Genomic DNA, 203,553 nt, shown 5'->3' with positions numbered 1-203,553 from the left:
GGTCACAGATTCCCTGGCCTTGGGAAGTAGCTGCCACTATCAAGTGATTTAATCCCTGAAAATCAGGAAGAAACACTTTAATTTCTTCCCAAGGGGTACCCCAAACTTTTGCCACAAGAGAGCTTGCAAAAAGAAAAACAGGAAGCAAACTACAATTCAGATAGCTGGCTCTTCAAACAAGGCAGGCAGGGGCAGATGACTGTTTTGCGGGGCCCCTGGCAGCATAACTCCACGGGCCCCCCTTTGCCACGGCGCATGCACGGGGCTTTTTTAAGCGCGGGGCCCGGGGCGGCCACCCCGTTCGCCCTGCCCTATATCCGCCCTTGAAGGCAGGCATCCTGACAGACCTCCTGTTACCTTCCAGGACACAAGAATCAAATCACCACCTTAAAAAGATGACTTTATTAACAACAAAAATGTATACTTGATAAAACATACTTGGTTGCTATGTGTTACACAGCAACTAGGAAAAGAACAGATCAAAACATAAAGAAACAGTCTTTTGGGACTGTAGCTTAAATATGGTGAGTGGAGGATCCCTTCACAGTCCAGTCCATTTCCATGCCCTGAATTCCTTGGAGGAATGGTAGTTCTGTCTGGATTTTAAAAATCATGTCCCTTGAGCTTCAAAAAACTCACACAAAGAGAAACGGCAGCAGATATATATTTACAATTTAAATTTCAGCACTGTACCCCCCATTGGTGCTTCTGGTCCCCTGCTAACACCCTTAGGGTATGTCTACACTACCACCCTAGTTCGAACTAGGGTGGTAATGTAGGCAATGGGAGTTGCAAATGAAGCCCGGGATTTGAATTTCCCGGGCTTCATTTGCATAAAGCTGGGCGCCACCATTTTTAAATGTCTGCTAGTGCGGACTCCGTGCCGCGCGGCTACACGCGGCACGGACTAGGTAGTTCGGATTAGGCTTCCTAGTCCGAACTACCATTACTCCTTGTTTCACGAGGAGTTCGAACTAGGCTGGTAGTGTAGACATACCCTCAGCTCCCTAGGTTTAACCCTTTAGTAACTCAGGGTACGTCTACACTACAACGTTAATTCGAACTAACTTAGTTCGAATTAGTTAATTTGAACTAAGCTAATTCGAACTAACGCGTCTAGAACTAAAAACTAGTTCGAATTAGCGTTTTGCTAATTCGAACTAGCATGTCCACATTAAGTGGACCCTGAACCGGGCTTAAGGATGGCCGGAAGCAGTGCCGGCAGGGCATCAGAGGAGGACTTAGAGTGTGGAGATGCTGTCTCAGGCTAGCCGAGGGCTGCGCTTAAAGGGACCCGACCCCCACCCCGGACAGACAGTTCTCAGGGTGCCCCGCTTGCAAACCAGTCCTGGCTTGGAGTGCCCGGAGTGCCCACACTGGGCACATCACAGCACTCGGCCATCAGACCGGCTGCACTTGCCGCAGGCTGCCATCTGGGGAGAGGGGGCAATTGGGGGGCTGCAGGAGAGCTTCCACCCCCAGAAGCCCGCAGAGCCAGCCCAGTCCTCCTCATCGGGGGCTCGTGCCCCATTCCTCCCTCACCTCCTTCCACTTACCCTTCCCTAGCCCCTTTTCTTGATGTACAAAATAAAGGACAATTGTGTTCAAAAATGGAATCTGTCTTTATTGAACAAAACTGGGGGAGACTGGGAAAAGGATGTGGGAGAGGGGAAGAGAGAGCGTGGGAGAGGGGAGGGCAACTACAAAGATCAGGGGTTGGGAACAGGTCCCATATGAAGAGAGGCTAAAGAGACTGGGACTTTTCAGATTAGAAAAGAGGAGACAGAGGGGGGACAGGATAGAGGTCTCTAAAAGTAGGAGTTTGGTGGAGAGGGTGCATACAGAAAAATTCTTCATTAGTTCCCATAAAGAAGGACTAGAGGACACCAAAGGAAAGGAATGGGTAGCAGGCTTCAAACTAGTAACAGAAAGTTGTTCTTCACAAAGCAAAGAGTCAACCTGTGGAACTCCTTGCTGCAGGAGGCTGTGAAGGCTACAACTAGAACAGAGTTTAAAGGGAAGTGAGATCAAGTCATGGAGGTTGGGTCCATGGAGTGCTATTAGCCAGGGGGTAGGAGTGGTGTCCCTGCCCAAGGTTTGTGGAAGGCTGGAGAGCGATGGCATGAGACAAATGGCTTGGTCACTGTCTTCGGTCCATCCCCTCCAAGGTCCCTAGGGTTGGCCGCTGTCGGCAGACAGGCTACTGGGCTAGATGGACCTTTGGTCTGACCCAGGACGGCCATTGTAAGCTCAGGGCTCAGGGTCGGGGGTCTCAGTGGACCCCCTTGATTTTCATGCACACCTGCTCCTGGGTGGCCAGGCTGGCAGCTCTCCTGCCCTAGCCAGCCACTTTCCTGTGCCTAGTGCGGAGATCGTGGACGAGGTCCACGATGTCCGCACTAGCCCAGGCGGGTGCCCGCCTCTTGCGGTCCCGGGCGCCACCAGCCTGGTCCCGGGAAGAGGGGGAGGGCTGGGGGGCATCGGGTGGCTGGCTCGAGCCGTGCCAGGTGCAGGGTCTGCTGGCTGGGTGCTGGCAGGCTTGCACCTGGCACAGGCACCGTAGCCAGCCCGTGCCCCTTTAAGAGGTCCGGGGCCGGGAGGGGGGCAATAGAGTTTCCCTGGTGTTGGCCAGAGTGGCCACCAGGGAAACCTGGGGAGGGCTAGCCTCCCACTAGTTCGAACTAGGCTTAATCCTCGTAAAATGAGGTTTTCCTAGTTCGAACTAAGCGCTCCGCTAGTTTGAATTAAGTTCGAACTAGCGGAGCGCTAGTGTAGCGCCTATCAAAGTTAGTTCAAACTAACGTTCGTTAGTTCAAACTAACTCTGTAGTGTAGACATACCCCCACGTGCTGGCCAGCACTCCTCCTGTCCATCACAGGGTCAGATTATCCCAGCAATGCAGAACAAAAGAATCGAAGCATGAGAAAGAAGCTGGCCCCATGTCACATTGTAGCCAGTATTAGCTGTCCCTCAATCCTAGAAGCATCACATTATCTCACCTCTGAAAGGAGACAGAGTGTGGGGGAGTAAGGGGAGTAGAATGGGTTGGTTTTGGACTCATGTAGCGTATACTCGTGATATGGCAAACTTAATCCTCAGAATGTCATCTGACATTCTGCCTGACTATAGTATAGCTTGTCCTTGGATGTCCTGCAATACTTGAGAACAATTAACTGAATTACTGCCCCCAAAACAATTTACTAGGTTTCCTGGAATGTGAACAAAAGCAGGACTGAAAACAACATAAAAGTTCTCCCCCGCTCCTCAATTTTTTTAAAAACTTGTTGTGCGGTTGATTTATCAAACTGAGATAGTCTGTGAACAATGAGGCATTCCAAACCTGTTTCCCTAGAGATGAATCCTTAACAAAATGCAAGTTTCCAGCCAAATTGCTCAGCTGCAGTTTATGCACTTGCATGGTAGAACTCTTACAATTTGCGAAGTGCTATCTGCATAGACCTCCCCAAAGCCCTATAATGCACACAAAAACATACGGAAGTGGCTGAAGATTTTTGCTCAGGTGAAAGCAGAGCACTTATGTATGTGCTTCTGTCCCCTCAATTATATCTGGATTGCTCAGTACTTACTCAGGGACTGGTACATGTGAGGAATCTGAGTACACTACAGGGCTTTGGTATCTACTAAAATATTAAAAATTATGTGATAACATTTGGATATATAATAGTGTCTCTCTCAACTTTTTTCTTTCTGAAGCCCTCTGCAATGAAACTCCATGGCCCATCTGTGCCACAATTGTTTTTCTACATATAAAAGTCAGGGCTGGTGTTTAGGAGTAGCAAGGAAGGCAACTGTCGAGGGACCACAGGGGAGTTGCAGGGGGGCCTGGAAAGCTACACTGCTCAAGCTTTGACTTCAGCCACAGGTGGTGAGGCTTCAGCTTCCTGCCCTGAGCCTGAGCAAGTCTAATGCTGGACTTGCTTGGTGAATCCCCTGACACCTGCTCACGGCCTGGTTGAGAGTCACTGATTTACTACACAAAATGCAGACTGTCAGTAAAGGGACCCAGATAAAGGAAGCGCCTTAGGATTGGCTGCAGTTGAAAGCAGATGAATCCATGGCAAAACCAGACACACTTAGGAAAGAGAACAGAACACCGTTTACTTATGAAGAAGTGTTATTGTTTATTAATATAGGATAAATATTTGCAAAGAAATTTTAATTGAAAAAGTATAAATATTTCTAAAAAGTATTGAACTGTTCTGAGGACAGATTTTAATTATTAAAGGTACCAAAGGCTGAAAGGATCATTGGCTCTCTATAATATGTACGTGCACCTTTTACATATCACTTCAAAAATTATTCTATTCCAACATCAAGTAGCAAGATAGGAGAGGATATTATAAAAGATAGCTTTCTATTTCAGCATCATTTACTTTCAGTACGTATGAGCACGCAGACAGTGCAAAGTTTAGCCAGATAGAAATGCTCACTTGTTACATGAGACAATGTGCTCGGTTCCCAAAATACTTTTGTCATGACCACAGACTGGCTGACCTAAATTTAGACTTTTTAATACCAGCCAATGCTGGCATCTTCTAACAGCACTTACCTTGCACTGTGCTGTGGTGCAGAGAGAGAACAATGAGTTTCCTATGTTAAATGGTGTAACTCCCACAGATCACATACACCTCGCCATATTGATTCAGTTCATTGCATTCCATATCCTGCAAAAATAAATCTACTGTAGGACAGCTGACATTATTGCTCACTGAAGATTTAGTACTATATTTCTCTAACATAAGACAGAAATACAGTGAAATCTGATAACAAATCCAACAGCAATATGAAATTAAACCACATGTATGCACCACGTTTGTATAGATGTTGCATTTTTCACATTTATGTCAGAAAATGTTACAGGAGAAAACTTGCTTCTCTTCAAACAAAGGCAAGGAATAAGAACAGCCCTTCTGTAAGAAACTGTTAAAGAATAACCGGATCCTGGAAAGACAGTCTGACTGCCTTTGTACACTAAGCACTTTACTGTCATCAGGGAGTAATTGTGTACACAACAGCAGTGGGACTACTTCTAGAGATCAAGTATCAGAGGGGTAGCCGTGTTAGTCTGAATTTGCAAAAGCGACGAGGAGTCCTGTGGCACCTTATAGACTAACAGATGTATTGGAGCATAAGCTTTCGTGGGCAAAGACCCACTTCGTCAGATGCATGTAGTGGAAATTTCCAGAGGCAGGTATAAATATGCAGGCCAGGATCAGGCTGGAGATGACGAGGTGGATCCAATCAAGGAGGATGAGGCCCACTTCTAGCAGCTGATCTGGAGGTGTGAATTCCAAGAGAGCAGAAGCTGCTTTTGTAGTTAGCGAGCCATTCACAGTCTTTGTTTAATCCAGAGTTGATTGTGTCAAACTTAAAGAATGGCTTGCTAACTACAAAAGCAGCTTCTGCTCTCTTGGAATTCACACCTCCAGATCAGCTACAAGAAGTGGGCCTCATCCTCCTTGATTGGATCCACCTCGTCATCTCCAGCCTGATCCTGGCCTGCATATTTATACCTGCCTCTGGAAATTTCTACTACATGCATCTGACGAAGTGGGTCTTTGCCCACGAAAGCTTATGCTCCTACACTTCAGTTAGTCTATAAGGTGCCACAGGACTCCTCGTCGCTTTTACTTCTAGAGAGTGGCTCCTTTATGTAAGTCCTGAAAAATCTAGCCCTAAATATTTAGTATCTTTATTTGTATTAAATTTTCTTTAAAGCATTTTATGCTGCTTCCCTAGATCTGCTGTAGTGCTAATGAGGCAATTCTCATATTTCTATACGTTTTTACAGAGGCTGTTTTTAAAATAAAGAGTGTTTCTGTTTCCATCCCAAGCTGAGCCCATCCCCATTGAGCTAGCGTGCTAAAAATAGAGTGTGAGCCCCACAGTGCAAGTCCTGACCACAGTCTGAGAGTTTAAGTGCACACTTGAGGTGGGGAGCCCCTCTCTTCAATTGCACTGCCGCTGCTATCCTCTATTTTTAGCCAGGTAACTCAACCAAACAGAGCAACTGTGTGAACATCTCACTGAGCTGGGAATCACCTCTATTTCAAAGGGCAGCCATACTCTACATTTCAGGTAATATGTTCAATTTTATTGGTATAATAGGCTCAATTCTGCTTCCATTAAAATCAAGGGGAATTTTTGTTCCCAATGGGACAAGAATTAGACCCAATGTCAATCATAACGGGATATTCACAAAGGAAGCACTTGATCTGACTGGTCACTGAACATTTCAAGGCAAAGTGATATTAGATAATACTATATCACTAAAGCTTAGAGAACCTTATTGCTCACAATTATATCCATATGCGACTAAAGTAAATGCTGAGAGCAGTTGTGGAAAATTTCTTGCCAGGTGAAACCAGCAATTTTTCTCACTAAGTGAATAGTCTGGCTTTTTGACAGCCTTTTTCATGCTCCTTTGTTACGTCACCCTCCCTACTCCATATCCCTCACCATAGCTAAATATAACAAAAACTGGCCCTTCAAGGGTTTATGGGCCCTGGTCCGCTTAATTTAAAAATGGAGAGTATTTCAGAAAGGTTTCACTTTTCTTTATGCAGTTCCCTCAAGTCCTTGGAGTCTCTTCTATGGTTCTGCTGATGCCTTGTAAGGACTCCTTGCTTTGGATAGAGGAAACAGCCCACCTTTATGAACTCACATCCACTTCAATTCTCTACAAGTTCTACCTGCTCCTTCCTACATAAAGAATCCCCTTTATATTTTAATCCAAATTCAGACATCTAATAGTTGTAGCTGCAGAAGACAAAGCCTCACAAACAAGCAAAGGCTATTCAGTGAACCCTGAACAAGTGAAGCTTAATAGTTTCAAGACGGATTTAATACTCCATTCTAACATCCTACAGGGGAGGAAAATTGATTGTAGTGCAACATATACTTCTCTGCAATGTCTACACCCTTTTTATTTCGGCAGTAATTTAGCCAAAGGAAGGCTTTACATTTCATCCATCACTTTTAGTTAAGAGGGAATTGCTTAAGTCCAAGTTTTCGCAGGGTGTGGTTGATATACTATGATGGTTGAATACACACAATCAAAGGCCACATGCCTCGCAAATCAGAACCACAGATGTGCTGGGATCTCAATAATTTTATTACATTTAGGAGTCTTCTATTGTCTGAAGATAACTACAATCCCCTTCTGCTTACAAAAAAGGAAAAATATTCAAACCTATGCTAACAAAGTGATAAGAAGAAACGAATAACAAATGGATCTTAAGTTTCTTGTTTTAAGGCTTCCCTAAAGCATTCCCCCAAAACAAACCAAAAGAATCAGTCAACAAATATTTAGATCTTATTATATAGTAAAATACGTTGGCAGACAAGGCCTCAATTTCAGCAAAGAAAAATGGTGCAGAATGCCTTTAAAAATTTAAAAATAGGAGCTAATATAGCAGTCAAGTTAGAAAAAACCCTTCTTCATAAGCCATGAACTTTCTGCAGACTGCCTTTAGCCCTACAAATCGGTTTTGTCTGTTTGAGCTGGACTGGTGCTACTGCAGCCTTCTTCAGCATTGTTCTTATCTCCAGGCTCAAATGATAATGAAGCAGAGTTTATGCAATATCTTTTGCCAGTTGGACGAGGCCCATCATCAAAGATATGCCCCAGGTGAGCACCACACTGAAATAAAACAACAAAATATCATTACATTTCTATACAACTGCATGGCATGGCAATGCAATGAATACTAAGGTCTTAAGGTTAGTCTATTGTGGGACAATGGTTACACCACGAAACTAGCTTGAACAATGTCTTAGGTACCTTTCATTAGCAGGGGATCTCAAATTTCATTGCCCTGTAACCCCTTTCTCTCTCTCTCTCTCTCTCACACACACACACATACACACACACACACACACACAAAACTACATGACTCCAGGAGGAAAGAACGAAGTTTGAGCCCACCAAGCTCCACTGCCCCAGGTGGGGGGCCTATAACCTGAACCCCACCACTAAGGGATGAAGCCCTCAAGTTTTGACTTTGGCCCAAGGTGGTGGGACTCAGCTTCGCACCTGGGATGTGAAGCTTGGGCTTTGGACCAGACTCCAGCAAGTCCAACACCAGCCTTGGTGACCTCATTAAAAGAGATTTGTGATCCACTCTGTGGTCCCAACCCACGGTTTGAGAACTGATGGGCCTTTAGTTGTCTCTGCAGGTTGTACTAGGGACCACAGAGCAGCAGAACTGTATATATTTGATATAATTCAGAAACAACTATATTTCCAATATATTCATATTTTTGGCTAAATAACTGAAGCCAGGAGTAATTTATGAATTGGATTGATACACTTTCACGTTCCTTGCATGTGTTGTTACTACAGAGAGAAGTATTGTTTTGGATGAGTGGGTTTCAAATACGTACGACAGCACGGTACAAGCTATGCCACTGATAATAATAGTGGTGACATTCACTTTCCTTTCAAATGTTATGTTCTGTACGTAAGAAGTGGACCAATCAAACTATTTTCTGAAGAACTAAGACTGTGGAAAAGGCACGTGATGGGAGGAGAATCCAGCAGCAGGCTGTAATTAACCACTGTGATTCTTTCTTATTTCTCCAATATGTCATGAGGAATAAAAAATAAAACCAAGCCTTGAAGAAACATCAACCTTGAATAGAGAGTCGTGCTGCTTTGCTAGGGCCCAATGCACCTCTCATTAAAGTAAATGGTTGATTTCAACATGAGCTGAAATCAGTGGAGTTCGAGGGGTATCACAGTTGAATCCATCCCTTCATAGATTAGCAGCCTAACAGACAGTAATCCAGCCAGACATCAAGATAACAGAAATTAAGGCAAAGAATTCTTTACACTTCATTCATTTCTAGCACAATATCCAAAGCACATATCAGCAATACTTAATATTCCTGAGAGTGTGAATAATTATTCATGCTGGCTAAATTCCTAGTAGCTCTGATACAGAGGCAGCCTAGGGTTATCAGGTAGTCAACTAGTCACTTACATTCCTAGCTTATACTCGCGTCATGTTTTCAAAGGGTATTTCACAATCATGTTCTTCAAAATAAAAGCTGAAATTCTGACCAGAGCTCAGCAAGAAGCTTTTTTCCCTTCGATATTTTCCAGATTTTGAAGAAAAAAAACCCTGTCACCTCAATTTGGGGCACAAGTGTCAAAAATCTCAAACATATTCAAAAATATTTGACCAATGTGTTTTATTGAAAAATTCCTCACCTGCTCTAATTCCGATCAACACAAGACTTCAGGAGCAGGGGTCCTAGCCAAGTGCATATAAGGCCTATGCCTTAACCCAGTGCTGGATGAAGAGATCCTTGCCATAAGGAGTTGAAAGTTTAAGGCTTCAATCCTGCAGTCAGATCTGTATGGGCAAATCTTTGTGAATGGGAGGCTCCTGCTGTGGTTTTGGAGATGGCACCTTTAAAGGCTGAACTTCTCAGACAGAGAGGGCTCTACTCTGTAAAATGTCTGTTGTCACCACAGCCAGCTGGAACCAGCCACAGAATCACAGCAGAGCTTTTACAACCACCTTAGCCCTGAGTGATCATTGAAAACCACACCAGCTTCCTGAGGGCAGGTTGTGGTAAAGCCCTTCTCTTCTGGAAAGGTTGCAGAAATGGCAGTGGTAGCTCAGTGGAGACATAGCGTTAGCCAATGAGATGGCTCTCACTCTGTGACATTGTTAGGAAGAGCTCTCAATAGCTGCTGTTCCACAAATCAGTGTTGGAAGGCAAAGGACTGACTGATGGGTAGGCAGTTAAGGAAGTAGTTAACAGGTTGATAAGGCTAGGGACAATATAACTGCCTCATTTTTTTCATGGGAGGTGGGAGGAAGCAAAGAAGGCAAGAAAGGTTAAATGAAAAAAATAAAAACATACATAAACAAAGATGACATTTTCAGATAATACAACTAAAAAGTCTGATGTCATTCATGACGGGTCACTATCTTGTATCCCCCTTCCCATCCTTTTTGTCCATTGAGTTTGTAAGATTTTTGAATCTGTATTTTTAGAGCATGGGATATATAGCATAATGGAGGGATTATTCTGAGTAGGGCCTTTACATACCACATAAGTCATAATAATTTAGTGTCCAAAAGTATTTATGCCAATCCAAAATATGACAATTACATCTTCTTGACTAAGGAAGTTTTCAAATCTCAGGGTTGAACAGCACAGTCTAAATCATGTCATCATTAAGCAAAATATTATTTATAAATCACTCATTCTCAAATGTAAAGGAACTGAGAAAAAGAAGTTACACAGAGGAGCAGATTGAAACGAAAAACCAACACACAAATGTACAGACTACCACGTCAGTCCATCACAATGGAACTCGTTGGCAAGAAATTCTAAAGCCTCAACAATGCTAGCAATCATTTCATTCTATTTTTCTGTGGTGGTAGAGTCACACCAGGATTGGATTACTGAGAAATCTGTTATATTTTGTGACACTGTCTCTCACTAACATTTACACACAGATTCCATGTACACATGTGCTGTTACTCATGTGTAATGAAAAGAACTCAAATTCAATTGCTTGTGCCAGAGAGGACTCGCGGTGGCTGTCTGAAAGTATGAAAAACGTGCTGTCTTTACAGTGCATATAACACTTTGCCCATCGTGGGTGAGTGTCAAAGTTGGTAACGCCTCCCCCTGAAAATCACTTGGTGGTGGTTGATATAGTGGGCAAATAGGGTTGCCAGATGGTTTCAACAAAAATACCGGACACACTTGACATTACATCACAATCTACATTACATCGTATTTAGAAAATACCGGACATTTATATTTTCTCAATTTGTTTCCTGACCAGAAAGCTCAAATACTGGACTGTCCGGTTCAAAACCAGACACCTGGCAACCCTATGGGCAAAACATGGCAAAATGATAGAAGCCAAGCGTAACTCCTGGGAGATTGGGAATACAACTGACCACAGCCAACTGTCAGCATGGCAGGGTCTCCCTGGGCCCCTGGTTCTCACTTGTTGCCATGAGCTGAAGAAAGCACTGTGTGATTGGGCTGCTAATGATTTATTCAGCGTATATCAACGTGCAACCAATCTTTCTGTGATTAAAGAATTTTCATTGGTTTTTACAGGTACAACATAATCACTAGGGAGTCCCTTGGGGGAAGGACCCCCTGCATAGGAAAGGAAAAGGAAGGAGAGAGAATGTGTAACCAATTTAATATTATTCTCTAAATGTGCCAGCAATTAAACATTTACCTGTCACAAGTAACTGACATTATATGTGTTTCCACAATGATATGTTTCTAACAAAACTGTAAAAATGGTTTCTCAGATAATCCCAGGGATGCTTTTGTTTTATATTAATGTAATTTCCCTATCCTTCCCCCAGTGTTTGATCTCTAAATTGAACAACGTTTTAAAGAGAGGCTTTTACACAGGACCAAACAGATGGAGGGACATTTACAGAAAAAGCAGCTTACTTTTTCATCTGCAAGAGATTTGGAGCATGGGGGAAGGGGAGTGTTTACAAAGAACTGCAATGCAGTAAAATTGTGGTCTTTTTTGCTGCTGGATACATTATTCACATTCTTAGGATCCAGGGGAGGTGAGGAAATGGTTGTGTTATGGGTACACTACATGGGGATGCTGTGCCTTATAGTGGTTGCAATTTGTTCCCCACCTCCAGGCTATCTTCCTGTGTGATCTGCCCCATCTGGTGGGCCAAGAATGCGGAAGCCACTGCTGGACTTTGCTGTGTGGTTTGGCCTCATATTTCCCTACATTATGTAGTAAGTTCAGTTTTTGGTGTGCTTTTAAATTGGTGTGTACATTGCTAATGCCATTCTGTAAAGTCTTCCAATTTGGGTTTCTCTGAAGCCAGGTAAATGACATTCTCAAATTTCTCTACACTGACCACACTCTGCTTTGGACTCCATCCAGGTGAATGCAAAAAAAAGGTGGGTTCTTTGGAAGGGAGTCATCGTAGTCCAACCCATATGTTGGCCACAGGCTTCCTTTGGCTGTACTCATGTCCTCTCATGGGGCACTGAGTAGGAGGCGTTTTCAGTGAAGGTCAGTAATCACTGAATATAAGAGCGATTCCCAAACTGTGGTCCCACGGAAACCTTGCTAGAAGCTCACAGAGAGCTGATTCCTCAGATGATGCCGGCTCTCCTTGCTTTCAATGAAGAGAGCAGATGGAAGGATGATGCAAAGCAAGATTTTTGTAGATCCAGATAAGGGCAATTAGATCTCTAGGCAGGACGTAGGTGAGTTATGCAACATGTAAAAGTATTTTATTTTATCCTGCTTTCAATCTGCACCCATGTATGTGTTTTATGAGAGAAGTAGGCATTGTTTGACTGACCCTCTTTTTGCTATTCACGATCGAATACATCTCTACTAGGTCATTTCTTATTTATTTCTTATCTGTACTCTGATATGATAAAGATCTTAAAGGAATACTTCAAAAAGAGCATTTCTATTTTGATATGAACATTAGATACATGGCCAGCTATGAATTTCAGATAACAAAGATATTCAAATACCATGAGAGTTGTTAAACACAACCCTAATAATTTTTATTGTTGCCTCATTGGGAATTTTTTCCATCCCTCTAATTTAATTTCATTGCTTTTCCTTGCATTTTTTGTATTTCTACTATATCCTTTTCTAGACAGCAAGACCCAACCAGAACAGCATTCTATGTGACACCATATCTGTGGATTTATAGAATGGCATTATAATATTTGCAGTATTATTCTTTATACCTAAATACTCTGTAACATCTTGGTTGCTTTTCTAACCACCAAAATCCATTGATCAAATCTTTTCACTAAACAGTCCACAACAACAGCCAGGTCTTTTTCCTGAGTGGTTTCAGTTAATTTAAAACCCATGAATGTATGAGTAGAGACTTGTCTACATGGCGCCAGCAAAGCTCCCTAGAGAGTTGTGATTTGTAGAGTGCATAACATGTTGTGCGCTAACTGCCCCTGTAGACCCAGCTGAGGCTCTCTTTCAGGTACTGGCTCACGTTAATATAGTCCGGTTTCAGCCTTTTAGAGCAAGCCAGCAAGGTCTATGCAGGGCATTTAGAGAACATGTTTTTGCCTTCTACAAATTGCAGTCCTCTGGCATGCTTTGCTGTGCCAACAGACAAGCCTTGTTCAAATCTTTCATTCCAAAGAACACCCGCCCGTGCACTTTTTCAGTTGGATGTTATCTGCCATAGTATTATGGAGCTGTTAAATCGTAATTAAATAGTACCAGTTACCAGCTGGACACGGTTCTAAGCACAGACTGGGGCACAAAATATTCTCAATGCTTCTAGTATCTCATTGAGAAGTACTGTCCTAAACTCAGCCAGGAAAGAACTAGTCCCAACATGTATGGAAGGGCAGGTTATATACCAGTGAGTGAAGTATGGATGTATTCCACTAAGGGTTATGAGCATGCACCCTTGACCTGGAACTAGAGCTTTTCAGAGCAGTAGCATCTGTCAACCCACGCATCCACCCTTGCACTGCCACATGGTTTTGCCCAAGACTATAAAGGGTGAGGCAGACTAGCCGCATCTTCTAGTCCTTCTCGGCCACACATCTACTGGACCCACAGCAGAGGGAAAGGAGGGTGAGATTGCAATATAGAAAGGAACGACACATCTCAGAGAACCTCCAGTTATAAGTAAGTAACGTCCCTTTCTTCTCCAAGTGATAGTCCTTGTTCTAGTCCACTGATGGTGATTACTAGGCAATATCCAGCCAGGAGGGTGCAAGGAAGATAATGTAACTGTGAAATGGAGGAACACTGCAACAGAGGTGTTCATCTCAGAATCATGTACTAGAACATAGTGAGAAGAAAAGCTGTGTACCGAACTCTATGTGGCTGCCTTATCTATGTCTACAATCAGCAATTTGTGGAGTGTGGCAGAATTTGATGCTTGCGCTTTCATGAACTAGGCCCTTATTCCATCTGGTGGGAACCATCTTAAAAACTGATAGCAGAGCATACTGCACTTTCAGACCCACTTAAAGATTCTCTGGGTGAAAATAGCCTGCCCTTTAATTCTCTATTCGCTACGACAACAAGTAATCTGGGAGACTTCCAGAACGTCTTCATCTTTTGTAGATAAAAGGAGTGAAGCTGGAATTTCTCAATTAAAGTATGTGATTTAGGAAAGAAAGTAGGTAGATGTATAGTTTGGAAGTGGTGGAAGTGGGAAACCACTTTTGATAGAAATTTGAGGCACAGGTGCAGTGAAACTTTGTACTTATAGTACATGGTAAAAAAGAGGTTAACTATCCTCTGTAGCAGCTCTTGATACCGATGATGTCATTAGGGGAACAGGAGGGCATTCATGACACAGCCACATCTGGGGACAATGAGAGAAACTGCTCCAGACCCATCAGTACTTTTTGTTCCAGACTAATTGGCACACCTTCTAGCCCTGGTTCCGAAGGTCTGCTTAATGAAGGATGGGATGGTGAAACAGGGGAGTCCTCCCGCATCGGACAAGGTGGTTCCAAAAATGAATACTGGGGCCATGAGCTATGTACCCAAGGAGACAGGTACCAGTGGCTCCCAGAGGTAAGTGAAGGCATTGCCACGGTGCCGTTGGAATGCTCTAGTAGTCATGAATTTGGAGCAGAAGCAACAGATTGTGGTCAACATCTGAATCTGCAGAGTCAGAGGAACCCGAGTCCTGTACAAATGACGATGCTGATGGAACCGGGTATGTTGTAGAATATGGCCAGAAATTGGCAGATCCAATGTGAGGGTTGGGGCTCTCTTAACAGGCAAGTGTATTGGAACATAGGGATGCCTCATTTTTTCAGGGTGAGCAGTTCAAGAAGCCAAAGAGCACTTCCGAATCTCCCTGGAGTCAATGGCACAAAGTCTATGGACAGAACCAAGACCAGTAAGGGGACTTGTCTCAGGATCCATAAATCACGAAGACTATGTAACTAGGGCCAGCCAATTTGGTGAGCAATGTGACTTCTTGCTGCTCTTGTGGTCCTTGGAACGGGACATTCCTCTGTGGTCAGAACTCGTGGATGGTACAGCATCTTTCTTGGATTTAGAGGCAGATATACTGCCATGCTAATGTGCATGCTACCAGGACACATGGCTAGGCCACCAGTACCATAGCAGTGGTCCTGGCAGAGCCGGACTGAGGTTCTGAAATAGAAGGTGCATTCTTGGCTTGTTCAGACCGATGTAGTATGAGTGGAGGGTGGAGTTACTTGGCCAGGATCTGACTGAGGCAACTTCCATAAGTTGCTTAAGTCAGAGGGCTAGGCTTTCCTATGTATAGACAGAGGAGTTAGAATCAAATACTGCACCTGGGCATGGAACAGTACAGATAGCATTGGTGCTTGTCGCTGAGCAAAAGCGAGTGATGGCAGAAAGTGCAGATTTTGAATCCAGGTATCTTTGGCACAATCCAGTATCCCGGACATGGGTTTTAAAATACAAATGGTCAACACCACATTTCAAAATATGGAAAGTAAATATCTTTAAATCAGCTTCTAAGTTCTTATGCACAATTCCCCACCTTCCCCCCCACACACACTTTGACTCTGTAAATCTTTTCATCACTGTGTGTGTGTGTGTAGAGTGATATCAACATTTACCAACTTTTACTTAGAAAAAAAATATAAATAGGCTTGGAAGGTTTTTATCATTTAGTTCTACAAAGCAGTTCAGCAAAGTGATGATTATAAGATGATGAGGTTCCTCAGTCCATTGTGAAATAAAACCAGCATGGCTCGAGTTCTTTTAATATTGAGCAATATCTTTTTCTGCAGCAAATTTTCCTGCATAGTGGTAAAATTCTTTTGCAATCAGAAGTGATAGTACAGCTTCTGAGTGTCTTGAAATGCATACAGCACAGCTACCAAAAATGTGTTAAATGTTTTTTTTGCAGAATCGCACTTAGATAAGAATAATATAATTTCTCTAATTTTATTAGTAGATTATTTCCCTTCAAACTGACTCAGGCTTTGTCTAGGCTTGCAACTGATAAACAAAACGCCTGTAGTTCACAGGTGCTTAAATCGCCCATCTTCCCCAAATGACAAAAGTGTTGCTGTAGCAAGTGCCAGGGTAAATGCTGATCTGTGAGCAGGAGCACTCTCCTGCCGACAAAGCAAAAGCTACTTGTGAGAATAGAAGTATTTTGTCGGTAAAAGTGTTGACAAACAGCATTCACATGCACTGACTTTTAGCAAGAGGGCACAGCCTTTTGCTAAAATCTGCATAGTACAGTCACACCCTCAGGCACAGGCGTATTGGGCCCCATCCTGCACACACCAAAGTTAACTGAAATTTTGCCATTGTTTTCTGTGGGAGCAGAAATGGCCCCAGAAGAATACAATATCATTTCAAACAGCCTCTTTCTTAACATGCTCTGAGCATTCCTGTCTGAGCACAGAATAATCAGGATATATTTCAGCAATGCTGAAATCGGTTATCCCAGCCTCGGTCTTGTCTGGAATCGGAAAGGCAGATTTATACAGCATGAATGAAGCTGTTGCAGACTCACAAGAAGGGATTTGAGGATTTGGAACTGGATGATTTTGAGCTGCTGGGTGTTTTTGCTACATGCTCAGTCAGCAGTTTCTCTCCCTTCTAGGTAATGATTATGCCATTCATTTCACAGAAAGTTGGGCATCACAAAGGATGAAAGCAAGTAGAACAAGACAGATAACGGAAAGTTGGGAGCATCTGGCACTATTACTGACTTCATTATTATGGCAGATAGGATTACTTGGTATGGCCATTAAGAGTGTCCTGGGAATGGGTCTTGAATTTCAGTTGGTGCTGCTCTTCAGTAATGCACAGTGATGGAATCAACATACCAAGAGTCACTACAAAGCTCACAACCCCTATCAAACCCATTCGCAGATGGAGGTAGAAGGGCAGAGTGCAGGGATGGGGTTCCTTTCAACAAGAGGATTTTTGCATTCTTGACACCACTGATTCAAACCATTAATGCATGCTCTGTTACACAGGGCTTCAGCTGAACACTGCCACACGCTTTCGCTGGTGCTCCGACCATTCATCTGTCATACTTGCATGTAATCTTAAGAATACTAGTACGTCATGAATTAAAAGCTTTGCAAATCACAGTGAGAAGATAATGTGCTGTAACAATATTTGCTGCCTTTACTACCCAAATGGTCTTTGTGTGCGTGCCATACACTGACCTGGCTGCAGCCTGTTTCGATCCTGTGCATCCCATATGAGAAGTCATCGGTGAACATAATGACATCAGGACTGATCACATCATAGAATGAAGGCCAACCTGGAGAAGAGGAACAAGAGAAATCAAGAGCATCAGTATCTCTGTATCAGAGAGGGTTACCAACAAATTACAAACACTAAGGGTAACACTGTCAAAAGCACCTACGTGACTTAGGAGTCGAAGTTTCATTTTCAAAAACGCCTGTGGCGCCTATGTGGCACCTTTGAAAAGGTTACCTTGAATGGACAACTATAAGACAGTACAGGTTGAACCTTTCTCAACTGGACTCTCTAGTCCAGCAACATATATGATCTGGCAGAGTCCCAGTGGAGGGCCAGAGTCAGGAGCTGTGTGGAGCCCAGGAACCCAGCCAGGCTGCCTGCAGGAGGCCCAGTGGCCAGAAGCCCTGATGAGGGAGTCTGGCTAAGCCAATGACAGAGTGACCGGAATGCCAGCACGCTGGGTCTGCTGTGGCAGAGCCAGGACTCGTGGCAGCAGGTCAGTGGTCTGCTGTGGTGGGACTGTGGGCTGCTGCAAGTGGGGCTAGGAGCCCCAGCGGCAGGGCTGGTGCTGCCACGGTAGAGCTGGCAGGGGAGGGAGGACCACTGGTGGGACTGTGGGCTGCCTTGGCAAGGCAGTGGGGCTGGTAGCAGGTGGTGAGCCATTTGGGAGGCCAGGCCAGGAGTGGAGCTGAACTGGGAGGCAGGTGACAGGGGGCCAGAAATGACCTCCCCTCATCCGTCAAAATCCCTCATTCAGGACCACTCAGGTCCTGAGGATGCCAGACCTAGGAGGTCCAACCTGCATTCAGAGTTAGGCCCTCTCAGAGAACAAGCTGCCTGCAGCTGCCTTTCTTGTACATCTGCAGAGCTTCCTGCCAAGCACTCCCACAGACAGTCTTGTCTAGAGAGACAGATGAGCGTTCTGATAACCCAGACACAAATTCCAGCCATTTAAATTTTTGAAGATAAATAAAAAAAACTCTAAAAAGCAATGACACCAGTTCATGGGATGCACGTGTTATATGATCTCTATGGAAAACCCCACTTAATAAAGGGCTCCCAAATTCTGAACTCGCTCAGCTTCTGCATAATCTCAGATGCAACCCCCAGTAGATAGCCCCAAGGAGGGTCTAATCTCAAGGCAAAAAAAGGCACGGATGAGCATAAGGCCTACATCCAGACCAAAAGATCACATTTCCCTTTGCCAAGCCCAGATGGGAAAATGCGCTCTTTAACTCAGTTGCTACCCGAGCATTCCATAGCAGCCTTGGGTGCAATAAAAGTGTTATGTTGTGATCCCTGTTTAGAATTCATGGCTGAGCATCATCATCTGAAGAAAGATCCTTCCTCCTTTGACTATACACTCTCTAGTCCCATACCCCAGCCACCAATACAGGGACCAGGGAACCTACGCCCCCGCAACTACAGTATTCTAGCAGATTCCCTACTACCACCACCTCATTGGTTCACCGAAAAAACAGTCAAACTGCTATATTGCCTCTTACTAGGCTTGCACATGAGAACCTACCCAAAAGGCTTTCAAGACCACCTAAAAGCCTACTCAACATCCACCTAAACATCACCAGATACCGCCCCTTCTCATGCACCCTTCTGAGGTCACTCACCCATACATTATACACATACGCACTCTGTCTCTCTGTGTATCCAGCGCAAATATATCAGCGTTTCCCCTTCTTTCTCCTAATATCTGTTAAACATTTGTTACTAATGGTTTCATAAAATGTCTTGCAGTTAGTCATTAAAGAATGTAGCTGCAGCTACAAATCACTTTGCACAGATGAATACAGGATGTACAGTTTCCCACAAGATTTTTAGTAAAGCGAGGTATGGAAGCTATCAAATGGTCTCAATATGTGTAGAAAAGCATCGTCAATGGGGAACAACGCTGTATCTCTATTGTAACACCTTACTCAGTTAAATGTGGAGAAAAGCTTTTGAAGAAAAAAAGCATGTAAGGGGTGAAATTAAATGGAAAGCATAGTGCTCCCTCCCAAGATGGCTCATTTCTCACCCATTAGGAAAAATTTGGATGAATACAGTATCATCTTAATTAAAGCTCCAATCCTGCAACAAGCTCCAAGTAGGGAGCCCACGGGACTCGCAGTGAAATCCATGAGGTCTACCCACATACAGCACATTGTCGGATCAGGAGCTAAAAGTGTTATCCAAGTGCAATCAACAGGAAATAATGGACAGCAACAAAGCTGTAGATCAAATAATCTGAACAAGGCAAACATCCTGCCAGAGAGAAACCCACCTGGAACCCCTCCAGTAATGTAATTTAAAAAAAAAAAAAAGAATTGTTACAAGTAACAAATGTCTTTATAAATTACTCCATACTGTAAACCACCCCTGCCAAATAATGCACATAGCTTCACAGAGAGAGAGAGAGAGAGAGAGAGAGAGAGAGCAGCCTATTACAAAGTTCTGCAGAATGGGAACACTTCAAAAATTCATTATCTTCCAGTTGGTGGATCTTCTCCAGCAATGCAAATTATCTCCTGAGCTGGAACTCCACCTAATGATGAGTGAGATTTTAAGCAGAGCTGGCTAAAAAAAAAAATATTCAACAGAACTTTTCCCATCAAAACCAAAATGTTTTGCGAAGCAGAATTCTTGTTTTCTGGCCAACCTCAAGTCTTAAGGCAGAGAAGCCCCAAAGAAGAGAGCATTTCCCTCATCATGTGAAAGTATTTGAAGGAGGAACTTTTCACTGCTGTAGAAATCCTCAAAGGGAACCCTCCCTCCCCCTACACACAACAATAAGGAGAAAGCTTCAAAGGCTGCAATGCAGAGATTGAAGCAATCTGTGTCTTGCTGAGAAAATTATCTTGTGCAAAAGGGTTGGGGGATGTGTTTGTGTCAGTTTTGACATTAAAGGAAGACCATCCATCCTCCTCTCTCCAGACTTTTCCTTTTGGTCTTCCCATCTAGCACAAAAATTATTTGTTTTGGATGCATTCCATGCACTTTTTAAAAGTGAAGTCAGCTGAAAACCTGTACAAACAGAGTTGAGCTCCCTTAAAGCAGCCTTTGTACCCAACTGGAGTGACTGGAATTTAGTCTATTAATTTCCAGGGCATGCATTTTTTTTCAGAATGTCCCTTATTCTATAGATTCTACCAGTTACGTATCTGCTCCCCCAAAGTACTGACTACAAGGCAGTTAGCAAACCCCAAAAGTGGTTCCTAAGATTTGTAACCACTTTTTTATACTAACCTCAATGCTATCCCCACCTCATCACCTCTTGTATCTCTTATAATAGTATTGTGATGAACTAATAACATTAGGTGGATTGATAGTACAACTGTATGAAACCTGCAGAGTACAATTCATGAAGGGCATTTAGCTCCATTTGCGGCTGACCTGGAAATGGAGCTAAATTAATTGCTCCATGTTTTGTGGGAGATTTGAGATCACTGGGCAAACCTACAGAGGACCAGTGCCCTTCACCCTCAGCTCCCTCCCTCTCACGTGTAGCATATAGAAATAGAAGCGTATCTCTTAGACAGTTTGTGAGCCTTTGAGTAGTGCTCATTGTGCACTATATGTTTTAAAAGCTGCCAGAAACCAGTGAGAGCTGCAATACATGTCTAGCTAATAAACACACTTATCTGATGCCCAGTTGTACCCATGTGGCTTCTTCATATTGTCTGTATTGTGTCACTAGCAAAACACACAACAAGGGCTTTATTGTTTCTCCTCCTTTCCTAGCAACCTCCAGAAGATCTCTTCTTAATTTGGATCATACCTACACTACAGCTTAAGGTGTAACTGTGGCTCAAGCAGGCTTCATGTGCTGGTTTTAATCTAGCTAGCACCAGTAACAATAGGAATCAAGATGTGGCAGCATAGGCTTCATTGCAGGTTACTTGCTGCTGTAAATGTCCATCAGGACTACGGGTATGTTCTCAGGCTGCGAGCCCATGCTAAAGCGCCTGCTGCCATGTTTTCATTACTAGCCCCCATTAGCTAGACTAAAGCTAGGATGGGTATGCCTATAAATTAATTAATGGAGATTGCCTATCTCCTAGAACTGGAAGGGACCTTGAAAGGTCATCAAGTCCAGTCCCCTGCCTTCACAGCAGGACCAAGTACCATCCCTGACAAATTTTTGCCCCAAATCCCTAAATGGCCTCCACAAGGATTGAACTCACAACCCTGGGTTTAGCAGGCCAATGCTCAACCACTGAGCTATCCCTCCCCACTTCATAGCCTTCATAGCTGTGTGGACATACCTTTAGATGTCAATCTCTCACCACTTCTACCTCCTCCAGAGCAGCGGTTCCCAACCGCCAATCCATGGACTGACAGTGGGCTACGAACAGCTGGCTACCAGGCCTTGGTGGTTCTGGGAGCCGTGGCTGGGGATCATCACCTAGCACCTCCCCTACCGCCACAGCTGTTGGGAGAGATACATCCTGCCCCACCTTTCAGCCAAACAGCACCAGGCAAGGGCAGGGTCTCCTCCCAGCTGAGGAAGAGTGGTTTGCCAGGCAGGGAAATGCTCTTCCGCAGCTGGGAGGAGACCCTGCTACTGCCCAGTGCTGTTTGGCTGAGTGGTGGGGCAGGATATGCCTTTCCCAACAGCTGCAGTGAAAGGGGAGGTACTGGGTGGTGTTCCCCAGCCCCGGCCCCCAGAGCTGCAGTGATGCAAGCAGTGACACTCAGCTGGGGGCTGGGAGGCAGCGCAGGGCTAGGTGAGGGGAGCGGGGCAGGCATTGAGAGGACTCCAGGAGTGGGGCTACTGCTGGGGGGCTCTAAGAGGTGGCTGGCACTGGAGAGCTCTAGGGGTAGGGCTAGTAGTGGGGACTGGCACGGGGGGGCTCTAGAGGAGTTGGGTGCAATGGGGCTCTGAAAACAGGAGGCTGGCAGTGGGGGTTCTGGTGGTTGGGGGCTCTAATGGGGGGCTGGCACTGAGACATTTTGGGTGGGGGGCTGGCTCTGGGGGGTTGGGTGCAGGGGACTCTGGGGTCAGTGGCTGGAGCTGGGGGGGTAAAGAAGGGGTGGAGGGCTCTAGGGGTTAGGGCTGGCACAGGGGGGCTCTTGGGTCCTGGGCTTTTGGTGGACCAGCAACATTTTATTTACTTATTTGTTATTTGCATAATTAATATGCAAATATTCAGATAAAATGTTGCCGGTCTACCAAAAGTTTGTGAATGAGTTTGCTGGTCCCTGCCACTTCCTCCTTCCTTCATAGTCTATAAGTGGTGCAAAGTGACTGCAGTAGCATGGTTTTCAGGTGCCTGCAATCTATGGGCTCATGCGTCACTCTGTCTTTCAAAAGACAGTTGGTGCTTCCAAAAAGGAAATAAGGAAGGTGGGGAGTCATGAAGCAAGTTTTACCCATGAAAGGTTATGATATATTTATTAGTCTCTAAGATGCCACATTGGCCCTATCAGAGAGGCCAGGAGGGCCATTTGGCCCAGGTCTCAGGAAACAAAGGGACCTCAAATTTTGACATTTTTCTACCAAGCCATTTCCATTTATTATGCAACTTGCAGCTATAACAGAGACAACAAAAGAAGCTATACTGACCTGCAAAAAATTGATTTAAATCATTGTGGGATCTTGCGCCTTCATCAGTTTTTTTGGTCACATCTGAGTTTTCACCTGCATTACTAGAGACTGGAGTAGCTTCTGTGATTAGTGATTCTACGTTATGAAATGCTGTTTACAGTCTTTGCATAATTTAAGATTTTGAAAGTTGTAATTGATTCTGAGAGGGTATGTCTACACTTGCACCCAAGTTTGAACTAGGGATGCCAATGTAACCGACCGAAATTGCTAATGAAGCAGGGATTTAAATATCACGCACTTCATTAGCATAATCTTGCCCATGCGCTGTTCCAATCGCCAGCTGATTCGAACCAGGAAGTGTGCTCCGGGCTGCGTTAGTTCGAATCAAACCTCTTGGTTCAAACTAACATTACTCCTCATTTTTTGACCATAACCACAACAGGCTCAGCTGTAAACTACATCTTCCTCCAGTTTTAGATTTTACCTTTAAAGGCTCTTTTTGTGATGATAAACTTTTAATTCTAGTTGTTTAATAAACTTTATATCTAATCTGGCAATTGCCCCATGTTCATATTCATAATAACACACCAGTCAGAGGAATTTAACAATGGGAACATGTTAGCAGATGAATTTTCAAGATTGTGAATTAAGGCTATAAGGGCAGTAGTAAATAACATTCCCAAATCCTTATTATATAATATTCATTGTGAAGTATATACCATTAAAATTTTGTATAACCACTAGCCTTTAGCAAATTAATTTATTGTGTGCTACTGTGTTTTAAAGGAACCCCTTCATAAAAATGAAGCGAAGATTTGAAAGTGGTGCAAGTAAGAGATGGCAAAAGCAACAGAGTGAAGCAGCAGTTAAGAGTTTAAAGCCAATAACATTATTTGTTACAGAAAAGACACCTCAGCCACGACATTGTGATCATATTGACAGTTCTGATGATGAAAACTTTGTACCCACAAATGACATTCCAGTGCTACTGCCTTAAAATGAGGAGGTCATTAATCAAGACACAGAAATGCCAATAGTAGCGACAGATGCAGAATCTAGTCTCGATTTAGAGACTGTGCAGGCAGAAAATGAGGACCTCGGAGGTGCTGCACAGCAAGAGCAAAAACTTATGACTAGCAAAGGACACAGTGTAACAACAGTGGCATCAGAATCTGATATTGGAATTTTTGATAAGAACAATGTTGTTCAAATGCAGTTGTTTCTCAAAGTTAGTTGTTTTCAGTTTCTAAGTAATATACTGAAAGATGCTGAAAATCATGCTTTCCTTCTCGTCTGCTGACAAAAACTCTTCCAAATGGAGAGATCTGCACAAGAGACTGGCTCTGCTGGAGCATGGAAAAGAAGGCTCTGTACTATGTACCCTGTTCAAAGATTTCAATTGAAGAACAATTCATTTTGTTCAATAATTTCATGAACAAACTAGAAAAGAAATCACCGCTCGTGTATTAGAAATTCTGGAAGGCTTTAAATTAAATTTGTCTGCATTGGCCAAGCCTATGACAATGGATCCAATATGGCTGGGAAGTACAACGGAGTACAATCAGTGATTCTTGAACAAAATCCAAACTGTATTTTCTCCAGTTGTGGCAACCACACATTAAATCTTGTTGGCGCTGATTATGCTGAATCATGCAAGGAAGCAATCACATACTTTGAACAAACCAGAAATTGTACAACCCCTTTAGTAGCAGTCCTCGAAAGTGGGAAATTCAACATCTGCCTGTTTCCCTTCAAGGCATGTTGACAATGAAATGGTTCAGCATGAATTGATGGCATTAAACCAGTTGCATAGCATTTGGACTCTATGAGAAAGGCTTTAAGCGAGCTTGAATCTCTTACTCTCACAGCACATTGACAATGTGCTTAAGTCAATTCAGAAGTATATATCCAAATTTGAATGCATTTTAACTGGAGTGTTCTCCTCTGAAGGAGCAGCTAGAGGAGAGGAAAAGGGTAATTGCAGGAGACAAGCTGGGGACAGGGAGTTTTGGAATTTCCCAGATAAGTGAACAACTTCAACCACTATTGGAAAACTTGTGTCATCGGGGACTAAGGTTTGTAAATACATTGATCTCTGAACTCAAGATTCAGTTTGGGAGGGACTGATGCAAATGTTACACATAGACCTGTTTGTTAGTTATTTGTATGGGATTATAAATATTTAAATGAGTCTAATTCTAATCTTTACCAAGACCATTTTACTTCACTCTGACAGTGGAAGGGGGCTTTAAAAAGGAATATATTATATATAGCTACTACATGTTTTAGAAACATAGCCTGTCTGAAGATCTATCCGTCTGTCTCCCTGTGAGTCTGTTTATTCAAGAACTCCTCCAAAATGGTAAGAGCTGCTAGGACCACCAAATTTGGTATGCAGCCTCCTCTTATTATAACTGAAAACAAGGTAAAGGTTTGGTTGTGCCAGTGTAATCCACACACCTACTGTCTCATGTAGTGGCAATTAGTCCACTTGCAGAGAGAAAGAATGAGTGTGCTCTCCAGCCTTAGTTGAGAGCTAGCAGGCTTTTAGCTCAAGCAGTTGAGGCTCATGCACTAAGCTCCAGAGGTCCCAGGCATAGTTCCCACAAAGGTGCGCGCCCATGTGGCCACACACAAAAAATTCTCTGCCCACCCACCTCCCTCACTGAGCAACGCAGCAGCATGCAGGTGGAAGTAGATGAGCTGCTGCTGCTGGTGGAAGGCAAATGGGGGCTCAGCTGGGCAGCTCTTTGATGTACTGACTCCCAAAGGCTGCACCCAGAGCCATGTAATAACTTCCCAGCTGCTCCGGGGTCAGGGCCAGGGCCACATGGTGGCCGCGGCAGCACCTCCAGCTGCTGGGGCCAGAGGAGCTGTGTGGCAGGAGGCAGCAATGGCTGCTCTGGCTGGGCCCAAAGCCAGAGGAACCGCATGGCAGGAGGCAGCAGCAGCTGTTCCGGCTGGCCAGGGCCAGAACCGAAGGAGCCATGTGGTGGGGGTGCACCACAAGAAGACATGACTGGTCTGATGGGCTGAAATCCCCCACAAGGCTAGCCATGGATTGGGGAGGTCTTGGATTCCCCACCAGCACCAGGGACTAAACCCAAAGCTGAAAGGCCAGGTTAGCAGACCCACTCCCAATAAACCTCACCCTCTGTTTAGCCCTTTGCTGGGGGAGGAACAGGCTCCTTGGTTTAATGCTGGCACCTGCCACTAGTTTGAACAGTCCCTCTGGTCTCCAGGGGCTTCCATCCGCAAGAGACCATTCCAGGATCAGGGGTGTTTCCCTGCCATTTGGTCAAAATATTCCTGCCCCTGCCTCTTAACCCTACATGATCGCCCTTCTGGGTAAGCTCTAGCTTGCGGGTCCAGATCATGCCACTGAGGGGAAACTGAGGTCCAGGTGTGCTGCACTCATGTGTTAGGAGCTGACATGAACATTCTGGCTCCCAGCCTGTGCTCAGTGGAAGAAAAATGACTCTCCCATAGGTATGGGATTGGGGGATGGGAAAGGATTGCCCCCTTCCAACATGGCTGCAAGGAGGCACTACCAGGGAGAGTCTCTTGGGGAGCAGTGCCACTGGTGGGTGCCATAGTGGCACACATCAAAACAAGCACACATGACTTCACAAGACAAAACTCAGTCCACTCATGGATGGAAAAATCTTAGAGGGAACACTGATCCCGGGTTTGGTCCCACCTGACAGTGCTACCTCAGCACAGTGGGATGTGCTTGGAATTCAATTTTTTCTCATAAAACGGAAGGGGAGGGGTCCGGTAGGAGGGACAGTTATACTGCAGAATGATCACAGGGGCAGCAAGGGTTGGAGATGGGGACTGGGACAGCTATTTGGACCAGAAGAGGGAACAGGGATAGAGAAAGGGACAGCTATCTACTGTATTTCAGAGAGTTTGTCTAGGTCTTTTTTTGTCTGTCCCGCCCTCCCCTGTCTGTGCTTGCTGCAGTAACCATGGACAGCTGCTTCTCACCTGGTCCAAGCCTCTCCGGGAGCAGCCTGCATAGTGAATCCCTCATCACAAGCCCCACCCCAGAACAATGATTTAAAAGAAGAAAAACAAAATTTATTTGAGCTATACATGTACATGCCCACTTCAAGGCCCTGGGGCTTTAGTGTGAATGCCAATCAGGCCCACAGCTTTGCCAACCCTCCCAGTGTCACCCAGAGTCTCCCGAAATCAGGGTCTATCTCCCAGAGACTACTGAAGCCAAAACAAGGAGATTTTAGGCCACTAAGCAGTAGAGTTAAGGCAGACTCCCTGCCTACCCTGGCTCTGCACTGCTTCTGGAAGCAGCCTGCACATCCCAGTGGGCCCCCTCCCCAAGTGCCAACTCTGCAGCTCCCATTGGCCAGGAACTGTGGCCAATGGACACATTGGGGAAGGGCACTGCCTGCACACAGGGACAGTGCGTGGAGTCCTCTGCTCCCCCCAGGGCCACAGGAACATGCCATCCACTTTTGGGAGTAGCACAGACCAGAGCAAGTATGGAGCCTGCCTTAATCCCACTGTGCCACAGACCAGATACCCCTCAATGTAAATGCCATCTTGCAGTCTGCACTTCTCATCCACTCTCATACCCAATCTGCAGCTCAAAGACCCCTCCCAGAGCAATCATCATGCACCTCCTCCAACACCACAAACTGTTGAGCCCTCCTCCTAGAGTCTACACCCCCACGCCCCCTGCCTCATATATGGGCCCCCTCCAGTATTCAAATTCCCTCCCAGAGCCTGTACCCTGTACCCCCACACACCCAACTCCTTGCCCCAGCTTGGTGAAAGTGAGTGAGGGTGGGGGACAGCCTATGATGGAGGGAGAGAGGATGGAGTGAGCAGGGCAGGGCCTCAGAAAAGGGGCATGGTGAGGTAGGGTGTTAGGGAAAGGGTGGGGCAGGGGTATTTGGATTTATGTGACTAGACAGTAGGCAATCCTAGGCCCATTTGTTCTTGGTTCTGTGTGTTTCTGATCTATTACATGCCTGATTTAATTATTTAGATAACAGCGAACATCGTTTCTGAGCCAAAACTGCAAACCTACGAAACTATGGAACGTTATTCTAGCCATTACCTCATAAACCATACATTAGAGACGGGTCATTTCCACTTGGCCCTGAGTTACGAAAACGTTTAAACCAGTAAGTTGCACATATTTAATCAGTCATTCGCTATACCTCTCTCCACCTCCTCCATCTGGGATTTCGCCCACGCATTTTGTAAACGCTGCACAGATTTGCCCTAACATTGGAATCATTTGTTTTTACTGATGACCCTTAATTTGGTGAAGAGAAGATGGAGGTTTATACTCCTCCATCAGAAAACACTTTCTTCAGAATAGAGTACACCTAACGACTGCCCTGGGCAGCCAGGTTAAGGGCAGGAAGGAATAGAAATGTTTCCACTCAGACTGCATGTCTGATGTTGTATGGCGCAGAGATCAAAACATGTTCTAGTAAGGGCTGCAGCGTATAGCATATGATCTCATTCACAGGATGATTAAAAGACAGAAGGAAGCTTATTAACCATAATGCTGAAAATTCTAGAAAGCCTTTTCTTCTGGCCACTTGCAGGGCATAGTTTCATCAGGTGATACTAACCCCCTGGACAGAGTCCTATTCACAACATATTTCTTACTCAAGCCATCAAACTACAGCATACATTTTACATGAGATAAATATTTCCAAAACAGTCTATCCTTGGATTCTGTTATTTATCTTTCAAGAAATGTCTCAATCCTGCTTCCAATTTTGTGAGTTTAGGCACATTTTGTAGCACTTAAACATCTAACTGCCTGCATCCACAAATTAGGAAGTTAGAGGTTTAACTGCTAAAACATGCAACTATAATTATTTGCAGAAGCAAAAATGCAGGCCGCTTTAGAAAATCAGGCCAGTTAGCATTTTTTTCAGAATATTCCTTTTGATAATTTCCTGAACAGAACAATTTCAATCACAAACCCTGTTGTGTCTTTGCATTAGTGCCCCATTCACATACCTGTGAATTGGAGGTCTCCAATTGCAATTATATTTCCCATTTTAGAATCCAGAGACAGAAAGGGTAGCCTGCACTTTTTCCTCTCTCTTTTTTTTAAAAACTAAATTATTCCAAGCATTTCTTTCAGTAAGCTTGTTGCAGGTGGAAAGGTAGGGAGTGATAGAATATGCTAGGGCTGCAAAATGGCACCAGCTGATGGGAGGGAGGGGGCAGAGCAAGAGGGAAATGGTCCTTGACTTGAAAAATGCCTGGTGGTTCTGATGGGTTAGGTTTTGGAACTCTTACACTTTAAACACAACTTTTGTTATAGACAACCACAGTATTTAATGTGGAACTTCATAGTTTGTCTTTTTCCACTAAGAAACAACATCTTTGTACAAACATGAAGCATGCAAGGTTTAAATACAGTACTAAATCTTCTACTTTAAAACAGATATAGATCTTTAAGTTACTTTTCTCTCTCTTACCAAGACCAAGTCTGACCGATCCATATGTACCAGCCTTTAACTTCACACTGCTGTAATTTCATTACATATAAAGCTTTCGCAAATATAAGATGTGCGTGGGTAATTAGGTGAGCTTTATACATTTATTTTCACAGAAAGCAGAATAGTTACAGGAAATAAAATATTTCTTACTAGCATGTTTAGCTGGCATTGCTCAGATCCTTAACTCAATTCATTTTTTTAAAATAAACAGAACATTCATACCAGGGCAGCTTGCTCTTCCCCAATCTATCCCTGTCAGAGTGAGAGTAAAGTGCACAGCACATCTGCCCCCTGTCTTCCCAAGTTAGAGGGAGTAATGCAACAAACTGTGTACTTTCCCTTCACTCCCTGATGAAGGGGAACTGTCAGCAATGTACCTTGTGAGTCTGTGGTGGGAGGCTTCAGCCCCACCCTCCCTAAAAGGTACCCGGGCGGTGGAAGGCTCAGGGATGGAGCCATCCTGGATGAGGAGGGGCATGCCCCCCGGCAAGTCCCTTTCACCTTCCTGGTGATTCTTTCTCTTTTCTGTTTCATTTTATAAGAAACAATCTCATTCTAGGCACATCCCATTTTCCTGGCACAACCAAACCCTTACTTACCTTGCTTTCCACCCCACCATCAACCTCAGCCTGGACCAGTCTACACAAGAGATCCACTTCCCGGACACTACAGTGCAAATAAGTGATGGTCACATAAACACCACTCTATACCAAAAACCTACTGATCACTATGCCTACCTTCATGCCTCCAGCTTCCATCCCAGACACACCACAAGATCCATTGTCTACAGCCAAGCACTAAGATACAACCGCATTTGCTTCAACCCCTCAGACAGAGACAAACACCTACAAGATCTTCATCAAGCATTCTTGAAACTACGATACCAGCCCGAGGAAGTGAGGAAACAGATTAACAGAGCCAGATGTGTACCCAGAAGCCTCCTACTACAGGACAAGCCCAAGAAAGAAACCAACAGAACACCACTGGCCATCACCTACAGCCCTCAGCTAAAACCTCTCCAATGCATCAGTGATTTACAACCTATCCTGGACAATGATTCCTTACTTTCACAGGCCTTAGGAGATAGGCCAGTCCTCACTCACAGACAACCAGCAAACCTAAAGCAAATTCTCACCAGCAACTATGTACCACACCACAGTAACTCTAACTCAGGAACCAATCCATGCAACAAACATTGGTGCCAACTCTGCCCACATATCTACACCAGCGACACCATCACAGGATCTAACCAGATCAGCCACACCATCACCACAAGTTCATTCACCTGCACATCCACCAATGTAATATTCGCCATCATGTGCCAGCAATGCCTCTCTGCTATACACATCGGCCAAATTGGACAGTCCCTACGTAAAAGACTAAACGGACACAAATAAGATATCAGGAATGGCAATATACATAAACCTGTAGGAGAACACTTCAATCTCCCTGGACACACAGTAGCAGATTTAAAGGTAGCCATTCTGCAACAAAAAAAACATTAAGACCAGACTTCAAAGAGAAACTGCTGAGCTACTGTTCATCTGCGAAGTTGACAGCATCATTTTAGGATTAAACAAAGACTGTGAATGGCTAGCCAATTACAAAAGCAATTTCTCCTCTCTTGGTGTTCACACCTCCATATCAGCTGCTAGAAGTGGGCCTCACCCTCCCTGACTGAATTGACTTCCTTATCTCTAGACTTATTCTTGATTGGTACTCTTTTCTTATGCCTGTATATTTATATCTGCCTCTGGAATTTCCACTACATGCATCTGACAAAATGGGTCTTTGCCCATGAAAGCTTATGCTCCAATACATCTGTTAGTCTATAAGGTGCCACAGGACTCCTCGTCACTTTTGCAGATCCAGACTACCATGGCTACCCCTCTGATACTTGGCATTTGATAAGGTCTCTCATGATCTTCTTATCGATAAACTAGGGAAATACAACCTATATGGAGCTACTACAAGGTGGATGCATAACTGGCTGGATAACCACTCTCGGGATACGTCTACCCTGCACACTTATTTTGAAATAAGCTACTCTGCAATAATTATTCCGTAATAGCTTATTTCAAAATAGCACTTCTACACTGCAGGGAAGCCTCAAAATTAGTTCAAGGCAGGCTCCCCTAATGTGGGCATGCTATTTCTATTCAGAGCTCCAGGAGGCACTGGGGAGGAATAACTTAGAATAGCCCTGGTGAGGGGCTATTTCGAAATAGCAGAATTGGAGTGTCTACACAGCCCCTATTCTGAAATAACTATTTCAGAAATAATTATTTCAGAATAAGCATTATTCTTCATAGAATGAGGTTTACAGAAGTCAGAATAAGCCTCTCATTATTTCAAAATTATTTTGAAATAATGCTATTGCTGTGTAGATGCTCACATAGTTATTTCGAAATAATGGCCATTATTCCAAAATAACTTTGCTGTGTAGATGCGCCCTCAGGGTACATCTATACTGCACAGTTATTTCGAAATAAGCTGTTCTGGAACAGTTATTCTGAAATAGCTTATTTCAAAATAGCACATCTACACTGCAGGGAAGCTTCAAAATTAGTCCAAGGCAGGCTTCCCTAATGTAGACATGCTATCTCAATTTAGAGCCCCAGGACGCAGTGTCAAGAATAACTCAGAATGGCCCTGGTGAGGGGCTATTTTGAAATAGCTGCAGTGGACTGTCTACACATACCTTATTTCAAAATAGCTATTTTAGAATAGGTATCATTCCTCTTCTAATGAGGTTTACAGATTTCGGAATAAGCCATCCGTAATTTCAAAAATTATTTCAAAATAACAAAATAGCTGTGTAGATGTTCACATTGTTATTTCGAAATAATGCGAGTTATCTGGAAATAATGGTGCAGTGTAGACGCACCCTCAAAGAGTAGTTACTAATGATTCACAATCATGATGGAAGGGCATAACAAGTGGGGTTCCGCAGGGGTCTGTTTTGGGACCAGTTCTGTTTCATATTTTCATCAACGATTTAGATATTGGCATAGAGAGTACAATTATTAAGATTGTAGATGACACTAAGCTGGGAGGGGTTGCAAGTGCTTTGGAGGATAGGGTCATAATTCAAAATGATCTGGATAAATTGGAGAAATGGTGAGAGATAAGCAGAATGAAGTTTAATAAGGACAAATGAAAAGTACTCGACTTAGAAAGGAACACTCCATTTCGCACATACACAATGGAAAGCAACTGTCTAGGAAGGAAAACTGCAGACAGGGATCTAGAGGTCAAGTGGACCACAAGCTAAATATGAGTCAACAGTGTGACACTGCTGCAAAAAAGGTAAACATGATTCTGGAATGCATTAACAGGAGTGTTATGAACAAGACACAATAAGTCATTATTTTGTTCTACTCTGCACTGATTAGGCCTCAATTGCAGTACTGTGTCCAGTTCTGGGCACCACATTTCAAGAAAGATGTGGAAAAATAGGAGAAAGTTCAGAGAAAAGCAACACAAATTATTAAAGGCCGAGAAAACATGAGCTATGAGGGAAGACTGAAGGAATTGGGCTTGTTTAGTTTGGAAAAGAGAAGACTGAGAGGAGACATGATAGCTGTTTTCAAGTATCTAAAAGGGTGTTACAAGGAGAAGGGAGAAAAATTGTTCTCCTTGGTTTCCGATAATAGGACAAGAAGCAATGGGCTTAAATTGCAGCAAGGGAGGTTCAGGTCAGACATTAGTGAGCACTGGCAGCTTCTCCTTCCCACAGCCAGCTGTAAGTGAAACAGACAATAATTAGGGTTGCCATCTGTCTGGTTTTGAACCGGACAGTCCGGTATTTGAAGTTTCTGTCTGGAAACAAATTGAGAAAATACAGGACATATAAATGTCCGGCATTTTCTAATTAAGTAAGTTTTACTATTATCATGAGTGTCAGTACATAGCTGCATACTGCCTGCCTGGAAGTATGCGGGGAGTGAGGGGCGGGGAGGCAGGGCTGGGGCACATGGAATCTCCAGGGCCAGACTCGCCCGTGTGCCCCACCGGGATCATATGCGAGACAGGCAGCACCCCGGGATCTGCGTGCACCCGGACCAGCCCCATCAGTTCCCCCCCCCCCCGCTCTTCCTCCCTGGTCAGCCCCGCTCCTCCCAACCTTCTCCTAGCCAGCCCGCTCCCTGTCGGCTGGTTCCTCCCCTCCCCCCAATCTCTCCCGGCCAGTTCCGCTCCCCTCCAAGCCCCTTCCGGCCAGCCCTGCTTCCCACCAGCCAGTTCCTCCCCCCACCTCCCGATCCCCTCCCAGCCATGCCCGTTCCGTTCCCCTCCCAGCCGGTCCCTCTCACTGCTGATTTGAGATCAAGTGTTTCCGGTATTTTTTTCTAACCATCTGGTAACCCGCCCATTTTTTAAAAAAAGTTGGGAGAAGCACTTAAATAAGGGACTGTCCTGGTAAAAACAACACAGATGGTCACCTTACTAATACATTTAGTTTCGCAACATTCCTGTGAGGTAGGACTATACTATTAAGCCCCACTTTACAGATGGGAAACTGATGCACAGCTAGACTAAGCGACTTTCCCAAAATCACTCAGAATATCTGTGGAAGAACAGGGACTTGAACTCTTGAGTCCTCAGGTATCCTGAGTGCTAAGCTAGCACCTGTACCTCAGGACTTAGTATCAAACAGCACAATTCTTCAGACTCAAATATTGTACTTGTATAACAAAGTCCCTTTTTACCAGTGGCAATAAAATATGTAATGCTCCAATTTTTATGTTTACTCAAACATAACCATACAGAGCCTGTTTCATAAGGATTCAAGCATTTTTTCATCCTTTGGGAGGGCAGTATTTGCTTTCAAGCATGTTTTCATGCTTTGAGAGGGTTGAGGCAACTTTGCTTTAAAGTATTTCAAGAACAGAATATCTATACATATATTTTAAATGTGTTACAATATTTTGGCTATACTATTATGTGGATGCATGAGATTTATTTTTTAAAGAACAATCACAGTTCAGTTCAAGAGAAAACCTACAATCACCGTGATAGGATTCCGATAAGAAAATTGTTTTGACCCCCTTGTAGTCGATTGAGTGTCTCTAATCTGGTAACAACCTATCAAAATGCTTTGTTATGCTCTCTTTACTGCCCAATGTGTCATAAAACATCATTCCACGCAAACACACTCCCATCTACAGTTTAACAAACATGGATCTCAGTACAAAGGCAAGGTTATGAAACAAGGGGAAAAGTTATGTGTAGTGATAAAAAATTAAGGTTCCCTTTCTTCTCTTTACTTGAGCCATTAAATGTAATGTCTTTGAAACAGAATTTATGTGATACTTACTTCACAATTAATTTAAATGGAACAAAGGATTCTTGACTACCAAGCGACATTTCTTCATGATTTGGGGCAAATCTTAAGAAGTCAAATGATGACAATTTCCAAGACCTAGCAAGAAAAACTGTACTCTTCTGGGACAAATCAATTCACAAAGCCCAAGACAGAGAGAGTAAAAAATGAAGAGCTATTGCTCTGAAGATTCTCTAATCCAAAGACATCTCAGTGAGGGAAAGCACACCTAGCCTGTTTGGCTATGAATGAAAGAACATTAAACATGGCTAAAACAAATGCCATTTCTTTGCTTAAGTGGCCATTCTCTTTCTTACATAAATGAATCTCAGCTTGAGAGAACTGGAAGTTGCCTGCTTAACAGGCCTCTGAGCTACCAAACACTCATCAACTCAAAGAGGTGCTGGATCCATTTTAATTTGCTCACACCAAAACAAGAAAGTATAGTAGTCAGATTCCAAAAGGCACAAACACCCCTTTCATTCTCTACTGCACAAAAAAGGTACTCAACATTTTTATCTAAATCAAAATGAAGAGATATACCATTATTTGGGGGAGGAGGAGAATTTTTTTTTAAAGGAAACGAAACTACCCTCAGGACCACTATGCTTGAGGGAGAAAAGTACATGTTAACATCTAGAATCAAGATCTCGTGTAGTTTTACTTATTTCTCAGTGGAGCTGAAAATTTTGCCCTGAGATCTGAAAAGTCCTTTTTAAATATTTAACTAACTCTGGGTCATAGTTCTGGAGTGAATGAATTGTGGTAGAGCCTGGGCAGCTGGTTATAATACAGGCAGTCCCCGGGTTACGCCACCCCCTCCCCCCCCAGCAGACCAGGGAGACGTGGGTGGCGGGACCGCTGATACGCGCCGCGGTCCCGTCCGCATCCTCCGTGGCTTTGCTCCACGTCTCCCTAGTCTCCGCGTCTCCCCCCTAGCAGACCAGGGAGACACGGAGCAGCTTTTCTCGCCCCGGAGGATGCGGGCGGTGGGACCGCGGCGCATCTGGGCATCCTGCTGCTCGCGTCCTCCAGGGCGAGAAAAGCCCCATTCGTAACTGTGGATCTGATATAAGTCGGATCCGCGTAACTCGGGGACTGCCTGTACTTCCTCCTAGGGTTGCCAGATGGTTTAACCAAAAATACCAAACCAACCTCCCTCCCCCCCCCCCCCAAAAAAACCCATTGAGGAAAAAAGGGAGAGGCCAAAGTTGTTGGGGGGGGGGGGGGGGGGGGGACGGGCAGAGGAGGGAAAGGTTCCTGACAATTATTAAGCAAAATAAATCAAATTAAAAATACAAAAAAAAACCAGCATGGCACCTTTAAGGCATTTGGTGTTTTTTTGCTAGCTGCCATATTCCTCCATGCCACAAGACAGCTTCCCTGCGGAACCAGGTAAGCAGAGGGGAGGAGGGGCATAGGGGCTGGAGCTGGGCCGGGCCTGATTGCTGAGTGTCGTAGGGTTGCCAGGTGTCTGGTATTTTTGCCTCCTGGCAGAGAAAAAAAAATAGAAAATACTGGGTATTTTAGGTGTCCAGTATTTTCTGTTTTTTTTTTTTTTTAAACTGGACAGGAGGTAAAAATACCAGACTGCCCAGGTCAATTCCAGACACCTGGCAACCCTACTTCCTCCCAATTTCTATAGCTAGAAGACAAACACATAGGTACCACAAACAATGTGAAAGCTGCCTGGTGCACTGCCTTCAAAGTCTCTTACTACACGAGGTTTTTGCCTCTACACAGTTGGGACAAAAGATTCTCAGCATGCTCAGTCATACAACTGAAAGAAGGACTGATGTCCCCTTACTAAGATGTTAGCTTTCCCCCTCTTTAAACAGTGAAATAGAAGAATAAAGAAATTAATGTCTCAAAATGAGTTGCCAACTTGGCACGAGGCTGCCACTTGAGAATGACCTGCGTCTAGACCCGGACCTATTGCACTTTCACAGTGTAGAACGAGAAGCTCATATAAGGTGCTCATATAACAGTGGACACTACTAGCAACATGAACAAGATTGTCTAGAATAGATCAGAAATCTGAGATACTTAACAAAAATCACTAAATAGCACAGAGCTGGTTCCACCTGGTGATAGTAAACAATGCCTAGTGAGATCCAGCAAACATGATATGAAAAGTGTGACATCTAATTTTTTTTTAATGTCTCCACCTGCTGATAAAGAAAGGAAACCCGCTTGCTCAGGCAATATAGGACTGGTAGAAAGGCACATGCACAAATGTAAGACTATTGTTCTAAATCTGAGTTTAAGGAAGCACATCTATAGCTAAGCCCACAGTTCTAACACCAGGATTTGAGGGAGGGATCAAGTGGATTGTGATGATGGCATTAATTATAAATAAATGTTTTCCTATTTTTTGTATTGATCCTCCTGAAGACAAGAATACTTTAACCCTAGAACTTTCTCAGGTTCTAACAATTTTTTTAACACATGAATATAGATGATGCAGTGCTAGCACGTGTGCTACATTCAGCCATTTAACATTGTCTGTATATGGCAATTCATGTATTCATTTGGTTTTCAAAGTAAACAACACCAAGAAAAACCATTCGCTATCTACAGGAAAAAACAGAGGGTGCTGAGCCCCTTTCAGCGTCTCCTCACCTCCTCCCACTGGCTGCAGGATCAGCTATTTAGTGGAGTGCCGGAGGTACTGGGGGAGGACAGGGAGGAGCAAGGGTGGTACATGCTAAGAGTAGGGGATAGGAAGAAGAATGACAGAGTGGGGGTGAAGGTGAGAGTTTGGGAGGAAGAGCTGGAGTGGGGGAGCATTTTGAGGAAAAGGCGGGGGGTCAAACACCCCCCTCCTCAGGAAAGGACAAAGTCACTGCCTGCGTTTCAGAAACACTGGTCATTTATTTAATGTGAAACTTTTGATGCCAATTAAAAAACTGTTCTGCTATATTATTGTTTAACTATTATAAAACATGAAATTCAATTCTCCATTGGTATAATTTATGTTGTAGTTAGTTCTTGCGATTTCAGTCAAATAATGTCAGTGTAAGAGTGGTGAATGAAGGCCATACATTCTGATAAATAAAACTGAACTGTTAATACATTTGTGACTTTTAAAAATGAAATACTTGTACAAGTAATGAGTCTGTTCTTTGGTTTATAGATACAATCTTCATTAAACAAAGAATTATTGTTGCATGCAAAATATTTAGCTCTGAAATATGCCGATTGTATCTTAGCTCACTTTCTTTACTGTTTAGAACCATACTCTACTATAAGTATCTTCCAAAGTACAAGGATTTGAGTATCCTTTATAACTGTCATCTTGTCAAAGTTGAATTCATATTTAAATAGCATTCAGGTTTATACTTCAGACTTCTCAGCTTAAGGACTTTCAAACAGATCACATAATTCTAATAACAAATGGCTGCTAAGCACTGTCATTTTACATGTAGAGAGAGACATACAGAGATGAAACTCCTTGTACAATCACTCTATACATTTCTGGAACTCACATGTCAAAAAGTATCATCTTCAATTCACTGAACCTTTCAAAACAAGCACACACAAGGTTTCTGGTATTCTAACCTAACCTGCCTTTCACCCCCTTCAAAAGATGCAAAAGACTAAAACAAGAAGGGAAAAGGACATAAACAGGCATTTCTCATCAATTCCTAAATGGTCCAATGTACTCATAACACACTCTCTCTCTTTCCTTTCCATCATGTGAGTGATGAAAACCTGATGGAACAGGCCTGCAAGCTACATAACTAACGTTAAATCACTGGGGTGCTTGCTCAGACACAAATATTCAGAAGCAAACATGGGGAAACTGCCCAGGCAGCAAGTGAAACACATTGTTGTCATGAAGTGAAGAAGTCAAAAAGATGTTAACCATTTCTGAATAAACGTACTACAGGTAATGTGCTGGTGGGGATCAGTTTTCTTGAAAAACAGGAGTCAGTTTGTGACCTGGCTCCCCAGGTATTACATGGAGACCTCAGGAACAGCATAATTTAAAAACTGCTTCAAGGAGCCCAGTGAAACATACAGACATGAAATTCCAGTCAGACACAGGAAATTCTTTAGGAAATAAAAGAATTGTATGAGTCAGAAGATGAAAATCCCCATGAATACCCAACCCAACTAATTAAATGAAGTACTAACACTAGGAAAGGAGCATGATAAATTTTGTAGCACACATTTAAACAAATCAGGAAGCTGAACAAACCTGAACAGGTTTGCCTTCTTGCACTCCCACTCACCTTGTTTGTTTGTTTTTGGTTTTCCACAGACTCTCCCGTGCTGCGGGTTTGTTTCATTTTAGATAAAAGCACAATTTAAATCTCAAATATTTGGCAAGATCTCCCCTCTGTGGCCATGAGGAAGTCATTCATTTATTATTTATAATATTGTAAGGTTTGGAGGCCCCAATCAAATAAAAAACCTATCCTGTTAAGCACTGTGCAGAAATATAATAAAATACAGTCCCTGACCCAAAGAGTTTAAAACATACAACTTAACATTTACCTCAGATTCACCATCCCCAGCATGTGTTCCTAATAGTATCTTTATACAGCTATTGTGAGAACAGACACTTTCTGTTAAGTGCTTTGAATAAGGTGAGTGCTATGTGGGCTAAGTCCTCAATGGTGTTGAGTACTCTGGTCTCATCCAGCATAGCAGTTAGGCACAAATTCACCTTTAGGCATCTGAGTAGTTCCATGGACTTCAACAGAAATACTCATATGATGAAGGTGATGCAGAGACTAAAAATTAAGCCTAAGTGCTTTGCTGAATTAAACTATAGTGCTTAGCATTTTGCAGAATTAAACCCTACATATATTTAGTAACATTATTAGTATTCTATCTGGATTCATAAATGCAACAAATCAAGCCTAGACTCAGTAGCTGGCAACATGATTATTTAGGGATACACAGCATGACATGCCACTTCATTTCAGCATCATCGCATACAGCATTTAAAATAAGGAGTAGGAGGAGGGTGATTACTGTCCCATTTTAGATGCCTCTGTGTGGGACAAGGAGAGTTTTCAATTACTTTGATGAGTTCTTAGTACAATTGCACTAATGACATAAGCAATGTTTAGTTGTTTGTAACAGCAGAATGCATTTTAGGACACTTAACCAATTACAGTATTTTCTTAAATTATGCTTGCCTAGAATTCTTGCTGTCTTTTGGCAAGAAGTTGTAAAAACTGGAGCTGCATAGGAATCAGATTTTTTCATTTAAGTGGGAGTTTCACTATTTTGAAATCTCTTCTACCTACAAACAGAACAAAAATAAAATAAAAATGATGATCCAGGAACCCAAGCTCTGAAAAAAATCGTGCTTTGGGTTAATCTAAATGTTACATTCCAATTTCATTTTTTAAATTTTATATTAAATTTAAATTATTTTTACATACATTTAGTCTACCGCTTAGCTTAATCTCTTAACTGTCTGCATCCTTCTATTTTGATTTGATTCTGGACTCCACTTAAAATAGTAACTGTTTACATTAAATGGACAAAAGAATGTGTGATGTATTTTAACTGTCAAAAGTGTTGTGAACCGCAGCAGCTGGAAGAAGAATTCACTCACAGACTTGTAGATTCAAACCTCCTATATTCCCTATGTTAGCAGTTACACCTTCACCCTTGAATGCAAAAAATCTTCTCTGGTGCAAAGTAATAGCAGCTTTGTGTACTGCTCAACAAAATATAAATCTAGACTTCATAGGTGCTGCCTATACAGGATCAGAAGAGTAATCCATTTAATCCAAAAGCTTCAGAGGGGTAGCCGAGTTAGTATATAACTAGAAAAACTTAAAAAACAACGAATAGTCTAGCCGCACCTTAAAGACTAACAAAACATGTAGATGGTATCATGAGCTTTCGTGGGTACAACCCATTTCTCAGATGACTTCTGAAAGAAAGTACTCACGAAAGCTCATGATACTATCTATGCGTTTTGTTGGTCTTTAAGGTGCTGCTAGTCTATTTGTTGTTCTTTAAGTTTTTCCATTTAATCCAGAATCTTATCTACAACACCGTCTCGTACCAGATCCTTCAGAGGTGTAAAAATGTCCATAAGGTTTCTTCCTAATCCCTGTCAATTACTGGTTGGTTGATTTACATTTGTTTAAAAGGACTTATGCAAAATAATTTGGTGATTCAATTCATTTCCTAGTGATCAAGTATCCACATGATAAAACACACCCTCACCCTTGGCATGCCTGTCTGTGATCTCTGGAGATAGAACAAATGGTTGAATGGTGTTTAACATTACTCTGTCCCCTCTGAGGGAGGAACCTCCCCCCCACCAAAGGAATAACAGACTGGCAAAACAGTGTAAGCAACCATCCACCACTGCCTGTCCAGGACTTCTACAAAGGATAAACAGAGAACTATAAATAGATGTCAAATTGATCCAATGGAGTCTGTGTTGTATTTATATGAATAATACAAAACCTGAAGTTATGAAAATTAGGATGGATCCAAGGATTCATATTTATGGTTCAGCTGTCCTCATGTGGGGACAATTTCCTACTTTATGTATTCATCACTCTTGAAATAGAGATTAAAATACTTTGTATAATATTGCTTTTGTATGGTTAGCTACGTGACCAGTACCTAAATCCTATATAGATTGGCACTTTATAAATGCCTAAAATAAACATATTTTCCATTAAGTAATAAATTATATATTATACAAAGAGACTTGTCTGATGTCACAATATAAACAATATTTAAATAAAACAATATCCACTTATCTGATGCTATCTATAAATTTACTTTTTAATTATTGAGAAATACATATTACTGGTTCAGTTTACCTTCTTACAAATGAAAAATCAAATAATAAACCAGGCTAAACAAGATCATTAGATATAAGCAGATATAACTCAGCTTTTGGGAGATGAAGACCAAGCTATGATTTTTTTTCCTTTTTCAATTATTACCAAAAGTACTTAAAGTTTCTGAAGGCCAAATTATACCTCACTGTTGCCTGTGCAACCCCATTATCATCACTAGCCTTGAGTTCTGCAGTTTAAGGAAACCATTTTTTATCATGGTTTGTTTTCTTATTATTGCATGTTTTCTTGTGGAAGATTATTTTTGTTTATCTGAGAAATGTAAGCAAATTTTTAAATAGCAAAACAAAAAGGTAATCAATCATTTTTATTTAGGAGGTTTATTAAAACTGAATCCTCAGTTAACTAACAACAGAGAAGCCTGTTTGAGCAATTTATAAAAACCTCTTCAAACTTAGAAAAGAACAAAAATTCCCATTACATAGCTATTTATATGTATTCTTCCTTGAGGAGGTATTCTAAATGTAATAGGTTTCAGATGTACAGGAGGTTGTTTTAGTGGCTGAGATGGAGTAATAGTTTTACTAAACTACAAAATAAACAGATTCATAAAACTTGTGCAAACAGTCATAGTGCTGGGTCTTTTGGCAAATGTCACCATTAAAAATGGACAAATGTATTTAGCATGTTCAACTGAAGAACCCCTCTTTTTCTTTATTCACCCCCTTATGTCTTTTACCTGTACAGTTACCACTTATGTACTAGTACAAAAAATAAGACTTAATACAATATAAATTCATGCACTGCATTCAAGACAGTGCGGTACTTCACTTGACTATTTATTTTAAAGTAAACTCTGCTGACACCCTATATAAACAGTGCCCGGTGCATTTGTGATGTGTTTGGAAATCACTGAAACAAAATTAATTCATGTATCAGACATACTATCACTTATTTGATACCTCCCTAGCAAAAATTCTGCCAGAAATCTCTCAAAGTGAAGCATTTGTGGATATGACTGGAATTGATTGGATGAAGAGACCACCACAAGATAGACTAAATAGATCACTGAGAATTCTTTCGCTTTGGGGTGAGTTCCATGGCTCATTCTGTGAGGGGACAAATGAGCTCTATCCCCACCCCAAAAGAAAGAAGGAATGCTGCCAAGAGATCCTCACAAAGACTTTACCAAAAGAGACAATTCAGCATAATTACTATAACCAATTCAAAATGCTGGGGTTACATATAAAATACTGGCTAAAGCAGGGGTGGAGAACCTTTTAAGGGCTGGGGCCCACAGAACCACAGAAAAATCAGTTGGACAGCAAACAAGTGAAAAGCAAAAAAACTTTGATCAAACTCTCACTGACATGGCCCTGACTGAGAAAGACACCCTCCACGTTCCTCTCACACACCAGAGCATAGGGGGCCCGGGCTAGTAGATTTTGTGTGCTCCAGCTCATGGTGGAACAGCGGAGGGACTAGATCACCAGCACGGGCTCCCAAATGTTGGGAGAGAGCCCCGGGGGCCAGATCCAGGCAAACTGGGGGTCGCATCCAGCCCCTGGGCCTTAAGCCCTGGGCTAAAGGAACTACAGGCAGTCCCCAGGTTACGTACAAGATAGGGACTATAGGTTTGTTCTTAAGTTGAATTTGTATGTAAGTCGGAACTGACATCCAGATTCAGCCGCTGTTGAAACTGACCAGCAGAGGCTGAATCGGACACGCCTGGGGCAGAGGAGCTGGGGTGCTGCTGGGTTGGTCCTGCAGCGCCGCTCTTCGGCACTACTGGACCAATCTGGCAGCACCCCAGCTGCTCTGTCCCAGGTGTTCCCAAGTCAGCCGCTGCTGAAACTGACCAGCGGTTGACTACAGGAAGCCCGAGGCAGAGCTGCTCTGCCCCGGGCTTCCTGGAATCAGCCGCTGATCAGTTTCAAGAGCGGCTGAATCTGGACGCCTGGGACAGAGCAGCTGGGGCGCTGCTGAGTAGGTCCCCGCAGCGCTGCACCTCGGCGCTGCAGGGACCAACCCGGCAGCCCCCCAGCTGCTCTACCCCAGGCGTCGGCGAGAAAAGCCTGGTCTGCTGGGGGGGGGGCGCACTAGCTGGGCCCCCCCCCCCAGCAGACCAGGGAGACGCGGAGCGGCTTTTCTCGCCACGGAGGACGCGGGCGGTGGGACCTCCGAGACGCACCGCGGTCCCGCCGCCCGCATCCTCCGCGGCGAGAAAAGCCGCTCCACGTTTCCCTGGTCTGCTGGGGGGAAGCGCCCGCCGCACCGCCAGAGGCGGCGACAGTGGGGAAGGGCCCCCCCCCAGGTTCGTAACTAGGGGTCTGACTTAAGTCGGACTGACGTAACCTGGGGACTGCCTGTATTGAAAAATTAGGCAAAAAAATTCACCTAATATTTAGAATCATCACAAATATCTTGGAAGATATGACACAGCAGGTAGGGATTTTGCTGCACTCACAAGCACATGCTCACATGCCGATTGGGCTGACTAAACTGGTACAGCAAGGATACTCAACACGCGGCCCGCAGTGCAGTTTGGGTTTATGTGGGCTCAACACGCAGCCCGCGGATAGGATTGTTTGAACATGGCCTCCACTGGGAACACGCTCTGCAACGGCGAGGTGTCTCCCAGGTGGAATGAGCATTGAAAGACGCAAGCGGACAGGCTGGCTGGAACAAACAGGTACAGGGCGTCAGTGTTTCTTGCCCTCAGGGAGGAGGTACTGGGAGCACCAGGGCATTGGGTGAAAGAAGCTATTTGCATATATTTGCATGTATGTGCAACCACTCTTAAATTGCGGCCCTCAGCATGTGCTGTGAGTATCATTGGGCCCCCGGGACTTCTAAAGTTGAGTAACCCTGGGGTACAGGATTAAATTGTTTTCTCATATAGCACTGCAGGCAAGTGGAAGTTCACTTTCACATCAGTGGTGTAATATTGGCAGCATCATGCTGCTGGAGTTATCCCAAGTGACTCAATAGAACCATTTTGGAAGGTGCAGTAGGATTCTTGAAATTACTTGCAGTCCATTTTACAGGGTCACAACTGTTGGTATTTACAGCCTGCTAAGCCAAAAGCAACTTGGCTGCCATTTAAATCTTTTCCTTTTAGATGTTTCAAAGATGCAGCAACGAGGTAACTCACTCAAAGGAGATCTAACTTGGTATACCTGGGTACTAATTATTGAAAATTAGGACAAGACAAGCCTTCTGCTCCCAGGAACTCTACTGATGAGTCTCTGAAGTTGTAACATATTTTGGTGGTATAAGCTAACCATGCATTTGGGTTTGGCTAAAAGGTTGCTGTCGATAAGAATCTTTGTAATTTACTTCTTGGTTCATCAGAATTAATAGCTAACAATGACCCAACACAGGACCTCACATGCAAACCCTTCTGGATTTTGGGAAGCCTTCAGATTCAGATGCCTGGATCTAAACACAAATCGACAGTTTGGTTCTGGGTTTGACCATAAGAAACCTGGGCTGTCCCGCCGCCGGCTTCCCCCGAGGCTTTGCAAAGCCGCGGAGGGGCTGGAGCTGCGCAGTCCGTGTCCTCCAGGGCGAGAAAAGCCCTGTTCGTAACTGCGGATCCGACATAAGTCGGATCCGCGTAAGTCGGGGACTGCCTGTACTTTGCAGCATACTTCATCCTGACTTCCCCTCTCTCCTGGATCTGCTTGCCTGTAAGTCTCCCCCTGTTGGGAATAATGCCTATGTACCTTACTGCTTTGGGTTGTCTCTCCTGAACTCCTCATCCGGGCCCACCTTTCTCATTACTGCAACACCCCCAAGCCTAAGTTGCTCAGACTCTCGCACAAGTCGAACATTGCTATGCACATTCTGAGCCATGCTGTACCAAGAAGCATGAGCACACTGCCACCACCATTCTACAACAGCTCTGTTGAATCCCTGTCCATTTCAGAGTCCAATTAAGAAGGCCCCTCCTTCGGTATCAGAATACTCTGCAGTTCATTCGGGCTTCCTTAGCGCTCATGTTTCTCTGCGCTACCCCGCCCCTGGACTCCCTTTGCTCACCTAGCAACACCCTATTCTGATTCTTACCACAGTCTCACTAGTGTGGGGCACCACAGCATGTTTCACTGCCATGGAAGCAGGCTGAGTGTGGAGAGCCCAGCTGCTTTTCAGGTGCCATGGGTGTGGCATGGCGAAGGCCATTAGGTCAGTGGCTACATACATTCCCACAGCAGGGGGGGGGGAACCGTTAAAACCAGGAGGGGCCGTAGCAATGGTAGAACTTTGACTGGAGTGCTCTGTCCTCCCCCTCCCCCAACCCCTGTATCCCACTCTTTACTGATTTGCATGTGGGAGGAGATTATTTGGCCCCATTGCATTTACTGAGGTCATGTTGATGGGCAGGCTCAGAATGCAAGAATTAACTCATTGTGAGCAAATTACCCCTTCCCTTCATATTCCCATCAAGTTGCCTTCCAGTTGGACAGGCAAAAATGTGCTTTATGACTGCGGTCAACTCTAACCTCCTATGCAGAGGGTCTGCTTTTCTTAAACTCAAAAACTCTGCAGAAATATAAAAGGCAGATATTGCCCCCAAGATGTTCGCTGTCAATCCTGAAATGTTTGCAGCCTTCCAAGAAGCGTAAACATACCAACAACTTTACACACACTCCCACTGTCACTGTACGGCACTCTGGGTGTTCTCAGTAGGGTTCCTTCCTATACAGCCACTAAAGAAATAAACTGAAGTCTAAACCTCTGCAGGAAAAAAAGTGAACCACTAGGATAACCAGTTTCAGAGAGCTGACTTGGTTCCCACCAAACAGGCAGTAGCATACAAACACCCCACAGTAGGTACTCGCAGATCAGAATCCAGTTTAAAGGTGAGGCTCAAAAAGATATGAGGACCCCAAATCGTGCAGCTCCTCCATTCCTGTGCTCTGAACACACACACAAGGGGTGTTCAGGCCTTGCAAACTCTGTTAACCCAGGACACATTTCGCCTGAGGGCCAGCAACCCAACTGCAGCCATGTGGAAACAGTTCTACTGATTATTTATCCCTGAAGCATAACTGTATTGATTACATCTCTTTCAAAATGCTCAGGGGGTGAACTGTGGCATACTGGGGACAGTCACAACTTTTCAGTTCTCATTTTTATGTTTCAGCTCCAATATTGGTATCGATATTCAGAATATCAGTTTAGTCTTTAACTGTGGGTTTAATTAGAAAATACTTGCTCACCTCCTAAAAAAATTTGAAGTCTTAAATGTCACAATAGTGTACAAGCTGTAACTAATTTTCTAGAAAGACATGAAACAAGCTAGCCATCTTTTAGAGATATATTATCTATTAATTCTAATACCAAATTGGGATCTGGAAGCCCTTGTGCTAAGCATCATACAAACACAAAAACAGTCAGACCCTGAAGATTCTGCATTCAAAGACCAACATATTCAAATGCAGATGCCTAGAATTAAGCATCTAATTAAAAATGGCCTGATTTTTGAGCTGTGGATATCACACTCTCTGAAAAGACAAGCCTCTTCTTTAACCTCACCCATCTCCAGTGGAACATTTGGATATACTTTCCTAAAGAAAAGTTACAATCATGGCAAATAGCCAGTCCAAATATTTAAATTAGGTTAACAAGATACATTATTTAATGTACACCTTCTTTGTTCTGCCCTTGTTTTGGCTATTCATCTCCTTTACTCAGTCTGTGTTACAACATTATTTACCTTACTTTGGATTTGCATTTTTTTCATTCATCTTTATTAGGGCCTGATCCAAAGCCAGCTGAAGTCAAAGAAAAGACTCACACTTACTTCAATAAGGACTGCATTAGCACAGCACCGGTCCTGTTGCCATCACTTTCCGAAAGCTTTTAAAAATGAGTGCTATCACATTATTTCTCTAGTCCCCCATCATCTATTAGTTTTAGAATACACTTGTGTATATAAACCATAATGCTGAAATAATGTGATAAGGGCAAAAAGTTTCTGTAAATATAGTCTGCTTTTGGCAGCAGCAGCTAGCTAGTCATACAAGGATGGTGTCCGCTGGGGGAAAAGTCATTAATAACACTTAAGATGGCTGAGGAGTTCAATCTGCACTCTACAGGTTTTCCCACATGTGTGACAGGTGGCTGGCCTTGGATGCTGTATACTTTCCTTCCTCTCCTGCCATTTCTCCACCTCTTTAACAAAGCAATTCTCTGCAAAATGAGCTCCAGCTTGATGAATGATGTAACACCCTTGCCAATCTGCTCTGTTGCCAATCAGCTCTTCCTAATGCATAGGACCAATGCCTCCCTTTTTAAGATATATTTTCAGGGAGCCATGTAGTGGGTCATCCTTCCATGACTAAGTTGAGACAAGAGGACTTGCTTCTAAAGATGAGTATCAGCCATTCGCACACAGTGACCAGCCCAATGAAGTTGATGTTTCATAATCTTCACCTCAACACAAATGTTGTTTGCTTGAGAGCATTGGTGTGATAGTCTTCCCATCTAATACAGAGAATCTTCCTAAGGCAGCACTGTGAGTTGCCACTTTGGTATCATCACAAAGCCATCTTACGTTTCTAATGTCTCGCAACCAAAAAGGAGAATGGGGATGACTACCGCATTGTAGACCAAGATCTTAGCATCCATTTGCAGAACTTTATCAAAGACAGGACTGAGCAACTTTCTAAAGGATGAATGACACAACAGATCCTATGTTCCATCGCCACATCAAGATTGGATGTATGGTAGAAGTGGCTATCAAGGTAGGGGAAATGCTCAGCCTTTTCCAGGCATTCACCACTAGTGACAATCTGCAGGAGGAGGAAAGCAAGGCAAGCTGATGGACCACCTTAACTTTCCCTATGTTGAGGGAAAGCCCCAGGCTATGATAGGTGCCTGAAAAAAAAATCTAGGGAGGGCTACAAGTCAGCCATGGTGTGCTTGAGGATAGTACTGTTGTCAAAATAATGAAGGCCAATGATAGCTATCATAGTGACTGATAGCGTGAATTTTAGCATGAATTTTAGTATGAAGACACTGCAAATGGAAGAGTTAGCCATTCCTGCAGCACTCAATCCCACTTTCAAAAGAAAGGTGGTTATGAATAAGTATTAGGGCACAGCAAGATAAATAGAAAAATGGTTTGGTACAATACATAATAACCCGGTTTGACACCAGCATGGATGGTGAACCGATCGGTCTCCAGCCCAATACAGTGGATGGTAGAGATCGTTCCATCATGATGTGGCCTGGTCAATGGACAACTGAATCTAGACAGTCTCTTCTATAATGCTTCATGACTGATGGAATCAATGGCCATAGTTAGGTCAATAAATGCCACAAACAATGGCTGACATTCTCTACACTTCTCTTGAGTCTGTGAATCAACAAAAATCAGGTGAAAGGTGCCCTATGGTCTCAAGCCACATTAGGATTCTGGAAAGATGTCTTACAAGAGGGAGGAGATAGTTCAAAAAGAAGTGAGCAAGAATCTTCACAGCAATGGAGAGGAGGGCAATGCCCCCACCCCCACGTGCACACATACACGCACACACACTGATTTTCTTTAAAATGGTAAAAATGTTGACATTCTTCAGATTGGGTAGAATTCCTCATTAATCCAAATTCTAACAAAATGTTGCAGAAGTTTTTGCATGAATGCTATTCTACCAGCTTTGAAGACCTCCACAGGGATGCCTTCTGGGTCTGGTTCCTTGTTGTTCCTAGTCTGATGATATCCAAAACTTCCTCAGAAGGCAGGGATGGGGGTAAGTAAGAAGTTCTATTACTGAATGCTGAAGAATGAACTCTGTGTTAGAAGCTGAGACTTCATATTCATGATTAAACAGTCTCAAAATGTTCCTTCCAACGTTGCTTGAGGGCTGCATTGTCCGTAAGGGTGAAGCTGTCATGGGACTGAAGACAGGTTAGGCCATTTGAATTTGGTGAAGCTCTAGATGTCCATGGCCTTTGCTTGCCACCACTGATTCTTAATGGCACACAGCATCCTTTGAACTACAGTTTTAAGGCAATGTGAGTCTCCCATTTTTGCTGGTTAAAGGGTTAATTGCCAAGTGCAAAACGTACTTCCCAATTGACATTGCTAAAGACATTCATATTAAGTTTTCTGAACTTTGTTTTCAAAATAAAGCCCAGGTATTATCCCATAAAGTTCTTTCCCACATTGTCAGAAATGTCACAAAATGGGTAACGGGATACATATTTTTAAAAAACAGTATTGCCAGTTATAGGACTGTTTGATTAATGGCTTCACTGATACACCTTTCATATCAACTTGAAAATAAACCCTGAAATCACATATAAATCATGAAAACATTGAGAAATAGATACATTCTATTAGCCAAAAGGCCAAGGAAACACATTAGCACTAGTAAAGAATACTAGCAACTCATTTAAGCACTGAATTGTTGATGCTATTTGCAGATAAACACACACTTCTATGAGCTAAATTCTCTTTTTACAAGGATTTGTCCTGCACAAGATAAAGATAATGCTATACATTTCAATTTGCAGAGTATCCTGGGAATTCCTTCAATTTGGGAGGTGTTGGGAAAGAAGTTATTCTCACTGCAGAACAAGCCACAGGTTTTCTTCCTCCTTTGATGACCTTAGGAAACCCATTGAAAGCAATTAGCATTTGAATGGAAGCCACTGACCTCCTCACTCCCTTCTAGGTATGGTCCCAGAAGAGTCATTTGGCAGGAGCTAATGACTATAGAGAGACAAGCTCTTCATGTGACTGAGCCTGTTGTGCACAGAACACTTAACACTGTGGTCACCAACCAGTAGATCAGGATCTATTGGTAGATCTTGGAGCCTCTGACAGGTGATCCTGACTGGTTTGGCCAAGAGGCTACCAAGTGCCAGCACTTTAGCTGCCCCTCCCCCCATGGCTGCTCATCTCCTGCCCTTTGCCTTGGAGCTGACCTCTCAGGAACTTCCTGCTTTCTGTGCAGGGCAGGAGAGACAGAGGAGGGGCGCTGATGTCAAGCTGCTCCCTCCCACTCTGTATCCTTTCTCCACAAAGCAGAGAGGGGGCACAACAGGACTTGGGTTGGAGTTTGCTGGCTGCTGTTGGGAGAGGTGCAGGGCCAAAGCAGGGGTGAGCCTGCCTTAGCTGCACTGCGCAACCAACCAGGAGCCACCTGAAGTAAGCAGTGCCCAGCTGGAGCCCACTTCCCGAAACCCTCCCCCAGTCATGAACCCCCTCCTGCACCCCAAACTCCTTCCCCAGCCCCGAGCACCCCGTACCCAAACACCCTCCCAGAGCCTGCACCTAGAACCACTTCCTACATCCGCCTGCCTGCCCCAAAGTCATCTCAGAGCCCCCTCACACTTCAGATCCCTTAATTCAAAACCAGAGCCTGAACCCCAACCCTCTGCCTCAACCTGATGAAAGTCAGTGAGGATGGACAAGAGAGGGAGGATGGAATGAGAAGGGGCGGGGCCTTGGAGAAGGGGAGGGAAGGAGGCGAGACAAGGGTATTTATATTTGAGGTAGATCTTGGATTGCACTTAAATTCAAAAAGTGCTTAAAAAGGTTGGAGACCACTGCCTTAACACATAGGCTAGCCCTCTGGGTTGGGAAAGGGAGCAGATGGGATGTAACCCAGAGAGCCTTATACACCCACTTCCCTACCACATCCTCCAAGCTGAAATGCCTCAGAAAAAGTAGGGGTGGGAATCATGCTGTAAAGACACTCCTCATTGTTCCATTTTCCTGGCTTAGGTTCTTGGGCACAAACTCCCCATTGTGGGAGGAAACATCAAAGAGCACAAGCGCTTATCTTCTACTATATATTTGAGAGAGTTTGTCTGTCTGTTCAAGAACTCTTAAACCATACAAGCTAGGACCACCAATTCGGTATACAGCTTCCTCTTATTACAACTTAAAGCAAGGCCAGGGTTTGGTTGTGACAGGAAAAGGGGATGTGCCAGGAATGGGATTTTTTTGGATGATTTTCTGAGAAGCAGAGACAGAATCACCAGGTAGGTGAAAGGGGCTGACTAGGGATGCATTACCCCCTCCCTATCTACCCCAGCCCAGAGCCTCCCACTCCAGGCACCCTTTAGGGAAGGGGGGGACTGAAGCTCCCCCCACAGATTCATATGGGGACATTGCTGGCCATTCCCTGTCATCATGTATGAGGAGAAAGTGTACAGTTTGCTGCATTCCTCACTCTGGCTGGGAAGCACAGGAACAGGAAGGGGACGAGCAAGCAGCCCTGGGTATGAATCTCAGGGGCAGGGGGCTTTGCCCCCCCACACTCTCCCTATGCACCCCCCTACACACACACAGAGTTCCCTGCCCAGAACCCCTTCTCGCCCCCCCCCGCTGCTGACCCTGCACCTCCCACATCCCCATCCTCCTGCCCTTAGTCCCCCCCCTTAAGTCCATCAATGTGCTAATGTCAGCATAATATTAAAGCAAAAACAGAGGCTATAGCAAGGGAATTAGAAGTTAAGATTACAATTCCATTCACCGTTCATTCTGTTTCAGGGTCTTTAATAGTAGGGCATCTTTCATTGTGATACTTGGACTCAATAGAGCAAAAGCAGCTAGATCCATAGGTTTCCAAGGCATGCTATTCTTGAACATGCTAAAACTGCAGCCCATGTAGAAGCTTTTATGAAGGAATAAAGGTCATGGTCCATTGGGAACATGCTACAGTTGTGAGGCAAGAGAAGAATCTAAGAAGTGCAGAAAATTAAGAAAATAGGAATATGTCTAAAGACGACAGTTCTTAGAATTTTCGCTTCAGTGGACCCAATTAACTGCAATGGCCAATGTAACTTTAATTTGCTACAGACTGTTTTAACTGACATTCTAAAGCATGGTGTAAAGTTTAATTCTCTCAATCCTGTTAAGATTCCCTGCCTTCAATAATTGGTGCGAATAATTTCAGGAAAATCTATACTTCCCCTATGCCACATTTAAACTAGTTTCTCAGTACCTGCAATCCAATGTTTTATCGGTAGGTCACATTATTCACTACCATATTTTTCCCATCATTCTTGGAAATCAGTTTTAAACTTAAAATGAGTGGGTAACTTTTTAAATCCCTTAAAAACTGGTCACGTAACAGAAAAAACTATTGACTTAATTGGAACCTCTTAGATGCGCATTTAAAAAAATAGGATTATAAATGGGAAATACTTCCTAAATTATTTAAAAGGGAGTTCTGTTCTCTGAACCCCACTTTCAAATCCATATAAAAGATAAATAGAACATTTTAAATAATATTTAAAATGCATCTTTGTGGTTTTATTTTAAAGTCCTTAAAATGTCCCATAAATATAGTGCAGTTACCACGATAAGCATATACTAAGTGATTGTAACAATGCTGAGGTGTTCATGAATAGCAATTTAAAAGCAGCAAAATCTGTTTAAAGATTAAGAATACAGGCAGTCCCCGGGTTACGTACAAGATAGGGACTATAGGCTTGTTCTTAAGTTGAATTTGTATGTAAGTCGGAACTGGCTCCAGATTCAGCCGCTGCTGAAACTGATCAGAGGCTGACTACAGGAAGCCCTAGGCAGAGTTGCTCTGCCCCCCGGCTTCCTGGAATCAGCCGCTGATCAGTTTCAACAGCGGCTGAATCTGGACTCCTGGGACAGAACAGCTGGGGCGCTGCCGGGTAGGTCCCTGCAGGACCCACCCGGCAGCACCCCAGCTGCTCTACCCCAGGCATCCCGCAACAAAAGCCTGGTCTGCTGGGGGGGGGGGCACACTAGCTGCGCCCCCTCCCCTCCCCTCCCAGCAGACCAGGGAGACCCGAGCAAAGCCGCAGAGGCACAGAGGTCCCGCCGCCTCTGCGGCTTTGCTCCTGTCTCCCTTTGCCCTGGAGCAAAGCCGCACAGGCGGCGGGGTCCTCCGCCTCTGCGGCTTTGCTCCTGTGCCTCCTTTGTACACAGCAGGGAGACATTAGCAAAGCCGCAGAGGCGTGGGACCCCGCCGCCTCTGCGGCTTTGCTCCGGGGCAAAGGAGCAAAGCCACACGGGCAGCGGGGTCCCGCCGCCTGTGTGGCTTTGCTCGGGTCTCCCTGCTGTGCTGGGGAGTCCCCCCCCAGCACACCAGGGAGAACTGGAGCAGCTTTTCTCGCCCTGGAGGACGCGGTGGCGGGACCGCTGCGCTCTGGGTGGTCCCGCCACCCGCGAGCTCCGGGGCGAGAAAAGCCCCGTTCGTAAGTGCAGATCTGACGCAAGTCGGATCCGCGTAAGTCGGTGACTGCCTGTATTTGGTAATTTTTACCCAAATTCTGAGACCAGCCTATTATTTAGGGGTTGACAATGGCTAATTTTTGTACACTTACAACACATTTTCTTTTCGTTCTCATTACTTCTATTCCACCCCTACCACCTCCTGAAAGACAGACAGACAATTTCCCTCCAGCCCGAGAGTGTATGGTTATCAACAAGTAATGTTTTTGCTCGGGTTAAATGGTATCATTAGGGGGAAAAAAAAATGCATTTTCTGGACTTCACCACATTTTACAATTTTACTAATAATTCCAGGATACAAAAAAAAGAGGGTTGTAACACGAGTCGCTTTGGGGATAAGAATGACTGCGAGTGGATAAACAGAATTTCCTCTTAAAATTAAAGAGGAAGTCTCAGAGGGGTAGCTGTATTAGTCTGTAACTTTAAAAACAATGAGTAGTCCTGGGGCACTTCCATAGCCACTGCTCCCTTTGCCTGGGCACAGGAGCAGGGCAAGGCAGAGCAGGGACCAGGTAACCCACTGCGACTGTCCCAATCCTGAGGCCCACCTCCTACACTCCTCCCTTCACACATCTGCCCTGCACTGAGCCCCCCACACCTCCAGCCTCCTGCCCTGAGCCCTGCACATCCCAACCCCTGCCCTGAGCCCACCCATACTCTAAGGCAGTGGTCTCCAACATCTTTAAACACAAGATCACGTTTTCAATGTAAGTGCAATGTAAGTTCTACCTCAAACCCAAATACCCTTGCCCCACTTCCTTCCTGCCCCTTCTTTGAGGCCCTGCCCCTGCTCCACCCCTTCTCCGAAGCCTCACCTTGCTCACTCCACCCACCCTCACTCACTTTCACCAGTCCAGAGTATGGGGTTGGGTGCAGGCTCGGATCTTGAGGCAAGGAGTTTGGAGTGTGAGAGGGGCTTCGGGCTTAGCCCAGGGTGGGAGACTGGGGTCCAGGAGTTTCAGGATGCAAGTTCTGAGAAGGAGTTTGTGTGCAGGAGGACTCACGTCAGAGGCAGGAGGTTGAGTATAGGAGGAGATTTAGGGCGGGAACAGCCAAAAAACAAAAATTACACACTTTGCAAGCAGTAAAAGTAGTAACAACAACCCCCCACATATGTGTTGGGTCGGGACACGAGAATGAAGGACAGTGTGTGTTTGTAAGAATGACAGAGACACACACTGTGTGTGTGTGACAGATTTGCATTGCCAAGCTCCCTCCATCCCCTTCTCTCTGCATGGATTTAGGGTATAGTAGTGGGGGGATGAGGGACACCCTGATATCAGTACTCCCTCCCCTTCTTCCTCCCAGATCCTGCACAGCAAGCAGGAGGCTCCCATGGGGGCAGCTCCAAGGCAGAGGGCAGAGCAGCGTGACAGTGGATGGAGGGGCAGCTGAAGTGCCAGTGCTTGACAGCTTCCTGGCCAAACCAGTCAGGATCACCTGTCAGAGGTTCCAAAATCTATTTGTAGACCCAGATCTACTGGTTGGTGACCAGTGCCCTAAGGGGTGGGAGGGTGCAATACAATAGTACCTGAAAGAAATTTAAGTTATTTTCACTCCTGGGACTACCCCCCTGATCACCTGTACCTGCACAAACACTCACGTTGACCCAGCAATGACTGCTATGGAACCTACCATTTATTTGCTATCTCAAGAGGAAGAGACTGTGTGAAGGGGTCAGTAATAGGAGTATCTGGAGAATGAGCCAAATAAAGAAAGCACTTAGATACCATTGTGATAGAAACAAGCTCAAATAGATGGCAGATGAGACAGATTGTTTATTCCAACTGATCTCATATTCAGAATATGAATACTGTAGTTTTCATGTGAACCTTGTTCAGAGAAGGAAATGGATATTATACATGTATCCAGGAGCCTGCTAGAGTTTTATGACTAGGTTTCAAAAGTGAACATCGCCCCTGCTTTGGCCAGACACCTGTAAACATAAGGAGTTACTAGTGAAAAGACTGAGACTACTTAGTTTGGAGAGGAGATCAATAAAGGGAATGTGACAGAAATATACAAAATAAGGAGGCAATATAATCCAGACACAGGATGGGAATGAGATTTATGCTCTCATCTGCTATCCTTGCCTTGCAGAGCAAAATGACTTAGAAAATGCAGAATACATGGGAATGGTTCTGACCATTTTAATTAACTTACTGTCATCTTCCTTCCAGCTTGATGATATAGTCACTACTCAGGTAAAAGTAATTGCAAGTTTTGTTTTACAATAGCCATCCAAATTGGACCTTAATGAGGTTGTGACACCTGTCTTCCAATTCAAGCAGATGTGGGTGTCTGACATGTTTATTTGCCAATCCTAGGGTACGTCTAGACTACAGGCTTCTGTTGACAGAAGTTTTGTCGACAGATACTGTCGACAAAACTTCTGTCGACAAAGCGCATCCAGACTACATTGAGTTCTGTCGACAAAGCAAGCTGCTTTTGTCGACATGGTAGTCTGGACGCAAAGGACAGTTTCCATTCAATAACACCTTCTGTCGACAGAAACTCTGTCGACAGAAGGTGTTATGCTTCGTAAAATGAGGTTTACCAGCGTCGACAAAACTGCTGAGTTCTGTCGACGTTATGTCGACAGAACTCAGCGGTAGTGTGGACGCAGGTATAGTTTTGTCGACAAAAGTCCACTTTTGTCGACAAAACTCTGTAGTCTAGACACACCCCTACAGAGGAAGTCTCAATGCTATGATACAAACCTCTCTCAGATTAATTCCTAATCACTGTGGTTTTGCCATTAAATTAATTCAGCAAAAGGCAAACTAATGTTCATTATTTTGTATAGGGATCAACATAATAAATTACCTGAAAATAGTTATTGTAAAGACTTTAAGGATGATCGCTGAACACTGCAGTTTAATTAAACAGGTTGCAGTTTTCTTCGTATTCTTGCTGCTATAAAAACTAAATTCAGTTTGTTAACAAAGATGACAATTTCAAGTGGATTAAAAGATGACAGGTCTCGCCTATAATTTCTTTCTAGTCATATTTACAGCACTAATTCAGGATAGTCATTAGAATGAAATAAAAATACTTTATTATACTTTTGCCATTATCCATTACATTTTACTAGACTTTACAGCTGAGTGATATGAAATAGTTCAATATTCTCTTCAAAGTCATAATTTTCCCATTTCTGCTCATTCTACAGAAAATCATCCTAATCTTCTTGCTCAGATAAGATTTTATAACTCTATTCCTCTTTCTTTATCTCTCCTCACTTTTTTGGTGTGAATCTAGACGGCCAAAACTCTTATCCTTTTGTTATTCAGATTTATGACTACAAAAGTTGAAATAGAAGACATGAAGGTTTCTACAACATTCTCTTGGAAAACAAGCTCATGTGTCAATTAAAATCAAAAGAGGGAAAGATGGCTATTATGTATCAAGAAATTCATGAGAGAAGAATGAACATTCAGATCCTCCCATCTAGCTTAGTTCAGCATGAGACTCAACTGGAATGGGCAACGTTATAAAATCTTATCTGAGCAAGAAGATTGGGATGATATTCTGTAGAATGAGCAGAAATGGGAAAATTATGACTTTGCAGAGAATATTGAACTATTTCATATCACTCAGCTGTACAGTCCAGTAAAATGTAACAATTAATGGCAAAAGTATAATAAAATAAGTCCTTAGTTAGAATTAACTGTTGCAGGAGGAGTAACAGTTAATCGGAACTAAAGACTTAGTTCAGATTAACTTCTGACTGCCGTGTGTAGCCGCGGGTAGTCAGTTCGAACAAAGGGGATTTAAAAATGGCGACCACACGGGAACATACATATTTAAATCCTGGGCTTCATTTGCAAGTTTGAATGCCTACATTAGCCAGCCTAGTTCGAACTAGGGGGCTAGCGTAGACATACCCTTGGTGTTGATGGAACTGCTCATGCTGGTCACATCTTCTCAGTGGTGGTTCATTCTCTTTCTTTGTCCTACTCTCCTAGTACCATTGGTTCAGTGCCTACGTTCTTAGGGAACTCTTCACGTTCCTCCTCCTCCTTGCTCTGCATCACTCACTGAGACTACTGCTAGCCTCAATGGTAGCTGCTGCTCCTGACCCTCATGAGCCATGTCTGGATGGTCTCACTGCGATAATACTGAGCATGCTGGCAATCTTTTTTAGCTGGTTCAGGGCTCACTCTTGGGGAGCACCGCTCTCTTTTTAGAAACCTTACAGATGGGATCTGCAGCTTTCTCTCTTAAACCGTCAGTCCCTAGATTTCAAGGGCTGTGGGAAAGATTTGTGTCACATGGGTTACTCTTGGTGCAGATCCAGAGAAGGCTGAAGAGCTGCTTCTGTCAGGATAAGATTTTGTCTCAGCTTCTGTCCTTCTAAGACCTATGTTTGAGTTGTTGGCAGAGACCACACTTTGGAGGAATGTGGTCTTCCCAGAGGCAGCAGATACAGCCACAATGTCTATCTGTGCAGCTACAGGGTTGACTTCTTTACATGAGAGACACTTCTTGAAACCTGTGCATGTTAAAAAGTCTCAGAGGGGTAGCCGTGTTAGTCTGTAACTTTAAAAACGAGTAGTCCTGCAGAACCTTAGAGACTAACAAAAATATATAGAATAATGAGCTTTGGGTCTTACCCATGAAAGCTCATGATCCTATATATTTTTGTTAGTCTCTAAGATGCCACAGGACTACTCGTTGTTGAGAAACCAGGTAACCAGGTGTACTAGACATGCTCTGCAGAGTGCGGAGGAAGAGACGGGTTCTAGTCAAAGGGGAAATAAAAGTCTTTTTTTTTTTTTGAGAAAACAATAAAGAGAATCTACAGCTCAGAGAAAATGGGGATTAATTAGCTATTGAAATACTAAAGGAGAGACACAGCGAGAGAACAATCCACAAACAGACTGCTAATAGCTTGTGTCTCTAGCCTGGGGGGGGGGGGAGTGGGATGGGGGGAGAAATGAGAAGGAATGTGCAGGGAGTGGGGAGATAGAAGGGGCTAGGTTCGCCCCTATGTGGTATGGCATGTGCCGGCCAAACAGACATCAGAAGTTGCTCGATTAGCAGTGCAGGGATGCTCGTGTACCTACTGTGGCGAACCCATAAGGACACAACTCAAAAGAAGTTTCCATACAAAACAAAAACAGAATGGCAATTTTATTTTACTTCCCATTTTGAATTGTTAATGAGCATAGTACTGAAGAAAGTGATGGATTTATAATACTGACTTGAGCTATGTAGGGAGGTGTTGTACAAGCCTACTCATACTACTCAGCAATTGCACTGCAATTTTGATGCCAAACACTTCTCTGGTCCCATTCCTAGGGCTTCTCTTGAGCATATTCTTGGGGCTTTTTTTTGCCAAATAAACTGAACTGTGCCAAAATGCTGTAGGCACCAGAATGAGACAACCAGATTCATTTTCACTAGTAAAGCAAGAAATACAAGTTTTCGTTAAATATCCAATATTTCAGGAACATAAGCACAAAGTCTCTTTTGACTTGCTCACTGAACAAGACTACAGCAAGATCAGCTTTTGCAGAATATTTACGTTGCTTCACTCAATTTAAAATTGCACAATGAATGTCAGTCCTTAACAAGCTATCACATTTTTTTAAAGAATATACAGCACTCAAGATGTTCTGCTGATGAATGAGGTTTCCTTGAAAGAAGAACTTAACGTCTGACAAAGTAATTTCCTCACAGGCCAAGCTTTCTGAATTTAATTTCATTTCTGACCAAAAAAAACCCGACCCTGAGACAGCCTACTTTGCTGTTCTATTGTAATATCATCAAGCATCCTGATCTCCAAACACATCACCAAAACTCAAGAGTTACATGTAAGCAAAGCGTGAGTATTTACTTCACCTCTAAACCAACATTTACCTGCCAAATTATTTCTAATGGCAACCCTTTTTAACTGTGTAAAATGAAAGCAAAAAGAGGAAAGAAGGTGCCTTGTAATAATTATTATGTAGAACAGTACTGTACAAATTATTCTTCCAGATAAAGTTGACACATTTTATTTCCATTACAAGACCAACTTAAATATATGTGAAAGCTACTGTCTGAGCAAGACAAGTCATTTGAAAAAAGAAGCAATTTTTAAAATAAGTGGAAGAGAAAGAAAAATAATACAGTGTCAGCGAAGACACTGAATTCTTAGTTTCTTAGGCAAAGCCCTTTAAAACACACAGATTTTTAAATGCTGCAACATGGTGCTTTGTTGTCATTTCTTAGAACAAAAGTGGCTAATGTAGTGTGTTTTCTAGTTCACTGAAATTATTAGCTCTTTGGTAATCTTGGAATTAGATTACAGTACTAAAAATTTAGATATGCAGAAAGAAGGGAATGATCTGAAACTCTGAGGAGATCATAAAAAGTAGTGTTATTTATCTACTGTAGAGAAAATACAAAACAGATCACACTTCATATTGGGCTAGATAATTGCATTAATAAGGATGTACATATGTACAAGACTGCTGTACTATAGAGCCCAGATCCAAGGATCTAGCTGACACCAGTTGAAAGGTACTCTCTTTGAAATGCTAAGAGAGACAAGAAGCAAAACAGCAGTGGTAGAAGGCAAGTATACCTAGCCAAGGTCCATTATGAACTATATGTGCAGAATAAAGGTGGCAAACTCAGAGACTTCCTGTAATGACCAACCCAACAATAAAATGAATCAGGAGACAAATGAAGTTTTCTAATGTTGTTAATTTGCCCCTTAAAAGTTTTAAGCAAATAGGCAAGTCTGTAAGACTGTGTTTAAACTAAAGACTAAGGAGTGACCATAAGTCCAGATATTGCAATATATATTGAACTACCGTATCTGACCAACTCTTCTCCTCCTCTGTGGTAAACAGAAATAAGAGAGTATGGATGATCAACTTTAGTTATCAATAGTCAGGACAGTATTTAGCTCTTTCATTCCTTTATTGGATGTGTCCAAATATTTTGTCCCAGCTTGTGAGCATTCCTCAGCATATTATAAATATTCTGAGTTTACTTTCCTGTCTTTAAATTAAGTCTAAACCTATTAAACATTCCTAAAATAATTTTCCTAGGAATTGATAAAGTGTTTGATTGTTTGGTCTATATTTTGATTTTAGCCTTTTGGGATATGCTTTAGATGAAAAATGAGTTTTGTTGGTGACTGGCGTAGGTATGCTGCAGACTTTAACAGCATTGTTTTTCAAAATATCTGTGAAAGGAGTGACAGATAAATATATTGTATATTTTGTATCAAAATAAGTAAATAAATCCAGAAGGGAGACAGGAAAGAAATTGTCTTTGGAGATGTTCTACTTGTTCAAGAGAAACATTTCCATTTTTAGAGGAAAAAGCATCCCACCAAGTCAGGTTAACTTGCATCCGCAAAAGCAACAGAACTAAATGCAACACAGTGCAAGCTTGAGTACTGTATGTTTGAGTATTCAGCTACTGCAAGTCTCTGTTTCAGATGCATAGCACGTGCACTTCTCTCATTTTGCAAGGTTTCCACATTCTTAACTTTAGCCTATGTCTGGGCTGCATGAGGAAAATGGTTTCTTGACATTATGCCACTGGACTGCAAATGAAGTTATACGTTTTGTTTGATTCCTTCCTTTTGTCCCATTCCCCCTTACCATTACCATCACTATCATATGCACCTTATACCCAGTATCCCCAAGCAGTGACATACCTCATCTTCTACCTTCTGCAAAATTTTCTTTCAAAGTTCAATCCCTGAAAGTAAGACCTGTGATCAGAACCTCCTGAGGTTTCTCCAACTTATGTTTAGAAGTAGGTGAACAGAAAGGAAAGGCGGTCAAAGCTGCTTCTGAAGAGGTTTACTCATAATTCCACATGAAGAGAAGCTCCGTAGGGAAAGACATCCTTACTACCATCTCCTAGTGAATAGGGGGTAGAATAGCTACAGAGATAGCTTATTTGCATGAGCCATTTACCCAGAAATCCTGCAGTGACACTTTAGAGAATGAACAGAACTGTGCACACTCTGAACTGGTAGGGCGGTGGGACTGAACAGACACGGAAGGAGGAGTAAGGTATTCCTACATTATACTAGGGACTTTGCTTTACAGCCCTACATGCAGTGCCCCACCTTGTAGAGTGTGGAAAGAGATGACATAGAGGTAACTGCATAGTGAGAGTTAACAAACACAGAGATGAGTTTGTGTCAACAGGAAGCACAAAGGTGGCTCTTTGCTGAAACTGCAGAAGGCAGCAGCAAACCTGAGTGAACTCCGTTGAAGACCTCCATAAATATAGTATCACCAGAGCAGTGCTAGGTGTTGGAGTCTCAAGGCCAGACCATGCAGCACTCACCCTAGGAGCTGGAGACCAGCTGCCCTGAATGCATTCCCAAACTCTGAGGATGTGTCTTCTCAGTTAAAAGACTTCTGCCAGATATACTGCAAGGTAGGTGTTATACTTTATTAGTAGTATTTTTATATGTTGTATAATTGCATTTTCCCATGTTAATGCTGTGTCCCCTTAAATCCTTGATTTATCTACAAACTCCATGCTTGTAAGTAGGGACATATTGCCTGTTAAAGATGTTCAGAGAGGTTTTTCCTGTTTCCCTCAGGTTTGTAGGAGCGGGTCACAGCAGGTGGTGTTCGTTAGGTTTAACATCTAAACCCAGCCCTCAGTGCTGCCAATGATACCAGAAGAGTTACAGAAGCAAGAGGAGAAAGTGCTCACTGATTTTTTGCACCAGAACTTCTACCTCTTTTTAATTAAATTAGGCATGTTCCTGCTAATGTGACATTTGAACTCTTGAGTTGCAGTTCCAGGAGAAGACATGGAGGCAGCAAATTCCCAGATGAAAAAAAAAAGAGACAGAAAAACCAACCAGTGGAACAACTACATTGTAACTAAACGTTTTAAAAAAGAAGCTCTCATTAGTGATACCAACACACACTGGCTACGTCTACATTGGCAAGATTTTGCGCAAATACTTTTAACGCAAGAGTTTTTGCGTTAAAGTATTTGCGCAAGAGAGCGTCTACACTGGAATGTGTTTTTGCGCAAGAGATGTGCTTTTGCACAAAAGCATCTGTGCCAGTGTAGATGCTCTCTTGCGCAAGAAAGCTCCGATGGCCATTTTAGCCATCGGGCTTTCTTGCGCAAGAAATTCATGTTGCCTGTCTACACTGGCCTCTTGCGCAAGATCAGTTGCTCAAGAGAGCTTATTCCTGAGCGGGAGCATCCTAGTTCTTGCGCAAGAAGCACTGATTTCACACATTAGAACGTCAGTGTTCTTGCGCAAGAACTCCCCGCCAGTGTAGACAGGAAGCATGTTTTTGCAAAATCATGCCAAGGTAGACACAGCCTAAGGTTCTTTTGGGGTATTTTACTGCTACCCACAAAGGGTGTGCAATGATCACCTGAAATATACACATTATACAGAGTGAAAAAGAACCATGTACACAATTCTTATATTTGACAATCCATTCCATACAGAACATTACAACTCTCCCTGGGTACCAGCAGACATGCATGCATGTCTCGCTTTCCCATTAGTCACCTGGTCACTACACACTTACAATTAAAGTAATGATGCCTGATGCTCTAAATGACTTTGTATCCCTATTAGTAAAGTGGTGATAACAATAGTTAGCCATGTGCTTTGAGATCTATATATTGCAAATGTTATATACATACTAAGCATCATTTCATCAACATTGACATTTCCCTTAATTTAATTGTTCTGCATCAGATATATTGATACAAGTCTGCACATTAATCAGATCTAGTTTACTGTTCGCAGTGGACTATTGCTGTGTAACAATGGAGAATATGAACTTCTTGAATTTTGTTCCAAAATGCCACCTTAATTTCCAACCAAGCTCCTAGCACAATGGGGCCTCTCTACGGTTTATTAATAGCAAGGAAGGAAGGAAGGATTCCTTACACAAAGTTAGGCTATATTCTCAGCTTTGTCTCACATGGGTTAATCTGACCAATGACAAATTCTGAGAGAACAGTAGGACAAATACTATATTCTTTAAGTGTGTCTTACAGTAGATTTTTTTCTAAATTATTTGAATCCATAAGACCATGATATAAAGTAAACTACAGTCATTTTGTCATACAAGAACATTTACAGCATGAAGTTAATTTCATGTTCTTTGAGGCAAAATTTTGCCCTTGAAAAAGATACAAAATTAGTATGAAGTTTCTCAGACAAAATGTTTAGTCATAAGCATGAAAATGTGTGTCCTGTACAGATGTTATAAATATTTAAATGATAAATATTGATCATCCATACATGAATTTTACAGCACTCTTTTATGTTAAATGTTTAAGTTCAAATTAATCTTTTTTGACATCTGCCTCTATTTCAGTGTTGTACAGAGTTTCTAGAGTTTGACTTTACAGTGAACCTATTAGATTTTTTTTAAAGCTATATTCCAGATTTTGTGTCAGCTTCAAAGCAGAGTAGATTTTTGTGCTTCAAAAATAATTTCCATTCTTCCCATCCCATCAAATACATAGAAAGAGTGATTCCTAAGGGCTTGTCTATTCTTTAAAGTTAATTAATTTGAACTAAAGTAAATGTGAATTGAAACTACACCAGCTATTCCTGAAAAACTCTGGAATAAAAGTTTAATCTATTTTCAAAACTGAAGAGGAACAAGGCCTTATTTTACCATGAGAACACGGTCTATACATGGAGTTATTCAGAAATAATAAAGTCTTAGAAGTACTTCTTTCTATTTTGAAATGGATGTGTGCAGAAAGACTATCTCCAACATGCATGTAGGTAAAGGATGTTGCTAAATCAGTGAGAGTTCAAAGAATAGCCATAAGAATATTTAAAGAATCAGAAAACCTGCTTCATAGTGATAAACTAAATAGATTGAGCTCCTGGAGTCTGACAAACAGAAGGTTAAGGGATAACTTGATTACAATCTGTATATATCTATCTATCCATGAAGAAAACAAATATTTAATAACGGGCTCTTCCATCTAGCAGAGAAAGGTATAAACACAGTCCAGTGCTTGAAAGTTGATGCTAGACAAATTCCAACTGGAACTAAAGTGTAAATTTTTAACGAGAGAGTAATTAACCATGGGAATATCCAAATTTACCCAGGGTCATGGCTGATTCGCCATCACTGACAATTTTAAAATCATGATTGGATGTTTTTCTAAAATACACACTCTAGGAATTATTTTGAGGAAGTTCTATGGCCTGTGTTATATAGGACATCAAACTAGATGATCACAATGACTCCTTTTGGACTTGGAATCGATACAACTACTTAAAAACACTGAACACAAAATGAAGCACTTGAAAAGTATTTCAATTACAGGATAACAGAGTAACAGGTTCCAACAGCTGGGACTCTATGGAATAAAAAGAATTCTAACCATACCACTTGAATCCTATGCATCTAACAAATATATGTATCTATTACACAATGTAGACTCCCTTCTTCAAAAGATATTTATCACAAACTCTCCTGTGACCATTACTATGTTTACATTACAAGGGAAAATATAGGTCATTACATTGGTACTAGTTCTTAGTCAAACAAGTCCAGCAGTCAAATGTTTAAAAATGACTCCTTTTCCTTTAAAGTACCGAGGCAAATGGAGTTATCAGGCAGTAAACCAGAAGTCCTGTCTTTGGGGTCAGGAGCATTGTAGGCTGCATGCCCCTGTCCTCAGACTGTTTTAAACACATACCAGCAAGGATGTTTCTCCTCAGTACAGCACAGCAATTTTATTTGCTGACGTAGTGATGCTCTTTTTCTAGCTCTTTTAATTGCCAGGATTTGAATGACTGTTTTCCCCTTTCTCTGCTGCACTGGGGCATCTTTAATTATAAAGACAGCAAAGATGGCTTCCTCTTGAAAGGTCAGTACCCTTGTTCTAGCTCCAACCAGCAAGCCAGGCAGATGTCCATCACATTGAGTTCAAGGGATGCAAGCTATATATTTATCCATCTCAAAATTATGATTATGACCTACAGCTGGCATTGGGGATCAATCTGTCTTATTTGCTTCACAAGGAAAGAAAATATACTCCTGGTCTATGACAATAAGGACAAAAGTAAAAGGGAAGCTTATCCACCAAATCTGCCTGATACAAACACAAGTATCCAAGAAAAAGCGTATATCCCACCACTCATCTCATTTTCATTTCTCTGCAGAGCAGGGAGGATTCTGATATGTAAAGTGAGATGAAGAAACAAGAATGTTGCCTTCCTGCAGATTTGCTGAAGACCATGGCTTGCTGGGGAATCACAGCACTTGGAATTTAAATTGAGAGGATGTCAAAATAGTAGCAGGGAAATATTTTCCTCAAGTTTCTACCACGGTACTGAACATGGCCCTTATTGTAACAATTGAAATCATCATCATTGCCAAGTGGGAGCTGCTCTTCAGAAGTGGACAGATCAGTAGGTAACATACCAGCTTCATATTTTAGAAGGATGAAGCCACATACATCATGGTGCTAAGGTGGGTACTGCCATATCTGTCCATGTTAAAGACACATTGATACCAAAGGAATGAGATTTCCTAAGTACGGTGACTAACACAATGTCCAAACCAACTCTCTGGCATGACTACAAAGTGGTCTCATTATCACTTTAAGTTTTGTATGCCTCTACCCACTTCTCAAGTGAAAGCATTGTGTATGGAGTAGGGATGTTAAAATTAGGTTAAATAGGAAAGTTACATGCTGCGAGGCCACCAGCCCTTACCAACCCAGCTCCCTGAAAGCCTGAGTGTAACCAACACCATTAACTGATAAGCATCATCTTATCGGTTAAACAGTTAGGGTATGTCTACACTACAAAGTTAGTTCGAACTAACGGACGTTAGTTCGAACTAACTTTAATAGGTGCTACACTAGCGCTCCGCTAGTTCGAATTTGAATCGAACTAGCGGAGCGCTTAGTTCGAACTAGGAAAACCTCATTTTACGAGGACTAACGCCTAGTTCGAACTAGCTAGTTCGAACTAAGGGCTGTGTAGCCCTTTAGTTCGAACTAGTGGGAGGCTAGCCCTCCCCAGGTTTCCCTGGTGGCCACTCTGGCCAACACCAGGGAAACTCTATGCCCCCCTCCCGGCCCCGGACCCCTTAAAGGGGCACGGGCTGGCTACGGTGCCCGTGCCAGGTGCAAGCCTGCCAGCACCCAGCTAGCAGACCCTGCACCTGGCACGGCACAGAGCCACCCACCCGATGCCCCCCAGCCCACCCCCTCTTGCCGGGACCAGGCTGGCGGCTCCCGGGAGCTTGCCCTGGACCGCAAGAGGCGGGCACCTTCCTGGGCTAGTGCGGACATCGTGGACCTCATCCACGATCTCCGCACTAGGCACAGGAAAGTGGCCGTCTAGGGCAGGAGAGTTGCCAGCCTGGCCACCCAGGACCAGGTGTGCATGAAAATCAAGGGGGTCCACTGAGACCCCCGACACTGAGCCCTGAGCTTACAATGGCCGTACTGGGTCAGACCAAAGGTCCATCTAGCCCAGTAGCCTGTCTGCCGACAGAGGCCAACCCTAGGGACCCTGGAGGGGATGGACCGAAGACAATGACCAAGCCATTTGTCTCGTGCCATCCCTCTCCAGCCTTCCACAAACTTTGGGCAGGGACACCACTCCTACCCTCTGGCTAATAGGACTCCATGGACCCAACCTCCATCACTTTATCTCACTTCCCTTTAAACTCTGTTCTAGTTGTAGCCTTCACAGCCTCCTGCAGCAAGGAGTTCCACAGGTTAACTATTTGCTTTGTCAACAACAACAACTTTCTCTTACTAGTTTCAAGCCTGCTACCCATTCCTTTCCTTTGGTGTCCTCTAGTCCTTCTTTATGGGAACTCAGGAAGAACTTTTCTGAATGCACCCTCTCCACCCAACCCCTTCTTTTAGAGACCTCTATCCTGTCCCCCCTCCGTCTCCTCTTTTCTAAGCTGAACAGTCCCAGTCTCTGTAGCCTCTCTTCATCTGGGACCTGTTCCCAACCCCTGATCATGTTAGTTGCCCTCCCCTCTCCCAGCCTTTCTCTTCCCCTCTCCCACCTCCTTTTCCCAGTCTCCCCCAGTTTTTTTTCAATAAAGACAGAGTCAATGTTGGAAGAAACGTTATCTTTATTTTGTACATCAATAAGAAGGGGGGCTAAGGAAGGGTAAGTGGAAGGAGGTGAGGGAGGAATGGGGTATGAGCCCCCGATGGGGAGGACTGGGCTGGCTCTGCGGGCTTCTGGGGGTGGAAGCTCTCCTGCAGCCCCCCAATTACTCCCTCTCCCCAGATGGCAGCCTGCGGCAAGTGCAGCTGGGCTGATGGCCGAGTGGTGTGATGTGCCCAGTGTGGGCACTCAGGGCACTCCAAGCCAGAACTTCTTTGCAAGCGGGGCACCCCTTAGAACTGTGTGTCCGGGGTGGGGGTCGGGACCCTTTAAGCGCAGCCCTCGGCTAGCCTGAGACAGCATCTCCATGCTCTAAGTCCTCCTTTTATGCCCTGCCGGCACTGCTTCCGGCCATCCTTAAGCCCTGTTCAGAGTCCACTCAATGTGGACTTGCTAGTTCGAACTAGCAAAACGCTAGTTCGAACTAGTTTTTAGTTCTAGACGCGTTAGTTCGAACTAGCTTAGTTCGAATTAACTAATTCGAACTAAGTTAGTTCGAACTAACTTTGTAGTGTAGACATACCCTTACTCTGTTACAATCCAACATCTCTAGTCTGGAGATCAAGGAATTAGTTCCCAAGTTCAGGATGAATAACTCATTACTGACAAAAAATATCCTTAGTTTCCATATTCACCACTAATGAATCCATGGACAACCTATGCTTTTCAATTGACTCAGTGGTAGCAAAATGCAATGGCATGCAAGTATTTTGGACTCAGCACGTAGAGGCCAGTGTTATATAGGCCAGATGAGACAGATTGTCTAGTGAGAAGAACTAAAGGAAGGTGGGTTCAGTAATACTCGATGTCATTAACTCAAATTCCTAACACTCATGTGCTCCATCTACTGTCCATTGATAAGGACCCACTGTGCACACACACACGCACAGCCCAGCAGTTGTACAAGTTCTTACACACCATCTATTGAAAACAATAAGCTCCAAAGCCTTACATAAATCAGACTTTCAAGATTACCTTTTCAGCAGCTAAAATAATGTTACAATCAAGCAATTTCTCCAATAGTAGAACTATGCTTTTCACACAGATAAGTTGCTCTTAAACTTTTAAAGAGTTCTTTGTAGAAGTTTCATCAGTATTCCACAGATTCCAGGAAATAATATTATCCTTCTTTCTATTCCCAGCCTAGTCATCCTAAAGAAAAGGCATGGTAAATATTGGCTATCAGGAAAGAAAGAAAAAAAAAACATACAGAATACAGAGCCCTCATTCGTAACTTAAATATATTCACTCCAAAGGGGGATTCTTTTATGAGAAGTTTCTTTCCAATTAGGCAACAAGGAAGAGCAACACTTGGTAGTTCTGTTCCATGCCATCTTTTGAGTAGTTTTATAACAAACAACAGCAGATGAACCCAGGGATCCTTGGGTGCTTAACTCATTTTTAGGGGTTGAGAACTATGGGGAGCTCAAGGAAAAGTTGAGGGGGGACCTCAGTGCAGGGGGTTGGGTGTGTGGGAGAGTGAGGGTAGAGGATGGAGGGTATAGGAGTCAGGGAAGGGGGTTGTGAGATGGGAGACTCAGGTGGGAGTTCAGGAGTCAGGGCAGTGGGTGCAGAGCTCAGGGCAGGGAATTGCGTATGGGGGGCTCAGGATAGGGAGTGGGCAGGGGGTGGTGGCTCTGGGCAAGGGCCTTAGGGGGCTCACTGGAGCCTCCTATGGTGATGACTTCCATGGCACCCAAGGCCTCCCTACTGTAGCAGCAGTGGCTGCCCATGATGTCTGCCCAGGATGTCCACAGAGATCTGAGATGTGCTGAAGCGGAGGGTGTGGGAGGAGGGGGAAGTGGATTGGGCTTCCTCCTGTGGGGCATGTGGGTCAGCCAGGTGGAGAGCAACCATGGTCAGCACCAGCACGGGAACCTTACTCATGGATGGTGACTAGGAACATTCAGAGCCTCTCTCTAAGCTGGACACTTTCTTAACAGTGTGGCCGACCCCGTGTGATCACGCTGCAATTCAACTGTCCCTCCTAGCAGTGACTTCCCTTTTGTGTTTTGGAAAACAATCCCATTCCAGGCACAATCTGTTTTCCTGGAACAACCAAACCCTCACCTTGTTTTAAGTTAGGATAAGAGGAAGCTGCATGCCAAATTTGGTGGTCCTAGCTTTTATCGTTTAGGAGGAGTTCTTGAACAAATGGACTCACAGACAGGCAAATGGACTCACAGACAGGCAGAAGCACAAACTCTCTAAAATATATTATACAGACACAGCTGAAAATGCTTAAAACCACCTTGCCTTTCCATTTCCATAGTCACAAGCCATGGGCACAAAATGAGCATTTACCTCACTTGAGCAAGATCTGCAACTAGGAACCAAACATAACAATTAAAGCCACAATAATACTGAACTATATATGATTCATGGATTGTGTCTTATAAGTGCTCCCTTCTGCAGAATTCACACCCTATCCTACCTGCTGCAAAGATACAGTCCAGTGTAAAAAGAAAAATAGTACAGGTACCTCACAATTCAAATTGAGATCACTGCTGTAAATGGGAATGAAGGAAATATGTAATTTCTGAAAAACTACTAGGTCACTAACATTGTAAAATTTTTATAAGTATAACAGTTCCAAAACCTTCGTTAAGTAAATTCATGGGATAATATTAACTTAATTCCAAGACTGCTGGGAACTACTATTAATATTGTTTTTCTATTTAAAACAATATTTTCCCTCTTAATCAAGATATGTATTTTTGAGTGACAAGTAACAGACATTTCAGCTGCTCTCAGCATAAGAAATTATTTGTACAATTTTATAACTATTTTTACTATTTTATAACTTCAATAAACACCTGGGTATTAATAATTTAACAAGTGGCAGACTGCTTTCACCGTCTGCATTTGGAGAAAACAGTCCTGTGTTTTGCCTTGTTAGAAACATATTACTCCATTACACTGACCTTCATTTGTTTCCCCGTAACACTAAAATTCTTTAAAAAGGTAAGTTGAGAGATATTGCCTTTTGGTAAACCTCCTAGCGAGAAGTCTACAAACTGGTCTGGCATGTATCATGTACATGTGTCTGTCATGAAAATTTAAGGACAAATCAGCTGCTTCTTGACATATAGGCTGCACAGTATTCAATTCCTATGAAGAAAAATATTCTTTTTTAAAAATAATGGTCACTCCCAAACGCCACCACTCCTCCACTTGCTTCACTTTTTATTATGATGAATTTAAAAAAAAAGATGGATCAGTTAAAACTACTGCAAAAAACAATTGGCTTTCTGGTGATCATCTCAAGATTAAAAAATAAATTCTCTTTCATTGAAGAGAAAGAAAGCAAAGCCATCAGCAAACACAATGCTATCCTTAGGTGGTGAGAAAACCAAGTTCCTTTTAAAAATTGGCCTGCCTCAGTCTGATTAAAACTGAAACTGAATTGATAAATAAATCTGATGAGAATGACATGAATACAGTGTACTCAGCATGACATTATAAATGTAAACATACCTGAATTGGAGTCAAACTTTGTTTCTGACCTGCAGAGGGAAACAAGGACAATTTACATTATAAGAACTGCTTTTAATAATGGAAACTAGTTGACAAGATGTAAAAAAACCTACCATATTTAAGAAACAGGCATACCTGTTTTAATAATTCATGCATGCAAATTGATTTTAATGCCAAATGATGCTTTTCATATACTTTTATTGGATTTGCACAATGTACAAATACAAGGAAGAGAAATTTTAAAAGAAAAAACACAATATGAAAACAGGATTAAGTTGTATAACTATGAATTACAGCACATATTTGTAGTTATGAAATACACATTGTTCTCATTCATTTTAGTTTTCAAGAAGCCATTAATAGGATTCCATATATTCATGAATGTTTCTAATCTATTTTTGAACCAGATACTCTTTCATTAATATCATATGTATTATATACAAAGATCAGTATTTAGTTGGACGACATCTTAGGAGGGTTTTTTGTGTGTCTTTAATTTATTCACTCTGCAAATAGAAAAAATAGTTCTGTTCTCTTTAACCGTAGTTGAACTGATTTTAATGTCTTAGCAAACATAATGATGTGTACTACAGACACAATTATCCTCTTTGTTGTGTACTACAGCTTTTCATTCTCTCACAAGGAGCATTGTCTTCTAAGTGCTTAGCACATTGCAAATGAACCTAGTAACCTGTACATTTAATAAGAAGGGGAAAAAGTTTAGCCTGTGTGGGAACATTATGTTTCAGATATAGGTTAATAATAGTCGTAAATTCAGAAGCCTTTGAAATTCACAGTTCAGCTGTGGGAAAACGTAAGTTGGGTAATTATTCTCAGGATGCTGCTGAAGTGCTGTCAAGCAGAATTAACCCTACCACTAGGCCTATCTGCACAATCTGCTATAAGACAGCATTGTCTATATCCAGCTCTCAAACCAATTAGCGGACATGCTCCAGTCAGATTGATATCACACAATCAGCTGCTGCCACAGCAAGATACAAGAACTAACCAGCAGGAGTCCTGTTAGAGGAAACTAACCAACAGAAAGCCTTTTGGGGGAAATACATTTTAACCAAGAGCGAAATAACATTTGGTTCTTTTAACCAGTGACAGGGTGTTTGGGTGGCTTTGGAAGTTATAACCTTGCTTTATGAAAAAAAACTAAAGTACAGGAACAACACAGAGCTATTTCTTTGATGGGGGGCTTTGATATGTCTAAAATAGTGTAAAGATATTCATATGGTGAGACTCTACAAGAGCAAATTAATGTCTATCCTCTACATTTAAGAAAATTTGACATATTTCCACAGAGAATATTAATGGAAGAATAGGCGAAAACAAGAGAAAGGGAGATGTGTTAAACACTCAAAAAGGAAGCTAGAAATGTACCTGCCCTTTCCCTTCCCATTTCTCCCCTTCTTCCACAGTTTAAATGAAAAGCTCAGTTTGGTCAAAGGATGCAATGGAAAAGAAAATACCTATTCAATGATATTTTCAGAGACTTACAGCAGATACACATTCTAATTCATTTTTACCAAGAGCTAACAGAAGCATTAAACAAAGAAAACCTGTAATTCATATATATTCAAAATTAAGACAACAGAGAAAGCTGCACACTTATCATTCTATTTTAGTTCCTTTTTCATATTGGAGGGTTCTTGCAAATGTTTCTGCATGTGACTTACAATGTGTATTCCCACTGAGTTTACACCAAGAGAAAAAGTACAGAGCTGATCCAGAGAGACCCAGTATATTTTGTTTAATATACTCTCACCAAGTTAGACTATATGAAGCTCAATCCTGCTTATCACCATATTATCTGAACACCTCAGATGCCTGGACTTAATGAGCATCAGTACAATTAATATGAATATGGGACACAAGATAACAGCAAGGTTTTCCTATGGCTGGCAGGGGCTAAGTGCCCCCTACATGGTATACTTCCTGGGCAACTTCTCTTTAAAAGGGCCAGGATTCCAAAAGCCAAGAAGGAAGACAGCTTCAGTGAAGTTCTCAGGTTTCTCACCAGTTTAATTTGGATGAATTTTGCAGAAAGAGAAAACTAGTTTCAGAACTCTTGCTATCAAAAATAGCCAATCACTTTTCACTCTCATTAACAACAGCTAGATGCGATACAGATCTTTTCTCTCTTTAGCTCTATCCTGCTGTTAATTTTATGGCAATAAACATGCTATTTCACCTGTGTTTGTTTATCCCTACTGATTGGGCTGCTTCAGGCTTCCTTTTTCCTTTTGTGAAACAGCTTTTACTGAACGGCATTACGCAGCCTGGCCATTCCAATGGCATCTCGATATGGGGTGTCATATGCTAGAAACAGGAACAGATTTTTTTTTTTTTGATTGGGCTGGAGACTAGCCATTCACCTTGTCATGTGAAATGCAACACACCAAGAGAATTGCTGCAACAACTACTAAGCCAGAAAGTAGTTGGGGGAGGAGGTTGGTAAGGGTCACTGAGCAATGTAATGAGTACTAGAGCTCTAAATAGTCATAAATTACAGGACAGCAAACCAGGAAACTGATCTGGGGTAAGAAATGAATAGAACTTAACGTCTGGCAGTAGCTATGAAAGCAAACAGAACACTGGGATGTTGCCATAGAAATCATTTAATAAGAGAACATTATACCACACAGAGAGGGCTAAAGAGACCAAAACTTGGAGTACTGGGCAACATTTAGGATCCAGTATTACAGAAATAGTACTGAAGAATTCAAAACCGGAAAAATGGTTAAGGACCACGAAGTGTCTCTGACACTAAAACTAAGCAATGACTTAGAGGAAAGAATAAAAGAGCAATCTCCAGGATTTGAAGGATTCAAACACCAAGGAAAAAGATTTAAGATGTTTTTGTTTTGAGTGACTGAATGCAACATGGCTAGAATTTAGGGATAAAATGCCATTTGAAGGCAATAGCAAAGCTTCCAGTGACTTCAGGATTTCATCCTAGACTTCAAAGTCATTTTATTTTTCCCCTTACAATAGAGTAGATTAACATTTGAGAAGCTAGGTCCATACGGTCATTAATAGGGTTGCCAGGTGTCCGGTTTTGAACCGGACAGTTCAGTATTTGAGCTTTCTGTTTGGGAAACAAATTAAGAAAATATAAATGAGAAAATAGAAATGTCCGGTATTTTCTAAGTAAGATGTAATGTCAATTGTGAGGTAATGTCAAGTGTTTCTGGTATTTTTGTTGAAACTATCTGGCAACCCTAGTCATTAAAACTGTGAATAAGGAAACACCAATATCAAAGAGAGTATCAAACAAATTCCTGGAAATAAGCTCTAAGGAGAACATGCTCTGTTAAAAAGAAAAATATTCCCTATGACTTCATTACGTTAACATTTCTAAATTCTATTAAGTAGCAGGAAGGACTTTGTGAGGGAGCACAGAAAGGAGGGCCCAGTGTACAGGAGTTAAGGCAAGTCTCGGAAAAACATTCTCCATGGGCCGGATCAGGCCTGCCATGCCACTGCTTTAGACCATGGATACAGGCAGGGAGCCTCAGGCAGACTCCCCTGCTTGCCCCATCCCCATACGGCATTCAGAAAAGCAACTGGGCCCAATTACTTACCTGCAACCAGTGCTAGGCTTAGAAACAATAGAAAAAGGAAGGAGTCTGGCTCAGTTTGGGGCTGATTAGCGAGGAGGCAGGAGCCAGGTTCAGCAATATAAAGCCATGTCTATGATTACTCGGAAGTTCAAATTAAGATTCGCATCTCCAGCTATGTTAATTGTATAAACTTTGCTTCAGACTGTGGCTGTGAGCTGGGAGACACTAGTCAATTCCTTTGACTTTCTTTTGACATCTTTTCTGTACTATATCTCTCTTGCATAGGCTGTCCACTCTTATACTTTACAAAAAAAACAAAAAAAAACAAGCACATTGCTGATGTTTAATAAATATTTCGCTATAGTTTTTCTTTTGTGGAAGTGACTTCAGAGTAAAAATTCCCATTGAGGACAGATGGATCATTCTAAACACCTTCTGCCATGGCTACTGAGAAAAAACACATTTTTGAATGGTAAACTAAATTCTCTGAAAAAAATCAAGCTAAGAGTATAACACTTCAAATTCTTGGTCTTCAAAAACAGCAGATTGGATTTTGTCATTCATCATTTCTAGAGTCAATTAATGGAACAGGTGTTCTTGTTTTCTGTGAATTGCCATGAGGTGACAGATTCCAAAGATCCTGCAATCTAAATAGACATGGCATAGCAAAAGATTACAGTAAGCAAGTATAGTGCAGAAGGTATTAGAGGCAGAGGTTTATAAAAGTGAGTTATTAAGACTTATTCATTGTTTGTCTTACACATCCCTTTTCTTAGATATATTCCAAAGTGAAAGAATGTCTGAAGTGAAGCTACAGTGAAGTCCAAGAATGCAACAATTGTATTTAAAAGGAATAGTATTGTTTAGTAAGTTTGAGCCACCCTCTGTCTGTGGAAAAAGCTAAAGCACGTTCTTCATAAAGCTGTGGTGATATCAGCAATTTAAATGAAGAGAGATCTTGAGTTTTTAATTGTTTCTTTTTATCTCTTCTACTGAGAGATAGAATTCTATCTTAAGCATGCAGCAAAAAAATAAAATAAAAAATAAAAACAAACCAGGCCTTTCATCTGGAGCATAAAATTCATGGGTTCTCTGACCCTGCGTGTCACATAGTAATGAAACAGCGTAAATCAGACATGTTAAAAGTTGAAGTTTGTTAATATTAGTACTGAAGCGTCAGTCTCCTTCCTGGCTAAACTAACAGGTCCATAGGTCAAAGATATGTATTTAAAGATTACAATGATGCAAAGAAAAAATTAATGGGTACCCAGCAGGAACCAAATGGAAATATGTGGGTTTCAAATGAAGAGCTAGAAAAAAAAAATCGTATTTGCCTACAATTTCAGATAGCATTATGGAGTTTCTTCTTTTCACTAGTCGTTCTCCCCTTGGAGACTTTACTGGCAATTTAGCCTCTGTGTGGGGACATTTATTGACTAGCATAGATTTTCTATTTTCATAGTTATATACTTTTTCTAACCTTGCTACCTATTTTTAACTTTTTAGGCTGAAACAATCTCTCAGTATCTTTTCCTAATCATCATTTGTAATTCATTCTGCATATAAGAATGTCTTCTACTCAAGGAACTCACAATTCCTTTCTATTTGGAAATTGATGATTATGACAAGTTACTGAGGCTATGTCTAGACTGCAGGGATATATTGGGAAAAGATATGCAAATTGAGAACTGCAATTTGTAAATCTTTTTCCGCCTTTTTCTCCCCCCAGAGGAGGCTTTTCCAAAATTTGGCCCATCTATATAGGGCCAAATTTTGAGGAAAAAAAATCCTCTTTCAGAACATCCCTTATTCCTCATACAATGAGAAATACAGGGATGCTGAAAAAATGCGTACACTTTTTTGGAAATTGTTCCAAAAAAGAGGTTGCGTTCCTTGGACATGGCAGAGTTTGTATCCCAGAAAAGCTCTGCAGCGTAGACAAGGCCTGATAGTGCTGTAAAATATTTACTTTTGTATTTCTCAGCATGACAACATTGATATCTACACAGGTTTTTATACCTGCCCATCACTTATCGGAGAACCTTTCAAGTGCAAATTGATACTGATGATAGGTAAGAATAATCCCATTTCTGTGTGTTAACGCTTAACATCACTTCAAATGTTATAAGTATATTTTAAAATATACCCTGCACATAGCATGGTTTTTACAAATGTAGACTGGGTACCTACTCCTCCTCCTTCCCCTCCTGGGCCAACATTACCTCCTCCTCTTCTTCAGTGCCACCCAATTGATTTGACTCTATGTGAGAGGGCTGCTTGCAAACCTGGATAGAAGCAGGCCTGCCAATAAGGGGAAGCAACAGGTGGTAACTGCCGCGAGTCCGATGGGTCAAAGGGGCCTTTGGTTCCCAGCTGCCACCGCTGCTACTACAGCATTGGCCAAAGTACCAGGCCTTTTAAATCACCACCAGAGAGCCACATCATGCACTCTGAACAGCACTAAGGGCTGGGGAGGCATGCCTCATTCTGGGCAGCGCTAAGAGCTGAGGGACCACACTAAGGGCTGCCTGGGTACCAGGGTGTTGCACTCATGGTGGCACTTAGGGCTGGCTTCCCTGGCCCTGGCCCTGCCCCTTCTATATGAGGCCCAATCACTTCTGGGAGCATAGAGCCCCCATTCTCCCACCTTGTACTGGGGCCCATGGAGGCTGTGGGCTTCCCTGGACAGCAGTATTAGAATGGTGGAGAGAAAGGCACGGTGTCATCACACGAAACAAACACTTTATATGACCAACCTGGGGAATGGCTGTCCATGAGGGCTTCCGGAGTTGTACACGGTTTACAAGAAGTGGGATCAAGTCACCTGTTGTCATAATACCAACAGTGACTCTGGAATGGGATTTGAAAACAGGGTCATTCTAATTTTCAGGGATATATGGTCACACTAGCCATGAAATGCAAAATACTGAGGCAGAACATGGATCGCACAGAGTACCTTCACCACTGCCTCTGGCAATACAGCAGGTAAGCATACAAGGGACACGATCTGGTTAGCAGAAATACTGTGTGTGTTATTGTATGTGAAGATGAGAGAAGCCAAAGCTTGTATCATGGTACAAAGAATAACCAAATTCATACATGGCTACCGAAATGTAATTCAACTTATTATCTTTACTTAAACTAAAAGTCCCAATAGAAATGTAGCAGTGTTAGTCTGGTATAGCTAAAACAAAAAACAGGACTATGTAGCACTTTAAAGACTAACAAGATGGTTTATTAGGTGATGAGCTTTCGTGGGCCAGACCCACTTCCTCAGATCAAATAGTGGAAGAAAATTGTCACAACCATATATACCAAAGGATACAATTTAAAAAAATGAACACATATGAAAAGGACAAATCAAATTTCAGAACAGAAGGTGGATGGGGGGAAGGGGCGGAGGTAAATATCTGTGAGCTAATGATATTAGAGGTGATAATTGGGGAAGCTATCTTTGTAGTGGGTAAGATAATGTATTTGTTTAAACTTAGGCGTAAAGTGTTGAATTTAAGCATGAATGACAGTTCAGAGGATTCTCTTTCAAGTGTGGTCTGAAAAGGTCTTTGAAGCAGGATGCAGGTAATCAAGTCGTTGAGACAATGTCCTTTCTGGTTGAAATGGCAAGAAACTGTTTTTTCTTTGTGATCCTGTCTAATATCTGTTTTGTGGGCATTGATTCTTTGGCGAAGTGTCTGAGACGTTTGTCCAATGTACATAGCAGACGGACACTTTCGGCACATGATAGCATAAATTATATTTCTGGATGAGCAGGAATGTGTGTTCTTGATCTTTTAACTCACTTGGTTAGGTCCAATAATGGTATCAGCAGAGTGAATATGTGGACAAAGCTGGCAACAGGGTTTGTTGCAAAGGAAGGTACCAGGGTTGATATTAGTGTGGTATGTCCTGTGGTTGTTGGTAAGAATCATCTTGAGGTTAGGTGGTTGTCTATAGGGACTATGGGTCTGTCTCCCAGAGCCTCTTGGAGTTTAGTATCCTGTTCCAGTATAGGCTGTAGTTTATTGATAACGTGTTGGACAGGTTTAAGTTGGGGGCTGTAGGTGATGCCAAGTGATGTTCTATTGTTGGTTTTCTTGGGTCTGTCTTGAAGTAGATGGTTTCTAGGTATTCTGGTGTGTTCTGATGGGAGCTGGAGGCATGTAGGTAACCATACGATCCATCGTCTATAGCCAAGCCCTTCGATACAACCGCATCTGCTCTAATCCCACTGACAGAGACCAGAAACTTCAGGATCTCTACCAAGCATTTATAAACCTCAACTACCCACGCGGAGAAATAAAAAAGCCTGACAGGTACCTAGAAAGAGCCTGACAAATACCTAGAAACCATCTTCTTCAAGACAGACCCAAGAAAACCAACAATAGAATACCACTTGTCATCACCTACAGCCCCCAACTTAAACCTGTCCAACACACTATCAATAAACTACAGCTTATACTGGAACAGGATACTAAACTCCGAAAGGCTCTGGAAGACAGACCCATAGTCTCCTATAGACAACCACCTAACCTCCCCAATTAGATAGCTTCCCCAATTATCACCTCTAATATCATTAGCTCACAGATATTTACCTCCGCCCCTCCCCCCATCCACCTTCTGTTCTGAAATTTGATTTGTCCTTTTCATATTTGTTCATTTTTTTAAATTGTATCCTTTGGTATATATGGTTGTGACAATTTTCTTCCACTATTTGATCTGAGGAAGTGGGTCTGGCCCACGAAAGCTCATCACCTAATAAACCATCTTGTTAGTCTTTAAAGTGCTACATAGTCCTGTTTTTTGTTTTAAAAATCCCAAGGCCATGCCATAAGAGCTGGTTTAGTCAACACTTTCTACCTGAGAAAGTCACAAGGAAGCCTTAAAGTGTTCCGACCTGGACCCTAAAAACTGATACTCATGGGGGCAATCTGAACATGTGGCTTGAACAGGTGTGCACCCACCCATTCTTTCCAACTGTTTTGCTTATTACTCATCTTAAGACACTTTCAATTGCTGTTCTTCCTATTTTCTGCTATTGCTCCCTCCTTGACATGACCCCAACACACACACACACACACACACACACACACACACACACACACACACGCACGCACGCACGCTTACTTTTAAACAGGTTTTAGGGATGTCTCATGCATATATCATCCTACTGATCTCCTTTGCCCAACTTAATCAGAGATAAAAGCACTCTCTTGGCCTGCTGTCTTTCATATGCTCTACTGAGTGAGAATATAAAAGCAGATGTTACTGTTTAAGGGAGAGACCTGGTTAGACTTGAGACAAAACAGGGCAGCAGGAGAAGTCAGAAGTGAAGGTGCCAATACAAAAGTGAAAAATAGTTCAAGAAAAGGAGTAACTGATACCATTAATCAGTTACGCTTCTAGTGCTCCATTTTGTAGGCTATTTTTCCCCTCATACATTTAAAAGGGACTTAGGGGGATTTTTAAGTTAGCAGCCTACTTTTGAAAAATCTTGGCCTACATGTCTCTTCATATGGAGACATAATTTCATATAGAATAATAGACATGAAAATTCAGTGAGTAAATGCTATTGTCCCTTGAGTAAGAAAACCAACTATTTTGTCTCTGAACTATTTGGGAATCTAAACAGAAAGATGGGATCCACTTAAATCAAAGCAGAACTAGACTGCTGGCATGTGAAAGGTAAAAGGTCATAAAGGAGTTTTTAACCCAAAGAGTGCTGAAGAGTACACAGTTTCGACACAGACAGCACCTCGGTGGAAGAGTCATTAAAGGGGACACTTTATCCTAGAAGGGAGGAGAGGATAGAAACTAATAAAGCACAAGAAGGAACTGAAGAATAACAATCAAATTAAAAAAGAGTCTTATTCAAGTATAGTGATTCCTCATTTAACACTATAGATGCGTTTCTGAAAATGTTCGTGCTAAGTGAAAACGTGCTATGCAGGGTCAATTTTCCCATTAAAAATAACGGAAAAGGTGGTGACTGTGTTTCAGTTGGTGGTGGCAAAATCAATTTTTTGTTGGTGCTCTGTCATCAGTGTCAACATTAGATATCTAGCAACACAAGTCGCCATGGTTTGTTAAAACACAAAGATAAACACGTAAGTGAGCGGAGAAGCACTGTGATGATGTGTATTCATTCGCTCATGTGTATTACCACTGTTTTCACCAGCTTATACCGCTGCATGAAGTAGTCCACCACTTGATTAATTTGGTGTTATTTCGGGGACGATCATGTTATTTGAAAAACGTTCCCTAAAAAAAAAATCGTACTATTGCAAAAATGTGTTAAGCGGGCATGTGTTAAATGAGTAACTACTGTACATCATATTAAGGCAGTCTACTACATTTTATAAATGCTTGTCGGCAAATGCCAAAAGTCTAAATATAGTAAAACTCCATTAGTCCGGCATCCAATGCTCCGACACTCCTTATGGTCCGGAACCATCAGGAACCCGGAAGTGCTCTGGTTGCCGGACAATTGGAGCTGCTCTGCGCCCGGCTTCCCCGATTCAGCCGCTGCTGAAACTGACCAGCAGCTGAATCGGGGAAGCCGGGGGCAGAGCAGCTGGGGTGCTGCTGGTTTGGTCCTGTAGTGCTGCTCCTCGGGGCTGCGGGACCAACCTGGCAGCACCCCAGCTGCTCTTGGGGACGCCTGGGGCAGAGCAGCTGGGGTGCTGCCGGGTTGGCCCCGCAGCGCCGAAGAGCGGCACTACGGGACCAACCCGGCAGCACCCCAGCTGCTCTGCCCCAGGCATCCCGATTCCTGGAGTCAGCCGCTGATCAGTTTCAGCACCATCAGGAACCCGGAAGTGCTCTGGCTGCCAGACAAATTGGAGCAACCCAGCAGGACCCCAGCTGCTCTGTCCCAGGCGTCCCCAAGAGCAGCTGGGGTGCTGCCGGGTTGGTCTTGCAGTGCCTAAGGGCAGCACTACCGGACCAACGCAGCAGCACCCCAGCTGGTCTGCCCCAGGCATCCCGGATTCAGCCGCTGCTGAAACTGACGAGCAGCAGCTGAATCGGGGACGTCTGGGGCAGAGCCGGACTATCGGAAGGGGGGGCTATAAGAGGTCTGGAGTGGCATCCCTCCCCACCCTACCCTAGACCTCTCATAGCCCCCCCCTTCTGATAGTCCGGCATATCTGATAATCCAGCACCCCCCTGGGTTCTAAAGGTCCCGGATTATCAGAAGTTTACTGCACTAGGATGTGTGAACTTGAGTGCCTGGTATAAAAGGAAACTTGATAGAACAGGCATCATAGAAACTAGTTGCTACAATGACAATCAATGAGACACAGTGATGTCCAAGTACAAAATATACAAGTGATAGAATGTGTCATAATGGTGATGGAGTGGCACTACATGTGAAAATAACGATAGATTTAAATATAGTAAAAATTTTAAATGAATCAAACTGTACCACACGATCTTTATGTACAGCAATCCCATGGTTGAATAATAAGAGTATAGCAGAGAAATACACTGCCAATCACTTGACCAGAATGGTGACAGTGACCATGAAATGTTTGAGGGAGATTAGAGAGGCTACAAAAACAGAAAGTCCAACGATGGGGCAGTTTCCCCCATATTGATGGGTACAGTTACCGCAGGACAGAATTCCGAGCTAAAATTTCTAGACACCATTAATGACCGATTCTTGGAGCAACTGGTCCTGGAAACCACAAAGGAGGAAATAATTATTGATTTAGTCTAAATGGCTCACAGTATCTGATCCAAGAGGTGAACATGGTTGAATCGCTTGGTAGAAGGGACCATAAATGTAATTAAATTAACCTCAGTGTAAGCAGGGAATTGCCAAACAATCCCATAACAATAGAATTTAACTTCACACAAAGGGGGAACTACACATAAAAAAAATGAGGAAGCTAGTTAAATGGAAAATATGATCACAAGAGTGAAATGCCTACAACCAGCATAGAAACTTTAAAAAAAATCCCACAATAATTGAGGCTCAAACTTAGTGCATACCTGCAATAAAACAAATAAGAGGACAACAATATGCCACCATGGCTTAACAATGGAATAAAAAAACCAGGGAGTTTGAAACAAACAAAAAAAATCTTTTAAAATTTTGAAGTCAAATCTGAGGGAAGAAAACAGGAAAAAAAAGCACAACTCTGGCAAAGTCAAGTGTTAAAGTATAATTAGGCCAAAAAGAATTTGAAAAATTAACAACAGACTCAAAAATGAACAAAAACATTTTGTAAGTACATAAGAAGCCAGAAACTTGACAAACAATCAGTGTGGGTCACTGGATGATGAAGATGCTAAGGAGTACTGAAGGAAGGCATAAGACAATTAAAGAGAGCTAAATTAATTCTTTGCATCAGTCTTTGCTGCAGCGGATGTGAGAGAGATTCCCACACCTGAGCCAGTATTTTTAGGTAGCAAATTTGTCCAAGACTGAAGTGGTTTTAGAACATATTGACAAACTGAATAATAAAAAATCATAAGGAACAGATGGTATTCACCCAAGCGTCTTGAAGGAGCTCAAATATGAAGCTGCAGAACTACTAACTACAGTATATAACATATCACTTAAATTGGTCTCTGGAGCAGATGACAAGATGCTAACCAATATGCCAATTTTTTAAACAGTGTAGAGGCAATCCTATCAATGGATAAGGCAAACCTCAGTACCAGGCAAACTAGTTGAAAGAAGTGAAGAACAGAATTATCAGATACGCAGAACACCATAGGTCAGGAAAGAGACAAGATAGATTTGTAAAAGGAAATCACACTTCACGAATCTGTTAAAATTTTTTGATGGCGTCAACAAGCATATGGACAAGGGCGATCCAGTATATACAGTGTACTTGGACTTTCCAAGAGCCCGTGACAAAGTCCCTCACTAAAGGTTCTTAAGTAAAATGGCAGTCAGGAGATAAGAGGGTAAGCCCTATCTATAACCAGTTAAGAGACAGGAAACAAAGAGTATGAATAAATGGCCTGTTTTCACAAATCAGTTATGTAAACAACAGGGTCCCCCAAGGATCTGTACTGGGATTAGTTCTGTTCAAAATATGCATAAAAGATCTGGGAAAAGGGGTGAACAGGTAACAATGTTTGCAGATTATACAAAATTACTCAAAAAAGTTAAGTCCAAAGCAGACTGTGAAGAGTTACAAAGGGATCTTCCAAAATTAGGGAACTGGGCATTAAAATGGCAGATGAAATTCAGTGTTCACCAATGCAAGGTAATGCATATTGGAAAACATAATCCGAGCTGTAGATACAAAACTATAGAGTGTAAATTAGCTGTTACCACTCAGGAAAGAGATTGTGGAGGTATCATGGATAGTTTTCTATCCATATGTAGCAGCAGACAAAAAAGCTAACAGAATGTTAGTAACCATTATGCAAGAGATTGATAGGGAGACAGAAAATATAACGCCACATTTAATACAGCATACAGTGTTGCTTACCCCATCTCAAAAGACATATCAGAATAGACAAATCTATAGAGAAGAGCAACAACAATTATTAGGGGAATTGAACAGTTTCCATATGAGGAAAGATTACAAAGACTAGGGCTGTTCACTTTAGAAGAGAGACAACTAAGGGCGGATATGACAGATCTCTATAAAATCATGACTGGTGTGGTGTAAGTAAATAAGGAACTGTAATTTACCCCTTCACATAACACAATAACTAGGGATCACTCAAAGATTGTACATAGGCAGCAGGCTTATAACAACATAAGGAAGTATTTCTTCACAAAACACAGTCAACCTGTGGGACTTGTCGTGAAAGGATGTTGTGAAGGCCAAAATGTAGAACTGAGTTAAGAAAGGAATTAGATAAATTGATGGAGAGCAGGTCCATCAATGGTTATTACCCAGGATGGCCAGGAATGCAACTCCATGCTCTGGGTATTCCTCAACTTCTGACTGCTAGAAGCTAGGATTGGACCATTTGATAACTGCCCTGTTTTATTCACTCCTTCTGAAGCTTCTGACATTGACCACTCTCAGAAGATGGAACATTGTTCTGACCCAGTATAACTGGTCTTTTGTTCTGAAAGGCCTAACCACCCTACTGGTATGTAGAGAGATTACCTCCATTGGGCCTACATGAACCTGCAGAATGGCAAATCACTGGTTTACACCCACATGCTGAAATAAAGAAATCAAAGAATTCTAATGTTAGCTCACCAGCCAAGTCCATGGCTCTATATTATAAAACTCATTTTCCAGCCAAGTTATTTATACTACTAGACTCTAGTTTATTGTTTATTTACACTTTAATACCACTTTTTGGTTTGAATGATAGTTAGTTCTTAAAATTTTCATACAAAACTACTGTAAAGTTGGAACACGAGTAAGATTACTGTGGAACATAACAGAATATCTAATACAGAAAGCAGTTGTGAAATTATATTTAAAATACTTACTTGAATAAAGGAGTTCCACACACAACACATTTGTATATTCCATGAGCTTTATGATGAGTGTATTCTCCCTCAAAGGCACTGGGAAAAACAACACCACTATTTTAAAAATCAGTAAGGGAACTGTGTTTTTTATATAATATATTAGCTTAGACTTTAGAATATACTTTCTACAATGCAAATAGTTTAACTCAAGAGTTAGCGGTTATTAATCTTTATCCTCATAAATTTGTCTTAACAGTTACATACCATGCAGGAGGAAGCAAAGTGTTACACAAGTCAAAGATCAGAGCACAAAAAACAATAGCTGTTTATGAATTTTAGAATGTTTCCAAACAGTTTTCATTTTTAAACAAAGATTGTTTAAAATTCAATTTAATCTTGAGCAATTCTCTAGCTTTTGCCTTCAAAAAAATCTTTTAACAATGATCTCAAATACTATACAATAACAAATAAAGCAATAGTGGGTAAATTACACTATTGGTTTGTTAGCCCAGGATGGGCTGCCCATGTGTTAAGAGTACCAATAGTATCTTAGAAAAAAATGAAATAAAAGTCCATCATTTCAAGCTATGGGAGCCTTATATTTTCAGCTTAAAAGGAATATTATAGTTTTAAGGGAATATTTTTCTAAGTTAACAAACTTAAGGGCTAGGAGGTCATTCATCTAATACAAATCAGCTGTGCTACTCCAACAAAAAGCCTATGTGCGCAGCAGCTTGTTTTTATTATCCTTTCACCCTTTTTATGAGGTCCAATTTTTTTTATAAACAGGATTTTTAAGAATGACCTGCTCTCCAATTGTTTGTGCGCATTAAATCATTTTGTTAGTCACATACACACAGTAAGTGACTAGGGTGGAAGAAGGCCTCATGAGTGGAGGTTCAGGTCCCACTGCCAGCTCATAGGGGTGGAAGGGGGGGGGAGGTTGAAGAGAATGGGAGTGGCCATGATTCCCATTCATTAAATTCAGCAAACAGTGTATATTCTGATAGGAAGAGTGTTGCCTATTAACTAGGGCCCCATGTGTGGTAAAGAGCCCTTTCAGGTCATGAATGAAAACAAGCAGTTACATCATTAATACATTTGGATCAGAGGTAAGCTAGGGCCTTGTGCCAAGCTCCATGGTATAAATTAGACAACAAAATGGTTAGACCTTGGCAAGTTGCCTTTATGCTGGAATCAGCTGAGAGAGACTATTCACTAAGAGCAGTTTGGAAAGGAGAAGTTTTTTTTCCATCCAGGATTTGGGGCTAGCTTCCAGGGACTAAAGCCATGCAAGGGCAGTTATTGAAAATTTTTGACATTCCTACCACAAATGAGCCAATAAATACCTTCCCCACATGTGCTTCAAAAAGAAATTGGAGTGGGGTGGAAAGGAACTAAATTATGCTACCTTCTTTTTGCAGCCAAAATGTCTATACTTACAATGGTCACCTTCAAAATTTCAGCCTCCTGGCACAGAGCCGTTTTCCTCGTGGTTCTGCTCACTGTGATGTCTTCCAAAAAAATGTACCTAAACCGCTATTACTTCCACACATTTTGTAGTAAACTGAAAACAGACCCTAAACATAAGCTCTGTGACTTTATAAGACACTTAGTGTTCTTTTAATACACACACAGAAAATTGCCTTGACCACCAGGCTGCAGATTCCGGTCTTTTCGGTGGTGTTAATTTGTAGGGGTTAGTAAATAAGTGCAGAATTCTTGAAAGTGGTTGGTGGGGAAACAGTAGAAGAGGGAAGGAGACAAGGAAAGTTGCCTATTTTTTCATGAATATGCTTCCTTCTGCCTGCCTTACCTTTCAGTCCCTTTCTCCTGAGTGACATGGTACTGCAAGGGCGTCAGCCGCTTCCTCAGGTCCTGCTGGGAAAAGACCACCTTGCAGTTCTTTTTATCCCTACATGACCCTGCAAAAGGGAGAGGATATGAGAGAAGGAGCCCTTTTAACTTAAATCTTGAATAATTGCTTTGGCTGGCGGCCACGGCATAGCTTCTGCATTCACTTGTCAATGGCCAGACCAGTTCCTAATGCACTAGAATGGCTCAGCTGAACTCCATCTGATTAATTCTTCTAATCCAAGTTTTAAAAGAATGTTGTTCAAAAGCCAGGTGATTCCACTGGAGCAGTGACAATGTGCTACAGCCAAAGCCTTCTGTGCACCATCCTACATCTTTACACAGCCATTCATGAGATGATAACATTTTCCTACCACTTAAAAAAAAAAAAAGCCTGCAAAATTAAAATTCAAACTCAATGCTCTTTGCAAGACATCTATATTGTAGATATAAGGTAATGGGCATATGATGTTTAGCCACAATTCAGCATCCAATGATTTCACAGCCTTTTAAAGAACTTTTAAATATAATAAATCATTACATATCCACTCTGGCTGATTTCTCCACCATCACTATAGTTACTTTGTTTCAAAAGGTGTATTTCTGTCACAACTGAATTATTCATTGGGGCTATGAATTATAATGTAGATCAAAATATCAACTCTAAGAGAAAAGTCATTTCACTATTCTAAAAATTGTGCAGTCCTCAAAAATAAAGTTGCTTGAAAGATTAGAGCTGGATTGTCAAAGGTGCTTAAGTGGCTCATACTCCCTTAAAAAATCCTAATCTAGACTTTTTGCATAGTTCTGCACACAAGAAGAAAATCTAAATGGTCTCAAGGTATTAGAGTGAAAACATTATTCTTATAATGATCTGTAATTATGCTGGAAAAGAATTAAAAAAATATTTTTAAGGAATGGTATTTGAGATTTGTACTTTTCAGGACCCAATACTGGCAGTTCTGGTGAATAAAAACCAAAAAAAATTACACTAATATAAGTGTGCTGAATGTAGAAATAGCTTTACTCACCATATGTAATGCTTCATGTAAAATAACTCAAATTATTCAAATAATTATAATATGCACAATTAGAAATAAACAGTCCTTTTGTCAGTAATATATATACACACTCATAAAAAGTCTAATTGTGTTCCTAAAGTAGAGGGAACAGAGCTACCCATCTGTATGTCATTTAGTACAAGAGAAGCAACGGCAGGTTTAAATTACATGGTATTGGATTGCAATTTCCTAACATTGGATGCTTTTCTGCTTTTTACCTTGAGTCATTACTAAGAGTGTTCATAAAAAGTAGCTTAAAGCACAGATGCTTGCAAATCATTTAGGCAAAGATGTTTTCCCCCACCCCTTTTTTCTCTCCAACTCTGTCTTTTGTTTTTGTTTTTTGCTTTGGAGGAATAATACTGTTGGTAACTACTGGCTAACTTTGTCAAGTAGGTTCAAGGAGAAAAAGTAAAATTGAGAACATCTGATTAAAATAAATAAAGCAAACATATACAGCTTGGCTACTGAATGAAAGGTATTGAAAAGCAACTTCATTTCATAGATTAGAAATTACTTTTGATCTAAACATTCTTAAAAACAGATTGTTTTCTGAGACATCTCATTAACCGGGCTGCAGAGCCTTCATTTTAATGGGAAGCCTTGAAAGAGCACGCTGTATTCTTTTGTTAGCTTCAATCTTATTTGGTAGGGGGATAAAGATTTCATTTCAGGTTTCTTTGTTTGTCTTTCAAGAACCACTAAAGAAGTATTCAAACAACTTTTACAGGAATGTGCCCTGTGCCATGGCTTACAAATTATTTGGTTTTGGTGCACTTAAAGGTCACCTTCCAAATTAGCAAAATTTTCCTACATCCTGATTTTTCAACCTTAAAATGTAAATAGTTTCCTAACTGTAAGTGAAGTTGGTTCTTCGTAACATTTGATTGCTTTCTTAAATATGTCAAACAGAAGATTTTTATTCTCAGGGTGTGCTGTGTTCTCGCCCTAATAAGTCTTTCAAAGTATAACTAATAACAAAAAGAAGTATATGCAATATATAAATAACTCAGTGTTGCATTATGCAGCTCAGTTAGAAATTGTCTGAGCATTAATCAATCCTGAATACTACATTTTAATATTAAATAGTCCACATTGGTACAAGTTTTAAAGACAAACACCCTTTTGCTTTTTTAAAACTTGCTCAAATTTATTTTTGCTTCCAAAACCTCATCGGACTCCTTAACATTTAAAAAAAAAAACCCACCTCTAAGCATGTCTGAACTTTTAAAAATCGTGGAAAAGTTGAGTGTTTTAATGAAAATCTCATGGTAAATTCTTAAAATAATTCCTTAGATAAGTACCCTTATTTTATTATTTTAGAATCGCAGTATTCTTTACTGGGTATATTCACTACTATATAAAAGGAAATTTCCATTTCACTGTATGTCATTTGATCCATGATTTCACAATCAGAAGTAGGAAGCATGTTCTAATAGATTGTTCCCTGTTGTTTTTATAGTTACCTGCATGTTTTACAAGACAGACAAGTATTTACATGTACAGTGAAATCTTGCTAATCTGCACTTGTGTAAAATGCAAGCCGACACTGAAAAGGGATTTTGAAGTTTTGCAGAGCATCAACTACCAAAATTCTAATGCTATGCTGAATCTGACTGGAGGAAGATCATGTCATCACACGAATGTAACTTCAGAACTCAGGAACATCCTTAAACAGAGCTTTGGCACTTATTATGGTTTAACTGTTCATGGCAAACCAATAGACCAGTACGTTAACTAAGCTGTTAATGTTGCTCTTGAATGCCAGAGACAAGGGGTAAAAGGGTGTATATACACTTGCTAACACCACCCCCTCTAGTCCTCAGTGGATCTTCTCAGTTATAGTGCACTAATATATTTCAGGTCTTTATTTAGGCCCCAGTTCAGAATGGCATCCCGATACCAGGGACTACTTAAAACATATGCTTAAAGTTATGCATAAATATTTTCCTGAATTGAAGCCTTATTTTGTAATACTATGTCATGCCAGATCAGCTGCCCCCATATGTAAAACATGCACAGATGCAACATTGCAATCTATAGCAATGCTATCACCACCATGGTTTTAAATGTGCTATGTGGTAGATGCAGCAGAATAGAGGAGCAAAACCGCTCACTTTGCACTAAAATAATGCCTGTGGGTACATCTACACTAGCCCCCTAGATCGATCTAGGGAGGCTAATGAAGGCAACCGAAATTGCAAATCAAGCCCAGGATTTAAATATCTCGCGCTTGATTTGCATGTTCCCAGCCGGTCGCCATTTTAGAAATTGACTAGCCCGAAGTAAATGCCTGCGTCTACACGCAGCAGTGAAATGGGATTCCGATTTAAAGCCCCTAATTCGAATTAGCTGGTAAACCTCATTGCAGGAGGAATACCAGCTAATTTGAGTTAGAGCTTTAAATCGGAATCCCATTTCACTACTGCATGTAGACGTGGGCAATTACTTCGGGCTAGTCAATTTCTAAAATGGTGACCGGCCGGGAACATGCAAATCAAGTGCAGGACATTTAAATCCCGGGCTTGATTTGCAATTTCGGTCGCCTTCATTAGCCTCCCTAGATCGATGTAGGGGCTAGTATAGATGTACCCTGTATTCCACACCTCACACTGCAAATGATAGTTTTAAAAACAGTTGTATGTGTTCTCTTAAACATTGCCTTTTTGAGGGAATGAAAGATAAAATATAGAGAGTTTGGGAAAATAATTGTAAATGGATCATTTCTATAGTGTTTAAGCAATAAATTGAAACTAATAATGCAACCAATATGGTATCCATGCCAATTATGATAAGATGAAGACTACAAAGTAAGAGTTCAATCTAATCACCTTTCTGTTCATAAAGAATATAGAAAGAACCTGTCCATCAGCCCACGCCGATCTTCCTTGCGTTAATTCTCTCAACAAGAGGTTAGCAATGAGATTGAAACAGGATTCCCAGCAAAGCTATAGAAGTCTTCTTAATGTTCTGGAAAAATCACTTCTATATCTGTGTGCTGCTTATTCATAAACTCAGCAGGTCAACGTACAAAAGGAAAATAATCCACAGTTTTACAATTAGCATCCACTTAGGACTGATCCTTACATGGGATCATGTGGAGAGCAGAAATCTTAAATTTTCACTCCAATTTTTGCCTCCAAATAGGCAAAATTTTAAATGTATCCTCAAGACAGTAAACTTGCAACTGAAAATACTGGTGGTTTGTAACATCTGACCCTGCTACTGTAGTCTGTGGCAGGGGCTACATGTATGGAGCTTCCTGAGAAATCTGGGCCCATGTTGAATATTTACTGTTTATTCTTTTCTTCATTCTCATCATTACTGTTAGCACGTGGCTGTACTTAAAGGAGATGTCAACATTTCCATTTTAGACCGATGATTTTGCTGGAATCTTTATGCTGCCAAAAATGGCAACAGTGATAACCAAAGTGAAACGTAGCCTTCAAGACCTTGAAACAGGCAGAGAGTTTTTCAGATGAAACCAATAATACAACATTAGTGTCTATTGTAGGCTAACAAACATGCATTTGGGGACATTTTATTGATTTCCTACATCTCAAAAATGGCATTTTGGAGGGAAAATAATGAAAAGCACATTGGAATTAATTACCAACCTCACCATCACTTCTCCTAGTTTCGCAGTTTGTTGCCTCAACTTTGAGCCCAGCACTACAAAACAGCAGTGAGCTGCAAGCATTTTCAGGTGTCGACCTGAGAATGAAGATGTAAAGCACCTCGCCTTAATTCTGATTTCCTATTTTTTTGTGAAACTTTCCAAATATGGCATTCATAATGAAGACAAACATCAACATGTACAATTTCCCTTGATTTAGTTAATAATAATACAAAAGAGCAGAAAGGTTTGTTTGGAAGATAGTGACAAAAGCTATCAGGCCATCAATCCTGGCCACTGTCCTTAATCTGCTTCACTGTGTCTGTGGGTCCAGATTAGCATACGACATGTACTGAAATATGCATTCACATTGCCACGGACCACTTTCCTTCTTTAATATTCTTTTGAACTGTAACAATTTTATCTTTATTTTATCTTTGCCTCCTTTCTGTTACTGCATGGAATTAATTCACATTTCAAATTTCATGTACAGCCGCTCCCTGAGTTACAACCACCTCCACTTACGACCAACCGCACTTATGACCAAAGTGGTCGTAAATGCGGATCCGAATTACGAACGGCAATCTGCATTTACGAATAATGCGGTCGCCATGTAACTCTATGGGATCCGAGTTACGAACACTTCAAGTTACGGACCAAGTGTTGTTCCATAACTTGTTCGTAACTCGGGGAGCGGCTGTAAAGCCCTGGGTATAGTCTCTTTGTACATGTGCGTAAGTCTCATTCGCACTAATAGTCATGATAGGCATTATGACTTCCTGAATTAAATACAGCAAGACAAACATTCCAATACAACATAATTATATAATAAATCAAGTGTCCAGTTTTCAATACTATTATTAACATTTTCAAGCATGTATTAGTGGGGTTTTATATTTTTATTCAGCATTGTAGTTCCTAATTCTATCACTTGACCAGTGTAGACAGCCTCCTGAGACTATGCAGAGCCCCAATAACTTCATAGGGTACGTCTACACTTCAGGCTTTTGTCGACAGAGGCTTTTTGACAGTAAAGCCTCTGTAAACAAAGAGCATCTAGGCTACAGCCAGTTCTGTCGACAAAGCAAGCTGCTTTTTCGACAGAGTCTAGATGCTCTCTTTTGAAAAAGCAGTGTGGCTGCAATAGCACCTTTTTTAGACATAACTGTAGAAAAAAGGCGTTCTTCCTCATAGAATGAAGTTTACCGCCATCGACAAAACTGCCGCGTTCGGTCAACTTACTGTCGACAGAACTCAGCGGTAGTGTAGACATAGGTATAGTTTCGTCGACAAAAGTTCAGTTTTGTCAATAAAACCCTGTAGTCTAGACACACCCATAGGGAATCTGTGTGGATAAAAGGGTCTGCCCATGCATACCAGTCTGCAAGATCTGTATATGCATCTCCTTGCTTCTCCAAATCACAGGCTCCCATATGCAGGTTGTACCATCCTCCTTAATGGCAAGTTACCTTGTACTGATGTGAAAAGAATGCTGCCAAAGAGTTATATTTTTTTTAAAAAAATCAAATATCCATACCTATCATACAAACTTTCTATTGCATTAAAAACTAAAATTTAAAGAGAAGCTAGATAATTTCATGGAGGTTAGGTCCATAAAAGGCTATTAGCCAGGGGATAAAATGGTGTCCTTGGCCTCTGTTTCTCAGAGGCTAGAGAGACGGCAGGAGACAAATCGCTTGATCATTGTCTTCAGTCCACCCTCTTGGGGCACCTGGTGCTGGCCACTGTTGGCAGACAGGATACTGGGCTAGAAGGACCTTTGGTCTGACCCAGTACAGCCGTTCTTATATTCTTATGAAATATCTAATTTAGTTTCCACCATTTATGCTATTAGTTTACACTTTGTATTTCCCTCATTTTGAAAGAATGAAAATAGGAAGGTCATTTTCATTTTTGTTTAGTCTGTTTTCCTGTACGCTTAGTTAGCCATAGCGGAATTCTCCAACATTGGAGGATGTTGGGTTTTTTTGTTTTAGGAACAAAACTATAGCAGAAACTTTCCATTGAAATTACAAAACTATTGATGGAAACTTTTATATTAGACTTTTAATTTGAAAATATTTACAATACCTAACTTTGGATTCTAGTTTTTCTTTCAAAGGATAATTAAACATACTTTCAGGAACAGTAACTATGGGGAACAAATTAAATCAGATTTTTACTCTACGTAAACCAATTAATCAGTAAACCTATTCTTCCATTGTCCATGCAAGCTTTCACTAAAATTACGTAGCGTTAAATTCTAAAATAACTTTTTACATTTACCCCCTTTAATCCACAGTTTTCCTCATCCTCCATCTTTAGCTTCACTGTTTCTGTTCTAAATTTCCTCATAGCTAAATTCAATCATAGACTGTCTTTGAGTTATTTAAAGTATTGTTCAGAGGAGTCTCCTCAGTTAGCAAGACAAGGTGTTATTACTCTGAATATATGCAAGACCAAGTTTAAATAAAATACAAATCTGAGATTAAAAAAAATACTATTCCATATATTGGAGGGGAGGAAAACCCAGTTCCATATTTCTTTGTGTAATGGCTCCTCCATTTCCTTGGTTCAGGTGACTACATCCCACGGGCTGCTGAAAAACCATTTTCAGTTTCAAACAAGCAGTAGCAATGGAGAAAGAAACCATTTTCAAAGCACTGTATGTTAGAAATCCCAGTGCTGCAGTTGATTTTTTGGGTCAGGTGCCAGTTAAACAAATATAGCCCTCCCTTTTTATGTTAACACTTGGGAGGGATAGAAGGAAAAGTTGACATGGCAAAAGGGAAAGCTGGTCCTTTCAAAGTTTCTTTTACTACGTGGGTAACTTGTAATGGATCTGAAGTTGTCTAAAATGTTTTTAATCTGAATGAATCATCAATAAATCATGGTCATGACATTTTGTTGAGGATCCACATTGTATAGCTAGCTATCTCTCGCACAGGATATTTTCAGCTCCATCATAAATTTCCTGTGAAATAATCAAACTTCCAAAGATCTCAGTGACTGATAGCAATATAAACAAAAACAAAACAAAACAAAACCCCTTTGCATACACTTTACTTTTAAGCTAGATATTTGGTATTGGAACTAATTCTTTTCTTTTCTTTCATCCAGCCCTTTAGTACTAGAGTCACTGAGAGTTGTAGGTGCCTGCTTCATTTCATGTGCAGCTAGCGTTTGCCCCGTTAGTTCCCTAAAGCTGCAAGTGGAACAAGGCAGATGGTTATGTGGCTGAGAGAGAGCCTGTGAGAAATGACTCATCCCACAGAAAAGAAATACTGAGCTGATTTTGCACTATAAAAAAACATTTTAAAATAATTGAAGTGATTGTCATATGGGAAAAAATAGTCCTGAATATCATCTCCATAGGATGGCCCCTTTGCATTACTTCCTCATCAGAGGCATCGGTTTCCTGTGCACTGCTGAAATTATTACGAGTCACTTAAGCTTGGTTTTACATCTTTGAAAATCAGAAATCACAGGTTTGTACATAGACTGGGCAAAGCACTCAAACAACCATCCTGCATTGTCTGGGGGGCAACTAATTACCTTATGGGGCTTTTCCATCTATTCCTTTTAGGATTATTATGATTATGGTAAAACAGTGCTTTGTAAATGGAAGCACCTTCAATAAAACTGAGGAATCCTGGTACCTAGAAAATTTGAAGAGGCATTACAGATCAGCCTCATGCAAGGATATAGGGGGTCATGTCCTTGCATTTCAGTAGAACACCAAAAGGTCCTAGAAAAATTGTTATCATATACTATACCTTCATGAAGAAAACAGGCAATATGACACTAAATTTCTACATTAATAACCAACTGGGAACAGGGTAGCTATAGGGTATTTTTTTAGTGGCCTATGTGATACAAACAGTAATTCTCAGCATAGCTCCCAATGGTAACATCCATGTAAAAGAAACCATCCTCACCTTTGTGACTGGCAGTCTCATCAGAAAGGCTAAGAGCAGAGTCAACCTATTCTCTTCATCCTTACAAGTGAACTACACAAGCCAAGACTGAGACATGTTGGCAGAGTGGAGGAGCAACTGATGCTACACTATCTTTTTTTTTTCCTTCTCAGAGACGATACCTGTTCCCAGTCTGACACCTTTCGCAGGCACTACATGAAAATGAAGTCAGAATATATTTTATTAACATAAGAATTCAGCTAAATTTGAAAATCACAAGTTGCTCTCTGTCTTTTCAGCTATCTGGTACATTTAAAAATATTTCAGTGAACCATCAAAATACATATATTTACAGTTTTATTAAAAGCCTAACTTGCCACAGAAACAATTAAGAAGTCAGCATTTGCCACCAGTTACCACAGTGGCATGAAATTTATAATTATTCAGGCTATTGCTAAACCCTCCTGGTAACTTCTTCGGCAATAGGGATGTGCCAGCTTGCCACCCTGCAGGCAGAACTCAGCACTGTATTTTAGAAATATCTGGAGGCACAGTCTCTGCCTGCTCATGTCCTTCTGCACCGCTTAGAGATGGAACTACCAAGCACAGCTTGCTCCCACGCTACAACCATCAGCACAGAGACGTAGTGAGGACAAGAAAAGACAGAATAGTGGATGGGCTCTTAATAGTAATCATCACGTGCCAACCCTCCTCCCACTGAGATCTCTAACATAACAGGCTGTGGAAGTGACTTTGTTTGCAAGGATCCAAGCAGCTTTTCTTCTCACAGCACTGTGGCTCAGCCACTAAGTGCCTGTCACTCAGTATCATCAAGGGACTTCCCACCAGATGAAGCCTATAACAGAGCCTACTGAGTCAGAGAATAAGGAGAGCACAAAATGAAGCGCAGAAAAAGAATGAAAAAAAAAAGATACAAGAGATAAATACATAGAAAATGAGAGGCACTGGTAATAGTGCCTGGACATAGCATTGGGGAAATTAAGACTGTCTTTCCACCAATTTCTTGCAAAGGTGTAGGTGTCCAACTAAAAAAAGAGGGGTGGATACTAATGACTTAACATGATATGCCTATATTGTGTAGCTCATGTGGAAAACATTCCCTGTTGGTTACTGCTCTAATATAGAGCAGCAAAAGGATGCTAAAGAAGAAATTTCATTATTTTACACAAATTCCTGCATTAAGTATCAAACATAATATGAATATGACTCAAACCAAGCAGTTTTATGAATAAATTTCATTCCCTATTTAATACTAAAGAATGAATAAATAATATTGAGCAAAGCCTACTTTACATTGCACATACACAATGTTAAACTATTACAGATTTAAATAGTTGTAAACAACATTATTTTCCTAAATGACCAAAATATCTGAATAAATTTCCAATCAGGCATCTTTATAAAGGTGTTTTGTTTGTTTCTTTTTTACCTCAAATAGTGTGTTTTTTTCTTCTTTGGAGCCATTACATAGATTTGACAAAAATATACCATGTCAGGTTACAATAGGTCACTACTAGGATATCAATAGGGCATTTACAATAAAAATCTTGAAGAAAGTTCCTGAGTCTCTATAGGTGACAACATGCCAAAATAAGCATTCATTTTTAGACTAAATATATATAATAATATGAACATACTATTTACTGTGGCTCTGGCATAGTGCTTTTAATTTTCAACACTCTATATAAGCTAAGTAATTTTCTTCATCATGGCAAAGTAATGAACTAGCAACATAAAAAATTGTATTTCAGATAAAAAATATTTTGATTATAGAAACAAATTTCATTTCTTTAAAGATTAAAAAAACAACACTTTCTTTTCCCTTTTTCTTTTTTTTAACACCCTCTAGAGAGAGGACAAAAGTGTAGGTAGCTGAGACCTTATATGACAAATGTAAGCGTTTTTTACATTCAAGTTATAACCCCCCAAACGGGGATTTATAATGAAAACACTGAGGCTACGTCTAGACTGCAAGCCTCTTTTGAAAGAGGTTTTTTTTCGAAAGATACTTTTGAAAAAGCCTCTTTCAAAAAAGAGAGTGTCTAGACTACAACCAGTACTTTCGAAAAAGGAAGCCGCTTTTTCGAAAGAGAGCACCCAGGCAGTATGGATACTTTCTTTCGAAAAAGCACAGTTTGCATTACATAGCGCCTTTTTTCGAAAGAGCACTTTTGGAAAAAAAAGGCGTTCTTCCTCGTAAAACGAGGTTTTCCGTGGTTGAAAAAACTGCCACGTTCTTTCGATTTACTTTCGAAAGAACACAGCAGCAGTCTAGACACAGGGGATTTTTTTGTTTTGTTTTTTTCAAAAAAAGGCCACTTTTTTCGAAAAAACCCTGCAATCTAGACACACCCTGACAGGCACTTAACCATAGGCATACTAGTGGATGTTACTAAAGTCAGGAGTTATTAACTCTCTCACAGTATTTTTCCCAAACTACATTGCTATATTACATCCTTGGTAAGACATACTAAAACAACTATGGAAAACGTACAGCAAGGCTACTCAACACACGGCCTGTGGGCCCCATTTGTTTGCAGCCCATGAGTGGGAGGCAAAACAAAAAAAGTAGTCAATATAATGGTCTTCTGATGATACGTGTTTTAGTAGTTAAATTCCTGGACTGTCACTGCTCATTAAAAGTGCTGTCATATGGGTGGAAATCAGGTAACTATTGCATTTTATTAATATCAGCAGAACTGACATGGAGCCGGCATGTTGTGGTTCCCAGTTGAGTCACCCTGAATTACAGCATATATGAAAATTATATGTACACAACATAAATACATGTAGACATATTTAAGTTATGTAATATATACATATTCTGTATAAAATCTAATAGTGATTACAATTTTGGTATTTGTGCAGGTGGGAGAGGATGGGGACAGAAATGGTAGACTTGATATTCAAAAATTCCACTGTGAAAGCCAGATTTTGCAAAAATTATGTGTGTCGGTTAATTTAACTGATACAAGTAGTCCCAGAGTTCAGAGGAACTATGTCCATGAATTACTCGTATTTGCATGTGTTTGAAAGAGGTGTCTCTACGTGTAATCCTTCATGTTAATGAATTACCGTGAACAGTCCAATTTTGAATTTTGGTACTATAACTTTTCATTACTTAATCAGTATATTTTACTTCTAGGTCCAATTAATTACAAGCAATTGAGATGTACTAGAAGGTGTTATAAGAAAGCATGTTACATATATTTAATAAAATAGACTTACACCATATGCCCAGCACCCTTTTCATACAGATGTATTGTAATACAATAACCGCATCCTAGAAAAATGTGGCTTGCTAGTACTATTTCAACCATTCTAGTAATTAAACACTGCACAGCAATTTAATTATTATTTAAGACTTTATTATTTCATATATCTATTAGAAAATGTGCATATAAGCATACCCAAACTCTCTAGAATTTTGTATAATTAGTTTTACTTAATTTTTACAAATACTGCAATTTTTTTGGTCACCAATAGCAGAAAAACAGATTTCTACCTCATGCAAAAATGTGGTGCAAGCAACATAACATTCAAAGTGTTAAAAAGGAAAGGACACTGTTTAAAAGGAATGAGAGCCCATAATAATTCAAAGACACAGCAAAGCAAGTAAGATTTTTCTTTATAATTTGGTGGTCTGCTACAGAAAACATATGTATATGGAATATGCATAATTACTATTTTTATCTATTTACTTTGCTGGTATGCATGAAAGAAGCCAAAAGAACATTTGTTCTGATCTTTAAAAGATTTCAACACAGATCTATTTCCTTATGAACCCAATCTTGGGAGATGTCAACTGCCTCCTACATTTCAGAGGATGTGGAGCGGACTGCATCAGGGCCAAACAGCATTCTAAATCATATGAAAGTATAATGGAGTTGCAATTGTTACTGAAAATGAGGAAGCCTCTATATTATATGAATGAAGTTGTAGATAAGCCCAAACTTGTGTGATTTTTCATAATGCTCATGCTTTTCTTAAGACAGTTTACATGCCCTTTAAACTAAATTTTCAGAATGTACCTGTGTATGAATGGTTTCTAAAGTGGAAGCTTTTCATTCTATTGATGCAAAAGAATATATGATTAGTGCCATCTACTGGAAATCTGGAGTACTGGGGTACCTTTTTAGCAAGTTCTAATTTCTTCACTACTCATTACCTATTAGAAAGAATACATTGAAATGTTTAATCCTTTTATTTTGTATAGTTAAAAAACTGCATCTATACCTCAGGCAGTAATATATGGATATTAAAATGTAAACAAACCACCCACCAAATTAACAATAATAATTATTATATGAAAGGTATACTATTTATAACATAAATCAGTGTGTGTCCATAAACTTCTGAATGGTCACAAGAAAAGATGAAAAAAGTGACAATATGTTGAAGATTTTTATATTGGGAAGAATTTGAAACAAAATTTGAATTTAAAATAAAAAGCAATTCTCAAAATTATGTACTATTCTGATGTGAAATTGAATGTATTTTTTTGAAAAGCAAAAAGGCTTTCATTTGGTCCTAATTATACATGATAATACATACGAACTTCATTTTATAGCATAAGCAAATCTTAGGGGCAGTAATATATATGACATATTTGGACTGAAACAATTATTCATAAAAGGCAACAGCTGATTCTGGGTCTCTCACAGAAAATAAAAATGGCTATATAAATTACGTAACTGTGCTCTAGCCAGCAAATATTATATGCATGGAAATTTACGGATGTGAGTAATCTCAGTTTACCAATTACAAGATATTTTAACAACCAGAACTGATTAGAGCCTTGGTTTTATGCCTCATTTGAACCATGGGACCTCTGTCGGCACACTGCCCCCTAAAACTATTTGGTGGCACTGGTTCATTAAGTCACTCACATGAAATTATGCCTCCTAAACCACTTCCTGTACCACCTGGATTTTCTTTGAAAGTTTTGATCCAACTAGAAGCAGGCTGGTCCTTAATCTTGCTTATCCTGCGATCTGAAGTGCTCACAGCACAAACCAATAAGTCACACATTATATATTTTGTGCAGAATACGATGGAAGGGAGCGGGTGAAAAAATAATTTTCATAAAATGTTTGTAATTCCAAAGAAAACAGAGCACTTCTCTACGTTTAAAGGTAAAACTCAAAATCCAATAGGACAGTGGCAGTATTTCAGTACCCCACCTCTACTATACATAAACAAATTGAGGACAAAATTAGCTAGCAATAATTTATAAATGTCTGGAGAATTTAGTTTCCTCTTAGAACACATGAAATATACAGTTATATATTATTCTGCTATCAGTGGATGAGTTTTGTTTCATAATATACATCTCTAAAGTAGTCAGCATAACCAATCTGTTAAAATGTCAGTAGCTATGGATCCTACGAACAGGCATATTGCAGAGCTATAAAAGTTACAATAAAGCATGTGTATATTGGTTTACGCCAGTGACGCAGGTGACAAAATAGTTAATGTGATGCTCTGTGAGCAGGTATGCACTAGACATACTTCTGACAGATTCTGTTCCTTCGAGATCTTCTTGGGACCTGCCTCTTAGAATAAGCAAAAATGAACAGGAAAGCTGTGAAATGCCCCTCTTTAAGGAGGTCTGACTAGTGTGAATTCACATCAAAGATGCATAATGAGAGGAAATTTCCTTATCCTCTGTTTTCAGAGTTTGAGGCCTGGGTCAGAAGCATGGATAATTGGACACAAATGGGGTCTACTGTCTCCTTATCAAGGAATACATGGAACTCCTATGTAGGTTAATGGGAGTTATGCAAATAGACCCTGATGCCACAAAACTTCATTTTGATCATTCAAATAAAATTATAATCTGCTCTACAAAACCCAGTTAAGCTGAGAGGTTTTGTGTCCTATCACTGAAAGCATTCATGACACTTCTTCCACATGCTGCTCTGACATAATATTTGAAAAATAGCAATAATTCTTTAATAATTGTATTTTGTCCCTCATTCTATGGTGATGGGTGCATAACAAATGCCCAGATTGGAATGTTACTTGGAGTTTCAATCAATGATTATTTACAGCTGCATTTTAGTTTTTATTTTATTCCAGATAGCCTTTGAACTCTACAAATTAATCCACTGACGCTGTCATTTCCTGTCAAATAGTCAGATTTTGTACCTTATAAAGATATTACATATGTTACTGTTTAAACGCAGATATTAAACATTTAGACTCCAATCTTGTAGTCAGATTTCCATGGTTGGGCCCTTATGCCCCAATGGCAGCCTTTGCAAATAAAAATTCAGGAGTGGAACATTACATATGAAATATGATTTTTCCTTTTTGCATTTTTAAGGGTGTATGTTTTTTCTAAAAAGAGCATCTGGGGAGCATTTTTGTTTTATCAAAGTAAATATCACATAACTAAGATAGACGTTGTGAGGGGAAGGAAATTACATTACAGCTCACATCACCATCTGCATGAACCTTTATGTACATTATTATTAAAAGAAAATTTATAATAAAAATTTCACACACAAAAAGGAATTAATGGTGAAAGATTTTGATGCACTTGAACAGTATTTGGAAAACGTTTTCCTAAGACAATTAAATAATATTATTTCATGTATGAAGTGCTGCTAAGCAATTTCTTATTAAAACCGCGTGCAATATTTAATACAACTGTGATTTTCAGGCTAACTGCATAGTTTATGTCAGGGGACAGGAAGATGCTATCAAATTTGAGATATGATAACATATTGGGCAAGGAAACTGGATAATGTTTCCAAGGCATTCTAAAATCTGGGCTATGAATACACTAAAAGTAAAACAGTAATTTATAACAAACTTCTGGCTTCAGCAGAGAGCTCTAATAAATCACAACTACATTTAGTAAACCATAGCATATCATTTCCTGCAGCAGAGACACCCATTCCTAAAAGGGCCTTCAATATGCACGACACAACAAAGCAGCACCCATTCAACCTGAGGGAAGCCCACAGGCTCGCAGGGCCACTGGCTGGCTCTTTGTCACCAAATGCAGCAGGTTGAATGCAGACATCACTGTGATATCCTCACCAACAAAACCAGAGGCAAAGAACAGGGGCAAGAGCTGAGTAGGGAAAAAAAAAAAAAGATGAAAACATAAAAAATGTTAGATACATTCATAGCAAAATTGATGGTTACGATTCTACCTGAAAAGAAAACCTAGAGCTAAGAAATTCTGAATGCACATTTATTAGTTGGTTTAGCCATTTTTGGCCTTCTGCTTTCAGCTTGTTTACATTTGTTAATTAGAATACATAGCATAAAATGCTGCAACTCTTTATGTTACCAGGCAGGGGGAAAAACTTAATGTCGTGCAATGCAGGGCAACTCAAATTTGCAATTAAAAATTTACTGAAAACACATGTCTATGTGGTGAATGCTGGAAATCAACTATTATGAAAAACTGTTTAGTTGGCTGGTTGGTTAAACAAAGCCAAACTTTATTTTAACAAATAAACTTCCCAGGTATCAGAAAAATAATGGGACAATCATTTATTTAAATAAATATAATTTATATCTTAAATTCTCCATAGGATACATTTAAGCAATTTTCCAGCTGGCACCAATATAGTAGAGAGGAATATGGCAGTGGAGATTTTTTTATATTGTAAGATGTAACATGTGTCTATGGTGATTGTTTTGTTTACCTCACAATAGGAAGGATGAAATGCAGCTGCCTCATAGGATAGTCATTCATAGCTACAGTCTGTGTCAGAAGATTATTGTGGTAAATTACACCAGGGACTTAAACCTACCCCCACTGAAGTCAATAAGTGAAGCTCTCATTGATTTCAGTGAGAGCAGGATTAGGCCCCAGATAGTTAATAGTTTGAATAACAATGCACCACTCTCAATCTCTTCCAAGACACGTTTTTTAAAATGGTTACAGAATGGAAATGCCCAGAAACGTACTCAGGAATGATTTTTCTTGTACATTTCCTGAACTAGAAGAGAAGATTGTGCATGGTCTCTTCTGACCCCTGAAGAAGAAACACATAATAAAGAGTAATATATATTATAACATCACTCTGGAGTATATCGGACAGAAATCAGCTTGCATTAACGTGCCTGAACTCTGACTTCTCCAAACTAAACTTATTACAAAACCAAAACATTTTTATGTTACTAAATGGAGACAAAAGGGAGAGGGAAGGTGAGTGCCACATAACGAACAGCTCGAAAGAACCATTAAACATAAATAAACATGTCATTTTCACGAGTGACTGCAGAACTGGTTAAAAAAATCCTTCAGAGCAGACTACTGACTAATAAAAGATCAAAGACCTATACATAATAAACACTACAAATAAAAATGCAATTTTTTTCTAGTGACCTTCACTGTGAGAAGTAAAGTGTGCAGTGAAAATGTAATTACCTAGCAAAGCTGCAGTCTTATTGTGCTCCCGCAACTGATCATAAAACGTCTTCCTATTCTGTTTCATCAGCTGCAGTACCAGGCAGCCTGTGCGCCTACCAATCGCAGCCATCTGGCTTGTGTCAAAGCCTGTGAGTCAGGCAGCTACAGTGCAACAGGAAGAAAAGCAGTGATGTCACTCTGCAGGTCAGGCAAAGAACAAAGATGTATTCTACAATTAAAAAGCTGGTTGCCCCCAAGCATAGGGGGGTCTCCTCCATTCGCTTCTTACTGCATGCCTTATAGTTAATACTGCTTTTGTTATTATCTAAAGAGGAGAGCACCATCTAGTGGTTATTCTTGCAAAAAGCTCTTTAAGGAAAAAATCGTTCAGCTAGCAAAGATATAGCTGGATTGCTACGGTTAGATAATGGACTCTGAAAGTGTTAAAAAAACTTAATACAGCAATATGGACAAAGGGAATGGCTTGCTCTCAGTCAATGATTTTATGCCCCTATACAGCAATTGTATCTATTACATGGCACAGTCACACAGGCAAGGTGAAATTTTTAATATTTGCCAAGCTTGAGCACAAAGTCTGAAATGCTTCCTTTGACTTTCATGAGTGAATTTGGGAGCGGGAGGGAGGGAGTGAAAAGGAGAACACCATTGCTGTAGTGATTTCAAGTGTAAATAAATCAGGATTTTATTACATGTCTGAGAGATCACCTGTCTTCCCGGGCCCTACTGCCACAGGGGTGTGCTCTCTGGAGCCCCCATTGTCACAAAGGGAACTGTTGGCAAAGCATTCTCCATTTAATCATGGATTGGTATCTCAGAATAATTTATTCTGCAAATGTACTCCTATTTAACAGATACAATCCTTAGGGCCCTAAGATGCCACTGATTTGCATGCAGAACTTGTCAACAAAGTCAACTGGCTTCTATAAAAACTTATTGCATATCAGCCTTTAGTTTTTTGAACTCCTCAGGACAAGCTACCACAATACAAATTGTAATTTAAAGGATAAGACTCATATCTAGTTCCTAATATCTGCATTTACATCATTCAAATCCCAGTCCTGTGCTTATTCCTCAGGCAAAACTGCTACTAAATTCAATGGAAATTTTGTTTCCTCTTTTCTTTTAGATAGACTTGGCTCATAAAAAATTCACAACATTGTAGTCTAAATTTATTTAAAGTAATCTGCTGAGAAAACTCTCAGCTATTTTGGAGAAGTTGGTGTCAGACAACAATTTTTTTCTCCCATGTCTGATATGTGATTTACAGATATCTTCCTTAGCAGCCTGTTAGTAACACAATATCCTCTGACATTGTAGCACAGGGAAATAGAAGATAGAAAAAGAGAAATGGTCAATTTAACACTTTCTAAAAGAGCATCATTTGTGTTTTTTCACTTTCTGTGCTCTGTTCACTATTCTTTATATGGACATGACCCACTGGAGGACAGAGGAGTTGGGATATTTGTTTAGCAGGGGGAAAAGCGAGAAATGTTAGCCTCCACTCTTTATATTTATCTCATGTTTCATTTTTCCTGTTGTGCCTTTCATCTGCTTGCTTCATAGATTTGTTTCTTAACAATCTGAAGCTGTTTACCACTGCAGCACAAATTATTTCCCCCCTCTGTTACAAGTAAACCGGCCTGCAACTCCCTACAGCATACGCTGTTGAAAAACTATTTAAAAACCCAAAAGATTTTGAACTAGATCCTGATTTCATGAAGAAGCCAAGTATTTCTGTGTTCACCAAATTACTACTATTTAGTTCCAGGTATCCATAAAGGATGTAAGGCTGTAACTCTACAAATCTCAATAAAACTGAACTAACATTCATTAAAAAATACAACAGCAGAAGTCTGTCTTCTCTTGTTTGAAGTTTAATTTCTATTACTTGTGTCAAAGCACTCCCCAGAAGCCAGAAGCAGCACCACGGCTCCCCTGCACGAGGTGTTGTGTGGACACAGTCCCTGACACACAGAGTTTACAATTTAAGCTGACAAATGAGGTGTGAAGGAGAGTGGGGGGGAAGAAGGATACAGTCAAAAGGTATGGAATTTGTAGCATATGTTAATGCAATATAAATGTCTAGGAAGCTGCTGTACAATTCTGCCCCCTTATTTCGAAGAAAGGGTAAGAATGTGTATAGTTTGACAGGGGAATAGTGTTCAGTGGAGGATGACGCACTGGGCTGACAGAGCTTGTATCCAGGGGCCCCAGCCAATTAGGGAGAGCCTAGAAAATGGGTGCCCCAGTGCTTCAATCTGACTCCCTGGAATGTTTCAGCACATGGAGAGCAGCTGTCCCCCACACCACCACTACTACCCTGTCTGCTCCAGGTCCTGCCTCAACAGCTGGACACTGACTCCTGGATTCTGGTGCCCATCCATTTCCTCTATGACCCTGAGTGCGCACAGGGAGGGTGGAGCAGAGCAGAGTAAGGGGAGGATGAGGAGAAGAGGAGAGAAAGGGAGAGGGGCTGGGGAAGAGAAGACCATATGGGAATAGATGAGAAGGAGGGAAAAGCCAGAGCCCAGCATGTGGTGCTCGCTGGGCAGCAGCTGGGGCTCCTCCCTTTTACCGCCTGTGCCTCCTAAGCAGCAGTAGTACAGGTACTACTGTAAACAGGGACAGAGAGAGCCAGCAAACCAAGGGGACTGGCTTCAGTGTGTATGTGGGTGTTCACGGGCATGCTTTGCCCCCACAAATGCAGCAGTCGAACTACACCAATGGCCCTGTAACTGGAAGAGTTCTAGCTCCGTGCTGTGGCCACAGGGCAGGAGAAACTCTCACTCCCCATGGCTGCCAGGTCTCCGGGCTGCAGTGGGAAGGGGCAGGGCAGAAAGGAGCAAGTTCGTAGGGCCACAGTGGAAAAGGGAGAGACAGTGGGACTGTGTGTGGAATGGGGTAGGCATCTTGTGAAAGGGGAAAAAGGGGTGGAATGGGAGTGGGATTACAGGCAGAAGGGAAGAGGAGGGGGACCCCCACTTGCTCTGGTCCAGGATCCCACGAAACCTTAACCTGCCTCTGATAGTGGTAACATATACAGATAACAGTTACAGCTCTTGATCCTGTTTCCACTTTGCCATAGACTTCCACAGAAGGGTACAGAATCAGACAACCTGGAGTTCTAAAATAGGAACTACAGTCAGGCCACTACAAGGAACATAGGAGGAAATCACTGTTTCAGTACCTTCAACGACAATTACTATTCTCGGGGGAAAATGTTATGCTGTGCCTCCAGAACAGTGGTTCTCATCCTTTGCAGATCCACTGTGCTCCTTTCAGGAATATGATATGTCTTGCGTACCCCACATTTCACCTCATTTAAAAAACATTTGCTTACCAAAAAAAAAAAAGACATAAAAATATAAAAAAGTGTCACAGCACATGATTATTGAAAAACTGATGGCTTTTTCATTTTGTCTGTATGTAATTTTAGTTTGTACTGACTTTGCTTGAGCTTTTTAGGCAGCTTGTTGTAAAAGTAGGCAAATGTCTAGAAGAGTTGATTTTTCCCCCCCAGAAGACCTCTCGTACCCCCAAGGGTACACATACCTCTGGATAAGAACCACTTCTCCCAAGGGTGCGTCACAGAGTGCTTAGCCCAGGGACAGGTGAGTAAAATGATTTTAAGCCACCTTTGCACCCTCTCAGTCCTGGACTGTTCTGGAGCTTGAAGAGACTCCCAGCATAATGCAGGCAGCCCAGGGGAGCTACTTTGAAGTTATAGCATCTTCTCCACTCTGCCTTATGGACTTCAGCACTGTGCAGAATCTCTGTGGTTCTGTGTGCTACAGCTGCAGCCCTGACAGACGCCTCCCGCCCCAGCTATGCGCTCAACACATCCCTTACACCAAGACTTCTCTCCCAGCTGGAACCAGGATTTTAGGAACCCTTTAATCTGGTGCAAAGGGGCCAGAGCAGGGGTGGTAATCCCCCTCTTAATATTTAAGCAGTGTTTCGATAAATCTCCAAACATGGTGACTATGTGTAATCTTGTTAATGATGCAAATACCAGGCGCATACGCTGGAATTTCTGGGGGCGGGGGGAAAGCTGGTGGCTGCTCCCAGGCTGTAACCCAGCCCTGTCCCCCATGACCCAGCCCCACTCCCTGTCTCGCTCCTGGGTGAGGAAGGGAGGAAGCATCCCCAGCCTTCCCCGACCGACCAGAGCACAGGGGAGGGAGGCTGGGGCAGTGGGCCTCCCTGCTTTCCCCCAGCTGGCAAGGGCACGGGAGAGGGAGACTCGGGCAGCATACTTCCCTGACTTCCCCCGGCCAGTCAGAGCATGGGGGAGAGAGGCTGGGGCAATGCTCAGCCCCTGCCTTCCCTAGGTCATCCAGAATCAGCACCATGGTAGACCATGAAGGATCATGGGGGGAGGAGGAGTGCATTCGCACCCTTCGCACATCCCCTGCATATGGGCCTGAATACAGTAAATCACAAAGTCCACTAGCTCCTGCAAGGCCTTACTAACTCTTTAGGTGATTTTGTTTAGGTGGAAGCCTTTCGTTTCTATTATAAACCTAAACAATAGCTTCAGGAAACCTTACTTTTAGGATATTGATATAAAAGGTGACATTAAGGCGGCATCAACTCTTACAATTTCAATATGGTCAATTCAAAATTTTCAAAAATCATGAGTCAGGTCCCCAGATTCATGAATATGGCTTAAAAATCTGAGAATTGTTAACAACAAGGCAGGAGTTCTCTTTTAACTTGCCTTCTGGATTTTGAGTCATTAGAGTATAGGTGAGTCGTTTGTTTTAGAAGCGGTTAGCTCCGTCAATATGAGGACTAGAAAAATATTTTTTTTTAAAAAACAAGAAAACTGAGACTTACATATGCCACTGGGAGTAAGGATCTTAAATTTAGATTAATCAACTAATCGACTAGTTGATACAATTTGTATTGACTATTCGATTAGTCGATAAGGGCACCTCCGCCTTTGAAATGTAGCAAGAGCCCCATAGATCCCAGAGGGGGCTTTTGTACATTTCAAAAGCAAAGCGCGGAGCAAGAGGGGGACTGCTTGAGTCCCCCACAGGCCCCGTGCTCCCCATGTGCACTTTACTTTTGAAATGTACAAAAGCCCCCTCTGAGGCTCTTGTACATGTCAAAAGCAGGGAGTGCGGGGCCAGGGGGACTGCTTGAGTACCCTGCTGGCCCTCTGTTCCTGCGGCACTTCTGCTTTTGAAACCCCACTCTTGCTGCATTTCAAAGGCGGATGTGCCGCCAGTTCCCCGCTGCACCCCTGTCTTGCCCCCTCCAACACTGCTGGGGGGAATTGGCTTTTAAGCTAGCTCCCCCTAGCACTGACTCCTGCTCCCCCTTTGCTGCCTCTCTCTGATAGATGCAGCAAGGGGCGGGAAGGGAGAGGGGGAAGAGGAGTGATTAGTCGCTTACATCCCTAACAGAGCTGGAGCTACCAGTAAAAAGTCATGAGTCTCGAAGCCCAAAACATAATCACCTGAGCTGTCAATACTGTAATTACTTTGTGTGTCCTGCCATGTTAGGTGTTTTTCTGAAAGTCACAGCTCCTGGAATCCTGTGATTATGCAAGATTCTCAATACTCATTAAAAAAAAAAAAAAAAAAAGCTCTAACCTTCATGACTGCAGACAGTTTCTTTCCTGTTACTTTTTCATTTTAAGCTTTATTCTTTAATTGTACAAAGATTAAATTGTAAATTCTTGGGGAAGAGATTATTTTTTCATTGTGAGCGAAGCATAATGATGTCCTAACTCTTAAATGTAGCCTTAATCTCCTCTCCTGACCCTTCCCCTCATTCAGTCACCTATGCACGAGGCCTGTTAAAATTTAGCACTCATAATATATGAGCTATATGAAGGCAGTAGCTCTTTCTACATGTTCCAGTTTTTGCAACTCTCCCTTTACCTTTCCTTTTTCATGTTCTATGTCCCCTTCACCTTCTTCCACCAATCCCAACAGAGGCCTGATTTATCCCCATATACAGGGCTTGATAAGCGGTGGCGAGCCCCCAGCCATGCAGTTTGGCATGCTGCGCATGTGCAGACTGCGCTGCGGCACCATGCCATCTTAAAATCTACTCGCCCCAAGTGAGTAGATTGACTAATTTGTCGAGCCCTGCCCATATATACAAAATGAACTAGTACTGTATATGGTATTGTGTGTGAACCTGGGCTCGCTGCCGGAAAGGGTAGGAACGGTCCTGAGGCTAAGGATGTGTACGTATAACCGTGGAAACAGTTAAACCAATAAGCCTGGGTTTATCGGTTAATGGTCACGGATACGCATATGCTACCAGCCCCAGTCCTAAGAAGCCAATTGCCACGCCGTGCTGCTGCCTGGATCCAGCCCCCAAGGCTCAGGGCTCCCCCTTAGCATTAGGGAACCTGTACTGGTGCTCAGCCCCCCTGCCGCCCTTCCCTTACCTCAGGGCTGGAGCTCACAAAATCTAGACTGGGCCCCCCTAGGGCTATGTCTAGACTGCAGGCTTCTTTCGAAAGAGGCTCTTTCGAAAGCATCTTTCAAAAGAGCCTCTTTCGAAAGATCGTGTCTAGACTGCAGGCGGATCTTTCGAAAGAGCAATCCGCTTTTTCGAAAGAGAGCACCCAGCGAGTCTGGATGCTCTCTTTCGAGGAAGCCCTATTTACATTGAAGAACGCCTTCTTTCGAAAGAGGAACTTTCGAAAGAAGGCGTTCTTCCTCGTGAAACGAGGTTTACCGCCATCGAAAGAAAAGCCGCGTTCTTTCGAAATTATTTCGAAAGAACGCGGCTTGAGTCTGGACGCAGGGGAAGTTTTTTCGGGAAAAGGCTACTTTTCCCGAAAAAACCCCTGAGTCTGGACACAGCCTAGGTGTGCAAGGGGAATTTAGGGAGTCGGTAAGGGTTTGAGTGGGTTTTTTTTGTTTTTTTGCTTCTCATTTGTTTGCGGCCCCTGACTGATTTTTCTGTAAGTCAGCTACCCCCAATCCAAAAAAAGTTTGCTAAGTTTGCTACCCCTGTTGTATAGTCTTATACAGTCTTTGCAGTTGACTAAGTTCATTAAAATATTAAATACCACCCAGATTCTAAAACTTTTACTCATATTGAGTAGCTCCTCATTTCTTGTGTAATTTTACTGATTTCAATGGCTCTAGTAAAGTAAGAAAATATTCAGTGTAACCAAAGGTGTCAGACTCCAGTTCTGTGAGGTATCTGTATATTTCCTTTCTAGCTACCTAGATAACAATTCTAGTTTTGATGTAAGCAATTTCTCTGTGTAATAGGATAATTAGATTTGATTTGAGGAGGGCAGAAATTTACACAAAATGCGTATTTAGTTACTGAATTCAGTTAAAGCTTCTTTCTGGTAACAGCTGTAAGGGATGGGGAGTTCATGACCCTTTACCATCTGATTCTGATATTCTTGTTTGCTAAGTTGTTCACTTTAATAGTATCTGTCTGTGTAATCCAAAGGTCAGCTTTCTGAATTGTTGGTATGACAAAAGAAATATAAATGTACCCCAGGAACAAATGAAAAATGATGTAGGAAGGGTAAGAGGAAGTTTATTTTAAACTGACTCCTTTGGATTCTAGACCCCTAATAAAAATAGAAAATAAAAGCGCATTATCATTCCTCTTTTACAATTATTCCTATGTTTCCTGCCTTCAGGGAGATTAGCCACTGCACTGATTCCTCAATTTTGTTACTTACCTCTGTCATAGCTAAGACACTGCACTCCTCCAAAGAACTTTACAGTCTACATTGCCAGTTCCCAAACTGTGGACCACATATCACTTGCTAGTGATTCAAGGAGGGCTTAGGGAATATATTAGGCATTGTCAAATCACAGCTCATGAGCTCATGCAGCTCTTTTACAGTTAAATTACAGATCATTACAGTTAAATTACAGCCCCCCTCCCCCTCCAATGTTCTTTCCTATTCTCCACCAGAAGGGGGAGGCCCTTAGGGCTTTTACCCTGCAGCAAGTTGTGGGCCTAGGGGCTCCTGTCCAATAGAGAAGAGGGTCTCAGGACTTTCACTCTGCTTTCCAGGAGGCACTGCACTACAGGGCAGATTATGCATGTCCTAGGCACTCACATTTCTGTACATTATTGTATGTTGGTGAGTTTGGCCACCCCTGCTATATATGTTAGGCTGGATTCTCTTCCTTGTTTCAACCTGTAGTGAAGGCTTTTGCCTGAAGAGCTGAAAAAAGGGATGGAAAGAAGGAACTGGAGCTAATCTAGCTGCCGCTAGTAGAGACTGCTGCTAAAAAAAAAAGAAAGGAAACAGACCACTGCACTCATGGACCAGAGTCATTGTGAGATAGAACTATACCACTAGCAACAGAGGGCTGTCCAGGGAAGAGGGTGTCAGCCAGTAAGTCCAATGAGGTGGGGGAGATGACGACCAGGTGACTACTAGCCTGCACTGGGAGAAAATGGACAAAGCAACAGGGAAGTGAATACAAGAGGAAGAGGATACTCGTCCGGAGCAGACCCTGTCCATGGTGGGCCTGGGCACCCCAGAGATAGGGGCTGCTCCAGCGAGGGCTGGGAGCTGGCAAAGCCAGTGGCAGCCTCAAAGTGGGGGATGAGAGCTGGGAGGTAGCCCCAGCATGGGGGTGGAGGACCCACAAGCTGGGGGCTGCTCCAGCCAGACTGCTTTAGTCAGTTAACCAGTTAAATGTTGGGTTGACCTAATGTTCAACCGCTTAACTAATTCATCAGGATTTTACATCCCTAGTCTGCACTAGGGAAGAGTTTTAGAATAAGGGTATAGGGCTACATGGGTAATTATGATGCACATCACATCAGTTCCTAACCTTTGAGGATCTATTTTTTTTAATTCCTCTTACACACACACAAAACAAAAAGAAGATCATCGTGTAAGGGACTGTGGGGAAAAGTGAGCTTTGAGAAGGGGTTTGATGTAGGGGAGGGAGGTTTCATAGTGCTGAGGAAAGAAGACACATTTCAATCATAGGAGGAGGAGGTCATGGTGCTACCGAGGTAGACTCCAAAGGTGCCATTGTGAAGTCTGGAGGAGAATCAATCAAGTGTGTAGTAGTTCCATAATCCCAGGAGGAGAAAAGATCCATGGTTAAGCAGGTCAGGGCCTGAAACTGCTTCATTTCCAGATTACTATTGCCCTATCATACAACTGGTAGGTCTTCTCCAGAATTAAGAAATATTGGGTCAGTCAGGATTATTCCTCTATCTGCTCCCAGTCATCTCAAACCTGATGCACCAAAATAGAGTTCTGTTATATTTTTGTTTTCCCGAACTTGGCAGTGTGCCAACATACAACCCATTCCTTTTATGGCAGTCAATTTATAACTACAACAGACTTTTTTTTTTTTAATTGCAATCCTTTCAACATCTTGAAAAATATCCCTAATCTTTTCCATTCCAGGACAGGCTTTCATAGTGCAACAAAGATTAAATTGCTTATGGTGCTCACAGGATATGATGCAAGTATCCTGAAAGCACATTTTTAATTTAATAATTCCTACTGGCTGGCTTGCAAGCCTACCATTTTGTCCACTGATTAAAGATGGAATTTCTACCCTGTTTTTCAGAAATTACTTCGTATTTTAACTTGAGAAAAAACATGAATTCTGAAATTTTGCCCCATGAGTGAAGACTAAATCAGTGTATTATTTAGTTTTTAAGTGTATTGTGATTCTATTCTAAATTGCAGTGTCCCATCTTCTTCATCCTCCATATGTATATGCTGTTTGTCTAAAGAGTGGTACGCAGTATGCATGTGAAACGGTGATGTGTGGAATAAAATGTGTTGTATAATAAATCACAGTAAAGAATTATATGTAATCAAATTTCATACTTTTAACTACCACTCATAAAAATGTTTCTAAATGGCTAGTTAGAAAACTAGTGAGGTCCCATTCTTGCCACTTGTCTATTGTGACAAGGACTGCCACAAGGTTTGACACAATCCTGTGAATTAGCATTTGCCTCTCCATTTTAGAAGTAGTAAACAGACACAGATATTAAGTGATCTGCCAGATCAGAGCAGAGCAGAGCTGAGATTAACACTCAAGAGTTTATTGTTCTCAGTCCTAAATTCTGTACTAGACTGTTGGCACTGCTGCCTTCTGCTGTACTCAGTGTACTCTGGAAAACTAAACTCTTCAGCAAGTTAGTGTATTATTATATCTCATTCGCATTTGGGATCTCTGCCCCATTGTGCTGACTGAGGATTTACTTTCATCAATGACTAGGGCTGGGATTTTCAAAGGAGCCTAAGGGAGTAACCCAACTTTTACCAAACATCACTGGGACCTAAATAGAACTTAAGTTCAAGTCTAGAGGAAGTACACTGCTTTGAAAGAATACTCTTGCCTGCTTGTGTTGCTTCTGCCTAAAACTAATGAGTATGTGATGGGTTACTGCAGAAGCTAACTTACAACTCGGTGAGCATGTGCAGATATCCTTATTTGGCTCAGCTATGTGCAGAGCTGCCAATGCAGATGCTTTATTTTAATACATTATGCATCAATAAAGCAGTCAGTCACTTTTCAGGATCCCTTTTATGAAGCGCTGCAGGACAAGTGAGAGAAGACAGAATTGAAAGAAGACAAACAGAATGAAAAAATATATATAATGATAGGACCAGCTCCCCAAATGTATCCCAATAATGCTCAGCATGGCTGAGAACACAGATGGAGTCACACAACCTTTCTATTCTCAGATCCTGGAGGCTGCCAGAGCCAAACTTGTGCCTGGATTTAGCATCTCCCAAAGAGCTGCAGCAGAGCCAAGACTGTCCTAATACACAACAGGACACCCTCTATTCAGAATCAGTTCCAACTGCTATATCATGATGCCTTTGGAAATTGCTAACAAGTAATCACTAGGTAACCCCCAACCTCCCTCTCTCTGGGAGTAGGCAGTCTCCCCTCTTCCCCCCTCCCCCAAGGCTTCTGGGTAGGGCCAAGGCTGTGCCAGACTGGTCTCTCTGCACTGCCCCTCACCCCACCCTGGCTGCCAGGGAGGGCTGGGCCGAGACCATGGCAGCTACAGCACTCCCTACGGCCACTGGGGAAGGGAGGACTGGGCCAGGGCTACAGCACTGTCCTGGGGAGGGCCAGGCTGGGAGTGGGTGAGGCCTGGCTCTTGTGGCTGCAGAGTGACGTGATGACATCGCTCTGTCATCCCACAGGAAATTTTTTTATATATATAGTGAGAGAAAATAATTTATTTTAAATTTGGGACATCTTAATATGTTAAATGGACATGCACTCCAATACAGAAGCTGGTTTTCCTAGAGGCACCACAACACAACGTTATATATCAGAAACCAGCACTATGTAATTTCATTCAATACCTGAGACTATAACATAATATACATATTATATACAGGCAGTCCCCGACTTACGCGGATCCGACTTACGTCGGGTCCCCAGCAGACCACAGGCTCCCGGACTGAAGCCGCAGCTGCGGCGGGGTCCCTCGCCTCTGAGGCTTTGCCAGAGCAAAGCCTCAGAGGCTCTGCTCCCCGTGTCCCTGGTCTGCTGGGGAGGAGGGGCAGCTAGTGTGCTCCCCCCCCCCCCCCCCAGCAGACCAGGCTTTTGTTTTGGACTCTGGGGCAGAGCAGCTGGGGCGCTGCCGATTGGTCCTGCAGCGCCCGCTCTGGGCACTACTGGACCAACCCGGCAGCACCCCAGCTGCTCTGCCCCAGGTCCTGATTCAGCCGCTGCTGGTCAGTTTCAGCAGTGGCTGAATCAGGACGCCTGGGGCAGAGCAGATGGGGTGCTGCTAGGTTGGTCCAGTAGCACCCAGGAGCGGCGCTACTGGAGCAACCCAGCAGCACCCCAGCTGCTCTGCCCCAGGCGTCCCCAAGTCAGCTTCTGCTGAAACTGACCAGCGCTGACTACAGGAAGCCCCAGGCAGAGTTGCTCTGCCCCGGGCTTCCTGGAATCAGCTGCTGATCAGTTTCAGCAACAGCTGACTTGGGGATGCCTGGGGTTCTTAAGTTGATTCTGTATGTAAGTCAGAACTGGCAGTCAGTTTCAGCAGTGTCTGAATCTGGACGCCAGTTCCGACTTACATACAGATTCAACTTTAGAACAAACCTACAGTCCCTATCTTGTACGTAACCCGGGGACTGCCTGTATATAGTTTCATTCAGTACCTGAGTCTACAACACAATTATTTTCTTTTAACCCCACTACCAGGAAGCTAGACCCCATCTCCACCCGTTCTGCCCCCTCACAGCCATAGTCCTGGCTCTACCCTTCAGCTCCCCCACCCCCACAGCTAGAGTCCTGAGACCTCCAGCTTACCTCTGCAACTACCCGGGCCAGCCACAGCCATACCTCCCTTTCCCAACTCCTGGCCACCCTGGGAAAGGCTTCTTACTCTCATCCCAAAGAAGATTTTGCTGTGTCACAGGCATGTTTTGCGGCAGCTGAAACAGTATGTGCTACTCAGCTTCCTGGGTTCATCAGTAATTCTCTTGAGTCCAGCGAGAGTACTGATGAACCCAGGAAGCTGAATAGCACATACTGCCTCCCAGCTACCCTGGGACCTGCGTGGGGCATAATAAAGCAAAAACTAACTTCCCCTGCCAAACCCTGCAACTAGAGTGTCCGTGGCTGCAGCAACGCCATGAGAGGCTGAGCCTATTATACCCACCACCTATGATACTACTAAAACATTTTTAAGACTAGACATCCCAGCCTAGGCAAAGGTGATAAACAGGTCTGCCTTAGACAAAGGAAAGTGGGTTTATGTCAACTGACATATTAGCCATAAACAAAGCTATTGGACTAACCCAGCAGGAGTTTTTCTGAGCATGAACTCAAGAGACAGAAAATTAATATGGCTCCTGCTTCCCAGACACACAGGAGACTGACTTTCCAGGGTGCTTTCATGACTTACAAGACTAAGACATCTCTTTATATCTAAAGAACAAGAAAGACTCCATCTTTATCTTTCACCTGAGGAGACAATGAAACCATGCATTTTGATTTCTCTTACGGGTCCAACCTAAGATTGCCAGCAAAAAGCTGGAGAGGAGACTTAGAGTGAGAGAAACCATCTTGAGCAAAGACTAGAACTTGCTAAATTAACTTTTAGATTTTTAGATATGTGTTTTCACTTTTACTTGCTTGTAACCATCACTACCTTTCTTTCTTTTGCTTGGTATCACTTCGTCCATGCTCTTTTGTTAATAAACTTATTTACTTTTACTATGAACAAATTCAGTGCTATCTCTCAGGGAAAGGATGTATTGATTTCAGTTAAACTAACTGTGATGTATTGACTCCTTAATAGACCAACAAATAATATTTTCTGTGAATGCACAGTGGTAGGGGCTGTGCACTGCAGAGAAACATCTTTGAGGAACTGAGGGTCTGGAATTTACTGTCTGTTACCTGCTAGATAAGGCTTGAGCTAGGAGAGTCTTGAAGAATTTGCTGGTGAGACAGACAGACTGGGGTGGATGGAAGCTGACACATACACTAACTGCCAGAAAAACTCATGCTTGCTGAAGAGAGACAGGTAACACAGTGGCTCACAAATCAGGTTCTCCTGCAGCATGTTATAGCCAAAAATCACCACCATTTCAAATTTAGCAAAAAAAGCTTATTATTTGGACATAGTTTATGATATATAAAATACTATAATGACTTCTCCATTAGTTCATCAATTACTTTAGTAGAGAGCATCATTTGAGAATCATTAAGTTTCTTCTTAAATTTATTTTTAATACCTCAGCTATTACAAAGCATTTCAGGTTAAAAGGATCATAATTGCTAGTTTCTTTCTCAGGCACTCTCCTTACGTGGAAATTCTACCAGGCTCTTTTAAAAACTATCAAAGCCACTTACCACCATAACCTTTCAGTAAAGTTATGTAATTAATAGTCTCACAGAGGTAGCCGTGTTAGTCTGTAACTTTAAAAACAACGAGTAGTCCTGTGGCAGCTTAGAGACTAACAAAAGTGATATAGTATCATGAGCTTTGATGGGCAAAACCCCACTTCATCAGATGAGCCTGAGTGGAGAAAAAAGGGGGACTACCAGAATCATAACAGAAAAAGAAATGTACCTGGCAAGAGTAGTGGAGGTGCTAGTGAGGCTAATTGAGTGGGCTGGAAGACCTCTATGTGGACCCCTCCTAATGGTCATAATGAGAGTCTGGACTTCTACATTGACTGCTTCCGCAAATATGCACAAGCTGACATAGTGAACAAACAACATCACATGACATATAACCTCAGCCATGCTTGGTAGAGAAACACTGGAGACATTCCACAGGGATTTTAACAACCTACACCCCACCATCAATCTCAGCCTGGACCATTCTACACGAGAGATCCATTTCCTGGACACCACAGTACAAATCAGCAATGGAAAATTAGACACCACTCTACAGAAAACCCACTGACTCATACAGTTACCTACATGCCTCCAGCTCCAATCCAGAACACACTATACGATCCATCATCTATAGCCAAGCCCTTTGATACAACCGCATCTGCTCTAATCCCACTGACAGAGACCAGAAATCAGGATCTCGACCAAGCATTTATAAACCTCAACTACCCACCCAGAGAAATAAAAAAGCAAATTGAAAGAGCCAGACGAATACCTAGAAACCATCTACTTCAAGACACACCCAAGAAAACCAACAATAGAACACCACTTGTCATCACCTACAGCCCCCAACTTAAACCTGTCCAACACATTATCAATAAACTACAGCCTATACTGGAACAGGATACTAAACTCTAAGAGGCAGAACCATAGTCTCCTATAGACAACCACCTAACCTCAAGATGATTCTTACCAACAACCACAGGACATAGCACACTAATATCAACCCTGGTACCTTCCCTTGCAACAAACCCTGTTGCCAGCTTTGTCCACATATTCACTCTGCTGATACCATTATTGGACCTAGCCAAGTGAGTTATAAGATCAAGAACACATATTCCTGCTCATCCAGAAATATAATTTATGCTATCATGTGCCGAAAGTGTCCATCTGCTATGTACATTGGACAAACGTCTCAGACACTTCACCAATCAATGCCCACAAAACAGATATTAGACAGGATCACAAAGAAAAAACATTTTCTTGCCATTTCAACCAGAAAGGACATTGTCTCAACGCCTTGATTACCTGCACCCTGCTTCAAAGACCTCTTAAGACCACACTTGAAAGGGAATCCTCTGAACTGTCATTCATGCTTAAATTCGACACTTTACACCTAAGCTTAAACAAATACATTAATTATCTTACCCATTACAAAGATAGCTTCCCCAATTATCACCTCTAATATCATTAACTCACAGACATTTACCTTTCCCCTCCCCCCAATCCCACTTCTGTTCTGAAATGTGATTTGTCCTTTTCATGTGTGTTAATTTTTTTCAAGTGCATCCTTTGGTATATATGGTTGTGACAATTTTCTTCCACTATTTGATCTGAGGAAGTGGGTCTGGCCCACGAAAGCTCATCACCTAATAAACCATCTTGTTAGTCTTTAAAGTGCTATATAGTCCTGTTTTTTGTTTCAGCTACGCCAGTCTAACACAGCTACATTTCTATCACTATTATAATTAAAGAGGCTGACAAAGGAGGTAGTCATCACAAACAGGATAGATTACAAATAAGAAGCTTCCCGGCAGCTCACCAACACCACGTTCTACAGGCCTCTTTCCTCTGATCCCACTGAGGAATACCAAAAGAAACTACACCGTTTCCTCATGAAACTCCCTGCTACAACCTGAGACCAAATCTATACAAACATAAACCAAAATCTCTGACCAGCAGTATTTTATCTACTACCCAAGATCCAGAAACCTGGATCCCGGCAACAGGATTTATTGCAGGGGTAGGTTCCTGGGTCTGAGGTGTGATGTGCGGCTGCTGGAAAGAATTAGCTTTGTGTTAGGGCAGTGGTCACTAACCAGTAGATCAGGATCTACCGGTAGATCTTGGAGCTATGACAGGTGATCCTGACCAGTTTGGTCAGCAAGCTATCAAGCACTGGAACTTCAGTTGCCCCTCCCCCCTACTGTCATGCTGCTCCTGCCCTTGGCCTTGGAGCTGGTTATATGGCTTGTTCTTTGGGATTGGAAGAACCTTTTATTGGATGAGACTGGTTTTCATAACCACTCATCCATACTAGGGATGTTAAATTGCGAGTGACTAATCAAATAGTCGATGCATTTTGCATCGACTATTCGATTAGTCGATAGGGCGCCTCCTTCTTTGAAGTGTAGCAACACCCCTATGGCTGTTTCTACACTTCAAAGGCGAAAGTGCTGCTTGGAGCCCGGTGTCAGCTGGGGACTCCCCCACTGACCCAGGGCTCCATGTGGCGCTTCTGCTTTGAAATGCCGCAGGGAGCCCAGTGGCAGGTTCCATGCAGCGTTTCAAAGCAGCAGCGTCACATGGAGCCCATGGTCAGCGGGGGAGCCCAGCTCATCCCAGGCTCCATGGGGTGCTGCCGCTTTGAAACGCCGTGTGCAGCCTGGGGACAACTCAGCTGGCCCTAGGCTACATACGGTGCTTCCGCTTTGAAGTATCCCTTTGTGCCGGCAACACCTTTCTCTTCCCCCCCACTTCCTGCTTCTTTCTGATAGAGGTAGCAAGGGATGAGGGGAAGTGACTAGTCAACTAGCCGGTTGACTATGTGATAAGCATTTGCTTATTGGAGAGTCAACTAGTCGACTAGTTCTTCACATCACTCATCCATACAAGGAGTACTACTGGTGTTGATACAGAGGAACTGGAACGACTGAGAACTGCTTGTTAGCCAGTGTAGAGAGACATAAGTTCTCTTTTTGACTGGTTTAGTGTGCCTCATAGAAGAGCCCAGTCTCAGGCTGTGGCAGCCTTGTCTCTAAGCAGTTCGTCCTGAATTAGATGCTTTCAGTAATGTCCCACTAAGTGCTCCTTGTTACAAACCTCTAACGTGCAAACCCATCAGCACTTTCTGCCACAACAGTATAAGGATTATACTAGAAGTGTATACTCCCATTTACATAATTTTAAAAAAATAGACACTGTTTTTATTATTTACCATAGTATAGCACCTAGGAGCCCCAGTTATGGACCAGGACCCCACTGTGGTAGGCACTATGCAAACGGAACAAAAACAGTTCCTGCTTACCATCTAAGCTTCAGACAAGAAGCAACAGATGGGGAATACAAGGAAACAATGAGGCAGAGGTGGTCGTCATGCTAGACAACGTCCTCAGCACACCAACAGCCTAATTTCTGTCCATTTTTGTGTGTGTATGCATCACAACAAAAGAGTTTTAAGGAAGGATCTGAAGGTAAATAATTACAGCCTAATTTCTGTCCATTTTTGTGTGTGTATGCATCACAACAAAAGAGTTTTAAGGAAGGATCTGAAGGTAAATAATTATGCAGTTTTGCAGATGTTTATGGAAGCTCCTTCCAAGCATGAGGAGCAGCATGCAAGGAAGCACAAAAGTGCTTGTTGGAAAATGTAACAAGTAGGCAGTGGAAGTTGGCATCATAGGTCAGTAGGAGGTGAGCCTTGACATTCAGTAGTGAGTGAGAAATGATAGGTAGGGTAGGGACTGACTGAAATGGTAGGTAGGATGAGGAAGGGCTTTGAAAGTAATACAGTTTATACCTGATGCAATAGAGAAGGGAGAACCAGTAGAGGATGCAAAAGCAGCCTATCCTGCATGCATACATATACATTTTTGCAACATTGACATGAAATATTTAGCGATTCAGATGGAAGCAGACGTGACCTATCATTTAGACACTGGTGGCAATTTTAAACAGCTGGTTGATTACATAAAACAATAAATGGATAAGACATATACAAGAATGGCTATTAATTTGCAGATCTTGACATTTGTGAATTTAAAAAGATGCATACAGTATATTGTGTTTGGAATTAGGCTTTACCCACCAAGTTTGCTTTCTATATAATCTACTGTTTTCTATACACATTTTAGGGCTTTTTAAAGAAAAAGCTAAGAAAATTGTCTCAAGAAACAGCAATGACTAATTCTAAAGTGTTCTGCCTTTGGTCCCAAAACATTATCACAGTAGAACATGATAATCACTAAAGAGTTGCAATGATTTACCATGTGAATGAAACTGCTGAAGTTGCATAATACGGAACAACCATATATATACTTTCCATTGAAAGAAAACACAGAGTACTTATAGAAGTTCTACAAGCCCCCAAATTGCCTGGAATCACAAATCTTTTTGTATTTAAAATTACATAGTATATACAGTACACTTCCGATACTCCGGAACCTATGGGACTTAGGTGGTGCCAGATTATGAGATATGCCGGACTATCAGGAAGTACTATAAGCAGGTTATATATATACTGTATACATTATATACACTGTATATAAAGTGTTCTTAACCCTTTTTATTGTACATACTGTATACAGTATACTGTAATGTTTTAGTTTTTTTTAAGCCTTTTTTACCCTTTTTGCTCAGTTCAGCTGCTGCCGCTGTTACCTTGTGACTCTTTTTTTGCCGAAGCTCACTCACTAGGCTCTTGCCATTTTGATGCCGGACTATCAGGAGTGCCGGACTACTGGATGCCGGACTATTGGAGTTTTACTGTATAAAGTGGTGGGTTATAGAAGCATGTAAACAATATTTGTTCTTTGGTTAAGACATACAGGGCAACTATCAGTCCTGCTCTAAATTTAGTACATTTTATAAACCCCTAACTTGGTCTCTTTCTATGTTTCCCGCCCTCACTGCTGTGCCAATAGAAGATTTAATGAGGATGGGACTTTCTCTCCAAGGTCTGCCTGCCTTTTTTCAAACTGCCCCAGTGTGTAGAATGCCTCAATGAAATCTGCTCATCAGGCTTCCACAATCACTCTGTAGATCACTTCTAAGAACTCACTGCTACAGAAAATCCAGATTTAAAATGAAATACAACTTTAAACCATCTATACTCTGCATGCCTAAATGGAGAAACCACAATTATATTTCTGTAGCCTGTGTCCTTGCTCACCCCTCTATCCTGACATATGTTATTCCTCCATTTTTCCATCAAGTCCATCATTCAAGGCTACATCTAGATTACATCCCTCTGTCAACAGAGGGATGTAAATGAGGCACTTTGAAAGTGCAAATGAAGTGGGGATTTAAATATCCCATGCTTCATTTGCATAACTGCATCATGGCGCTCTTTTGAACAAGCACCATTTCAAAAGTAAAACCGCGGTCTAGACGCAGTTCTTTCGAAAACGGCAGGCTTTTTCGAAAGATCCCATAAAACTCATTCCACCCTCTAGACCCAATTTAAAAAAGAAAGAGAGAAGGGAGAGAAAAAAGGAGAGAATGCCAATACCTGTCACTGACAACGCTGTGCCCTGGCCTAATGACAGAAGAGCAAAGGGCAAGTGCTGCATTCTGGGCAGCACTGACACCTGTGACCTCTTCCACAAGAGCTGTGCCCTCCCCTCCCCGCCCGCCTTTCCCAGGAGCTTGGCAAGGCTGTCGGTTCCTCTGGCTGTTCCACTTCTTCACTAAACTCACTTGCTTATAATGTTGCATCCACATCCTGCAGTCCACGTCCTCCATCTGCTTGTGTTTTCAGGACAGGGATTGTTTCTTTTTGTATTTGTACAGAACCAAGAACAATGGGGCCCTACATCAAAAATGTAGATATATACTACTACTAAAGTTCTCCTGTATGTGTCCTCTGTGAAGCATCTAACATATTTGTTCTGAGTCCTTGAAATAATATAAGAAAATAAAATAGGACAGCTCCTGAAATAGTACAGAGATTATATTTGCAAGTCAAATTAAACTTGCAGTTTTTCAGATAAAAATACCTTGCAGTTCTTAGCTCGAACAGTTATCAATATAGAATCAGTTTTGTAGGATATCAAAAGAATTCACTGGACTATAAAATGGATTATAAGAGTATAAGACCTCCATTTATAGCCGGTGGCCACTGCTGGCTCTGGGCTGGCAGGCTTGGAGCTGGCACAGGCACTGTGGCCAGGGTCTACCACTTTAATGGCTCTGGGGCTGGGGGAGAGGAGAGTAAGTTTTCCTGGTTGTGCCCAGAGTGGCCACCAGGGCTCCTTGGGAAGGGCTGGAGGCCCCCTATTTCGAATTAAGTGTTTACACAGCACTTAATTCAAAATAGCTATTTCAAATTTGGCATTACTCCTCGTAGAATGAGGTTTACCAAATTCGAATTAAGCACTCCACTATTGCAAATTAATTTTGAAATAGCAGTTTGCATGTATAGACACTATTAAAGTTAATTCGAAATAACGGCTGTTATTTCGAATTAACTGCAGTGTAGACATTCCCTTAGAAATTAGAATTGGCAAAGGCATAGAGAGGGGAAACAAAAATTGTTAAGGATATGGACCAGCTCCCACAGGAGATATTACAAAAAATGACACTTTCTTGGAAAAGATACAGTAAGAGGGGATATCATAAAAGTCTATAAACGAGCGTAAAAAAAGTGAATAACCAACTGTTGTTTACTCCTTCACATAACACAAGAATCAACACTCAACCAACTAGGCCTCATATTCAACACCAAGAAAACTAAAGTGCTCGACCAGCACCTTCAGGATCCTACTCCTGCAATCAAGATCAACACAAGGACCTTGAAGGAGGCTGAGCACTTCCCCCACTTCAGCAGTTATCTGCCACAAAAAGCCAATACTGACGAGGAGATTTAACTTAGTTTCCTGTATACCACTACAGCTACTGTATGCTTTAGAAAATGTCTTTAGAAACAAGCTTCTTATGTACCAGGTCATCATTATCCTTGCTCTCCTATACCATGCTGAAACCTGGATTACATAGAGTAGATGCTCTTGAACCATACCATCAATGGTGCCTCTGCAAGATCTTTCAAATTAAGTGGGCTGACCAATGCACCAACATCAATGTCCTGTACCAAGCCAAAACCTCTAGCACTGAAGCTGAGATCATCTGCTACCAACTCAACTGGGCTGGTCCACATTCTTCAAATGCCAGAAGAAGATGCTCAATTCCTGAAGATTATGCTCTCACAACAGAGCTAAGGCCAACAGATGATGAGAGAGAGAGAAAAGCACTTCAAAGACAACCTCAAAGCCAACATGAAGAAGTGCATCACTGAAATAAACTTATGGGAAACCTAAGCCCCCAACTGACTAAAACGGAGAAGCAGCTTAACTCAACAATCCAGATCTGTCCCTTCCACTGGGAAACATCTACGCCAACTGTGATAAGATATGCAGATCCCAGGGTAGTCTTATTAGCCACCTCCAGATCCACCAGTTACAACTGGCTAATATTTCATGGAAGATGATCATCCTTGAACTCCAACAGATTGCTACTTACTATATTGCAAATAGTGTTACATTGGAAGAAATGTTACACTGAACTGCTATGTTTCTGTGATTTGTCACGGTTTTTAAGAAAATGCATCACCCTAGACTTAACAACCGAAAAACAGTTAAAATAAAATAATGTATTTATTCATACAAGTATTCAAAATTAAAAAGGACTAAGTAGAGTTTCAGAAAACTACACGGTCTCTACTGCAATCCTATACAAATTATACTTCAACAACTGCTAAAATAGTTAGATTCAGTTCAGCATCTCTCTACACATCATGAATCAAATCGCAAAGCTGTTCATAAGTTATAACCAGGAATGATAAATACAGCAAAAAACTAGAAACCAGGAGGTCTAGTGTTGTATTTCACATTAAAGCACTAACTCACTGCATGATCACAGGGAAATCACTTAACCTCTTTGTGCTTCAGTCTGGGTAAAAGCGGGGTGCATACCTTTCCCCCCCCCCCCCCCCACACACACAGAATGTGCAGGGAATTAAAAAACCTTATCCCAAGAAAAATGTAAGAAGTTCTATAAGAGAAAAATATCTTACTACTGTTCCATTACCTTTTTTGAATACATATAAAGATTGAGATATTAATCCCATAAAAATTAGGAAAATTTAAAATTATGGTTCCCACAGCACACATATATTGCACACTAATTCACACCAAGTGCTGCAATCTGTCTCACTACTGAGAGTTGAAAGAAATGGCATCATACCATCACTTCCCCACTAGTATTCACTTTGAGCACTAGTTCATAAGAGGGCAAAGTATGTGTATAATGGGGCTAACTAAGAGTTACTGTGGAACCATAGCTGAATTCCTTGACTTATATTTGATATTTTAGAGATATGCACAGTGTACATACACCACAATGCAATATGACAGGAGAGATTAAGGCAAAATGATAAAAACTGTCATCATGTGTGCTCCTTACAGGGAGGGTGTATGAAATCCTACCATTGCTGATTAGTGGCTTTTAAAGCCTTCCAATGAGGGGTTAAAACTGACTGGCTATAGAGTACCTAAAGCAGATTCTTTAAAATGTATCTATTTATTTATTTTGGTCCAGGGAACTCTGGCTGGAAAAAGGAAGATGCTGCATCTGTTGATCATGGTGGCTATCATCCGAGAAACTAAACAGTGCTTTAATTTAATTTCTGTCACTACAGAAGGAGCCCACAACCCATCTGTGATGGAATACGTCCCTGTCTTCTCACCCAACACACCACTGTAATAATCTTTGTACAAAGTACGCCTTGTAAAATATCAGTTGAAAGCTCATAATTTGCTGGTCAGTATTGTCCCAGTAAAATGTGTGTGAACTTTTAAGATTCCCCTGCATGATGTTATTAACACGTGTCCCAACCTTCCCAGCCCTTCCCAGCCAGAAATCAGGTCTGCCCCAGCAAAGGAAGGAATATATGCTTGCCTTAATTTGCAAATAAGCAGTGAACAGAGTCATCAAGCAGGGAGAGAGAGCAAAGGAAGTTTAAAGAGATGAAAAATCCCAGCAGGAAATATCCTTACACAAACTCTTTTTAAGATGGGTCTCAGCTAAGATCAGGATGATTTGAGGCAGATACCCCAAGTGGGATCCAGGGTGGGTAGGCAGCCTGCTCTGCTTTGCTACGCCACCCTCTCCCAGCTACCTGCACTCCATTGCTTGGGGGAAGAGCCAGGGGGCAAAGCAGGGAAGAGGTAAAGTGGTGGTGGGGCTGGCAGAAGAGGGGTTGCTCTGGGGCCCCCTAAGGATGGCCCTGGCTAAAAGGTTTTTTGAGAGGGGGACAGAGTCTATAAAAAGGAGGAATAAGCAGCCCAAAGCACCTCTCTCTCCATGCCCATTGCATTCACTGCGCCTGAAGAGACAAAAGAAGAGGACAATGGATTCTGGGAGAGAAGTCCCTTGACCCAGAAAATTTGATCAGTAAGACTACTGAAAGCAGGTGGTGAGAAAACTTTGCTTTGAATTTTTTTAGTTTTTAATTTTAGGCTCCAGAAAGTGTTTGATCTACATTTTTCTTGTAACCATTTCTGAATTTCACATCTCATTACCAGTACTCACTTAAAATCTCTATTTAGAGATTCTTTTATTGTTTTTAGCTAACCTTACTGTGTACAAGTTCAAGTGTCTGAGTAACTCCATTTGGTGCAACAAGTTGTGACCCTCAAATAAATAATGGACCTAGTATTTTTGTGCAGTCCAGGTGAGGGCTGGGCAGTAGAGGACATGCATTTCTGGGGATGTGGATGGGGGAAAGGAGGAATCTGGGGCCACTGCTTGTTGGGATCACGGTATGGAATTCTTAAGGCACAGCTGAGAATGATGTACCAGCTGGAGGCTGTTCTGTGAATAGTCCAGGCTGGAGGTACATTGTAAAGGGCAACACAGATTACAGAGAAGGGGTAACAACTACTCATTAGTCTGTATTGTACCTGGTACATCACAACACCCTATGTATAAGTTTTATTTTGGATACTCTTATGGCTACCATTACAATTATAACTAGGACACAAATAGACAAAAGATTCAAAAACACAAATTCTGCATTTTTTATTCTCTCTTCTTCCCCAATTTGCTTTTTAATAATTTTTTCTCCTCTCCTAGAAATCTTTTGGTCCCCTTTCTCATCTGAGGATTTTTGGTTAACATTCCCTCCCTTCATGAGGGGTTGTTGTTTCTCTTATCTTTGTATTTTTGGGGCACCTTACCTTTCTGGTTGGTTGGAGGGTACTCACACTGTCCACCTGGCCTCTTCAAAGTGTGTGCTTCTTCCAACTTGCTCCTTTCCCCAAACTCACAGAAGTGTGCTAGGAACACCACTAGAATGAACCTGATGAAAACCTCGCCAATTTCAACCTCAGGAGCTACAAAGGTCTCTGTAAATCCAATCTCAGATAAATCAGTTTCACTCTTCCTCTACACAGTTGCTTAAGGTTCTGTAAGTGAAACAGTTTAGACCAGTGGTCACCAACCAGTAGATCAGGATCTACTGGTAGATCTTGGAGCCTCTGACAGGGGATCCTATCAAGTGCAGGTTTCAACTGCCCCTCCCCATACTCTTCTGCTGCTCCTGCCCAGAGCCTCAGAGCCACCCGCTTGTTGTGCAAGGTAGAGGAAACAGAGGCAGGAGGGCGCTGACATCACTCTGTCCCCCTCCCCCCTCTCCTGTACCCCATCTTCACAGAGTGAGGGGGTGGGGCCTCAGAGAAGGGGCAGGGCAGGAGGGTATTTGGGTTTGAGGTAGATCCTGAACTGACTTAAATTCAAAAAGTGATCTTGTGCTTAAAAAGGTTGGAGACCACTGGTCTAGACTGCCTAAACTACCCTGGATTTTGCTCTGGCACAGCTGCAGCTGTATCCTGTACATTAGCATACCACATGGGGAATTACTGGTTAAATTGGAAAAGATAGGGATTAATATGAAAGTTGAGAGGTGGATAAGCAACAGGTTAAAGGGGAGACTACAGCAGGTCATATTGAAAGGTGAACTGTCAGGTTGGAGGAAGGTTACTAGCGGAGTTCCTCAGGGATCAGTTTTGGGGCCAATTTTATTTAATCTTTTTATTGCTGATCTTGGCACCAAAAGTGGAAGTGTCCTAATAAAATTTGCGGATGACACAAAGTTGGGAGCTATTGCCAATTCAGAAAAGGATCGGGATATCATACAGGAAGATCTGGATGATCTTGTAAATTGGAGTGATAGCAATAGGATGAAATTTAATAGTGAGAAGTGTAATGTTATGCATTTAGGAATTATTAACAAGAATTTTAGTTATAAGCTGGGAACACATCAGTTGGAAGTAATGGAGGAGGAGAAGGACCTCGGAGTCCTGGTTGATAATAGAATGACTATGAGCCGCCATTGTGACATGGCCATGAAAAAGGCTAATACGATCTTGGGATGTATTAGGCGAGGTATTTCCAGTAGGGATAAGGAGGTGTTAGTGCCATTATACAAGGCATTGGTGAGACCCCATTTGGAATACTGTGTGCAGTTCTGGTCTCCCATGTTTAAGAAGGATGAATTCAAACTGGAACAGGTACAAAGAAGGGCCACTAGGATGATCCGAGGAATGGAAAACCTGTCTTATGAAAGGAGACTCAAGGAGCTTGGCTTGTTTACCTTAACCAAAAGAAGGCTGAGGGGGGACATGATTGCACTTTTTAAATATATTAGAGGGATAAATACCAGGGAGGGAGAGGAATTATTTAAGTTTAATACCAATGTGGACACAAGAACAAATGGATATAAACTGGCTAGTAGGAAGTTTAGACTTGAGATTAGATGAAGGTTTCTAACCATTAGAGGAGTGAGGTTCTGGAATGGCCTTCCAAGGGAAGTCGTGGGGGCAAAAGATCTATCTGGTTTCAAGATTAAACTAGATGGGTTTATGAAGGGGATTGTTTGATGAGATAACATGATCTTGATAACTAATTGACCATTCATTATCAGTGGGAAATAGGTCAATGGAAGGATGATAGGAGTTACTATAGAGAACTTTCTGGGTGTCTGGCTGATGAGTCTTGCCCACATGCTCAGGGTTTAGCTGATCGCCATATTTGGGGTCGGGAAGGAATTTTCCTCCAGGGTAGATTGGCAGAGGCCCTGGAGGTTTTTCACCTTCCTCTGTAGCATGGGGTACAGATCACAGCTGGAGGATTCTCTGCATCTTGGGGTCTTCAAAGTATTTGAAGGCTTCAATATCTGAGATATAGGTGAGAGGATTATTCTAGGAGGGGTGGGTGAGATTCTGTGGCCTGCACTGTGCAGGGGGTCAGACTAGATGATCATAATGGTCCCTTCTGACCTTAAAGTCTATGAGTCTATAATATGGAATTTTCAAATACTTAGGGAAAGGTGCATAGAAAAGTCTCTCAGCAAAAACAAACATTTACCAGGATGTTCTCTTTTGGCTACAACTGGCACAGATCATTTTGTCATTAAGTTTTTAGATTTCTTGCTCGTGTATCTGTTACGAAGTGTCTGCCACCCCTTCCAAAAATGCAATTACATTATCACCATGTATATATTTTGCTAAACTGCTATCTAGGGTGTAAAGAGATCACTATCTACTATTTGTAATACAAAACAACTAATCTACATATTTGGATGTTTGTGATACTCTGCTGGGAAATTCCATAGTAAGCCTCTCTTAGGCCTGTGTTGCCCATACTAGTCACAAATTGAATCATGTTTAAACACAGAACTTACTGAGAAAGCCATTTCCCTTGTTCAGTCTGAGCAAGGTTATCTAAGGTGTTTGTACACCAATGTGAGAAGCCTGGAAAACAAACAGGAAGAATTAGAAGCCCTGGCCCAGTTAAAGCACTGTGATTTGATTGGAATAACGGAGACTTGGTGGGATGACTCGCATGACTGGAGAACTGTCATGGAAAGGTAGAAACTGTTCAGGAAGAACAGGCAGGGGAGAAAAGGAGGAGGAGTTGTATTGTATGTAAGAGAGCAGTTTGATTGCTCAGAGCTCCAGTACTTAGAGGGAGAAAAGACTGTTGAGAGTCTATAGGTTAAATTTAGAGGTGGAAGCAACAGGAGTGATGTGGTTGGTGTCTGCTATAAACCACCAGATCAGGTGGATGAGGTAGATGAAGCTTTCTTTGGACAACTAACAGAAGCTTCCAGATGTCAGACCCTGGTTCTCATGAGCGACTTTAATCACCCTGATATCTGTTGGGAGACCAATGCAGCAGTACACAGACAATCCAGGAAGTTTTTGGAGAATGCTGAGGATAACTTCTTGGTACAAGTGCTGAAGAAACGGACCAGGGGTCATGCGCAGCTTGACCTGCTGCTCACAAACAGGGAGGAACTAGTAGGGGAAGTAGACATGGGTGACAACCTGGGAAGCAGTGATCATGAGATGGTAGATTTCAGAATCCTGACCAAAGGAAGAAAGGAGAGTAGCAAAATACACACCCTGGACTTCAGAGAGCGGACTTTGACTCTCTCAGAGAACAGATGGGCAGGATTCCCTGGGATTCTTACATGAAGGAGAAAGGAGTCCAGGAGAGCTGGCAGTATTTTAAAGAAGCCTTATTAAAGGCACAGGAAGAAACCATCCCGATGTGCAGCAAGACAAGCAAATATGGTAGGCGACCAGATTGGCTTACCGGGGACATCCATGGTGGGCTTAAACACAAAAAGGAAGCTTACAAAAAGTGGAAACTTGGACTGATGACTAGGAAGGGGTATAAATATATTGCTCGAGAATGCAGGGGAGTTATCAGGAAGGCGAAAGCGCAATTGGAATTGCAGCTGGCAAGAGATGTGAAGGGCAACAAGAAAGGTTTCTATAGGCATGTTGACAATCAGAGGGTAATCAAAGAGGGTGTAGGGCCCTTACTGGATGAGGGAGGTAACTTAATGACAGATGATGTGGGAAAAGCTGAAGTACTCCATGCTTTCTTTGCCTCTGTCTTCAGGGACAAGATCAGCTCCCAGACAAATGCACTAGGCAACACAGTATGGGAAGGAGGTGGGCAGCCCTTGGTGGGGAAAGAACAAGTTAGGAACTATTTAGAAAAGCTAAACATACACAAATCCATGGTCCCGGATTTAATGCATCCGAGGGTACTGAGGGAGTTGGCAAATTCATTGTGAAGCCTTTAGCCATTATCTTTGAAAACTTATGGAGATCGGGAGAGATCCTGGATGATTGGAAAAAGGCAAATGTAGTACCCATCTTTAAAAAAGGGAAGGAGGAAAAGCCAGGGAACTACAGACCAGCCAGCCTTACCCTGGAAAAATCATGGAGGGGATCCTCAAAGAATCAATTTTGAAGCACTTGGAAGAGGGGAAAGTGATCAGGAATAGTCAACATGGATTCACGAAGGGCAAGTTTTGCCTGACTAATCTGATTAGCTTCTATGATGAGGTAACTGGCTCTGTGGATATGGGAAAGTCAGTGGATGTGATATACCTCGACTTTAGCAACACTTTTGATACGGTCTCCCACAATATTCTTGTCAGCAAGTTAAGGGAGTACGGATTGGATAAATGGACTGTAAGATTAATAGAAAGTTGGCTAGACTGTCAGGCCCAACGGGTAGTGATCAACGGCTTGATGTCAGGTTGGCGGTCAGTTCCTAGCGCAGTGCCCCAAGGATCAGTTCTTGGACCAATTTTGTTCAACATCTTTATTAATGACCAGGATGAGGGGATTGATTGCACCCTCAGCAACTTTGCGGATGACAGTAAGATAGAGGGAGGGGGAGATATGCTGGAGGGCAGGGATAGGGTCCAGAGTGACCTGGACAGATTAGAGGATAGGGCCAAAAGAAATCTCATGAGGTTCAACAAGGACAAATACAGAGTCCTGCACTTGGGACGGAAGAATCCCAAACATTGTTATAGGCTGGGGACTGAATGGCTAAGTAGCAGTTCAGCAGAAAAAGACCTGGAGATTACTGGATGAGTCAACAGTATACCCTTGTAGCCAAGAAGGCTAATGACATATTAGGGTGCAGTAGGAGGAGCATTGCCAGCAGATCCAGAGAAGTGCTTATTCCCCTTTATTCGGCTCTGGTAAGGCCACATCTGGAATACTGTGTCCAGTTCTGCCCCCCCCCCAATATAGAAAGGATGCGGACGCATTGGAGAGGGTCCAGTGGAGGGCGACCAAAATAATTAGGGGGCTGGAGCGCATGACCTATGAGGAGAGACTGAGGGATTTTGGTTTGTTTAGTCCACTGAAGAGAAGAGTGAGGGGGGATTTGATAGTAGCCTTCAACTTCCTGAAGGGAGGTTCCAAAGAGGATGGAGAAAAGCTGTTCACAGTAGTGACAGATCGCATAACAAGTAGCAGTGGTCTCAAGTTACAGTGGGGAAGGTCTAGGTTGGATATTAGGAAAAACTATTTCACTAGGAGGGTGGTGAAGCACTGGAATGGATTACCTAAGGAGTTTTTGAAGTCTCAGCTTGACAAAGCCCTGGCTGGGTTGATTTAGTTGGGATTGGTCCTGCCTTGGGCAGGGGGCTGGACTTGATGACCTGAGGTCTCTTCCAGCTCTATGAACTATTCTCCTAAATATATTACACAATTTTGCTATACAAGGACTTACATGGGAAAATTATCCACAACTTGCTCATAACAACTGTCTTTAAACATGTCTCTAGCTAATAAGGTTTCAATTTTTCAGGCCTTTAACTATACAAGTGAGACAAAGATGCTTTCCCCCCAATAACAATTTGCCTTCAGAGCAAAAAGATGTCCTTTTTTTGTTATATGATTGTATACCTCCTCTTAAAAAAAGGGGGAGGGGAGCCTAACAGGTTAGTATGGTTTTGCTTGCTTGCTTGGTTTTTAAACCTTAGAAATATCAAGAATTTCAAAACTCATCTTCACAGTTTTGGCTAGAACTCCTCAGATATAGATTGGCCGTCTTCTCAACCCCCAGTCACAGAGGGGATACTGAATCCTTAACAGAGAAATCTTTTCTTCCATGTCTTTTGTTTAAAAATTGTTTAGTTAAAGTCTGCATAAAAACCAGTTCCTTTCTCAATCCATGAAGCTTCACTTCCTTGGAGTTTGTGCTATATTACATATCTATTAACTTCCCAGTCACCCAGAGAGTCCTGTATAAAAGATAAAACCCCAAGAGGAAAAAAAATCCACTCAAGCCTCCAAATGAATCTATAATACATGAATTCCTGTGAGAGAACCATAACATCACTATTTGGATATAAGCAGGGTCAGTCAGTCTGTTATTTTTGCCTAGAATCAACTGATTTATTTGGCTTTGTAGCCAAATCCAAAACCTGGGCCAATATGGTTAGCAAAAGGTGACATGTTTAGTACTGATAACTTGTACTTTTGAGAGAGAAAATGTGACTACAGAATATTACATGGGACTCTCTCTCTCTTAACTGGATACTTTTTTTTTCCTATAAATCTGAAGTGTGTGGATCACAGTGAATAAGGGCACCACCTACAATAAAGATTTTTTTCCAATGTCAGAGATTCTCCATTAGATTTATCTAATATTTCTTTTTCTGTAACTCAGATTTTTGCTAGGACAGACACTTATCTTCTTGGGTTATTTAATAATGTGATTAATATTCCCATATTTAATTCCCTACACAGATTAAATATCTTTTTGTAGTCTGTTACATACTGTTTTTTAGAGTGAGAAATGTCTAGAATAGTGTGGGCCATTATCTTCAACAGGAGGAACAAATGACTAATTATGGTTAAAAGCCATGTGAAATGTATGTCCTGAAAAAGCAATGCAATTAACAAGATGTGCCAGACAAGCAGCCCATGCACCATGACAAAACTGCAAAGGCATGCAGCAGGAAAATCAAAGGAAGAAATCATCAAAAAAATGAGACTGTAAGCACTGGTAACAAGTCAGCAAGGACAAAAAATATAAACAAGAAAGATTCTTAGCATTAAACACTGGATTCAAAGTAACTGGCATTAGGCCAAGGTGTGGGTGGATTCAGAGCTGCCATTTATGGACTGCAAGCCATCCACTGGTCTCCATATCACTACGGCAAACAACCATCTGCATACTGTAGATAGTTTGCTTGAGTATCTTTCAAAACAGTGTACTTTTAGAACACAGTCTTGATTAGAAAATAGGGGACATTTAAAGGAACTGACAAACCACGACATATGCCATGTAAGGCTCAAGCTGTTCCTAAAGTAAGAGCACAGGCAGCTTAGCAGCCTTTAAAAATGTTGTATGACCATCTAAAGTCTAACATTTATTTTGCAGAGGCACTAATTCTAAAATGCACTATTATTTTATCATTATTGTGCCTTTGCTTCCCTATACAATTATTAGCAGAAAATATGGAAAACGCTGACGAGCGCATCCCACTATTATAAAGTTTTCTAGGATGCCAATCTCATGCTAGGCTCTCAGCTCCAAAGGCTCTGCAGTCAGCAGGAGCCCAGCCTTACCTACCAAAGGGTCACTGAGTGGATCCACGATCAGTTTCTCTTATTTTGTGTGTTTACGTTTGGAAAGCTTCGCTTGCGGTGCTACAAAGCGAGGGGGCCTGGAGCAAACACTGCAGAGAACTGCATCCCGCAGGGAGCTCAGGCTGGGCCCAGTCTCAGCTTCCAAAGGGTCCCAAATTCCTGCTACTCCTGGCCTGGTCCTCCCCCCCTCACCTCCTGCTGAATATGAACAGCCTGTCTACGCCGCTTAGGGCTACTTGAACCCGCCCCCACCACATACACGCGGCAGGTGTCGCTTTTGCATCACCTCCTGCCGCCCCCCTCCACGCCAAGCCCCCGGCCCGCTCTCGGGCTCGCCCCCGCGCGGGCGCAGAAGCAGCATCAACTGCGCAGCACGCTGGGCAGCAGGGGCCCGAGCGCCGCGAGGCCGGGCCGGCGGCAGGAGACACCGCGCAGGGGGGACTCGGGCAGGGCCCCGGGCCTCTTACCTGCTGCCACCACAGCGGCCGCCAGGCAGAGCGAGAGGAGCGGCGGCGGCGGCGGCAGAGCGCGCGTGGGGAGGCCCCGCCAGCCCCGAACGGCTTCCCCCTTTCCCACCCCCGGGCGGGAGCAGCGTGACGGGCCCGGCCGCCCCGGGAGGCATGACGGGAAATTCCTGGGCACCGGCCGCTAATGCCAAATATGAGCATGGAGCAGAGGAGACAGCGCAGGGCCCGCCCCGCCGGGGCACCCCGAGGGCTCTGCTGGGACCCCACCTGAAACGGTGCCAGCTGGCGTCAGGCGCAGCGTCTGTGTCCCTCGGCTGGGACACGAATTACTTACCACAGGGGCTTCCGCACGGAACGCGGTGTTGCAGCCCACCCGTCATTTCATCCTGGAGAGGCCGGCTGCAGCCCCTCTCCCTGGGGAAAGATGGGCCAGGGAGAATGAAGCTGGCCACCTGTAATACAGGCTTCGCCTCCGACTCCCCCTTGCTGGGTGCAGGGAGACTGCAAAGGGCCGGTTTCAGTGGATTTTGTAACGTGAACCGCCTATTGCCAACGGAAAAAAACATCCTCCTAGGTCTAACTCCTAGATCAAGGTACACACCGCTAGTCGAGGAGAGTGACTGACACGCCCAATGGTGGGTTTAAATCACTAGTCGAGAGCAAGGACTATTGCTAGCTCCTGTCAACCTATTAATTTCCCCTCTTAGCATTTAAGCAACTCCCCAATTATATATTGGAAAGAATTAGATATTTATAGGAGAGGATGTGGTAGTGACCACCTTCACTAAAGTATATTCTTTAAAAACAAAAAGCAGTGAGGTGATAGGAGAGCTCAATGGCAAAATCCCCAATACCTCTAGTTATTTTCTCTCTTAATGGCATTGACTTCCTCTTCCATGCTGGCTCAGGGCACTTCGACACTGCAGGGCAAAAGTCAAATTAAGATACACAACTTCAGCTATGACAGTTGTGTAGCTGAAGTCAAATTAGCTTAATTCAGCTTTTGGCACTGTCTGCACAGGGAAGTCAAAAAAAGTGTTCTTTTGACTTCTGGCTTATCCCTCTGAAATGAGGGTTACAGGAGTCAAGAGTAACAAGTCCTCCATCTCAAAATTATTTTGAGATAAAGTGTGCATCTACACAGCAAACCATTATTTCGAAATATCAGTTGTTCCAAAATAATGCTGCTGTGTACAAGTACCCAAAGAGACCATCACTCAGCTACAGATTTTTGGTCAAGAGAATGAGCAAGGTTACCATGGTCTTTATTCCTCTTTTGCTGTATCAAGATTAAACCTACAGTTAATGGAGCAACTGGTCTCCGGGTGCATCTACACGGCCCCCACAAGTCCAAATTAGATACATAATTTGAGCTATATCTAATTTGGAAATAAATTGCACTATTCCACAACATTCCTTAACCCTTGTGGAGCAAGGGTTACAGGGAAGCCAGAATAGCATGCCCGTTATTTCACAATCTATTTCAAAATAGCTATTCTGTGTCTTTAAACGCATCTGTTATTTCAGGATTTTTCTGGTATCCCAAAACAGCGCCACTGTCTAGATGTAGCCTCAGAGAACATAGATCTCAGACAGCAGAGCAAAAGGAAGGTGGGTATTATTCAATTAGTTGTGTAGTTCACTAGTTGAATCACTGTAGTGCCAAGTAAGCCCTGAATACAGCTTTATAAGCTTCTGAAGCTTAGTAGCTCATGTGGAGTGCTAGGTTTAACAGCTATCCCCTCACAATAAGAGGAAAAAATAGCAGATATTTTAAGAATTTTATCAGACGGTGCTATTATCCAGCATAGCAATGAGAGAAGGGTTCATTGTCGTTTTTTTATATCAAGTACTGCATACCTTACCCCTGCACTTAAATATTGTATGAGATATATTGTCAGTTTAATAAACTGTTACTGTTCTCCATAAAGACCAAAGAGCATTTCAAAAGAAGCTTCAAATACAACTGACTAAATTTAGAAGCCAGAATTGCAACAGCTAAAGAAACAGTTCTGCCCATATTTCAAATAGAAAAATCCTTAATAGAAATATAAAAAATATTTCCAACTTTGAACTGTTTTTGAAAAGTTTTCTGACTGGGTTGCTTGACACCTTCCCCCTGCTCAGTTTCTTTTGTTGTATTTCAATCCCCAATCTACAAGGAATATCTTCATTGTACTAGTGCACTTACGTGTTAATATTTCAAAAATATGCAGGTTACCTATGCAATATTACAGTCTCCAGGAATAGGCATCTACTGTAGTCTAAACTTTCTGTAATCAAAGAAATGATTAAGAGGTGACTTGGTCACTGGCATGAGGAAAAGGCATAAACGAGAGCCAGTGATTGAAAGCTGAAACTACTCAAATTCACACTAGAACTAAGATACAGTTTAAGAGTTAAGGTAGTCAAGAATGGAAACAATCTACCTAGAAATATAGTGGAGACTAAAAATATGCTATAGATCAAATAGAAGCTTGAGACTGCTGACATTTTTTTAGTCAGGTTCTCAGACCTGCATTATGCCAGTTAGATTAGGTAATCATAATGGTTCCTTCTGGCCTTAGAACAGGTTACAAAAATAAGATTAATTGTAACATACCATTGTGTGCTCAATGTCAGTAACTTCTCAGCTCAGAATTGGTTTTTAGTGGAATTAAGGCCTGTATTAAACTTGTGCCTTGAGAACATGAGTATGTTAAAATTTTGAATGGGTGTTGTAGAAAAGGTCTTCCTTCTCTCTAGCCCCCACCCCTCCAAATGCAGACAAATATGCAAAGCAGAGACACTTTTGAAGATCGAAAAGTTGAGACACATGTAAAAACCCCTAATAAACCTTTAATTAGAGTTTTGTTTTTTACAGGACAGGTGACAAATTACATCAAATCTGATTTTTCTCAAATATCCAGATATTATACACATTCCCCTCTGTCTTGCAGGGAGGGATATTGGTCAACTTAACAGTTTTAGGTAAAATAAGCTGCATAATTGTACATATTACAATAATAAAATGTACAGTGTTTACAAGAAATATATTTTAGAAGCAAGAAAATGATGCATCTGCATCAAAAGGTGACCTTTTAAAATGCCACACTTTTTACATTCACTCTTGCAACAGGTCACAAGATGGGGTCACTAAAATCAGGTCAACAAATCACTATGATGCACATCAAATACAGCAAGATCAGTTTATATACATATATAATACATATACATGTATATTATACATATATGTATATATAGTAAAACTCATGAAAATCTACCAGACCTGACAAAATCTACTCTCAAAAATATGTACTTGTCCCTCATGAGTAGAAATTTCCATGGCAGATTATATATATTATATATACTCATTCATTAGCATCTGAGACATAAAACTGAGAATTAAAAAAATTTCAGATAACAAACCCTCCAATAATAAACATGGTGCCCACAAAAGCACAAGGTAAGGCACAATAGGATTTTCTGTTGCAGAATAGTGTGCATCATGTTTAATGAACCATAAGAAAAACATGCATTATTTGTGCAAGTTCATGCTGCAAATCCATCATATCTACAAAAGAATTTAAGTGAGTTTTACTAACTTATTTTAACTGGTACGCTTCCAGTCTCACCATCTATGCAATACTGTACTCAGCTGGATAATTATAGAAAAATTATGTTGTATAAACACGGGATCAGTGCACCAATAGTCTTAGATTTGCAACTAAACTTCTCAGCAACAATTCTGTAGTCACTAAGAGTGAACAAATTGAAATTAAATAACTCACTTGTACACTTACATTTCCAGCTCTCGTGAACCTCAATTTGTTGCAAAAAATATGCACCCTTGTTAATTTTATACATAACTGGTTAATTAAAATGCATTTAAAGTTATAAATATATTAGGAGAGCTACTTAATCCCAATAGTACTTTGTCACAGTCCTGGTATTTATAATAAATACAACTTTTCACAAAATATTTTTTCAGTTATCTGCCAATTGCTTCTTTATTGCTCACATAAATTTGAATCCACTACAATTGGTATCAGACCTTTCACACAAAATCATATTCAGATATTTCAATATAAAAACTATAAAAGATATTTAACTTGTATCTAATACTTTAAGGTGTACAGCTGTTTGACATTTGTGTGATGGTACAGCCAACACTATAAAAACAGTAGGTTATTAATAAAATATGAAGCTTATTCACTGCTTTAATGCAGACATCCTCACAGAACAAGACAATTTTTGCCACCACCAGCATTTACACATATGTACAAAGTCCAGTATGTCTGCATTCAATTTCTCTTTCCCTCACACTTATATGCAACCACTTAAGTCCAATTAATTTTCCCATACCACAGCTGCAGTAAATAAATCCTTTACAGCAACAGAAACCTAAGATTAGACTGAAAAAAATTATTATTTTTTTAAACTTATTCGCCATCAGGAACTATAGGTGATTTACAAAATACCCACAAAATTATTTCATGGGAAACTATGGAAATACAGGAAGTCTTCTTTTCTCCGTGCTTCTGGATTGTTATCAAAACACTTCTTGGTGCAAAAAAAATACAGCCACCACATCTGAAAATGTTTAATAAATTCAGTGTTCTTCATGCAAAAACTAAATGCATTGGTTTACTGAAGCTCCAAAAAACTTCCTGAAGCAACTGTTTTTGTCCACTCAGTATTACTACCTCATTGCTAAGTCCATTTGGAAACAAGATTTGTGGAACATTCAGACTTTTATTTAATCAGTGAAAATATTACATATAAAAAGCACTAAAAAAGGAAGACGGCAGCCAAACAGGAATTTTCCTGCTGCAAGTAACAGTCCTAACAGTTTAGAAAGTCTTCTCAGGAGCTTCCCTGAGAGTTAGTTGTGCCTGTCCTTAGACGAAGATGTGACATTGAGTTCATGCGTTTGTTTGATGGCTTCAAAGGTGTGTTGCAAGTAAGAGCCTGGGGAAAGCGATGATGATACCGATCTAGCCGTAGGTATTTTACTGTTACCAGCTTTCCTGTAGTAAAAAAAGAGCCAATTATTAGTTTAGACCATTACATACAGTTTAACATTTTGAGTTATATAAATACTTCAAAACCAAATTGTCAGATAATTCATACCTATGAAAAAAGTCAAAATTCTTATTACTTAATATTTTAGTTAGAAGATATCTTACAGTTAAAAATGGCAATAGCTGCATTTTCCCCAAATGTATAACCCCCATACTGCTTACCATCAAACCAAGAGCCATGTAATGCTTTAAAAGCCTTTCCAGCATATTCCGGAGACAGACACTTGACATATACACAACCCTGTGGTGAGAAAAAAAAATTAAATTGACGACCAACAAGCCAAAACATATAAAAGGAATACTGGAAATATATTTACCTCACGTGAATTTTTGTCCACAGCAATATGAACAATTCCATCATTATCGCTGCATTTTTCTAAGATTGCTTCTTGAATTGCCAAATGCCAGTGATCACCAATTTCCCTAAGTAATACAAGTAAGAGACGATACAGTAAAAGACTGCCCAAATACTATTTAACAACATTTCTATGAAGTTGGAGCCTGATAATTTAAAAAAAAAAAAAACATTTAAGGAACATGCAAAGTATATTACATATTAATAGCAATATTATTCCTTTGGCTGTGTAGCTGAAATTATTTAATGCTATTTTAGAAATATACAAAATTACCTCATTAGGGAAGACATACAACAGGAAATTCTGCTAAAAAATAACTTTACAAGTTTCATAGATAATTAGTTTCAAAATGCTATTTTTGATACTGTAAAGAATATTTAACTAAAAGAATTATATTAATAAGCAAAAGTCAAATTTACGTAGTCTACTTCAACCTACTATTCCTCAAAGCCATAGATCAAGAATTTGAAAAGGAGACAAGTGCAAATGTATTTGTATTTTATAGCAGAATCTAAAGTCTATGCCAACATGTTAGTTATAAAAGATACAACTTTCAAGGAAAAGCTTCTTAAAAGATGTATTTTATCCATGTAAAACTAAAATTTGTTCTACCGAAAGGCAACACCTAAAAATCTAATCTATTAGAAAGGCAGCACCATTCAATATCACCTTCCATTAGTTCCTTCACACCAGAAACATAGTAAAACAGGACTCTGGTGCAAAGGGAAGAGAGGGTGGGGGTCTGCAATAGATGTGCAATGACATCTCAAAGAAGGAGATTCAATAATGGTAACCATTTCTGCTTGTTGGAATGGTTGCACATATATATTCCAACCACATGATTTTAAAGCAGCTCTATTAAGTGAGGTTTGGAGTCAATTTAAATAGCCACTACAACAGCCTTCCATCAACTCCACGTTGATCCCCACACAAGATAGCTGGTGTGTGACTATCAAGTGACTTGAGTCACCCAGGAGTCTGGTGTCTTTCAAAAACCAGTCCTGCACAGTTGAACAGGAGGCCCTGAATCATGGTCTGGACTTCTGAGGGATGCCTAGACACCTGAAGTCAAGCACTGAGGTGCATAGTGATGGCTGTGACTATGGTTCTTGTTGCTCAATCAGCTGAGTTCAGAGCCACCTAGAGTGAGGTACGAGCTACCATCTTGCTCTCTTCCAGGACTGCGGCAAATTCTTGGTGAGTATCAACTGAGAGGAATTCCAGTTGGTGAGTATCAACTGAGGGGGGGGGGGGGGAGGGGAGAGGGAGGTTAAATAAATATTTGCACTTCTCCTGCAGAACAAAGTAGCCTTTTCTCAACCCCCTTAGCTGTTCATGTATTGAGGCTGGGGTCTGCCAAAGCACTTCTGTGATGGACTGAATCACCTTAAGTGGCAGAGCCACTCTAGATGGTCCCTCAGGGCCACAATTCCACCATGAGAAGTGATTCCTCCACCATCTCTTCTGTGGGCATATTGAGACTGTGGGCTACCTGTCTCAGAAGGTCCAGATGTGCCTTAGAACCCAGGCACGATGTAGTGCATGCTACTGCTTTGTCTGGCAAGGAGGAAGATGATTTGCAAATCAGGTCTTCCTGGCCCTCTAGTTCCCTGGTTTCCCCAGAGATGCTGGGAAGGAGATTTGCCGGGGCAGCACATGCACCTACTTGACTGAGGGATTTCTGTTTGATCAATTGTCTTTCTGTAACCAACTCAATGGTAGAACACGTAGGCAAAGCTTGGCATATTGGTTCAAAGCATGTGGCAGAGTAATCTTCGACAGTCTCATTCTGTGGTGGTGGGGTATGATATGAAAGACTTGCATAGCTAGACAGAGATCTGAAATTTCTGCTGAGGGAAAAAAGCAGTCAACTTTGTAGACTCAAGAGGGGTCCCAATGAACTTCAATTTCTATGTTGGAGCTAACAGATATCCCCTTATTCAATCCAATTCTCAGACTGTCAAAGAAACGAAGGATGAAATGGATGCCATAGAGAACATGATGTTCACATCTGCTCTGAAGTTATCAAAAGTATAGATAAGGGGAAAAAAAGGAGTTCTTTTCCTTTTTATGTAGGCCACCTCCCCACACTTGCTGAATATTCGTGGTATCAATGACACACCAAAGGGAAATACCATATTCCAATAATATTGTTGTGCTACCACCAGACTTAGAACCTTCCCATGACTCAGCAAGAGTGCCCCATGGAAGTAAGCTTGCTTGTGATCAAGAGCAACAAACCAGCACTGCAATATAGGGAAAGAATAATTGTTGCTAGAGAAACCCTTGGAACTCTTATGGATTTGACAGACTTGTTTAGATTTCAAAGATCTAGAATAGAGCTCAAACAATCCCAATATTTGGGAATTAAAGTATTATAAATAATACCTCTTCCTCCAGTGTAGTTTTCCTATGGCTCCTGATGAGTATCTGAACTTTTTGAAGGAGCCCTGACTTGTGAGATGTATCCCTCACAAAGGATGGCATAGTGTGGTGGGGAAGGATTATAGACAGAAACTTAACCTCAGTCTGTCAGTGATTAGGATCCATTTGTTCATTTTTCAAGATTCTCCAAGTGTTGAGGAAACATCATCATCATGTTTTCCAAAATGGGGTTGGAGTGGGAGATGGAGGACTAACTGCTGCTGGAAACTGTATAGCTTTCCTCAAAGGACAAGTCAAATGGCATGCCTCTCCACAAATAACTGAGGACAAGATGTTTGTGTTGTGTTACAGGTAGGAGTGTGTACAGGCATCTCTGGCTAGAGTACTGAAGACCAATAAGCAAAGTGTTGCTTTAGAGTCTTTAAAAGAATGGAAGATCTCAGTTTTATCTGAAAACAAAGACAAAACTGCCTTAATGTCTTCAATCGTTGACAGCCCATAGCTATTCCAGAGTTCTTTAACTAGGAGCTCTTCTCACAGTTGCTTTAAGTGTCTCTGCAATATAAACTACATGAAGTGCAGACTGCAATGATATCTTAATCACCATACAATTATCTGCAAACAAACCCTTAAATTCTTCCTTGGCATCCTCTAGTAGTTTCTCAGAAAATATGGATCTTGCACCTCAGTTTACTCATGTTTTGCTAACAATGCCTGCTAATTTTACTATACACATCTTAAGAGAGAAGGTGAAATACATTTTTCTCCCATTGAAGTCTCTCAGGCTTTTTTTCTTTAGGAGTTGATTTAAGTCTCCCCTGACATTATCTCTCGTGATAGTTGTCACTACTAAAGTTCAGGGTGACATGGGAATAAAGATTCTTGCACATTTGCCTGTGTGCTTTGCCTGTAGGGGCTAAGGAGGTTAGCCTAAGCCATATGGTCTTTACTGGTTCTAGAAGGCCCCTATTTAATAGAGAGACTACTAGTCTCTCAAGCGCAAAAGAGATTTTTCCAAAAGCTTGTGATGTTTTCCTGTATCAGCTCAGTTTCTATGCTCAAAGTTGCAGCCATTCTTTTCAGAAGTTGTTCATTAAATAAGCATCTGCAACTGGAAGGGATCTGCCCAGGAAGGATCATGACAACATTAAGCGATGAGGAACAGAGGTTAAAAAAAGCAGATGGATCATTCTGTGGTAAAAACTGGTTTCCCAGGCAAGGCTCCTTCTGAAGCACTAAGGGGATCTGTCGGAATAGCATTCTGTACTTCCAACTGAGGTGGCTTTGTCATCCTATGTTCTGGGGAGCCTTCCTCCCACCCCGACCAGACTAGTGAAGCAGACCTCAGGGGAAAGGCAAACACTCCAATATTTAACAATTTAAATCCAATTTTAAGACTGCATTCTTAATTATATAGCCAATGCAGTCTGTTATGTGTAAGCAAGTGCGAGACTGTCTTTTTTTGGTGTTTCAAAAAATCAAACATCTTTACACGGTCTTCCTGGCCCTCCCCTGTTCATATTTGGAAACCAGATGACTGACTACTCACTATTGTTGAGGAAGAAGTTTGAGGACTGAACAGTGAAAAGCTAGAGGAAAGGGAGGATGAGGTAAAAGGAGTAAAAGTTTCTAGTCACTTTGTCTAGTAATGCACACATCCTGAGTGCTAATTTTTTTTACTTATATATGATACTGTTTCTCTGACCAGCGTATTGGGTTTGAAATCTTTGAGATGTGGTGCATTTTCAGGAGGGATCAGAAGAAAGTTTTTCACCCTGTCCTAAGGCACACTGAAAATAGCATAAGGAATAAAACCGTATTTACTTACATGACTGGATCAAACATATTGCGAATTTTTAGACATGGTGTCAAACTGTTTGGTGGTGAATTTCTTCTATCTAGATGAAAAGCTATAAAGAAAAATAGATTTAATAATTTAACAATCGTATTCTCTAGTATACAAGCATCTCATCTCTCAATCCTTTTGATGCTCTGAACTTAGAGCAAGAATATCTTCCTTCCACAATATAAAAAAAAATGTCAACAAATTACAATGTTCTCATAAAGACTAATAGTATTGAGAAAAATAACACTTTTCAGACGCGTAACTGCCACGCTTAAAAATATTAGTTTTGATATTCAGGCCACTACTCTGAATGAACAAATTCCAGATAGTTACAGCATACAACATTACATGCACTATCTGTAAGTGAAAATAGAAAAGAGTTAATGTGAAAAAATTAAACCATCTTTGAAAGAAAGCCTGGAGGAGGCTAGAATTGCAACTCTTCTTTATAAAAGACCATATACGGAGGCTCCCATGTCACTGCTTTACATTTCCAAAAGGTGCCTGACCAACGTGAGCCACCACCAAGGAGGCCATCTTCCACAACACATGGGACTTAGAGTAAGAGCCCAGAGACTCAAACAGTGGACACATGAGCCTAGATAAGGCCAAAATAAAGGACCCAACATCTCATGTGAAAGCACTGAGGATCTTTGGCTCAGGGGATAAAAAGCCAGGATGACAGTTAAATACACCCTCAAGGAAGAGAGAACTAAGCATCTTCAGTAAGAGAATGTAACCAGGATATCCTGTACAAAGCTGCCAGGGATATGTTGGGCTAAGGGAACCATTTTGCCAGGAAAGCCAATCTAGTGGGAGGTTTCCTGCTCTCAAAAAGAGCCTGTTACACTTTTCTGGAGAAGGCCAGCTCTTTGGGAGTTAACTATACAACATCCTTGCCTGAGGTGGAGGGAGGTAACATTGGGGTGCGGGAAATAACCGTGGCTCTGGGATAAGAGATCTTTGTGGTTGGGCAGCCGCCATGGGAGGAAGGGGCTACCACAAGGCCAAGCTGGAGAAATCAATTACTTGAGCCTTGTCTCTTGATCTTTGACAGGGATCAGCGATAACGCATACAGCAGCTCCTCAGACTACGACAAGTGGAGCATGCCAGAGATCATGCCCCTGCCCAGGCCCATCAGAAAGCAAAACCAAGGACAATTCCTGTTCAACCTGGTGGCAAAAAGGTCCACTTGGGGAGCTCCCCACCATCATTTTTGGGTGAAGTGACCACTCGTGGGAAAGAGTGGAAGAATCTGCTCAATCTGCCAATGCATTTCAGATGCCTGGAAGACGGCATGCCTCCACTCAGATGGCATGATGAATGCAGAGTTCCCAAAGGTCGAGTGGTTCTTGACCAGGACAGCGACTGTACTCCCCCTTGTCCATTAATATAAAACAGAAGCCATGTTGTTTGTCAATACCCAGACCATCCAACCAACTAGATGTGGCGGGAACACCTAGTATGCTAGGCAGAATACTCTGAGCTCCTTGATATAGGCACAATTGTGACTCCTGCGCTAACCACATAGCCTGAGCCCACAAGTCACCCAGGTGCTCACCCAAGCTGAGGACCAAAGCATCCCTCAACAACAAGACTGAAAGTTTCAAGCTATTCACAAGGACTGTTGGGAATGGTCCACCATTGTTGTGCAGTCAGAATTGCAGGGGAAATGGTAACAACTTTGTCCAGCTGAACCCTCATGGGGGCTTACATCATACCTAGTCTGTTGCAGAGACCACATATAGAATCTTATAAGGCCTGTGGCTTATATACATGCTCCCATGTGACTTAGCAGATGCAGGCACACACATACCATCACAAGGGAAAACTTGATGAGGTCTGTAATAAGGTCTCATTGTCTGGAACCTTTCATAAGGGAGGAATGCCTCCAATGAACTCTATTAATTGTACGAGCACTAAAATTTATTTCTGTTTATCATCAGATCAAGATGCCCATGTGTCCAACTGTATCACAGCGGCCTTCTGGACTGGAGACCTGGAATGACCCCGATCAGCCAGTCATCAAAGTACAGGTACATCAGGATACCTTGATATGAGGTAGGCTACCATGACTTTTGACATGCACTTTGTAAACATCCTTGGTGCTGATGCCAGGGCTAAGGGGGAGCACTGCAAACTAGTAGAGATGGAGCCCCACCATCAAGCAGAGGAAGTGCCAATGGCTTTCAAAGTATGCATCCTTCAAGTCGAGGGAGGCATACTAATCTAGATCTGGAGAGGGAATGGTGGAGGCCAGAGACACCATGCACAACTTCACCCTTGCTAGATGCGTGTTGAGGTCTTGCAGACCTAGGATGGGGTGCAAGTCTCCCTTGGCCTTTGGAATCAGAAAGTACCTGGAGTAAAAGCCCTTGCCTCTGAGGTCTGGGGGCTTCTTGTACTGCCCCCAGCTGCAGTAGAGTTTGTACCTTCTGCTGCAGTAGACTTTTGTGAGAGGGGTCCCCGAAGAGGAATGGGGGCAGGTTGGATGGCAGGATAGAAATAAATTGTAGGGCATAGCCATGTGCCCCGGTGTTGAGGACCCAGTGGTCCAATGTTATGGATGCCCAGGACTGCCAGAAAAAAGAAAGGAGGTTGGAGAAACAGATGACAATAGGATCTGGTATTGACTGGAATGTAATCCATGGATGCACCCTCAAAATGGCCACTTCTGCAGAGCCAGGTACAGCCAGCCTGAAGTTATTATAGTCAAAGAATTTTACACAAATCTGAAAGAGTTAGTAGCCTCACATTAATTCAAGGAGGACATTCCATTTAGGTTTACCAGGTATCCATTTTTTGGCAAGAAAATCCAGTTGAAAAGTGAACCTGGAAGTGTCCAATAACTGGTCTTTGTCACCAGGGGATTGGAAGAGCAGCAGCTGCTAGAGCCTTGTGGAACATTCAGGAAAGGGTCCAGCAGAGAATGGTACCAGTGGTTCCCCTGCTCTGCCCCAAGCACATCTCCCCCTCACCCAACCACTAGAGTATAGATTCTCCCTCCCTTACCCCACTCATCCTCCCCCACAGCTTGCCCTTCCTGCCCCAGTTACCTTCCACCTCTGCAGGGGGCAGGCCCTTTATAGAAAGAGGGAGAGCAGGGGGTGGGAGATTCAAATCTGGGGGAGGGTTGTTTTGTAGTTTAATTTTTGGCTTCTCTTTGGGAGGGGGGCATGTGTTCTTTTACTTTGAAGAGCTGAGGCAATCAGATAAAATCTCTCTTATAGAAAGTTAAAATTAGTAAAACAAAAATAAAGCTAAGATATTTAGAATTCAAGCCAATCCTGACCCCCTGGAAAATCCTTTCCTTAATTAAGTTCCAAAATGATACAGTCTTAAAACTAGTAGCCTGGGATTTTTGGACTAGTGGCTCCACCCGTGAACCTATGAACTTTGCCAGAGAGTAAGACTCTTTTCACTTTATGGAAGTGAGGATATTTATGAACTGAGTTTAAAAAACCCACCCTCCATCTGGGACAAGACAAGTTACCCTTATTGTTTTTAATGGAGGTTATGCTTTTTTGTTTCCCCTTAACTCACCCTTGACTGTCTGATTTGCTTTGCCTTTTGTTGTAAACCTGCACATGCCTTAACTTTATTTGAAACATTCGTGTCAATACAATTTTTTATACTGGTGTCGATACACCAACCTTTGAGCTTGGCTAGATAGTAAAGGCAAGTTCCTTTTCAATAGCACATGGTTCTGTAAAAAGTGTTCTGCCTTAATATAAAGATTATAAATATTACTTCTGCACTGCTGCTGGCCTCATGCCCTCCTAGAAGACATTCCGCCCCCTCCACCCCACCTCCCCATAGGGCAATATGCCTTCTAGTTTGAGAACTTCTATGCCAACACTCCAGTCATTAAATTCCACCCCTCCCCCAGTGATGCCAAGTAAATCATTATTTAGCTTATATATGATAACTTCCAACTCTCTGTTTATTCCTCATAGTCCTATGTATATAGATAACTGCCTTGAGTGGGTATCAGACACTTGATGAATACCCTGGCAAGTGAGGGAATGGGACTATACCATCCGCCTAGAAGCTCTGAAAGACAAGATGTATCTGAAGTGACATTCCTATCAGATTTGGAGAAGGGGTCTCAGCACAATTCATGTTGAGCTGGTAGGTGTACCTCCCCAAGGGAAATTAAACTTCTGACTTGGAGCTCAGATTAAGCCATGGGAGGTAGTGTACAAAGAACATTTCTTTAAGCCCTTCTTGAAGTCACGGTGGGGTATATTTCCCCATAAATCTAAAAGGGAAACAGGGTAATTTTAAGGTAGCCTTGTACCTAAAAATTATCCAAAAGTACACTACTGGAGAGAAGTATAATTTTCTTGCATCATAACAGAACTCAGTTTCAGACCGTGGAAAATTTAAATGGCACACAATGAAAAACCCAAAAAACCTTAACAAGAGAAACAGAAAAATTGATTTACACACAAAAGATAGGGGCTACAAGAAGGAAAACTGTAATGATTATTGTATTTCTGTCCTATTGCAGGTTTACTGCAGAGTTGTTTTGTCAGCAGCATTGCAGAATCATGGAAAGTGTAATTTCTGACTTTCCCTTGTACATTAAACAATTGATTGTTCCAGACGGAGTTAGGAGATGTGGTGGCAAAACACCCAATATATTTTCTAGGAAGAGTGGGTCCACTCTGAAATGCTAAAATCAGCTTATTATGGACACACATTTTTGCATGAATCACTTCCTTGCTACAGAGTTTACAAATAAGAGGATTTCTTTATTTGAATGTCACTTTCGAGCACTACCTGAAACACAAGTCATTGGGTTTTATTTCCCCTGACCTGTGCAAAATGACAGCAGTATTATGGAGGCCCAACCTTGCCCTCACACCTGTACAACTACATTGTTTCCCATGAGTTAGCACAAGGGTTATAAAAGTCAGAACTGGATCCTGTAAATGAAGCACAGTTATTTTTGTTGGTAATACAGGACCCAGAAAATAGCTCACTTTCTCTGTCTACTGTGTTGGCTCTGCTGCATGGCCATTGCAGCACTAACTGAAAAGTTTATTTCTGGCACTAAAGTAAACAGATGAGATGCTAAGTATAGAGGAGATAGTCTGTTGAACAGGAAAGAGTTATTTTTGTATTGTCACTTTCAGACAATAACTACAATTTACATTTAACTAGATTAGAAAAAGCAAATACTTCCTTTTCAAATGACAGGTGAGCCTTATTCGGAGATGCAAGAATTAATGTTAAGTGTAGCATGCAAGGTACAAGTTACATTTAATACTATAACTATACCTTGGCCTTGCCATACTTTAGATGGTATAACTAAAATTTTGTCGCACGCTGCAGATGGCTGTATCCATCTCCAAACCAACAAGTCAGCACCACCAATTCGTCGTGTCTCTGTGCAAACTCTAGATTCATTTGCAGCAAGGAATTCAACTGCTCTATTCCAGACCTTCTTCATTTTTTTCCTTCAATTTAAAGAAAGAACAGGAATTATAATTTTAATATTAACAAAAAATACACTGTGCAGCCAAATACTAGTAATTTTTAATTAAAAGAAATATGGAACTGACTTATCTGTAACTGGAGGTTCTTCAAGTTGTGTGGTCCCTATCTGTTTTCCCACATGCACCTTGCACCTGTGATAAAAGATTTCTAGCAAGTAGTATCCATTGGCCCACACATGCACAGTTGTTCTTGTGCTTTGAACAGCCAATATGAGGGCTGTGTGGACCGATGCCTCTCCAGCTCCTTCTTACTTGAGAACCCAGTCATGATCTGCAGCAAGGGGGCCAAGGAAAGCAGGTCGTAGAACACAGATAGGGACACAACTCTTAAAGAACCTCCAGTAACGTGCAAGTAATCTTCATTTTTTCCTTTTGAGCTCTGGTCCTTATGTATATTCTACATATAGGATTTGTAAGCAATTCTACAGTGGAGGGAGTGCAAAGATGCAATTAAAGATGTCTAATATTGTCCTCACAGCTGCATCTGCAAGATATTTATGAAACAGGTAGTGGTCCAGACAAAGTATGGAGAGAGCTCTTGCCCTATATATGTCCAGTATAAAGAGCTCTTGAAGAGATGCTACAAAAGTCCCTTGTGGGCTAGTGGAGCGGGCACAGCTGATAGAGCTAGAGATCTACTCAGAGTCTGAGCAAATAATGGTTGTCCTTTTAAATCACTGCTACAGGAACAATCGATACATTTTTTCTAATTGATTTTGTTCTCCACTGGCAGAATGCTGAAGCCCATCATACATCAAGAGTGAAATCTCTCCTCACTGGAAACATGAGGTTTTGGAAAAAAATATACAAGTGAGAAGGCTGATTCATGTGAAGTTCAAATTGCCTTAGGGCTAAATTTTGGTTGTGGGCAAAGGGAAGCCTCCTTATGAAAGTCATATAATGCCAAAAGTACTCCCAGTTCACACTTGCCTTTCTGGCTCACCTGATAGTGCCCAGGAAGGCAACCTTCACAGAGAGGCAGGGTGTGCAGCAGTGAGAAAAATGATTGAGAGGGGTTTGGAAAGTACTGAAACAACTAGATTAAGATCCTATTGTACGGTTGGTTTTACCACCAGTGGGAAAGTCCTCATGAAGCCTTTCAGGAATACGATTGCAAACAGATGAGTGAAAAACAGGATAGCTATCAACTGGAGGATGGAAAATGACTGCTGCAAGGTAGACCCACAGCAAACTAAAGGAAAGTCCCAAGGTCTATGAGTAGGTCGTCCAGAGTAATAGCAATTCCCATGACATCTGTGGATAACCGGCTGTCATGTCCAGCTGGAGAAACATCTCCATGAGTGAGAAGGCATTTTCTGGTGCAATTCTTTCTGCTTTGATTGAGAACAGATTGACCTGTCTCCAAAGATGAATGTTCTATGTCTGACACCATCCAAATACCAGGCTGTGAAATGAGCAAGGTCTGGACTGGGGTATCTGGCGTCACTGTTCTGGATGCAGTAGATCTGAAAAGTGATGTTGATGGGAGGTCAGGTTGACATTTTCAGAAGCTGAGCTAACTGGACACAATGAGAATACCTTGAGCTGTGTCATGGTGAATCTTATGTAGAAGCTTGTCATACCACTGGAATAGGAGAAAAGGCATATTTGAGGTACTCCAGCGAAGGTAGAATAAAGACATTGCCCTGCAGCACCAACCCAGAGTTGCTGCCTCTATCACCTACAAGGGATGTGTCCATGATAATGGTTGCACTGGGCAAGTGGGTAGGGAAACTACTCTCACATACTTCTGGGTTCGTCCAACTAAAGAAGTTGTGATCTTTGCAGGAATTGTATTCTAATATTCATGTTGTGTTTGTCTGGTGACTAAACACACCACAGTTCTTTTCTATATTGACAGATTCCCATGGAAGATAGACACTGTAGGAACAGGGTGAAAGAAAGTGCAGTGGAGAAAGTCACAAACTTGAGTTTTTGTACTGTTTGGCACTTCTTGGAGTTCATAAGAGCTTTGACTATGAAAGGACTGAAGAGATGGTGCAGGCTTATAAAACCTACGTAAGGTGCTTGCTCTTTGGGGCTAGGATGTAAATGCTCAGGGAGCACAAGGCTGTCCTAGAGTCAAGTGAGTGAAGTAACATCTCACCAATGAAGAGACTAGACTCAAAGCAGAGATTCTTGGGGTAATCTGGACCTGCCTGGGGAGCCCTGAAGCATGAAGCAAGGACTCTTGCCACATGATTATAGTGGCAACACCCAGAGCTCTTCGAGCATACAAAATTTATATCCTTATCCAATCCATGAGAGTGGATATCCACAAATTTGCGGGGCTCTAGCAGCAGCTGTGGACAGTGTCAGCTGCATCCATTGCTGTTTGGGGCAAAGTCTTAGCCACCAGTTTGCTTCACTAATGAAGGCTTAGAACTGAGCCCTGTCCTCCTGCGAAAGTTTGTCCAGAAGGAATTTGTGAAATTATGTTTTGCTAACAGAGCCTGGTAAGTCAGCAGTTCTGAGCTGAAGTCTGGGCCAATGAAAATACCTTCCTCTCCAAAAGGTGAAGGCTGTTGGTGCCCTTGCATCAAGCTGCCCAGCAGTGATTCAGTCTGGATCTTTCTGTGGCTCCCTGCACCACAAAGCAACTGGGCACTGGGTGGGTAAAACAGAACACTGCTCCTTCAGCTGTTACATGATTTTTAGCCTCCCTGCTCCCCCGTGTAGGAGCACAAAGTTGGGATGGGTTGTACTGCCCAGGCAGGTACCATGATGGACTTATTTACTGAGGGGCTTAGTAGCGCCAGGGAGTTGTAGAATGTCTAGGAGTCTACACTGCGGGTCACTGACCACCCAAGAGTGATCTTGAACTCAGTTGCCACTCTCCAAAAGTTCCTGGTATTGCCTGTGGTCATCAGGCAGAGATGGGAATGTAGAAATTAGGGAATGCCTTATCTAGTCAGGAGGGTGACATGCCCATTGGAACTTTCAGCATCAGAGAATCCAGTTCCATTTCCTGCTCTGTGTACTCTGATGGGGCCAAGTGGTACTGGTCGGGGTGGGGGGGAGAAGGGATCCACAGAGCTGGCGCACACAGAGAGCGAAAAGCCGGATCCCTGTGCACATTGGATCCAGTTTGTCCCCCTCACCCTCTCTATCAGAGGCAGCAGCATAGGGATGGAGGAATTAGGTGGATCCGGTGCTCATGGGGAGCCTGCTTAAAGCCAGATCCTCATGGGCACCAGCTCCTGATCTCATCTGCCCCCTCCCCCCTGCTTGCTGCCTATGAAGGTTTTGGTTGGGGAGCTTTCTAAGGCAGTTGTTACCAACAGACCTCTAGGTAGTCAGTCATATCTGGTCAGACTGGTCTCCCTCTGGGGGGGGGGGGGGGGGGCAACATTTAGTCCAGAACATCAGACTCATCTGATGAAAATTCCACCTGTGTTTCCATGGGTACCAGTAGAAGCATGTTCCAGCTTGTGGGCAGAGTACAAGAGAGATCCACCATGCTTGTTTTTGGTGTTTGAATATCCTTTGGATGACCAGGCAAGAGAAAAGATTGTGGGTAGAGTAAGTCAAAGGTATCCTCTGGTGATGTAAAGGTTTCAGTCCATCCTGAAGTTCAGAGTCCTGGATGCCAGACTGACAGAACTAGAGCATCTAAGGAGAATGGCTTGGCAGAGTCTTCCTGGAGTATATTAAATGAGAATTTCCAGTTGAAGCTTTTGACTTTGGAGCTGAAGCAATGGATCCTTCCTCCATCGCACCTTCTGTTCTTGGTCAAAAGATTCAAGCAAGCTTACTTCTTTAAGACTTACTCAAAGTGCTCAAACTTGTACAGGGACAGAGATGCATCTTTATACTTATGTTTCTGTCCCATAATCCTATGAGAGGCTTAACAGCTTTGGCCTCTGACCCAAAGCTAATGCTCAGACACACCATTTGAGACCACCGCACTGGGGGGAAAGGGGTGGCCTCCCAAGTATGGGTCAGGCTGAGGTCCCGTGTCTTTCTCCATGAGATTTTTCCACAAACACGTCTTGTCCCTCGCAAGTCCAGGGATGGAAAAAAGTAACAAATGTGCACTTTGATGGTGATGGGTGATGGGAACCTCCTCAAAGCAGTAAAGGCAGTTTTCAGTGGTGAACACCAGAACAAGTATAGGGGCAGGAAATACACCTCTTTAGCCCTAGGATGCTGGACACAGAAAAGTGCTATGGGAAGGAACCCAAAAATACTAAATACAATATATACATATTTACAAATTAGAAAGCCAAGATAGTTTTGAACGCAGAAGATTCTGATTGTGACAATGCAGTGGCAAGAAGGAAAGAGAAGAGGCATTCAGCTGCACCATTCCTTATGCCCTTTCTTCAGAGCACAAGGAAAACAACTGAGATATGCAGACTAACAGATGCTACTTGCTTGAAATCCCCAGTCTCAGGTGCATGATACCTGTGTGTGAAATACAAAGACATCTGCACTTGAACTAGTATTATATAATGCAATGACCTTGCAATGTAATAATTTAGATGGATTCATTTACTCATTTGAAATATTTATTAACTTAGTTCATTGACTAACGCATTTATATATGTGTAAACTCAATACATTGCCTTTTAAATCAATAATCTGAACATACCTGTCCTGGGGTGATATTAAGGACTCACACACATGGGGAATAGGCATATATGGCTGCAAGTCTTGGTTGTCCTGACATGCCTCACTGTGACTTCTTAGAACATCTGAAGACCACAACCAACAAACAATTAGCTACGCTGTTACAAGTCAACTTCAAATTCAGTCACCTTTAAAAAAAAAAAAAAGAAGCAACTCTGGATACAAACAGCTGCTTCAAGTCCCCTGCCAATATCAGGAATTTTACAATAATTTTTGCCTTCTTGATTTTTAAAAAGCTCTGTGGAAGACAGTTCAGGGAAAGAACCAGCAAAACGGACTATATACAAAATGCTGTCAAATGTAATAAATAAGCTTGGGAAAAAAGGGGGGGAGGGAGGGAAATCTCAGTTTTAATAATCTTGGATGATATTTTAATTATGTTTTACAAGCCTTGTAAGACAGAAATGCACTTAAAAAAAGAATAGAATGTCACTATTCCCTCCAAAACAAAATTATTTTTAACAAATGTTTGTGATACAGGTTGACCCTCTCAACCAGGATTCTCCAGTTTGGCAACATCCCTGGTCCAAGACCAGAGATATTCCAGGACCATAGAGTCCCAGTGGAGGGCTGGTGGCTGGAAGCTTTGCAGCAAGGCTGGAGCCTAGTGGGGCTGCTACCTAATGGCATCATTGCAGGAGGATGGGGGGGAAGGAGAGGCAGTGGGGCTGCCCTGTGGTGGGGCCAGGAGCCCAGCAGCACAGCCAGGAGGTGGACAACCCCACTACCGCCCAGCAACACAGCTGCCTGGCAGGACTAGGAGGGCATTAGGGCTGCCCCATGGGGCCAAGAGCCCACCTGCGGGGCTGCCTGGAACCTAGGAGTAGGGCTGCCCGGCAGCACAGCAAAGAGCTGGGCAGCCCTGCTACCGCTCAGAGGAACTGCCCAGCAAGGCTGAATCCCAAGCAGAGCTTCCGCCTGGCAGCACAGCTGGACCCCCAATGGGGGGGGGGGCTGCCTTGCAGAACTGGGAGCCCAGCAGCAGGACTGTGCATGCTGCAGCATGGCTGCCCCACAGATCTAGGAGCCCTGTACGAGGAGGGACTGGCAGCAGAGGGAAGCTAGTTGGGAGGCTGGAAGCAAGGTCATAGCTAGGAGGGGCTGATGGTAGGGATAGTGTGGGCAGAAGTTCCCTAGTCCGGCAAAATCCCTCATTTGGAACTGCTCAGGTCTCAAAGGTGCCAGACCAAAGAGGTCAAACTTGTATTGTATCTCTCACATGATTAAAATATCTGCCCTTCCATCCTTGTTCTGGAGTTGGGTCAGCTACTGGTAACAGCAAGTCCTAAATTAAGACAATTTTAAAGTGCAGCTACTGTCCTAAGCAAGCAACAACTCTGCATGTATATACGGTCACTCAAAAGTAGTAAATTAATATTTAGGGGTTAATTCTGTATATTCATATTCAGTAAAATAAAATTTAGTCCAGTTTTGGAATATCTTAAAAGGCTTCTTCTACTGGTATACAGCCACTGGAGATTACTTTAGCACTCAATTTATCAGTTTTAGAAGGAAAGTTGGCCAGATTTTGTTGTTAAAAACAAACTGGAGAGTCTTGTGTCACCACTGTAAAACCCATCCACTTTGCTTCCCCATTTCCATTTTTAAGAAAAAGTTATACGGTTAGCATAACTTTGACTATGTGTCTAAAGCACAGTGTAAAGTTTTTGAACACTAAACTACTGAGCTAATAATTGAAGTGTGGGCGGGAAATGCACTCACAACAGAACACTAATTACATAGCCACAAAAGAGGTGGGAGGAAGTAAAAAAAAGATATATATATCAGAAGATGAGCATTTGACTTACCACCTGATACAGAAAGGATTTGTGTTTTGAAAATGTATCTGTTTTAAAAACCAGTTTGTTGTATATTTTAAAAATTCATACCTATAATCTTCACAACCATATCGTACATCTGCCTGGTCTCCTCTTCCTCTTTTGTCCAACGATATTTCATGTAGTGCAAGACTCCCCATACCACCCCTACGCCTGCATTAAAATTTATAATATTCTTTTAGATATACTTAAAACTTTGGCTATTCCTAAATTTGCACTACATAGTTCTATAAATTGGTTTAACTACCTAGTGTGTTACATTCAGCAAAATCTTAGCATATCAGAAACACATACTATATTACAGGCAGTCCCCGGGTTACGTACAAGATAGGGACTGTAGGTTTGTTCTTAAGTTGAATTTGTACGTAAGTCGGAACTGGCGTCCAGATTCAGCCGCTGCTGAAACTGACCAGCAGCTGACTACAGGAAGCCTGAGGCAGAGTTTCTCTGCCCCGGGCTTCCTGGAATCAGCCGCTGATCAGTTTCAACAGCGGCTGAATCTGGATGCCTGGAACAGAGCAGCCGGGGCACTGCCGAGTAGGTCCCCGCAGCACCCCAGCTGCTCTACCCCAAGTGTCCCCAAGTCAGCTGCTGCTGAAACTGATCAGTGGCTGATTCCAGGAAGCCCGGGGCAGAGAAACTCTGCCTCAGGCTTCCTGCAGTCAGCCGCTGGTCAGTTTCAGCAGCGGCTGACTTGGGGACGCCTGGGGCAGAGCAGCTGGGGTGCTGCTGGGTTGGTCGAGTAGCGCCGCTCCTCGGCACTACTGGACCAACCTAGCAGCACCCCAGCTGCTCTGCCCCAGGCATCCTGATTCAGCCGCTGCTGAAACTGACCCAGCAGCGCCCCAGCTGCTCTACCACAGGCGTCCGTGAGAAAAGCCTGGTCTGCTGGGGGGGGAGGGGGACTAGCTGCGCGTCCCCCCCCCCCCCAGCAGACCAGGGAGACGCGGGCGGCGGGACCGCCCAGACGTGCCGTGGTCCTGCCGCCCGCGTCCTCCGGGGTGAGAAAAGCCCCGTTCGTAAGTACGGATCCGACATAAGTCGGATCCACGTAACTCGGGGACTGCTTGTATTATCAATGTTTTGCCTATTTGCAACAAAGCAGCATAGAAGCTAGTTTTGAGGCTGAAGAGGAAATGAGTTAGATTTTTTTTTTTTTAAATAAATGCACCACCGATATCACTAAAATGATAGTTGCCATCTGCCGAGCAATACATTTTGCTATTTGTAAACTAAGGATCATTAATTTTTCCCCAAGATAATACAAATTGTATTGTACTTTAACAGCGAAACAAGATTTCATGTAAACTGAAGGTTTAGAAAGATACTGACATGTGAAGTTTTAAAAAGGCACATGCTTTGCAAGTTTTGGACTCCACCTATTGGCAACAGGCAAGTGTTTGGGAGTGGAGGCAGGATGTTTGTAAACGAGTAAGTTTAATTTCTCAGACAAACTGCATCAACTCAGTAATGTTTCTTATTTCACAGCAAGAAATTGATGTAAACATTCTGATTCTAACTAAACTGTCTATCTCCATAGAAGTGACAAATCTTTAGGCATGACAGGAGCATAGCCTCCTCAGCCTACGTCTATATGGATCAGGTGTCACTGGTAGTGCAGCAGAGCAGCCCCACTGCCACAAATCCTTTCCCTCTCTCCCCCAACAATGGAGCTACAGTGGGCTGGTAAGAGCTTATCCCTGCAGGCAGAAGTGTGAAATGGCTATGGTCCATTTGGAGCAGGGCAGAGACCCCTGAACAGGATGACAAGTATCAAGCAGCAGGGGAGGCCCTCCCACAACAGAACGACTCCATCCTCAGGTACAAGCCATTCAATAGTGGGGTTGCTCCTCCTCCTCCTCACAGTCCTGGCCAGTGGTCTTTGTTCTGTCATGCCAGGACCACAGCTTTGCCCATACCTTACACTTGCAGATCCAGTGATACCTGTTGCCTAAAGCTCTGCTGTCATAGCCAGGCTCACTAGCACACCAGGACAGCAGTTGGGTACCATCCCAAAGCAGGAACTTTTCAGCAGCACCTGGCAATCAAGATATCCTCCTCCTGGCATCGCTGGCCCATGGTTTCTACTCCACCAGGCCAGGACTGGCTGAGACAGTGTATGTGTACAGCAGATTAAATTATTTTTGCATTAATCATTGTATCACACCTTGAGTCAGTGACTGGTGTTCCATACAGTGAAATAAAATTTTTTAAAAAAGTGACAGACCTAGTTATCTGCCCTTAAGTCAAACTTGGTTGAGAGTGGGGTTTGGGTTAAAAAGTATCTGAACTACAGCTTCAAGGTGCTACAGAGCAGGATAGGTTTATTTCCACTGCTGTCTACAGAAATAATATGCAGGTTCTGTGAAATTCCTACACTTTCCTTTCCATGTAGAAGGTCTCATCTCCCCCTCCTCCATCAGCCCCTACATAGATTATTTTTGTTCATTTTCATTACTATTGTCCATAAAGGTTTAAACAAATCAGTATCCCAATGACAACAAAAATTTCCCTTTCCTATAAATGTTTGTAAAATTAATTGTATTTACCCAAAACCTCAGGTAGTACATTTGAGTCATATCAATTTATCATTTCAATTAAACCATGAGGCAATTCACTCTACACAATGAAACATAACATTTGACAGAATTATAAGGCAAACATTCCTAGACCCTGCCCTACCCACACACTTAAATGCAATTTATAAATATTAAAAGGCTGAACTGAAATTCCTTACCCAAAAGCAATATTGATAATCTGTGAATTACAGTAATAAATGCACGTCGAAAACGACATCTGAAAGACATCTGTGGTCTAGTAGATTCCAGGTATTTCACATCAGTTACATTAATTAATTTCTCAGTGGGGTCATTACCGATACACCTATTCAAAAATATTTAACAGTGTTAGGGCCAAAAATCACTTATTTTAAAAATAAAGGCCTATAAAATAAAATCACTTACCTTATGCCAACATCTTCCCCACTATTCATAATCCATTGTAGCGCTGTGTCAAGTACTTCTTCATAGTCTGGACCTAAACTCTGTGAAAAACAAGTAATATCAGTGTAAAGTTCCTTTACTATACCAGAATAAATCATATAACACTAATCAGTAAGAACCATATAAAAAGGATTACTAGCCAATGCTAATTGTTTCATATAAAGTTTCAATCACACACACACACACACACACACACACGGATACCAAATGTGTGCAGATTATATGTAACTTTGGAACTACAAATGAATAACATCCCTTAAACAGAGATATTAAAGAGGTAAAGCCATTCTCAATTTTAAGGAGGCATGAATCACAACTTTCAGCAATAAATAGCCCATCATTTAGCCAGTAGGGGGAGCTCAGCATTCCGTACAATTAAAACCAAAACTATAGATGAACCTATAGGATTTACCATAGAAAGGAAATTAACAAAAAGACTGATTTTAAATGCATAATATACTGTCAATTTAAATTAATCCCTCGTTTCCTAACTTAATATTCCTGCTGTAAATTATTTCACATCATCAGTTGTAGGAGCAAGCATTCATTAATTTATGGCAGGTAAACTCCACAATTCACCTTTAAGTATCCTTTCATAATCAGACTAAAGATGAAATTAAATACAGCTTAAGTACTACTTCCCAGGAAAATGGTCTAAATTGTAAAAAAAATTTACAGTAAGTCTTTTTCTATCACCTAAGGATCAGACTAACAAACTATCCTAAAATTAGAAGATAAGATAGTGTGAACCAATTTATTTTTATACAAAGAACGAAAGATTTAGAAGATCCTAGCCATATGTGCTGAATGTATTATATTGCTTTAAAATGCTGTCACTGAACACAATTACTGAAGTGCTGCACATTAGATTAAAGTGATATTTATTTATATTCCAGTTACAGGATAGGAAAGTTTCAAGATTAAATTAAATGTATTTAAGTGACAAATCTGTATACCAATGTATAGCCTCTCACATTTACAGATTTGAAATCTCATCACCATAACAAATGCCTTTACTTCCTCTCTGCTAAAATCCTCCAGGATGCATTTCATCTCTCCTTTACTTTTAACACCTTTTTCTACAGCCCTCTCAAAAGGCTAAGACCAGGTCTGCATACCAATACTACAGAATGTTGCTGTCCCTCTTCACCCATCATTCAGAAGTGCAACTAGCACCACCTTTCCCCCCTTCCTATTAATTTTTGGGATCCAATTATTCAAAGTATACCTTTTTTTGCAGTGCAAGTAATTTTTGCCAAGTAGTTAACATTTAGTTTAGCTGTTAAAATGAGAACACACACAAAAATTTCAGATACCATATTCTTTTGCGTAAAAAAAAGATTGAAGTGAGTAGATACTGAATATTCAGAGTGGTAGCTGAGTTAGTCTGTAACTGGAAAAACTTAAACAAGAAATAGTCTTGTAGTACTATGGCATGTAAATGGCATCATGAGCTTTCGTGGGTACAACCCATTTCTAAATAGTATGTGTGTCCCAACTAAGACCAAACAGAAAAGACAAAACTTTCAGAAAGTTGGAAATGCATCATTTTGATATGATCTCTCTCATGGAGGTGGTTGAAAAATACAGGACTTGACACTTCAAAAAGAAACAAGGTTGGATTTTCTGCAAAAACATTTACAAAAAAAAATCCATTCTTCTATGAGCTCTACTCTTATATTCTTCCCCTTATCTATTAGGAAATGCATATATGGACGGGGTTTCCAAGATCCTGTTGAAAGGCCTCATTCTGTTACTATTGTTAGCGAATACATATCTGGCAAACTTCAAGACTGAAAGGAGTATTACTTTTGCTTTTTCTTTATCTCCATCCAACTGAAAACCAAAGTCACAAAACAAGAAGATTCTACTGACTACTAAATTCTGGAAGACCTGTCCTTTTATACTTCTATAATTCACAAGTTCGCAGCAAAATGTGTGCTTTTCAAGCAACATCTCCACTCCATTTTAGAAACCTTATGTTCTCTTAAGATTTTATATACAATATCTAAGGTGTTCTGGATCATTTCATGAAACAGGAAAAAGGTTAAACATGCAAAAATACTTTTATTTCCTACACTTACACTCACATTCACAGAAGAAATTTTTACATTAGTTTTTAATTAAACTTGTCTTCTCCTTTCCCCCAAAAAATAAAAGTCATAAGGGTGTAGAATGGTACATGAATTCATTTAAAGTGAAATACAAAAGTATTTAGCTGATACATAATATTGGTACACTGCATGCAAAACCAGCTTTTTAAATAAAATTTGTAATGCTAGTTTATGCAAAGCTTAAAAGATAAAAACTAATGAAAAATACCTTTTCTGATTGCTTACTTACTTTTAAATATGCAGCTGTCTCCTGGATGGAAAGATTTCTCTGAGTAGAGCTGCCACAGTCATGATCTCCTGGTAAAATTAAACTTTTGTTTATTTTGATCTATTCATGACTGTTATACAAACTAAAAAGTCCTCAAGGGCAAACTTAGAGTTAATGCAATCTACACAATCAAAGCATACTTGGAGGCACTACGTATTTAAAATAAGAATGTTGAGGAGACACACTTCTGGATGCTTTTGCTCCCAAACAAAAGCGTTTGCTCTGACTGCAACAACTATCAATTGTGATGCCACAAATAGGATTAGGATCTCATGTATTAAACAAAAAGCAAGAGCAGCAGCACATTTTTTTTAAAAAACATTCAAATACTGGAAGTGAAATTACTACAAGTTTTCTAAATTGTCTTAAGTAGAGATATAAAATCCCAGTTAAAAAGTTTAACTGGTTAAACAGAATATTAAATATTACATTTAACTGGTTAACCAGGATCCCATAAAGCAGGAGGTGGCTACATGAGGTGTTGCAACATGAAGAGGCAGCAAGATGAAGCACTGAGTTCAGGAAATACATTTAAGCCTGTGCCTGGATGTATGCATTATGATAGAGTACTATATAATGAAACTTGCTTCATTATGCTGATCAAAGAAAGATACAAACTGATTAGTGAATTGTTTTAGTATCCTGTCACTGGCAAAAATGTATGTCTACCGTAAGCAAGACAGGACCTGCTGCAAGAGGAAGAATGCTCTTGTGAGGAAGTTACTGGAGCGGAACCCATGAGACGTTGGTTCTTTTGATGCCTTTTTCATAGCATTTCCACATGATCCTATGCTCTGGCTTTCAGCCTCATCTATATGGTTGTCTACAAAAATTGGTTTTTAATGTTTGACACACACTTATGCTATGCGGGTGCCACAGACATGTAAACAACAACAAAAAACCTCCATATTCATTGTAGAGTTTGAATGGTTGTAGTAAATAAGGCTTGGTATCACAAAATGAACAAATGTTACATACTGATTAAGCAGGATCCCATGTGTGAAAGCAGCTCCAGCCCTGCCAGTTAACCAGTAAGCATGACCTGGTTGACCAGTTACCCATTCATATCCCTATAAAAATATCTTCTACGGATGTTAAATGCATATAAGTAACCAACCATGTAACCACTGAAAATTTAAATGGTTACACTCAGGGTGACAGTCCGCACCCCAGGAGCCAGTGCGCATTGGGAAACTGCTTTTAAGCCGACTACTCTCACACACCAGGAACCTGCATGTTACCATGAACATTAACTGATGAACCCAAGTTCATCAGGTAACCAATTACACGGTTACACTTTCACATCCCTACATATATTTAAGTTTGAAATAGAATTTGATTGCTTTATTTAAGGAAGGGCCAGTACATGAAACAGTTCCACAGCTATTAACCAATACAAAAAAATTCAAACACGTCATGCAAGAAGACTGTTGGATGATTTATTACCATCTATATTTAATAATGGGCTCTTCAAACTAGTAAAAAAAAAAGTATAACAATCTAATGGCTAGAAGTTGAAGCTAAACAAATTCCAACTAGAAATAAGGTTTAAGTTCCTAAAAAATATCTACCAAGGATTCTCCATCATTGACAAAGTTTAAATCAAGATTGGGTGTTTTTTTCACTGAAAGATATAGTCTGAATTATTTTAGGGAAAGTTGTACAGCCTATGCTATCTATGCCAAAAGATTAGATGATTACAATGGTCTCTTCTGGCCTTAGAATCTTTTAATCCTGCTGAATGAAGCCTTAGGGTACGCCTAGACTACATGCCTCTGTCGCCAGAGGCATGTAGATTAGGCTACCAGACATAGGAAAATGAAGCGGCAATTTAAATAATCGCCGCTTCATTTAAATTTACATGGCTGCCGCGCTGAGCCGATAAACAGCTGATCAGCTGTTTGTCGGCACAGCGCGATAGTCTGGACGCGCGGGTGGCAACATCAAAGGTATTTGTCGACCACCCAGGTATACCTCATCCCAGGAGGCATACAGGGGTGGTCGACAAATACCTTTGATGTCGACACCCGCGCGTCCAGACTATCACGCTGAGCCGACAAACAGCTGATCAGCTGTTTATCGGCTCAGCGCGGCAGCCATGTAAATTTAAATGAAGCGGCGATTATTTAAATTGCCGCTTCATTTTCCTATGTCTGGTAGCGACAGAGGCATGTAGTCTAGACGTACCCTTAGAGCGTCACGCACTGTTCCCACCCCTCGCAAAGTCTTCCAGCTTATTGGCCAGTTTCCCGACAATAGGAGTTGAGAAATTTTGCTGAAAGTAGCAAATGAAGCCTCCTCAACCCCCACACCCGAGTTCCCTGTGCTAGAGCAAACACAGGCAAGGAGTCTGCAGAGCTGCTGACTGGGGGCTGCCTAGGTAAGTGCATCCCAGCCACAGCCTGCCTCTGGCACCCCAGCCCCTATCCATCCTCCCACATACTACCTGCCCCAGGCCACCACCCAAAACACCTCTATATCCCTTTCCCTACCTACCCCACATCACAACTCCCTTACAGACCCTGCACTCCCTCCTATATCGCTTCCTGCACCCATAATCCTTCCTGGACCCTTCACTCCAAGTCCTTTCCCCAGATCATAACCCCCTCCTTCACCTAAACTCCCTCTCACACCCCCATACGCCCTTATGCACTCCAGTCCTCTATCCCAAGCGCCATCCTGCATCTCACCTGCTGTCCCCCCTCCACAGAAGTGCCCTTGACCACTTACCAAAATCTTGGGAGGGCCCCTCGCATTAAAATTATTACCCACTCCTGCCTTAGAGTATTGACATTTAAAAAAAAAAAAAAAGGGTTAAATGCTTCAAAAGACAGCTTATGCAATCTTGTACTTCTAATTTCCCTATTTCACAGTATATGAATAGCTCCCAGTGATTTCAGAGGTAAGTAATTTGCAACTTGCAGCTAAGAACCAGGGCTCTGATTTTATCTATTACTACAACATTGACTCTGTGTACGTGTGTGCGCGCGCGCGTGCATGCATTATTCATATACTGTCAATATTCTTTTTTTTTTCCAAAAAACCTTACCTGCTACTTGTGCCAATCTATCATGAAGTTTATATAAGCCATTCATCGTGAGATTTGTTTTATTTACCTGAAATTTAAAAAGCTGGTTAACATTAAGATAATTAACAACTTCACAAGAGAAATTAATTTTTCATCTATTCAGAACTTCAAGCTGTTTACAACAAAACAATATTTTATCTACACAATTAGGTAAGATTGCCAAAATAGCGCAGGTAACCAATTCTGCATTTATCTGTATCCATTCGAGGTGTAGTCTCTCATTAAGCTAGGTCAGACAGTTCTAGAAGTTAAAGAGGGAAATTATAGGAAACAGATTTATAATTTAGCTGGTTTAACTGTTCTCTCCAGTACCACACAGAGGGGAGAAAAGAGGGCTGCTTCAGTCAGGACACCAGAGCAACCTCTCTCTGCGGCAGTCTCAAGCGGGAACAACCCCCACCCCCTACTCATGCCCCTTTAATCAGTTAAACAGTTAAGCAGTATGGTTAACCAGTTAGCCAACTAAATGGGATTGTACTTCCCTATTCTCTCTCAAATAGTACTAAAGCAATGTTTCAGATTGGTCTTAATGGGTATTATAAACTTGGAGGTTCTAACTTAAAAAAAAAGAACGGTTACTTACCTGTAACTGTTGTTCTTCGAGATGTGTTGCTCATGTCCATTCGAAGTAGGTGTGCGCACCGCGTCTTCCAGAGCGTTTTCCCTAGCGGTACCCGTAGCGCCAGCAGGGCGCCCTCTGGAGTGGCGCCACCATGGCGGGGCATAAGTACCCCTGCAGGCGCTGCCCCACCTCAGTTCCTTCTTGCCGGACACTCCGACGAAGGGGAGGTAGGGTGGGAGTCGAATGGACATGAGCAACACATCTCGAAGAACAACAGTTACAGATAAGTAACCGTTCTTTTCTTCTTCGAGTGGTTGCTCATGTCCATTCGAAGTAGGTGACTACCAAGCTAACCCCATGGAGGAGGGGTCGGAGCAGTGATACCACCAGAGTCATGAAGTGAGGTGAACAATAAAATGATTTAGGCACCACTGATAAGGCACCACTTAAGAACAAAAGACAACCAGAAACATATTTACATCACAGATTCGAGGACTGCAGAGCCCACCCTTGCATCCTCCCTGGCCTGCTGAGGTAGCGCATAGTGTGTTGCAAACGTGAGAAGGGAAGACCAGGTGGCTGCCCTACAAATTTCTGTGATCGGTACCTGGGCACCAAAGGCCACCGAGGACACCTGCGCCCTGGTGGAGTGTGCCTTCACCCTGGGTGGGGTTTTACCAGCCAGGTGATAGCATTCTGTGATGCACTGCACCATCCATCTTGATAGCCTTTGCGTGGAAATAGGCGACCCTTTCACCCTGTCCCCAAATGCAATAAACAACTGTTGTGATTTACGGAATGGCTTGGTCCTATCAATGTACAACACCAGCGCCCGCTTGGCATCCAAGGAGTGCAGAACCCGCTCCTTAGGAGGCGTGAGGTTTTGGGGGAAAAAAAATGGGAGATAAATCTCCTGGGACAGGTGGAATGGTGATACCACCTTCGGGAGGAAGGCTGGATGAGGCCGTAGCCTTACATTGTTATGGGAAAAAACAAGGTAGGGCGGGTCTACAGTTAGCGCCCTTAGTTCCGACAGCCTTCAAGCCGATGTAATGGCCACTATGAAAGCAACCTTCAATGAAAGGTGCAGCAGGGAACACGTGGCCAGCGGTTCAAAGGGAGGTAGCATAAGCCTGTGGAGGACCACGTTAAGGTCCCAGGCGGGAAGCGGGGCCCTCACCGAGGGGTACAGCTTTTCCAGGCCAGTAAGAAACCGTTTAACCACCGGGTTAGAAAAAAGGGAGACTCCTGCCATACCAACATGGTAGGCGGAAAGAGATGCCACATGGACTTTGATAGAAGAGAAAGATAGGCCACTAGACCGAAGCTGGAAAAGGTAGTCAAGAATAGTTGGAATAGGAGCCAAGGACGGGTGTACTCCTCTCCGGGACACCCAAGACGAGAAGCGCCGCCACTTGGCAGTGTACAACCGTCTAGTAAAGGGTTTCTTGCTACTGAGGAGAACCATCTGAACCTCTTGGGAACATTCCCTTTCAGGTTGGTTCAACCACGGATAAACCATGCCATTAGGTGGAAAGACTGGAGATCCGGGTGAACCATGATCCCCTCGCCCCAGGGTTGAGTTAGCAGATCCCGTACTAGAGGGAGTGCTATTGGGTCCTGGACAAGCATGTCCTCCAGGATGGGGAACCAGAACTGTCTGGGCCACCTGGGGGCTATGAGAATGATCGAGGACCAGAATGTCCTTGCCCTGGTCAATACCCTGGAAATTAGGGGAAACGGGGGAAAGGCATAGAGAATGTCCTCTGGCCACACGGTCGTCAGGGCATCCCCCAGGGAATATTTCCCCAGCCCCAGCAGGGAGCAGTAGGTTCTGCATTTGGCATTGCTTGCCGAGGCGAACAGGTCTAGGTGGGGATAACCCCACCTGCGGAAAACCTGGCGGAGAGCAGAGTTCTTGAGGGTCCACTCATAGGCTCCAAAGGATCTGCTCAGCGTGTCCACTAGCAGGTTTTTGTACCCCGGGAGGTATTCCGCTTGAGGTGTGATACCGTGCGCGACACACAAATGCCAAAGTTGCAGGGCCTCTTTGCAGAGGGGAGGTGATCGCGCCCCACCCTGCTTGTTGAGGTAAAAAAACCGCCGCTGTGTTGTCCATACGAACCAGGATTGAGCGGTGGGCGAGCCTTGGCAGGAAGGCTTCGCAGGCTTGCCTCACCGCCCACAATTCCCGGACGTTTATGTGTAGGGCTCGCTCGGTGGGGGACCAAAGGCCTTGAGTTCTGTGTCGCCCCAGGTGCGCTCCCCAGCCCAGGTCGGATGCATCGGTGACCAGTGTCAGGGAGGGGTATTGAAAGGGACCCCACTGCGTACCACAGATTCCTGGGTCCACCATAGGAGGGAGTCCAGAATTTCTTTGGGCATCATAATTATCGAGTCCCAAAGACCCCTGGACTGGCTGAAGGCCCTCGCCAACCATGCCTATATGGGTCTCATCCGCAATCTGGCATGGCGGACCGTGTAGGTACACGCCGCCATATGCCCTAGGAGCCTGGAGCAGACCCGAGGGGTCGTTATAGGGGACCGGGTTAGCCCCGAGATCAGCTCCACTATGGAGAGGAACCTGCTCTTGGGCAGGAACGCCCTTGCCACCCTGGAATCGAGGAAGACTCCCACAAATTTGATCTGTTGCGAGGAAGTCAGGGATGACTTCGACATTTATCAGGAGTCCTAGCATTAGGAAAAGAGCTCGTGAGTGCCACGTGAGCTTCTACCTGCCCGTACGAGCGACCTCAGATCAACCAGTCGTCGAGGTACGGAAACACGTGCACTCCTTGTTTGCGGAGATATGCAGCAACCACTGCCATACATTTCGTGAATACCCTCGGTGCCGTACATAAACCAAAAGGGAGCACCGTAAACTGAAAATGGTACTGACCCACCATAAACCTGAGGAACCTCCTGTGGCTGGGTCTGATGGCCCCATGGAAGTACGCGTCCTTGAGGTCGAGAGTCGCGTACCCGTCTCCTAACTGTAGCACTGGGATGACCGATGCCAAGGTCACCATTCTGAACTTGTGTTTTACAACTGCCTTGTTTAGATCTCGGAGGTCCAAGATGGGGCGGACCCCTCCCTTTGGTTTGGGAACAACAAAATAACGGGAGTAAAAACCCCTTCCTCGCAGCTGCGGAGGAACCTCCTCTATCGCTCCTTTTTCAAGGAGCGCAGACACCTCCTGACAGAGGATGTGTACGTGAGGAGTGTCCCTTACTAGAGACGGCGAAGGGGGATTTGAGGGCGGCTGGCCTAGGAATGGGATAGAATAGCCTCCACTTACAATGTTCGGAACCCAGGCATCTGAAGTTATTATGGCCCAAGCATGGGCAAAAAGGGAAAGCCTGGCCCCAAACAGGGGGCCAGGGCAGGAGATTGGTACGTGACTCTCGAACGAGGCGTCAAAACTGAGGCTTGCCCTGATGGGAAGGACCGTGAGGACCTCCACACTGGGTATCGGTCCTGGGGCGATGACGTCGACCCCATGCCCCCTGAGGGTGCGCAGCCGCCCCGGAACCTCCACTGGAGGCCCGGAGACGGCGCCTCCAGTAATCCCCACGGGGAACCTGGGGCTGCGCCCTTCCCTGCTGCCTATAGGGCAGCTGTCGCCGCTGTGGGGCCAGCATGTGGATGCGCAAGGACTTTAGGGTGGACCTTGTGTCCTTCAGGGTATGGAGCCTAGAGTCAGTGTGCTCCGAGAACAGATCTTTGCACTCAAAGGGCAAGTCCTGAATTGTGTGCTGCACATCCGGGGGAATTCCTGAGACGTGGAGCCATGCCCCCCGACGCATAACGACACCAGTTGCCATCGTGCAGGCCGCTGAATCCACGGTGTCAAGAGCCGCTTGGAGAGGAGTTCGCGAGCTGACTTTACCCTCTGAGGCAACAGCCGCGAACTCCTGGTGGTCCTCCACAGGGAGTCTGTCTCGGAACTTTGACAGCCTGCCAGGTGTTAAAGGCATACCTACTCAGCATCGCCTGCTGGTTTGCGATGCGGAGTTGTAACGCCCCCCCCCCCCCCCGTGGCGTAAACCTTACGGCCCAACAGGTCCAGCCGCTTAGGCTCCCTAGCCTTTGGAGAAGGACCCGGCTGAGGGAGTCTTTCCTTTTGGGGCCTGGCCTGCATGACCAAGGACCCAGGGGTGGGTTGTGAGTACAGGTAATCATGCCCCGAGTTTGGGACGTAATAACGCCTCTTGACCCCTTTTAAGGTAGGGGTCAAGGTTGCCGGCGTTTGCCACAGGGCGTTAGTAATCTTTGATACCGTTTTGTTAAGCGGTAAGGCCAATCGCGCAGGCACATCTTCCGTGAGGATATCCACCATTGGATCCGTGTCCTCGATGAGAGGCTCCACCGGAACGGCCAAGTTGGCAGCCATGCAGCGGAGGAAGTCCTGGTGCGTGCAGGCATCCATTGACGGCAGACTCGGTGCAGGGTCTGCTAATGCTTTGTCTGGGGATGACGATGACGACGACTCCTGAAGTGTCACAGGAACAGTTGTCGCCAACTGCGGAGCCGACTGGGTAGCTCGCGCTCCCAATAGGTCCACCTCCGGTGCCAGTAGTTGCGGTGCCGCTGGATCGGATTGAGGTGCCCGGAGAGGGGAGGGAGGGGCTCGGGATAGGCACGCAGACGATTGGGAACGGTGCCCTGAAGTCCCCGACCGCAGAGAAGGAGGCATCTGACCCTGACGGTAGGCCCATGGGGTCCAGAAAGGCCACTGTGGGTGCGGAGGCCACGTTTGTTGAGTGTGGTCCCTCCTATGTCTGGACCTGGACCTATGGGTCGAGGATGCCTGAGCAGCATCCGAGTCCGAGGAATAATCGGACTCGGGCCAGGGTGGAGCCAATGAAGAAAACGGGGCAAACCTTGCCATTGACTCGGGCTTACCTGCATGAGTACGTCATGGCCGCACTAACTGTGGGGCCGGGGAGCCCATGCCCTGTGTCAGAAGGTTCACTGACAGTTGCGGCACCGGGGGACCCAGACCCGGTACCGAGGGTTCTACGGCACCTAGTTGCAACCCGGTGCCGGTTGAGTTGCGGCCGGCGGTTGCGGCACCGGGATACCCAGGCCCGGTGCCTGACAAGACCACTGCGTCGATGCCGGTGCAGATGAAGGCACGGAGACGGACGCCGGTTCCTGGGTGACCTCCATGGAGAAGAGAGATGTCTGAGTGGACTCCACATGGCTACTCAGATACAGCACCGGCACCGCCAGGCGGGGAGCTGGGAAGGAGCTCAACTGCAGCGAAGTTCGCACACGATTGGAAGCTCCCTGAGAGTGACGGTTTGGTGTCGAGACGGGTGGGTGCCGAAGTAGCGATCAGTACGGACCCCACATAGGGTGGTCCCAACGCACAAGTAACTTTAGCATGCCGACCTGGGCCATGCTGGGGCGAAGCCGTAGCCAGCCGAGCCTCCGATGATGGTGACCTCGACCCTTCCGAGTCCACCGAGGATGGAGGGGAGGTCGTGAGGCTAATAAGGTCCTGCGCAGCCTCGAACATATCCGGCGTGGACAGGTGATGTGGAGGCAGGCGACCAGGACTACCTAAGCCTCCCCGGCGCCGATGGTGCGGAGGGGACGATACGCGCACCAGAGAGCCCACAGTGCGGTGCCCAACCGATGTTGTCTTCTTCGAAGGGGACCTTCCCCGGGATTTCTTCACTCTCTTAGTCGGAGGAGAGTGTGACCGGTGCCGAGAACTCGCCGCCGACTCGCGGTGCCGGTGAGGGGCCTCCCGCGTGGAAGCCGGTGCGCTGCGCACCACAGGCTGTTCCGGCGGCACCAGTTGAAGCGCTGTCTCCATGAGGCAAAGTTTCAGGAGGGAAACCCTTTCTTTTCTGGTACGGGGCTTAAAGGACTTGCTATTGCCTGTAAGATCTGCCAGATGATTCTCACCCAAACACTTAAGACAGCTGTCGTGTGGGTCGCCCCTGGGCATAAACTTCCCGCAGTCAGCGCACGTTCTGAAGCCTTGCGGCCCTGGCATTCCTTACCCCCAAGGGGGAAGGAACAAAGCAAAGAACCTAACTATCTAACTGTGAGAACTATTTACAAACGAATGTGAGAACTGGAACCATTAACTAATTAAGTAGACTGGAGATATGGAGACGCTCCAACGACCGTTGCTGCGGTAAGAAGGAACTGAGGTGGGGGCAGTGCTGGCAGGGGTACTTATGCCCCGCCATGGCGGCGCCACTCCAGAGGGCGCCCTGCCGGCGCTACGGGTACCGCTAGGGAAAACGCTCCGGAAGACGCGGTGCACACGGTGTGCACACCTACTTCGAATGGACATGAGCAACCACTCGAAGAAGAAAAATATTAAACAAAGCTCCTGGAAACTGGTACTCATTAAAGGTACTATGACACTTTAAGCAAAACTAGATATGTTACACCATCCTAGCTGAACTTCTTTTCAATTATGTTCTATCCGTATGAAATTCAGGCTAAAGTTAGACTTTTGGAAAGGCCAAAACAAAAACTCATTATATTATCTACCCTCATTCTTGACTAGCTCACTTTCCATGAAAGAAAGCTGTAGAATCCAAAGGGTAAAGGTAAAAAGACAATTTGAACAATGCACTAGACTAGGAGTCAGGAACAGAGAATAATGCAAACTAAGTAGTGAATTATTCTAGTACCTCCTGTGACTGTAGGTATGTCCCATTTTTTTGTGACTTTACACAAACACTTTATATCAGACATTTCTTTTATCTGCACAATGGTGTTAATAGCTCCTTTACAGGACTACTATGAGGTTTAATTATTGGTGCTTTTACAGTCCTTTGCAGTTCTCAGATAGAAGGCACACTTTAGAAGGCTAAATATTTAAGTGGTCACTAAACACTTTCAATAACATTCTTCTCTAGCATAAGACTTTTATTAGCTACTTAAACTGAAAATATTATGGTGTTGAACAGATAAGCAGCAATTAGCTCAGGTTTAGGAGGTTCAGAGAAGGATTTCATATTTTTGTACATTGCTTGCAACAGAACACTAGTTTTTCTATCCTTCAGTCTCAGTTTTTCAAATCTGAATTAGTTTAATGAAGGAGAAATACATTCAGATACTTAGATTCTCTCTCTCCTACGTCAGACAAATCTCAGCATCTAGGTGACCAGTTAGTGACTTCCACCAATTCAAAGAGATTTAAATACTTAAGTTCCTGCAGTTTACAGTAAAATCATCATTCACATCCAAAATAAAAAAAGTATTGGACTGCAGAATTCAGCCACAGTAGTGGCTGCATTTCAAAGGTCTGTGTGGTGTAGTATCTCATCACAGAAATAGATCAAAAGGCTATGCAGTCAAAACTGTTCAGATTCATTCCTCTGGATAAAATGTTCTACTAGAAGGAGTTACTTGTCAGTAGTTGCATATATTATATCTGTGCATCTCCACTTGCAGGATGGAAGCTGTGTAATAGCTCCGAACTATTTAGAGGAAAAAAAAGCATCTATTAGGGTCAACCAAGCTCTCCTGTGTAGTCTGAACACTGAGAACCAACTCTGTGCTATGATAAAATGAAAGAAACAGGAGACTCTAAAGACACCAAGAGTAAGTAGCATATTGGTAGCTTATTGGTTTTGTGTAAGCCATATAAGTAACTTTTCTTGTTTCTGCTATGATTACCTCAGAGGAAATCACCTCTCTTCCCAGGACATACAACTGCAGATGTAGTCCATGGAGGCCCCTGAGCTGAATGAAGCCCCTTTGGCATTGAGGGAGGAAGTAACAGTTGGCAGTGCTGTTATGGCCCTAGACATGTAACAGTCCAGCTTTAAGACTGAAGAGTGTCAAACCTTCCAGAGAATATTTTCTGGAAAACCAAGTTTGTCAGTCTTCAGGGCATGCCTCAATGCACACCTTTCTTCATCGATCATACAGAGATTGACACCATTAGGCAGGGATGGGTGTAGGACTCTGGTAATTAATTTCAGTTAGAGTCTTCTTGTTGCTGTAGGTGAACGTAATAAATTAAAATCTATTTGATAAAAATATTGTTAAGTGTACCCAAAACAATAGCTTTGGAGTTCTTTTATTACACTTTGTATACATATAAATCATATTTCATGAATATTTTATTAGTAGGTCCCTAGATGAACACTTGAAGAGATTAAACAAGACTGAAAACATTTTTCTAAATACTCATGACAGTGGGAAGCCAAATAAACTATGGAAGGCCTACCATTGTCAGTTGTAGTGGAGATTTGTTCAGTACCTTGTTAAAGTACTCTAGTTTCACTGAAGCATGCATTAAGAAGCGCTCTATGCCAAAGAAAGGCAATTCTTGAAGCAATGAAGGTATGGAACACAAAAGTTAAGACTATCATCATTGCTAGAACTCTTAAATGCAGTCACAGTGCAAGATTCATATAGACAGCAGCAGCCGCAGCCTGAATTGAAATCACATTTAATTCACAAAAGACTAATTTAGATGTATTGTGTCCAGTTTTTGGGCACCACATTTCAAGAAAGATGTGGAGAAACTGGAGAGGGTCCAGAGAAGAGCAACAAGAATGATTAAAGGTCTAGAGAACATGACCTATGAAGGAAGGCTGAAAAAATTGGGTTTGTTTAGTTTAGAAAAGAAAAGGTTGAGGGGGGGACATGATAGCAGTTCTCAGGTATCTAAAAAGCGTCATGAGGAGGAGGGAGAAAACATGTTCATCTTGGCCTCTGAGGATAGATCAAGAAGCAATGGTCTTAAACTGCAGCAAGGGAGGCTTAGGTTGGACATTAGGAAAAAGTTTCTAACTGTCAGGGTAGTCAAACACTGGAATAAATTGCCCAGGGAGGTTGTGGAAACTCCAGCTCTGGAGATATTTAAGAGTAGGTTAGATAAATGTCTATCAGAGATGGTCTAGACAGTATTTGGTCCTGCCATGAGGGCAGTGGACTGGACTCGATGACCTATTAAGGTCCCTTCCAGTCCTAGTATTCTATGATTTGCATAATGTGCAATGATTGAGTGTCTTGTTGGCTTTATTCAACAACCACAAACTAAAACTTCGAGGATCAAAGAATAATAGTAACCACAATATTTGATAAAGGTTATGAAGAGAAAGTGTAATTTATTCAAGAACACTGGCACTGGAAAGTTAAAATACTTCTCTTCATTGACTAAACATCTGAAAAATTCAGCATTTCTGGGGCCATGTAATGCACTAGCCATTTAGATGTAATCAGGAATCTTACCAGGCATTTAGAATCTTCTAGCTAGAAAACATGTAACTATCCAAGAGTCACACAGGATCAAAATACATTCAAATACCAGATTTTAAAAAGTTTTACCTCAACAACCTGGAGATGGAGATAGTCAACTTCCTAGAGAACATTTTATTTAAAACCAAATTTGTTTCCATCATTTCAAATAAGGAAAATAGCAAACAAAAAAGAAAAAAAACTTACTAACAAAGTTTTGAAAGCTTAGAACATACTGTTCAAATCTTTTGTTTCTATGGGGAAAAGAAGCCACTCATAACTTTGTAGTGTAGATGTAGCCCTGCAATAGAATAATGTAGCTGGAGTCGACATACCTTAAATCACATTGCTGTGGGCTCTACACTGCAGAGGACTCAACAGGAGAAATTTTCCTGTTGACTTACTCTACCCAGGACAAGAAGAGTAAAGGAACTGGATCAGAGAGCACTCTGAAGTCAACTTGGTAGGTCTTACATAAACCCACTAAATTTATCACTAGTGAATCACAGAGCTCAATCCGTCCTCTAGTGTAGATGTACGCTGAATGACCATTTGCTCAAGGTACTTGTGAGAACTGTTTTCATGAATCAACTTAATGTCTGACAATATCAGCTAACAAATTATGTGGATTAGAAGGGAGTATGGAAGGGAACTGGATAGCATAATCCATAATGACAGCCATAGTAATTCTACTCCACGCTAGAAGGAAAATGACAAGATTCCCAGAAGGAAAGGGAAAAGTATAAGGAACAGGATAAACTAAAAATTGGTTCTTAAGTTGTCTGTCAAATCTGATGCCCAGGAGACTATAATGTCAAAAGAATCACCTCTTCCTGCAGCACTTATGAGACTTTCTAACCTTGTGGGGAAAACTTGACATTGTGGGATATTGTCTTTCAACTCAATCTTCTTGGAAGAAGGCATTCTATCAGAGACCTGGTTGCCAACTTCATGTTACAAAGACCTCAGAATGGGTCCACTCAGAAACTGATAACCCAATTCTCTAGATGAAGTCAATAACATGATGTAAGAAAAACAATGTGGAATAGCGGGACAAATTCTCTTTAGTGAAAACCAATTTCTGAAGCCCTTCCTTAAGAACAAAGACCAAAGAGTTAGTAGAAGAATTGAATCTCCTGATATTTCATATAGGGTTTCCCCCTCCCCCTAACTTTAGAACACTATCCAATAAGATTGGGTTTTGTGGAACTTAAAAACCTGAAAACTAGTACAGTTATTTACAGGATTTTACAACATGGCAGAATTGTTTTATATTAAAAGCAATCTAAGATAATCTGGAAATAAACTTTACTGTTCAAGATTTTTAAAATACAAAAATTAAGACAGCATAGAGAAGACCACATTAATTTTGTACATTCTTTCAATCACATTTGCTTTAGTTATAATTCAAGTAGCATTTTTAAACTAAGAATAGTTTTAGGTCCTAGGTCTTGCAGTAGTCCATTTATGTAAACATTAGAGATGCTTACAGAACAGTGAAAAAATTAAATAAGACATAATGACCTCTGCTAGAAGTATACAATACATTACAAAATTTCACATACTTTAGCAGCTATTGGTATTTGCATCAATGTCATACAAACATCTAACAAAACATAAATCCATGATTTTACTTACTTGTATTTTAAGCTGCTCAATCAAGGGATTTTCAACTATTAAGGGTAAAAAAAACACGTTTCATTAGTTTACTCACTGGCTTGTAAATGATAAGAAAATATATTCATATTAGTTAATTATAATATTAATATTATAGTCCATTAATATTATAGTGTTAGCACAACATTTCATAGTGTATAAAGTTAACTATATAAATATTTTTAGGAAAAAGTACACCTCTTTAAATGTATGCTAAATGAAGATCAGAGAGCTACAACAGCAGCTTACTGCACTAAGATTCAAATTCTGTGTAATTAAATCCCAGCAGTTAGGACCTATAATTAGCAACATAACTATTTAAATTGTTTTTAACAACCACTTCAATATGAATATAAAAATACAGAGTTATTTAGCAAACCCAAAACCAACTTCAAAAGTCATTCAAATATTACACTAACTGAATTTTGAGGAGCTAGGTATTTTCCACAGTATATAGTGTAATCGATGCAGGTGTATTTCAACATACATTCTTATTCAATGAAAATCCCTGCATAACATGATCTTTAAGAGAGACTACTTAAGAGTCTCAAATGAATAGGAAGTATAAGTCTGTTTACAACAGCAAGTAACACTTTTGACAGAATAATTTCCATGGTTCATTTAAGCTGCAGCTAAATCTGTTTATAACTTTAGAACCAGAAGAAGCTAATGCTAGACAAATTAGAAACGGAAACAAAGGGCAAATGTTTAGCATACAACAGGCAAGGGATATGGTGGATTTCCCATCACTTGAGATCTTTAAAGAGTTCAAAGTATAAAACAGGATTACTCAAGTGTGTAAACTGCAATGTTTCTGCTTTTTAAAAATATGACATCACTTGGTTTCAAAATCTAAATTTTTATTTAAAAGTGAAGTCAAGACTCTGGACCTGTTTGCAGACTTTAAAGATATTAGCAAAAATCAAATTGATGCAACCCTTTCTGCCTATGTCTGTCAACATCTGTCTTCTGGAATTTGTTAACAGCCCCCATTCATACCTGAAGTTCAATGGTAATTACAAGTGTGAAAATTAGCTATTTTACTACTAATGATTTTAGGAAAAACAGTGTTAATGTTCGGTCATTGTTCGATTTTGTGGCAAAATAGAGTATAGTAGGGCAACTAGTTCAAGTCAAGCATTTCTGAATCAAGAAACAAGAAATTCAAATCCCTATGACTGAAAAAGTGACTGCTGCTCCTGCCCAAGAGAGGAAGGATGGGTGAATGAAAAAAACAAAGCAAAACTAAAACAAAACCCAGAGATAGAGAATACATCACATGTTCAACTGCAAAAGCCTCAACTGCCTTGTAAATACTAGAAAATAAGGCCTGGTCTACACTACGAGTTTAGGCTGAACTTATCCACAGTAAGTCGATTTTCTAAACAATGTGTCCACACCACTAATCCGGTTATGCTAAGAGCCATTAAAGTCAATTTCAGTACTCCTGCTTTTCACCAGTAGCAACAATAAACTTGAACTTGCATGCTCAACTCTATGGCAGTGCAGACGTAGTGCTGTGAAAGTTGACATTCCTGGCCATCACGAGGTGTCCCACAGTGCCCCTGCTATGACCGCTCTGGCCAGGACTTTCAAATCTGCTGCTCTTCAAGTACAAAAGGAAAGCCCCAGGAAAATCTGAATTTTGTATCCTTAGTGGTCAGCTGACCTCAGAGCAGGCAGCACACTTGATCATGAATGCCAGGGCTGCAAACAAGCACCAGAATGGAGTGTGCAGGAGATCCAGGATCTCATTGCTGAGTGGGGGTGAAGAATCAGTTCAGGCAGATCTGCAAACCAGCAAAAGAAACACTGATATCTTCGCCAAGATCACAAACAGGATGGTGGAAAAAAGAATACACCAGGGATACTCAGTGTGAAATGTCACATGAAAATAAAGGAACGTACTAGAAGACACTCCTATGAGAATCTGTGGTATTTGGGGAGGAGGGGGGGCAGGACCAGTTACCCAAGCCAGTCATTGGATTCCTCCAAAGACACTTCTCTGGCAGCCTCAGGCAGCACGATGGAAGACAGTGTAGATGAGGAAGGAGGAGGAGAATGATTAAGAGGAGAATGGGGCAACCAATCTCACTGACAGCCAGGACCTTTTTAATAACTTTGGAAACAATCTCACTGCCTGGTCCTGATGGCAGAGAGGGCACGTCTAGTGAGTTCACATTTTTAATCATGCTACAAGTGAGAGAAGGGATTTGGGTGTGATCTGAGACAGACACCGTGCCTACACATACAGGGGACACTGAAACAGTTCGTTAACTTGTCTGGAAATGGAGCGGGAATCCTCCCTGCACATCTCCATAAAGCTCTTATTGAAATACTCTGATCTTTCACAAGTTTCTGGGGAAGTCTGCCTTATTCCATCCTCTACAGTAGGACACCTTTCCACACCAAGCCAGCAGTAAGTAGTCTGGCATCATTGCAGCACAAGCTATTGCAGCATAAGGTCCAGGTTTCTGGCCACATTCTATCGCTGTTCCTTATCATTCTGTGCAATTCAGAGAAAACTGATACTGTACATGGCAGCCTGGATGAAGCACTGGAAGCTATGTACCTAATACCACCGCAGATTAGGTCTGTTTGCTCATCCCCAATAAAGCCTGGCTTGAGCTCCTGCCATGCCTGGACCTGCTCCCCACCCCACTACAGGCTCCTCAGTGTCCATGTGAGACACTGACATGTCATGCCCTGACTCCCTCCCCAGGCTCCTACAGGAAGGGAAAGTTGCACTCTTCTGGCAAACGGGGTGCCGGACACGAGCCCCTGCTCTGCCGCCACAACACCATGGCTTCCCTTTGCAAATGCAGATGCTTGCATAGCTGCAGGAGCTGCTATCTGCAAGCACTGTGTCACAGATGCTTTCAAAGCAGAAGCAAAAGACCGAGCACCAACCTATCCCTTACTATGCCTGCCACCAAACTGAGTCCAGCTGCTCCACAGAGATCTGTGGAGTACATGCTGCATAGCGGGCACTTAAAAGTATAATTTTGGCATTGTACACAATATATGCCTATTGTCTTGGACAGGTGTATGCTAAAGAGATTAGGTTCTGTGCTCCAAAACATATCTCCTATAAATTCTGCCCTTCACTTTTTGTTACAGGAGGTGCAACAGTGAGCCTGCTGCATGCTCCCCTGGGTCCTGCTCCTCCAACTGTTCTTCTAAGCACAGATCCGAAGGGGAAAAAAAAAGTAGGGATAACATGTTCAATAAGCAAATGTAAACTGCCCACGTGGGCAGAGAGTGATGAAGCGAGTGGAGGAAAACACTGCTGTAGGAGATGCAAGCAGTGTGAGGACACAAAAGTGAGCAAGGAACTCGAAGACAGAGGAGAAAATCTTGACGACCATGGTGGACTCACATGACAGCCGGATGCATGGGTACCTGCTCCAGGTCACATTGACCCACATTCACTCCTCACCACGTTCCATAGCCTTTTCTCCCAGGGCCTTAGAACGCAGGAGGGATGAGGTAGGGAGAGTCAAGGGCAGCCTCACACAACTGCCAGGGATGTGTCCCAGAACAAGAAGAAAGTTCTAGTTTCCAGCTTTCTGAAGAGACTGCAGCTCCTAAAGAGGTGTATGTCGTGCAACTTTCCCAACCACCCCATGTGGAGGTCAGTGAAATGGCCCTTGTGACCCACTAACATCTACAGCACCATCACGTAGTACCCCTTGTTATTTATGTACTCTTGTCCAGGTGTTCGGGTGCCAACATAGGGATGCGTGTACCATCTGTTGCCTCACCACAGTTAGGGAACCTCATCATGGCAAAGCCATCCACTATATCCTGCACATTTCCCAGAGTCGTTACCCTTCCTAGCAGAAGAGTATTGATTGCCTTGACTACTTGGATCACAGCAACCCCACTGTAGATTTACCCATTCCAAACTGATTCCCAAATGACCGGTAGCTGTCTGGCAAGCTTCCACAACTATCAGAGCAGATAGTCTGATATTGCTACATTTCAAGGCAGAGGGAAAGCAATTTGCAAACTTCCATGAAAGTGGCCTTACGCATGCTGATAGACCACATTGTAATACAATTATGGGGCTGTGTGCTTGTCTCACCGCAACAGAACCTGCTTTCCACTGAGTCAACAGGATCAAATGACATCGTCATCTGCCAATCGCTTATCTCAAGGGCTTCACAGAAAAGTCTGTTCATGGCATCAAGATTCTTCCTCATTCCAACATATCCGGAATAGGCTCTGGACATACTGTAGCATAAGACGCAAGATGTTTGTTATGACTGCCACAGAACTTTGATGCTGAACAAGTTCCATGCTGAGTAGTGACATAAAAAAATCGTTTAAAAATTTAACTATGTAACCACTAAAAACCCTACTGGTTATGTGAGCTGCCTCCCCAGGAGTGGGACCGATAAGGGCTACCAGTTTTGCTGCTACAGCGAAGCTGCCTCCCTAGGGGCATGGCCACCATCAAATTCTTGTGTACAGTAGGAACATACACCTTAGACTTTACAAAAATTGAGTGTTCAAAAAAAAACTGACCGTAACAAATTCAACCTTATTTCATAGTGTAGACTGAGCTTTCAAAGACCTGATTGTCAGAAGTGCTGAGCCCAAATAACTTGAACGGAAGTGAACAGTTGCTCAAATACCTCTGAAAGGCAGGTTCTACATATGGTTCCCAAGCTCCCTTTATAGATGCAAACACTTTCAGACATTCCCTACTCAAGCATCAAAGACATCAGCTTGCCACAGCTTTCTAGATTGCATTTATTTACTCAATGAAACATATGGTGTACACTCAACATTTTAAATCTAAAGACCCTATGAAACTGAAATTAATATTAAACAAAACCAAAGAATATTTTAGTGATTGAACTAGTGTTTGGGTCAATGAGGAAGGAAAAGACAAATGCTGTGTGTTTCTATGCACTTTCCATGATTTAGGCTCAATTTGCTAGAGGGGACATGATGTCTTGACTAGGTATTTCCCTGTAAAAGCCCAGTACATTTTACCATTTCAGCCCTTGTAGGAGCCTGTAAAAAAATATGCAAGATTCTCCATGCTATAGTTTGCAATATTTTCATGCTTTCTAAGCCCTTCTTGCACAAAACCTGTTAATTGTTCCAATGCATGCAACGATCCAAATGGAGGAATTTAAGTTAATGTAATTTCATAATCCTCTCTAAATCTCTACATCACTGCATTCAGGTGAGTCCCACCATGTTTACAACTGCTCTAACATGTCCTCTGCAAGTTTACCAACACTTTACTCCAGTAGTTTTGAGTAGGGATGTTAAATTTCGATTAATTAGCTAATAAAGTAGTCGATGGAATTTCCATCGACTACTCAACTAGTCAATAAGGGGGATGCTCACTATCCCATGGCGCCCCTCCCTTTTGAAATATACAGGAGCTGCCCGCAGTTCTTGTACCTTTCAAAGGGAGAGACCCAGAGCAGCTCTTGCACATTTCAAAGAGAGAGGCAGCAGGTTCCCACACCAGCATTTGCTTATCCAGTAGTTGACTCTTGCTTACATCCCTAGTTTGGAGGACAAAGTTATAAACTGTCTGGCATGCTGACTACTTCTGTTCCGTTCAACCATAATACCAAAATGGCCAGGAACTATGTGGGGACTTTAGACCAGATTACCTGGGAAAGATAGCCAGTGCTACCCTCTTAGTTTCTTTTATTTTCTCATTTTTCAACTAAAACACAGGCACAAAACACAGGGAGTTGATTCCAATATGCTAAAATTAAATAAAAAACAGGGATCATGAGGCATGCTTCTTGCCCACCTTTTTCCCTGCTTCAAGTATGCACATGCATTGTTTGACCTGTGCGGGAGAGGGGGGGAATTGTCCTTTCATTGCTCTAAGTGCAGCACCTTCATGCTTAGGACCAGAAAAAAGTTAGAATTGCTTCTAACTGTGCTTTTACAGGAAGAACTGACAGCAAACTTTCCAATGTTGAAGCAGAGTTCCATATGCACTGGGAGGGAACAGGGAGCACAAGAGCACTCCAACTATTAGAGCATGTACCACTATTAAAAAGGTTCCAGGGGATATGCAGATGTTACCGTACACAACTATTTCCAGGTGAACAACCCTGATTTACTGACAAGTACCTTTTTCCCTATGGTCCTGTGCCTTGAGAACCTCTTGACCAAAGGCCTTAAATCTGTACTACTATTCCTGTCCCAAACCATGGCACAACCAATTTTCCAGACAATGTGAAATATGTGTATGGACTTTAGAGTACCAAGGAAAAAAAAGTTATCTTTTCAACAGAAGCTTCTCTCAACTGTAACTATGGTGAATCTAGACCTCCCATACCCAACAGGATGAATAAAAGAGCTGCTGATCTGTAACACACTGAAACACGTTAGCCAAAAAAAATTCTTACCTAGTTTCACAATCTTTAGATTTTTGAAGTAATTTTTAAATCCCAGATTCAGAAAGTGAAGTAACGTTTTCATTTCAATCAGCAATTTCTATTTTAAAAGTTGTCCAATCTTCTAGGCAAAAGATCCCATAGATTGCTAAAGCCAAATCAGTAATTATTCCAGCAAAAGGCAGCTCCAACTTGCAGCCATCTCCTATGATTTAAGCTTCAAAGTGAGATACTGAAGAAAGAGCAGTTTGCTCTAAGAGCCACAACAGTAATGCATCTGAAGAGAAGTGAGAATTGACACCATAAATTCCCCCTACCAAAATGAGAGAAAAATATCCCCTACTAATAAACTCCCCATCTGGCAGAGATGGGGTTAAAAAAAAAAAAGTGAGGAAAATCCCATTGTTTTTAGAGATGGTTTTTCTGCTAACTATTACCAATAAAAAGATACCCAAAACAAGCAGATGGCAACCTTTATACTAAAATTAATCTCTTCCCCTCCCCCCACGATCTCTTGAGTCTGTGGATCTTTTGCCCCTCTTGTCCTTTTTTCTGGTATGTTAATATTTTCCATCATTCCTTCACTTCTCCCATCCCAAAATAAGTGATCCCACCTGACAAAGACCCTAACTCTGAAGAAATCTTGACATCTCCTTTGAAAGTCTGTCAATACTTCTGCTTTGCTCAGCAGCTCACAACATGGAATTATTTCCCTCAAGAAACAAGTATCACTGTTACTAGCACTTGACAGAGGGAAGAAGGAACTGAATTTGATTCCAAACTTCTGAGTTGTGCCTAGACACACAGTGCCATTTTCTCATTTCCCTTCTTCCATTGTCTTCTCATCTCTGGAAATTCTACACATCTCTTCACAGAAATACCAGTATGATACAACCCTCCATATTGCACGTGTACGTACACACACACACACAAATATGTTGATTTTACACACAAACCAGAACAGCAATAAGACTACTACTAAAGTCTGTCTCGTATATATATATATATATATTTATTTATTTATTTATTTATTTATTTTTTCATTCACTACTCTTTCACACTCCTATATCTTTTCTATAATGCTTTGCATGCTCCCTTGAAAAGATTTGCTTTCAACTACAGTAACATCCTTACTTCCACCTTTCAGGCCAGGAATCCGAATCTCAGCTCATTATGCTGAGAACAGACTGTACTCTGAACACAATTGAGCACACAATACAGAAGTGAAAGTGGATTACAAGACCATGGAAGCATGGAAGACTAGGACAAAGGAGTCTGACATAACAGAATGGAAGCCCCTTTCCCCAGCCCCCAATTAGGAGTGGCCCTTCCAAGCCACCGAATTTGTTGCAAATTCTGCCTGTAATATTCTATATGTTCCATTTGTTTGTTGTGTGTTTACCATAGGATTCTAAAGGCATCATTCAAGCAGGCATTACTTGCATGTATGCAGGAAAAGGGCAATAGCTTCAGATAATCCTACCTATTTACCAGTACTTAAAGAACAATGCAGGTGTCAAGAACTTTGGAGTGGATAAAAAGACAGTCTTTGAAGGGCAGAAGACAATGAGACAGAAGCTTCTGGGGAGCAAACTAAATCCAGTCCCCAGATGTTTGGGTGTCTGGGAAAAGTAGGCGTACCTACACTCACAGGTAAACACAGATGTGTAGATCTTTCACAGTGTTAAAAACCTCCCTCTTGAGATACTCATTCCCCCTATTGAGATTAAATGCTGTATGCTGACAAGGCTCTTTTGGGTCACTGTATTCACCACTGATCACAGCTCCCTTAAGGAAGAACTGCAGGTTTGAACCTAGTCAGATCTACTGAGCAATCAAGTCTCAGAGGGGTAGCTGTATATGCAAAAACAATGAGGAGTTTCTCATCCCTGAAACAAAAAGTCCCTGAAACAAAAAGTTTCTCATCCCTGAAATAAAGACAATGATGAAACCTTTTGCATTGTACATAATATTTTACTTTATTTAAAAAAGAAGCCTGGCCAACAAGTCACCAATTAGGGCCCAGTCCCTATCTGGCCACCGCATCATAACACTCCTGCACCCCACCTCACTCCAACCCTGAGCCCATCATACACCTGAATACGCTGCCCTGAGCCCCTCATACCCCACATCCCCTACCCCCTACCATAAGACTGACGGAAGACAGCCTGAATGCATGCATGATACTGGATTTGACCAGTTATGAGTAAATATCAAAGAAATGTGCGAAAAGATGCAGCAGCAGAAGCCCCATTAAATAAAAGTCTGTGACTAAGTTTCATTTATGATATTATTAATCATTATGTCAATCATCAATAATATTATGTTGTATATAGTCAGTCATGCAAACGGGCATTCTTATACAGCTCTTTGTTGATCACTTGTTCTGAACAATGAAGCCCTAAAACCTACTTACTGCACACCACAATACAAACAACAATTGTGGCAATACCTTCTAATTTTTTTCTTTTCAAAGGAAGCATTTCAACGTGTTGTTGGGATGGACTTGTTAAATTAGGGAAAAAGACATCTCAGCATTTGTGATTACGCTTACAGCGAGTCAGAATGCTTATAACTGAAGAAAAAATGGTAAATGACTAAGATTGGTACTTGACATTATTTGGCCTGTCAAAAGAGTGAGCATATCTTTAAAAGCATTAATTTATGAGCTAACAAAAGTAACAAAAAAGACTATCATCTTTAGCAGGCATAGCCTTGGAGACACAATCCCAATTTTAAAACATTTTTTAACTCAGAACATAGAATGTAAATGAAATTCTAAAATATGAATGATTACCTTGAACAGTGTTAGGTTAGAATTTAAATGTGATTTTTCAAGACTGAACAGTTACAAAAGAGAAATGAAATTAAACAGGAAACACTTAGCAACTATAAAAATAATTTTTAAACAAAAATATGCAGGCCAATTCCTTAGCTGAAACAAAATACAAGACTATGTAGCACTTTAAAGACTAACAAGATGGTTTATTAGATGATGAGCTTTCGTGGGCCAGACCCACTTCCTCAGATCAAAATTCCTTAGCTGGATTGTGTGAATCTCTTCTCTGTGTTAGGGCAAGTTTAATGACAATCTTCCTCTCCCCCCCCCCCCAAACTCCTTCTGAGTTCATTATGTATGCTTGTGTGGTCAGGTTAGACTGCAGGCTCTGCAGGGCAGGGAGCAGGTCTTTGCACTTCATTCAAGTGCTTTGTCAACTGTGCCCAGGAAAGCTCATGATACTATTTACATGTTTTGTTAGTCTTTAAGGTGCTACTAGACTATTTGTTGTTTAAGTTTTTCCTGTCTTGTCTATTGATGGCCTGACATACAAATAAATATAATTGTACATTTGTTCTAGAAGAGTCCAGCCAATCAAGATGCTCAATGCTCAAGCAGTTCACATTGTTCCCTGGTATTAGCATCAAGAAAGTGAGTAATCAAGACATTTAGGCAGGCTTGATAACACATGGTATCATGATGCAATCAAAAAAACTTGCAGATTACAGAGTCATTTTCACTGGAATATCTGACAATATTTTACCATGGACAAATAGGCAGTCAATTGAACAGCTTACCAACTTAGTTTCAATTTTCTAAGGAGTTTTAGGAGAACTACTCATTTGTACGTTATGAATAATAGGACATAATCCTTTCAGTTCCTCTTAATTTCCATCTGCCCACCAAGTTTTTGGTTAAAAGAAAACTTGTAACAAGTGTAAAGACAAACACACTAGGATCAGTATTGGGCAACCTACACTAGTGAGTGGGCCACATGAATGGTCATTCTTCAACTCAGTGAACCACAAGATTGTTGTAACCAAGAAAAGTTACAAGTTACTCCTGAGATGAGAAGTTTTGTTAACTGCGCTTGCGTACCTAGAATTTGTGGAGTATGCCAATGTGCCAACTATAACAGCCCTTTGATTGGCTAGGGAGGGAGCATATGGCTCTCAGTCAATGCTGTGTGCAATTAGCATACACTTCACTTTATATGCTTTTGCTTTACATGTGTCACTTTAGTACTGGTAGGAAAAAGCCTATGTGGATGGAAAACAGTGGAATCTGGCAACCTTGCGTGTGCCACACACAGAATCCCATTGGGCTGCGAGTTACCTACCACAGCCCTAGTTCTTGCTGAACAAACCAAGTAATCAGTGTAAAAGCATTCAGTAAGTAAAGCAATACACTTTTCTTGAAGTGTGCTGCAGGGATGTGAAAAGATTAACTGGTTAAGCAGTAAACATCACCCTTACCAGGTGATACTAACCAGTTCTGGTTTACCAGTGGAGGCTAGACAGCTCTCACCCCACTATGGATAGGGGGCTGCTCCAGCACCGTGGGGCTTACCACTGACAGGGGTTGCTCCGGGCATTTGAAGCAGCACCTGTCAGCAGTAGCTTGGGTGTGTTGCTGACATAGGCTGCTTCAGGCGTTCACGTTTATAACTTGGGTGCCACAGTGGCACACATCCAAACAAGCACACACGACCAACAGTGGTACACAAAACAAAACTCACTCCACTCATGGATGGAAACTCAACTACAGGTTGGACCTCCCTGGTCCAGACCCTCAGGACTGGAGCGGTCCCAAATGAGGGAATTTGCCAGGCCAGAGAAGGTACCCTGCCACCCCTCCCCACCTCCAGCTCCTTTGGCCCCGCTGCTGGCCAGGTGACACAGCTGCCCCGGCCCCACTGTCATAGGTGTTGCTCCAGCCAGCAAGGCAGCCAGCACTGCAGCATGCAACCCCAGCCCCACTGCCAGCTGGTATGAAACCCTGTCAGGCTGTCGATCGGCTGTGGCCCAGCTGGGTTGCCACGGCACCAATTCCACTGCCACAGCCCCACTCGGGCTGCCCCGGCCACAGCTGGGTTACTGGGCTGCCCCTGCCCTGCTACCATGGCCACACTACCACCACCGGGTTGCTGATGCCTGTCCCTGCTACCACCAGTCTTGCTCTGCGTGGGGCTTTCAGCTGCTGGCCCTCCTGTACCAGGGCGCTCTCATTCAGCAACATCTGTGGTCCAGTCAGAAGAGAATCCTGGTTTAGGAAGGTGCCAACTGCAGTCGCTTACATCCCTACAACAGATCCCACACACCAGTGGCGAATATAGAGATCAATAACCTCTCTACTAAAAATTGCCCTGTTTATGCATCCCAAGATTGCATTGATATTTTGACCAAAGTCATACCATGTCTAGGGATGTATCAGTATATACATTTAAACTTCATGGTTACATGCAAGGCCCTCCTCTACAATCCCTCTGCTGCCTCTCTATCAGAGGCAGCAGTGCGGGGCAGCAGGGAAGCAGGCAAGAGCTGGTGCTCATAAGGAGCTGGCTTTTAAGCAGATCACTGGGCCTCCAACATTCCTAATGAGTTTACCAACATCACATATCCACCCTGCCATTTGTTTCACATAGCTTATGAAACAAGCTACACACAATGACTCCACAGATAACATTCAGTGATGAAGCTGTGTTAGTTTGAAGATTCTAGAGAGACAAGATGGGTGTAGTAGTATATTTTATTGGACCAACTTTTTTGATGAGAAACTTTTAAACTTACACAGAGCTCTTCTCATCTTCCACCAACAGTATATTTTATTGGACCATTTTCTAACTTATTCACCTTGTCTCTTATTTACGATATAAAGTCTCCTACTATACACTATTTTTCTTATAAGAGCTCCTTCTCTCTACTTTAGAGTTATGTTACAGAGAGATTATTTCCTAGCATGTATTAAACCGGTTTAACAATTTCACTTTGCACAAGAGCCTCCTTTTTCTTACTTTGCCAACAGAAACTTTACTAGGTACTCAAGATTTATTTGCTCAAGAAGGTTACATTTCTAGAATTCTTATCTGAATTTCCCATTCTTTTACTGTGAAAACACACAAGAAGTTAACAAGAGAAGCAATCACTTAAAGTGCTTGGCAGTCCATGCATAGACATTTAACAGCTATATATATTTATAGTATCACAGCTGGATCACTAAAATTCCACTGCCTCCAAAGAGTAAACTATCATGGGCTAAAAGTTTTATACAGTTCAGCAAAAAATGGATTTCACCTTTACTGACTTACACATTGTTTAGAAAGTTAGGTTTTACTGAGGCCACGAAACAAACTACTTATATGAAAGTAAAAGATGTGTTCGTGTTGTAAAAAGTGATTATGTTTTTAGGTATAAATCAAACTGCTTTACTCATTCCTTGAAGATTTTCAGTTGTGGGAAACTGGATACAAGCAAAACAAAAATTATGTCGAAATTCCTCCAGCTGAAATTAAAGCTTCTTACTGCCACTCTTCTCAACAGGATTGTTTCTTGACATAATGATGCTGAACTATAAGATGATGCAGGGCCAGTTTTGAGGAAAAAATATCAAAAATAGTATTTAAAATAACTTTGTTTCTTTAAGCTGCAATTCTGGTGCAAAGTGACAAACTGAAATGTAATTTACAAGTTTATGGAATATTCCATAAACTTTGAATTTTTAATAGTTTGGTGTAGGAAGAGAAAGATAAGACTGAGAAAATGAGAGCTGAAAGATGACAGGGTCAGTTTTTGAACTTCAACCACTTAGTGCCAAGGTCATATATAAGAGACTAATTTAATTTGTAGAATAGTGACAGAGATGCAGCCGTGTTAGTCTGGTCTAGCTGAAACAAAAGACAGAACTATGTAGCACTTTAAAGACTAACAAGATGGTTTATTAGGTGATGAGCTTTCGTGGGCCAGACCCACTTCCACATATTAATCTGAGGAAGTGGGTCTGGCCCACGAAAGCTCATCACCTAATAAACCATCTTGTTAGTCTTTAATGTGCTACATAATTCTGTCTAATTTAATTTGCACACTGTTTACACAGGAAATGAAAACTTACCTACCCACTAATGTTTACAAGTCTCTTAAAGAGTTAGTGCTTGCTGCTTTTCTCATCAATGTTGATTAGGATTTTAAAAAAGAGAGACTAGACTAACCACCTTCTACCCTGTCTTACACTCAGAGGAAAGTACTCTTTTACTACATGGATTGTTAGTTCGCTGGGTATAATTTTCTTCATCAGGTTTCCTAAAACTTAGGGGCTTTTTAGTAAAATGGAACAATCTGAATTAGTTTGAGACAGCATAAGCACCAACTAGAGATGTGAACAGGTAACCAGTGTCCAAAAGGAACCCTCCTCCCCCTCCCATGATCGTGAAGGACTACTCCAGCTTCAAAGGGCCCCAGAGCACTTTAACCTAATGTTTAACTGTTTAATCAATCAGGATTTTACATCCCCAATTCCAACTCCAAGATATTTCTAGCTCTACAGGAAAAAATATCTTTTATAATAGAATACAGGACTAGTTATTCTGAAATAGTGATGTCCAACTTGTCACCAATAAAGGATACAAGAAAATATTTGATTATGAACTAGGGATATAAAGTCCCATTTAATTGGCTAACCAGTTAAACATGTTGTTTAACCATTTAACTGATTAAAGGGGTATGGGCAGGCAGTGACTATACAACTATAGGAGTCACAAGGCTCCTACAGGAAACAGCTAGACCAGCTCCATCTGAGCCTAAAGACTTATCTATACTTACTTGGAGATCCACACTCTGGAGATCAATCTTCTGGGGTTCGACTTAGTGGGTCTAGTAAGGACTGGCTAAATCGACTGCTCATGCCACTCCCTTCAATTCAAATTCTCCATGAGGTTGCAAAGAGTAAGGGAAGTTGTTGGGAGACTGTCTCCAATCAACCTCCCACAATGGAGACACCGCGGAAAAATCACTTAAAGTTGAATGCCTTAAGTCGACTTTCCCCCCCAGTATAGACCTAGGGAGCTCCTTGTAACCTACTTCTTAACAGACACCCAGGACTGTACGAGAGAAAGAGAAACCACAAACAAATAATCCACTACCAGTTCACCAATTCTCTGCACTAGTCAAGACTGGAGTAGCCTGGAGGCTGTTGGTGCTAGTTGGCAATAGTTCCCCAGTGACCATACACATTTGCTATAGTCTCATATACTCATCTCCCTACATGTCCATTGTATTTGTATCTTGAATTAGTTTATCTATTCAGTCTGCAAAAGCAGTTTATGAACAGGACTGCGCCTCCATCTGTGTGTTTTGCATGTTACACATGTACTGCCACTAAGGATATATGCAGCCTCTCATCTCAGTCACTGTTCCAAGAGCAGCATAAATCACTTATAAATACATGTTACCATGAACTGGTGCTCACTATCCGTAACGCAAAACTTTGTAATCCAATTTCTAATGAAAGGCAGTCTAGATAAAGAAAAACACTACTACCTTGACCAGTCAGTTCTGATTCCCATTTCAGGTAGGCCAAGAGTTGAATTAACATATGATTCACCATCCTGAAATGATGCACTCTCAATTTTTGTACCTGTTTGGTGGTTACAGAATGGTAACTTCTACATTCATTTTAAGTCATTTTAAAAGTTACTTCCACATAATCAAGAAGTCCAAATAGGTATTATGTGATGATTTAAAAGACAGATATGAGGCCCAAACGTAAGGTCTCAACCTTTGTTTTATACAGGTTGGTCAATCTTAGCTAAATTTACAACAAGATTTCTGACAAAAAGCACAGTGTCACATCTATCTAGAAAAGCAGTTCTCAAACATATCCGATCAGGACCACTCTGTAGTAGTTTGTGCTCCACACACACTCCACCACCCAGCTCTGTAGACAAAGCAAAAAGCAGCAGCTACTGACAGGGCATCCAGCTCTGAAAACAGCACCATGCCAGCAGTAGCACAGAAAGATGGCAGTGTGAAAATGAAAACAGCACCATGCCAGCAGCAGCACAGAAGATGGCAGTGTGAAAAAAGTGATATCAATCAATATCACTTTTCACAGAAGATTTGGCACCCATTTCTGCTACTGCCACCCCAGGGGTAATAGCTGGAGCCCACCATCTCCAGGTGAGGGATTAGGAAGAAGAGGGAGGGAGCTAAAGGAGGAAGAGTCCAAGCCTGGGTGACAGGGCTGCAAGTGTGCTGTCAGCCCTAGGGCAGTGGGGGGCTCTGGCTGTCCCTTTTGTCCCCACTTTCCAAGTGTGTACAGCCCTTCTGTTCAAGCCCCAGGGCTGACAGCCAGAGCTCTTCCAAAAAAAGCATATAGCTTACACTTCACTTGTCCTGTTCCTGTAACCTCCCTAGGCAGGCCTGCCCATAATCCGAGAACTATTGACCTAGAGCAGGGCTACTCAACTTTGGAAGCTGATATTAATAAAATGCAGTATTTACCCAATTTCCACCCATATGATAGCACTTTTAATGAACAATGACAGTCCAGGAATTTAATTACTAAAACACATATCAACGAAAGAGCATTATATTGACTACTATTTTGTTTTGGCTCCCATCTGCGGGCCATGTGTTGAGCCCCATATCAACCCAAACCGCACCACAGGCCGCAAACAGACTGGGCCGAGTAGCCATGACCTAGAGCAAAAAAAACTTTTTGCAGTATAACCTCACTTGTGAAAATATCATCCAAACTTGGGTTATGCTTTATTGATTACACAGCTTCAATTATGTATTAAAACGTCATCTGTTTTTCTGTCTGGCAGCTACAGTTGAACTAACAGCCGTGTTAGGATCACAGTCATCCAAATGCAGATTAATCCGAGAAAATCATATCAATATAAGGTTTTACCACCTAATTCATAAGATGAGTGGTCATAAAACATATGAAAGCGCTTAATGAAACAGAAAAACCATGATAAAGACAGGTGTCAACAGGTTAGCACAGGAGATCAAGTTTAGTTCTACACAAAGTTGTCAAATAGACTCATGAGTCACCCTGAGCAAGTCATAATCCTTCTGTGCCTCAATTTATACATCAGTAAGTGTGAACAATACTTACCTATAATATGGATGCATTGGAAAAATTATGCTGTCAAGACACTTAAGTGAAAAATGTTAAGAGCACAAAATATCATTGTGGAAGTGCAGGGCCCATTGTAATAAGAGACATCTTACCGCTGATTTAATTAATACTTACTGTTGACTTCCCCATCCTCTGCTGCTCCTGAACCTCTCATTCTCACATACATGAGTCCAAGGATCAGAAAAAACAAGCATGCAGCAGTTAAGAGAAACATGGACAGGTAATGTGCACTGAAGCCTCCGGTGGTGGATACCTCCTCTCTCTTAAACTGTTGGAGAAGCTCTTCCTCAGGCTCAGAAAGCTTTTGCTTATAGGTGTTTTTCAGGTATGTGTGATTAGAGCCTGTGTGGTTGGAGTGATTGATTCTAAGGGAAGAGGAGGTGGCAGCAACCAGGGGGACACTGTTGGTAGATGAATAAATCCTGGGTTCAATAGTAAAGCTCCCAGCAGCACCACTGAGAATATGATTATTGGCTGCTTTCCTAACAGTGCCCAGAGAATCACTGATTTTGCTGCTGTCCATGTCTGTGGGCTGCGACAGTTCCAACAGTGGAGAGGAATTCTTTGAGAAGGTGCTGCGGTATCTGGGGATGGAAGGGCTGGTGTCCAGGTTTTCCGAGTCTCCCACCCTCCTCACCGCTGCCTCCTCCTCCTGATTTCTGCCCCTGTCTAGACTTCCAGCAGCAGCCGCCTCCGCCCTGTCATTCATTGCGATTACACCAGCACTGCCGCCTCCTCCACCCCTTTGCTGGCCCGTCTCCATCATGCCAGCGCCGGCTGCAGCACGTTTGCCGACCATGAACGGGGCAGCAGATTTGCTCAAGCTCCGTCTGGCCCGGTGCTGGCGGGTTGCAGGCTCCTCTTTCAATACCTGCTGCTTGGCTCTCTCCCCCTTCTCCTCCTCCTCCGAGTCGGAATACTCGGCCCTGCCGTCCAGGGAGGGAGACCTGTTACCATTCACAGTCCGGTTCCTCCACTCCTGCTCCTCTTCCTCGTCCTCTTCCTCCCCGTCCCCAGGCTCCCGCAGGCCCTGAGTCTGAGCCCCGGCAGCGACGGCCGGTTTGCTGGCCACCGCCCCCCACCAGGCACTGGGCTTCTTCCTAGCCGCCTCCGCGGGGGAGCTGTTCCTCTGGCTGCAGGCGCCACGGAGGGCTGCGGGCCTCGGGCCGCGGACTGGGGGTGACGCCCGCTCCCTCCGGCTGCCGCCGCCGGCCTGGCTCCTGGGACCGGCCTCCACATCCGACTCGTCCGAGCTGAAGCCCAGCAGCACTTTGCCGCCCCCGGCAGGAGGTGCTGCGCGGCTCCGGCTGCCCCCGCCCGGCAAGTAGGGCTGGTCGGGGCTGCCCAGCCGGGCCCCCACGCCCCCGCCCGGCGCTGCCCCGGCCGCCGTATTATTGTTGTTGCTGTTCCGAGCCTTGTTGGCGCCGCCGCGGGCCCCGGCCCGCTCGTCCTCCCGCAGCTTCTTCAGCTTCTTCAAGTAGACGGGCCGGGTGCTCTCGGTGACCGCCCCCGGGGAGAAGCCGAAGCGCCTGAGCTCCGAGAACAGCTCCTCATCCGTGAGCTGCGCGGCCGCCGCCATGTTCCGCCGCCCCGCCGCCGCGGCGTTTCCTACCCACGCGCCGCGCCGCTCTCCCGTCCCCGCCGGAACTGACGCCTGCGCACTGCGCACTAGACTGTGGCCTAGACCCGTCTGTCACCCTGGAAGCGCCGCCCCCCGCCGGAGACGCCAGACAGACGGGAGCGGGGGGGGGGGGGGGAGAGACGTTCCCCGCCCGGGAGGCAGGAGACCGCCCGGCGGGAGCGCGTTGTAATGCGCCAAGCGGAGCGACTCCGGGGCGCGGGAGAGCCGCTCCGCCGTGCTGATGCCGCCCCTCGCTGACGGCCCAGGAAGGCGGCTTTGGGCCTGAGGAGGGAATGGTGCAGGCGGCCGGGCTGCACCCAGCAAAGCTGTGTCCCCATCCTGTGGCTTAATGGCGCACAAATAAAGTCATCGCCCCTGCCACCGGCCTGGAAATAGAGCCGCGCGGATTTGAGAACGAGGCGAGTTTAGATTTGATACCAGTTGCTCCATTAAAGCTGCAGCTGAAGAGGTCTGAAATAATCCTGGCAAGGACAGCCTATCACGATGGGGGAGGGCGGTGTCAGTCAGTGTAGGTAATCCACACGCCTTTTGTTCACTCCTCTCCCCGGTTTAATTTATCCCCCAAATTGCCGAGGATGAGTAAATCTGCTGTGAAAAGGGATATTAACAAATATCCCTTTTCACAGTAGCAGACTTACTAGATAGGATAGCAAGTTTTAAAAAAAATCAACCAAAACCCACAAAATACGCAAAGCATTTTATTGGTGTTCATACTCTATTTAGGTCCAGTAAAAAAATAGAGGCAACAACAGTACATTGTTTTTATTTGAGTCTGAAAAAAAAAACCTACATGCATCTGACAAAGCTTATGCGCCAATAAATCTGTTAGTCTATAAGGTGCCACAGGACTTCTCGTTGTTCTAACCAACATAAGTTAATTATTTGGATATCTATGAGCATATTTTTCCTAAATTTAATTATTTTAAGAAAAATTGTCAGAGCAGCCATCAGCAACAGTTGGTGGCCACACTCAAGCCCTCAAAAAAATGTGAGACTAGGGATATGAACCTGATAAGCATCACCCTTACCAAGTGATGCTTACCAGGTAACAGGTAGGTTAAAATGCAGGTAATTGGTTAACCATGTAACAGCTTTTCAGCAGTTACATGCCCTCATAGTGTGGGGCGGCAGCCAGCTCCCCAGAAGCCAGCTTTTAAGCAGATGCCTGACACGCATCATCTGCCGCCCCTGTATCAGAGGCAGCAGTGTGGAGTAACAGCCGGCTCCCTGGGAACTGGTGCCTGCTGGGAGCCAGCTTTTAAGCCAGATCCCTGCACCTACCGATTCCTCCCTGCTGCCCCGCGCTGCTGCCTCTGATACAACAGCCTGCTCCCTAGCTTATCGGTTACCCATGAGCTTATCAGTTACCCATTTAAATAGGTACACTCTTACATCCCTAATAACAGTTAAACGGTTCCCTGGGAGCAACCCCCAACCTGTGCCTGCCGCAGCTGGAGGACTGCTCCTACCCCACTGGGCCCCCACACAACGATGCCAACCAGCAGCCCACTCCATGCAGCTGGAGCTGGAAGGCAACCTATCCCTCCCCCTCCAATGGCTGGGTCTGGAAGCTGGCAATCAGCTCCTGGCCACTGGGGCTGGGCATTGCTGGAGCTCCCCAAACTGGGCTGGAGCAGTTCCCTGCCAGGATTCCGCTTAGTCAGTTAACTGGTTCAACATTAGGTTAATCTATGTTTAAATCAGTTAACTGATTGTTTGGGATTTTACATCCCTAATGAAAACCCCATTCAAGTCCCATGGAGGGTATGTTTTGGTACAGGCAGTCCCCGAACGGGTTACATTCCAAACACCTAGTCATAACTCGATTTGGTCGTAAGTCAGAAATACCCTTAAACGCGCTGCCTGCGCTGTTTGAAAAACTTGACGTACATGGTTCTCAACTCGAAAATATTGTAATGGGTTAATGGGAGGTAGGTCGTAAGTATGGATGGTCGTACATTGGTGTGTTCGTAAGTTGGGGAGTGGCTGTAGTTCAAAAGCTTCCAGGTAAGAAATTCCTTCCTGCCTATTTTGCTTTTGCTGCCAGCAGCTTAGCTGTCTTTACTGCTGACTTTGTCTTTATTGCTTTGTGGCTACCCAAGATAAACTGCCTTGTGCTTTAATTCCCATTTGGCACCGACTCATTTGCATTCTGTTGCATTGTCTGAGCATAGCATGTCAGATATACTATAACTATACCTTGCAGTTTGTCCCTTCACTTTTCTGATCATGGTTCTTTCCCAAATGTCCTTCAGGTAGTCTAGTTCCCAGAAATGTAGTAATGGATTTTGTAAATGATAGTTCCATGCACCCCCCCTCACCTCCCAGGGTGACAGCCCAAGCTGTGAGTCTGGCTCAGGCTTGATTTCACAGCAGGGAGCTTATGAGCAGTAAAATGACATTCTTGTCAGTTTCTCAGCTCCAGCTGTGAGCCCTGCCCCTCCCATTCTGAGCCCAGACAGCCAGGAAACTGATATGCAATGTAAATAGCCCAGCGTGTAACCCTGTCACTCCAACTGTACCACCTTAAGTACACCAACATAAGTCCTACAGCTCTCATAGAGGTGGAATTATTATGTCAGTGTAGAAGGCCACTTACTTTGGTGGAAGTAGCATTCTAGTGTAGACATTGACATAATTAGTCCATCATTACTGCCTTAGATTGACCTAACTATGTAGTGTAGACAAAGCTTTAAAGTCTCTTAAAACACTCTCCTTTTGAAAGCAAAATATTAGTGTTTCTTATTTTTAGAACAACTTTGACCTGATGAAAAGGAAAGGATTAATTTTACTTTCAGTCTTGATGTATAAAGGATATTTACTTCTCCTGTTTCTAAAAAACATACGAGTTAAGGAGAGATACAGCTTTCTTTTCTATTTTTAGAAAACTTGATGGCTACTCAGTCAGGGCACGTCTACACTAGGAAATGTCAATGATAACTATCTTTGAGTAATTTTGTAAGTCCAAAGCAGATTGTAAAGAGTTACACAGGAGTCTCACAAAACTGAATGCCACAGCAAAGTGGCAGATGAAATTTAATGTTGATAAATGCAAAGTAATGGACATGGCAAAGTATAATCCCAACTATATGTACAAAATGGAGTCTAAATTAACTGTTACCATCAAGAAAGAGATCCTAAAGTCATTGTGGATAGTTCTCTGAAAACAGCTACTCAATATGAAGTAGCTATCAAAAGAGCTAGCATAATATTGGGAGATATTAAGAAAGGGATAGATAATAAGACAGAAAACATCATATTTCCTCTATATAAATCCATGGTAAGCCCACATATTGAATACTGTATGCTTCGTTAAATATATATATATATTGTATCTGAAAAAGGTATAGAATCATGCAACAGAAATTATTAAGGATATGGAAAAGCTTCCCTATGAGGCGAGATTAAAAAATACTGGGATTTTTCAGTTTGGAGAAAAGTTGTCTAACATGGGATATAATAGAGTTCTATAAAGTGACTGGTGTAGAGAAAGTAAATAAGGAAATATTATTTACATTTCACATATCACAAGAACTAAGGGTCACCCAATGAAACTAATAGGCAGCAGATATAAAAACAGCCAAAATAAAGTATTTTGGATATACGTAAAGGAAATATACAGAAGCCTTTTGGTGAGCATTTCAACTTGCCTAATCACAGTCTGACAGACCTGAAGGTGGCTGTCTTGTCACAAACCAGCTCTACAAGCCAAATACACAGAGAAGCCCTGGAATCCCAGTTCATCCACAAATTCAATTCACATGCTAATGGACTCAATCCTGATATGGACTGGTGGGGACTCTACCTATTTAATAATCACTGCAGGTGCTAACAGCTCCCAGAGTGGTATCCTTCCTGTTTTAGGTATCTATCTATTGACTTGGATTTTTATCTGCTTAGGTTTAAGTACCCATTCTCCAGGTACTTAGTGATAATCTGTCTCCCATCCTCCTCCCTTTTTCTTTCTCTCCCCTCTCCTATTTATTTCGAGTTTTCATATCCCCAACTCATAACTCCGGTCATCTGAAGAAGTGGGCTGTGCCCACAAAAGCTCATTATCCTTTGTAGACAAGCGATGAGTTAAGTTTGTGGTCTCAATCCTTATCTTCAGGGTGATCAATGGTCTGAGTCTGTCTAAGAGATTAACTAAAGCTCTCTGATAAAGGCCACAGATAACTCTACTACTCAGGCTCCATGGAACTCTCTGTTGTAAAGGTAGACAGACCCTTCACTTGCCAACCAGTCAAACTATGGAACAAAGTACCACAGAAACTTATCACCATGACAGACTTCACCATCTTCCACTCCAGATGCAAAGTGCACTTCTTCAACTTTGCATTCCCTAATGTAAAACTATGGGCACACATATATTATAAAATAAACAAATAAACCAAGATAAACTCCAAAATTAAATCCTACTAAGACAAAACACATGAGAGATGTAATGATTTTTAGGGCCATCCTTATGGGGCATGACCCAGGACATATCAGTCTCCTTATCTGCCTCCCTGCCACTCCCTTCCTGCTAATCTGTTTGCCATCCATCTAGTGCTCTCCTTCCCACCCCCCTGCCACTCTCCTCCTCACCATCCACCTGTCTGCTTATCCTCCCGCCTGCCTGCTGCTCATTTCCATGTTTTTCTTCCTATACCACTCACCTGCCTGCTTGCTGCTCACCTTCCTGCTAGTCTCTTTCCTGTCTGTCCAGTGATGCCCCACTCCTGTCCAACTCCCACTCTCCTCCTCACTGTCCATCTATCTCCTCATTCTCCCACCTGCCTGCCTGATTTTATTGAAGCACAGAGCCCTTCAAAGTGCAGGGCCCAGGATGGTCGCCCTAATTTACCATGCCTAAGGAACGGCTGTGATGATTACATAATTTATTTCTGAACTACCTTCAAGCCACTGCAATGGCACTGAAAATATTGAGCAACAGCAACAATCCCAAGGGACCATACAGTAAAAATCACCAACACTAAACTTGACCAAAACATCATGACTATGTCTACACTGCAGGCTTTTTGCACAAGAACGGCTGTTCTTGTGCAAAAACTTGTGGAGTGTTTACACTGCATGTGTGTTCTTGTGCAAGTAAATTTATAGTAAAGCATCAGAAGAGAGGGCTTCTTGCACAAGAGTTATTCCTCTCCCCACAAGGAATAAGCCCTCTTGCGAAGGAAGGCTGTGTGGACGGGCAACAGAGGTTTCTTGTGCAGGAAACCCCTATGGTTAAAATGGCCATCAGAGGATTCTTGCATAAGAGAGCGTCCAGAGTGCCATGGACATTCTTGCGCAAAAGGACATTGCAGTCACAAGATCTTTTGTGCAAGAACTCTTGCGCAAAACAGTTCTTGCGCAAGAAGCCTGCATTGTAGACGTAGCCCATGATTTTGAACATATCTTTATAAACACCTTTCCTCTATGCACCTGTGACTGAGTTTGCTACAATTTAAGAGTCATCCAGAAGGTAATAATCAGGATAGTCTGAGGATAATCAAAATCTCCCTTTTCTGCCCTAAGACTGAACTATTCAAACAGGAGCAGGCAGCTGGCTAGGGGACAGGAGACTAGAAGCTAGACAGGCTGTGAAAGGTGGCGATATCTGTTCCACTCTAAGAAGCCAGCCAAATCATCCACAAAGACTTTGGCTGTGTCTACATTGGTGCGATCTTGCGCAAAAGCGGCCGCTTTTGTGCCAAAACTTGCTGCCTGTCTACACTGGCCGCAAGTTCTTGCACAAGAACACTGACGTTCTAATGTATGAAATCAGTGCTTCTTGCACAAGAACTATGATGTTCCCACTCAGGAATAAGCCCTCTTGCGCAACTGTTCTTGCGCAAGAGGCCAGTGTAGACAGGCAACATGAATTACTTGCGCAAGAAAGCCCTATGGTTAAAATGGCATCAGAGCTTTCTTGCACAAGAGCGTCTACACGGGCAAGGATGCTCTTGCGCAAAAGCACATCTCTTGCGCAAAGCCACATGACAATATAAAAGCTCTCCTGTGGAAGAGTTTTTGCACAAGAACTCTTCCACAAAAGAGCTCTTGCACAAAATCATGCCAGTAGACATAACCTTTGAGTTTGAGAGCTCTGAATACTATTCCTTAGGTAAAGAGCTTTAGAACTGTCACTCCAAGTGCTCCTTCCCTGGGGCTCCATTAAAGATGATACCTCTGTTGATTAGTTTATTGTGTCTTCTCATTGCTCTGATCTGTCCAGTTTATGATACCCAGTTGTGGGAAAGCAAGGTTGGGCGTCCCCTGCATTGACACAGCTAGCCACAAAGAAGTGAAAAAGAGTGGCCCACCCATTTCTAGCCCCAGTTTTCTGTGCCCCTTTAATCCATCTTGAGATTCATCTGCTTGTGAGAATGCAAACACTTGTTCTATAACCCCTATCTTCTCCAGCTGTCTCAATGCCTCAGGAGGCAGAATCCATGACCACTCAATTATTTTGTATGAATGCCCCAACAGCAACACTTTCAGTTGCCAGACGAAGTGCTATCTTGTCCCTATATTTCATTGACTCATTGGCTCTCATGTACTGGGTTGAGCACTTCCTGTACTAGCTGCATTTTAATTAAAGTGGGCTCTAGCACCCATTACCTTTGACTTCTCCCTACAAAATTGTTTATTATGTAGCAAATTAGCATTTCTTTTATTGACACCCATTTCCAGGGCTGGTGTCATGTAAATGCAAAGCATTGTCTCAGCTCAGCACATCCGCAGTGGAAATTTGGACCCCTCTACATTTATTTTCAGTTGCTTGGTGGAATTTTTTGGAGATGAACACATCCCAACCACATAATGCCAAAGATGTGTCAAATACACACATTTGAGCACTTTCATTAGCTGGCTATAACTTCCATGTGATACATCAACTCTGCCGCCATCTCACATTGTAGCTTCCCCTTGGGATTATATTTTTATAATGGATGGATCTCTCAGGGCCTGTACATATTCTGAATATCCCATCACTTCCCTCCACTGAATCCACTTAGTCTATGAGCTTCTTACTGGGTTTGTTACAGTTGTATAACCCACCCTCTTTAATTCTTTCTGTAATTATTGTCAAGGCCACTAGTATTCAGTTTACAGACACCATGTTGTTAAATGGCTTGGTTTATGCAATATTACGTGTCCCAAAGGACAATATTAAAATACCAGTAGATGTGCCAAGAAATTGCAGTTCTCTTTCTGCTGCCTCTGAGGTTTAATTTTATCACAAAGTCTAGAGCTCTTGTATGCTTTCTGGCACGGCTTTGTTTTTGTTTTTTAATGAAATATTGGACCTGGTTTCTTAGCAAAGACTCCTTCTCTTAGTGACATCATTACAAAGAGTTAATGGTTAAAGGGGGATTAACACTGCATGGTTATATTTAAGCATGTTGTATATACACACTGCTTCATCTTCTTTTCCATATAACATCACTTATGTGCCATCAGCATTGTCTACAAAAATACTTGATATATGCCTCCTAAAAGACATATCTTCCTTATATCTGTATAACAGCCCTTTCTCTATCCATATGGGTAGGTTTTCAAAACCCAGAGAAACAGCTATAAGGAAACTCACCTAATCAGAAAAGCAAGCTACAATTTCTCTTCTGGAAAAAATGTGACCATTAAGTTGTGTGGGAAAAGGGGGATTAGCCAGGAATAGGAAGGGAGGAGTAGACAGTCACTATGCAGCATGCTTCTCCTCAGACAGGCTGGTGTTTATGTAAAACCAGAAATTAATCAGACTTGCTGGAAGCAGTAATAATTGCTCTTCCACATTTTCTGACTTCCACTGGAAGAATTACAAAAGCCAATGGCAGCATGCTAATAGCACCTGTGCTGTCATTTTAAGCAATTGGAAGCCTGGAAATTCACAATGAGACAAACTCCATGGGGAATCCTGGCCCTCTCCAACATCAATGGGAGTTTTGCCACCGATTTCAGTGAGGCCTGTTTTCATGGGAAAACCTGGATTTAATTGCATGAATCCCGCAGCCTATGCTCATGTTCATGGCCATGTACCCTGGCTGTTCTGCATCACCGCTGCTTCCACAGGAAGGTTGGGAGATGACTGCAGCCCAGCAGCTGCACTTCAAAAGCCACATGATTTTTTGATTATTTTGTTCTCCATGCAGTTTGATGTGAGAGAGGAACATATGGCCCAGAGTGATTTTTTTCCTTTGCAGTTAGCATATCTGTACTGTAGTTCAGCAATTGTTCCATGACATGGCACTTGCAGTCCGTTCCTTGCC

General features: G+C 42.4%; 2 protein-coding genes across 8 annotated transcripts; both read right to left on the bottom strand.

Moving 5' to 3' along the window:
• Nucleotides 1–5,726: 5,726 nt before the first annotated feature.
• Nucleotides 5,727–136,484, bottom strand: MSRB3 (methionine sulfoxide reductase B3). 7 transcript variants are annotated; one of them, XM_006130197.5, is made up of 8 exons: nucleotides 104,062–104,187; nucleotides 103,599–103,666; nucleotides 102,624–102,750; nucleotides 87,014–87,122; nucleotides 85,216–85,293; nucleotides 71,227–71,255; nucleotides 17,200–17,297; nucleotides 5,727–7,663 (listed from the first exon to the last, which is right to left on the bottom strand). In XM_006130197.5, exons 3-8 carry the CDS (start codon nucleotides 102,697–102,699, stop codon nucleotides 7,499–7,501), a joined length of 555 nt encoding a protein of 184 aa, XP_006130259.1. In that variant the 5' UTR covers nucleotides 102,700–102,750; nucleotides 103,599–103,666; nucleotides 104,062–104,187; the 3' UTR covers nucleotides 5,727–7,498. The 7 variants fall into 7 exon arrangements, with proteins under 7 accessions (XP_006130259.1, XP_075787271.2, XP_075787291.1 ...); XM_075931156.2 differs by lacking the exons at nucleotides 102,624–102,750; nucleotides 104,062–104,187 and adding an exon at nucleotides 135,817–136,059; XM_075931176.2 differs by lacking the exons at nucleotides 102,624–102,750; nucleotides 103,599–103,666 and adding an exon at nucleotides 135,817–135,959 and having other exon boundaries at nucleotides 104,062–104,205.
• A 2,150-nt stretch (nucleotides 136,485–138,634) lies between these two features.
• On the bottom strand, nucleotides 138,635–195,328 carry LEMD3 (LEM domain containing 3). The gene is made up of 13 exons (XM_025188256.3): nucleotides 193,774–195,328; nucleotides 177,340–177,374; nucleotides 165,875–165,941; nucleotides 162,787–162,854; nucleotides 160,405–160,484; nucleotides 160,179–160,324; nucleotides 157,493–157,594; nucleotides 155,566–155,668; nucleotides 150,754–150,932; nucleotides 145,449–145,530; nucleotides 141,197–141,302; nucleotides 141,042–141,120; nucleotides 138,635–140,825 (listed from the first exon to the last, which is right to left on the bottom strand). The coding sequence occupies exons 1-13, from the start codon at nucleotides 195,236–195,238 to the stop codon at nucleotides 140,662–140,664; spliced, it is 2,676 nt and encodes an 891-aa protein (XP_025044041.3). The 5' UTR covers nucleotides 195,239–195,328; the 3' UTR covers nucleotides 138,635–140,661.
• Between the last annotated feature and the right edge of the window lie 8,225 nt (nucleotides 195,329–203,553).

This window comes from Pelodiscus sinensis, chromosome 1, assembly GCF_052426305.1.
Source record: "Pelodiscus sinensis isolate ZL-2025 chromosome 1, ASM5242630v1, whole genome shotgun sequence".
Classification (NCBI taxonomy): domain Eukaryota; kingdom Metazoa; phylum Chordata; order Testudines; family Trionychidae; genus Pelodiscus; species Pelodiscus sinensis.
The sequence above is the reverse complement of the archived record's forward strand: the minus strand, read 5'-3'. Positions and strand labels throughout refer to the sequence as shown.

Bases quoted from the DNA above. Each gene is read 5' to 3' on its own strand.
- MSRB3 (XM_075931156.2), bottom strand. From the start codon at position 135,971: ATGCCTCCCGGGGCGGCCGGGCCCGTCACGCTGCTCCCGCCCGGGGGT. The intron at 87,123-103,598 runs GTACGTTTCTGG...TCCCTTTTGCAG, and splicing joins ACAAGAAAAATCATTCCTGA to GGTCATGTAGGGATAAAAAG. The intron at 17,298-71,226 runs GTATGTTTACAT...CCTCTTCTCCAG, and splicing joins AAAGTTTGACTCCAATTCAG to GTTGGCCTTCATTCTATGAT.
- LEMD3 (XM_025188256.3), bottom strand. From the start codon at position 195,238: ATGGCGGCGGCCGCGCAGCTCACGGATGAGGAGCTGTTCTCGGAGCTC. The intron at 160,325-160,404 runs GTAAGTGATTTT...ATTTTTGAATAG, and splicing joins GGGGAAGATGTTGGCATAAG to GTGTATCGGTAATGACCCCA. The intron at 155,669-157,492 runs GTATGAATTTTT...TGTGGTCTTCAG, and splicing joins TATGGTTGTGAAGATTATAG to ATGTTCTAAGAAGTCACAGT.